Here is a 288,358-nt window from a genome sequence, read left to right as displayed (position 1 = left end):
GTGGTTGGTAAATGGGGGCAGATGGAATGATTAGCAAGAGAGGCCTGATGCAGAGACCTCATACTTACCGGAGTCTGAGATGAATCGCCAAACGCTGGATATCGAAATGGCAGCAGTGTAATGCATCCAGCTCAGGAGCTGAGGAGGCGGAACAAAACAAAGGCCACAATAGGGGAACATCCGGAGGGTCAGCACGGACTGGATAGGGGTATTTCTCACTGCGGTCTCCACTTAGCTCCTTAACATTGTGTCTGGAAAATGTCTGCAAGGATGCATATATATCAGAGGGCATCATAACTGCAAAATGAACTTATTGTATAGGGTTCTAAGCTTTAATTTATATATACATAAAGATGTAAGTGAGTGAATTAAGGTTATAAGAGTATCTTGGTATGAACAAACTAACTGAGATATGGAATATAGTAAATGCATGAATGCATAGTTATAAAACTGGTATGGGCAGAGAGACTACGGGGCAATGTAGAATGATATAGTATTACGTGTGTATAAAAACAATGTAACAAACCCAATGGGTGTCAGGAAAGTAAAAAAGTTGTACCTCAATAGGAGTGAAAAACATCCAATGGTTGTCAGTTTGTTCTTAGAAATGTGACAGCTCTATCCAATCGCCAAGTAATGAATCAGAATCCCAACCGTGCTGAACGTCCAGATATACCCACAAGACCCCGAAGGCTACACCCCCAGCGTCATGTACAGGCGGTGACGCATGGGCGTCCAAAAGACAGCCACCATCAAAGGGGGGTGCACAGATGCAACAACCACCCAACCGTCCGGGATGACCCACACAGCCCACACCTGAGTTACCTCAGGGAGACGTCAGCGTATGGGCGTGGAAAACATGGCGCCGATGTGCAGGTGGCCACCCCCGTCAACAGACAGGAGAGGACAGCAAGAGATCAAGAACAGAGCTCCCCTATGCACATCGCAGCCCCCGAGCTGGATGAAAACCACTGCCACAAAAGACCACCAGCAAAAGGGGAACAGCTCAGCCCAGCAAGGCCCCCTGGGAGCAGTATGCAAATATAACTGGCCAAAGAGTGATAATACACTAGATGTAATATGGACAAAGGCTAATGGTAACAACAGACCAGTGTGTGGGCTGAATGGGTGTCTTCCACCCGGGTTCAATCAAAAAAAGGAAGATTAAGGTCTGGTGTGACCCCTCTGACACCTCCATCCCTAATAGTGCACAAAAAAACAAGAAAAATAGCCCTGGGACTTTAGATGAGGTAAGAGAGGTTTAGCCAATGTCCACAGTGAACATTGGTGCGAACCGAACCGGGGGGTGTTCGGCTCATCCCTAGAGATGGGGAGCGTGTGCATGCACAGGAAGAGTGAAGGCACCAACAGATTGATTTTTGTATTACTGTCTGCATGCCAGTAGAAGAGCTGTCCCCCAACTTCATGCCCTGCCTCTGACCAGGACAGTTAGTGAGGGGAAGTCTTCTGCTGGGAACACAGCAGTAGTTAAATCCTGGCAGAGCTTTGAATATAAGAAATACAAAACTTGCTTGAGTTTCCCTGTTAATAGTTAACCGCTTCAGCCCCGGAAGATTTTACCCCCCTTCCTGACCAGAGCGTTTTTTGCGATTCGGCACTGCGTCGCTTTAACTGACAATTGCACGGTCGTGCGACGTGGCTCCCAAACAAAATTGACGTCCTTTTTTTCCCACAAATAGAGCTTTCTTTTGGTGGTATTTGATCGCCTCTGTGATTTTTATTTTTTGCGCTATAAACAAAATAAGAGCGACAATTTTGAAAAAAACGCATTATTTTTTACATTTTGCTATAATAAATATCCCCCAAAAATATATAAAAAAAAATTTTTTTTCCTCAGTTTAGGCCGATCGTATTCTTCGACATATTTTTGGTAAAAAAAATATCGCAATAAGCGTTTATTAATTGGTTTGCGCAAACGTTATAGCGTTTACTAAATAGGGGATAGTTTTATGGCATTTTTATTAATAATTTTTTTTATTAGTAATGGCGGCAATCAGCGATCTTTATTGTGACTGCGACGTTATGGCGGACATGTCAGACATTTTTGACACATTTTTGGGACCATTGTCATTTATACAGCGATCAGTGCGATTAAAAATGCACTGATTACTGTGTAAATGACACTGGCAGTGAAGGGGTTAACCACTAGGGGGCGGGGGGGGTTAAGTATGTCCTAGGGGAGTGATTACTAACTGTAGGGGGATGGGCTCTGTGTGTGACGTCACTGATCTCTGCTCCAATGACAGGGAGCAGAGATCGAGTGACACTTGTCACTAGGCAGAACGGGGAGATGCTGTTTACAACGGTGGCGCGCACGCAATGGCACGGCGGGGAATTCAAATGGACATACAGGTACGCCCATTTGCCCAGCCATGCCGGGAACCGGTTAAGGATCGTTGCCCAAAACTAATATTTTGGTTCTTGCAGTGCATATTGCTAGGTGTGTGTTTTTTGTGTAATTCCAGAAATTTGGTATTAAGAGGAGTGATGTGATGTTTTCAAGCAGAACCATGCTGGTCTCTCACATTCAGCTATGATCTGCCTGCATTGCATAGAGAATCACAGAAACCCAGTAACACAACTGGGTCTAAAACAGCCTTTCTACTCAAACCTGCCGCTATACCGCCCTATACTACCCAAACCTGCCGCTATACCGCCCTATACTACCCAAACCTGCCGCTATACCGCCCCATACTACCCAAACAGTGCCTATAGAAGCCAATCATATTTTATCCCTATTTTATTTACCACAGTCAGATCAATTAAATATATGCTTTGTTAAAAGAGAAGTATGGGTTTTGTTTTTTATATTCATACTTACCTAGGTGGATGCAGCATCCGACCGATGCTGCATCTGTCCCCCGGCGTCTCTGCACTGAGAACTGAGCCACCGAACACTGCCGATGGCTCAGTCCTCTCACCTCCCTTAGCGGAGAGATGCTGCCTGTCAGTCAGCATCTCTCCTGCTCTGCTCCTCCAAGCTCATTGGAGCGCTGAGCTGTGGAGGGACGGGGAGCAGCTTTCTCAGAGGCTCACTGAGACTGCCATCAGTCAAGGCAGCTGGCGTATCCAGACTTGGGAAGTTGGGATGACACGCTGCCTGATTGCAATGACGTCAGCGGAGAGTGGACCACAGACCGCTCTCCGCTGAAAACGGGCCACAGGAGTGCAAAACGAATTGCACTCCTGTGACCCAGAGGAGAAGCCCAGCCTAAAAAGCTCAGGCTGGACTTCTCCTTTTTAATGTTAAAATTATTATTGTTAATATTTATTTTTGTAACTTAATTCTGCATAAAACATTTAACAGTGTAATTTCATAAGAATAATTTACAAGGGCGTGTTAAGGGGTGGAATTAGGACAAAAAACGTGTCAAACTAGTAAAGACTTCCGGTAACGGCCTTAACCGGAAGTGACTTTACTAAGCTCCTCCCGACCCGAAGATAACTAGAGATAATTCATTCTAGGATAAGAGACCGTGGAGACCAGGAAGAGCTGCAGTGTTCCCTTGGATACATTGAGGAGGATTAAACCACCGCCTTGACGGCTATTGATGCACCATTAGACCCGCTGGGGTCTATCCTTAAGATGAGAGGCTAGTACTACTGGGGGAGGATTGTATCAAGTTTGTGTGTAATTACCGTACACCTGAAAATTGGATTCCTACATTTGTCCCTTTCCCCCTCTTTATTTGTCTACATAGGAAAAAAGGGATTTACATCTTGAATAAGAGACTGATCACAACTTTGAATCATTAGATTCCTTTGGACTGTACTCTATCATTGCACTTTATTATTCAGACTATTTATATTGAATGATTATTGTAAGGTATCATGTTATGACATCATTTCTATTTTGAACACAATTTTATTGAACACAGGTTACTTATGTCTCTTGATGAGACCTATTTGAGATACTCTTTCATTTCAGTATATACAGTATTATTATTTATTAGGATATTTTACATCCATCAGCTCCTTGATGCTGGGATCCTGCTGTCAGTTTCAGCATTTCTGGCAGCCGTACACTAAAGCCAGGCACTATTATGAGTACCTAAATGTTTATATTCGCCTTCCATATGCCTCTGTACAGCTGTTCTCACATGAGTGTCAGTGCTAGGGATGAGCTTCAAGTTCGAGTCAAACCCATGTTCAACTCGAACATCGCCTGTTCGATTGTTCGTCGAATTGCGAACGTTATGGGCCATTCACGCCAAATTCGAGTGGCGCGTCACGGCCCATAATTCACTGCGGTATCGCAGTGCATTGCTGGCTTATGATTGGCCAAGCATACACTATGACCCGCATGCTTGGCCAATCACAGCGCCGTCTGTACAGAGAGCCGTAATTGGCCAAAGCCAGGGTGGCTTTGGCCAATTATGGCTCAGAGGGTTTAGTACACACCCCACACTATATAAGGCCGCCTGCGTGGTGGCCTTGTGTAGTGTGTTGCGGCGGCGGAGAGGGATAGACAGAGAGACAGTGTCATTTGATTTAAGTTAGAGTAGGCAGGCGAGTCAGCTGCACTTACAATATATTATGTATATATATATGCATCCTAGGTGTTGTGTGTGTGTGTATATATATATATATATATATATATATATATATATATATATATATATATATATATATAATATACACTGACTGTATTCAGTTTAGCTAGATCCGTTCCTGTTATTCTCTTCCTAATATACTGACAGGCAGGCAGGTGTTTTTACAGTATTTACAGTTAGTGTACTGTGTCCTTTGCTAGTGTGCACCTAAAGCTACCTGAAGACAATTGCTGTTGTTCTGATCCTATTAATACCAGAGGCAGGCAGCTGCAGTATTAACAGTTAGTGTACTGTGTCCTCTGCACAGTGTGCACCTAAAGCTACCTGAAGACAATTGCTGGTGTTCTGATCCTATTAATACCACAGGCAGGTAGCTGCAGTATTTACAGTTAATGTACTGTGTCTTCTGCACAGTGTGCACCTAAAGCTACCTGAATAAAATTGGTGGTGTTCTTCTGATCCTATATTAATACCACAGGCAGGCAGCTACAATATTTACAGTTAGTGTACTGTGTCCTCTGCACAGTGTGCACCTAAAGCTACCTAAAGACAATTGCTGGTATTCTGATCCTATTAATACCACTGGCAGGCAGCTGCAGTATTTACAGTTAGAGTACTGTGTCCTCTGCACAGTGTGCACCTAAAGCTACCTGAAGACAAATGCTGTTGTTCTGATCCTATTAATACCAGAGGCAGGCAGCTGCAGTATTTACAGTTAGTGTACTGTGTCCTCTGCACAGTGTGCACCTAAAGCTACCTGAAGACAATTGCTGGTGTTCTGATCCTAGTAATATCACAGGAAGGCAGCTGCAGTATTTACAGTTAGTGTACTGTGTCCTCTGCACAGTGTGCACCTAAAGTTACCTGAATAAAATTGGTGGTGTTCTTCTGATCCTATATTAATACCACAGGCAGGCAGCTACAGTATTTACAGTTAGTGTACTGTGTCCTCTGCACAGTGTGCACCTAAAGCTACCTAAAGACAATTGCTGGTGTTCTGATCCTATTATTACCACAGGCAGGCAGCTGCAGTATTTACAGTTAGTGTACTGTGTCCTCTGCACAGTGTGCACCTAAAGCTACCTGAAGACAATTGCTGTTGTTCTGATCCTATTAATACCACAGGCGGGCAGCTACAGTATTTACAGTTAGTGTACTGTGTCCTCTGCACAGTGTGCACCTAAAGCTACCTGAAGACAATTGCTGGTGTTCTTCTGATCCTATTAGTACCACAGGCAGGCAGCTGCAGTATTTACAGTTAGTGTACTGTGTCCTCTGTACAGTGTGCACCTAAAGCTACCTGAAGACAATTGCTGGTGTTCTTCTGATCCTATTAATACCAGAGGCAGGCAACTGCAGTATTTACAGTTAGTGTACTGTGTCCTCTGCACAGTCTGCTCCTAAAGCTACATGAAGACAATTGCTGGTGTTCTTCTGATTCTATTAATACCACAGGCAGGCAGCTGCAGTATTTACAGTTAGTGTACTGTGTCCTCTGCACAGTGTGCACCCAAAGCTACCTGAAGACAATTGCTGGTGTTCTGATCCTATTAATACCACAGGCAGGTAGCTGCAGTATTTACAGTTAGTGTACTGTGTCCTCTGCACAGTGTGCACCTAAAGCTACCTGAAGACAATTGCTGGTGTCCTGATCCTATTAATACCACAGGCAGGCAGCTGCAGTATTTACAGTTGGTGTACTGTGTCCTCTGCACAGTGTGCTCCTAAAGCTACCTGAAGACAATTGCTGGTGTTCTTCTGATCCAATAATACCACAGGCAGGCAGCTGCAGTATTTACAGTTAGTGTACTGTGTCCTCTGCACAGTGTGCACCTAAAGCTACCTGAAGACAATTGCTGGTGTTCTTCTGATCCTATTAGTACCACAGGCAGGCAGCTGCAGTATTTACAGTTAGTGTACTGTGTCCTCTGCACAGTGTGCACCTAAAGCTACCTGAAGACAATTGCTGGTGTTCTTCTGATCCTATTAATACCAGAGGCAGGCAACTGCAGTATTTACAGTTAGTGTACTGTGTCCTCTGCACAGTCTGCTCCTAAAGCTACATGAAGACAATTGCTGGTGTTCTTCTGATTCTATTAATACCACAGGCAGGCAGCTGCAGTATTTACAGTTAGTGTACTGTGTCCTCTGCACAGTGTGCACCTAAAGCTACCTGAAGACAATTGCTGGTGTTCTGATCCTATTAATACCACAGGCAGGCAGCTGCAGTATTTACAGTTGGTGTACTGTGTCCTCTGCACAGTGTGCTCCTAAAGCTACCTGAAGACAATTGCTGGTGTTCTTCTGATCCTATTAATACCACAGGCAGGCAGCTGCAGTATTTACAGTTAGTGTACTGTGTCCTCTACACAGTGTGCACCTAAAGCTACCTGAAGACAATTGCTGGTGTTCTTCTGATCCTATTAATACCAGAGGCAGGCAGCTGCAGTATTTACAGTTAGTGTACTGTGTCCTCTGTACAGTGTGCACCTAAAGCTACCTGAAGACAATTGCTGGTGTTCTTCTGATCCTATTAATACCAGAGGCAGACAACTGCAGTATTTACAGTTAGTGTACTGTGTCCTCTGCACAGTCTGCTCCTAAAGCTACATGAAGACAATTGCTGGTGTTCTTCTGATTCTATTAATACCACAGGCAGGCAGCTGCAGTATTTACAGTTAGTGTACTGTGTCCTCTGCACAGTGTGCACCCAAAGCTACCTGAAGACAATTGCTGGTGTTCTGATCCTATTAATACCACAGGCAGGTAGCTGCAGTATTTACAGTTAGTGTACTGTGTCCTCTGCACAGTGTGCACCTAAAGCTACCTGAAGACAATTGCTGGTGTCCTGATCCTATTAATACCACAGGCAGGCAGCTGCAGTATTTACAGTTGGTGTACTGTGTCCTCTGCACAGTGTGCTCCTAAAGCTACCTGAAGACAATTGCTGGTGTTCTTCTGATCCAATAATACCACAGGCAGGCAGCTGCAGTATTTACAGTTAGTGTACTGTGTCCTCAGCACAGTGTGCACCTAAAGCTACCTGAAGACAATTGCTGGTGTTCTTCTGATCCTATTAGTACCACAGGCAGGCAGCTGCAGTATTTACAGTTAGTGTACTGTGTCCTCTGCACAGTGTGCACCTAAAGCTACCTGAAGACAATTGCTGGTGTTCTTCTGATCCTATTAATACCAGAGGCAGGCATCTGCAGTATTTACAGTTAGTGTACTGTGTCCTCTGCACAGTCTGCTCCTAAAGCTACATGAAGACAATTGCTGGTGTTCTTCTGATTCTATTAATACCACAGGCAGGCAGCTGCAGTATTTACAGTTAGTGTACTGTGTCCTCTGCACAGTGTGCACCTAAAGCTACCTGAAGACAATTGCTGGTGTTCTGATCCTATTAATACCACAGGCAGGCAGCTGCAGTATTTACAGTTGGTGTACTGTGTCCTCTGCACAGTGTGCTCCTAAAGCTACCTGAAGACAATTGCTGGTGTTCTTCTGATCCTATTAATACCACAGGCAGGCAGCTGCAGTATTTACAGTTAGTGTACTGTGTCCTCTACACAGTGTGCACCCAAAGCTACCTGAAGACAATTGCTGGTGTTCTGATCCTATTAATACCACAGGCAGGTAGCTGCAGTATTTACAGTTAGTGTACTGTGTCCTCTGCACAGTGTGCACCTAAAGCTACCTGAAGACAATTGCTGGTGTTCTGATCCTATTAATACCACAGGCAGGCAGCTGCAGTATTTACAGTTAGTGTACTGTGTCCTCTGCACAGGGTGCACCTAAAGCTACCTGAAGACAATTGCTTGTGTTCTCATACTAATAATACTACAGGCGGGCAGTTGATTCTGCTAGCTGAAGTATAATCAGTATATATATACATCCCAGCTTTGTGCAGCTTCATCTCACTACAGGCCATTAGTATGTCTGGAAGGCCAACAAGGAGAAGCAGACAGTCACAAGCCAATAAAAGAGGGCAAGCAGGCTCTGTGTCTAGAGGCAACAGTGCTGGTCATGGACACGGTGCATCCTCATCAGCACGTGGCCGTGGTTTTTTCGGCAGCTGGCCGTGTTGAGCTGCAACACGCCGAAGACTTGCTAGAGTGGGTGACCAAGCCGTCCTCATCCTCCTCATCTTCTCTCACCCAGGCTCAGGGTACTTTGTCTGGCAAAGCAACTGCCAACGCGGCCTCTTCCCTCGGCTCAATGGCATCAGTCACTTTTTCCCTACCCCCACCATGTCCTCCTGAGGAGTCCCCCGAACTGTTTGACCACAGTGTTGGGTACATGCTCCAGGAGGATGCCCAGCGTTTTGAAGGCTCCGATGATGTTACCCAGCTAGAGGAAGGCAGTAACGTGAGCCCAGAGAGAAGGGGTGCCAAGAAGGACAGCAATCTGGCAGTCATGTTCCCCCAGCTGCAGCATACTGCCAGGTTTGCTCCAGTAATGAGGAGGGAGGGGATGATGAGGAAGTCACTGACTCCACGTGGGTGCCTGATAGGAGAGAGGAGGAGGAGGAGGCACATCTCTAACGAGGCAGGATTCCCTCCAGGGGCCAGCTTAAGGGCAGCACACCGACTGCATCACACCGCAGAGCTCTGCATGTGCAGGGCGCTGCTGTCTCTGCGCGTTATTCCAAAAGTTCTTTGGTGTGGGCCCTTTTTGAGACGAGTGCATCAGATCGCACCGCTGCTATTTTGCAACATATGTCTCAAACGTATCTCGCGTGGCCAAAACATCACCTCACCTCACATCACTTGGGCACCACATGCTTTACCACACATATGGCACACCGACGTCAGAGGTCCCAAATCTTTGCTCCATCCTGTGGCCTTTTTCTCTAAGAAGATAAATCCTTCTGAAAGGAACTATGATGTTGGAGACCGAGAATTGCTGGCTATCAAGGCTGCGCTTGAAGAATGGCGCTACCTCCTGGAAGGAGCAGCTCACCCCATCCTCATCTTCACGGACCATAAAAATCTCGAATACTTGAGGACGGCTAGACGACTAAGACCCCGGCAGGCAAGGTGGGGACTTTTATTCTCTCATTTTATGTTCCATATAACTTATCGTCCTGGCTCAAAGAATGGTAAACCGGATGCCTTGTCCCGCATGTTCAGCGACCCAGTTGTATCCTCAGAACCTGATACTATTCTACTAGCCAAAAATTTTTTACTTCTTCAGGCGGATTTGACGTCTCAGATAAAAGCAGATGTGATAAACCAACTACCTTCCAAAGATCTGGCTCTTCATATGAGGGATGGTCTGCACTTTCATAAGGAGCAAATCTTTATCCCTGAGCAATTCAGAGTTGCTGTCCTGAGGCGATGTCATGACCACCCATTAGCGAGCCACTTTGGAATTCGCAAAATGGCCGATCTGATCTCTCGTACATTCTGGTGGCCAGACTTGATGCAAGACTGCAAAAGATATGTTAACTCTTGTGTAACATGCCTACTGAATAAGACGGACAGAGCCAAAACTTGGGGCCTACTTGAGCCACTCCCTGTACCTGAGAAACCATGGAGCATGATCTCCATGGATTTCATCGTGGAACTCCCCCCATCCGAAGACTTCACCACCGTGTTTGTTGTGGTGGATCGCCTGACCAAGATGGCCCATTTTGTACCCTTACAAGGAACTCCTTCGGCCACAGAGACCGCCTCAGCTTTCATCAAGGAGATTGTAAAATTACATGGTGTCCCTGATAGCATCATCTCTGATCGTGGGGTGCAGTTTACGTCTAAATTTTGGAGGGCATTATGCCAAGCACTGAACATTGAACTCCACCTCTCCACAGCCTACCATCCACAAACTAATGGACAAACTGAAAGAACCAATCAAACCCTCGAGTAGTACTTATGGTGTTTTTCCTCTTTTGCACAAGATGACTGGCTATCACTTCTCCCACTGGCAGAATTTTCATACAATAATTCCATCCATCTGCAACCAAGCAATCACTCTTTTTTGCCAATTATGGGTACCACCCCTCTTTCTTACCTGAGCTGGCCATTGAATCATCTGTACCTGCTGTACAAAATAGATTAAACTTCCTCAGTACTAATAACCAATTACTGCAAGATACAATCTCCAAGACTCAAGCAAGCGATAAAAAGTTCTTCGACAAGAAGAAGAGAGGTAATCTGAACCTTAAACCTGGAGACAAGGTCTGGCTTTCCACAACAAACTTGAAACTGAGCAGTCCTTCAAGAAAACTTGGCCCAAAATTTTTGGGACCCTTCCCAGTCAAGAGGAAAATTAATGCAGTAGCATTCAAGTTGGTGATACCCAAAAATCTAAAGATCCACTCTGTATTCCATTTCTCTTTGTTGAAACCAGCTGTACCAAATCCATTTCCAGATCGGGTTTCTGAAATTCCTCCTCCGCTGCTCATCGAAGGGAATGTGGAATTTGAGGTGGAAGCCGTGTTGGACTGTAGAAGAAGGCATAACCAAACACAGTACCTCATTAAATGGAAAGGCTATGGGTCGGAAGAAAATTCCTGGGAACCAGCTTCAGATGTGCATGCTCCCAAACTAGTGCAAGACTTTTTTCAACGCCACCCAGAGAAAAGACACTTGAAGGGCATCCGGAGGCTGCCTATTTAAGGGTTGCTCTGATTTCTGATAGGTGCTGCTTGATCTTCAGCTGTGTCCTGAGATTCTGAAACCCTTTTGTTTGACATGACTTCCTGTTGCTGAAACCCTGGCCTTCCTGACCCTGTTTCTGGACTCTGATTACCGGTTCCTGATCCTGGCCTCCTGTTTGACCTTGCTCCTGTTTATACCTTGGTACCTCGCTGCCCGCCCGTTACTGAACCCAGCTTACCTGATGACCTTGCTCCTGTCTCCTGTTTGGCTCCACGCTGTTTCCGAGTACCTGTGCTGGCCGTCCATCCTCTCAGCTTTGCTGGTTCCAGCTCTTCACCAGAAACCCTGCCTGCACTTCCCAGTCTGCAACACTTCCGGCAAGTTCTGCACGTAGCATTCACAGGCACTCGTGTTCCTCCTGATCCTTGCCACCATCTGTTCCATCTCCAGTGGGGCTTGGATTGGAGATACAAGAGAGGCTGACCTCGTCATTTCAGACTCCTACCAGGTACGTGACACCGGCTCTCTAACAGCATGTGGAAGGCAATGTCTTGGCCTTGCTGGACAGGGCGGTCAGTGGTAAGGTGCACATTACCACTGACTCATGGTCCAGCGGGCATGGACAAGGACATTACCTATCTTTCACCGCGCACTGGGTGACTCTTCTGGCAGCTGGGAAGGATGCAGGACAGGGTGTAGTAATGTTGGAGGTTGTTCCACCACCACGCCTCCAAAATTCTACTAGTGGTGATTCTGCCACACCTCTCTCTTCCACCCCCTCCTCTTCTTCTTCCTCCATGGCCTCTTCCTGTGCTGATTTGTCCTTGGAACCAGCGGTGCTCCGTAGACGTTCAAGGGGCTACACAAGCACGCAGGCAAAAAGATGCCATGCGGTGCTTGAGCTGATGTGCTTGGGGGACAGGAGCCACACTGGGGCAGAGATTCTGTCAGCTCTGCAGGGGCAGGTTCAGAGGTGGTTGACGCCATGCCAGCTTAAGCCAGGAATGGTGGTTTGCGACAACGGCACCAATCTCCTCTCCGCCCTCTGACAGGGACAACTGACCCATGTGCCCTGTTTGGCTCATGTCCTTAACTTGGTGGTGCAGCAGTTCTTGGGCAGGTACCCGGGCTTACAGGATGTTCTGAGGCAGGCCAGGAAAGTCTGTGTGCATTTCCGCAGGTCATATAATGCCAGTGCTCGGCTGGCTGACCTCCAAAAGGAATTTAACCTGCCCAAGAACCGCCTAATCTGTGACATGCCCACCAGGGGGAACTCAACGTTGGCCATGCTGCAGCGGCTGCACACGCAGCAGAGGGCCATCAATGAGTACCTATGCGACTATGGCACCAGGACAGGGTCAGGGGAGCTTGTTTTTTTTCCCCACGCCAGTGGGCTATGATCAGGGATGCATGCACTGTCCTGTCACCATTTGAGGAGGCCACGAGAATGGTAAGCAGTGATAGTGCATGCATAAGTGACACTGTCCCTCTTGTCCACCTGTTGGAGCACATGCTGGACAGGGCACAGGGCAGCATTCTGGAGCTGCATATACCTGAACCTAGCCTTTAACCACTTCATTACCGGCGTATAGTAAAATGATATCCACAGATGGGATCTCCCATCCTGGGTGGACGTCACATGATGGCCTGGGCTTCCCGGCCGTCTAAGGGGCGCACGCGCGCACCCACCACTTTGCTCGGGACCCAGTGCGTGTGCCCGGCGGCCGCGATGTCCACCGGGCACCCGCGATTGCCGGTTAACCGGGCAGGACCGTGGATCTGTGTGTGTAAACACACAGATCCACGTCCTGTCAGATGAGAGGAGACCGATCTGTGTTCCCAGTACAGAGGAACACCGATCGGTCTCCTCCCCTTGTGCGTCCCCTCCCCCTACAGTTATAATCACTGCCCTAGGAAACATTTAACCCCTCGTCTCCCCCTAGTGGTTAACCCCTTCCCTGCCTGTCACATTTATACAGTAATCAATGCAATTTTATAGCATTGATTGCTGTATAAATGTGAATGGTGCCAAAAATGTGTCAAAAGTGTCCGATGTGTCCGCCATAATGTCGCAGTCACGAAAAAAAATCACGATCACTGCTATTACTAGTAAAAAAAATAAATAAATAATTTTTTTTAAAAAATGCCATAAATCTATCCCGTATTTTGTAGATGCTATAACTTTTGCGCAAACCAATCAATATACGCTTATTGCAATTTTTTTTTTACCAAAAATATGTAGAAGAATACGTATCAGCCGAAACTGAGGAAAAAAATTGTTTTTTTTATTTAAAAATTGGGATATTTATTATAGCAAAAAGTAAAAAATATTGTGTTTTTTTTTAAATTGTCGCTCTTCTTTTGTTTATAGCGCAAAAAATAAAAACCGCAGAGGTGATCAAATACCACCAAAAGAAAGCTCTATTTGTGGGGAAAAAAGGATGTCAATTTTGTTTGGGTACAACGTTGCACGACCGCGCAATTGTCGTTGAAAGTGCGACAGCGCTGAAAATTGGTCTGGGAAGGAAGGGGGTGAAAATGCCCTGTATTGAAACGGTTAAGTCACGAGTGATTTATTTATTTTTTATTTAAGGAACAAATATATTCTACTTACCTGCTCTTTGTACTGGAATTGCAGAGAGCGGCCCCAAACCTCCTCTTCTGGGGTCCCCTGTTGGCATGCCTGGCTCCTCCCTGATGAGTGCCCCCACACCAAGACTCCTTCTATGGGGGCACTCATGTGGGCTTGATCCTGAGCCAGAATGTGTGTGTTTATTTAGGGGGGGATACTACTACCTGGACATTTTTGACCTTGCAGGGATTGCAAGATAAAAAATGTTGTGCCTTTCAAAGTACTTTCCGACTTTGAAGAGGGGGACATGCCTGAAAGCTTGTCCTGAAAAATTGTATGTTAGAGCAAAAAAAAACGTATCACGGACAGTACTAAATTTTCTCTGAACTACTGTTAACTTATTTATTAATAATATTAAAATGATCTTATACTTATCTGCTCTGTACAACGATCTTTACAGAGTGGTCCCTTCTTCTTTGGACAGAGGAGATAAGCTTCAGCCAGGCACAGCGATGGATTGATAGAGTACTTGTGTAAGTGTTTTTTTTGGAGGGGGCTAGGACAGGTGGGGGGGGGGTTCAGAACCACTCTAAGGCTGGGTTCACACATATGTGAATTAAATGTGGGTTTCCCTGCATCCAATTCGCACGACAGGCAAGTGTGACCAGCTCACACCTGTCCTGGGCGGCCGTGGTCCGGATTGAAAAAGGGTCCGGTGCGTCTAACTGGATACACACTATACAACTTTTGTTCGATTTTCCTTTAGATTTACGTTCAACTATGAAGTGCAAGGGCCCGCCTGATTGCATACAAATTGAAAGTGTTAGGTTTGACCTCATTATATGCTTTTGGTACATCTAAAGGAAAAAATCTAAAGAAAATTGTATAGTGTGTATCCAGCTTAAGATAGAAGTAATTTCCCTAATAATTGTAATGCCAGCACCATTCTGTAAACATCCTACACCTTTAAATATATCTGTTTTAGTATGGTTACCTTGTTTTAATTGAATCCAAAACAAAATAATTCTAAACCATTTTGTAATGTAATGAGTATTAGGCTGGCCATAGGTAGACAGATATCTTTTTGAAAACTTGGATGAGATATCTACATTAACTTTCCTTGACTGAGTGGAATGAGTGCTTTGACCCCATTTACATGTTTAACAGTGAGGATGACACACATGCACTATTGCTGTTCTTTATGTTCTTTACTCTACCTAGTAGAGTGTCCCAGAACTCTTCAACGCTGTTGGCTCTGCTGCCAGTGTTTAGGTTGTAGCCTCTCTCAACCCCATCCTTCTAAACAGTGGAAAGCTGTATGCCTTATTACCAATTTAGTATTTAGTTTGCTCAGTCTGTAACATCTGAAGAAAAAGTTGTTGGTTATCCTTCTTTTGCCATGGATTCTGTGCATAATTTTTCTCTGCTTATTTTAACATTTTCTAAATTTTACTACACACATACTTCCTGTAACCCTACTACCAACTTGCACGTTTTCAGGCTCCTTATGCCTTACTACTGTGTTCCTTTTATTCCTATCTAATGCCCCTGCTTTCAGAGAAGGCCATCTCTCTTTTGATATGCCAAAGAAGCAGACATTTGACCTCTGAAGGTTGAATTAGCATTCTACTTGTAGAGATGGTCAGTGGTAGCTAATAACATAGTTGCCAACAGTCCAGATTTTCCCGGGACAATCACGATTTTGGGACCCTCGTCCCGATTGGAGAGTGTCCCGAATCGGGATTTTCCATAAGGAAAATCGGGAATGTTGTTTTTTTTGTTTTTTTGGAGCAGCGGGCTCCAGCAAAATGGCGGCCGGCGCTGCCGCTCTATCTTCCTCTAGTGCTGAGTGGAGAGGGGAAGGGGGCTCGATCCGTGCAGCCAATGAAGCGCCTTCTTTAGCTGCATGGCCCCTCCCCTCTCCACCGAAGTGAGCAGAAGACACGGCGTCCTCGCCGTGTCTTGCTGAAAGCTCCCTAGCCCCGTACTGCGCAAGCGCTGCGCCTGCGCAGTACAGGGGGTCCTCCATTGCCGAGTGGAACTTTCTCGGCAGAACACCGGCCGCTCCTGCACTGAGCGGGGGCCGGGCTGCATTGAGGGGGGCTGCACTAACTGAGGGGGGCTGCACTAAGGGGGGGGCTGCACTAACTGAGGAGGGCCTGCACTAACTGAGGGGGGGTTGCACTGAGGGGGGGCTGCACTAACTGAGGGGGGGCTGCACTGAGGGGGGCTGCACTAACTGAGGGGGGGCTGCACTAACTGAGGGGGGGCTGCACTAATAGAGGGGGGCTGCACTGAGGGGGGGTCTGCACTAATAGAGGGGGGCTACACTGAGGGGGGCTGCACTAATAGAGGGGGGCTTCACTAATAGAGGGGGGGCTGCACTAATAGAGGGGGGTCTGTACTAATAGAGGGGGGTGCAATAATAGAGGGGGGGCTGCACTGAGGGGGGGTCTGCACTGATGGAGGGGGTCTGCACTGATGGAGGGGATCTGCACTGATGGAGGGGGTCTGCACTGATGGAGGGGGTCTGCACTGAGGGGGTCTATACAGACTCTGGCGGGGGCACCTGATGCAAGGACAGACTCTGGCGGGGGCACCTGATGCAAGAACAGACTCTGCTGGTGGCACCTGATGCAAGGACAGACTCTGCCGGGGGCACCTGATGCAAGGACAGACTCTGCTGTTGGCAGGCGACGTGGCTAGTGACACGCTCAGGGATCTCACTGATTCGGCATTATGGTGAGTTGAATGATTTAATTTTATATTACAATGTAATAATAGAAATAATGCGCTTCAATCATCCTGACACCATAACAACCATGGTGCCGGGATGATTGAAGCGTTAACACCAGGTGTTTGGAGTATCTTTATCTGCTGATTGTTAAACTTTCTAGAATACAGATATTTCTATTGTGTAGGATCTGGGGCTGCTGTCCCGTCATTTCCCTCTCCCCCTTTCCTTCTCCCCCTTTCCCTCTCCATCCCTCATTCATCTCAGACTCTAACCACACCCTCTTGAGCCACGCCCATATAAGCCACATCCACTTTCACGTAAGCCACGTCCACTTTTACGTAAGCCACGCCCACTTTCACATAAGCCACGCCCACTTTTCAAGTAAGCCACGCCCGTTTTTCACCGTGGCGCGCTTCGCGCACCGCACGTATGAATTTTTTGCTAAGCCACACCTACAAACGAATGCCCCACCTCCTAATTATTGTACGGCTCCGCCTACAGCCAAAAAAGTGTCCCACATATTTTTTTTTCAATGTTGGCAACTATGCCTGTGACTCTGGTTCTGCAAACCTAAAAAACCTAAAGCTATTTCCTTATCTGACCTTACTCACAAGGTGGCAGCTCTTATTTCTGTCAACCTCTGTGAGCAAGGTCTCAGAGTTTGCAGCCTTATTTTGTAAAGCATGTTCCTAGTGTTAGACAAGGAGAATGTTATCCTTCCCACTTATCCTGCTCCAAAACATATAAATTAAATTGGGACTGTAGGCCACACCCGCCCACACCTATTCCTCAGGAAACAACCATAAATAACACCACCACACCATGTTTTGGCAGAAATGGCTGCAGCACTTTATTGGTTTACAATGATTATAAACAACCATTATAACTAATCCAACTTGCATAACATAAGCATCACATCATCAAATAGGCTTTGCCCAGTTATCAGAACTTGGGCAGCTTAAACTTTATTTAACAATGAATACGCCCCCCCCAAGATTCTGTAGTGACCCAACCACACAAAATGCCGCAACGGGAAGGGGGGGGCTCTTCTTTCCTTGTGCTGGCTGCTGCAGAGGAAGCCATAACCCCTCTGCAGCCCTTATATAACCTACTCAGGGAATTCCAGAAACTTCCAGGAATTCCCATTGATGAACCCAGATCCCTCTTCAGAAATATTTAAAGGGACAGTGTCCCCTAACACCCTATCTAACCTTAACCCTTTAAAATGCACTAAACAGGGCCGGGTGGCCCCGGTCCCTAGAAAGCGGGCTCAAATAGGTGTGCTTGTTTTTTACATTCTCTCCACTGCCTTGATGTGGTAGCCACTGTTATTCTACCTCTTGGCTACAGTCTCTTTTAGACAATTGGATGCCCTGTTTTTTGCTTCCTGAGGATTTCTGCAGGGGGCTCCCTGCTGCTTATGTCACCTTTGCTAGGTGGATTAAACAAGTCCTTATTTGAGCCTAAAAAATAGGGATAGATAAGATATATTGGTGCATCATGGGCTTTTCCGGATCGGGCAGTTTCTCAGATTTGGAAGGCTGCCACCTGGTCTTTTGTTCACACTTTTTTAAATTTTTTTTTTAACCATCAACCATTTTATTTGTAATTATTTACTCTACTAGTGACTAACCGCAAAAATAAGAATTTCCACATGTCAACATGTTATGTAGTAACTATATACAAAGAGTTGTACTATAATGGAGTGTTCACTAACAAGGCCATCTTTTCCAACAAATTAAGGAGGGATCTGAAAAAAAAGGGGGCTAAAAGGCGTCCAGTGAAGGGAGTGGCCAAACCATACTACCAAGTTTATTATAGATGGGAAAGACTATTATATATGTACCTATACAGTATCTCACAAAAGTGAGTACACCCCTCACATTTTTGTAAATATTTTATTATATCTTTTCATGTGACAACATTGAAGAAATTAAACTTTACATGGAGATCACCAGAGCTTCACAGGTTGCCACTGGAGTCCTCTTCCACTCCTCCATAAAGACATCACGGAGCTTTTGGATATTAGAGAGCTTGCGCTCCTCCCAGGGCCAGATTAGGAGCATTGTGGGCCTGGTACTAAGGATTTTGGTGGACCTTAAAGGCTGTGTGTCGGCGTGTACCCTGAGGTGAAAGTGAAAGGGTGCAGCGGTGCAGGCCCAATGCTAAGGAAGTCCCAGGCTTCCATAAGAGCCCTGCATCGGCGTGCATGGCACGTCCTGAGTGAGGTTGAAGGGCACAGCTGTGCAGACCGAACACAATACTGCAAAAGCTGAATACCTGGCTTCCATTAGGACTGCCCATGGTGCTCATTATTAATCCCGTCCCCCAGCCCAGCTGTCGCTTGCGGAATGCAGGACCGGTCAGGCCAGGCGGAGAGTTCTCCCTGTCGGCCCATTGCTTTCCGTGCACGGCCTGTTCTTTTTGGGCAGCTGGGCCCAGGGCTTTTCTTTTCAGAGAATAGGTGCAGGAACTCCCCCCTTCCTGCGGGGGAGTACGCCACATCATAGGGTGGGTGTTGCCAAACTTAAATCGGATTGAATTAATCATTCCTTTAACCAGGAATGCATAACACGGAGTTCAGGAGAGCGTAATACACAGAGCGCTGGGTTCAGGACAGAGTAATACACAGAGCGCTGGGTTCAGGACAGCTTAATACACAGAGCACCGGGTTCAGAAAGCATGATAAACAGAGCGCTAGGTTCAGGACAGCGTAATACACAGAGCGCTGGGTTCAGGACAGCGTAATACACAAAGCGCTGGGTTCAGGAGAACGTAATGCATAGAGCGCTGGGTTCAGGAGAGCGTAACGCACAGAGCGCTGGGTTCAGGAGAGAGTAATACACAGAACGCTGGGTTCAGGACAGTGTAATACACAGAGCACTGGGTTCAGAAGAGCATAATACACAGAGCGCTGGGTTCAAGAGAGCGTAATGCACAGAGTGCTGGGGTCATGACAGCATAATACACAGAGCGCTTGGTTCAGGAGGGCGTAATGCACATGTGGCATTGGTGAGGCTGCATTGATGAGCACTGGTGAGTAGGCATGTGCAATTAGTTTCGTTCCGAATTTGTTTTTTAACGAATTTCGACACATTCGTTAATTCGGGAATATCCGAATTAACGAAAACCCGTTTAACGAATTTTTTCCGAATATTCGTAAATTCGATAAAATTGGACATTCGTAAATTCGGACATTCGTACATTCCTACATTCGCAATTTACGAATGTACATACGTACATTCATACATTCGTACATTAGTAAATTAGGAATTCGTAAATTTGTAAATTCGAAAATTCGGAAATCTGAAATAATAGTTAACTAATAATAAATTAACTATTACTAGTAACTTTTAAATTATAGGTATTGTAATTTCCTTTCAAATTTGGCTGTTAGTGAACGTAACACATACAAAATTTATCCGAAGTTATGAATGATAATAATAATAAATAATAATAATAACAATGTTTTATAATTATTATTTATTATTAATTTGTTCCGTTCCATTTGTTTAGATGCAGCATTTGTTTTGGATAATTCGTAACTTCGGATAAATTCGTATTTGTTACGTTCACTGACAGTCAAATTTGAAAGGAAATTACAATACCTATAATTTAATAGTTAGTTACTATTTCAGATTTTTGAATTTTCGGGTTTTTGGATTTTCAAACTTCAAATTTACAAATTTCCGAATTTTCTAATTTACAAATGTACGATTTTACGAATTTACGAATTTACGAATGTACAAATGTAAAAATGTACGAATGAACGATGTACGAATGAACGAATGTTCAAATTTACGAATGTACGAATCTACGAATGTACGAATGAACGCATTTACGAATGAACGAATTTACGAATCGCGATCATAACGAATGACCTGTAAAACGAAAAAAAATAATAAACTAATGAAACGAAAATGAAAATGAACAAATTTTTTTGGCTGTGCACATGTCTGCTGGTGAGGCTGCACTGATGGGCATTTGCAATGCCCATCAATGCAGTCTCACCCGTGCAGATCAATACAGCCTCATCAGTGCCCATCAATGCAGCCTCATCAGTGCCCAGCCATCAATACCCATCAGTACCATTAGCGCCCATCAATACAGCCTCATCAGTGCCCAGCCATCAGTGCCCATTAATGCAGCCTCATCAGTGCCCATCAATACAGCCTCATCAGTGCCCATTAATACCATCAGTACCCATTAATGCAGCCTCATCGGTGCCCAGCCATCAGTGCCCATCAATACAGCCTCCTCAGTGCCCATCAATACCATCAGTACCCATCAATACCATCAGTACCCATTAATACCATCAGTACCCATCAATACCATCAGTACCCATTAATTAAAACTCATCAGTCCCATCAGCCTTACCTGGCTGTGTCCAGGCATCGAAGAGAGCCGCTGCAGCCCGCAGCCAGTTTACACAGAGCGGCCCCGCTTACCCAGCGCATTCAGTTTCACACTAAGTCCTGCCTCCTGGACTTGGTCGGCTCCTATGGTGGATGGTGCCAGGAGACGGGACCTCGTGTGTCACTCAGCCATGCCGGGTAAGTGCGAGATGGAGATCCCCGTTATGTAAACCGGCGGTGCTGGCCCCCCTCATTCCCTGGCTTCAGAGGCAGCTCGGCACAGAGAGCCAATAGCCCCGAGTTCCCGGCCAAACGCAGGCCTTGGGACTCGGGGCTAATAATTGGCAATACAATTGGCCCCCCCCTCCCGACGCCACTGAGTACAGCGCGCTGTCACTTGTAGCACAGAAGCCGGGCTTCTGTGTTTACAAGTGACAGACAGTAGTGACAGTGAGTCTGGCCAAACAGGGCCTATTTTATGGTAGGGGCCTGGTGTTACAGCTCCAATATGCCCCCCAGATGCTCAATAGGGTTTAGGTCTGGAGACATGCTTGGCCAGTCCATCACCTTTATCCTTAGCTTCGTTAGCAAGGCAGTGGTCGTCTTGGAGGTGTGTTTGGGGTCCTTATCATGTTGCAATACTGCCCTGTGGCCAAGGCTCCGAAGGTAGAGGATCATGCTCTGCTTCAGTATGTCACAGTACATGTTGGCATTCATGGTTCCCTCAATGAACTGTAGCTCCCCAGTGCCAGCAGCACTCGTGCAGCCCCAGACCATGACACTCTCACCACCATGCTTGACTGTAGGCAAGACACACTTGTTTTTGTACTCCTCACCTGGTTGCCGCCACACATGCTTGACACCATCTGAACTAAATAAGTTTATCTTGGTCTCATCAGACCACAGCACATGGTTCCAGTAATCCATGTCCTTAGTCTGCTTGTCTTCAGCAAACTGTTTGCAGGCTTTCTTGTGCATCATCTTTAGAAGAAGCTTCCTTCTGGGATGACAGCCATGCAGACCAATTTGATGTAGTGTGTAGCAAATGGTCTGAGCACTGACAGGCTGACCCCCCCACCCCTTCAACCTCTGCAGCAATGCTGGCAGCACTCGTACGTCTATTTCCCAAAGACAACCTCTGGATATGGTGCTGAGCATGTGCACTCAACTTCTTTGGTCGACCATGGCGAGGCCTATTCTGAGTGGAAATTGTCCTGTTAAACCGTTGTACGGTCTTGACCATTGTATTGCAGCTCAGTTTCAGGGTCTTGGCAATCTTCTTATAGCCTAGGCCAGTGATGGCGAACCTTGGCACCCCAGATGTTTTAAACTACATTTTCCATGATGCTCAACTACACTGCAGAGTACATGAGCATCATGGGAAATGTAGTTCCAAAACATCTGGGGTGCCAAGGTTTGCCATCACTGGCATAGGCCATCTTTATGTAGAGCAACAATTCTTTATTTCAGATCCTCAGAGAGTTCTTTGCCATGCGGTGCCATGTTGAACTTCCAGTGACCAGTATGAGAGAGTGAGAGCGATATTGTAACACTAACGAGTCATGTGACACCGGGGAGGGAAAATGGCTAATTGGGCCCAATTTGGACATTTTCACTTAGGGGTGTACTTTTGTTGCCAGTGGTTTAGACATTAATGGCTGTGTGTTGAGTTATTTTAAGGAGACGGCAAATTGACACTGTTATACAAGCTGTACACTCACTACTTTACATTGTAGAAAAGTGTAATTTCTTCAGTGTTGTCACATGAAAAGATATAATGAGATATTTACAAAAGTGTGAGGGGTTTACTCACTTTTGTAAGAAACTGTATAAACATAGCTCTATCTATCTATATATCTATGCACATTTATCTAATACCTCAAGGTGTCTAAACCAGAAGGTCAATCCAATAAAACTATTCATGAAGGGGTGCCTCTGTCTATTAACTCATAAAAGGTAGAAGATTCAAGAGACTGCACCCATGGTGTCCATACCACCCTAAACTTAAAATTGTTTTTGTTGGCTGAGGCTATGAACTCTTCCATGCGCATGATGGTTCACTTCAACAACCCATTCTCGTATTGTTGAGATTACTGTTGATTTCCAATATCTGGGTATCAGAGTTCTACCTGCCATCAAAAGTTTAAATATTTACTTTTTAATAGATGTAATTGACCCAGGATCAGAGCTGGAAGGGCAACCTCTGGGGTCTCTAGCCAGTTCTTACCCATGATCAAGTGGCTTAGATGGAATATGGCAGACCAATATGATTTTATTGCAGGCAAGACCACCACATGTGTAAATGTGTACCACGAGGCTCACTACATTTCCAACATTGGTCTGATTTGGCCAGTTTGATTTTATTTAATAGGGTCGGGCAGCGATACCATCTGGTTATGATTTTATAGTTTCTCTCTTGCGAATGGGAAGCTAAGGTTAATTTAAAAGTAAAAATAAAAAGTTATCCCATTCCTCAGGGGCCTATTTAATGCCTAATTCTCACTCCCAGTCTCAGATCTAAAAGGGGCAGTGAGGGAATGCATGAGATAGGAGGATTACGTATATTTTAGAAGGAGTATGTATACATTTTTGATCAGAGAGGAACAACTCCTCAAACTTGGTGAGGTCCCTACAAAGCCACTTCTTGTTCAATCTATCATAGAAATGATGTAGTTGGAAATATTGCAGCCAATCTCCTCATCCAATGCTAGGAAGAGAGCTAAGCTCACTCAGGAGTTTCAATCGCTTCGAAGTGAGTGCATGTTGGATAGGAGAGAGGGGTGTGGTGGTTGTCAGCACAAAAAGCCCTCGTCTGACCTACTGGGGAGAAATCCCAGATCACCCAGAATCGCAGTAAGGGGTTCCGGGGGCAACAATATACTATATGTAGAGATGGCCTTGTCCCAGACGTGAAGAGAAGTCAATAGTATTGGCAATAAATCTGACTCGAGAGTGACTCACTGCTTAAGACCCCTTTCACTGGGGCCACGTTCGTGCTAAAGGGCCACTCGTTTTAGTGCTGCTTTTCGGCCGCTAGCGGGGCGCTTTTAACCCCAAATAAGGGGTTAAAAACTAATTTTGCACGCTTTTAAGGCGCTTTGAAAGTGCTGCCCATTCATTCCAATAGACAGCGGTGTATACAGTGCTCCCAAAATGACCCAAAGATGCTGATTGCAGGACTTTTTCTAATGTCCTGCAAGCGCACCATCCGGGTGTGAAAGCATCCATTGCAATGAATGGGAGGCAGTTTTCAGGCACTTTACAGGCGCTATTTCTAGCGCTAAAGTGCCTGAAAACTGCCTCAGTGTGAAAGGGGTCTAAGAGAACCGTGGTGGAACCAGTCTAATATTCTCAGTAGTGCTGCAGTATAGTATTATTCCAGATGAGGCAGACCTGCTCCACTAGCATGTTTCTTCCTCACCAGGATATCATACCTAAGTCTAGCTGAAGCTCTCGACCAAATAAACTTAAGTAGTATAGAACGTGCTGATTGAAAAAAAAAAAGAGGGACATGCTTCCTAGCCATGAGTGACACATTGATGACCATTTCTTAAAGTGCTTCTGCATGTTATTCAGGAGGGGACAGTAATTTAGCTCATATAGTTTATGTAGTTGCAAAGGTATTTGGACTCCTAGATATTTGATAAGAGTGCTGCACCTACTTGAATGGAAATTTATCTGCAATGGAATCCTGGTGCCTGCAGGCAGTGATTTATCTATACTATATGATTTGGTAACATTGATTATATAATTACTTAAAGTACCAAATAGTTCCAGTTCCTTTAATAGTGAAGGGAACGTTATTGTTGGATTAGTAATATGAAGCAGGAGATCCTCTGCACATAAGCTAATCTTATATTATTTGCTAGCGATGTGCACGCCTTGTATAGAATTATTGAAATGCAAAGCTACCGCCAAGTGAAAGAGGACATCCTTGATGAGTCCCATTAAATATATGGACCGGTTCCGAAAGTAAACCATTTACCCTAATCCAAACTGTAGAGCAGGAATAAAGAGGCATAGTATTATGGATAAAATCCAGGGATAGGCCGATTTGCACCAATGTTGCTTTCAGGAATGCCCAGTCTAGACGATCAAATGCTTTTTCCAGGTCGAGTGAGAGGAGAGAAAGAGGGATCTTTCGTGATTGACAATGCAATCTCAGCGATATTATTTAAATAGTATTATCTCGTGCTTCACGAATGGTGACAAAACCAACCTGATCAAGACTAATAATTGATGGAATGACCGATTGAAGTCTATCCGCCAACAATTTGGCATATATTTTAAGATCAACATTAATTAAGGATATTGGGCGGTAACTTGAGCATTCGACTGGGTCTTTCTGATCTTTATGAATAAGAGTAAAATGAGCCTCCTGTGGTTGACAAGAAAAAGCGCACGAGTCAGAGATTGAGTTGAATATGACATCCATGATTGGAGCTTAAATATCATGAAACTGTTTATTAAAAGCGCTTGAAAAAACATCTGGGCCCAGGCTCTTGCCCGAGGGAAGTGCATTAATCTTTTGCAGTATTTCCTCAGTAGTAAATGGTGAATTCAATGAAGAAACAGCAGACTGATCTAATCTAGGCAGAGCAGTTATCGACATGTATTGGGAAAGCTTTTCATGTCCCCCTGTGTTGGTGGAGTTTGTGATGGGGTTGGAGCTGTTATAAAGAGTTTTGTAATACTCATAAAATGTTGAAGCCATATATCCTTGCATTGATTGTACCAGCCCGTTCTTAGGACATCGTAGTTTGGGAATACATGTACATCCTATTTTTGTACGTATAGAGTTAGCTAACAGTCTGCCAATCTTATTACCAAACACGTAACTAATTCTACATATGCAGTCCGTGTGTCGATAGTACATCTGATCAAGTATCTGAAGAAGATTCTTATGTTTCCTTTCCAATTGTTGGAAAAGTTTAGCTGCAAGGGTGCGTTTATGAGCAAGCGCTAACGTGTGGACTTCCTGTAAAAGCCATGTAATATCCTTTTGTTCACACTTTTATGTTTTACTCAGGTCTCCTCTGATCTCTGATGCCAGTTTTATTTATTATTTTGCTTCTCAGTTGGTCTCCTTTGGGATGTCCCATGGTTGAAAACCTAATGATCCTGTGTCCTGTCCTCTATAGCTAAGAAAATATGATTTTGACCTGCAAGTAAAATCTGCTTTTGGAGTACAGTACAGGACACTGAACCCTCGCCTCTGTTCTCTATGATCTTCCTAGCTATCTGGGAAGAGTTGTAAAAAGCAGTGGTCCTTCCTCAAGTACCCCCAACGGGCCATGTTTTGGGAACTTCCCTTAGATAAAATAGCTCTTATCAATAGAATGTCATTGATATTGATTTAAAGCAGCTGTGCAAAATAAAGGAAAACCTGAAAACGGGGCCCGTTGGGGGTACTTGAGGACTGCGGTTGAGAACCGCTGGTATAAAGGATGTCACTGTGGTTTTTTTTTTCTCCCAGTGCACCTGAAGGTAGTTGCATACAACCCATGGATAGAGACTAAAGATCCCGTGTACTGTAGTCCAAGAAACAGGTTTTTACTAGCAAGTCAAAAATATTGTTTTTGTTTGGTGAACCAAGCAGATTCTCATTTTAAAAAACTCAGAACAGTGCATAAAGTGTACTTTAATATCTGTTTATTATTTTTTCAAAAAGAATCAAACGAAAATTTGCCTAAATTCATAACAAAAACAGAGATATTTATAGTACCTCTTAGTATAACTTAATCCAAATATTATACAACAAACAAAGATAGGAAATATTATTATATATTATTATACACGATTTATATAGCGCCAACAGTTTACGCAGCGCTTTACAATGTAGAGGGGGGGACAGCACAATTATAGTACAGTTCAATACAGAAGGGACAGGAGGGCCCTGCTCGTAGAGCTTACATTCTAAAGGGAGGGGATTGGTGGTACAAAAGGTAATAGATGCAGGGATTGATTTGATGGGGGTGGCTCGGGAACAGTTGTTAGGTGGTTGTGGGATAGGCTTCCCTGAATAAGTGAGTTTTCAGGGATCTCCTAAAGGTGGACAGGTTAGGGGCTGATCGGACTGGGGCAGGGAGTTCCAGAGGATAAGAGGGGCTCTGGAGAAGTCGAGCATGGGAGGAGGTAACAAGGGAGCTAGAGAGCAGGAGGTCCTGGAAGGAGCGGAAGGGGACGATTTGGGCGATATCTGCAGATGAGGTTGGTGATGTAGCTGAGGGTGATGTTGTGGATGGCCTTGTATGTTGTGGTTAGCATTTAGAATTTTATACAGTGGGGTAGGGGAAGCCAGTGAAGGGATTGCCAGAGAGGGGCAGCAGTCACAGATCGATTAGTGAGGTGTATTAGTCTATCAGCAGCATTCATAATAGACTGAAGGGGGATAGCCTGCATAAGGGTAGGCCATTAAGGAGAGAGTTGCAGTAGTCAAGGCGGGAAATAATTAAGGAGTTTCCCAGGGTATCCCAGATTAGAATGGTGTGTGAATGAAAAGAAGGAAGGATTATTTTAAGGAAGTAAGAGGGCTTGGATTAACAGACAAAAAGTATGAATTTAAGTAGTGGTGCCAGCACTCTAATAAAACTGCATAAAGTTTAAATAGTGAAGGTGAATTGTTTGCAGTGGTCATATCCTTGCTGTTGCCCCTGGACAGAGCCCCCCTAATGGTTTGGATCATCTGTCACCATGGGGAGGATTTTGCTTCTCATGATGGACATTTATTTATTGCAGATTATAATACAGCACCATTCATTTACATACATATTGTACATTCACATCAGTCCCTGCCTTCAAGGAACTTAGAGTCTAAGGCCCCTAATGCACATTCATACTTACACATACAGGAGCCAATTAACCCCGGTGCTACTAGGCATACGTGCTAACCACTTAACCAATGTGCTGCATTGTTTGTCTTCCATATTTCCTCTTGCTTTTGATGCTATCACAAAATGTTCATCACAGGCCTTTTTTCTTTTAATTTATTGACAAGAAGTATTTACTTTGAGCTTGGGAATTGGCTCTAAAACAATGGGCAATTTTTCAGTTTTAAGACTTCAATACTCTCGTAATTTGTACCTTTTTTTTTAATTCTTTTTTATTGAGATCAAGTTTAAAAAAAAATGTTAAACCCTAAAGTGGATGTAAACCCAATGTCATCTTTTCTAAACTACTGCCATAGGGGTTATCTATAAGGATATACATGCCTCCTGCATGTATCTTTATCGGTCAAATGTCTCCCCTCTGTCTGTTATGAGAGCCGAAAAACTGCATATTCTGTGGGTGGGTCTGTTGTCTGGAGCTCGGTGGGTGGAGTCATGATGTCAGTAGACTCCCCGCCCACCTCTACACTCCCCTTGTCAACATGCATTTTTCACCTGTGCATTTCTTACACTGAACTTCTGCTATGATCTCTAACATCCAGTGAAAAAGACAGGAAAGTAACCACATGACTTCAGCATGCCCAATTATGCTGAGGTGTGGAACAGCCAATCCTGGCAGAGCAGCAGAAGAAAGGAGTAGGAGGGAATTAAAAAATAATGCACGTGTCTTAGGCTAGTGCATGAGATATGTAAATCACCTGTCACTCAGAGCAAGGGGGAGTATTTGACAAAGTTTTTCTCTGTTTTTCAAGATTTATCTCACTGAAAAATAAAAGAGGACTGCTCAGAGATGGATTAACTCTTTGTGGCAAGACTGGGCTCAAATGATAGGAAATCTTATACTCTATATTATGACATAAAAAAAAAATTGGGGGGTTTACATCCACTTTAACTAGTACAATAGTACCAAAAACGACTCGTGCTCAGATGCATCAAAGCAGAGGAGAAAAGATAAAGGGGCATATGTGAATAAATACAAACAAATATGGATAACGGTGATCAGTCCATAAAAGTGTTCAAACAAATGATGTGATGAAATCCTTGCAATCGTATCCCAAAGATAGAAGGCGACTATACACCTAAGTGCACCTTCCACCATTAAGATAAAAGATGTGCCTTACCAAATATCTAGACTCCACGGTATAGGAGTATAGTCAGACATGGATTCACACATAATGAGGGATCCATCCACTGGATATAAATGAGGATGACATTGAGGCCAAACATGCTGGTTCCTCCCTCTCCCTCTCTCTCACAGATATTGTATAAAGAAAGACGAAAATCGCCACATGGTGTAAAACTGTCGTGGTTTTATTGAAAAAGTTGCTAAAAGTTTCCACAAGTCCAACAAAGCAGGGATAAAAGTTCCTGAATTAAAAAAAATCTGCACATCACAATCAAACTAGCGTGGTGTAATTTAGCACAAACTTTATTATATGATTGTGATCTGCAGATTTTTTCAACTCAGGACTTTATCCCTGCTTTGTTGGACCTGTGGAAAATTTTAGCAACTTTTTTAATAAAACCACAACAGTTTTACACTATGTGGCAATTTTCTTCTTTCTTTATATAATATCCGTGAGAGAGAGGGAGAAATCAGCATAGTTGGCCTCAACGTCATCATCGTTTATATCCAGTGGATGGATCCCTCATGATGTGTGAATCCTTTATAACGTGGAGTCTAGATATCTGGTAAGGGCACATCTTTATTTTCACAGTGGAAGGGGCACTTTAGTGTATAGTCGCCTACTATCCTTAGGATACGATTGCAAGAATTTGATCACATCATTTATTTGGACACTTTTATGGACTAATCACTGTTGTCCATATTTGTTTGTATTTATTCACATAGCGCAGCAATTTTTTGGTTTTTATGTATTCACACAAAGTGTTCTGTTGTGATTGCCAGCTGCTTTTTTGATCACTTAATAATATTTTTTTCATCTGCGCAATTACTACATCTTTTTTAACTGCACATAGTTCCCTACAGGGCTAGTGGAAGACCGATAAAATTAAAAAGGCACTACAGGACCAAGGTCGGGTGTTGGACTCTTCAGGTCTAAGCTATATTTGAAGCTGTCTCTAGATCATCTGTCATGATAATGGCAGAATTCTTAGACTAGTTAGAGTCAGTAGCATCTGAATTAATACAGAGGACCCATGCTTTGTTAAATTTACATGGACAGATACCGAATTCACCAGAGACTTCCAAAACTCCAGTGATGGGGCCACAAGCAATTTTTATTTCAGAATGATCACCTTCCTTGCCTAAACTAGACCCAGTAGAGTTCTGGTTGCTCTAGTAAAAACCAATGCATCTGCAAGTCCCAGCAGACAAACATTGATTTGTAGAGGAATGGGGATAGACACCAGTAATGTTGTAACTGTCGGTACTCCCAGAGCTTATGAATGTAGTCAGCCAAATTACTCCAGCAGGCAGGGGGAATACTCAGATAGATTTTATGCAACCCTAAGGGCGTTGGATCCTATGTAGAATTTTAAACTAAATCAACCTTTCCCCAGCTGATACTAATTGAAGAAAGGGGTATTCCAGACGTCCTCCCAATCCTATAGTCCAGGTTATGCAGCTCAGCCTGCCATTTAGTTTGTAATTGTTCCATTCTATTGTGAACAGATAATAGTAGAGCTTTGTAGATGTTTGAGAGTGATAAACAGAAGTATCCAGGGTATTGTCTAGGACAGGGGTCTTCAAACTATGGCCCTCCAGTTGTTCTGGAACTACAATTGCCATCATGCCTAGTCATGTCTGTGAATTTCAGAGTTTTACAATGCCCCTTGGGGTGTGTAGTTCCGCAACAGCTGGAGGGCTGTAGTTTGAAGATCCCTGGTCTAGGATGTTATTGAAGGCCCCTGCTATTAGGATTTTAGAAATTTGAAAGGGGGCCAGTTTTTCCAAGAGTACATACAGAATGGAGTGGTAAAAGGAAGGTGGGATATATACATTAGGAAATTCATATAAGACAGCTTGGATATCAAGAATAAGTAGAACATATCTTCCCCCCAGGTCCGCAATAACCTGCTCAACCTTGCACAATAGAGGTTTATTAACCAGGATGGCAAACCCCCTGCATATTGAGAGTAGGTAGTGTGGAAGGCCCGCCTCACTTACGATCTGCAAAGGGACAGAATTTTATTACCCAACAGATGCGTCTCTTGAAGAAACATCAGAGAGCTCTTCACAAAAAAATGTGTGTAGCTAGGACCAAAATTGAAAAAGGTTTGCAGAGTTTACTGATGACACACCCATTTCTTAAATAAACATTTATGCTTGTTAAAATTATTTACAATATTTTTTGTTATGGCATGATTGAACAATACCTCTTTACACCATCCAAAAAATGTGTACAATTCCACTGTATACATATATCACCTGATTTGTTCGGATCCACAGTGTCAATGTGTTTTTCGTAAGTAGCTTCTTCAGGACCACCCAGGGATTCAAAGAAGAGATATTGATACTACCTAACAAAAGATATTTCATTAATCTTCAATCCATAATTGTTTCATATTCATTGACAAAAATATCTTATGTCCACCTATCAATGTGCAAGACTTTCACTGGGAGAGACAGAGAAGGTGGCTGGAGGCGACATATACCCTTGGGATGGACAATGGGAAAAGAAGGCCGGCCTGGACCCCCCCCCCCCCCCCACACACACACACACACACACAGGAATTTAGACACACAATTATCACAATTGTGCATAAGTAAAGAAAACCATTCATGGGTCTGTAAATGTACATTGCTTGTAGACTTTACTAAAAATATAAAAATAAATAAATCTTCTCCTTGTAAGGTAATGTCATAATGTGCTAGTAAGCACAGCATACTAGCACATTATGAAAGACTTACCTCAAAACGAAACCCTCCGGTGGCACATTGTCACTGCTGACAGGGCTTCCACCTTCACCCAGTTTCCCTTCTGGGTTTGCGGGCTCTGGCTGCTTGAATGGCTGAGCCGTGATAATGTCACACCTGCACATGCACGTGGGAGTCTTGGCTACGTCACAGAGCTCTAAAGGAGCCATTCCTTCAGAGTGCATTGCCGGTGATGTCATTGACTACAGAGACACTGAATATCTCCTAAACGGTGCACGATTAGGAGATATGCCTTGTACCTTTAGGTAAGCTTTATTATAAGCTTACTTATAGGTAGGTACAAGTGTCTATACGGAGTTTACTACCACTTTAAACAGCACATTAACAACTTTCTGCAGAGCACTTTGGAGACTGAAGACCTTGCATTTTTTGCCCTTTGCAGTCATTCATTGGTACTGCAGTAGAACAGATGTGTGTAATGTTATGTTAGTGAGAGATCTTGAAGATCAGTAAGGTGGTGTGTTGCATGCTCTATCAACCCTTCCTTCCAGTATTTGTTGGAATGAGCCTTAACTTTTTTAGTTAGATGTGAATGAGCTGCCCACACATTGATGCATGGGACACTGCCCCTGCATGGGGCATGGATCTGATTGCCCCTTGTGAATAAGGGCTATATCTGAACTGCACAATTTTTACTATTGTAAAAGTTTTCCTTGGCGCACCCCAAGCCCACGGCAGTTTCCTGTTGGGGCTAAATAGTAGGATGATTACAAGTAGGTTTAATAGCAAATTGCCCAGGCCAATAGATTATTTCATTCTGTCACTTCAAAGAGTATTGCCAGACATGTCAGCAAAAGCATTATGGTCTATTCACATTCCATTGTTAAAACATGCAATGCCAGCCATTAAAAGAGGAGAAGAAAAAGAATATTGGCCAAAACAAGTTACTTTTCATGGGCACCCCCAACACACTAATGCAGTGCTTTTGCTTTTGTTAAGTTGAACCTTGAAATAAAGGACGTCAACGCCAATAGAGCTGCATTCGTCTCATGTATGTTTACTTCAGAATATGCACTGTACATACAGCGGATCACATCTAAATCGATCGTGATACAGACTACAAAGTGGTTCAGACTTTTATAGAAACTCCTAGCATTACATTCTATGGCGGCAAAAGCCCAAAGTTACACGTCACATGTACGCATTTTACTAAGTATTTCAACACAGCTTTTGGCTGGCTTTATGGGTCATCTTGACCTAACTATTTTTAATTAACTAATTATTTTGACAGAAAGGAAGAATAATTATTTGGGAAAGGTTAATTTGACTTTTAGACAGGGACTTTTTATGTCAACATCTTCCCATATCACATCCTTTCCAAGAATTGTGTCAGGTCATTGGCAGAACATTTAATTGTCAACTGGTCAGCCACTTGTGTTGCAATACCAAAAGAATTCAGAAACATCTTAGAGAAAAACAAGAATAATAAGAAATATCAGAAATACAAATTCATGTTGAAGAGGAACTCTGGATACATAGAAAGATATGGTTCATATATTTCATATCTTCACACTTTGCGGCATACTGAAACACGCAGTACCATGTAAGTTGGGAATCTGCATTGGGAAAAAAGATGCAGGTGCATTTTTTTCTATTTTGGTGCTTTGGTAGCCCATTTAAAATAATGGCTGCCTTAAAGTGGATGTAAACCCTCACATATACCCAGTGAAGTGAACAGCCTCAGATGATACACAGAGTTTAAACAAATCTCCCTGCATAAGTTTTACATGTATATCTGCTGTCTTCAGCTGTATATATCCTTTAGAAAGTGCTCTTCATTGTTACAGATTTTCTCTTCCTGTTCGACACCGCAGTGAAGCCTGGGCATACAGCCAAGACAGCGGATTTGAGGAAAGGCACACACCCCCTTTCCTCATAGGTAGAGACTTTCAGCACTGTTCGTTGAATAGTTCAGGGCTCTGCTAATCTATTTATAGCATTCTCCCCAACACAAAATTCCGGCTGCTTTTATCACGTGTCGGCATGCATTGCATGAATCTATCCATGGCCACCACTGCCATCCCCTATTCAGGCGTCCGGCCCCTTTTCGGGCACCGGTCACCTGAATTCCAGGGGTGTTTTTTTTGAAGCACCTGATTGGAGCCATAGGCTCTAATAGGCTTCAAAAAGGTGGACTTGGAGCGCAGAGCATTGCGCTCGCAGTCCACCCAGATGTGTTAGAAAAGCAAACGAATATTTGCTTTTCTAACACTGAACCACCTCTCCGTCAATCAGGTTGCTTGGGTCTAATACCCGTTACCTGATTGGCTGAAGGCACAAGCGCTCCAATTGGACGCCTAGCAGAACAGAACAACAGAGTAGGGCGAAGCATGGATGACACAGGAGCCATCCCACAGCTCGCCGACGTCAACCCCTGCCTGACCCACCACTAAGATGGGGTAAGTGCCGGGTGGGGGTCACAGTGGCGGCATATGATGGGCACAAGTGGCTGCATATGATGGGCACAAGTGGTGGTATTTGATGGGGCACAAGTGGCTGCATTTGATGGGCACAAGTGGCAGCATATGATGGACACAAGTGGCGGCATTTGATGGGCACAAATGGCGGCATTTGATGGGCACAAGTGGCGGCATTTGATGGGCACAAGTGGCAGAATGGCACGGGTGCGCAAATGGGAGTACCTGTACGTCCCTCGCATCCCCCCGTGCCTGCGGCAGTCGGATTCGTTCCAGAACTGCTCAATCTTCAGGTCTAGGACCTGCTGATCAGTGCTGGCGAATGAAAATGCTTCCCCTGCCTGTATTTGTAAACATAGGCAGGGGAAGTGATGTCATCTCCCCTTGTGGAATTCTTTTTGGTTCCAGAGAGAGGAGAGAGGACGTCTTAACTTGAGTTGCACAACACTACACTAACACCAGTACACATAGGTACACTTGTCACCCCCAATCACCCCCCAGTTAACCCCTTCACTCCCTGTCACTGTGTAATCAATTGCAGTTGTCAGATTTTTCACTGATCACTGCATTGGTGTCATTTGCGACTGTAATAAGTGTTGGGGCAGTTAGTGGTAGGCCTAGGGCACCCCCTAAACAAGGTTTAACCCCTTGATCACCTCCCAGTTAACCCTTTCACCCCCTGTCACCAGTGCCACTAATAGATCTTTTTTCTGATCGCCGTATTAATGTCACGGGTTAGCCAGTTAGTTGATTTGTTTTACCGTCAGGTTTTTATAGCATCAGGTACCCCCATACACTACCTAATAAAGGTTTTAACCCCCTGATTGCCCCCTAGTTAACCCTTTCTCCCCCTGTCACCAGTGATCACCGTATTAGTGTTACGGGTTAGTGTTACCGGTGACGCTGGTTAGTTAGCCTTTTTTATTATAGAGTCAGGGTACCCGCCGTATGCATTACCCAATAAAGGTTTAACCCGCCTGATTATCCGGCTGTTTTGCTTGCGTCTATCTAGCAAGCTTACTCTGTGGTATAAGCAAGGAGATTTCTGCAGTGTGTAAATGTGCTTTACTATACAAAGATGCTGTACATACAAAAACTATTACAATATTAGGAATACAATACAAGACTGACAGATATCTATAACAAGCAAAATGCCTAGCAAACTGAACAGCCTATGGTCTATAATAGTACAAATACACTTAAAGGTTACTTATCTTCTGTTACTGTATGTTCGTGATCTCCATTGGCAACGATTCTCCTGGAGCATCAAGCAAGTTTCTTCTATCATGAGTGGCGTCAGATGTTACAGCATGATGGTGTGTGTGTGTCTCTACTCACCCCTTTTATGTGTCAGGCTGTTTACCATAGTTACCAAACAACAGAAAACATACCTGTTTACTGTAGCTGTAGAAACAATGGACTGTTGAAAACTGCATCTACGTACCCATTGTCTAATCCAGCCAACACCTGACAGTAATCTAACAGTCATTCTTTCAGTTTGAAAGCTGAAAGAACCTCAGAAAAGTACATTTCTTACTTGTTTACTATAGGTATAGAGACAATAGCCTGTTAATTGAACTGTCAATTGAATACAACAATGATATTTACCCCCATTGTATGAAACAGCATTTGTTTGAGAAATCTACTCAAGCCAAAAACTGACAATATTTCTATGACCAACCACTATTGTGTAATGTTATGTCCTATGTATCGTAAGTCTGATTAATAAAACAAAATCATATTGTAACAAACGCAACACATTCCACCCTAGATTTTTTTTTCTCAGACTACACACAAAATCTCTTCATTACTAAACTCATTCTAAACATTAATTTTCCTTGAATTCAACACCTCCCATATTTCTGTGATTGAGAAGGTGTCTAAAAAGTTCATTAGAAAGTCCATTCTAAAGTTCTTTAGAAAGTCCAGGCTTGTAATTCATCAAAGGCCTTGCTCTCCACAGTTCTTGTGATCTTCTGTCATTCTTTCCATCATATCCTATGGATCAAATCAGAGACAGCCTGTGGAGTGGAAAACAAAGCGGATTATCTGTTCCTTCTAATAATACATAAACAGTAGATCCAAGCCCTTCAGCTACAATCTCTCCTCTAAATGGCTTCTTGCCTGGATATCTGACTAACACTTTGCCCCCTGCCTGTACCCACTTCTGACCCTCCCAAAGAACATCAATAGGGGGGAGAGGAAATATACTGATATTTCCCAGAAGATCACTGCTGTTTATTTTGGAAGGTTTGCTTTTATGTAGCCTCACTTTCCACTCTTGCTGAGAAGTATCCACTAACCAGTCAGAGTCCCAGCCACTGTCTTGAAGCTCATCTGTCAATGCAAATGTAACTTCAAACCTTCCTGCCAGATTCCCTCTCATTCCTAGATAGGCTTCAGCTTCAGATACATCACTCTTGGTTTCTATGGCATGGGAAGCAGTAACATGGTATCTGTTAAGCCCTGTTCTTTCAGGAATCTTACATAAATACTGAACTCTGAACTCCACCTGTGGAATCTGTGCCCCAGCCCCTACCATCCTCTCATATGGTGTGCTTTTGGCTATTGACCTAGAATTTAACAACATGGCTGCCTGTGTGAGGACCCGATCCCACCCCCTTAGTGTATGTGTGGGTGTAAGTTTGCGTATCTGGTCCTTCAATAGCCGTTGTATCCTTCAATCAAACCAGCTGCCTGTGGATGGTATGGGATGTGGCACAACCAGTACACTCCAGAATCTTTGGCCCACTACTGTACTGTTGATCCGGTGAAGTGTGAGCCGTTATCACTTTGGACTTGTTTGGGACAACCATAAGCAACAACAAGTTTCTGGAGCAGTTGAAGCGTTGCGGCTTGATCTGCACGTTTGCAAGGATGAACAAGCATAAGTCCTGAATAGGTGTCCACTGCAGTGCAACAATATCTCAGTCCATTGTTTCCCCGGGGCAGGGGACCGATGAAGTCAATCTGCCAGATGTCTGCAGGCCTCTCACCCCTCTTAATCGACCCGATGGAGTACTTTTGCAATGGCCATTGTCGCACACTGTACAGTTCCCTATTACAGTCTTTATCATGTCCATGGATATAGGCAATCCTCTCTGCTGTGCCCATTCATATGTTGCTTTCTGCCCCAAATGTCCAGATTGCTTTTGGGCCCAGTTGGCCAAGTTCATCAAGACAGGATCAATTGGCACAACTGCCTTCACTTTGGCGATTTCATCTGCAACTCTGTTATAGTTCTCAAAGTCTGGGACTAGGGGCACATGTGCATCAACATGCCCCACTTTTATGGTGCGGGAATGAGCTTCCTTCCAGATGTAGTCCCAGACTTCCTTGCCTCCCCACACCACCTTTCCATGAATCATCCATTCATTGGACTTCCACGTGGGCATCCAACTTGTCAGTCCTTTAAAAACCGCCCAGCTGTCAGTGTAGATAGTGACATGGGAAGAAGGATCCTCCTAAAGAGTCATCACCACAGTTTTCAACTCTGCATACTGACTGGACCCTCCCATTCCGGTCTCCTGCAGGACTGTGTCTGTACTTGGGTTGTAGGCTGCTGCTGTCCATTTACGTCCAGACGAGGTGACTATGGCTGAACCATCAGTGAACCACACTGACTCCTTCATGTCTTCTGACAGAGACTCAAAGGGTTGAGCCTCTTGAATGGGGGATGACTGCAGTACAGGAATTTCTTCTTCTGGCCGGGTGCTGGTAAAAGTGACAAGCCCAGCCAACTGTTTTGAAATATCTCTAACATCCCCAGCTGCAATACCCCCTCTTTCTTGAAGGTACCATTTCCATTTCATCAGTGTCTAGTTCTGGGCTACAGCTGCCCTAGTGGTCAGTCCATTATCTTTCACCCATCCTGCTATTGGCAATGCAGTATGGATGGTGACTGTGTCCTTTCCTGTAATGGTCTCTACATGTTGAAGTGCTGTGTAGGCCCCAAACAGGTACTTCTCTAAGGGCGTTTATCTCTTCTGTGCCCCTGTCAGTTGTTTGGACCAAAATCCAATGGGTATTGCTCTCAGTCCTTTCTTTTCATTTGGCTGCCATAGACTCCAAGATATGGTACCATTCTGCTCCACTACATCCAGCTGAAATGCTACTCCTTGTCTCACAGGTCCTAATTCCTGATGCTGCAAAATAGCTTCTTTAGCAGCCAGGAATGCAGTCCGCTGCTCTGAACCCCATGAGAACTCAGTCTTTTTTCTGGTGACATTATATATAGGCCTCAGAATCAGTCCAAGATGTGAGATGAATGATCTCCAGAACCCCACAACTCCAATGAACTTCTGTGCCTCCTCTTTGGTAGTAGGGGGTGACAGAGCCTGAATAGTTTGCACAACTGTCTCTGGAATTTTCCTCTGTGGCCCAGTCCACATCATTCCCAGGAATTTTACTTCTGTGGCAGGTCCTTGGACTTTGTCTTTGTTGATAGCCCATCCTCTGTTCTCCAAGTGCTCTATCAGCAGGTACAGTGCTTCAGTTACATCTTCTTTTGTCCCAAAGATCATGGTGTCATCAATGTAGTGAAACACAGCGACTTGTAAATTCAGGGTACTTAAATCTTGGGCAATCAGTCCATGACAAATCGTTGGAGAATGAACATAGTCTTCAGGAAGCACTGTGAAAGTGTACTGTTGGCCGTCCCACACCATAGCAAACTGGTCTTGACACTCTGGGTCTATCAAAATCTAAAAGAAAGCATTAGCCAGGTCTATCACAGCATGATATTCTCCTGCATCTTTGGCAATTTTCTCAACAATTGAGATCATATCTGGTACAGTTGACTTCAATGGAGGTGCCACTTCGTTTAGACCTCTGTAATCCACAGTCATTCTATATGTTCCATCAGGTTTCTTTACTGAGAACACCGGAGACGAGAAAGGACTTACAGCAGGTCTAAGGATCCCTACTCTCAACAGTTCTTGAATAGTCTCCCCAATTTCTTTGTGGCCTCCAGGAAGTCTGTACTGCTTGAGACAGACTGGCTTCTCTGGTAGAGGAATGTAGACAGGGGTCCATTTCGCATGACCTCTGACCACAGCCTTCACCGTCCTAACCAGATACGCTTTATCAGGATACCTGAATGTGAATGTACCTCTTTCAGTCTGAATTGACTGACCTTGAAGTACATTCATCCCAAGAATATTTTCGGGTAACTCTGATACCAAAACATTTGTCATAAATCCTTATCCCTTGCCAATAGCCAATTTCACACGTATCCTAACTGCTGGTGTAGTTTGCCCTCCCAAACCTTCTACATAAATCAATTCTCCTTTGTGATGGGAAGGATTTCCTTGCAAAAGTGTAACTTCAGCTCCGCTATAAACTAAAGCCATTGCATGTGTAGGAGAAGATGACTTCTCGCACCATACAGTGACAGGTGGATATGGGCGTTGGTCTCCTGCTGTCACTGCCCTCACGGCTATTACAGGAGACTCATCTTCCCTTCATAAAGGATAAGGAACCTCCCAATCCCCTTTTCTGATTCTCTCTAATTCCTCCCCAGGATAAAGGGATTTGGGTTTGGGTTCATGTTCAGTTTTGGGAATTGGTTTGGGGCTAACAGGAGGGGTCTGTTCTGTTTCCTCTAAGTCTAGGCTGATGTTATCTTCACTAGGAGTAGTGTTTCTAACCCTAACAGTTTTCCCTACTAAATGTTTCCACCTCTTCAGCATTTCTGCAGTAGAAATCCCATCTATCTCATCTTTAGGTACTCCTGCCTTTAATAGGTCCACCCACATTTTTTTCCTATAAATACCAAGCCTGGTTTTCTCTTCACGTCCTGTCTTCTCTACCCCATTCCCTTTCTTCTCTGTTCTTTTCTGCTTGTATTCTTCCTGTCCGGCCTTGACCTTATCTACTGCCCTGACAGGTTTTGTTTTAGTCTCATCTAGCTCCCCCAACTGGCTTAAAAGGGTTGTGGCTTCGTGAATCTTGCTGTTTAATCCCAGGCCTCCCAACAAGGGGAATAATGGAGCCCTGAGATTAAATGGCGCAGACTTCATCAGCTTAGAGCGTAGAGCAGACGTAAAGGGTTCCATATCTGGACCCATCCATTCTGGAAATGTATTTAATCCGATTATACAACCCATCTCACATAACCTGGAAATACCCTCTCCTAGTGCTCTCCATTAGTAGTTTTTTTCCAGGTCAGTAGGACTAGCGTATACTATGTCTAACAGTGAAAAATTCACGCTAAACTCTCGGGCTTTTCGCATTGCCTGACGCAATTGTGGATCATGGGTTAACACTCCCATAGTCACTGCTTCCTTACCTGACAAAACAACACTGTCCGCCCCTTCATCCCATAAGCGTAGGAGCCAGGTCAATAGGGGCTCCCCAGACCTTTGTTTGTATTGCTTTGCCAGCTCATGGAGTTCAGTTTGTGTAAACTCCCGAACTTCTTCAAATTCAACATCTCTGGGGTTGCGATAATGCACCTACCCATCTGCCATATCCTCTCTATCATGTTGCCGTTTCCTATGCTTAGTAATGAGAGGTCTGGCATACTTTTTCTTTCGCACTAGCAGATCATCATGCAAAATATCAAACTCTATCTCCTCATCCTCACTATCATTTGAGGAGAGCACATCTTCACAATCCCAATTTTGGGATGTGACAATGGCACGTACCCTGGCTTTACTAACAGGTTTACAGCCCTTCCTTTTCCTTAAAGTGGTGTTCCGGCCCAAATTATACTTTTTAAATAAAAATACCCCTATAATACACAAGCTTAATGTATTCTAGTAAAGTTAGACTGTAAACTAAGGTCTGTTTTGTTAGTTTATAGCAGTAGTTTGTTATTTTATAAATTTACAGCAGGCCGCGGCCATCTTAAGTGTGGGCATCTGAAGCCAGACTGTATTTCTTCCTGGATCTCATCCTTGCAGATCTCGCACATGCTCAGTGCAGCACAAGCAGTGTAATAGGTTTCAGGTCAGGTTTCCATAGCAACGGCAGTGTCAGAGGAAGTTGCCGCCCCTTCCCAGAAGGCATTGCAAACAGGAAATGATGCGATGGGCCACGGCCAGGGAGGAGGAAGTGAAAAATGAATACAGCAGATATACAGTAGGTGCTGAGAAAAAAAATAAAAAAATATCCAATTTGTTTACAGTGCACAGTTTAGTGAGGGATGGTGAAGAGTTGTAAAAGTGGGTGGAACTCCACTTTAAGGCATTAATTGATTTGGTCATGAGGGCTGCACACCAATCTTGCAAATCATCAGCGCACACACTCTGAAGCAACTGCTAGCTGGTCTTTTAATACCTTAACTTCTGCCTCTGCCTTCTCCCTTCTCTGTGATTCAGTGTAAATAGCATTAAGGAAATACCAGCCCACTGTGGACACTGTCCTCTTCTCTTTTTTACTTAAATCCAACCCCTTAAGGCTAAAATCTACAAAATGATTTGAGATTTTTATCACCCCAAGTCAGCTTCAAGGGAGAAGCATACTTCACAAATTCTTTAGCAAGAGGCTCCCCCTCATTGTCTCTGGCCCAGATAGGTAAGCTGCACACTTCCTTCTGGCCACCAGAACCCTCTGCAGCCTTGCTTTTCCTAAACAGCTTACGCAGCATTTTACCTAGCACAAGCTACACAACACACTACAGAAAAACATGTCTGCTTCAGTTGAATTATAGCACATATCACGGCACGAGCCCCCAACTGTTTTCCTTGCGTCTATCTAGCAAGGTTACTCTGTGGTATAAGCAAGGAAGCTGAGATTTCTGCAGTTTGTAAATGTGCTTTACTATACTGACTGACACATAATCACACACATAGGTTGGACTTGATGGACTTGTGTCTTTTTTCAACCTCACCTACTATGTAACTATGTAACTATACAAAGATGCTGTACATACAAAAACTTTTACAATATTAGGATTACAATACAAGACTGACAGATATCTATAACAAGCAAATGCCTAGCAAACTAAACAGCCTATGGTCTATAATAGTACAAATACACTTAAAGGTTACTTATCTTCTGTTACTGTATGTTCGTGATCTCCATTGGCAACGATTCTCCTGGAGCATCAGGCAAGTTTCTTCTATCATGAGTGGCGTCAGATGTTACAGCATGATGGTGTGTGTGTGTATGTGTCTACTCACCACTTTTATGTGTCAGGCTGTTTACCTTAGTTACCAAACAACAGAAAACATACCTGTTTACTGTAGCTGTAGAAACAATGGACTGTTGAAAACTGCATCTATGTACCCATTGTCTAATCAAGCCAACACCTGACAGTAATCTAACAGTCATTCTGTCAGTTTGAAAGCTGAAAGAACCTCAGAAAAGTACATTTCTTATTTGTTTACTATAGAGACAATAGCCTGTTAATTGAATACAACAATGATATTTAGCCCCATTGTATAAAACAGCATTTGTTTGAGAAATCTTCTGAAGCCAAAAACTGACAATATCTCTATGACCAACCACTATTGTGTAATGTTATGTCCCATGTATCGTAAGTCTGATTAATAAAAAAAAATCATATTGTAACAAACGCAACACACCAGTGGGTTCGGTTTTAGCATCAGTCAGGGTCTGCATCGCCCCAGGCAGCGTCAGATTAGTGCCATTAGCGATAACACCCATGGACGCACCATACACCTCCCTTAGTAGTATAGTGTCTGAACGGATCAATATTTGATCTGATCAGATCTATACTAGCATCCCCGGTAGTGGAGGGTTCCCAAAAACGAAGTGTTAGCGGGATCAGCCCAGATACCTGCTAGCATCTGCATTTAGCCCCTCTGCCCAGCCCACCCACCCAAGTTCAGTATCAATCGATCACTGTCACTTACAAAAACACAACACACATAGCTGCAGTGTTCACAGAGTCAGGCCTGATCCCTGCAAACTCTAACAGTTTTTTGGTAGCGCTTGAAGCAGTCCCTGACAGTCAGGTGCTCTTTTTTCCTGTGAGTCTCACTAGTGTACCAGTAAATGTAGAGGCCAAAATGTCCAATTGAAGGTACTCTAGTGAAGAGGCCTACACGTTTCTGAGCATGACAGATGAGAGTGAAGAGGAAGTCACCCATCTGTCAGATTCAGGCTCAGTATTCAAACCTGTAGACAGCAGCAGCACCCTGGCAGATAGCTCTGACGATGGAGTAGTGGTGCCTGCCAAGGTCAGGCGTGCCCGACCCCGTTCTTCTGCTGTTGTTGAGGTGCAAGAACCGCAGGGCTCTTGTATGGAGCAGAGAGCCAGTACTAGTGCTGCTCATCCTTCTGGTGAACTGGCAAGCACCAGCGGCCTAGTACACCCTGGTCTTAGTCAAACCAGCACTGCAGTATCACGTGGTGACGTGGCGAGTCCCATAAGTGCAGTTCAAGCTGGTGAGGTGGCTAGCACAAGTAGAGTCCCGCAGCCACCAAGAAGACAAAGACAGGCCCGTTCCCAATTCATCATATGCCCGTGTTCTCTGCCTCCATGGCCAGGGTACGATATGAGCAGATCTTTCGGTTCATGCATTTTAATGACAATGAACTCTGTTGTCCTCGGGGTGACCCTGAATACGATCGGCTCCACACAATTTGGCCCCTCGTAAACCACTTCAACCAACAGTTTGCAGCCTTGTTTACTCCTGATCAAGTTGTCTGCGTTGATGAGTCCCAGATAACGTTTTCTGGCCGCTTGTCTTTCAAACAGTATCTACCCAGCAAGCGTGCCAGATATGGGGTCAAGATGTATAAGCTCTGTGACAGGGCCACAGGCTATACGTATAGTTTTATGGTTTACGAGAGAAAAGATAGTCATGTGGGGCTGGAGAACTGCCCAGACTACATGTGGGACTTGGTGTCACCCTTATTTGGAAAGGGGTACCATTTGTATGTGGACAATTATTACGAGCGTGCCACTTTTTAGTCACTTGTTTGATCATGGAATTGGTGCATGTGGCACTGTGCTCTATCGAAAAGCCAGTAGCGTGCAAAACACACCTCAAAAACTTCCACCCGGTGCCAAAAAAAAGTGCCCACACATAGAGAGTGAAACACAAAAACGTGCAACGGGTGTACAGAGTCCTCCACTAGGGAAGGACCTTACCCTGATCCCCCGGGGCGTTAGGCTCCAGACAGGGACTAAGGTACTCAGACAAAGTGTCCATCTGGCCGAAACCAGGCGGACCCCCACAACTGAAAGGTCTGCCGAAACAGACCGACCCAAGTACAGTGGGGCTCCCCCGAAGGGAGACCCCTCAAAGGAGAGGGCGAACCAAGCCAAAAGGCCTATGTCCACCCCCTCCCAAGACTTTCAGAGTAGGCCCGAGGACCCACACCCTACTCGCCACACAGTGACAAAACGTGTATACAAAGACAACCAAAAAAAGACAAAAAAGTGACAAACAGGGGTAAAAGAAAAAGTGGGGAAGATAGTGAGATGGGAGAGTGAAAGTGGCCATTGTGCTATACAATGGCCGGCCCTCCGGCCAGGCATAAAAATTTCCCCTGGTCCTGGCCAAAAGGCCCGGCCCAAGAGGCAGGTGCGAAGAACGTGTGTTGTGGTGAAGTGACCATGGTGCCATGAAATCAAGTGCTTACACACCGTGACTATATGGCACCCCTGAACTGCCACTTCAGGGGCACATTCACCACTGGCTTTTCGAAAAAGCCCTGACCCCCCAGCCCAGACCACAGAAGACCCCACCACAGGCAGAAAGGATAGGGAGATCAGGAAGCCGGAAAGAGTCCTTTATCAGGCTCTGCCATCGCTCCCATCACTCCCTCCTAATTACATTCGGGAAGTACTAACCACTCCCCCCTCCTCAAGAGGGAAGTAAGCGTTCTCTCCCGAATAACTGAGCTAGATCTGCCCCAATCCAGGCCAGAAGGCCAGGGTCCCGACCCTCCGGTTCAGACCCCATGGTTCTCCATCCCCATCAGAAGGCTTCCCTTTCGGCTACGAACCACTCCATGTCACCTTCACTCCAGCAGGCTATGCATAGCAACCGCAATCCCGTCTCTATTTCGCCATAGATCAGGGACAGAAGCAAGCGCCACCTCCTGGAAACTGATAAGAACAGATACTACACTTGATCCTAGCCAAAAGGCCGAGAAGCAATTAGCAATAATCATGTGGCACTGTGCGATCTATTCGCCGGGGCTTACTCCAGCGGCTTGTAGATTCCCATCTTAGGCTGGGGGAGAGAGCCTGCTTGAAAAGTAATAATTTGCTCGCAGTGAAGTGGAGGGATAATTGGAATGTTTTCGTTCTGTCCCCCCCTTCACGCAGACACGACGTTCCAAATTCAAACGGCAACTGGTGTTGTAGAGAAACCCCTCTGTGTCCACAAATACAACCTTAATATGGGAGGGGTGGACCTCAATGACCAGTGGATGGCACCATACATAATTGCCCGTAAGGTCAGACGCTGGTATAAAAAAGTGTCTGTATACTTATTTCCATTGGCTCTGCTGAACGCTTATGTGCGATACAAAGCGTCAGGACGAACTAGATTCTTCCTTAAATTCCAGGAAGAGATCGTCACAGCCCTTCTGTTTCCAGACGGTGCTGTTCCCCAACTTCCCAACGCAAATGCAGTAAGCCGGCTGCATGAGACTCATTTTCCACATGTCCTCCCTGGTACCCCTACCCAACGATCTCCCCAAAGAAAATGTTGTGTCAGTAGGAAACGCAGATATAGGCGTAACATTCGCTATTATTGTCCCTCCTGTCGTAACCATCCTGGTCTTTGCATCCTGTGAATGTATTTAAACGCTACCACACACTAGTGGAGTATTAGCATAGGTTACAGCACTGCACAGATTTGGACACACTTTCACAGGGTCTCCAAAGATGTAATCACATTTTGAGAGACCCGAACCTGGAACCGAACTTTTACAGTTAGAAATAAAAGTGTAAAAAAACTACATATATGTAATAAAAAAAAATAGTTGTTGTTTTATTGTTCTCTCTTTCTCTATTGTTCTGCTCTTTTTTACTGTATTCTATGCTTAACTTCAATGTTTTATTGTTACTATGTTTTATCGTGTTTGCTTTTCAGGTATGTGATTCTTTTATATTTTACTGTTTAGTGTGTTTTATTGTTAACCATTTTTTGGTTTTCAGGTACGCCATTCAGCTGCAGCACTGATTTATATATCTTGACAGCAACAACGTTTGCTCCCACGATACTTAAATCAGCAACTCCAGAGCTGTAGGAGGTGATTTCACTATCACAGTTAAAAAAAAAAGAGCATATATGCCGAAGCATGGGGGCAGGGGTGGAGGTACAATTTGCCCCTAACATTAAGGGCGGATTGCCCCCATGCTTCAGTTTATATTTTTTACTCTTTTTTTTGGCACAGATTGTTGTTTTATTGAGTTAACGTTTTATTGTTACCATTGTTTGCTTTTCAGGTACGCCATTCAGCTGCAGCACTGATTTATTTATCTTGACAGCAATAGCATTTGCTATCACAATACGTAAATCAGCGACTCCAGCTCTGTAGGAGGTGATTTCACCACAACAGATAAAAAAAAAACGGTGCATGTATGCCCATCATTAGAAGTGGGTGGATGCAGGGCGGTATTCTAATGGTGGGCATACCCACCGGTCAATATCTTTTTTTCGTTCAGCCCACAAGCTGCATAAAAAAAAAAGAACATTACAATATATGTCCAAAAAGGACCAGCAACGTACTGGTATGTTGCTGGACTTTGAGTGGTTATACCAGAATGATGCCTGCAAGTTTAGGTATCATCTTGGTATCGTTCTTTACAGCCAGCGGTCGGCTTTCATGTAAAAGCAATCCTAGTGGCTAATTAGCCGATAGACTCCCCATCCCCTCCCATCGTCTTCCTTGGTTTTCTGGGGCTCTCCTGTTCCACCGGGGAACCTAATAATGCTGCCGGTGGTTCCGCCAGCTGACCATAGGGCTGATCAAAGATCAGAATGGCTCCAATCATCTCTATGGCCTAAGAAACCGTAAACTACAAGCATTTCATGACTTCTGTTTCGCCGGATATAAACAGCGCCATTGGCAAATTGGGAAAGCATCTTATCACACCGGTCTTGGTGTGGTCAGGTGCTTTGAGGGCAGAGGAGAGATCTAGAGTCTAATAGACCCCAATTTTTATTTTAAAAAAGAGTACCTGTCTCTACCTATTGCTATCATAGGGGATATTTACATTCTCTGTGATAACAATAAAAATTTAAAAAAATAAAAAAATTAAAGTAACAGTGTAAAAAAAAAAGCATCCCTGTCCCCCCGTGCTCACACGCGCAAAGGCGAACGCATTCGTCGGTCTCGTGTCATATGTAAACAGCAATTGCACCATGCATGTGAGGTATCACCGCAAACGTCAGATCGAGGGCAGTCATTTTAGCAATAGACCTCCTCTGTAAATATAAAGTGGTACCCTGTAAATGCTTTTAAAGGCTTTTAAAAATGTACAGTGGGGACGAAAAGTATTCAGACCCCCTTAAATTTTTCACTCTTTGTTATATTGCAGCCACTTGCTAAAATCATTTAAGTTCATTTTTTTTCCTCATTGATGTAAACACAGCACCCCATATTGACAGAAAAACACAGAATTGTTGACATTTTTGCAGATTCATTAAAACAGAAATACTGAAATATCACATGGTCCTAAGTATTCAGACGCTTTGCTCAGTATTTAGTAGAAGCACCCTTTTGATCTAATACAGCCATGAGTCTTTTTGGGAAAGATGCAACAAGTTTTTCACACCTGGATTTAGGGATCCTCTGCCATTCCTCCTTGCAGATCCTCTCCAGTTCTGTCAGGTTGGATGGTAAACGTTGGTGGACAGCCATTTTTAGGTCTCTCCAGAGATGCTCAATTGGATTTAAATCAGGGCTCTGGCTGGGCCATTCAAGAACAGTTAGCTGTGTGCTTAGGGTCATTGTCTTGCTGGAAGGTAAACCTTCGGCCCAGTCTGAGGTCCTGAGCACTCTGGAGAAGGTTTTTGTCCAGGATATCCCTGTACTTGGGCGCATTCATCTTTCCCTCAATTGCAACCAGTCGTCCTGTCCCTGGAGCTGAAAAACACCCCCACAACATGATGCTGCCACCACCATGCTTCACTGTTGGGACTGTATTGGACAGGTGATGAGCAGTGCCTGGTTTTCTCCACACATACCACTTAGAATGAAGGCCAAAAAGTTCTATCTTGGTCTCATCAGACCAGAGGATAGTATTTCTCACCATCTTGGAGTCCTTCAGGTGTTTTTTTAGCAAACTCCATGCAGGCTTTCATGTGTCTTGCACTGAGGAGAGGCATCCGTCGGGCCACTCTGCCATTAAGCTCCGACTGGTGGAGGGCTGCAGTGATGGTTGACTTTCTACAACTTTCTCCTATCTCCTGACTGCATCTCTGGAGCTCAGCAACAGTGATCTTTAGGTTCTTCTTTACCTCTCTCACCAAGGCTCTTCTCCCCCGATAGCTCAGTTTGGCCAGATGGCCAGCTCTAGGAAGGGTTCTGGTCATCCCAAACGTCTTCCATTTAAGGATTATGGAGGCCACTGTGCTCTTAGGAACCTTAAGTGCAGCAGAAATTTTTTTGTAACCTTGGCCAGATCGGTGCCTTGCCACAATTCTGTCTCTGAGCTCTTCAGGCAGTTCCTTTGACCTCATGATTCTCATTTGCTCTGACATGCACTGTGAGCTGTAAGGTTTTATATAGACAGGTGTGTGGCTTTCCTAATCAAGTCCAATCAGAATAATCAAACACAGCTGGACTGAAATGAAGGTGTAGAACCATCTCAAGGATGATCAGAAGAAATGGACAGCACCTGAGTTAAATATATGAGTGTCACAGCAAAGGGTCTGAATACTTAGGACCATGTGATATTTCAGTTTTTCTGTTTTAATGAATCTGCAAAAATGTCAACAATTCTGTGTTTTTCTGTCAATATGGGGTGCTGTGTGTACATTAATGAGGAAAAAAAATGAATGTAAATGATTTTAGCAAATGGCTGCAATATAACAAAGAGTGAAAAATTTAAGGGGGTCTGAATACTTTCCATCCCAACTGTATGTAGTTTGTCGCCGCTGCACGGTTGTGCGCAATTTTAAAGCATGTCGTGTTTGGTATCTATGTACTCGGCATAAGATCATCTTTTATAATAAACCAAACATTTGGGCAATATAGTGTGTTTTAGTGCATTCAAATTCAAAAAAGTTTTTCTTTATTGTACATCATGGGACACAGAGTAATAACTTAATGGGTTACCATAACTCACATTGGAGTCCCTGACGATCCATGGGCGTGCTTATTTCATGGGTTTAGATTGCCAATTAGGACATATCTGAAAACACTATTACCACAACTCCTGAATGCAGCCAAAAGCCTTATACCCAGATATTGGCAAGAAAGAAGGTGCCCTACATTGCAGGACTGGTTTATTAAAACAAACGAAATCCAAAGCCTCGAATATCTGAGGTATAGTGAGGGAATGGGAATGGAAGAGTAAGAAGAAAAATGGAGGGATTGGCTAGAGTTCAAGTGCTCATTAAGGTGCGCTGAGGCGATGGGAATTTAAAAAAGAAAAAAAAAAACGTGGCCTTGCCCCTTAAACAGTTAATACCTGGACGAAGTAAAAGGAGTGGAGAAATGAGTAGACTAGAACTGGTAGGTGTCAAGGAGTGGGGTGGATGGGTAGGGTTGGGAGGGGTGTCATTCGGGGGGGGGCAGAATTATGGACGGATTTAGGGGAGTCTTTATACTCTTTGTATTAGATTTTTTGACTGTTCCTAGTGAGGAGAGGTCCCATTAAAGGAATTGGTCGTTTGTGCTGGGGACATCTATACTTGCAATTAAGAACAAGAGGGGAAAAAAACAAAAAGAACAAAAAAAAACAAAACCAATCCGGGGGCCCGGGGGCCCGGGGGCCCGGGGGCTCCGGCCCCTTCCCCGGCCAAAAAAAAAAAAGAAAAAAAGGATACACATACCCTGTTCATCAGCTCTGTGTCCAGCTACAACAGCGTGGAGTGTCCCAGTAGCAGGAGGGGGTTCATTATTATTCCTCTCCCCCCAATTGGGGAAACTAAGGGGCTGGGGGTATATGTACAGTGCAAGGTACATTACATTTACATCCTATCTGTAGTCAGTTTGAGCAGTGTTACAAAACTCAGTGTGACAGCACTAAAGGCTGATTCACACTTGTAAGTAAGCCTCAACTGCTAAGAACCCCCCTGCGCCAGCCCCCCTCCCCCTCGAGGGGTGCAGGGCGGCTTTCCTATATAAACATTTTATGTTCACTTGCCTTTTAGCTTTGTTCTAATGCAAGGAAGCCAGCTTCTCTCAGGTAATCCCAGAAATGCCGCATGGCAGCTGCAGCCTCCTCTCTGTGTCTCAGACCCGAATGCCATGCCTTCTGCGCGTGCGGGCTGAGGTTCATTTTTTTTTAAAGAGGAGAAGGGCGGGTTGATGGAAGGAGCGTGGCTAAGGCAGTCGGCGTGGTGTGCGGGACTCAGTGTCCACGTGGAAGCACACGGCGCACAGGCAATCAGGCATAGGTGTGCGCAGCCTATTGCATTAGGGTGTGCACCCCAAAGCTCAAACTTGCATGCCTTTCTCTGCAGCCTCAGCTGCACTGGACAGTGAATGAATGGGAAGTGCTCTGTGCTGAGCGGCCTCCTGTTCATTCACAAACTGAAGCATAATTAACACAGTTTGTAAGTGTAAGAAAAAGAAGGGGCTGGTAAATTATATATTGATTAGCCCCATCCCCTACTCTCCGTCCTGAAACATCCCCTGCAGTAGGGGGAAGCCCCAGCAGTAAGGGGAATCAGCACTGCACAGAGTGATTAGGGTGTGCCCAGGCACACCTGGCACACCCCCTGCGCACAACTATGCAACCAGGCTTACACCTGAGAAGTCTTAAAAGGCTGACGCTCCTATAACTAAATGTCTCCCAGAGCAGCTGAATGAAGAGTCTGCCACACAGGACACAGGAGCGCTGGAGCACGTGAGGGGTGTACACAGGCATTTCCAGTACAGGAAAATACATTGTTGTTTAGCATCAGATTAATCTTTATGCTGCCATTGTTATTTCTATACTATTGCTCAGCAAATAGTACATTTTTATTAGAGTGCCTCTGCTGTTGTGCTTAGCACTATGGCTTCCAAGGTTACCACAAAGGCACCAAAAGTTCCACCCCCCAGGCGCTGGGAACTCCAGTCATGCCTCCACACTGTCATCCTCTCCGGAGATACCAGATATGGTAAGCCAGGGTGAGTCTTTGGAACCGATTGGTGGTGCAACTGCTTCTCACACTTCAGCCCCTGTATACGTGACTGAAGATGCATTTTCCTCTGCCCTGCAGGGCCTAGGAGGAAGATTAGTGGCTTTAATCGCATCCTCTATCCAAGTGGATAGGAAGCATGCTAGATCCCCCTCCCCCACTTCTTACCCTTTACCAAGGGAACAATGGGGACAGGATGAGGTATTACCTTCAGGAGATTGAGAGGAAAAACAAGCTGATTATTCCTCTGCGGAGGAAACAACAGTTGATGATTCAGCTTCCCAATCTAAGGTACAAATCCTTACGGAAATGGTTCGGTCCACTTTCATGCTACCCCTAACAGAGTCAGCTGAAAGTCTGGTTTCTTCCTTGGGTCCTTAAAAACCTTTACAGCCTTTTCATGCGTTTCCGGTCCATGCATTACTAGAAAAGCTTATTTATGCTGAATGGGATCATCTGGATAAGCATTTTCTCCCTCCAAAGAGATTCTCAGTTCTCTATCCCATGGAGGATAAATTCACCAAAAAATGGAAGGTTCCAGCAGTTGACGCTGAGATTTCCAGTGTGAATAAAAAAGTTTAACTTGTTCAGTAGACAATGCACAAATGCTTAAAGATCCAACAGATAAAAAGTTGGAATTTCTGTTAAAATCCTCTTTTTCCTTGGCAGGGACCATTAGCCTGCAGTAGCAGCAACAGGCATCTGTCAGTCCCTAAAGGACCAGTTCACAGAGGCTCTTAAATAGCTCCCTGCACAACAGGCCCGTGAGTTGGTCGAACCACCAAAGGCATTATGTTTTGCCATAGACGCAATGAAAAACTCCTGCCTTGCGCTTGTGCTAGTACACATGCTTAGGACCCTTTGATTAAAAAATTGGTCAGCCGAAGCTCCTTGCAAAAAGCTTCTGGCTAGTTTCCCCTTCCATGGGGAGCGACTATTTGGCGATAATTTGGATAAATGCATCCAAACGATTTCTAGTGGGAAGAGTACTCTTTTGCCAGTCAAAAGAAAGTATAAACATCCTTCATTTAAACTGACTTTTTCTCCTGCGCCAGGGGCATCCGCCTCTAGGCAGTGGCGACGGCCTCCGCCGTCAGACTCTAGAGGAAAATCTCAGGGTCAGGCTCAAAGGAAGACCTGGGGCCGGAAATCTGCAAAACAGAATACTAAAGCCTCATCATGAAGAGGCGCCCCCCCTCACCAGATTGGGGGGAAGACTTCTGCATTACTCAGAAGTCTGGCAAAGGGAAATCAGGACAGATGGGTCATCTCCATGGTGTCTCTAGGATAAAACTAGAATTTTCGGGAGTTTCCACCGTCTCGTTTTCTGAGATCAAACGTTCCCAAAGATCCAAGGAAAAAGCAATCTCTGTTTCAAGCATTAGACCGATTATTGGCTCAGGGGGTGATCATACAGATCCCCACAGAAGAGCAAGGTTTGGGGTTTTATTCAAACCTGTTTAGGGTACCAAAACCAAATGGGCAAGTCAGACCCATTCTAGATCTAAGGAATCTAAATCAGTTCCTGAAGATCCGCTCCTTTCGCATGGAGTCGGTCAGGTCAGTAGTTTCCATCCTACAAGGTAGAGAACTTCTGGCGTCCATCGACATCAGGGATGCATATCTGCATGTCCCTATATTTCCGGCTCACCAAAAGTTTTTGCAATTCGAAGTAGAACAACAGCACTTTCAGTTTGTAGCCTTGCCCTTCGGGCTAGCTACAGCACCCTGGGTGTTCACAAAAGTACTGGCCCCACCTCTAGCCAAGCTAAAGGCACAGGGCATAACAGTCTTGGCGTACCTAGACGATCTATTGTTTATAGACCAGTCAGTGGCTCGCTTGGAGCAAAGTGTACGCATTACAACCAGTTACCTGGAAAGTCTGGGTTGGATTCTCAACCTACAGAAGTCTTCCTTAAAACCGCTAAGAAAGCTGGAGTATTTGGGCCTGATCATAGACACTGCCCAGAAAAGGGTGTTCTTGCTTCTGGCAAAGATCAGCTTCATACGAGACCTGGTGCACATGGTCAGGTGGAAAAGAAATCCCTTAATTCGCCTTTGCATGAGGTTATTAGGAAAGATGGAAGCTTCATTCAAAGCAGTTCCCTATGCCCAGTTCCATTCAAGACTGTTGCAAAACAGTATCCTGTCTGCTTGGAACAAAATGATCCAAGCTTTGGACTTGCCAATGCGGCTGTCCCCAAGAGTGTCCCAAAGCCTCATTTGGTGGTTACTAACCCAGAATCTGCTGAAAGCAAAATCCTTCAGACCAATTATCTGGAAAGTAGTAACGACAGATGCCAGCCTTTCAGGCTGGGGAGCAGTACTGGAGAAGATGACTGTCCAGGGACAGTGGTCAAGAACCGAAAGAGCCTTGCCCATCAACATCCTAGAGATTCGGGCAGTGCGTCTGGACTTCCAGGTTAAAGAATTGTCCTGTCAGGATCCAATCCGACAATGCCACGGCTGTGGTCTATATCAACCACCAAGGGGGCACCAAGAGTCTCTCAGCACAGAAAGAGGTGAACCATAGTCTAACTTGGGCAGAAAGGAATGTTCCGTGCCTATCAGCAGTCTGCATTCCGGGAGTAGAGATTTGGCAGGCGGACTAATTAAGTCGCCAGCAGTTATTCCCGGAAGAATGGTCTCTTAACCCTGACATTTTTCGAGCCATTTGCCAAAGATGGGGGACCCCGGACGTAGATCTTCTAGCATCCAGATTCAACATGAAGTTAGTCAATTTTGTGTCCAGGACAAGGGATCCACTCGCATGCGGAACAGATACGCTGGTAACCCCGTGGGATCAGTTCTCACTGCTCTATGCATTCCCCCCTATTCAGTTGCTGCCATGACTTCTTTGCAGGATCAAGCTGGAAAGAAAGCCGATAATTCTGGTAGCACCAGCATGGCCCAGAAGGTCATTGTACGCAGAAATCGTAAAGATGGCAGTGGAGGGTCCATGGTCCCTTCCACTAAGGCCAGACCTGCTCTCGCAGGGGCCGATATTCCATCCGACTTTTCGAGCGCTAAATTTAATGGCCTGGCTATTGAAACCCATATTCTGAAGAAACGTGGGCTTTCTGGGTCAGTTATCTCTACTTTGATTAATGCAAGGAAACCAGCTTCCAGAACTATATTTTATAGAGTTTGGAAGGCTTATGTTTCCTGGTGTGAATCCAAGGGCTGGCACCCTTGGAGATATATCATAGACAGAATTCTTGCCTTTCTACAATTAGGCGTAGAGATGAAGTTGGCCCTGAGTACTATTAAGGGTCAAGTCTCAGCCTTATCGTTTTTATTTCAAAGAACGCTTGCTATGCATTCTTTAGTCCGGGGTGTCATGCAAGGGGTGATGCGGATTAATCCGCCAATTAAATCACCTTTGAGCCCTTGGGACCTGAACTTAGTTTTGTCAGTGTTACAAAAACAGCCTTACGAACCGATACAGCATATTCCCTTAGTCCTTTTGACAAGGAAGCTGGTATTTTTGGTTGCTATATCCTTAGCATGGAGGGTTTCGGAATTTTCTGCTCTTTCTTGTAAAGAGCCATATTTGATTATTTATGAGGACAGAGCGATGTTACACCCTCGTCCAGGCTTTTTGCCGAAAATGGTTTCAGGTTTTCACCTGAACCAAGATATTGTCTTGCCATCGTTTTTTCCAAAACCGTGTTCTAGGGAAGAAAAGTCACTACATTGTCTTGATGTGGTGAGAGCAGTGAAAATCTATTTAAAGGCAACTGCTCAGATTTGTAAGACTGATGTCTTATTTATTCTGCCAGAGGGCCCTCTGACAGGCAGCGCCGAAATCCACTGTCGCTAAATGGATTCGACAAGTGATAATTCAAGCTTATGATTTATGGGGTAAGATTCCCCAGTTTCAAGTTAAGGCGCACTCTACCAGGTCAGTTAGTGCTTCTTAGGCAGTGCGTCACCAGGCCTCCATGGCTCTGATCTGCAAGGCCGCAGCTTGGTCTTCAGTACATACAGTCACAAAATGTTATCAAGTGGAAGTAAGGAGGTATGAGGATATCGCCTTCAGGCACAGTGTGCTGCAGGCAGCAGTATAAGTCCTCAGGTCTGGGGGTGCCCTACGGGTTGTCTCTCCCTCCCCTCAAATAGCATTGCTATGTGACTTCTCATTAAGTTATTACTTAGGCTCCGTGTCACATGATGTACGATAAAGAAAATAGGATTTTTTTAAACAGCTTACCTGTAAAATCCTTTTCTTGGAGTACATCATGGGACACAGAGGTCCCTCCCCTCTTTTATGGGGTTTAAGTATATTGCTTTGCTACAAAAACTGAGGTACTCCTGGAAGGAGGAGGGGTTATATAGGGGAGTGAACTTCCTGTATTGGGTATACCAGTGTCAACACCTGAAGGTGGCCCATAACACATTAAGTTATTACTTAGGCTCTGTGTCCTATGTCCTATTTTTTCCCCAAAAAATTGCATTTGAAAAATCACTGCGCAAATTCCGTGTGAAAAAATGTTTTGCAACGTTCACCATTTTAATCTGTAGGGCCAATATATAATGTTTGGGGGTTCAGAGTAATTTTCTAGCAAAAAAACCCTATTTTTTCATGTAAACAAAAAGTGTCAGAAAGGGCTTTGTCTTCAAGTGGTTGGAAGAGTGGGTGATGTGTGGAATAAGCTTCTAATGTTGTGCATAAAATACCAGGACAGGTCAATGACCCCTTTTTGAAAAGTAGAGACCCCAAGCTATTTGCTGATGCCATGGAGAATTTTATATTTTGCTACAAGTTTAGGGAAAATGACAATTGTTTCTTTTTTTCCACAAAGTTGTCACTAAATGATATATTGCTCAAACATGCCATGGGCATGTGTGAAATTACACCCCAAAATACATTCTGCTGCTTCTCCTGAGTACGGGGATACCACATTTGTAGGACTTTTTGGGAGCCTAGCCGCGTGCAGGACCCCGAAAACGAACCAATATCATTTCAGTGACAACTTTGTGTAAAAATGTTTTAGTTATTTTTTGTCATTTTTCAATTAGTTGTGACAAAAAATAAAATATTCAATGTGCTCTACAAGCCTCTCAGCAAATTCCTTGGGGTGTCCACTCTGCAAAATGGGGTTTTGTACTACCCTGCCATTTTAGCACCTCAAGAAATGAGATAGGCAGTTATAAACTAAAAGCTGCGTAAATTCCAGAAAATGTACCCTAGTTTGTAGACGCTATAACTTTTGCGCAAACCAATAAATATACACTTATTGAATTTTTTTTACCCAAGACATGTGGCTGAATGCTTTTTGGCCTAAATATATGACTGAAATTGAGTACAGTATTAAATATCATTTTTATTTCAAAATTTTCGGTCTTTTTTCCTTTATATTGCAAAAAATAAAAATCGCAGAGGTGATCAAATACCACCAAAAGAAATCTCTAATTGTAGGAAAAAAAGGACGCAAATTTCGTTTGGGGTACAGCATTGCATGACCGCGCAATTACCAGTTAAAGCAGCGCAGTGACAAATTTTAAAACGTGCTCTGGTCAGGAAGGGGGTAAATCCTTTCGGGGCTGAAATGGTTAACAGAAAATGTGTCATGTTAAGATTGAGGTTGCAGTCTTTAAAAGGAGCAGTTTCTAGAAGACAATAATTGATTCACAATGAATTAATTGATTTAAACACATTTTTATAATATTGTACAGATTTAGTCAATATATTTAGCAATTTTAAAACGGTGTATATATTACATTGAAATGTAGTAACATGCTTTTTATGGAAAAATACCTCTGTCCCGTGTAATGATTATAGTACTAATAAAACAACCAAATTAAATAAGTATATGTTTCTAATTTATTTTTTTAAACACAGCTGAGATTGTAGAGGATTATGAAAGAAAGTATGGCTATGCATGTATGTATAGGTGTGTGTATATAGTACATTTTTTATTTGCATTAAAACTGTAGATTTCACTGGTAACTCATGTTTATTGAAATTGTATGTATGATGAGGTATATTTTGCAAAGCTGCTGGTCTCATTGAAAATCAATGCCTGAGATTAGTCATTGCACTATTAAATGTGTCCAGCAGATGTCAGGATTATCAAAGAATTTACCCAAAAAATGGCACCATGCTGTGGAACTAGTATTACAAATCATTATTCACAGACATCCTCTATAGGGCACATGCCAGCACCACCAAACAACAATATGCATAAAATATTTATGTATAATAATACATTTTACATAAAAAGGATACCTCATCCTTGCCATGTTTAATAAATGTTCTGAGTCCCATCATTTAATTCATAGCCATGGCAATTAAAGCATAGTCTTGCCAACCAGGTACATTGTGAATGTTTGTCGTTTTTAGAGACTGTATACTGAATCTATCTTTTTTTTTTTAATTATTGATATTGAATAGAACTTTTCAGTGAGAACAAACAACAAAAGACACTCACATGAGTGTAGACGGGTAGGCCGCACACCCCATAAAGTGCATAAGAAATACGAAAAAAAAACCCTATCGGGGCTTTAAAGCAGCCAATGAAATACAATATAAGTAGTTGAAAAAATTCAATTTTATTAGTGAGATAAACAGTAGCAACTAGCAAACCCAAATTATGTAGGATATTATGGCTGCCCATAAGTACATAGAGTATTAAAACGCATATACAGAACAAGGGTTTTATTTTAACACAAATTGATAAGGTTTTTTTTTTTTCATTATTTTAGATGCACTTTTAAGTGTATATCTAAAGAAGAATTCTTAAAAAAAATGTATATGTCCTCTTTAATGTATGAACTTCTAGTCCATTTTTAAAGAAATCTGCAGATTGAAATCCAAAAGATTGTGTTTATGTCATGGACTTTTACTATATTCTTTGTGAAATATTTATTGGCTGTACACACGATTATATTATTTTCATAGTACAGTTCAAGACACTGGCAACCTATGCATACACCATGGGTTGTAGCTTTGTACCTTCATTTGATTGGACACTAACAAGATTTGAGGACATGCCCCCCTGGGATGCCTCCCCAATAACCCTACCCCATTCTTTGAGTCCTCAGTTGTTTTGCTAGCTTCTACACAGGATGGACATTTTCTCCTTCCCAGAGAAACCAGCTTCACTACGTTAATATTTTCTTTTGTTATTTTCCTAAAGAATTCTTCAATCAACCCTCGCTGTCTATATAAGCAGATTCTCTGTATCGGTGAAAAACGTGGAAGCTGTATCCAGACCCCATGCTGTGGGGACAGCCTGTAATGTTGCTTTGGGCACTGCATCCTGTGTGAGGTGCTCTTCTTGGCACTTAGTGCAAGGCATTGAGTTAGCCGCAGGCTATTATACAGGACTAGTACTGTGGTACATCACAGTGGAACCTAGTCCCTGAAGACCCCTTCAGGGGTTTGCCAACCTTATATCCAGTCAAGCATTGTGAACGGGTAAGACAGAGTCACCCTGTTTAATTGATAGTTATTGTGTAATACGGGGTAAGGTTTGGAATGTATTCATTTTGCAGTGTAAACTTTTAAAACTTTGCAATAAAATTCATTCACTCAGTCTCAGATGGATGACCAGGTGTTACATCACACCACTGGTCACACACTTAAACGCCAATTCCGTCTAGAGCCTTTAAGAGATACTCAGGCGTTTCTTCCTGCCCTTTCACCTTGGGGATTCATTGCAGGAGGGTCAATGCCTGGGTTACTTCATACTCCTAATGGACACACTTATCCCATCTCCTACACTCTACTTGGTAAATATCCCACAGGAGAGTACCCTCACTTGTAGGTATAACGGAGATCAGGCAAGACTGAGCCATCTCTTATCATCACTCTGCTAAAGGCCTGCTCAACACTAAGCCTCAGAGTGATGATGCATCCCGTGCACCTGCATCTCGTGCACCGGAGCAGGAGCAGGTCTTAATACCGGCTTCGGCATCTGAAGTTTTATTTCAGACAAGTGACCTATTTGTAAAAAAGTAACATTTCCTGCATCTTTGTCACAGTTTCTCAGACAGATTACGGTGTTAATTCAGCCATCTTTGTCCAGAGCTCAGAAATGCCACACATCTTCTCCTACTCCCATTTCTCAACCAGAGTCAGACCCTGATATCCCGGTCCTAGAAGATGCTGAATCAGAGGGGAATGAAGAGAACATAGAAGCGGTGTTGAAGACGATTTTACCACCAACTGGGTTACTCCTGAAAGGATTTTTACTCCGCAAAATATATTTTCTAAATTCAATCCAATTGAAAAAGAGTTTCCATCTGGGCAGCCTTCATAAAATATGTTTGGCAAGGCAAACCTTCTTCTCTTCAATGATCGCTCCTGCAACAATCCAAGCTAAGTGGAGGGGTCGGCCTTCCAGATCCCCCCTTATATTGTATGGCAACCCATATGGCTAGGGTGATTGGTGTAGACACTCCCCACATAAATTGTGGGTTTCCTTGGAGCAGGAGTCAGTACCTTTTCCCTTAGCCGGCCTTCCGTGGAAGAAGGCCCCACTTTGTCGACTCTCTTTTCCACACCCACTGATTGGAACCACCTTATCTGAAATCCGCAAGTACTACAAGCTGGCCACAATCTCCAGCTTCCCTTCTCCATTGACGCCGATTATCGTCCACTCAGACTTCGCTCCAGGCTGGATTGATAAAGCCTTCCAACTCCAAATTGACCAAAATTTAGTCAGAGCCTCCACCTTCTTTGGGCCCACTGGGTGGGTTTGCCCATCGGTCTTGTTTGGCCATTTTACCTCCACTGTTCTGGGCTGCTGGAAGCTTTTGCAACTTTCATATTTTCTTCGGTCCCTTCCAGATCAAAACTTCTTTCACACAACTTCTATTCCATTCGAGGACCTCTGCCCAGGGCAGTGGTTCTCAACTCTTGTCCTCAGGACCCATAAACAGGCCAGATTTTAAGTATTACCCTGGGGAGATGCAGACTAGATTACTGTATTCACTGAACAGTAAATTATATCACCTGGGGTGTATTTCCGTTATCTTACAAACCTGGCCTGTTAGTGGGTCCTGAGGACAGGAGTTGAGAACCACTGGCCTAGGGGAAGGTACTATACGGAAGTCTCTTTCCTCCTCTTATGATATCTTGCTTGCAGTTACATCCCAGCAAGATCCTCCCTATTTGGGAAAATGGGAAAGAGACCTTAATATCACTAATAATCACTAATAATAATATCACTCTCGGAAGATCAAAAGAACCGGATCATTTTCTTTGCTCATAAGGGGTCGTTATGTAGCAGATATCAGGAGACCTCTCTGACCCGCAGGTACCGAACACTGTCCGTATTAGCGTCAGTGTTCCCCGAACACAGTGCGTTGTGTTGGAGATGCAACACTCAACCTGGTACCCTGCTCCACATCTTCTGGGACTGCCCGAAAATCAAACCCTTCTGGATTCAGGTTCTAGGGATTGTACAGAAACTTACAGACTTCCATCTTTTTGACAACCCAGCGGCAGTGCTCCTTAACTTGACTCCTATGTACAGTAAGAGATACCGCAAATCATTGCTGAAACATCTCCTGCATGCCGCTAGGGCATGCATCCCCAGTATGTGGAAACAACAGTCCCTGTCCACTGTGTCACAATGTTTGCAAGGGTGAATGACATCCAACAGATGGAATGCCTGACGGCTGCTATCAGGGACAAAACTGAAGAACATAATACACGCTTGCTATATTGGGACATGTTTCACTTTTCTGATGAATATTTGAATTATTCATAATTTTAAGCTGTCTACCCTCGGAGTTCGCCTCCTGGTGCCATCTACCCCTCCGCACCCCCCCCCCTTTTTTTTTTTGTCTTTTCTTCTTCCCCTTCTAGACTCTTTTGGGGTCTACTTTTCTACCCCTACATTCTCTGGAAAAGCTGCCTGGTATGCCATTAAAATAAAGGGCTCACCGACTATCCCTGTCTTATGGACTTATGCCATGATTGACTGTACCACCGTCAAAGTCTTGACACATTGTCACTGTAGACCAATAGGTTATCGACCTCATTGCAACATAGTTTTTCTAAGACTGGAGTTATAGCATAACAATGTGGTATTCTATTTCTATTGCATTTTATTTCTAGTGGAATTTGTACCATTAGATGTTTTCATCATGTGACAACATAAAATAACTAAATAAGAAAAAAAAAAGTTTCCAAAAAATGGGCAGATTTTGTGGTTGACCCTGCCATTTCTGTCCTTAATATACATCTTACTGTACCCACTTAAAATGTTCCATCATTTAAAGTTACTCTTGACAGAAAATTTGGGATGCTTTTATTGGCTCTCTCTACCCTAGCAGGCCCAGCCCTGCAACCAGCTCTGGCTGCAATTTCAGGATTTCAAACTACAGCTAACTGGACCAGACAATGAAAAACCATCGTGACCCTGTTTTTCAGGATCATAAAGTTGCAGAACAAAAATAAGAACTTCCATCTGCTTTTCTTTTCTGTGTAGATGCCCTTGAACATGCCATGAGACAAATATTCAGAATGGCTCGTATCTCTATAATTATGCACAGGATTATCTGGCTAAAAGCTTTGACAGCAGAACCTACCTTTAAGAGATGCTTTACACATATGGCCTTATACTGTATATGGCCTCAAAATAAATGGCCTCAAAATAAAAGGGCACCCTCACTCTTAAGACTGAGGGATATCTATTGTGGTTTGCATCCCTCTGGACCACAGACTAGAACTGTAGATTCATTTGGAGGTTTTCAAAGGTCACAAGATACAATTCAAAATGCTACCTCCTCACTTTTTTTCTGTCAAGTCAACCAAAAACTGTCCAACGGCAGCCTGATTTGAAAAAGGCCCTTAACCACCTGTTATCCCAGGGAATTGTTGTGTACCAGCTTACTTGCCACAGGACAGGTTCAAGGAATTCTACTTAAACCTGTTCATAATACCAAAGCCTAACATAGGTATCCATCCTATCTTGAACTTAAAATCCCTCAACACATTCCTTCACATTAACATTTTGTATTGAACCCGTTGTCAGGTTACCTTGAGGCTAGGTGACAGATGCACTCTGTAGGAGTCGTAAGTGCACCGCTAGGTAGTGGAGCCTAGGACTGATTGCTGCAGATTGAACCCTGGGAGGTTCAGGAAGCAGGTCTACTGGATCACTAACACAGATCCCACTGGGAGCTAGAGCATAGATTCCCCAGGGCGCGGAGTCTAAGAGCCAGCAGGTGTTCACCAGAGCCTCTAGTGGTGAGGATGGACTGAGCTGCAGTCTGGCTACAGGTCACGGCCCCCAGGGTCTCACAGCTCATGGTAGACTACAGGAGAAGAGGAAGGAGGCAACAGGCTGGAACAACAAGGGAAGTAAGGGATAAGCCAAATGTCAGGGCGACTAGCAGACAAGGATAAACATAACACGCCAAAGGTCAGGGTCACAAGCAGACAGGGAAAGTCGAGAACAGGCCAAAGACGGTAACTGGAATCAGACGTAGGAAACACAGCAAGTACACACAAAGCTAACACACAATGGTTGATCAGCACTGCTGGCTTGCAGTGCACAGATTAATATAGGGTTCCCTGATAGGGCCTGGGGTGGGGCCATGCTTAGTGGAGAGGTTATAAAACCAGCCAGGTGTGAGTGGCTGGCCTCTTAATCTGAACACATGAGGAGAAGGTAACCTGACAGAGAAAGATTACTGCATAACCATGACACCCGTAAATTCCGTAATTGCCTTTCTGTGACAAGTGGAAAACATGGCATCAGTGGATATACAGCATGCCTATCTACATGTTGGAGCATTTTTTAATCTTTGCAATGGAAGACAACCATTTTCAATTTGCTGCACTGCCTTTCGACCTATCCTCTGCTCCCAGAGTTTTCATAAAGATCTTAGCACTCCTGCTTGCCCTTCTCAGAACTCAGAGCATTCAGGTGACAGATTGTCTGGATGAAGGCTGCAGCCCCCTTGCAGAAAATCTTCAGAAAATCTGCTCTCCAGCCTCCCATACACATAAAGTATCTGGGTCTAATTCTAGATATATCTTAGGCAAAGGTCCTTCTTACAGAAAAGAAAGTTCTTTCTTCAAGTGCTAATGCTCGACTACTGAGATCCAAAAGAAATCCCACAGTGAGATTTGCCAATGAGAGTTCTGGGCCTAATAGTTTCCTCCTTCAAGTACCCTCCAACTAAACATTTTATTAGAATGGATAAAGCATTCTCTTTCACTGGATCTACCATGTTTCTATTCCCCTCAAACAAGAAACACTTTGTCTTGGTGGATTACCACTTTAACTCTGACAATGGAAATATTCTTCCTTCCCTAAAATTGGAAGGTTCTTACAGGTCAAGTTGGGGAGGAGACCTCCAATCCTTGATGGTTCAAGGAACATGGTCAAGGAAGGAAACCAAACTTTCATCATCATCTTGGAACTCAGACATGTCAGCCTGTCCCTCCAGCACTGGACACCCCTTCTAAAGGGACACCTTCAGTAAGTCAGGTGCAGATAGACAATGCCACAACAGTGGCATATATCACCCAAGAGTGATGATGTGTTCAATCTGATATGCTAAAAATGGGGGACTCTGGCCTAGGATGCTGTAGCTATCTCTTCTCTCCATTGAGCAGTATACCTCGCCTACACTACACCATAAAGTAGAGTGAGAGAGGAACACAATGATTCTTCGGTCACCAAACTGACCCAGAAGAACCTGGTACACAGACTTACTCAATTTTCTTTTAGAAGACCCCTGGCCTGTTCCAAGCAGAGTGGATCTTCTTTCTCAGAGCCCTCTATTCTACCCAGTCGCTGGCTTTAACTGCATGGCTGTTTACCCCCCCATCATGACCAGGCTATTTTTTGCGATACGGCACTGCATTATTTTAACTAACAATTGCGTGATCGTGCGATGCTGTACACAAATAAAATTGTGTCCTTTTTTCCCCACAAATAGAGCTTTCTTTTGGTGGTATTTGATCACCACTGTGGTTTTTATTTTTTGCGCTATAAACAAAAAAAGGTAGACAATTTAGAAAAAAAAATATGTCTTACTTTATGCTATAAAACACAATAAAAAAATGGAAAAAAATCAAATTTCTTCATCAATTTAAGCCAATATGTATTCTTCAACACCCCCTCCTGTGTCCCCACTCACCGGATCAAAACGACCCCCAGCTTTTCAGTCTAGGGGTCACTTCAGGCTTGATAGTGATGGCCAGGAATGGCGGGTTTGGCATCAGATCATCAAATGAAACTTCTTTGTAAAGGTTCTCAGCCAGACAAACAGGTACCCAAAATGAAAAAGGAATGGACTGATAGTGAAGTACCGCTAAAAAAGAATTTATTGCACATGAAAAATGCGGTTTTGCATTCACAGCACCATGTTTATGCCTGATTTTATCTTACTTTTTGTAAGTACCCTTTTCCATGTGCAATAAATCCCTTTTTAGGGGTACTTCACTATAAATCCATTCCTTTTTCATTTTGGGTAGCTGTTTGTCTGGCTGAGAACCTTTACAAAGAAGTTTTATTTGATGATCTATCAAGCCTGAAGTGACCCCTAGACTGAAAAGCTGGGGATCGTTTTCATCTGGTGAGTGGGGACACAGGAGGGGGTGTTGTGGTACACCTGAAAATTTCTGAAGCACTTTGCACTTTCTGCACTTTTGGATCGGAGCACTTCAGTCACTTTGTATGGACCTTTTTTGTTCATTGTTTTCACTTATATTGTATTTGCTAGCGCTGTATTGTATATATTTGTATTTGTTCAAGTGGTTAGCACCTTGTGTATAGCAGCTGCATTTGTTATTATTAGTTCATTTAATTTATGAAAATTTGCACACCATTAGCGCGAGTATATATTTAGAATATATTTTTACAATATGTATTCTGCTACATGTTTTTGGTACAAAAAAATCCCAATGAGTGTATATTGATTGGTTTGTGCAAAAGTTATAGCGTCGACAAATTATGGGATAGATTTATGGAATCTTTATTTTTTTTTTACTAGTAATGGCTGCGATCAGCGACTTATAGTGGGACTGTGTCATTGCAGCAGACAAATCGGACACTAAGTGACACTTTTTGTGGATCAGTGACACTAATAAAGTGATCAGTGCTAAAAATATGCTGTACTAATGACACGGGCAGGTTAGGGGTTAACCTCAGGGGCGACAAGACCCAGACCCAGTACGTAATCCTGCCCAGGGAAGCCGATTTGCCACAGTATATGTACTGTATACGGTCAGCAAGCTGTTAAGGAAAGATGGGTCTCCACCTTGCTGAAGGCAAGAATAGCCACATCAGGAAAGAAATATTATCGTACCGGGAAATCTTAGTTCACCTGCTGCGAGCACAGTCAATTCAGTCCCAGAGATTATTCTGTACCCTGCGTTCTGGCCTTCCTACACGCAAGTCTTGACCAGAATCTCACTCTCAGTAATCTGAAAGGGCAAGTTTTTGTCCTATCCTTCCATTTCCAAAAGGCCTATAGCTTCACATTTTCTCATATGAATCTTTATTCAAGGTGTTTCTCTTATTAAGCCCATCTTTGCTTCCGTGGGTCCTCAAAGTGTTTGTAACCCTAAAAAAAATAAATATTTTTTTAGTTTTGGATAGAGTGGAGAGGAATTAGGACACCTGCCAGTTTTTATTGCTGTCTGTGCCCCCATTAGGGAGATTCACCCTCTCTTTTTCTCCTGTTTACCATTATCATTGTAAGTGAAAGTAAAACAAAATCCCAAATTTTGGGCTGTTCCCAGAAAAGTAATAGAGTGGAAATCTTCCAATGGGGACACTAGTTCTGGTGACCTGGGGGTACCCAAGGAATTCCCTTCATTTTCAGGAATTTCCTCTCACTTCCTGTTTGGCTATAGGGCAGGTAGTGAATGTAATCTCCACAATGGGACACAGATGGCGAAAAAAAAAATCTGACAGGGGTTTTAACCCTTCCTTGCTCTATCCAAAATGAAAAAAAAAAGTTTTGCCTATAGTTCTACTTTAAAGCACGTTACACAGCACAGTGCTGTGTAATTTGGCCCCCTGTATAACCTAAAAAACCTGGCTGATCCTGCCTGGTTCTGCCCTTCCCCCTGTAAACTGACCACAGTTTATCATAGCTGCTGGGCCCTGACACCATGGTCAGTTTACGTCATCTGCAGATCTCCTCTGTCCTTCTCTCCCCCCTCCCTCCCTGTCTGCCAGCTGTGTGAGTGCCAATCTTCTCCCCTCCTGCTGCTATCCCCAGTGTATGTGTTTTTTTTTTTTTTTAAATCCGCTGTGTACCTTGTTTCATAGAGCCGCTCAGCGCTCACGTGACTGGCGCCTCTCTCCTGTCCTCCTCCTGGCTGACGTCAGTGGGGGTTTCTCAGCCCCGTCTGCTTTGCTGTCAGATCGAGAGAGGAGAGAGGCGACCGGCCACATGAGCGCCAATTTTTTTAAAAACACATACACTGGGGACATTATTTAATATAGCAAAGCTGATTGTAAGAATGTCATCGAGTGGCTTAACAACCACTTTAACTTGGTTCTTTTTGTCTTGCAAAAAACACTGTTTAAACACATCAGGAATATTCCCTTGAAGTCACTAACTAGCAAAATCCTTTCCTGTGGTCATCAAGTTTGTTTAGACATATCTCAGAACTAGCGGCTCTTTCCTGCAAAGAGCCCTTCCTCATATTTCATGACAACGAGGTCATATCATTCTTCCAAGGGTGGTTTCAGAGTTCCATCTCAGTGAGGACATTGTTCTGCCATCCTTGTGCCCTGCTCCCAAGCATCAAGAGGAAGTCCCTGTACATTGCCTGGATGTTGTCAGAGCTAATACAATGTACCTAAAAGCAACTTCTTCCATTAGGCAAACTGGTAGCCTGTTTGTCCTCATCTCAGGTCTTTGGAGCACCCTGCCTCAAAATCCACAATTGCTAGGTGGATATGAAATTTAAACTTATGTTTTAAAACAAACAACTTATGCAGTACTTTAATGCCACGTACAAACGAGCGGAATTTCCGTCTGAAAAATCTTGGATGATTTTTCCGACGGAATTCCGCTCAAGCTTGGCTTGCATACACACAGTCACACAAAAGTTCGCTGAACTTTCGACCGTCAAGAATGCGGTGACGTACAACACTACGACGAGCCGCGAAAATGAAGTTCAATGCTTCCAAGCATGCGTCAAATTGTTTCCGAGCATGCGTAGGAATTTTGCACATCGGAACTGGTACAGACGATCGGAATTTCCGATCGGAACATTTTCCGACCAAAAAATTGAGAACGTGCTCTCAGTCTTTTGCTGGCTGGAATTCCGCCAGCTAAAGTCCGATGGAGCATACACACGGTCGCATTTTCGGACCAAAAGCTCTCATCAGACTTTTGCTGGTGGAATTTCCGCTCGTGTGTACAGGGCATTATGTGCACACTACACCAGATCTGGGCCATTAGGCAACAATCTGCTGTCACCCAATTCTGTAAGGCCACCACCTGGTCTTTTGTTCATATTTTGTTCAAAGTTTTATCAGGCGCATGTTCATTCTTCTGTTGATACGGGTTTTGGCTAAAAGGTTCTCGCAGCAACACTCTGAACCTGGGGTTTTTACCCCTGTTGTTTTTGGACCTGTTGGCACATTTATTTTTGCCTAGTTGTTGCCCACCCTTGTATTCATTGTTTTATGATGTCCCATAGTATATGAATAAGTTGCCATTGTCCTGTACTATATGATTAAGATGAGAAGAATTTTGACTTACCTATAAAATGGTTATAAAACAGAGGGCTTACAGAATGGGGTAGGGTTGTAGGGGAGATGTATCCTCAAGAGATTTCCAGTGCCAATCACCTGAAGGTACAAAATTATAACCAATGGTGTATGCATAAGTTGCTTGTGTCCTGTACTGTACTCCATTATATGTAACTTACATGAAAGTCAAAATTCCTCTTTTTTTCCCACTATTGAAAAAAATTTTTTGTTGTATTATTTATGCATGGTTTTTATTGTAAAACATTGTTTCCATTGTATAATGCTACTATCCAGGGACACCAAAGATAATTAAAAATGTAGGCACAGAACCTCATATTGGTCTCTGAATGGAAAGCAAACAGATGGTTTATTTCCTTTTGCCAATTTCTTTTCCAGTGTTTATCAATGAACCTCAGTGTTAAGAGGTATTTGTTTGTACACATTTTGCTGCATTTTTTTTTTATCTCAAACTACTTTATATATCTCACAAAAGGGATAAAGGGATTTTTACGGTGCAAGCAAACAAAACATGGAAAATTTAAAAGATACAAAATTTTAATTCAAACATTAAAAAACATACAATTTATACAAAATTCATGAAATTTCAATATTGATAAAATCACGGTGGTCAAGTGGGATATGAGTGTACATATAATTTGAGAGATGATATAGTTGCATACTAGCCCGACATGTTTCGCAGTGTCGCTTTTTCAAGGGATATGCAAACTGAAGGTGATATCATCCAACACTCTTATTGATTCCCTGTAAGGACCCAAAGCCCCGTCACTCCCCGCATACACCAACCAAAACCGGAACAGCAATAAGGCCGAAGTGCAACCACAGGGGACAGAAAGGTGGAGCAGTCACTGGCACTGCTAGGAGATGAGTTCCACCCTCCAGCGCCGTTCCACCTACTGTCATTCTCCATATCTAAGTTACCACATTGTTTATTGTACTAAGTATCTTCTCAGTAAACTTCTTACGTGGATAATATACAATTGGTGTGAGACTATATCTATTACTGCAACCATTGAAGTGACGGGTTCCAAGGATACAGTAAATATACTGTGTGTTGTACCATTACTGTGTCTCTCCTCACTGTTCTCACTGGTCTCACACTAACATCACTATACAGGTGTGCCAGAGGGGTTGAGTCTGTTTTTGTAGTTGGTAGGCCATTCACACAGGGACGACTTGTCAGGCGACCTAGTCGTCTGACAAGTCGCCTCCCGTTCTGTGCTATGGAACCGTTCTAAGGGGAGCGACGCAAGTCGCTCCGACTTAGAAAAAGGTTCCTGTACGACTTCGGGGGCGACTTGGGGCGACTTGCATAGACTTCTATACAGAAGTCGTTTTGCAAGTCGCCCGGGCAGTCGTGTGCAGGTCGCCTCGGTGAGGCGACCTGCAAGTCGTGTTGCCCCTGTGTGAATGGGCGCTCGAGGATTAAAAATTCATCAGCAGCTCCTACGGGGGTGATTGCTACATAAGTAACTATGGAAACCCATGCAAATGTGTATGTACTTATGTCTACCAGAATTATTTTTAATTGTATGTATTAAAAGTGTTTAAATGTTCAATAAAAAATTGTGTATATTTTATACCATGTGGTTTGTGTCTCACAAAGTCCCTTGGGCATCCTTCTTTGTTTATGCTGTATACTTTATATATCTCACTCTCCAAACACCAATACAACAAATTTTGTAGCGCTACATATTAAACTTTCATACAGATATTTCAGGTGTATAGCAGCATTCCAAAAAAGTACCAAAATGTAATGGCCTTAAGGTATAGCCATTGATCTTTGCCCTATTTGCTTCAGTCTTGAGCTGATAACTATCACTGCTTGACTATGTGAGCCCTAAGCATTGTGATTGTTGGGTGTTTTAATGACTATTAAAAAGGTATCCATTCTGTGTATTATGCATTTAAAGATGAAGAATTGATTCACATTCCACCAAGATGCTTTTAACATCACTGTCAAGACTGTTTGGAGATTGGAGGTAAATTAGGGTAACCTCATAAGGACACACATGTCAGGCTGCCCAGTGCCTACCAATGTGTTTTGGAAACCTGCCAGATGATCACTCAGTTAATACCATCATTCGTTTTTCAATGTCATGAGCTTGTTAAAAAGGTAGCAGTGAATTAGAGCAACTACAGTAAAGGAATTTCAAAATGCAAAGCTGCTCAGCTGTCAGGTGGTCCTCTTACGATTATATAAAAAAATCACTCTCCTGCGCTCAAATGGTGAACTGAGAGGTGTACAGTGTAGGAATTCCTCCTATGCGCTGGTGGCCTTGCTGCCCCCTCAGGACAATGGGTATCTATATGGACTGCAAAAACAACAAGAGAAGGGCACACTGACTTAGCGCATTACCACAATTAATTTTATTTAAAAATAAATACAACAATTGTTATACTCAAACAGGCATAACACATGTACGTATGTCATAGCAAGTGGAACCAGTCGCCTTCAGGTCTGCTACGTTTGTACCAATAGTGTGGGAAGAGCAGGAGGCGTCCGTGGTGGCTGACGCATTTCGAGAATCAGAGTCAAAATAGTGTATGTCCAACAATCCATCTTAGTGCACACATATACACATGTCCAGCAATAGAGACTCCACCCCCCTCAGTTGATTAGGGGGTGGGGTCAAAATTGTATACACATAAAATATATAGAATTGCTTAAAATCTATAATATAATGAATAGCAGTCAGCAGGGCTGGGACATGCGGTGGGCAGGCTGCCCTGGACACTGTGGTATCATATGAGGTGTGGGGGCACCACAAGGAGATTGGAGGGAGGGGATTTGTGTTGAGAGGGGGGATTTGGGGGGCGTTAGGAAGTAACAATTGTTCTAGGAGGGGAATTTGGGGAGGTGTGGTAGGAGTGTCGATTTGGGTAGGATTTGTATAGAGAGGAGGGATGGGGGAAGAAAATTTGTGCCAGGGAGGGGGGATTTGAGCTAGAAAATGAAATATGGTAGGGGGGGGGTTTGTGTTAAGAGGGGAAATTTTGGGGGGAGGGTGATTTGTGCTAGTAGGGACGTTTGGTAGGCATTATTTGGGGCTAGGAGAGGACATTTTTTTTGGGGGGGGGATTGTGTTAGGATGAAGGATGGGGAGGGGGGATTTGTGCTCAGAGCGGAAATTTGAGGGATAGGGGATTTGTGCTAGGAAGGGGGAATTTTTTGGGGGAAGGGGGATTGTGCTGGCAGCATATGCGGAATGTGAGGATTTGAGCTGGGGGGATGGGAGGAAAAGATTTGTGCTGGGGGGAGTACAGCAGGGGTGTGGATTTGTACTGGAAGGAGGGGGAATTTATGCTTGGAGAGTAATCGTGCAGATTAGTGCTCAATTTATTTTGGGGAGGGGATTTTTGCTGACACATAAAGCTAATACATATTGGGAGGGTGGGGGCGCAATTTGGAATGTTCGCCCTGGGCTCTAGATGGCCTTGTCCCGGCACTGGCTGCCAGCATATGTGCCATACCTGATATTCTCTTTCATGTGCAGCATTATTATCCGTACCTCATATGTGTAATTAATATCATATGCATTAAAGCATCCACGCTGTGTGTAGGGGACCTATAAAGCCCATAGGTTGTGGGTCCTATGTTAGAAACAGTATGCACACTGTTTCTAACATAGGACCCACAACCTATGGGCCTGGTTGTATCATGTATCAACTTGGAGATATGTGTAAATAAAGCCTGGTTCACACAACTAGTTTTTTTTTGGGTCAACCTAGTGGGCTGAACAAAAAAAAAAACAATAAATAACTGATAGATCAGAACACGTGTTGGTTTTCAAGCATGTCCCTTTTACAAAACCAGACAGTCTTCTGTCAGACAGACAGCTGTACACACTTAGCAAATGTGGGCCGATTCCTGCTGAACCGTGAGCCGATACACAGGAGCCACTGATCTCTACTGATTAAAGGAATTGTAAAGTCTAGGTTTTTCACCTTAATGCATTCTATGCATTAAGGTGAAAAACCTTCTGTGATGCAGAGCCCCCCTTTTACTTACCTGGACCCGTTCGTTCCAGCGTCAAGGACGAGTCCAGCAGCTCCAGCCACTGTCTTGGGTCCTCGTTGGATAGATTGATAGCAGCAGGAGCCATTGGCCCCCACTGCTGTCAATCAGATCCAGTGACATGGGAGCTGGGGGGCGGGGTCGAGTCCTGCTGTCTGTGTCAATGGACGCAGCAGCAGGACTCAGGAGCGCGCCTGCATGGGTGCCCCCATGGAAAGCGGGTCTCCGTGGGGGCACTCGCTGAAGACGAGGAGCCAGGAGCGCTGCCAGGGGACCCCAGAAAAGGAGGATCGGGGCAGCTCTGTGCAAAACCCTTGCACAGAGCAGGTAAGTATAACACGTTTGTTATTTTGTTTAAAAAAAAAACAAGGAACCTTTACAATTACTTTAAGCCTGCTCTTGTTGGATAGGTATATGACAGCCATGTTATAAGGTGAGTAAGGCCAATTTTGTGTCTATATATTTTGAGCTATACTTATGTGCACGAAGAAGTGATTTCCCCCATTTTTTGTGTATCAGGAGCTTCAGTAGAAGGATAGAAGGATTAGGGTATTCACTTTTGTCTTCGTTTTATAACTTCTCCATGGTTATTCAGTTTATACAGTAGTATCCAGGATCAGTCACATTCTGAGAGGTTTTTAAAATGGAACCTCTTTAACTGGTTTGATTCTCATTAAATGTAATTATATATAGTATATATATATATATATATATATATATATATATATATATATATATATATATACATACATACATACACAGTATCCCACAAAAGCGAGTATATCCCTCACATTTTTGTAAATATTTTATTATAGCTTTTCATGTGACAACAGTGAAGAAATTACACTTTGCTACAATGTAAAGTAGTGAGTGTAAAGCTTGTATAACAGTGTAAATTTGCTGTCCCCTGAAAATAACTCAACACACAGCCATTAATGGCTAAACCGCTGGCAACAAAAGTGAGTATACCCCAAAGTGAAAATGTCCAAATTAGGCCCAAAGTGTCAATATTTTGTGTGGGCACCAATTTTTTCCAGCACTGCCTTAACCCTCTTGGGCATGGAGTTCACCAGAGCTTCACAGGTTGCCAATGGAGTCCTCTTCCACTCCTCCATGACGACATCACGGAGCTGGTGGATGTTAGAGACCTTGCACTCCTCCACCTTCCATTTGATTATGCCCCACAGATGCTCAATAGGGTTTAGGTCTAGAGACATGCTTGGCCAGTCCATCACCTTTAACCTCAGCTTCTTTAGCAAGGCAGTGGTCGTCCTGGAGGTGTGTTTGGGGTCGTAATCATGTTGGAATACTGCCCTGCAGTCTCCGAAGGTAGGGGATCATGCTTTGCTTCAGTATGTCACAGTGCATGTTGGCATTCATGGTTCCCTCAATGAACTGTAGCTCCCCAGTGCTGGCAGCACTCATGCAGCCCCAGACATGACACTCCCACCACCATTCTTGACTGTAGGTAAGACACACTTGTCTTTGTATTCCTTACCTGGTAGCCACTACACACGCTTGACACCATCTGAACCAAATAAGTTTATTTTGGTCTCATCAGACCACAGCACTTGGTTCCAGTAATCCATGTCTTTAGTCTGCTTGTCTTCAGCAAACTGTTTGCGGGCTTTTTTGTGCATCATCTTTATAAGAGGCTTCCTTCTTAGAAGACAGCTATGCACAACAGCTGATTAATGCACAGGCTGGTCTAGGCTGCAGCCTAGGGCCCCACGTGTGCAAGGGCCCCCAATTGGCCATGATATTTTTATTAATTTATATATATTTATGTATATGTAGATTAAAAACCATGCCTGCGTGTTATACGAATACGCCGATAAATGTTTTTTTATCAACAGGGGGCGGGGATCTGGCGGTCCGCCCCAGGTGCCACCCATTGGGGGGTGTCAGGCCAGCTGTACCGCCTCTCCTGGGTCTGGGACAGCGCTGCCAGCATACTTTAAAGTTGAGAAAACATTACTGCCAGCCCTTTCTCATGCACAGCTCCTTGTGTGTCACTCTCAATTTAAATGGAAGTATCTTAATACCTCAATTAAAGCCACTCTGTCTGGCCGCTCTCCTCCTCCCGCTCTACCTCCTTCCTGAGTGTAGCCTTTGATTGCAGGAGGAGAGCGGTCATGTGACCGTCAATGAAACAGCAGAGGAGAGCAGTCACATGACCGGGTCATAAAGAACGGCATTAATTGAGGTATTTAGAAGCTTTGAGTGACACAGGAGGAGCGGTGTATGAGAAAGGGCTGGCAGTGATGTTTTCTCAACTTTAGAGTATTCTTTCCCAGGAGACTGGGAGTCTCCTGGGAGTGCAGGGGGGCTTTATAATGAAAGAGGCCTGTGTGATATGCAGGCAAAGTGGTCTGTGTACCATGCAGATGTCTGTGTACTGTGCAGGGAAAGGGGTCTGTGTACTATAGGCGTGTAATATAGGTCTACCCTTTTACACATGGCACTAAATAATTTATTTTCTGGTAAAGCATGCTTAGGAGGGGGCCACACAAAAAGTAGCCTAGGGGCCCATGACCACCTTAATCCTCCACTGGCTATGCAGACCAATTTGATGCAGTGTTCAGCATAACTGAGCATTGGCAGGCTGACCTCCCACCCCTTCAACCTCTGCAGCAATGCTGGCAGCACTCATACGCCTATTTCCCAAAGTCAACCTCTGGATATGATACTGAGCATGTGCACTCATCTTCTTTGGTCGACCATGGCGAGGCCTGTTCTGAGTGGAACCTATCCTGTTAAACCACTGTATGGTCGTGGCCACCATGCTGCAGCTCAGTTTCAGGGTCTCGGCAATCTTGTCTTCTATAGTCTAGGCCATCTTTATGTAGAGCAGATCCTCAGAGAGTTCTTTGCCATGAAGTGCCATGTTGAACTTCCAGTGACCAGTATGAGGGAGTGAGAGTGATAAACACCAAATTTAACACACCTGCTCCCCATTCACACCTGAGACCTTGTAACACTAACGAGTTACATGACACCAGGGAGGAAAAATGGTTAATTGGGCCCAATTTGGACATTTTCACTTATGGGTGTACTAACTTTTGTTGCCAGCGGTTTAGACATTAATGGCTGAGTGTTGAGTTATTTTGAGGGGACAGCAAATTTACACTGTTACACAAGCTGTAAACTTACTACTTTAAATTGTAGCAAAGTGTAATTTCTTCAGCATTGTCACATGAAAAGATATAAAAAAAAATTTACAAATAGTGAAGGGTGTACTCACTTTTATGAGATACTGTGTATATATATATATATATATATATATATATATATATATATATATATACACGCTTTTTTTTACAAACTTACAACACTGCAAACACTGGTAACATGCTCATAGTAGATAGATGATGGACAGGAAATGATAAACACTCAGACCCTGTAGCAGAGACAACTTTATCTCCCAAAATTAGTTACCTGTTACCTAAACAGCAGTTTTTGATGGCCTCTTTATCCAGCCTACAACTGAAACTTTTTAGTACATGCGGTAACATTTCTAGGAAAGCAGAGCATGCTAGTACTTTTTGCACATTATTTCTATTTTAAGGGGAAAGATTTACTCTTCTATTTATACAAAGGATATCAGTTATAGACCCATGCAGAAATCACATAGCAGTCAATGATTGGCTCAGTAAATGTGCATCTTAGTATTTAACATTGAGAGAGGTGGCTACCCCCCAATAAAGACCATTAATGTTTTTCATCTTCCACTAGTTCTGTGAGTGCTCACAATTCTACTGTGCATTATAGTATTTCTAATTTATATCAGCAGAGGCTCAGAGCAATCCAAGGGGTGACTTACTTTTATGAATTATCAGAGCTCCTCCCCTTAGAGAAGTATTCCAAATTGAACAGTCTCCAGTTGACTAATCATGTTGGAATGTCAAGTTCCTCTTCTAAGTAGAGGATAACAGCTGAAGCTAATCCAGCTTCGTTTTGGTATTTTCCAGCAATCTACACACAGGGTTGCACATTATGTTGTTATTTATAATAGTATTTATTACATTTATAATCTTCTAACAAGTCCAAGTGGAAAATCGGCTTATAGCTGCTCAACCCACTAAGTATTGGATGGATGGACTTCTAATCACTTGGCTAAAGTATAAAAGCTAAAATTGGAGGTCTGTCCCTAACAACCAATAATACATCAACTGTATTCTGTTTAATGTTAAGAAATAAAAGTTAATGATAGATTGATTGCTATACAGAATGGATCCTTTTTTACCTTTGGGAACAAAAAGTGATGGTAAATCTCTTGTGTCGGGATACAGACGTTATTAGATTACATAGAACTCAGATTAGGGTGAACTGAATGGAGTTTATGATTTTAGTACAGCTGAAGTTTGATAGATAGCATTAGCTGATCACTGATTAGCTTCATTAATTTCTTGAAAAAAACATAATCTGGAAAAAACACCAATGAATATTACAAATGAAATCACTGTAACATTGTGCTATATACAATACAATAATCATCATTCAAGACCTTCATGTTTAGCATTAACACAATTAATCATGGTTCCCTGCATTAGTATTATAAAAAGGGTATTTTATAAAGAATGTTTATAATAAAACTTCACATGACTCTCTGTGCATGTATTTAAAGGCTCTTTGTTTAAAATGTGTTACTTAATACTGACTCATAAATAGCATTCCCAGTTGCTGGGTTTTGGTTTTGGAAATTTTGTAGGAAAGCACTGTCCTTTTGTATTTTTTAATAATGTGATGCTGTTTTATCAAGCTTATATTTAACTTCCCATTCTGTAATTCTTAGACAGCGGTATTTGTGATTAAACGGAAATAGACCACACTGACTCATATTCTGGTCCATTATAGAAAACCACTGTCTGCTTTCTGTAAAATAACTTTTTTAGCTTCTCATCGAGTTGCTTGCAGAATTGTCCATATGAACTGTTTGCAGCTTTTGGCGTGTGTAGATGGGCATGGATATTATTTTCCATGATCAGACTGCAGAGATGTCTAAAAAAATGCACCATAGAACAACGCATTATAACATGCTGGGCTCTTATTGCACAATATTAGAATTTTTAGAACTGTAATAATCCAGCCAGATGCATAAGGAATTCTAAATCCATATAGTAATATAATTTACATAGCCCTACATAGTCTGAATGTGTAATTAGTCCTGTCACTAATCTAAAGTATCAGTTTTAGTGCGCTTGCAGAACCCAAAAAAAAAAATCCTGCAAGCAGCGCCTTTGGGGCGGTGCGGGAGCGGTGTATGCACCACTCCTAAACCGCCCCTGACATTGAAATCAATGGGCAGCGGCGCTTTGCGGGCGGTTTTAAACTTTTCCTCGGCCGCTAGTGGGATTAAAAGTGCCGCTATAACAGCGGTAAAGCGGCGCTTTACCGCTAATGCGGCCTGCACCCCATTGTGAAAGGAGTCTTAGAATTTTGATCAAATGAGAAAGTGGAAAAATCGCTTATCTGACCATTCGATGGTGCCTTCATGGACTCAACTAATTTCTGTTTCAATATTTTTATCGAACTATTTTCACAAAAGAGAATACAAAAGTTACGACAAAGAATGCAAATCTTCCACAATGTAAAATACCTACAGAATGGGTTGTAGTCTTGACTTGACTAATTTCAAGCAACCTTATTTTTGAGTTCCTTGAGGATAACTATATTTTCATAGAAAGATCTGACAAAGGCATGAGCATAAGACTAGTTACCATTTTCCTCATCCGGGAGTCAATTCAGTGATTAGAAATCTGTTCGCTCCCATTATAGTCAACAAAAGTTTTATGGCCTTCGATTTTTTTTTTTGCTCGCTCAGATTGAAACTGATTGTCAAATCGTCCCTTTTAACACTTAGATAACCGAACAAACATTCTGAATACAATGATTTTCTAAGAAACTTCTACAGGGGTAAGGCCAGCTTATAAAACTCTCTGTCCAGCTGAATGTTTACTGTCCGTTTGCAGCTGCAATCAGCCTGGATCTTTTTCCTGCTGTCTGCCACTACTTAGTAGTTCCCCATAAACTTCTATAGCAGGGTCAGCAACCTTTTCCACATTTAGTTAATTTTTACAAAATCAAAAAACCGTCATACCAGATTGGATGCCTTAGACTTAGCTTTCAATTTCTGCAGTCATAGTTGTTTTGCTAATGGCAATTTAAACGTATTCATTATTGTACACAGACCCGCTGCATCACATAAAGGTCTCTGATCAGCCCTAATTTCTGTACCTTTACACCTCAGATCAGCCCCAATGCATGCACCCTTAAGCTGGGTATACACAAACAGAATTTTGTTCAACATTTTTCAATGTAAGAATGTGCATTTGTTTTTCTAATCATTAGTGGGGTCAAATTGACATTCATTTTTCACTGAAGTGGTGAAAAAATTCGAAAAATTCTGATGAAATTTTTTTTTTAAAGTATGAATTTCTAATAGTGTGTGTCGTTTTCGTTCCCTAAAGTCCATTCATTCCAAAATGAATCGTTATTAGCGGAAAAAAAAATCTTGAACAACATTTGAATGTACTGAGAATTTTTGTGCAAATTTTCCTAAGAATGTTCGTATGCATTTTCCTTCAAATTCTACTAGTGTACAGTATATCCAGTTTTAGACCTCAGATTAATTCCTATGCATACACTTTAGACCTCAGTTCAGCCAAATTTCTGCACCTTCCAACCTCAGATCAGTCTCAATGTAGACATGCACTTCAGACCTCAAATCAGCCCCAATGAACACATGCATTTCAGAGCTCAGATCAGCAACAATAGGCAGTGTTTTTTTTAGCCCAGAAGATGGTTGTTTTGAAAGACAAAGCTTTCATTGTGATAATATATATTTTTTAGGATCCTAACCAATTTTTACCATTTTAGACCCCTTTCACACTGGGGCGTTTTTCAGGCGTTTTTCAGGTGCTTAAGACCCCTTTCACACCAAGGGCGTATTGCAGGCGCTATAGCGTTAAAAATAGCGCCTGCAATCTGCCCTTAAACAGCTGCTCCATTGTCTGCAGTGTGAAAGCCCGAGGGCTTTCACACCGGAGCGCTGCGCTGGCAGGACAGAAAAAAAAAAGTCCTGCCAGCAGCTTCTTTGGAGCAGTGAAGGACCGGTGTGTTTACCGCTCCTCCACCGCTGCTCCCCATTGAAATCAATGGGGCAGCGCTGGGATACCGCTGGCAAAACGCCGCTATTGCGGCGCATTGTGGGCGGTTTTAACCCTTTCTCGGCCGCCAGCGGGGGGTAAAAGCACCCCGCTAGCGGCCGAAATATGACGCTAATCCGACGGTAAAACGCAGCTAAAAGTAGCGGCGTTTTACCGCTGACGCTGCGGGCGGCCCGGTGTGAAAGAGCTCTTAGCGTTAAAAAACACGCCTGAAAGAAGCCTCATCTGCAAAACAAATGCAAAAGCCTGAGTGCTTTCACACTGAGACCCCTTTTACACTGGGGCATTTTTCAGGCGCTTTAGCGTTTAAAAAAGCACCTGTAAAGCACCTGAAAGAAACCTCATCTGCAATCCCAATGTGAAAGCCTGAGTGCTTTCACACTGGGGCGCTGCGCTGGCAGCAGGGCCGTTTTTAAGGCAGGGCAAAAGGGGCAGCTGCCTGGGCCCTGTCATTGTTGTGGGGCCCAAAGCAGCTGTCTCATACTTGCCAACTATCCTGGTTTAATTTCCCTCATCCCTTGAGGTTTTAGTCCTGTGCTGTGTCCCAATATTTCAGTGTGAAGTGCTGCTACTAATGCTGCCCAGCTCTGCCCTATTGTTGTGAAAAGATGACTCACCTGCAGACCCTGTGTTTACATGTAAATTACTGGCATTCATATGTAATCATGTGCTGTAACCTCTAGCAACTAATCAGTGAGCCATAATGTGTGCTGTAACCTCTAGCAACCAGTCAGTGAGCGGTAATGATACACTGTAACCTCTGGCAACCAATCGCAATAGCTGCCTGTTCTGATTCAATAAACTGATTTTGAGTCTAGCTGCTATTTATTCTATGTCTCAGAGCAGGTGGAGAGCAAAACTGCATGGGGGGGGCCCCAAGAAAAGTTTTGCCCAGGGTCCAATCGATATTAAAGAAGGCCCTGGCTGTAAGGGCATCAAAAAAAGTCCTGCAAGCAGCTTCTTTGCAGCGCTTTCATACTTTTGCCACCGGGCTGGGTGCACCGATGGCCCGAGCCCTTTCACACTGCCAGCGCCCGAAAAACGCCCCAGTGTGAAAGGGGTCTTAAGCGGGGCTTTACCAGCGTTTTTCGGGCGCTGGCAGTGTGAAAGGGCTTGGGCTTTCGCATTGGGATTGCAGATGAGGCTTCTTTCAGGCGCTTTACAGGCACTTTTTTTAACGCTAAAGCGCCTGAAAAACGCCCCAGTGTGAAAGGGGTCTTAAGAAGAACTATCACCAAGTGAAAAAAAATTGTCTTCTTGCTAGGAGCATGATTGGACAGAGCTGGGAAGTGGAAGGGTGAAAAAAGTTGTCAACCAATCTAACTCAGCAACCAAGTTATAGATCAGACCAAATACACATTGCACAAGGTCTCTTGGGGGATTCTACACAGGTTTAAAAATTGTAGTGATACTTCATTATATTCTTTACTTCTAGGTCTGGCTATCACATTATTCCTTGCATTGAGCCTACCCATGTCTTCCTATATTTTCCTTGCAGACTCCTTTACCGTATGTTACTTCTCTGAAAAAATAGCTGTTGGTTGTACCATGTCCTGTGCAGACTAATTCTGAATGGGAGGGCCTGGTTCATTATTATTAGCTGGTGCATTCTAAACTACTACAAAATTGCTATGCCTGGGTCTGCGATCTGCTCTCAAATCGCTTTCAGTGCATTTGACAGTGCATTGTACACAACCCCATTCACTTAAAAGGGTAGCAATGATCAGCGCTACTGAGTATCGAACGTTAAAGAAGGATCGGTAGATTGGTAGGGTTGAAATGCAGCTTGAAGAGAGATCAGTGCAGGAGAGCCTTGTAATAGGAGAATGACCAAATGACTCCTATAAGAAAGCTGTTATACATAACCAGTTTAACCAGTTAACGACCGCCTGCCACAGTTATACTGTGGCAGGTTGCCTCTCCTGCACAAATCGCCATCATTGTAGGCACGACCTAGTACAGAGGCAGAATGGGGGTCTTCCTGTAAACAAGGCGGATACCCATTCTGACAGGAGACATGACAGAGATCTACTGTTCCCAGTGATCAGGAACAGTGATCTCTGTCATGTCCCAGGCAGCCCATCCCCCCTACACTTAGAACACACCTAGGGAACACAGTTAACCCCTTGATCACCCCTAGTGTTAACCCCTTCCCTGCCAGTGTAATGTTTACATTGATCAGTGCATTTTTATAGCACTGACCAATGTAATAATGTCACCGGTCCCCAAAAAGTGTCACTTAGTGTCAGATTTGTCAGCTGCAATGTCGCAGTCCCACTAAAAATCGCAGATCGCCGCCATAACCAGTAGAAACAATAAAAAAATTCCCTAAATCTATCCTATAGTTTGTAGACGCAATAACTTTTGCGCAAACCAATCAATATACGACTATTGCGATTTTTTTTACCAAAAATATGTAGAAGAATATATATCCGACTAAACTGATGAATACATTTGTTTTTTTATATTTGTTTTTGGATATGTATTATAGTGGAAGTAAAAAAAAAATGTTTTTTTCTTCAAAATTGTCGCTCTTTGTTTATTGCACAAAAAATAAAAACCGCAGAGGTGATCAAATACCACCAAAAGAAGGCTCTATTTGTGGAAAAAATGTCAGTTCTGTTTGGGTACAACTTCGCATGGCTGCGCAATTGTCAGTTAAATCGATGCATTGCCGTATCACAAAGAATGGCCTGGTCATTAAGGGGCAAATCCTTCCGTTCCTTAAGTGGTTAAAGTATCTAAACAGTTTAGATTAAATATTGTTTTTTCTTTTAAAGCGGAGTTCCACACAAAAATGGAACTTCCGCTTTTCTGAACCCTCCCCCCCTCCGGTGTCTCATTTGGCACCTTTCAGGGGGGAGGGGGGTGCAGATACCTGTCTAAGACAGGTATTTGCACCTACTTCCAGCATAGACTCCCATGGGAGTCTACGCCTCTTCCCGTCCCCACCGCGCTGTCTCCTGATTAACACACAGCTCCCAGGAGAGAGTGGGGACCACTTGGGACGCACAGCGCGACTCGCATGCGCAGTAGGGAACTTGGAAGTGAAGCCGCAATGCTTCACTTCCTGATTCCCTCACCTAGGATGGCGGCAGCAGCTGCCGAGAACCGAGCGGGTTCTCTGCGTCACCTGCCGACATCGCTGGACCCTGGGACAGGTAAGTGGCCATGTATTAAAAGTCAGCAGCTGCAGTATTTGTAGCTGCTGGCTTTTAATATATATTTTTTTTTTGGCGGTGTGGGTGGACCCCCGCTTTAATTTGGGTACTGCATACCTGCATGCATGCTGGGTGACTGGAGGGTGGGCTGGTTTGATTCCTCGGTGCAGCATGACCATGTTTTCACCTGCAGGGGGCTTTCACTGATGTCAGGAAGATGGGAGGGCCAGGCTGTGTATTTACCAGCCTAGAGAGCTCTCAGCTACAACCAATGCCTTTGATTGCTGTTGCCAGCAGAGAAGGCATTGCGTGCCTGCTTTGACACATGTGCTGGCACTTGCCAACTCCTATTCTGTAGGGTTGTTTTCCCAGGCAGACCAAACTTGGCATACAGGCTCATAAAATCTGTGGAGATTAATGCCCCGTACACACGGTCGGATTTTCCGATGGAAAATGTTCGATGGGAGCTTGTTGTCGGAAATTCCGACCATCTGTAGGCTCCATCCGACATTTTCCATCGGAATTTCTGTCACACAAAATTTGAGATCTGGATCTCAAATTTTCCGACAACAAAATCCGTTGTTGTAAATTCCGATCGTGTGTACACAATTCCGACGCACAAAGTTCCACGCATGCTCGGAATCAAGCAGAAGAGCCGCACTGGCTATTGAACTTCATTTTAATCTGCTTGTTGTACGTCACCGCGTTCTTGACGTTCGGAATTTCCGACAAGATTTGTGTAAACGTGTGTATGCAAGACAAGTTTGAGCCAACATCCGTCGGAAAAAAATCCATGGATTTTGTTGTCGGAATGTCCGATCGTGTGTACAGGGCATAACTGTGCAGGCACAGATAGTTGGAGGGCTGAATGAGAGCTACAGTGAGGTAAAAAAAAGTATCTGATCCCCTGCTGATTTTGTACGTTTGCCCACTGACAATGAAATGGTCAATCTATAATTTTAATGGTAGGTTTATTTTAACAGTGAGAGACAGAATAACAACAAAAAAATCCAGAAAAATAATTTTAAAAAAGTTATAAATTGATTTGCATTTTAATGAGTGAAATAAGTATTTGACCCCTTCTCAAAACATGTCTTAGTACTTGGTGGCAAAACCCTTGTTGGCAATCACAGAGGTCAGACGTTTCTTGTAGTTGGCCACCAGGTTTGCACACATCTCAGGAGGGATTTTGTCCCACTCCTCTTTGCAGATCCTCTCCAAGTCATTAAGGCTTTGAGGCTAATGTTATCCACATATTTTCTATGGGATTAGGGTCTGGAGACTGGCTAGGCCACTCCTGGACCTTAATGTGCATCTTCTTGAGCCACTCCTTTGTTGCCTTGGCCATGTGTTCTGGCTCATTGTCACGCTGGAATACCCATCCATGACCCATTTTCAATGCCCTGGCTGAGAGAAGAAGGTCCTCATCCAAGATTTGATGATACATGGACCCGTCCATCGTCCCTTTGATGCGGTGAAGTTGTCCTGTCACCTTAGCAGAAACCCCCCCAAACCGTAATGTTTCCACCTCCATGTTTGACGGTAGGGATGGTGCTCTTGGGGTCATAGGCACCATTCCTCCTCCTCCAAACATGGTGAGTTTACAGCGCTCCAAAAATGCCCTGCCCATTGAAATGAATGCTTTTAACCCCTTCTTAGGTGTACGTGAGGAGTTAAAAGTGCCCCGCTAGTGGTTGAAAAGCGGTAAAGCGCGGCCAAAATGATTGGTGCTTTACCGCTAACGCCTGGCGCTTTCAGTGTGAAAGCAGCCTAACCCACAGCCTAAAATGCTGCTGCCTGCACCAGTGTTTGGAGCTGCAGAGCCATGCGGCAGGGGGTGGTGTGGTGTGCGTTTTAGTGCATCACACAGCTACCCCCTTTTTTTTTACTGAACTTAAATGAAGTGTCACTTTGTACACTTCACATAATGTAACTGCGTGGTGCTGTCCAGTGACATGCAGGTCCATCCAGAGTGGTGTGATATTGTACAAACCTGTTTGTGGTCCAATCTGAGGAATTCATGTTTTGACTCTATGTATCAGGGATGTGGTCCACAATCAGTTTAAGCAATTAGTTGCGGTAGAGCAGGGGTCTCAAACTGACGGCCCTCCAGGGGTTGCAAAACTACAAGTCCCATGAGGCATTGCAAAGCTGACAGTTACAAGCATTACTCCCACAGGCAGAGGCATGATGAGACTTGTAGTTTCACAACAGCTGGAGGGCCGCCAGTTTGAGACCCCTGCGGTAGAGGGTCTCTTTAATGTTACAGGATATTGCACAGCTCTGGAATGCAGTGACACAGTGGGGGTTATTTACGAAAGGCAAATCCACTTTGCACTGCAAGTGCACTTGAAAGTGCAGTCGCTCTAAATCTAAATGGTAGATCTGAAATGATTGGAAGCTCTGCTGATTTTATCATCCAATCATGTGCAAGCTAAAATGCAGTTTTTTTATTTTCCTTGCATGTCCCCCTCGGATCTACAGTGACTGCACTTCCAAGTGCACTTTCATAGCAAAGTGGATTTTCCTTTAGTAAATAACCCCCAGTGCGTTCTAGTGTGAACATGACACACCAAAAACGATTCTTTTCTGTGTTTCAATGCAGTTACCTGTGTTTTTCCATGCGGAACAATTCACGATCCGGCACATAGTGTGAATGGGCTCCTAGTGATCCTGCCGCTGAGGATTTTGACAAATTATCAGTCACAGGATCGCTAATGACAGAGTTGCTCGTGTGTCATTAGCCTCTAACAAGAGTTTTATATGAAAGATAACTATTTATCACAGAGGGAAATGGTTGCTTTGTATCACCTAGAGGTGACAGCCTGAGGTAAAAATATATGAATGTAATAGTCAGTGGAAAGGGTCCCCTTTCTGAGCCATAACTCAATACACCAGCAGGCTTTTCACACAGCCTGAGTTAAATATATCAGTGAGGAGCAGGTTGAGGGAGAGCTGTGTGCAGACATTCCTCTGGACACACACACAGGAGGGTCACACTGACTGGCTGTGAAAGAAAGGAAGGAAGGAGGACACAAACTGCACAATCCTGATCTACACTGTATAAGAGAATTAAACACAATCCAGGGAAGACACACTGATAGGCTCAAGGTGGCAGACACACAAGCCTGTAGTCTGATACACACCCACTGGCTGGGTGGAGGCAGCAGGGTGCATACAGACACTGGCACACACACACACATACAGATTCCACTCAGCCTGAGCTCACTTTCTACACAAGGGGCTTTTTCCTGCAGGGGCTGCCAGCATGGTTGCAGTCAGACTAATTGCAATTGGATTATACCTCCAGCTTTTTTTCTGTTATGTCCTCTCCCAGACTTCCTTCATGGACAGTGTCTTCCCAATACCTGCAGGTAATCAGCACTTTGGATATATTTTCCCCAAGCATCCCATTCATAGGTATTTGATTTGCCATTGCACCTGCAGGCTGCATGCATGTGATATATCTGCAGTCATCTTTTCATTGATACTTCATATTTATTGTCCTGCTGCTCAGTTCTGTAGAATGTTCTTGACCTGCAGCTTGTTTGTCTGCATGTTGACTTCTATTTTGGTCTGGGATAACCGGTGTAGAACTGAAGCAAGGACAAGAAAGGCACTGACCACCGTATGTAGGAATAGAGACATTACCAGTCTCCTTTTAGCTCGTACAGTGAAATATTCATAAGGTCATTGATTTGGTAACTTCTAAACCTGCAAAGCGCCATGCATGAGGATGCTTGTCATGCTAGATCAGCTGGAAAACAGATGTTCTTTCTAGTAAATCATTTAAGAATGTAGCTTCAAACTCCAGGGCTCTATATTGCATTAGGACAGCTTTTGTCAACCTTTTTTTTTTTTTTTTTGTTACCATGGAGGAACCCTTGACATTTTGTTTCAGGTCCCATACACGGTGCATTAGTGTGATCAGGATGTTGTAGAGATTAATGTACTGAATGATTATGAAATTAAATAATAGCAATGATCTGAAAAGAAAATTTTAATGATCCCTTACAGTAGTGATCATTGTAGACATGATCCCTTACACTGGTAGTCGGTGTAGAAGGAACCCCTTAAATTGTTGGCTAGGGTAAAAGTCACACTTTACACTGGTGGTTGGTGTAGAAGTGACCCTTTGAATTGGTGGTTGGAGTAAAAGTAGCACCTTATATTGGTGGTCAGTGTAAAAATTATCCCCTACATTGGTGGTCGGCGTAGATGTGACCCCTTGGATTGGAGGTTAGTGCAGAAGTGACCCTTTACATTAGTGGTCATTGTAGAAGTGACCCCTTACATTGGTGGCCGATGTAGACATGACCCCCTACATTGGTAATCCATGTAGAAGTGACCCCTTAGATCGGTGGTTTGTGTTAAAGTCGCCCCTTATATTGGTGGTTGGTGTAAAAGTGACCCCTTAGATTGGGGATCAGTGTAGATTAGACCCCTTACATGGGTAATCAGTATAGAAGTGACACCTTACATTGGTGGTCCGTGTAGAAGTGAGCTCTTTACATTGGTGATCTGGGGATGTGACACCTTACATTGGTGGTCGGTGGAGGCAGGAGATTAATGTGCCACAGCTCTCTTCATAAGGAACCCCTAGCAACCTCTGGAGGAAACCCTGAGAGGTTTCACCGAACTCTGGTTGAGAAAAGCTGCATTAGGACCTGCACAGCATGTATGCATTTGATAATATATGGGGCTGTAATACCTACTAAATTGTATTATTTTCAACATTCCAATATAGCCTTAAAGATCTTGTTATTTTGTATGATTTTATATATTACTCTATGAATATGCTTTATATAATATTCAATAGATATCCTTTTCATTTAATTCATATACAGTAGGGGTTAAAAAACAATACAAAGCATTATATGTCTATTTTGATGCAATTTATACATCACTAACCTTCTGTTCCATATTGCATTTACAAGGGGCTAATTCGAAGTAATGTTTGCTATGTATATAAATAGGATGCAAGGAATTTCCTAGTCTGGGGCACTGCCTTATTGAAAAAAAAATAAGGCAAAGTGCGGAAAATGTAATCAATATGGTAAATGTAGAGGAGATGGCATATTACAAAATTCATTTTCTGTGTAAAAATCCATGTTGCTTTTAGTTCATTGTTTGTTGATCTTTCCCACTCCTTGGAATGTAAAGGTGAGCATTGTTTGATAAAAACAGTATACATTTTAAAAAGCGACAAATACACAAAGCAAAACACAAAATAATACATTGAACTGTGAGTAATACTTCCTTTTGCTCCCCATGATTTAAGAGCATTCTTTAAATTTGCAGGGAAATTGAAGGGAACAAGAGGAGGCTCACTTATCTTGCAGAAATTAAATCCGTTTTGGTACATTAGTCTCACATTTTCTGTATATGATCTTATAAAGGTTGTATCATTTATTTTTTCATATACTGTAAAACTACCAGACCCACTCCATTTGTTGTGCTAGATTACACAACCAAAAAATCAATAATGCAGTAAAATTGCATTAAATACTACAGTGATTGAATATAAGGTATTCAGTTTAATGAAATGAACAAATGTATCATTGATAATATGTATCACTTACTATCCAAGTCTTATAACAAAATGTTGCTTTAAAAACAGCGCTGGAATATAAATTGACCTAAGTTTATTTTTGCTTGATTGCAACCATAAATCAACATCTATACGAAATGATTTCACCTTTGTACCTGCAGAGATTATATTTTGTAACCTCCATCTCCATTATTAGAGTGATCATTTTTTCTGCATTAAAATACAGTGGGGAGGTACTTTAATGATCCTGGCTTGATAATGTTCTTGGTATTCTGTGGATAACATTAAATTGTAAAGGATGAACCTAACATGTTCCTCTCTAAAATCTGCAGTGACCTGTGTGTGAATGAGTAAAATCCTGCCAAGAGTAGCAGTAAAGAGATTGAAATCTAGAATTGTACTGCATTGGCAGTCAGTGCCAGATACTTTGGCCCTAAGCTCTAAGATTTTCTTGTCCTGATTCTAATACACATCTTAACCACTTCAGCCCCAGAAGATTTGGCTGCTGAATGACCGGGCCATTTTTTGCGATTCAGCACTGCGTTGCTTTAACTGACAATTGCGCGGTTGTGTGATGCTGCACCCAAACAAAATTGACGTTCTTTATTTCCCACAAATAGCGCTTTCTTTTGATGGTATTTGATCGCCTCCGGGTTTTTTTTATTTTTTGCACTATAAAGAAAAAAAGAGCAACAATTTTGAAAAAAACACAATATTTTGTACTTTTTGCTGTAATAAATATCCCCATTTTTTTTAAAAAAGCAATTTTTTTCTCAGTTTAGGCCGATATGTATTCTTCTACATATTTTTGGTAAAAAAAATCGCAATAAGCGTATATTGATTGGTTTGCGCAAAAGTTATAGGGGATAGATTTATAGCATTTTAATTTTTTTATTTTATTTTTTACTAGTAATGGTGGCGATCTGCGATTTTTATTGTGACTGTGACATTATGGTGGACACATTTTTGGGACCATTGGCATTTATACAGCGATCAGTGCTATAAAAATGCATTAATTACTGTAAAAATGTCACTGGCAGTGAAGGGGCTAACACTAGGGGGCAATCAAGGGGTTCATTGTGTTCCCTGGGAGGTGATTCTAACTGAAGGGGGAGTGGACTGACTAGAGGAAGTGACAGATCGTGGTTCCTAGCTAATAGGAACACACGATCTGTCACTCCTCTCAGAGCAGAACACAGACTTCCGTGTTCTGTCCCTTGTGTTCGCGATCTCTCGTGGCCGGCGGTCATCGCAACCATTGGCCACGAGCATCGGCACCCCCGCTGTGCACTGCTACTGCTATCCCGATCCCGCGAGCCAACGTATAGCTATGACGGTTTGCGGGATCGTGCCGACCTGCCACGGTATAATGGCGGCGGTTGGTCGGCAAGCAGTTAATGAGAATGTCTTTAGAAAGTGGGACTAGGAAGGTAAAGTGAGTATTTGATGCACTTTTTTAGGCTTTACCATTTTTATCTAGCAATATAATGTATATTCACATTTAACTGGACTTGTTCCGTAGTGTTAAAGACTTTTCCTAGCTTCTCAAATTCAAACACAGAAACATAGAAGGGTGGTGGCAGAAAAAAAGACCAAATGGTCCATTTAGTCCACCCCCTTTTTTAGAAATGTACATATGTAATTTTTTTTTTTTTTTTATACTTGTCTTTTTAAGTATACAGTAGATCTATGTTTGGCCACTTCTCCAAAGCGGACCTTCAGTAATTTTTTCAAATTTCCATCTATTAAATCTTCTGCACTTTTTTTTAACTTTGGATAGTAAAATATTTTTTTCTGCCAGTAAATACCTTAAACAGCCCACTTCTTGTTTCTTGTCTGGTAAAAAGCCTAGGGGCTTATGACATCATGCATAGCTCTCTCTCTCTCACTCTGTGAGAGTTTGCCAGGAAGGCCAATGAGAGCTGCAGAGCTGGAGGTGTGCCTCTGTGTGTCTCTGTAAATCCAGAAAGTGAACAGACAGCAGCTTCAGCTGCCCACAGTTAAAATGGTTGCTCCTCCAGACTCAGGGGAGGGAGATTTCTGCAGAATATTTGGCAAGTACAGAATTACAGTATATATAAAATAATATGCAAAGTGGTTGGAGGGAAGCTTCAGAATGGCAAAGATGTTTTTATTACAAATTATGTGCAGTTCCTCTTTAATTACCCCGCAGCAGACAAAGTTAAAAAAAAACAGCTGAAACTGGATTGTTTGCATTGTCAGCACATGCATTTTTTCCTATTAATAATTTGATTGGTTGCATTGTCATCACACACAATCTTTTGAATTTTGACATTTTGAATTTAAATTCAAAATGTATATTACCTATATATGCTAGTACAACATTTTTTCCCCATCAAACCATACTCGCATTTTGTGGCCTTTTAATTATGTGAAAGGTCCAAATTTCTTTCTCGTTATAATATATATTGTTTTCCACGTTTAGGTGTAAATGTGGCTGCTGCCTCCCCCGAGAACTCCACAAAGTGAAGTAAAGTAAGTGTGTAAGTATATAGGGGTGGGTGGCGCTGCCAAAAACTCAAAGGTACAGTGACTACAATCAATCAAAGCAAGAATCCTTCTATATGTTCATGTACATGAACCTTCATATAAATCATGTGCTGACAAAAAAGTGCTTGTGTGTGCCACAAAAACAATGAATTAGTTCATAAATAGTGCTAAATAGTGCTAATGCAAAATATATATATATATATATATATATATATATATATATATATATATATATATATATATATATATATATATATATATATATAGCGGCAGCAAAAAATATAATAAAAAATAATGTTCTTGTAACTGACTTTAAAAATGGCTTATGCAGATAAATGTCCTTAAAAGTCACTTTAAGACATTATTTGCATAAGCCATTTTTTAAGTCACTTACAAGGACATTATTTTTTATTATATTTTTTGCCATCATTATATATATATATTTTGCATAGCGCTTTATTTATGAACTAATTCATTGTTTTTGTGGCACACACACGCACTTTTTTGTCAGCACATGATTTATATGAAGGTTCATGCACATGAACATATAGGAGGATTCTTGCTTTGATTGATTGTAGTCACTGCACCTTTGAGTTTTTGGCAGTGCCACCCACCCCTATATACACTGAGCAAAATCATAAATGCAACACTTTTGTGTTTGCCCCTATTTATCATGAGCTGAACTTAAAGATCTACAACTTTTTCTATGTACACAAAAGGCCCATTTCTCTCAAATATTGTTCACAAAACTGTCTAAATCTGTGTTAGTGAGCACTTCTCCTTTGCCAAGATAATCCATCCACCTCACAGGTGTGGCATATCAAGATGCTTGATTATTGATTAGACAGCATGATTATTGCACAGGTGTGTGGCTGGTCTCAGACGATCTTGGAGGTGAAGATGCTGGATGTGGAGGTCCTGGGCTGGTGCCGTTACACGTGGTCTGCAGTTGTGAGGCCAGTTGGATGTATTGCCAAATTCTCGGAAACGCCTTTGGAGAGGGCTTATGGTAGAGAAATGAACATTCAATTCAAGGGCAACAGCTCTGGTGGACATTCCTGCAGTCAGCATGCCAATCGCACGCTCCCTCAAAACTTGCAACATCTGTGGCATTGTGCTGTGTGATAAAACTGCACATTTTAGAGTGGCCTTTTATTGTGGCCAGCCTAAGGCACACCTGTGCAATAATCATGCTGTCTAATCAACATCTGGATATGGCACACCTGTGAGGTCGATGGATTATCTCGGCAAAGGAAAAGTGCTCGCTAACACAGATTTAGACAGATTTGTGAACAATATTTGAGAGAAATAGGCCTTTTGTGTACATAGAAAAATTCGTAGATCTTTAAGTTCAGCTCATGATAAATAGGGGCAAACACAAAAGTGTTTGCTCAGCGTACTTACACACTTCTTTCTTGTTATGCTATGTAAATTATGACTGATCTGAGAAGAAACTCCTTCATATCTCATGTAACAGAAGCACTTAGCACTCGGAATGCTACATTTTAATAAATCGGGGCAAAGGTTCCTCTTTCTTTGGCTTCAAAAGCCAAAACTGCAGGATATAGAATAGAAAATGGGATGTGAATTTGAATGTGTGAATTTGTATGAGTACGAGCTGATAAGTAAAGAGGGTGTAATAAGGTTGGCAATTTCAGCCTTAGGAATCTGTAATTGTTGCACCCTGTGCACCCCTTGTAGTTTAAGCCCTATATATACAAAGATGACAGAAGTCAAATGTTACACTGTGAACAACAAAAACAAAACTACGTGAATAAATAGACTTTTTTTATCTTCCAGATTAAAATGATTAGCCATTTGAAAATATTATAACAAATCCAGCTTTCTCTGCAATATTCACCTTACATGCCACTAAATGTGCTTAGTCTGATGGTCAGCATCATTCAACTCACTTCCTCTGAGCCCAGTTCATCCTGGACTCACCTTTAGCTTAGGCTGGACAGCATGCTTTTTGTCAGCACATGAATTGATTGGTTCCCTTGTACTGCTTATTTCTCTCAAACTCCAGCCCTGATATACACCGACTGCAAAGGGCCGATACCTAGGGAAATTCAGCTACTTATACTACTTACAAAAAGACATTTAATGATGCATAAATGATTACAGAACTGCCTAGAGTACAGCTTTAAAGCCGACTCTGGTCAGCTTACAAAAATCACATTTTGCTGACCCAGCCCCCCCCCAGATCGGAGTTCAGATTTAAATTTGACCAACACATCCAGGGAATTATTATTTTCAGAAGAGAAGGTCAGAAATAGAAATAGATTTCCTTTAAAGAAATCACTAGCATGAAACACTCTTATATGACAGCAATGTGAAAGCCCTGTTCACAGGATTTGAAGCTTCACTGGAAGCACTTCAATGCTTGACACTTGGATTTCCAGTATATTAAAACCTGAGCTTGGTGTCACTTGAGCTTGTTGCTCAAAAAGTACATGAGCTTCTTCTGGACCAGAGTCTCGTGTTTGGCCCCAATACACTTCAATTGGGGTGATTGGAAGGGTGTGTAACATGCATTTTTTATTTGTTTTTTCGCCTAGTAACTTACTTCCAATGGCAAAAACAGAACCAAGCCTGAAATGCCTATAAAAATGCTCATAAATTGCCAGAAAAAAAGACCAAAGATGCTCAGCTCAAGTGTGAATGGGGCCACGAATTCTGATGTTTTAGCCTGTCACATTTAAGGGCTCATTCACATTACAAGCATTTCTTTGCATGTCCAAGCACTTTTTTATTTTAGACTATAAAAAATATTTGCAAAACAGTCACAAAGTACTAAGATGCTCATTACAGGTCTTTTCTGTGCCTCAAAACTCAGCAATGTGCTTCCAAATACAAAATGTGAAACTCTTGTAAAATACTAACAAGTATGTTGAAGATGCTCAGAAACCTCCCTGCTAGTATATCAGACATGTTATGGTCTTCTTGCTGTAAATGTAGCAGGCAGTGAGATCTGGGCAAGACGCTAGACTTTAAAGCCTGACTGAAGTCTCGCATATTGTTTGCTGCAATATTCACTTTCAATCCAGAGACTTCCCCCATAGTATTTTTTTTTAACACTAGGGGGGTTAGTTATGAAAGGCAAATCCACTTTGCACTACAAGTGCAAATTACAAGTGCAAAGTGCCCTTGAAATTGCAATTGGAAGTGCAGTCGCTGTAAATCTGAGGGGTATATCTGAAATGAGGGGAAGCTCTGCTGATTTTATCATTCAATCATGTGCAAGCTAAAATGCTCTTTTTTATTTTCCTTGTATGTCCCCCTCGGATCTACAGCGACTGCACTTCAAAGTGTAATTTCAAGCTTACTTTGCACTTGTAGTGCAAAGTGGATTTGCCTTTAGTAAATAACCCCCCATGCATTCTTAGTCTTGATGGTCATTACAGGTATTTTTTGTGCCTTAAAACTTTGGAATGTGCTTTAAAATACTTATAAAAACACCCCTGCTAGTATCCTGGGCATTTTATTATTGTCTTGCTGTAAATGTATAGGGCAGTCAGATCTGAGCAAGAAACTAGTGCTTAAAGCCTGACGGAAGTCTCACATTTAGAGGCCTGGGACACCTTTGGGTGCCCCAAGGAGAGTAGAAATGCGGTGCGCATAGTGTGCAGCAGTGAACAGTGGGTGTAGCCAAATTGCTTTTGCTGACATCATCGCCCTGCCCCTCAGTAATGTCGAATCTGCCCACAGACAGCCGATCGCAGCTCCCGGATGGCAACAGATTTGTGTGTGACTATCTTGGTTACTTGGGGAGCCACAGTCAGTCTGAATAATGTGTCCGGGTTTCAGTCTGCCTGAAACCCAGACACAAGATTCAAAACCCGGACTGTCTGGGTAAATCCCGGACAGGTGGCAACCCTAGCTTATGGGCTGTTTTTTATGGAAAGGATAACTTTGTGCGGCTGATTATCTGTTTTGGAGATCAGCTACTGAGTGGAAGTATAAGTTAACCGCTAAACTAGAGTTGAATTTCATTACTGTGAACTATCGAAAAACTGTAATTCTGTTTAGCTAGTTTTTATTCCAGACTCCCTATCAACCAGCACTGCTACTGGCCTCACTTTTCTGTAGTGCAGTTAAAGAGGTTGTAAACCTCCATGGGGAAGTTGTACTTATAGGTAGGCCTATAATAAGGCCTACCTGTAGGTACAGTAAATATCCACTGTACCGTACATCCTACGTTTAGGAGATATTTACCTTGTAGTGTGCTGATGATGTCATCGGCGCATGCGCTGCGAAGAAAAAGCCCTCTGTATGATCCTTCACTAGCGAGTGCTGTGACTGGTGGCTCCTGCGCGCATGTGAGGGAGTGACCTCACGCGACTCCAGCCAGTCACAGAGCCGGAGTCCGTAGCCCCAGAAGGAAGAGGGGTGAACATGGATGCAGCCTCCAGTGGGGACTGTGCAGGCTTTGTTTGCAGGTAAGTGGCACATAATGTGCTAGTATGCGATGCATACTAGCACATTATGCTTTTACTTTGCAGGGAACTATAAAGGAAATAAACCCATCAGAACAGCACTGGGCTCTCCTCATAGGTGTGTGCAGCCTATTGCATTAGGGTGTGCACCCCAAAGCTCAAACACACGTGAGTGTGTGTGTATATATATATATAATATATAATATATAATATATATATGTATTAAAACCAGTACGGTGTCAGTAGAGCAGTGGACGGGGTCAGTAGTTTTCTATTTATTTTTGAATTATTTTATTACAATTTTTTTTTTTAATAATTTTTACAATTATTAAGAACCCCATTGTGGGCTTTGGTGAAATATCATCAGGGTGAATCTGTGCCCCATGGGATGATTAGGGTGTGCCCAGGCACACCAGGCACACCCCCTGCGCATGCCTATGTCTCTCCTTTACTATCAGCCAGCTCCCTTTGCACTGTGTAATATAATAAAGCCTATGGTGCCGCCCCTTCTTTTCCTGGTGTTAAAGCAGAACTACACCAAAAAACAAAAATGCAATTTAATTCATATTTAATATTCAAACTCCCCCATCCATCCATGTCTCCATGCTCCAATTTCATGAGAAATCATTGGATAAAACACACAGAAGATTTCTGGGATGTATGACATCATTTGCCTAGGCCTCAAAACCAGGAAGTAACTAAAGAAATAAAAAAATAAAAAAGTTCAAAACAAGTAAATATGATATGCTGTGCTATCTATTTACTAATGCTAGCAGCATAAGGATTAGAAATAGTCAATGTTGATTGAGGGAGTGAGGTTCTGCTGTAATTTGGCAATACTGGGAACTGCAAGAGGCTAATAGTAAGAAAGAATCTTAAAATTTGCATTTAGGGATTTTCTAAATGAATATGTCCCCTGTGTAGAATAGATAGATTCAAAATATGTTTACATGTGTTTCTTAGAAAGCACAAGGTACAAGGATATTGAAAATGGTAGTGAAATACTGACATACACACACACACACACTGTCAGGTTGAACTGGATGGACTGGTGTCTTTATTCAACCTTACCAGCTATGTAACTATGCAATATATACTATGTAGGCTTTAAACTGACACTTATAGAAGACACTAAAACTCGCATCATTGTACCTAAAACCTGCATAATTGTAACAATCAAATATGGAAAGTTCCTTTTACTTCTCTTTCCATGTTAAAGCGAACCTTCACTTAAAATTAATAGTATCGCTAATGTGCCTCTCAGGTTTTTTTTTGTGAGTGGGGAGGAGGTATCTTTTTATGACAGGTACCCGCTCCCACTTCCACAGTTCTCACCTAGGCGAGGATTATGGAAGTTTAGCCAAACCCTCTCCTTGCCTGCAACTTCCTGGGACATGCCACACAGATAGTGCTGGACTCCTGGGCTGGTAAGGGTCAATTTATTAAAAGTCAGCAGTTTTTTGTATTTGTAGTTGATGATTTTTTATTTATTATGTTTTAAAGACAGTAGTTCCACTTTAATGTTATTTTCAAATAAGCAAAGTGCTTTAATAGTGCTTTACATGCCTTATTATTTGGTCCTGTTATGAGGTAGCAGGTAGAATATCAGTAAATGACTTTGCTGGACACAGGACTCGTTTAAGGGAGTTTATTCCACTTTGGCCAAAGTGGACACCTGACCCGACTCTCGTCTGGATGCCAAGTGTTAACAGTTACAGCTTACACAGTGTATATATGTTTCCAGTATATGTTGTGTCACAAGCGAATATTTCCGTTATACAAACATTTTACCTTTTAACAGTCAACCTACATTTTAGATACAAGACAAGTTCTGCAAAACATATATTTTAAACCTTATGCAAAACTTCAGTTTTTCTGCAGTTTGCCCTTTGCTGTTCCCTTTTCTGTCTCACTATTCAGCAAGCAAGCTTTTGCACAAGAAGACGAGCATACCAGGTGTCTGAGATGGGAGGGGGAAGTAAGTGAGTTCTGTGTCTCACCGCAGACTGTCACAAGTAGTTTCAATGTGAAATGTAAGGAAAAATGATTCTTAGCTGAAATTCTAAATCAGTCTTACTACGCACATAACTATGGCCATATAAACTCACCCTCGTTGCCACTTCAGTTAGAGTTCATAAGTCAGTTTAGGTTAGAGCTCTACTTTAAAATGCATTTGGCACAAAATTGTGTACCAGGGGTGGACTTAACTGCAAGGAATCTGTGGGCCCAGAGTATGAGGTTTAAAAATAGTCTAAAGCAGGGGTCTCAAACTGGCAGCCCTCCAGCTGTTGTGAAACTACAAGTCCCATGAGGCATTGCAAGGCTGATAGTTACAAGCATGACTCCATCAGGAAGAGGCATGATAGGACTTGTAGTTTCGCAACAGCTGGAGGGCCGCAAGTTTGAGACCCCTGGTCTAAAGCATACTCATGGGGTGGGCGTCTTGTACTCCTAGCAGCTAAGAGGCAGAGCTGTATGATGTGTATTGTAGGTGTACGGTACTTAAGCTTACAGTGTACAGACAAGATTTTACGCAGGATCCTGCTGGCCCTCTAAACTACAAGAAACATGTGGTGCTATGTAGCCATGCCCAATTTTCACCCAATTTTTGCTTTATGTACCGCATTGGCCTCCTTTGCCATTCGGGGGCCTCAGAGTCTCATTCCGCTCTTGTATGCGAATGATGGGTAAGTGTACTCGAAAGTAGTATAAAATGGTTGTGGCATCACAAAATGTTTTTCACGTTTGCATTTAAATGTATATTGTATTGCTTGTGAAACAGAATTGTAACCTTTAACTGATAGAACTTTCTCCATTTTATATACTAGTGTACAGGTATCGTGTGGCTGTGGGTTTGCTATATAACACTGGTTTTCATTTATCGCCTAGTTGCATCTCGTTTCTTCTGTAGTAAAAGCCTAATGATGCATGGCAAGATTTTTTTTTCATTTTATAGAATTTACATAGGGATAGACAATAATTCCCTAAGAAGAAATTTAGACTCGGGTACTTTTTACTGATTTATCCTCTAAATGAACTCAATGTTTTATTTAGTTTGAAGCTGACAGCTATTAAAAAGGAAATCTCTATGGTGTGCACGCATATGCTCATTAAATCAATAGCTTTACTTAAAGCTGAACTCCAGGCACAATTGCCTTACCGGAGTTAAAGTAATAAATCGCTCCTTTTCCTCAAAAGTAACCCCTTGAAATGCAGGCTTTCTTCAACATTTGGCTAATATGCTTGTTTACATGCTTGGATTGCCTTTCTGCTGTACTTCTGGGCTGCTTGGTTATATAGAGCTGCAGGTCTCATAGATGCCAGTGCTGCAGTCATGCCCTAAACTTCCTCTTATGCTGACCATTCACAAAACGAGATCTGGGGTTGTGTGTACTTTGAATGGCCTGGAGGAGCAGGAATGCAGAGACATGGCCGCAGCACTAGGGTCTATGAGACCTGCAGCTATTACATCTGAGTGGCCTGGAAATACAGCAGGAGCTTTACTAATCCTGGCATGTAAACTTAGAAAAGGCTGCATGATGAGGAAATGCAATGTTTGACTGCTTGAACACTGGTTTGTACTGAGTTGGACTTCAGCTACAATTAAAGAGGATTAAAAGCCTAGCACTGTCTATTTCTAGAAAAGTTCCCTCCCCCTCCTTCTACCTATCCTGCCTAACCTGTAAAAATATCCGTGTACTTACCTATTTTTAAACTGCTTTGGGGACACGATCCCGCATCTGTAGCTCCCCTATGTCAATGGGCTGCAGGGGAGAGGAGGGAGCACTGACAATGGCTGAAGCATGGGTGCAACTTATTTTTTGTTTATTTTTAACTTGTGCTAGAGTGGGGGATTAGAACCTCTGTCTTTTGTTGGCTGTGTTTCCCCGTTGGAGTGATTTACATTCTCTGCTTGTCCTGGGAAACCTTGTCGATGAAACTGAAAGTGAGAGAAAATTAAAAATTTTAAGTTGTCTTTCAAGCAGGAATAAATGGGAAATCTTCAATATCAAAGGAGAAGTGTAGGAAATCAAAAAAAGAAACATCCATACTCACCTATATGGCTGCAGCATCAGTCCGATGCTGCAGCTGTCCCCCGCCAGCTCTAGGACTGAGAACTGAGCAATCTCATGACCACTGATTGCTCAGTTCTGGGTTCTCTGCTCTGCCCTTCTAGCCCTCACTGGAGCCCTGGGCTGCAGAAGGGGCAGGAGCATCTGGCTTAGGCTCTAAGGCCCCATTCACACCTGAGCGTTTTGTAGCTTGAAGCCTGAAGGAGGAGAAAAAATCAATTATTCTCTATGGAGATGGTTCACATCTCCACTCCAAAACGCCTGAAGCCAGAAGCTCCAAACCGCCTGAAGCTCAAACAAGTTCTGGAACTTTTTTAAAGCCAGATTTGGGACGTTTTCCTGCTTTTTACATTGGTGACCTTCTGACCTGTACAAAATCGCGTCAAAAACGGGGTAAAAACCGCTGCAAAAATTGCGGTAAAATCGTGCAACTTTCTGCCTGAAAACGCTACAATCAGGTGTGAATGGGGCCTTAAAGTCAGGATCCTTCCGGGGCCTGCACTGGTTCCGTGATGTCAGCTGACAGCAGGCTTTAAACCAAAACTGGGTCACAGGAATGAGGAAAAAAGCTTTGGCCATGCCTCTCTTTTAACACTTGTTCTGGTGACAGCTGCCCAAGAGGGGATTTCCCTAACTTTGGAGATACTCACAGTTCCTTTTCTTAAGAAGCTTTTAAAAGTGTGGCGCTTACCCCTGAAGGGGCCACTGAGAATGTACCCAGTTCCTTCACAAAAGCACAGAGGCTGCCAGTCACACAAGCTCAGTCCCATGCACACCGACAGTTCAGGCTCAGTCTAGGGCAGTGATTGTCAACTGATGAGCTAAAGGGGTGCCTCAAACATGGCCACAGAAGAGCCGTACATAATTTTCAATATATCTAATACTTGAGAGGACTGTCAGAAACAACAGACCTAATAGAGGAGATGAGGGTCAGAGAGTGTGGGCATGCTACGTTTTTGGCCAGGTATATGATGCAGAAGACAATTTAAAACTGAGATCAAAGGGCCGCACACCAAATACCAAAGGCCTGCAGGTTGGGCTCCACTGGTCTAGGGGATACTCCAAACTAATCAGTAGCAACTATAGGAGGGCAAACCTCTCTCTAATCTTCCAAAAGCAGCTTTTCTAGAGGTAACAGGAATAGTCATCATATCTAGGACCCTACAGCAGCAGTCCATATGGCAGTATTTGCCATTTAATTTCCCTCTGGCACTTACACAACTAATAGTCTCCAGCAATGTCTTTACTCATATTGTCCCTGAAGCTGTCTGCCACCCAACATCCACAGGTAGATCCTCGGTGAGGGGGATAACAAGATCCTTCTCCACATCAGTAATTCAGTGCATTGTCCTCCAGCAAACATCCATTGGCAATCTTCTCCAGGCCCTCAGCCCAGCAACTGCTGAGACCCAGACTACAATTTCTTGTCTTAGTAAAGCTGCCTCCAGTGACAGAAGCCCCAAGAAAACCAGAACCCTCCCTGGAGAGAAAAAACTCTGACAACGCTTCCTAAACATTTATCAAATCCCCAGCCTTCTTCTGGATGCCTTCATCCAGGGATTGGCTGGAGCATGATAAATATTCAATGGATCATTTGAATCTCCCTGCCCTATACTCTGGAAACTTCTTTCTGCAGCAAATGGGAGAAATCAAACTTACAGCTCAGAAAACCCTGAACAGACCAAAACAATCACTGGTCCATTCACTACAATGCAATCAAAAACTAGATTTAACACCTAGCCACCTAACAAGAGGAGGGTGGTTCAAATATACTAATAGTGAAAACATAGCATCAAGGGTGGGTCTGATAAAACTGTATTAAACAAATAGGATTTAGGGTCATGTTATATATTTTTGGGGAAAAAAAATAGTAATTCCTTTGCTTTAAAGTTTAGAAGTCCTGCATGGATCAGTTTAAAAATTAGTTACTCTTCCTGTGCTGAAGAATCAGGATACTTCTCCAAATTAGCTAAATTAACAGTGGAAGTACTTGTTGAAGGACTTCTACATTTATTAACCCTAAAGCCCAACTCTAGGAAAATTAAAAAATAGCGCAGCACTATTCCTTCCAGTGATACGAGGCACTGTTCCTCCCACAGACACCAACAACAAAGCATCATTCCTTCCACTGAGATCAACAGTGGAGTATAATTCCTCCTACTGACAGCAATGATGGAGCACTATTCCTTTCAATAACACCAACAAAGGGGCACTCTACTTTCACTGACACTAACAATGGGGCATAATTCCTCCCACTGATATACAGCGGGTAAAATAAGTATTGACCACGTCACCATTTTTCTAGGTAAGTATATTTCTGAAGGTGCTATTGACATGAAATTTTTACCACATCTCGGTAACAACCCATGCAATACATACATACAAAGAAACCAAAACAATTACATTTAGAAATTAAGTTATGTGTAATAAAATGGAATGACACAGGGAAAACGTATTGAACACGCTAACTTAAATGTATTTAATACTTTGTACAAAATCCTTTGTTGGTAATGAAAGCTTCAAGATGCCTCCTGTATGGAGAAACTAGTCGCATGCATTGCTCAGGTGTGATTTTGGCCCATTCTTCCACACAAACAGTCTTTAAATAGTGAAGGTTCCGTGGGCCTCTTCTATGAACTCTGATCTTTAGTTCTTTCCATAGATTTTCTATTGGATTCAAGTCAGGTGATTGGCTGGGCCATTCTAGCAGCTGTATTTTCTTTCTTTGAAACTAATTTAGCGTCTCCTTGGCTTTGTGTTCGGGATCATTGTCTTGCTGAAATGTCCACCCTCGTTTCTTCTTCATTATCCTGGTAGATGGCAGCAGATTTTTATCAAGAATGTTTTGGTACATTTTTCCATTCAACCTTCCTTCAATGAAAGTATGTTTGCCAGCTCTGCACATGTTGTTTTTGGGATGATGTGCAGTGCCATTTGACCTCCACATATGGTGTGTATGATCTCATCTGACCAGACTATATTCTCCCAGTATTTCACAGGCTTGTCTAAATGTTGTACAGCAAACTTTAAACAAGCTTCAACATGCTTTTTCTTCAGCAATGAAGTCTTGCCTACTAAAGTCTGCATATAGGCCATGGCGGTTGAGTGCATTACTTATTGTTCTCTTTGAAATTGTACCTGCCAATTCCAGGTCTTTCTGAAGCTCTCCACAAGTGGTCCTTGTCTCTTGGACAACTCTTCTGATAATTATTTTCACTCTTCTGTCAGAAATCTTGCTAGAAGCACCTGGCCGTGTCCGTGTTATGGTGAAATGATGTTCCTTCCACTTCTAGATTATGGCCCCAACAGTGCTCACCGGAGCATTCTGTAACCAGTGGCATCAGTATGTTTTGCAGCAATAAGGTTGCAGAGGTCTTTGCTTTTACCCATCATGAGATGTTTCTTGTGTGACACCTTGGTAATGAGGCACCTTTTTATAAGGCATCATTTGAGAGTGAACCAGCTGGTATTAGTTTGCATTGACAAGGGGCAGGATTACTTTCTAATTACTGATAGATTTCAGCTGGTGTTTTGGCTTTCCATGCCTTTTTGCACCTCCCATGTGTTCAATACTTTTTCCCTGTGTCGTTCCACCCAAAAGTGGAACTTCCGCTTTAAGGCCTCCTCCCCAGCTCCTGTTTGTAAAACTGGGGGGGGGGCAGGTACCCGGATTTGACAGGTACCTGCTCCCACTTCCGTTCGGGTCACCTAGGCATTTGAAAGCAGAAGTTCTCCTTCCAAAAGTCTTCTGGGACATATGACAGGCCCCAGAAGACTTTGGGACCAGTCACAGACAACAGTGCGACTCGCACATGCGCAGTGGGCACCTGGCTCTGGAGCTGCAAGCTGTCACAGCCGGGTGCTCATAGTAGAGATGCCGGCGCCTCCGAGGGAGGAAACGGGGAGAACACAGCTGCGGTAAGTACACCGCTGGACCGTGGGACAGGTGATTGGCTGTTTATTAAAACTCAGCAGCTACACTTTTTGTAGCTGCTGACTTTTAATAAATAAATGACTGGAACTCCGCTTTAACCTGTGTTGTCATAGTATCTGATTGGCCAGCAGGGTACTTGCACAAATTGCATTAAAACTATATTTCATTGTTAATAAATACATTATTTGTTGCCGTCTGGTGGTAGAATAAATGGCCCCTGTCTGAATTGACTCTAGTATGTGTAGCTATGCACATGTTACAACATTCTTCTGAAATGAGGAAAGACCTACCTTGTGAAAAATGTGCCAAGAAAATGCTATGGAAGAGGATTTAAAGCGTATCAAACATGGTGCTCACAGAGCTGGCTCATAGAATTGCTCTGAGTTGGACATGATTTAATGGATGTATACATACATACCTGTCTGGAGTTCACCTTTAACCACTTCAGCCCCAGTAGGATTTGCCCCCTTAATGACCAGGCCATTTTTTTGCAATACGGCACTGCGTCGCTTTAATTGACAATTGAGTGGTCGTGCGACGCTGTACTCAAACAAAATTTACATCTTTTTTACCCACAAATAGCGCTTTCTTTTGGTGGTATTTAAACACCTCTGCGGTTTTTATTTTTTGCGCTACAAACAAAAAAGACCAACAATTTAAAAAAATAAAACTTTTTTTATTTTCTACTATAAGAAATATCCAAAAAAAAAAATATATAAAAAAAACTAATTTATTCTTCAGTTTAGGCCAATATATATTGGTAAAAAAAAATCGCAATAGGCGTATATTGATTGGTTTGCGCAAAAGTTATCATGTCTACAAAATATGGGATAGATTTAGGGACTTTTATCTTTTTTTAATTGTTTTTACTGGTAATGGTGGCGATCTGCGATTTTTAGTGGGACTGCGACATTGCCTAATGACATTTTTTGGGGCCCAGTGACACTATTACATTGATCAGTGCTATAAAAATGCACTGATCAATGTAAAAATGACACTGGCAGGGAAGGGGTTAACACTAGGGGGCGATCAAGGGGTTAAGTGTGTTCTCTGGGTGTGTTCTAACTGTAGGGAGGATGGGCTTACTGGAACACCACAGAGATCACTGTTCCCGATCACTGGGAACAGTAGATCTCTCTCATGTCATCTGGCAGAACAGGGAATCGCCTGTTCCCCGTTCTGCCTCTCCTCACCGCATTCGCGGACATCGAGTCCGCAGGATTCCGCGGGCACGCGCACCTGCTATGCTTCTTGTACGGACCCACGTACAGGTAAGTCGGTTCGCGCAGTGGTTAATAGAGGACTGAAAAAATAATGTTTTTTTAATAAAAAAACTTTTAAAAGTAAAATTTTTTTCACGATTGGTATAAGTGTAGCCTACCTCCCTATATCCAAGACTAAAACCCATTATCACTAATATAGGTCTTATCTATACACAGCAGGGGGTTGTAAAGTTTATCCCAACCCAAGAACAATCGATACATTGCAAATAACCATTTATTGGATGTGGTGGCTGCATTTGTTTTCTTCTTTCAGTTTTTTCAGTTATCCTCACCCAACCATGCCAGTAACACACTTCCAGGGGTCTAGGGGGGGACAATGCTCACCCACTGTACTGTATCTATGGAGTAGCATCACTCTAGTATTCTCACTCCTAATTAAGGCTACATAACACCTACCCCTCTCCTAATCTCCAAAACATTTAGATACTGAATAAACTGGGCAGGGCTGATAACAGTACTTTGAATTTCACTATGCTGTCAGCTTACTGCAAGAAGGTAAATGTGTATTTCTGGCAGGATCACTGGGTATCCTTGCACTTATTGAAAAATAAAACTGACCAAAAGGGAGCAAATAAGAGAAACTCATTATTAGGTTTTACATACAGTACACAGGGCTTTTTTTCAGCAGGAACGCGGGAGAACGCAGTTCCGGCACCTCCAGCACTGAATGTTTGTAATAGCATGGGGTATGGGGTGTGCTGGAGGGTCTATTGATATTGGCTGCTGGGGGATCTATTGTCACTGGTGGGGATCTGATTTTGTGTAAGAGTCTGTTGTGGCTGATAGGGAATCTATTGTTGCTGGGGGGGTTCTTATGTTGCTGGAAGGGATCTACTGTTGAGGGAGAGGTCTATTTTTACTGGCTGCTATAGGATCTATTGATGCTGGCTGCTGGGAGATCTGTTATTGCTGCTGGGGGGGGGGGTCTAATGTTGCTTGGGTGGATATTTTGTTACTGGGTGTGATATTTTGTTGTGGGTGGTTCACTGTTGCTGCAGGGAATCTATTGTTGTTGGGGTGGAGCCCATTGTTGCTGGGGGAGTCTATTGTTTGTGGGGATCTATTGCTGGGATTCTTTTCCTGGCTGCAGGGGATCTATTTTACTGCTTTTCTTTTTATCATTAACATGTTCCATACAAATGATTTAGCACCACAAAATGATACTTGGTTCTGTATTCTCTAAAAGGGGCAGTACTGGTAGGTGGTGGAATCAAGGGACCGTGGTCAGAGGTGGGTAGGGGGCAGAGACAAGGGGTGACTCAGACCGGGGGAGTTCCTGCGCCTATTCTCCGAGAAAAAAGCCCTGACAGTACATAATCTTAGCAGCTCCAAAAAAAAAGCATTTTTGTGATTAACTATAAATACACGCAATCATGTTTGCCTTGTAAGATAATAAAAAGAATATTATGCATTGTAAATAATATGTACTCTGGAAAATACACACATTTATAATGCCTACAATGCTCAGCTTTTCAATCCGCTCAAATGTTATATTTTCCCACCAGTGTCAATTACTGGGTTTATAAATTACAATGAGCATAATACATTAGTTGCAGAAATCTATCACGTTAGAGAAGGCTACTCTGAACTGTAGCATTGGTAGAATACATAGAAACATACCTGATAATTTTATCCTACATTTGTGGCAGCAACCACTGAGCTAGGTAATAGACATCTGCATGAACAGTCACAGTACATCGCCTCTCTGTTAAGCAATTTTGTGGAGTCATTAAAATCATTTACACAGTGGAAGCAGTATTATCAAGGCTAGCAATATTACAAATTATATTAAGATGGCAAAAGTGAGAGGATGAAGAAGCAAGAGAAAATAAATATAAATAGAATCTTGGACAGATTTTTTTGTAAGCTGTCATTTTAAAAACGTTAAGTTATTTTTCATTATTTGCATTACCTGCAGTCTTTACAACGATGCAGTATCACAATACAAAAAAAGAACACTTAGTAATGCTAGTGATAAAATGAAGAATGCAATCAGAAAGACTCAGAATAGGGTACATAGTTGCCCAGTGTTTGTTACCCTAAAAAATAAATAAAAAAATAGATCCTGTTCCCTTAAAGCATGAACAACAGCACAGTGCTTGTGCTGTGTCATTTGGCCCCCAGTATAACCTAAAACACCTGGCTGATCCTGCCTAGCTCTGCCCTCCCCTCCTGTAAACTGACCACAGTTTATCATGGCTGCTGAGCTCTGACACCGTGGTCAGTTTATGTGCCTCCATCATCCGCAGCCCTCCTCTCTGCTCTCCCCCGTCGTCTCTCTCCCCTCCCTGCTTGTCAGCTCGAGACACTGCCCGCCCCTCTGCTCCTGCTGCTATAAACAACTATATTATATTTGTACTATCCCATCTGTTATATAACGCTATGTGTTCCAGTGCTTGTGCTGTATAAAAATGCCGATTTCTACCTTATCACAGAGTGTCTCACGGCGCTCACGTGACTGCTCGTCTCTCTGCTCCTCTCCTCCCGGTTGATGTCAGCTGGAGTTCTCGGCCTCTCCTGCTATAGCTGTCAGCTAGGGAGAGGAGAGAGCCGAGGAGTCATGTGAGTGCCGGGAGACGCTCTGAGATAAGGTAGAAATCGACATAGTTTTTATACAGCACAGGCACTGGGACACAGTGTTATACAACAGATGGGATGGTATAAATATAATATAGTGGCTTAACAACCACTTTAAAGCAGTGGTCTCCAAACTTTTCAGTAAGAAGGCCATATTGTATATTTAACAAGTATTCGTGGGTCAAAAAAAACTATTTTATAAATGAATGATCACACTCCTCAAGGAATAACCTTACATCAGAAACCCCCCATAACATCAGAAATCCTCCCTTCAAATCAGAAGTCCCTTTTCAAACCAGGAGTCCTCCATTAATATCAGGAGCCCCCGGTGAGATCAGAAGTTCTCCCTTGTTAATAGGAACCTCCCTTTCACATCTGAACCCCCATACACTTCAGAATAGGGTATATACTATAGTTGCTCTTTAGCTTAAATCAGTGGTCTGTACACTTTTTAGTACGAAGGCCCCATTGTATATTTTACAAACATTTATGGGCCGTAAACGAAGGATTAGGAAAGGAATAACTTTACATCAGAAGCCCTCCCTTCACATCAGAAGGCCCTTTTCACATCAGAGGTCCTTCCTTCACATCAGGAGCCCCTGCAACATCAGAAGTCCTACCTTGACATCAGAAGCCCCTTCACTACATCAGAGCCCCTTACATATCAGGGTCTCCCTTGCATGAAGGTCCCCATCAGAAGCAGAGACCAACTGATCTGAATCTTCAGTCTGTGCACTCAGTCTGAGGATAAGCCACCGATCCTAGCTACGGACTGGATAAAATGTTGTAGCAGCCTGAATGTGGCCCGCAGGCTGTAGTTTGGAGACCCCTGGCATTTTTATTTTTAGCCTTTTTAACAATCCTCTGTTAGTGGCACCTGACTAAGTATTAAATAGTAATTCCTGGAAACAAATACAATGAACCAATGAACTGACATTCATGCAAAAATCAGTTTACCTTAAGATGACCCTGTCACCAAAAAAATAAAGACAGCCGATACTTATTTGCCCCAGTGCTACCAAACTTTGCTGCATTGACGTTGTAAACTTCGGCATCTGGCTCACATCTGGGTGTTTTGGATGCCTGGTTCCCTATCGTGCGATTCTGCCAGCCCCTATCTTATTATTGTGTTCTTTAGGGGGGTTTGGGGACCACAGAGGGGGGGCCCTATTTTATACTTCTGAAAGTGTGCTGAATGTTGATGATTCTTCAGCAAGTTTATCTCTTAAAGACAGCCAGGTTCAGTAGCACAGGCATCTGGCCAGGTAAGTATTGATCCTTTTTTTGCAGGAATTGTTTTTTTTTTTTTTTCTTAAAGTCCAGCTCAAACAGTAATAGAAAATATTTGTTTGTAAAATGGGATGTTTTGCCTTGCAGTATTCTGTAGTTCCTTTTTTCAATTGTTGTAGACCCAATGAAATAATATCTCCCACATACTGTATTCTTGTTTTTAGGGCTCATTCGCCTTGATTTCCTTTTCATAAGAATGTTGGCCAGTATCTCCTTTTCACTTGCAGCCCCTGGTCATGTAAATGGCCATTAGTAATTCTTTTCTAAACGTAGTGACATAACTATGTCCTGCAATGGGAGGGCCCAGGCTGGTCTTCTGCCCATTCATGATTGGCTACCAGAGACTCCCAGTCCTTTCTGCCCAGGTTATTCAAATGCAAATGATGGGATGGGTTATCCAAATGCAAATGACCTGCTTCACCCCTCCTCCTAGCGGCCAGGCATCTCTGCATTTTTCAACTGCCACTGTTGATGTCATGGACTTTTAGATATTCGATGTATCAATTTATATGTAAGGATTGAATGAAAAAAAAATCAGTTTTTATTGAGGAGGGGAAAGGGAACAATTGGGGAAAATGTAATAGTATCCTGGAGTTCAGCTTTAAACCAGCAATAAAATTACTTTAAGGCAACCCAAACTAAGTGAACTACAGAAGCTGCCATTGCAGATTTTTTCTTTTCTTTTTAAAATTGCTAGTTGCTTGAGTCACTGTGTAAAAAATTCATGCAGACTGGGAAAAAGCACAGTCAGAACTGTATAATTGTTCTTGATCAACAACTCAGAACTGTCATCATTGATTTAGTATGAACACTAACTAGCACTGTAGAAGGAGAGGTCAGCAGACTTGAAACTTCCACAGTACAGGTTTTCTTTATGAGCTAGCAGCTAAATGAATCCATTTCAATCGCAGTGCTTCTTTTTTTTTCAAATTCTTTATTTATCAACAGGCATACAGTACAGCAGAGGTACAAATTAAGTTAGAGGCATTACTTCATTAGCATAGTTATGTTGGAGACAGAAAATACAAATAATAACTGATTGCATTAAGTTTTGTTTCACATTAAGATATACAGTAGGTCACATCATCAGGGCTGCTGTTAGAAATCACAGGGCCCGATACAGCCTACCTGACAGGGGCCCCTTTCCCCGGCCAAAAGTGAAAGGACTTTTTTCTTTTTCTCAGCTGCACAGATTAATGAATAGGAAGCACTCCGAGGCTTCCTACTCATTCACAAACGGAAGCATAGTAGCATGGAAGCATGAATGGACACAATCACTCATTGTGTTCATTTAGGAATGGAAGGGTCCAGTAAATTACATATTTACCGGCTCCTTCCCCTGCTCTCCATCCTGAAACATCCCCCTGTGTGCCCGCAGCAGCTGCCAGTGGGAGAGCAGAGGAGGAAAGCCGGCAGCGCTGTGAGGGAAAGGGACACACAGGGGGCCCGAACAGCAGATGGAAGGGGCACATGTGCTATAAACAAACCCCCTGCAGTATAGCCGGAGGGAGAAAGAAGAGGAGAAACTGGCAGCGCTGCAAGGGGAGGTAGAAGAGCATCAGTGTCTGCAATAAGACAGTACAGCCGGACCTCGTGCTCAGCAGCTGCACGGCCCCCCCTTTTAAACTGATGGAGCCTGGGCCCAGTACAGGAGGGCTGGCTATACTGCCTTATCAGCGACTCTTCACATCATATTAGCCATTAGCCAAAGAAGCTCCTGCAGTGAGAGAGGTGAGAGAGAAGTAGACGGAAGTGTGTTTTGCACAAGTGGTAAATGGAATATGCTAGATGTTCCTGTGCAGTGTTTATCCTGTGCCCCCCCCCCATTTATTATCAGTCACTGTAATGCCCTCCATATTGCTGTCCTTCTTACAGGGTGAAAGTAAGAGCCCTTCCATACTGACAGCGTGGCGGTGTTAGCGGTAAAACGCCACTAGGTTTAGCGGCGCTTTACTGTAGTTTTAGAGGCGCTTTTCAGCCGCTAGCGGGGCGCTAGTGGGTGAATAAAGGGTTAAAAGTGCTGTCAAAGCGCCGCTGCCGAGGCACTTTTCAGCCGCTCCAGCGGCGCTGCCCATTTCTAATGGGCAGGGACGCTTTTCGATTTTCATCACTGCTCCTGTGTGTGTGTGTATAGAAAGGGATTAAAGCGCCATTTAGTGGGCAGTTTAAAAAATGTTAGAACTCACAGCCCTGATTTGCAATCATCGGCGGACCGTGACATCTATGTAGATTATTTTGCATGTGGCCAGATACAGTATTTACTGTGAATTCTAAAAAATTTTAAACTGCCCACTAGATGACGCTTTTCCCTTCTATACACACACACGAGCAGTGGGGGAAATCGCATGCGATTCTTTGCAGTGCGATTTGCGCCAATTTTTTTTGTATTGACACGAATTGCATCACAAGGTATCAGCGAGTACTTGACCAAAAGTATCAATACTCACCGATAGAAAAAAAAACGGTATTGGTGCAACAGTTATGACCAAGCACCGATGAGGGTGTGAAACGCATCAGCTGCTCTTGTACCTGTACCTCTGTTGTCACCTATGGAATTGATTGATTTTCTACAATAAAGACATTTAATTTGGAGTGCGGCTGTCCAGACATTTTCTTTTCACCATCAGTGCCACCCTACTAGTAACCACTGTCACTAAAACTGAAAGAAAAAACACCAAATTTTCAGTTGTTACCAGAACATGAATAGAAAGATAAATTTGTTGCTGTGACAATTGTCTAAAGCCTCATACACACGATTGGACTTTTCCGTGGATTTCTGTCCAAAGGGCGTTGCCCGTGAACTTGGTATGCATACATACGGTAGGACTTTTTCAGGGAACTTTCACCAAATCACGTGGTTTTTCAGCTCATTACCCCCACCCTTTGGACAACTTCTGTATTGTTGTCTGATCTTTTGCATTGGTTCTGAGCATGCGTGTTTGTACTTTGGACTAAAGTCCGATGAATTTGTGTACACACGATTGGACTAGCTGACGTAGGACTTTTGTTGCAGGAAAGTTTGTCTGTTCGCACAGCCAACATTTGTCCGATGAAAACCGAAAAAGTTTGTCCGAAGGAGCATACACATGGTCGGATGTTGCCTTAAAACAGGTAATTTGCATGTTTGTTGTCAAAAAGTCCGATCATGTGTATGGGCCTTTAGGCTGGCTATGCATGGATTGAAAATTGGCCGGTTTAGCAGGGATCGGTTGGATTTCAATGCATGTATGGGCAGGGAGGTTGTACAGAAGTCGATCTACCAATTGACTTCTGTACAACCACCCTGTTGGATTTTCCCTGCTCAATCAGTGCTGTAGACAATGGCCTTCAAAAGCTAATCACTGCAATCTGATGGCAAGAAAGTCTCCCCGCTGTCAGAATACAGTAGCTTAGCAGGGAGGATCAATGTGGATGGGGGAATCGAGTCAGTTTTTTTTTTATCGTTCAACCCTCTGGTTGAACAAAAAGAAAAACGGACTCATCCATGGGCTGCCAAAAGGCCCATACACACGATCAGACTTTTTGACAACAAACATGCAAATTACCTGTTTTAAGGCAACATCTGACCGCGTGTATGCTCCATCGGACAAACTTTTTTGGGTTTTCATCGGACAAATGTTGGCTGTGCAAACAGACAAACTTTCCTGCAACAAAAGTCCTAGGTTGGCTAGTCCGATTGTGTGTACACAAATCCATTGGATTTTAGTCCAAAGTACAAACACACATGCTCAGAATCAATGCAAAAGATCAGACAACAATACAGAAGTTGACCAAAGGGTGGCGGTAAAGAGCTGAAAAACCATGTGATTTGGTGAAAGTTGGCTGAAAAAGTCCTGCCGTGTGTATGCATACCAAGTTCATGGCCAACGCCCTTTGGACAGAAATCCTCTGAAAAGTTTGTTTGAAGTCCGATCGCGTGTTCACGGCTTAAGAGAGAATTGACCTCACTTTGAAGAGAATTCCTCTCATTTCCTGTTGTGCCTACAGGGCAGGAGGTGGAATTTATCCAAATGGGCAAAGATATATATATAAAAAAAAACCTGACAGAATTTAACCCTCCCCTATTCTATCCAAACTAAACCGTTGATATTTTTTAATTTCCAACTTTTATTACATTGCTTTTCTTTTTATAACTTGCATCCTTTTGAGTTCTCAAGCATGTATGCTTCTGCATTAATGCCCTTCATTTTGGTCAGCTGTCCCTCTGTAAAACAAGTAACACATCTGTCAAAAGTAAACACATCTTGTAAAGCATTTATCCATTCAAATCTAATAATGAGACCATTCTTGAGTGATGACTTCTTTTTCCATGTTGCAAAAATACATTTGGATTATCTCCAATAATGCTTGAAAATCGGTGGCCTCAGAACACCTTTTATTTATGTCATCACATGTCTTTCCATGGCAACATATGTATACAAATATTGTATAGGTGTTACAGGGTCACAAGACAGTAACCAGGAACCACGGATAAACATCTCAGGGAAATAGTCTCATGTATTTCAAATATTTCACTGCATGTGACTGAGCTGAGTGACTGACCGGAGGCGATAGGATTTCTTACAAGGCAAATATTTCATTTCATTTTACAAATGTGTTTTTAGTACAAACAATATACTAGCAGAAAACGGCAACATTACCTTTTGTCAAGAGTGTTTCTTAAATTGAATTAATGTACACAAAATAGAAACTTTAAATTAATAGTTATAACATACAAATTCATATAGACCCTATACCTTGAAGTTTGACTCAGGACCCCAATATATTTACTTTGTCAAATAGCTGTTGGGATCCTCCTTTTTTGGAGCAAAAGCTTGACGGCAAATTGACTAATGGAGCTCCACTAGAACAAAATTAGACATCACTCACATAGACTATAGAGTAGCCAAAGCTAATATTAGTACTAGAAAAATATGTTTTAATATTTTATTCTTGTTTCCAAATTCAAGGCCAGGATGCAGTAATTCGTCATTCCCCTGATTTATTACTATTTATTAATACAATGATCACTGCGGTCTTCCAGGGCCCATGATGTCACAGTGCTGTCTCTCTATCTCATCCAATCAAAGAACGCTTTTCATTCATTCAGAAAAATGCAAGGTGTTCCTTGAGTGATAGTCATGCATTCCTATGTAGTAGGACAGCTGTTTGGCACAGGACCTGGAAAGCCATGGCCATAACTGTGGTAATGGCCACTACTGCAGTGATTCATTGCTTCAACAGCTGCCCCACAGGCATGGAAAATGTATACTCCCAACTGAAGCAATGTAACTATTCATTAAAAAACAATCCTGGAGTTCAGATTTAAAGGGGTTCTATGGTCACAGCATACACTTTAATTCTATAAAGTCAGCATTGTAATAATAATACAAACAATATTTATTATTGACAGTCCAACTTAAGCTTACTTGAAAGATCTCCTTTCATGTTGAGAGCGCTGCCTGTCGGCTGGCCACCTCTTTCCACAACTTCCTGGATTACCTGCATGCTTTGTTGCCTCTTCTAAGCCTGTGGTTCTCAACCTCAGTCCTAAAGTACCCCCAACAGGCCATGTTTGCAGGTTTTCCTTTATCTTACACAGGTGCTTTAAATCAGAGTCAATGACTTGGTATTTTGGACAGCTATTTTATCTAAGAGAAATTCCCAAAACATGGCCTGTTGGGGGTACTTGAGGATCGAGGTTGAGAACCACTGTTCTAAGCTGTTTACTTTCAGGACTACATATCCCATGGTACCTTGCTACCTGCAAGAAATCGTTCCTGTATCGACTCCACCTCCTGACAGTCCTCCTCTGACCACCTCTGTAGTTCAGAAGGCAGGCTCTGTGAGTTCCACAGTAGTGCCTGCAACAGGGCATAGTAAATGCACGTGGGAATTTGGAAATGTCAAAATTAATATACGATTTTACATTTTGACCATAGATACACTTTAAATTAATGAATTATTCCTACCTAATTTGATGTTTGCTGCAATGGTGTAGAAGCAGTTGGTAATCTCCTAAGGGTATATTTGTATTCTTTACTTGTAAACCAAATTTGTAGATTCACAGTATCCCCAACGCCTCTAAAAATAAACAATAACATATTTTTCATATTTTATAAAAATATTTATTTATATTAAAATGTTTTCTAAATGTACTCAGAGAAACATTTGTATAAATGTTTAACAATAAATATTTGTAGACATAGCTTTTTTAACCACTTCCCGACCGAAACATGTACATATATGTTGGCAGCCCTGCGCAAGCGACGTACAGATATGTTGGCTCCTTTAAGAGCCTTGGCGCACGCACGCCCGCTGCACGCGGGATACCAATGCGTATGGCTGGCGGTCGCGGACACAAGAAACAGAACGGGGATCTGTGTGTGTAAACACACTAATCCCTGTTCTGTCAGGAGAGGAGAGACAGATCTTGTGTTCCTATTAGTTAGGAACAGCGATATGTCTCCTCCTCTAGTCACTCCCATTCCCCCACAGTTAGAACACACACTAAGGGAACATATTTAACCCCTTGATCGCCCCCTAGTGTTAACCCCTTCCCTGCCAGTGACATTTATACAGTAATCAGTGGCTTTTTTTAGCTCTGATCACTGTATAAATGTCAATGGTCCCAAAAAAATTGTCCGATCTGTCCGCCGCAATGTCGCAGTCCCAATAAAAATCGCTGATCGCCGTCATTACTAGTAAAAAAAAAACAAATGCCATAAATCTATCTCCTATTTTGTAGACGCTATAACTTTTCCAATCAATATACGCTTATTTTTACCAAAAATATGTAGAAGAATATATATCAGCCTAAACTGATGAAGAAATGTTTATTTTATTTTTTTTAAATTGGGATATTTATTATAGCAAAAACGGAAAAATATTGTTTTTTTTCAAAATTGTCACCCTTTTTTGTTTATAGCCAAAAAATAAAAACCTCAGAGATGATCAAATACCACCAAAAGAAAGCTCTATTGGTGGGAAAAAAAGGACGTCAATTTTGTTTGGGTACCACGTCACACGCAATTGTCAGTTAAAGCGACGCAGTGCCGCATCGCAAAAAATGGCCTGGTCAGGAAGGGGGCAAATCCCCCTTCTGTCCAAACAAGAGCCAAGTAGACATCCCGGGTATGCTAAAGTTTGAAACACGAAATCATAAATTCTAATAAAATAAATAACTATAAATAATTATAACAAATAATAATTTAATAATAATAAAATGTATTCAATAATGTAATTAAATCAAAAACACGGAAATTTGCTCAGTTGCAGAATTGCCGCTGTCGTCACTTTCAGTGTCTGATGATGAATTTCCCCACAAATCACTATCCCCCAATTCTGTAAGTGATTCTAATTTACTATCGCTGTTTTCTAGCTGGTATAAAACCGCTTTTGATGTAAAGGGACGCTTTTTGGTTGCCATGGTCATTCTCAACTTTACAGGCAGAAAGAACAGTATATATAATATAAAACTGCATGCAGGGCACTGGACAAACCACTAGGGACAAAAGGGATGTGAAATTATTTGATACAGTAATGTAATCTGTAAGATTACAGTGTACTGTATGTGTTTTGTTTTTTGAACTTTTGGAATTTGCCGCCGTGCTCCATCCCTGTGCGTCACAATGCTCGCAGGGAATGGAGCCCAGATTTAAGTGAGTTATTCCTAAGAATTACAGGCCTACAATATAAAACGCCAAATTTCCATGCGAAACAATGTACCGCTTTGAGATGCAAAAATCTGACATAATCATACAGCCAGGAAGGTTAAATTACACACAGGTAGACTCTATTTACTAATTAGATGACTTCTGAAGGCAATTGTTTTCACTAGATTTTAGTTAGGGGTATCAGAGTAAAGGGGGGCTGAATACAAATGCACGCCACACTTTTCACATATTTATTTGTAAAAAAGTTTGAAAACAATTCATAATTTTCCTTCCACTTCACAATTATGTGCCACTTTGTGTTGGGCTATCACATAAAAATCCTATTAAAATATATTAACGTTTTTGGTTGTAACATGACAAAATGTGGAAAATCTCAAGGGGTATGAATACTTTTTAAAGGCGCTATAAGTATGCTTTCTGCTCCTTTACGGTCCTTTCAACAGGCTGGTGTGTTTTTAACCAAGTTATGCTGCGACTGCAGTGGAGGCCATGAATGTGGCAGTGCTATTGTCAGGGATTCATGGATCAAAAGACTGGCTGCACAGAATTATGAAAATGTTATCATTATTTCAACTGGATAGTTGAATGCCTGCCTGGGGTCCAGCTTTAAGGCTTTGAACTGGGAACTTTTCTTTACCTTTCTCTTCAGTTCCAGGTATTTTATTATAAGATTTTATGTGGTATTTTCACTACAGGGAATAGAACTGCAAGAGTTTAGAAATGAAAAAAATGATTATTTTTAATTGTTATCACAAATGAATACGTTTTCCTTCAAAAAAATGGTATAGTGGAAATTATGACGATGTTTACTACATGTAGTACATACATATTGTAGTAATGTATTATTTTATTCTATTCACTTATCTGCTTATTTAATATTAATTCACTACAACTTGCCACTTTTCTGATCATGCCCACCTTTTGCATTAATCTCCAGCTGGGTTTTTTTTGTACACTTGTAAAGAAAATGGCTGTAAATTTAATTACTTGTTTCGACTCCCTAAATCAGTATTACTAAAATTCATCCTCCCCTTTCCCTGTAATTAAGAATTGAAAATCAGTGTCTTGTATTACAACCTAAAAAGCTGCATAGAAGCTTCAAAAGTGATTGACACTCCCCTGTGCCTGCAAATAATTATATATTTTGTCTGTACTTTATCAAGACATTGACAGACTTGACTAATACGTGTTACGTTATCTATTTAGTGAATTGTTGCATGTCCAAGCAAATGTTTGTATGTACCATTTGCTGCAAGATTATGAAACTCTAGAGTGGCCCGAGGCAATGTAGAATCCCTTTTTTAAATGTTCAATGTAGTTGCTGGGTAATAAACAATAGTACATTATTGATATTAGGTGAAGGCTAGATTTTGAGAGAAATGTTTATCTATATTTGTAATTGCTGTATGTCCGATGGCTGTTAGGACGAATAGAATGACCTGACATTTCCTCATGTTCGTGGTATGAGCTACATTTAAGAATGCCAGGAATCTTATAATTATAAATGTTATAAATTAGAAATGAACTTGTGCTCAGGAAACATGTAACTCACAGGACGTTGCCCTAGTTATGTTTTTTTTTTTTAATGCTAGGTTAGGTCTGTATGTTGTGTAACAGCTTCAAAAACTGGTGACAAGATTTTCAGATTTCTTTTTAGTACATATAAAATGTAGTTAATAAAGTTATATTATAATGTGAAATGATGTCATCCTTCATGGCTTTGAGAAATGATTATGAAATTGCTGGCACAAATAATTAGTTTTTAATTAGGAACAGCTATTTATTGTAATGTATTTATATTTAAATACATTGAAATAAAAAGTTTTTTTTGGAAGCGAATATTTTTTTATGGAATTGGCACATCTTTAAATAAATCTTTAAATAAAAAACACATTATAACCCAGACATTGTGAAATGGGACCTTTTCTTTCTCCTAAACTTCTAAGGTGCTCGTAAGAACTGACAGTATATTTTAGGCTATTGCAAACAAATTAAAAATACGCTAACAACTGACAGATGCACAAATTACATGCGTTTTTTTCATCTGCTTCATATATATATAAGCAGATCCTAATTCTGTCTGGATTAATTTTACATAGCAAGTATATTCATAAATAATATGAGATTAGGTATCTATGTACTGTATGTTGTTATGGATGCAAGAAAACAATACTGTAATATGGCATTCAAAGAAAAACAGGTTTGCTATCACAAATTGAATAAAATAATTATAGCATTCATGAACTTTTAGGCAAGGAAAAAATCTTTCAGGACTGTTCCTTGTTGATGTTAATAGCTACTTTAATAGTTGAATGAAAAATACTGTCCAATTGTGTGTTGTTATGCAGTTGTCATCTGTATTAATGTTTTATGTATGACGCTGATCTGTAAGGCAATATACTCCAATGCTAGTAATAAGACAATCCACGGGTTTAATTTGCAATTTGTGGGGTAACCTATTCATCTCAAACTTGATAGGATAGTTGTAAGAGGGGGAAGGCGTTATCACTAATCAACAACACTGATTTAGAAAAGGAATCACGAATGTTCATCTATTATAGTAAATAAGGTGAAATTGTGTTTACTTCAATCATACAATCATGTACACCAACAGTTCTGTTTTTCTAATTTCCCTTACATATAAGTATTCTAGATGAATGCAGCCCAGCCTTACCTTGTTTAATAAGCTAAATGAACACTCACTTTGCCAAGTAAACAAATAGCCCATTAGGAAATCAATCCCACTTTCTAAATTATTATGTATTCGTGTGCACCAATTTAGATTGTTTGTGCTTTAGAAGAAAAAGCTGTAGGCTTTTGATTATTAGCATTGTTATAATTAAATGTGTATCGCTGACAGTTTTGTTGTGCAACTGCCATTGCTGAAACCAAGAAGTAGATCGTTTTTAGGGAAAATTGCATTTGTATAGATAATATTCTCAGCCTGTTATGTGAAATTCACAATCTAAAGATTACTTTGAAATAAATCAGGATTTTAACAACATCAACAAGAAATGGTTCTATCTCAGATCAAAAGTGCTACATGCATATTTTTTTTACCACATACTGATAAATATTTGTAAAAAATAAAAAAGGATAAAAAAGTAAGGGTAAGTTAACAGTGCTGTGCTATAGTTTTAGGTCATAGACATAGATAAATATATCACTGAAGAAAGCATAACTTGACATAGAGCAATGTACAAAATAAAGCAAAAAGGAAACACATTTATGATAGTGTCAGGAATATTATTGCCAAGATTAATAACAGTTTAATAATAATTTTATTCTGGTTCCTAAAATCATTCTGTGCAAGGATTAAACACAAAGCTGTAAGGTCCTAGTACATGTATCCAGGTTGATGTTCTGCCACAGATACCAAGGTTTACATAAAAGGTGCCAAATCTGTTGATTGCAAATATACTCTGCAATGAAGCTTGGATTAAAAAAGTAAAACATATCAGCGTAATGACTCTTAACTGCCATACAGTGCTATGAGCTTTCTCTTACAGATTCAATTAAAACTCAAAAAAGACCAGTAAAGTATTGTGTGTATATATATTTTATTTTTTTTAATTTATTTACCTACCAGCATGTCTTTGGAGTGTGGGAGGAAACCGGAGTACCCGGAGGAAACCCACACAGGCACAAGGAGACATGCAAACTCCAGGCAGGTAGTGTCGTGGTTGGGATACGATGCTATCCACTACACCACTGTGCCACACATATATATATATATATATATATATATATATATATATATATTTTCACTAAATGAAACAAAAATGAGAATATACTTTTTTTGCCCCCAGACTGCACATGTTTTACTGGAATAGCTGATTTAATTTAAAAAAATTTCAGTATCCAGTTTAGGATAAATAATGGTTCTTTTGGACAGATCAGAACGTGTATCCTGATTTGACTGAGCTGGACTGCATCATTTTTTATATTCTAGCAGATTTACCAGCACATTAGCACCAATATGTGGTTCAAATTACACTATTAAAATTTTTGGTATAAAATTATGCCTCATACCACTTAATGAAAGCATGTGAATTCCGTGTAATTCCTCATACTGTATCATTCAGAGAATGTGCTATTTTGCACTTTTTGCACAGAGCAGCTGCTGGCAAATGCTATTTAGTATTCATACAACATTAAGGAAATTCCATTTGTAACAGAACATTAAGTAATATTGTCCAAATTATTCTGAATAATTCCAGTTGGAAACACATAACTGCTCAGCAGCTTTGGATTTATAATTTGGAATATCTACATAAGGAGTTGGTTAACTAAGGTCGCTTGCACGCAAATCCTGGTGCTTTAGTGCACCCAGGAGGCACAGGGGCAGCATGCAGTCTCACTGCCTGCAGCCTGTCAAATTCTGTTGACAAAGGGGGTGAATACCCGGAATGAATGATACCTCCGTTTAGGGCTTTCAGCTCTGAACACATAGGGCCATGAACATGAATACCACTCAATACAATGTTCAGCCCCATCCAGCTGCAACATATTTCAGCCTGTCATACACTTTGACAGGTTGTAGGCAGTGGAGCTGGATGCTGCACCTGTGCCTCCCGAGCGAGCTAATTTCACACATTTGCGGCCGTGGTTTCGTGCCTGGGGTCTGGTGCGTCCGTGTTCACTGGTTCAGGTGCGAATCAGGTCTGAATGTTTGCCTGAATTCGCACCTGAATCACCCAAAGACGCACAGGTCTGGCCACCCCAGACCTGTGTGAACTGGCTCTATTGAGAGCCAGTCACACTCGCCTGTCATGCGAATTGGGTGCCGGAAAACCTGCATCTTATTTGCATATATGTGAACCCAGCCTAACACTCTAGAATTGGACACACTGGGGCTAGATGCCCTTGTGTGCAAGGAGCTAAAAGGATTAGATAATCTTCTCTTAGCTTAGTTTGTAAAGAAAACCTGTTCCCTTCAAATATCTAATCATGTACATGGCAAAATCCATTTTTTTTAAATTGATGTCAGTGACCATAATAATAACCCTAAACATTAGTGTAAGTGACCGCAGTAAAAACACCCAGCATTAGTGTGAGTGTCTGCAATATAAAATCCCCCCACATTGCTGTTATTCACCACAATAAAACCCCCCACTATTAGTGTCAGTGACCACAACAATAGCCCCCCAGCTCTGGGGTCAGTGAACGCAAAAATAGCCCTCAGTATAAAATAACCCCAAACGTTAGTGTCAGTGACTGCAGTAAAAACAACAATATCCCCCAGCACTAGTGTTAGTGAACACAATAATCACTCAATATTGTTGTTAATGACTGTAATAATAAACCCCAGCATTGTGTCAGTGGCAGTGTTACCCTCTTTCTTAAACCTGTGCTATTTAACTTTAGCTGTGTTTTTTAATCTCCATCCACATTGGCGGTCAGTGCAGTTATATTGAAATTTAAACTCCCCTGATTGGTGATCAGTTCAGCAGCAGTGAAATGTATCCCCTTATTTCATGCTGCTCTCTCCTTGAAGAAACTGGTACTATATTTTCTCTAGAGATAACTGCCTGCCAGTACTGTCTGTTTCAATGGCGGGTGCCAAAATACAGACAGGCATTTAGCATCAGACACCCCACTGCTACTCTGTATAGAATGCCTTTACTGTCATGTGGAGATCACTCTACCTGATAATACTGTCTTTATTTTAGTGTCAGGTGCTGAAACGCATAGAGGGCTTCAGCGCCCGCCACCCTGCTTCTGCTATACAAAGTTTACAGGCACCTAACGCCTAACAGATGGCAGCCCAGGGCATGAGATCACACACAAAGACCGGAGGGCTATATGCAGACTGCAAAGCATGTGTTGGGTGCAACTGATTAACAGTTCATTGTTGAAGACCATGTTTATTATCAATGGCCCCTTGCATTGGGCTAATGACTGGTTCTTAGTTGCTTGCTAGGTTGTAGACTGGTCATTCTAGGAGATATCCTTATAATCTTTATAGTCAGAATGAGTAGGTGTGCTGCCGCTCATTACAACTGTTGCGTAATTAGTTATATTCATGTGAAAGAATTGTTAATATATTTTTTCAAAATGTAACTAGAGGTGGGGCATTTTTTCATTAGGGCATGTTTGTTAATCCATATTATATTAAGGCTATATATAATTTTCAAAAACACAAAAAACTCCTGCATGACCAAGACTGTTATACAAGTGACTACATTTATATCTATAGAGCTAATTTTCCCGTCACTGTTTCATTTTTTACAACCATTTATCTGGATCCCTCTTTCAGTAAATAGTCTACTAACCTTACCCTGGACTGGTTACAAGTATAGCACGAGGTTTATGGGAGCTTAGCCCCTAGCAGAACATGAAGTGGCAGATGTTTATGGCCTGGGAATTTCATACAGCAAAACAAGTGAGAGACGTTATACTGTGGATGTTCTATGTACATTTTAGAATAACTGAAATATTACATAAGAATTGTCATTATTTGGCAGTTCAGGTAACATATCCATGTTTCTTTATCTGTTTTTATTTTTCATATGAATATGTTCATGTTAAAGGCATTATTGAACCCAAAAACAAAAATGGAATAAATTGCAGCTTACCAATTTTTAGATGTTTTGGTTGCATTATCCTTCCTTTTTCTTATACTTTTTTTTTCACCTGGTGATCCAGTCAGTAGGTTTGTTATTTTGTCAACTGCCTTTAACAAAACACAACTGTTTAACACTAACAGGTGTTTAGAATGAAAGGTGGATCTTTGTGCTGTGGTGTGGTGGCAGCTGACACAGATAATATAGCAAACTTATAAATAATCTTAAGAAAAAGTGTGTAGTGCCAAAAGTAAATGAACAGTGATGAAATGTGAATAGTGTGTTATAAATTGAGCACATTGAAATAAAGTCCAAAAAAGGAAAAAAATGCTAGAGTGAAAAAAAATATATATATGTCTCCTCCTGTCATGGTTATGCAGTAATGTTTGTCTGTCAGCTTACCTCTCCATGTGTTCAGCTTTAGAGGCCAGCCACTCTCACCTGGCTGCTTAAGTAATCTCTCCTCAAAGCTTGGCTCCAACCCAACCCCTATCAGGGAACTCTATGTTAACCTGTGCACTGCAAGCCAGTCCTGCTGATCAGTATTGTGTGTTTTGGATTCCATGTGCCCATTGCTGTGTGTCCTACGTCTGATCCTGTTTATCGACCTTGGCTTGTTCTTGACTGTCCTCATCTGCTTCATATCCCGACCTTTGGCGTGTTCTTTGACTATCCCTATCTGCTTGTTGCCCTGACTTTTTGGCTTATCTCCTAACTATCCTTGTTGTTCCAGGCTGCTGCTTCCCTTCTATCCTCCAGTAGTCTACTGTGAGCTGGGAGACCCTGGGGGCCGCAACCTGGAGCCAGACTGCAGCGAAGTCCATCCCCACCATCAGTGGCCCTGGTGAACACCCGCTGGCTCTTAGAAAAAAAAAATCTCATGCTCTAGCTCCCAGTGTGATCCGTGTTGGTGCTCCAAAGTACCTGCTTTCCTGAATCATCCAGGGCTCCATCCGCAGCAGTCAACCGTAGGGTCCACTACCATGCGGTTCACTCCAGACCCCAACGGGGTGCATCTGTCACCTGGACTCAGGTGACCTGACACCTCTCCCACACGTTCAATAGGACATTATCAAGGGGACGTTTAGTCCAATTTTGTATCTATTGGACGAAATGCGTTGGGGAGGAGACACTAGTGCTGACGTCAGGCCACTGTCCGATACTGGGTTGGCAGTGGCACACATTGTCGTATGTTTTTATGATTCATTTTATTTTGGCTTTTAACAAATCCAATAATTACTACACTATGGAGACTTCATCTGGCTCCCGGTGAGCTTTATTTACCTCAGCTACATCTGGATGGTGCTAGTTGCTGAACAGCCTTCCCCACAATGGATGGCAGATCTACACTGAGCACATGTTTGCTGCTGTAATGGCAGCCAGCTTTCCCAGTGAGTGTCCATTTCACAGGGGTGCGGTGGATGATTCTAGAGCACTGTACTGGATCACCTCTTTACTTTTCAAGTCACCACCAATTTTTTGTGCACATCTTTGCACTGAACTATTGTGTTTTCACCAATAAGTTTATATTGCTGATCCTCTCATGGTACTGTGCATTTAAATCTATATTTTTCACTATATTGTTTTTTTTATTATTTTCATTCAAGATTGGACTTATACAGTATTTTACAAAAGTGAGTACACTCCTCACATTTTTGTAAATATTTTATTATATCTTTTCATGTGACAACAATGAAGAAATTACACTTTGCTACAATGTAAAGTAGTGAGTGTACAGCTTGTATAACAGTATAAATTGCTGTCCCCTCAAAATAACTCAACACACATCCATTAATATCTAAACCACTGGCAACAAAAGTGAGTACACCCCTAAGTGAAAATGTCCAAATTGGGCCCAAAGTGTCAATATTTTGTGCGGCCAACATTATTTTCCAGCACTGCCTTAACCCTCTTGGGCATGGAGTTCACCAGAGCTTCACAGGTTACCACTGGAGTCCTCTTCCACTCCTCCATGATGACATCACGGAGCTGGTGCATGTTAGAGACCTTACGCTCCTCCACCTTCCATTTGAGGATGCCCCACAAAAAAGTGTTAAAGTGAAAAAATGCTATGGTGAAATAAAAAATATATATACATATACATATATATATATATATATATATACACCGTGTTTTACAAAAGTGAGTACACCCCTCACATTTTTGTAAATATTTTATTATATATTTTCATGTGACAACACTGAAGAAATTACACTTTGCTACAATGTAAAGTAGTGAGTGTACAGCTTGTATAACAGTGTAATTTTAACACACAGCCAATAATATATAAACTGCTGACAACAAACGTGTGTACACCCCTAAGTGGAACTGTCCAAATTGGACCCAATTGGACATTTTTCCTCCCCGGTGTCATCTGACTCATTAGTGTTACAAGGTCTCAGATGTGAATGGGGAGCAGGTGTGTTAAATTTGGTGTTATCGCTCTCACACTCTTATGCTGGTCACTGGAAGTTCAACATGGCACCTCATAACAAAGAACTCTCTGAGGATCTGAAAAAAAAATCTGTTGCTCTACATAAAGTTGGCCTAGGCTATAGGAAGATTGCAAAGACCCTGAAACTGAACTACAGCACAATGACCAAGACCATGTGTGGGGGCCACCTGTCAGTGCTCAGATCATACACCGCACACTGCATCAGATTGGTCTGCATGGCTGTCATCCCAGAGGGAAGCCTCTTCTAAAGATGATGCACAAGAAAGCCTGCAAACAGTTTGCTGCAGACAAGCAGACTAAGGACATGGATTACTGGAACCATATCCTGTGGTCTGATGAGACCAAGATAAACTTATTTGGTTCAGATGGTGTCAAGCGTGTGTGGCGGCAACCAGGTGAGGAGTACGAAGACAAGTGTGTTGTGCCTAAAGTCAAGCATGGTGGTGGGAATGTCATGGTCTGGGGCTGAATGAGTGCTGCCGGCACTGGGGAGCTACAGTTTATTGGGGGAACCATGAATGCCAACATGTACTGTGACATACTGAAGCAGAGCATGATCCCCTCCCTTCAGAAACTGGGCCGCAGGGCAGTATTCCAACATAACGACCCCAACACACACCTCCAAGACGACACTGCCTTGCTAAGGAAGCTTATGGTAAAGGTGATGGACTGGCCAGGCATGTCTCCAGAACGAAACCCTATTGAGCATCTGTGGGGCATCCTCAAATGGAAGGTGGAGGAGCGCAAGGTCTCTAACATTCACCAGGACTATCAGTGAAGCAAGCCATCATTAGGTTGAAAAAACAAAACAAACCCATCAGAGAGATAGCAAAAACATTAGATAGCAAAAACAACTGTTTGGAACATCCTTAAAAAGAAAGAACGCACCGGTGAGCTCAGCAACACCAAAAGACCCGGAACACCACGGAAAACAACTGTGGTGGATGACCGAAGAATTCTTTCCCTGTTGGCCAGATCAAGAACACTCTCCAGGAGGTAGGTGTATGTGTGTCAAAGTCAACAATCAAGAGAAGACTTCACCTGAGTGAATACAGGGGGTTCACCACAAGATGTAAACCATTGGTGAGCCTCAAAAACAGGAAGGCCAGATTAGAGTTTGCCAAACAACATCTAAAAAAGCCTTCACAGTTCTGGAAAAACATCCTATGGACAGATGAGACCAAGATCAACTTGTACCAGATTGATGGGAAGAGAAGAGTATGGAGAAGGAAAGGAACTGCTCATGATCCAAAGCATACCACCTCATCAGTGAATAATGGTGGTGGTAGTGTCATGGCGTGGGCATGTATGGCTGCCAATGGCTGCCAATGGAACTGGTTCTCTTGTATTTATTGATGATGTGACTGCTGACAAAAGCAGCAGAATGAATTCTGAAGTGTTTCGGGCAATATTATCTGCTCATATTCAGCAAAATGCTTCAGAACTCATTGGACGGAGCTTCACAGTGCAGATGGACAATGACCCGAAGCATACTGCAAAAGCAACCAAAGATTTTTTTAAGGTAAAGAAGTGTAATATTATGCAATGGCCAAGTCAATCACCTGACCTGAATCTGATTGAGCATGCATTTCACTTGCTGAAGACAAAACTAAAGGGAAAATGCCCCAAGAACAAGCAGGAACTGAAAACAGTTGCAGTAGAGGCCTGGCAGAGCATCACCAGGGATGAAACCCAGCGTCTGGTGATGTCTATGCATTCCAGTCTTCAGGCTGTAATTGACTGCAAAGGATTTGCAACCAAGTATTAAAAAGTAAAATTTTGATGGATGATTGTTAGTCTGTCCCATTACTTTTGGTTCCTTAAAAAGTGGGAGGCACATATACAAACTGTTGTAATTCCTACACCGTTCACCTGATTTGGATGTAAATACCCTCAAGCACATCTTGTTCGTTTAATTTCAAATCCACTGTGGTGGTGTATAGAGCCAAAAAGATTAGAATTGTGTCGATGTCCCAATATTTTTGGACCTGACTGTATGTCACTTTCGGTACCAATCACTTACTATGGTCATTCATGACTGAAGCGTAGTAAACAATGTTTATTATGCTTCAGTTTGTGAATGAACAAGAAGCCGCTCAGCACAGGGCACTTCCCATTCATTCACTGTCCAGCGCAGCTGAGGCTGCAGAGAAAAAGACTGCAAAATCTCTGTCCTCAGTCCCTTTCTCTGTCTCAATAGTAAGACATCAGGGGTCTGTTTATAACCCTGATATTTCACCAAAGCCCCCCCATCGGGGCTCCTAAAAATAATTGTAAAAAAAATAATAATAATAATATTGTAAAGAATATTTAAAAAATAAAATTGTAGAAAATAATAATAAAAGTAAAAAAAACTTCTGACACCAATCTCTGCCCTACTGACACTGTCCACTGCTCTACTGAACACCGTCCTCTGTGCTACCAACAAAGTCCACTGTCCAACTGAAACCATCCACTGCTCTAGTGACTGACCCTAGCCACTGTCCTACTAACACCACCCACTGCTCTATTGACTGTCACCAACCTCTGCTCTACTGACACCATCCATATTTTAATACATTTTAAAATGTTTGTTTACATTTATTTATAAGAGTGCGTGTGTGTGTTTATATATGCATGTGTGTTTGAGCATTTGGATACACAACCTAATGTAATAGACTGCACAAACCTATACCCCAAACATTATATGTTTTTTGAAAGTAGAGCCCCAGGAGAATAAAATAGTGGCTATTGAAATTTTTATGTCACACCAAAATATTAGCACAGCCATTTATCAAATAGTAAAATATAAAATATGATTTTACATTGAGTAAATAGATAGCAAATATGTGAAGACTCAAAACTGCATACGCCCATGAAAAAACAACACCTATGGTACCTAAAATGTTTAATGAACAAAAAAAAAAAAAAGCCTTTACAGATTATTAGTGAAGAGTTAATCATGAATGATGGATAGATTTAGAATAATTTCTCTTACATGTGTGGTGCAATTGCTGTTTGCTTACACATGCAGGACCCATGAGTATGTTTGTGCATGTATGTGCATGGGGGACGAGTATGCTTTTACATTTTTTTAATTATTCTTTTACACTTTTTAAAAATGTTTTTTATTTAACTTTTTTCCTATCACGGGGGGGGGGGGGGGGGGGGTGTGATACCTTTGAGCAGGTAACAGGTACTCTTTATGGAGACAACAGGGGGACTATTAGAATCCCAGTGTGTCCCCAGCCCTCCACTGCAACTAATCAAGCACAGATCATGCTTGAGTAGGTGCTTTTCTGGCTGTAGTAGTCAGGGAATGACAACTCTGAATTTGTAGATGATTAAATCATTGTCAATTCCAGGCAGTGTTGCCAACCCCTACCAGATTGAAATATACTGACACAACACCCAAAATTTACTGGCTAAGCCAAGTTTTTACTGACATTTCCAAAAGTTTGTAAATTACAGTTTTAAGTGCAAATCTCACTATTTAGGCTACAAACAAGTACAACATGCTTTTAACAATTAACAATGTGATCTAAGGTAGATATTAAGGCAAAAAACATATTTATTATTTTATTTTTGATATAGTAAGTAAGTAGCTCCGGGGACAGTACTAGTCAGGAGGGAAAGAAGTTAGAATGGGCAGGCACATATACATAAAGCTGACTTTCACAGTGACACTGACAGCAGTGTGCAGCAGCACAGATGATGATGACACCTCACTGACATGACACGCCCTCTCCTGAGTCACAGTGACAGTCTCTCTCCACGCCAGGTATTCCCTTCAGTCCGCTCCAGTCCAAACAGCACTGACAGTGCCGCTCCTGGCTTGCCTTGCTCATGTCCCGCAGACCCACACACAAGGCTCCATCCACTGCACTGGCTTCCTTGCACCATGACATCACACAACACACGCTCAGACACGCCCCCTGTCAGTGCCATCCGAACATACTGTAGCACTTGGATGGTCTCGGCCATCACGGCCATATTTTTTACTGGCAACCTTTTCCTGTCACTGGCATTTACTTGCAGGAGAAAAGTGCCTGTTTTTGATTGACTTCCAGTAAAAATACTGACGGTTGGCACTACTGATTCCAGGTTCATTAGCTACAGAGGAGATCTTCTCCTAGCTGGCTTTCCAGGCCGTTTACAGAATGGAAGTGCCCCAGAACCACCGTTTCTCACGACAGTGAAAGTTATCAGGTGGCTGATAAAGCCTGCATGTCAAAAACACCTCTAACCTTTCTGTGATTGTCATGTGTGGGTAATAAGTATGGGATAGCAGCCAAGGAAAAATGCATGAGGAATCTTGTAAACGGCACCTGTGCATCTGATGCGTATTTCTTCTTCCTGGGAAGCCCAGGTCCTGCATACTGTACATCCGCTCATAGACATGAATTGTCTGTGCTCACATAAACACAAGTATGGAGTGGGAGCATATTACAAGAATAGAAAATATACACATTTTTTCATACGACTGTAAGCTATATATGTATTTATGTGAGCCCTGTATACGTGAGTACAGCCGTGCATAGCCATTTATATGTATGGGCGGCTGAATGCAGCACCTGGGCTTTCTGGGTGGGCAAAATACATTCAAATTTATGTTGCATTCTTTTTATTGCAGTCAATAATTCCAAAGAATTCATCTTTTGCGCATAATTAAAAAACACAGTAGAAATTAAAGTAAGAGAGGTTTAATGAATGAATCAAAGCCCTTAAGTATACGTAATGCGTATCACCCAGTTTGTTTATTATTAGTTTTGATCTGTTCCCAAGTAGGAAAGACACCTGTGATGTTATGTCAGCAACCCCTTCTCAGCATGGCTTGGCCAGTCAGTCAATGTTTAGATAAGCCAATGAGTCACTTGAACTGAGGACAAGCCTTTCGGGACAGCTGGTACAGGAACACAAGTCTGCAACTGTTTCATGGAAATAACTGTAAAAAGTATCAGACTTTTGCTATAAGAAAGAACAGAGCGATTAATGCAAAAATTAAATGAAAAATAAACTATAATCTGACAAGTTGCAGGGTTAAAGCAGAAATAAACCTACCTTGTAAAAAACTTCAAGTTCTTTATCGCAGAAGACACATGCTTTGTCTTCTGAAATAACACACACTTACCTGCTCGCTAGCAGTCGCCTATTGAATATACACTGGGCATGCACAGCTCAGCGTGCAATCCCAGCGCACTCCTGCTGTGTCAGAATAATTTATTCCTGGGCGCATGTGTGGGATGATGTTATCCTCCATCGGCTAATCAAGAAGCAAAAAAAACCTGGCACCTAGGAGTAGTCCCAGGAAAAGGTGGTAGCGGCTGGCGAGGGATGGGGTAGTCTCTGTTATGGCATCCCTCAACCCCTTTTTACTGACCTTATCTCCTCATAGCTCCTTTTTCCACTACAGCTGGTGCTGAAACCAGTGATCTCAGCTACATAAGGAGCAGTAATATCACCAGTGGCGGCTGGTGCTAAAAAATTTTTTGGGGGGGGGCGCAAACAAACTGAAAAAAATTTGAAAAAAAAAACGTCAAACGCTGCCACTGTGCCCATCAAATGCTGCCATTGTGCCATGAAATGCTGCGATTGTGCCCATCAAATGCAGCGACTGTGCCCATCAAATGCAGCGACTGTGCTATCAATTACAGCCAGTGTGCCCATCAAATGCTGCCACTGTGCCAAATGCTGCCAGTGTGCCCATCAAATTCTGCCAGTGTGGTAAATTCTCCATAACCCCCCCCGTCACTCGCCCACAATAGGACCTATAGATAGATAGACACTGGGTGGGAGAGATAGACAGATAGATATTGGGTGGGAGGGGGAGAATGAGTGAGATAGATAGATAGATAGATAGATAGATAGATAGATAGATAGATAGATAGATAGATAGATAGATAGATAGATAGATAGATAGATAGATATCACCAAGGACCGTGTCTGGCTGGGCATAGATGTAATAAAAAATATATATTCAACAAAGACCCCTAAGACTCCTTTCACACTGGGGCTGTTTGCAAGTGCTATTGCGCTAAAAATATTGCCTGCAAACCGACCCGAAACAGCCGCTGCTGTGTCTCCAGTGTGAAAGCCCGAGGGCTTTCACACTGGAGCGGTGCGCAAGCAGGACGGAAAAAAAGTCCTGCTAGCAGCATCTTCGGAGCGGTGAAGGAGCGGTGTATACACCGCTCCTTCCCATTGAAATCAATGAGGCAGCGCGACTATACTGCTGGCAAAGCGCCTCTGCTGGCAAGCGCTAAAATGACGGTAAAGCGCCGCTAATAATAGCGGCGCTTTACCGCTGACGCTGCCCCCGCCCCAGTGTGAAGGAGGCCTAATGTTAACTAGATAAAATGAAAAAAAAGTTGCAAGCTGAACACTACAAGGCCAATACACATACCTCAATGCAAATTCAAAGCATAACAGTGCAGTGCAAAACCAATCAATAATAAATAGTTAAAAAGTCAATTTCTCCAAGAAAGTTCATAATTGCAGGAATCAACAGGATGTCTGCCACTGTGAGGATGTATGTCCAAACAGGCATGCAAGTGTCAGAGTGAGACAAGCGCCTCCACCAAAGACATTAGCAAAGAAGGTGAGCAGCTGCTAATGTCTTTGGTGGAGGTGCTTGTCTCACTCTGACACTTGCATATTAGATAGACAGACAGACACTGCGAGGGGGAGATAGATAGACAGTTGATGATTGAGGACTTACATATTTCTGAGGCTCTGTCCTGAGCAGGCTGCAGTCCGTGGCTAATGACAGCTGTCCTGTCACCTCCTCTGCCTCCTTCCGTCCATACACTGGCTGGCTGGGTAGGATGTCTTCTCTCGGTGTGACTGTGTAGTCACGCGGCAGTAGAGGAGTCCGCTCCCCATGCTTCCTCTGCTCGGGCGTACTGGGAGATGAAAGCGGAAGTGACATCAGAACTTGAATGTCACTCAACGCACCGGCCATACTAATGCATACAATATGCAGAGTAATGCGGAAGCTACTGGCCTTGTGGATCGTGCCACAAGGCGAGTTAGGAGCCCGCAAATGAAGCGCCGCATCTGCAATCTCGTGTCTATCTATCTCCGCCTCCCCCTCGCAGTGTCTGTCTGTCTATCTTCCCATAGTGCACTGCGTCCGGCGCTCGGACACAGTGCACTTAAGGACCTTTTTTTTCAAATGTTTTTTTTTAAAGGGCCAGTTTTACATTTTTTTTTTTTGGTGACTACAGGAGGGGGGGGGCGGGGCTGCGCCCGGGTGCCCCCTATGGATGGGCCACCACTGGATATCACTCTTCTGGTTATGTGATCAGACCTATTGATTGGCTGCTAGCCCTTGGCACTGTCACAAGGAAACAGGTCACATGCTCCCCCATACTCAGAAGTGCTGGGTATTATCGCCTGCTGCAAAGGAGCAATTAGTTGCAAAGATGCACAGTTATTGTGAGTATAGGGGGTTCAGGGGGGCCCTTTTGAAGACACTGGGGGTGATTTACTAAGAAGAAGGCACTGCACCAGTTCATACATTAATCGGTGCGCTGGAAAAGTCATTAATTGAACGTGCAAACCGGCGCACATTGAAGCGCAAATAACGATAATAAATAACCGCATATGTAAACTGCAACTGGCGCTAGGGTAACTGCAGTTTTCTCATTGATAATAGCGCATGCCCAATACAATTGGTTAATTTCATCGCATTGTATGTGTCTTGTTAGGTAATTAGTAGGTGTACTCAGTTAATTAACCCTGTGATGCTAATCGAGTTGTACAGAGATTGGCCAATCAGATTGCATAGTGCATGACCATCTTAAGTGCCAAATTTGGAATGTAGATGTGCCATGACCTACTTGTATTTTCCTAACAATATTTCTTTGGGTTTATACAAGGCAGATGAAAAAACACCTTTGTTCAAGACATGCTAGAGCAGTGGTTCTCAACTCCTGTCCTCAGGACCCACTAACAGGCCAGGTTTGCAAGATAACTGAAATACATTACAGGTTATATCATTTGTTGCTCAGTGATTGCAGTATTCTAGTCTGCATCTCCCCAAGGTAACACTTAAAATCTGACCTGTTAATGGATCCTGAGGACAGGAGTTGAGAACCACTGTGCTAGAGTGATCAGGAATCTTCAAACTACGGCTCTCCAGTTGTTGCGGAACTAAACATCCCATAAGGCATTGTAAAACTCTGACATTCACAGACATGACTAGGCATGATGGGAATTGTAGAATTGGGAGTGTGGCATCTACCCAACTTCTCTCTGCTGGTGGACACAAGAACCTACATCTATAGAAATATCTATATATAGATATATCTATATCTATATATAGATATAGATATATCTATCTATATCTATATATACACACACACAAACACACTGAAGCAGAAAGCAATATACATTGGCCCGGAAGTGAATCTGTACACAGGAAGTAGGTGTGTGTTTTGAGGCCAAATCATTTAGACATACACACATGACCCACACAAACACCACCCCATGTAAAAATAAATCAAAAATTATCCTAATTTGCAAATAAGGATCATCTCTTCCTCAGAAAACAGTAAACGGGGCATGGTGGTAGGAAGAAATTAGCAGCAGTACAAGCAACTTCCTGGAGGGGCGTGATGTCATTCCTGTGTGCTGGCCACCACTTCTGGGAACCAGATATGCACCACGGGTACATACCTCTACGCACACATCAGTTGCACATCTCATATACACAGCAGTCACGCATCTAGATGCATTTGGCACATCTAGCTGCAGGAACCCAATTTTTATGGAAATTAATAGTAAAGCAGATGCAGAGTTTCCAGGACTGGACTAACAAAGGTTTATAGTGAAAGGCAGCTGGTGTTTTCTATTAACCACTTACCAACCGGCCCATAGCCGAATGACGGCTGCAGGGCGGTTGGATAACTCTGGGTGGACGTACTATGACGTCCTCCCAGAATTCCCCTCTCGCGCGCCCCCTGGGGCGCGCACCCGAACACATCCGGATCCCGGTAAATGGCCGCTGATCGCGGCCGTTTACCATGTGATCGAGCCGTCAAATGACGGAGCGATCACATGTAAACAGACCGGCATCATCTGATGACGCCGGTTCCTCTCCTCCCCTCCTGTGTACCGATCGGTACACTGTGAGCGGGGAGGGGGATGGATGGATGTCTGCAGCGCTGTGGGCTGGATGTGTAGTGCCCACAGCGCTGCACAGAGACATCCATCCATCCATGCTCAGCCATCCCTCACTACTAATGCTGTGCAATACTCTGCAATACCAGCACAATACTCTGCAATGCTGTGCAATACTCTGCAATACCCCCACAATACTCTGCAATACCCCCACAATACTCTGCAATGCTGTGCAATACTCTGCAATACCCTCACAATACTCTGCAATACCCCCACAATACTCTGCAATACCCCCACAATACTCTGCAATACTCTGCAATGCCCCCACAATACTCTGCAATGCTGTGCAATACTCTGCAATACCCCCACAATACTCTGCAATACTCTGCAATGCCCCCACAATACTCTGCAATGCTGTGCAATACTCTGCAATGCTCCCACAATACTCTGCAATGCCCCCGCCATACTCTGCAATGCCCCCCGCCATACTCTGCCATGCCCCCGCCATACCCCGCCATACTCCGCAATACCCCGCCATACTCCGCCATACCCCGCCATACTCCGCCATACCCCGCAATACCCCGCCATACCCCGCAAAACCCCGCCATACTCCGCAATACCCCGCCATACTCCGCCATACTCCGCCATACTCTGCCATACCCCGCCATACTCCGCCATACCCCGCCATACTCCGCCATACCCCGCAATACTCCGCAATACCCTGCCATACTCCGCCATACCCCGTCATACCCCGCCATACTCCGCCATACCCCGCAATACCCCGCCATACTCCGCAATACCCCGCCATACTCCGCAATACCCCGCCATACCCTGCCATGCTGAGCCATGCTCAGCTGTACTCGGCCTCTGTATGTGGCCAGGCTGTGGAAGTCTCACACATGTGGTATCGCCGTACTCAGGAGGAGCAGGAGAATCTATTTTGGGGTGTCATTTTTGGCATGTACATGTTATGTGGTAGAAATATTGTATAAATGGACAACTTTGTGTTAAAAAAAAAAAAAGCGTTTTAACCACTTCCCGCCCGCCGGCCGTCATACAACGTCCTTGACTTTGTGCGGAGATATCTGAATGATGGTTGCAGCTACAGGCATCATTCAGATATCAGCTTTTTCAGCCGGCGATTCCCTACACCATGAGAACGATCATAGCAGCTGTTCCACTGCTTGATCGTTCTTACGGGAGGCGAGAGGGGACGTCCCCCCTTCCCGCCGCCTTGCGGTGCTTCTACCGACTCACCGCTACGATCGAAGCCAGGATCTTTTTTTTTTTTTTTTATTTCAGGCTTCCCAGCCTAGAGGTGAGATGTGGGGTCTTATTGACCCCATATCTCACTGTAAAGAGGACCTGTCATGCCATATTCCTATTACAAGGATGTTTATATTCCTTGTAATAGGAATAAAAGTGGTCAAAATTTTTTTTTTTTGGAAAAAAGCATCAAACTAAAATAAATAAAGTAAAATGAACAATAAAAAAAAAAAAATTTTTTTAAAGCGCCCCTGTCCCTGTGTGCTCGCATGCAGAAGCAAACGCATACGTAAGTCCCGCCCACATATGAAAACAGTGTTCAAACCACACATGTGAGGTATCGCTGCGATCGGTAGAGCGAGAGCAATAATTTTGGCCCTAGACTTCCTCTGTAACTCAAAACATGTAACCAGTAAAAAATTTTAAAGCGTCGCCTATGGGGATTTTTGAGTAGCAAAGTTTGGCGCCATTCCACAAGCGCGTGCAATTTTGAAGGGTGACATGTTGGGTATCTATTTACTCGGCGTAACTTCATCTTTCACATTATGCAAAAACATTGGGCTAACTTTACTGTTTTGGTTTTTGTAAAGCACAAAACATTTTTTTTTCCAAAAAAAACGCGTTAAAAAAATTGCTGCGCAAATACCGTGCGAGATAAAAAGTTGCAACGACCGCCATTGTATTCTCTAGGGTCTTTGCTAAAAAAACATATATAATGTTTTGGGGTTCTAAGTAATTTTCTAGCTAATAAATGATGATTTTTACATGTAGGAGAGAAATGTCAGAATTGGCCTGGGTGCTCCAGAACGCCTGAAGGTGCTCCCCTGCATGTTGGGCCTCTGTATGTGGCCACGCTGTGTAAAAGTCTCACACATGTGGTATCATCATACTCGGGAGTAATAGCAGAATGTGTTTTGGGGTGTAATTTGTGGTATGCATATGCGGTCTGTGAGAAATACCCTGCTAATATGACAATTTTGTGGAAAAAAAAAAAAGTAAAAAAAAAACCTTGATTTTGCAAAGAATTGTGGGAAAAAATGACAACTTCAAAAAACTCACCATGCATCTTTCTAAATACCTTGGAATGTCTTCTTTCCAAAAAGGGGTCATTTGGGGGGTATTTGTACTTTTCTGGCATGTTAGGGTCTCAAGAAATTAGATAGGCCGTCAGTAATTCAGGTGTGATCAATTTTCAGATATGCGCACCATAGCTTTTGGACTCTATAACTTTCAAAAAGACCAAATAATATCCACCGATTTGGGTTATTTTTACCAAAGATATGTAGCGGTATAAATTTTGGCCAAAATATATGAAGAAAAATTACTAATTTGCAAAATATTATAACAGAAATGAAGAAAAATGTTTTTTTTTACAGATTTTTCGGTCTTTTTTCTTTTACGGCGCAAAAAATAAAGAACCCAGCAGTGATTAAATACCACCAAAAGAAAGCTCTATTTGTGTGAAAAAAAGGACAAAAATTTCATAAAGATACAGTGTTGCATGACTGAGTAATTGTCATTCAAAATGTGAGAGCACCAAAAGCTGAAAATTGGTCTGGTTAGGAAGGGGGTTTAAGTGCCCAGTTGTCAAGTGGTTAAACAAGGTCTAAATGGGCCTCTGACTTGCATCACAGTTGAACTTAGGAATGTGTCTTTGCAAAGTTAAACTAAATTAAATCCTTTCTTATTTTTGCTTGGGGATAGAGTGCAGAGGGATTAGAAGTCTTGTCAGTTTTTGGGGATATCTGCACCCCTGATTGGTGGAAGACACCTCCCAAATTTTGCCAGTTTCTTCTTTAAATTTATTCGCTTCCTGTCACATAGCCAAACAGGAAGTGGGGGTAAAACCCTACCAATGTCTTTCCTTGGGGACACACAGGTCAATCTAAATAGTTTACCCATTAGGTAAAGTGCACTCTAGCATTGTGCAGTGTACACCCCAAATTATTAGGTATCTTGGACTTTATTTTATTTTGTTTTATTTACTAAAGGCAAATCCACTTTGTACTACAAGTGCACTTGGAAGTGCAGTTGCTGGAGATCCGAGGGGGACATGCAAGTAAAGTAAAAAAACAGCATCTTTGCCTCTACATGATTGGATGATAAAATCACCAGTGCTTCCCCTCAGATTTACAGTGAGTACACTTGTATTGCAGTGTGGATTTGCCTTTAATAAACCAAAACACCTTATAATTTGGGGTGTACACAACAAAGTGCTACAGTGCAATTTGCCTAATGGGGACACTAGTTAGATTGACCTGTGTGTCCCCAAGGAAAGACATTGGTAGGGTTTTACCCTCACTTCCTGTTTGGCTATGTGACAGGAAGTGAAGCCAATTTTCAGAAAAGGGACACAAGACCCAACCTGAAAAAGACAAGCAGGGGTTCTAACACTCACTTGGTTTCCCTCAAATGCCCACAATTAGATTAGGATTGTCTTGAGCTAGATTTTAGCTCAGTGCTCTAAAACAGTGGTTCTCAACCCTGTCCTCAAGTACCCCAAACAGGCCATGTTTGCAGGTTTACCTTCATCTTGCACAGGTGCTTTAAATCACAGTCAATGGTTTGGTATTTTGGACAGCTATTTAGCTAAGATAAATTCCCAAAACATGTCTTGTCGGGGGTACTTGAGGACTGAGGCTGAGAACCACTGCGCTAAAATGGAAAATTGAATACTTACCTCCTGTAATAGACACAATCCATGCATATGCTACCACGAGGGCACCAGGAAAGTAGCTTTTAGAGAAATCACACCTTTTTTGTTTTGCAATGCCAATCAGCCTAATTAAGCTGCAACTGTGAAATCTGTCGCCTGAAAATTGTTTAGGGGGGGAGAGTAAAATGCATTACTTGAGCTTGCATCTGCAAAACAAATTATTAACAAAACACAAAACATAAAAATTGGCTACAAATTTTATTGGTCAACAAAACAGGACTTGGAAAAGAGCAAGGATAGCAAAAAACACATGCATGTTAATTTGAGACACTAACAGAATATGGTTTTGAGGTCTGACCATTTTGCAGAGGAAATTAACAGGAATTAAAAGGACTGCGCCCACAAATGGACAGTCTCTTAAGGATTTAAACATTTATTAGTCACAACATTGTGAGGAATATTTTGCAAAATAATGCAGCACAGACAATTAAATAAAAGTGAAACTAACAACCTACAACGACGTACTCTCTCTCTCTCTCTCTCTCAAGAGCCTTGGAGTTTTACCCATCCGAACACCGGGATCGTTAGCAAGCTTAAAGGCCTTGGCTGGGCTAAAACCACTTGCCTTCCTAAGCTTGCCGTCTGGTAAGCTGAATTAACAGCTACGGTGGATGGGCACATTAATTTATAGGCACACTGTGGTGGTGTTTTATACTCCTAATGGACATTTGTTATCCTTGATGTCATTTATAATAGATTTGAATTTTTTAGCGCAGCTTCCTTTAACCCCATAATATTGGCATCTCCATCTTCTGTCAATATTGATTTGGAGATGCCGTGCGCCATGTCCATAGTGGTGCACAGAGTGCATTCTCCCGTGCGCTGAGATCGCTATAGTAAATGGGGATTCGTGCTCTGTTACTGGCGCACCATTTTGTAAATATGGAAATGTGCATTGCGCCTCGCCGTGCGCCTCTACGGCTTTCATAAATCACCCCCACTGTTACTTAATTTCTGCAGGTTAAATGTACCTGTCAGTAAACTCTAATTTCAGAGGCCTTTCAAACTGATCTCAAATGCTAACAGAGTGCACCTTGAAACGAAGTTGTATTTGCCCAATAACACACGCTCTTATACATTGTTTTATGAGATTGCGTGGAGCATGTTGTTCTTTTAAACATTTTGTGAAAAAATTTATTTTACTTAATTAGGTTAATTGTACGAATTAGCAATGGCAGATATTCCAGTTAAGCATTCAAATGCTAGGTGAAAGCCTAGCCTGTCTGCAATGTAATCTGTCATTCTCAGAATCAGGCATAGGATACCATTCTATGTTAATGATATTCCCAAAGTGTTTTTCAAGATTATCCCCTGAACCTCCACGCTGTACACAGTACAACATCAACAGAGTCTGTTTCCTATATACATGACGACAAATAGAGCTATTAGGGGAAGTAGGGGCACATATTAAGCACAACTAACATAAAGGAAATTACTTGTTGACATTTTCTATTTTAATACATGTTGTTAGCTAGGAAACGATTTTGTTATCCTAATCATACAGTACGGGACACAGGATTTGCATTCATAGATCATGGGTTATATGCAGGGTATTTTCAGATGATTGGGTAATGGAAAAAAAAAACTTGCTGGCCTCCCCTAGGGCACACCCCTATAACATCGCCCATCTCCAGTTTGTTGCTAGTATCCTTAGGTGATGATCCAGTTCTTTGGAGAAGTTTTTTTTTTAAACAATTTTTTTTTTCCCCTCTGAAGCTTCTATCAAGGTCCGACTTCTGAATGCTCGGGCCGGCAGTTTGAGACCCCTACTCTAGCAGTTTTTGGATCTGTGTATACCTTGAGGTACATACACTATATTACCAAAAGTATTGGGACACCTGCTTTTACACACACATGAACTTTAATGGCATCCTAGTCTTATGCCCTGTACACACTATAGGATTTTCCGATGGAAAATGTGTGATAGGACCTTGTTGTCAGAAATTCTGACCGTGTGTAGGCTCCATCTTACATTTTCCATAGGAATTTCCAACACACAAAGTTTGGGAGCAGGCTATAAAATTTTCCAACAATAAAATCCGTTGTGGGAAATTCCGATCGTGTGTCCACAAATCCGACGCACAAAGTGCCACGCATGCTCAGAATAAATTAAGAGACGAAAGCTATTGGCTACTGTCCCGTTTATAGTCCCGACGTACGTGATTTACGTCACCGCGTTCAGAACGATCTGATTTTCCATCAACTTTGTGTGACCGTGTGTATGCAAGACAAGTTTGAGCCAACATCCGTCGGAAAAAATCCATGCATTTTGTTGTCGGAATGTCCGATCAATGTCCGACCGTGTGTACGGGGCATTAGTCTGTAGGGTTCAATATTGAGTTGGCCCACCCTTTGCAGCTATAACAGCTTCAACTCTTCTAGGGAATGCTGTGCACAAGGTTTAGGAGTGTGTCTATGGGAATGTTTGACCATTCTTCCAGAAGCGCATTTGTGAGGTCAGGCACTGATGTGGATGAGAAGGCCTGGCTCGCAGTTTCCACTCTAATTCATCCCAAAGGTGTTTTATCGGGTTGAGGTCAGGACTCTGTGCAGACCAGTCAAGTTCCTCCACCTAAAACTCGCTCATCCATGTTGCTTTGTCCACCGGTCCAAATCATTTGGTGGAGGGGGGATTATAGAGTGAGTTTTTTTTCAGGGGTTGGGCTTAGCCCCTTAGTTCCAGTGAAGGGAACTCTTAAGGCGTCAGCATCAAGACATTTTGGGCAATTTCATGCCAACTTTGTGGAAACAGTTTGGGGATGGCCCCTTCCTGTTCCAACAAGACTGCGGACCAGTGCACAAATAAGGTCCATAAGGACACGGATGAGTTTTGGGTGGAGAAACTTGAATGGCCTGCACAGATTCCTGACCTCAACCCCATAAAACACCTTTGGGATGAATTAGAGTGCAGACTGCGAGCCAAGCCTTCTCGTCCACATCAGTGCCTGACCTCACAAATGTGCTTCTGGAAGAATGGTCAAACGTTCCCATAGACACACTCCTAAACCTCGTGGACAGCCTTCCCAGAAGAGTTGAAGCTGTTATAGCTGCAAAGGGTGGGCCAACTCAATATTGAACCCTATGGACTAAGACTGGGATGCCATTAGAGTTCATGAGCATGTAAAGGCAGGCGTCCCAATACTTTTGGTCATATAGTGTATCTCTAGACTGTACTTTCCTATGTGGGACCAGCCTGTAATGTTTGCTCAGGCACTGGATTTTTCATTAGGTGCTCACCCTGGCACATAGTCAATGTGTGTAGTTAACCACAGGGTGCTATACTGGTCCAGGGCTGTGGTTCATTTTTATAGTTCCAAGACCCTGAAGATCTCTTCAGAGGTATGCTCACTATGATGGGTGAAGCCCTGGACCACTAATGAGCCCAGCGTCATGAATAAGGTCCCTGTATGTTAACATCACTTTCTGTCTCTTAATATCACAATCCGCAGTGCTTGGCACACAATGCAGTTTAACAGGCATCTGTTAAACCTCTTATGTGTTTCACCTCCTATCTAGACAAGACAAATGAAGGACAAAAAAACAGGAAATTGTTTTTGAGGACCCTGCTCTCTTAGAACAATTTCAGCTGGTGCCCTCAGCCTTATTGTATTGCATTGATGCTCTCTAGAGAATGTAATTCACCAAATCTGTGGAATGTCCCTATCTCTGTGAATACACACAGGATTTTGTTGTTAAAAGTTTGGTTGGGTGATCCTACTTGTGAAAAGCTTCTTTTGACGTTGAATGCCTACTTGGGGAATCCTTTAATAAATTAATCAAGAAAGTCACTGGAAGAAAGGTACTTCTACCCCACAAGAAAAAAAAAACAGTCCCGTACAGTACTTCTATGCCTACTTCTGCTCAGCAAAAGGGACCTTTTTACTCACCCCAGGGATCAACCTCAAAACCAATATTATCAACTTTCAAGTTGTATTATCAACTTTCCAAAGTCTCTAATCGTTGACACAGCCCAAGCCAGAATCTTGAGAGAAAGTTGCTACCCTAATGTCCCACATATAGACCCTCAGGTCTAAATGGCACTCCTGAGTTTGCTTCTGCATGAGGGTTCTGAGCTTAATGATTGGCTCATTGGTGATTCCTTGGACTCAATTCAAGGTGTTTTATGCCTTTCCTCCTATCAAGATTCTTCCTAGACTGTTTTGCAAGACAGAGAAGGAGAAGGTTCTATTTATTCTCATCATACCAAATTGGCCCAGAAGACCATGGTACCCAGACATACTCAGACTTCTGGCAGACAGGCTTTGCCTCTTCCAAACAGATCAGACTTACTGGCCCAAGGCCTGCTATATAATCTTGCTGCTCAGTCACTGCCTTTAACAGCATGACTGCGGAAACCCAGATAGGAGTATCTTAAAGGGGTTGTAAAGGTAAAATTTTTTTTTTTTAAAGATAACAAACATGTTATACTTACCTTCACTGTGCAGCTCGTTCTGCACAGAGTGGTCCCGAACCTGGTCTTCTGGGGTCCCTCGGCGGCTGTTTCAGCTCCTCCCCGCAAGCATTAACCACCTTAATGCAAGCTCCCTCGCATGGTGGTTAGTGCTTGCGGGCGCGCTCCCGTGATACAGCCGGCAGCTATAGCCGCTCACTGTATCACTCGGCCCCGCCCCCCAGCGCACCGCGTCATTGGATGGGATTGACAGCAGCGCGAGCCAATGGCTGCGCTGCTTCCAATCCATCCACTGTAGCCAATCAGCGGCCAGGGTGAGCAGAGGAATAGATGTCGGGAATGAGAAGCTGACTTTCGAGGCGTCAGGTAAGTAAAACGGGGGGGCTGGGGGCGGCGGTATTGTCAGAAGTTTTTTCACCTTAATGCATAGAATGCATTAAGGTGAAAAAATTTTTACCTTTACAACCCCTTTAACTCTGTTATTCATACATTACTGAGAGCAAGAAAATCTCACTCCCACAACATTTGCCATCACATATGGAAGACTTACTTTGCCTGGTGCGAGGACAGGAAGCCCAGGGATTACTTTATCATGTTTTGTCCTTTATCATGCCCTTTATCGTGTTTTGTCCTTTCTTCAGTTTGGTCTTGAGGGCTGCCGTCTCTGAAAACTGGTCAGAAGTTATCAGGCTGATAATAGAGGAACTGAGCAGGAGAAAGCTATGGGACATAGTGCTTTGGAGAGAGATAAGAAAACACTGCAGATATATGTGCCCAGCTCAAATTTAATGATCGGGTTTACATCCACTGGAACAGGTCTGCCTTATCTAATCTCTCACAGAAACTTCTTGCTTCAAAATCCTTAATCAAGTCTTTTCTTCAGGATGTGGTTTACTTAATTCCCTAATTCAATCTCTCTTGAAATCTGAACCTTGTATTTTCTGCACTTCAATTACTAACCTTTGGACCATTTAGAAACATTCCTTTGGAAGACCTCACTTGTAAGGTTGCCCTCCTGGTAGACATTATATCCATTAGACAAGTTGGCAGCGCTTTCTTGTAAAAGAGCCCTTTATTGTTTTGCCGTAGGGCAAATCGGTTTTGAGAACAAAACCTTCTTTTTTTAAGCTAAGATGTTCCTTCTTTCCACCTCAATGAGGATATAGTCCTGTCTTGCCTTAGACCCCTTTCACACTGAAGGCGGTTTTCAGGCATTTTAGCGCTAGAGTTAAATAACAAAAGGTAGGTGTGGCTCTGTTCTAGGGTGCAACGATTGCATGCCCCTGTGTGACACTCTGTGTATCCCTATTCTACACTCCCACTAAAAATAATAAAAATCAGGGTTATTAAAACGTGTTTAAACTGTCAAATGCTTAGTGCAAATAGTAGTGTGTGCAGGTGCTGTCAATGCACATCTACAAGAGTAAATGAGTGTGTTGTAATTAAAAAGTAAAAACTACTAAAGTGACAGGTGCTCTTCAAAACTGTGCCTTAGTGATGCTCATATATATAAAAACATTTTTTCATGCAAAAAAAAAATGAATGAATGTTCAGCATTCATTAGATCTTTATCTGCTGTGTCAGCTATATCTTTCCGTGCTTGCAGTATTAGGTGTATCTTTCTTTTTTAGATCTCCTTCCGCATCTCCCACATATAGGAAAGAGACATCTCCATAGTCTGATTCCGTTTTAAATTACATTTATTGTTACATAAATTTGTAAACTTACTCACATTGATTCAAATGCATATAAGCCTTTAAAAAACAGGAAGTCAGGACGATTTGCATTCCACGGCCCGAAACCGGAAGTGATGCAAGGATGCTAGATGCTCCACCCTACGCGTTTCATCATCAAGGCGTCATCTGGAGCGATTGATGATTGCTGCACAGTGGCAGATACTGTGAAAGTGAGATACCCCTGTGTGGGTTGAGTGGTTTAGGTGAGTGCAATACTTATAGGAGCACCTGTCACTTTTAAATTTTTTTCAATTTTTTCATTTTTTCATTTTTCTATTTATATTTTATATTTAGATATTTTGGAATGAATTATGGACTGTTTATGATCACAGCGTATATATATATATATATATATATATATATATATATATATATATATATATATATATATTTGCATGAAAAAATGTTTTTATATATATATGAGCATCACTAAGGCACGGTTTTGAAGAGCACCTGTCACTTTAGTAGTTTTTTACTTTTTAATTACAACACACTCATTTACTCTTGCAGGTGTGCATTGAGCACCTGCACACACTAGTATTTGCACTAAGCATTTGAAACTTTAAACACGTTTTAATAATCCTGATTTTTATTATTTTTAGTGGAAGTATAATATAGGGATACACAGGGTGTCACACAGGGGAATGCAATTAATGCACCCTAGAACAGCGTCACACCTACCTTTTCTTATTTAACACTTGCACTTACATTCCACTTAAGTGGTTGTACTGGTAGGGGCAGCAATTCATTTTCCACCCCATTCATTGCCATAAGCGCAGGGCCACCAATAGATTTTACATTTTAGCGCTAGAAATAGTGCCTGTAAAGTGCCTGACGACCGCCTCCCATGCCGCCCCAGTGTGAAAGCCCAAGTGCTTTCACACTGAGGCAGTGCGCTTGCGGGATGTTAGAAAAAGTCCTGCAAGCAGCATCTTTGGGGCAGCTTGGGAGAACTGTATACAGAGCTCCTAAACTGCCCCTGCCCATTGGAATGCATGGGCAGCGCTTCCGAAGCACCTGAAAAGCGCTTTGGAAGCGCTGCAACACCTGCGGTTTTAACCCTTTCTTTGGCTGCTAGTGGGGGTTACAAGTGCCCCACTAGCGGCCAAAAAGCGTCACTAAAACAACGGTAAAGCGCCGCTAAAACGAGTGTGAAAGTAGCATTTGTCTTGTCCCAAATCATTACAATGAGATTGCCCTACACTTCCTGAATGTGGTCAGGACTGTCAGGCAGTTACAGCCACTCCTAGAAGATTCCCTTTTTGTTCTGCATGTAGACCATCATAGAGGGTATCCTACTTCCCACTGCACCATTGCCATATAGATCAATCAGCTCAGGGGCCTACGCCCTTGGGGACAGTGTTCCCCCTTTCCCTATAAGAGTCCATTCTACCAGGACTGTTGGTGTCTCATGGGCTTTTCAGCATCAAGCATCTGATTCCCAAATTTGCAAGGCTGCCACCAAGTTTCACCAGGTGGATTTTCAGGCCTCAGCTGTGGCAAGCTTGGTACTTCAAGCTGTTCTCTATGTAGTTTTTTTTTTGCATTCTTTAATCCTTTTTTTTTTTTTTTTTTTATCTGCCTGTTGGCAATTTTTGTTTGCTCTGTTGTTGCCCACCCCTCAGTTTATTGCATGGTTATGTCTGTCAGCATGGCCTATGATTACAAGTCCTGTATCCTTTACTGTTTAATTGAAGCGGTCCTTAACCCTGAAAACAAAAAATTAAAATTCGGCAGTTACAAATACTGTAGCTGATGACTTTTAATAATAGAACATTTACCTGTCCGGGGATCCAGCAATGTCCTCACCTGAGTTGGCTCTTTGAGTTGGCCGTCTTTGAGTCAAGATGCTGGCATGTTTACTTTGGGAAGCTGGCTGTGACTGCACTGGGTAAGCTGTGCTGCGCTTTGTGAATGGTCCTGCAGCTTTCACAGGTCCACAAAGACTATGGGGGAAGCACAAAAACTAGGTACCCACCAGTGGCGGCGCCGCCCCCCTCCCTCCTGTAGTCACAAGAAAAAAAAAATGAAAAAAAATTTCTTTTTAAACTGGCGCTTTAAAAAAAAAAAAAGGTCCTTAAGTGTCCGAGCGCCGGACGCAGTGCACTATGGGAAGCGCCACGTCAATGCAATCACCAGATTGCAGACGTGGCGCTTCATTTGCGGGCTTTTAACCTGCCTTGCGGCGCAAACCAAAGCGCCGATTAGCTTCTGCCCGTAGAATCACTACAGGCAGGAGCATTGTTGTTCAAATTGGAGGTTACTTCTGGGTTTTCATGTGATAGACGAGAACCGGAAGTGATGTCAGCAGCTGCCTTCTTTGCAATGCATGGCCCGAGCGGAGCTGAAAGCAAGGTAAGAGAGAGAGCGCTTTGCACCCCTGAGGATTTATTTCAGTAATGAAGAACATCTGCCAGCTGCTTAGCTGATATATTGAGAGAATCTGTAATTGAAGTTGTGTCTTAGGAGCAGTCCTGCTTTTGCACATAACCATGTCAGCATTCACAATTCCTAATCTCCCCGACCTGCTTCATAAAGCCATGACAATGCTTTGTCCTGGCTATACATCCCTCAATTACTTTCCAGACTATTTTATCTCTGTGCAGTTTTCTGGACATGGTACTGCAGTCATTCCTAATCCATCCAACAGATAAAATCTTCCTTTTGTTTGTTTTTTACTGAGTTACTGCCGTTAATTTACTGCTTTTGCATTCTCATCTGATCCTGCTAATTATGCCTTAAATTCTTATACCTGTATGCATTTTCATTTGAGTTTAATAATGAGGATTTTAATTATAATTTTAATTCTTTGGTTCTGCTGTTCTGTTTTATATTAAATTGCAGATTCTTTTATTACTCATTAACTCTTCCACTGCTTGACTTCTTGCACAACTATTAGTCATAAGGACAGATTTATTACTGTTCAGTGAGCTGTTTGTGCTGCTGAGGTACTGAGGAACGATTGTCATAGGCATGGACAGGACATCCTGAGACTTGTAGTTCCACAGAGATCAGAACACCATAGGTTTGTTATTTGTGAACATGCACTTTAAGTGATAATACCTTGTGTAGATCTGCTCTGAGTTATGGATCCAAGTGATATTGACCCCAAAGGCAAACATGTAAGATATTGCATTATTCCAGTCCTTAAATGTGATGACTGTATTTGTTTTATTTTTTTAGTCTTTCTTAGAGCCTGGTATATGATGTGCAGAGCCCTGTGTATAATGTATAGCCTGGTATATGATGTACTACAGGAGACGGAGTGGGGGATTCTATAAGGGGTGGGGCTTGTGAAAAGTGGGAGGGGTCAAAAAGGAAGGGCGGGGTCTGGCGCCCCGCCATCCTAAAATTTCACCAGCCGCCACTGGTACCCACTCACCCCCTCCAAAAAAAAGAAGTGCCAAAACTTAGAGGAGGGGCAGACAAGCAGAATTTCCCCTTTTGTTTGAAGTTCCGCTATACGATAAAAGGAAGTTTAACTTACCGCATCTTTCCACAGTGGATAAACACTAGTCACTCAATTATTTTCGATGTGTCTAAGAGATCAGAGTTTTTAAGTTTTAATGAGTTAACTGGCTGAGGGATAAGAATTCCAGGCAAAACTCTCATCTCACACAAAAATCTTTTTGACATGTCCTTATAACGGAGAAGCAATGAAATGCAACCCAGTATTGTTAGTCACATTTAACTTGACTTGTTCTATGTCAGGTATCCCATGTTGCATAACTTTGTTGATTGGATAAAGTTAGGAACTGTCCAAGCCACAATCCCACAACCGCCCAGTGCAAAGCTATAGGCCACACCCCTTCGAAATAAAAAAGGAAATTTAAGCACTTTATGTTATTTTTTGTATTTAGGTGGATGCTGATTGTATTTTATATTTTATTATTTTCTACTTAGATTACAGAATGATGCTTTTTGTTTTTTAAATAATAATTATTATTATTAAATATTTCCATTTTCATTAGTTTGATGCTTGCACTGCAATAGTGCTTTACTTTGTAAGTGCAATTCCACTTTTTAATCAAATTAAATTACATGTTTAAATGGAGAACACTAGGTCTTGTGTTTTTCTCTATTTCTACATGCACACTTCTTATACCTGATGATGGGATGTGCGTATGTGTGGTGATATTAAGGATTAATCATGATACCAGGAGTCGCATTCCCGGGGGGGGAACAAAGCGCTTTATGACCTTACTGGTAATGTAGGGTTCATATCTATGAGGTGAGTGGCCATTGTTCATTGGTGAGGGAGAAACAAGGTGCTTCTCATTTTAGAAGCTTGCACCATATATTTTGATCACTGTGGTGATTGAAATAATTTTGGACTTTGTGATTGTACATTGTGGACTTGTATATATATTTTCACAAGGGAAGTGGTTATATTATTCATTGAAGTATTCATTACTAACTTTGTGTTACCCTGAAAAATCTATATTTAAGATTTTTCATATCTTATAGATATGATGTGGGTTAAATAAGAGTTCTTTTCGATCAAGAGTGAAAGCTTAAAATATAATAACATTTATTAGGACACAGTTGAAAGTCTAGCTAATACACAATCGTCTATCTATCGCCTTACACCAAGGAAGAAAATATTAGGTTAAAATAAAGTATTTACATGAAGGAATACAGGGTATATTCCTCAATACAGTAATCTACACACATATTTAGTTACAAGTAAAAGGGCATCCCTTTCCCATAATTACCCATCCTTACCAAAGCTCCTTTCAGCTCGTTGGTCTATCAGAAAGAGAACGGTTATCTCCTCCTTGGCTCTGAGTATATCAAACCAAGCTGATGTCTCATTGGTTGGCCTAGCTTGGATCATGATTGGAGGGCTTACTCCATAAGTCGGCCCCCTTTCATGCAAATCCTTGTGACTATGTTGGCCAAGTGTGTTAATTGCATTTCCCCAGGAAGTTAGGTCCAATGCATATCCCAGCATGGCACCCTTTCAAAGGAGTAGGTGTAGAACAATGGAATTGGCTCTCCATTGTTTGCATATACAAGCCTTGGCCCACATTCTCTGCTTTTAGCAAAAGCTTAAATGAAACCCTTTTTGCCTGGCTTTCATAGATGCCAGCTAAATGAAATATATTCATTATTACAATATTTTACAATTATTAATGGAGATTTCATATAAACTCATAAGGCAACATTTGGGTTGAACTGCACTAATTTTGGAGTTTTGAATATAGCACAAGGTGTTGTGGGATCACTTTATAAGTGTTAGCCAGCAACTGATGTTTTGTGTTATGTATATATAGTTTTATTTGTTATTCTATTTTGTTTGCGTTAATTGATTTTTGTTCATAAGACAACACACCCACTAATGAAATATAAAGGCCTTTAATCTTTTTTTTATGTGTAAAAATATCAATGGCACACTTATATAGTACAGTAAAACTTTGGATTGCGAGCATAATTCGTTCCGGAAACATGCTTGTAATCCAAAGCACTTGTATATCAAAGCAAATTACCCCATAAGAAATAATGGAAACTCAGATGATTTGTTCCACAGCCATTTATTCAGTCCTTCAGTTTATAGTCCATATAAAAAGATTATAGCAATGTGATAGGTTGTGTAACCATAAAATGTCCATCCACAAATGGCAGCCTCCACAAGGGGATTTGAAGCAAAATCCAGCAGGAGCTACAGAGTATAAAAGAGATGAGAGGCACCTCTAAGTGTAGCAATATGGTTACATTTAATGAAGGAACAACATTTAGCAACTCACATGGATGATGATTAAAAGAGGCACATCTAAGTATGCAGGCATCCGGGGTAAAGCTGTCCACATAGACCATCCTCTGCACCGCCAGCTCTCACCGCTGTCAGTCTGCAACCGTGACCGGGAATACTACTGTGCAGTAGATCGATTTGAAAGCGAGACTTGAAGCACTCATGGAGCGCAGCATGGAAGGGATGGCTTTGATGGTGGTGTGGAGGATGGTCTATGTGGACAGCTTTACCCCGAATGCCTGCATACTTAGATGTGCCTGTTTTAATCATCAACCATGTGACTTGCTAAATGTTTTACCTTCATTAAATGTAAACATATTGCTACACTTAGAGGCACCTCTGTTCTGTTTTATACTCAGTTGTGATATGACGCTTGTATATCAAGTCAAAATTTATTTAAAAATGTTACTTATCTTGCAAAACGCTTTAAAACCAAGTTACTCTCAAACAGAGGTTTTACTGTATTTATAGTTATGCATTTGTACTTTTTCAATTAAAAATACCAAACGCATATAAAATAACTCATGAATCATAGTAATTTGAGATAATTGTTATCAGGCTGCTCCAATCCAGCAAACTAAAATGCTTTATCTTATGTTAGGAGTTGGTTTACTTGAAATAAATGGATGTGTGGGAGGACAGTGAAGACAAGATGTCTGCTTCATCTCATCCTTGACAGATTTGCTAATTTCTACCAAGACAAAACTGCAAGAATGAGATTAAACACAACGTTTGTTTGTTTAGAAATTATGGTGTGTGTTACAGTACATAACTTTACACTGTATTTTATTTTTAGATCAGTGGTCTCAGATATTGCGCTGTGACCCAGTTGGTGTCATCAAGTTCTCTGTGTAGTATTCAATTTTCACAGGGAAGTTAGTAGTAGATGTCACTGTAATTGAACAACATGGGTATGAGTATGTTGATGCAAGCATAGACAAGTAAGATTATTATGTTGTTGTAATAATCTCACTGGAGTCGATTTGGTATTATGTCTATTCAAGAGCAACATTGCTCTTCTCTGCCTGCTATTTGTCTTTCTCCTGCCATCTTCTCACCTGCACCTTGTTCCAGCAATCTCTGAAGGCTTTTAAGGACTTCTTTTCTCTGCACAGATCCCAGGGGCATTCAGTGGAGCTTTTCTAGATCATGTCCTATGGGCCTTATGCTTGTTGTGATTCACCTTTTAACCTTCCAGTAATACCTCTTTCTTGAACTGTTTCCAGTGTCATCTCTTTTTTCTTCCTTGAGCAGTCAACAAATCTTAATATCTTGCATCCTTAACATTGTCTTTTTCCAGTGTTTCCTCTGTCTCTTGCCTTGTGCTTTTACTTTGACCTCCAGGCTTGTCTGCTTGTTTCCATTATCTCCTAGCCTCTTGTCCCTGCTTTGCTTGTTTATCTTGCCCTAGTCGTATTTGTCCATCTGTGTGTTTCCTTTGTCTAATATCTCAGACCTTATATTTTATTTGTGGTCCTCTAGTCTGTAATTGCCCAAGTAGCTTTGTTTCATCATGCTAAGACCGGCCATACCCGGTTCAAATCTCGACCGGCTGAGCAGGAAGTGGCTGAGATCTGAACTGTTAATGGGCAGGCTAAATGTACCAAACTGATCAACTTGGGTACAACCAGCCTGCTGGATTCATTTGCGATTATCGCAAGCGGCTGCCATAGCCACTGAAAATAATCACTTTCTCCCGGCTGGGATGGGGCTTCCCCTGCTCGCCCCCCACGGCAGCCGGGCAGGAGGAATTCCCCGTCTGTGTGTGTTGATAGGGGAATCGTGGTTGCAGGAAAAAAATTTGCACCGTGTATGGCCGTCCTAAGTCCTGGAGGCATTGCTAGAGTTCATGATATACATGGTTTTTGATTTAAGGGAAAAATATTCATACAACCCAACTACATACATACACATTGCAAAAAGTGCGTAATGACTTTAGCACAAGCAGTAGATCCTCTTCCCACATCTAGCATCAATCTGTAAATAGCCCAAAAGTTATGCCTAAGTGAGTGTGCAACTGTATTTTATTGATGTTTCCTTCTCCTCTGTAAATTAAAATGCATTGGCTACATGTTATTGATCCATATAGAGAGACCTTGATTCAATGTATATGGACAGCATCCAATGGACAAAATCACCCATGCCAGGATAATACATAAAATGTACAGTATATTAGAGCACCTAGGAAGGTTTGTAGTTCTTTGTATGAAAAACATGGTCATTGTTGATTCAGATTGTTGAAGCTTTAGCTGTTTTACATGTAGCTCCTTCAGTCTGGCTTCAATATTTGAGTATCTGACCTGGAACAACTAAAGATAAAAGGAAAGTCAGAACAATGCCCTTATGCAAATACAGGTTAGTGACCCAAACTATTAAAGGTAGTATGATAACCAGGCAGCCTGCATTTGAAGTCAACAGTGGCATCCTCTATATTTCTGAAGAAAGGCTTCCTTTAACCAGGGTAAATAGAAAGGATTCAGGGTTAAGTGAGCAACACTTTTATGAACTGTTCAGTCTCCACCAATGTGTTTATTAACATTGACTTTACAGTTTCCGCACATCCTAATAATCTGACTTATAATTAACAGGTAGGAATGTACTTAGTCTAGTGTTTTACGCAGTTACTGAGAGTTACTTTTTATAGGATTGACCTGCTATGGACCTGAATGACACCACACAAGTGTTGCAATAACAGTGTCAGTGTGTCTATTTTGATCACAAGTGTTATACAGTTGCTGCACCAGCCATTGTGTGGTAAAATAACACAGGGATTGGATGTCAAGTCATACAAGTACAAGGCATGTGTCCTTAAGTTTGTATTATAATCATGTGATCATTAATTTTTGAGTTTTAATTGTTTTTAATCTGATAGTGTCACCAGAGAACTATAACAATTAAAGTGGCGTTATGGACAACATAAAAAATGACATATTATAAAGGCTGTGACTAATATCAACTGCAGTTTTTGCTGGAGTCTCCCATGTATCATAGTTTTATTACCTGTTGATCCTGACAGTAAATATGGAATTTTTCTACTTTCACTTCCTTCAAAAGGATGACAATGCTGTTCATTCTGCGTTGAAATCACACAGCAAAAGACAGGGTAGCGAAATGCCCTGTACACACGATAGGATTTTCCGACAACAAAATCCATGTTTTTTTTTCCGACGGATGTTGGCTCAAACTTGTCTTGCATACACACGGTCACACAAATCTTCTTGGAAATACCGAACGTCAAGAACGCGGTGATGTACAACACGTACGACGAGCCGAGAAAACTGAAACTCAATAGCCAGTGCGGCTCTTCTGCTTGATTCCGAGCATGCGTGGTACTTTGTGCGTTGGAATTGTGTACACACAATCGGAATTTACGACAACGGATTTTGTTGTTGGAAAATTTGAGATCCAGATTTTTGTGTAACGGAAATTCCGATGGAAAATGTCCGATGGAGCCTACACATGGTCGGAATTTCTGACAACAAGCTCCCATCGAACATTTTCCGTTGGAAAATCTGACCGTGTGTACGAGGCATTAGTCTGCACACAAAAGGTTTTTTACCTTCATGCATAGAATGCATGAAGGAAAAATAAAACCTTCAGCCTTTAGAACCACTTTAGCTCCCTTTTAAGCAGTGATAGCAACAGTTTTTGTTTTCCTTTGTAAAAATTATTATGGGGTTTGTCAAATACAATTTTTTTTGTTATAGTGGACCTTTTAAAATATGATTTAGTAAGACAACAATTTTCACAAAGATAGATGCTGAGGATTATAGTTTAGTTTATATACTGTAAATAAAATTTGTTTCCTGTGGTCAAATTCATTAGCTAAAAAAAGGCCCTTGAAAAACTGAAAACACAACTTTCACTTTCACTGATTTTATTTGCATGTGTGTGTGTGTGTAAAAGAAGGGCTTGGTTCACGTGTCTGCATGTTGGGAAAGCACGCAAAATCACGCACGCTACCGTCACGCAGGGAAAACGCTCCTCTTTAGAAGCTTTGGATTAATTCTTAATGGCACAGAACCACACACATCAGCAAAGTGCACACACGTTCGCACGCCCCAAACTGCGTGGTGCCACAGCTCAATGCAGTTCGGTGCTGGCCAATTTTCCTAAATGGTTGGGGCTTTCTATCCCCGCATTGAGAGAAAACAGTGGAAAAGTGGAACTAAAGGCAAAACTTTTTTATTTTTATTTTAGAAAGGGAGGGTTATAACTCTTGTCATTTTTTTTTAAATGTCTGTGTTTTATTGGGGAGCTTTCCCTTAACTTCCTACCCTAATGCCAAAACGGGAATTGAGAGGAAATCCCTCCAAAGTGAAAGAATACCTAGTCACCCAGGGTCACCTGAACTAGTGTCCCCATTGGAGGATTTCCTCTCTATTGCTGTTCTGGGGCCACCCAAAATTTGAGACTTTCCTGTACATTTACTCTTGGTCATAATGGTAAAGAGGACAAAGAGAAATTGTGAATCTCCCTAACAGGGGCACAGACAGCAATAAAAACTTACAGGTGTTTTAATCCCTCTCTACTCTATCAAAAACTAAAACAAGTTTTGCCTTTAGTTATACTTTAAGACAAGTCTTGTTTGTAGATTTGTGCCATGTATGGGATAGCACTCTGCTAAGAACATTTATGACAAATGTTACATCAAAGTTATTTCTCGCATACATTCATTTTCTGTATTTTAACTGGAAAAAATATGATCTGTCTCGTTCATTTGACAATTAATTTTTCCTAGACTCTTTCCTAATTTGTTTAAAGTGGTTCTAAAACGTAAACATTTTTTACCTCAATGCATTCTTGCATTAAAGTGATACTAAAGTCAATTTTTTTTTCCATAAAAATAACAAACATGTTATATTTTCCTGCTCTGTCTAGTGGTTTTGCACAGAGTAGACTAGATTCTCCTCTTCTCGGGTCCCTTGTAAGCGCTCCTGGCCCCCTCCTTCCTGTTGAGTGCCCCCACTGCAAGCAGCTTGCTATGGGAGCACCCGAGCCAAGCCACAGTTCCGTGTATCCATTCAGACACGGAGCTGCGCCCTTGGCCCTCACCCCCCTCTCCTGATTGGCTAACTGACTTTGACAGCAGCAGGAGCCAATGGTGTCGCTGCTGTATCTCAGCCAATCAGAAGGGAGAGTCCCGAATGGGTGAGACACTCATGGACATTGCTGGATCAAGAAGGGGCTCAGGTAAGTATGAGGGGGGCTGCTGCACACAGAAGGCTATTTATCTTAATGCACAGAATGCACTAAGATATAAAACCTTCTGCTTTTACAACCACTTTAAGGTAAAAAAAAGTTTAGGTGTCAGCATCCCCCCTCACCCCCCCCCCGCTCATTTACTTACATGAGTCCTGACTCAATCCAGCGCCATGCATGTCTGCAGCTCTTCTCTCCCTTCACTTCCAGGTCTCACTGGCTCTTCTGGGGCACAGGGAGCCATTGGCTCCCAGTGCTGTTAATCAAAGCCAGTGGTGGGGGGCGGGGTCGAGTCCCGATGGCTGTGTCAATGGACGCATTGCATTGCAATTCCATTGCACAGAGCAGGTAAATATAGACATGTTTGTTTTTTCTACATTTTACCATTACAATCATTTTAAATGTTGCATATGTTTGAGAAGGGTTATGTTTTAAATGCTGTCTCCATCCCTGTTAAGATTTTATCTTCTCTGCCTGACACCTGTCACCTGAACAAAAACAAGGGGGAAATTTCCATCACTCAGGGAAATACATCATCCAGACAAAGGTTTTTTTACTTTACTCACTCCACTAGAAACTTTGCTGTTATGGCAATATGTTTCATGTTTGGGGAAAATGTATAAACATTTATTATTCAGAAAGTGGAAAGATTCTCTTTCCTGGCTGATATCCATCAGCCTAAGGCCCCTTTCACACGATCGGACCATTCAGGTCCGCCTGTCAGTTCTGACGGCGTACCTGAACGGGCGCTCCATGTTAGTCTATGGAGCGTCGGATGTCAGCGGAGACATGTCCGCTGACATCCGACCCGGTCCGATCTGCTAAAAGCAGACGGATGACCCTACGTCCAGGTCCGTCGCTGGTGGATCAGATCGGGTGAGATCTGATGAAAACGGACATGCTGTCCGTTTTCATCCGATCCCTCCATAGGCGGCAGCGGCGCCTGACAAGCCCCTCCCCACTCAGTGAGCAGAGAGGGACCTGTCATCTGCCGGCTCAGCGGAGATCAACAGAGAGATCTCCCGCTGAGCCGGTGGACCGAGGCGGGCTCCGTAGAAACAGAGTCCGCCTCGTGTGAAAGGGGCGTAACAGGAAGTGGAAAGAAATCTCCTACATGGGGATACACATGACAATAAAAAGTTGACAAAGATTGTAACCTTTCCAAATTCTTATTTAAAAAAAAATGTAACTGCAGTTGGGCTGTATAGACCAAAAGAAAATATGAACTGATAGGTTGCTTAATAACGCAGAAACAAAAGGAAAAAACATTCTTATGTTAGTAAACATGCTTTTATAGAAAATTTGATGGTGAAAGCCTCTTTTTGTTTAATAAAGTGGTTAAAGAGAAAGTAAACCCTGATGGGTTTTACTTCCTCTTTTGTTCCCTGCAAAGTAAAAGCATAATGGGCTAGTATGCATGGCATACTAGCCCATTATGTGCCACTTATTTGCAAAACGAAGCCCGCGATGTCCCTGCTGGTGGCTGCATCCATCTTCACCCCTTTTCCTTTCGGGGCCTTGGACTCCAGCTCTGTGACTGGCCAGAGTCACTTGATGTCACTCCCACGCATGCGCACGGGAGCCGCGGTCACGGCATGGGCCCTTTAGAAACAGCACAATCATGCCCTTTCTTCAGTGCGCATGTGCCGATGACATCGGCGCAAGCGTATATTTTAAATATCTCCTAAACCGTGGAGGTTCAGGAGATATTTCCAGTACCTACAGGTAAGCCTTATTATAGGCTTACCTTTAGGTAAAAGTGGTGTAGCTAGGTTTACAACCACTTTTAGAGTAAGAACCCCTGTTATCTCTCCAAATAGCGATACTCAATTTCCCAATCCCTGGGACCCCCAAACTGGTTTGTCGCCTCATTATGTTTATTTTCCTTGGAACTAAATTAACAATTACTCGAGCTTGGAAACAACCTTATGTTTCATTCATCTCGGTCAAAAAGAAAATCTCCTGGATTATGGCCTAGGAAAAAATAGTTAGCACTTTGCTGGACACTACTAAGAAATATGAAGCTATTTGGGAACCATGTACCCAATATATGCAACTGAAGACCACCTTCTGACTTGGCCCATGCCCCATGTGAAAGGGTGAGACTCATTCGGTCACTAAGTCTTCTTTCCTGTTCTCCTTTTTCAACTTTCCTTTCTCTTTCCACTTCTCCTTATTACTCTTGAATCCATAGTTCTCCTATCCCACTGAAGGATTCTCATACTGTGAAGCAATGGCTTAATGTGTAAAATTTATATTTTAATTGTTAGAGTTAACTTTACGAACTAATTGGTTTTGTTATGGAAGCTTTTATATTATCAACGAATGAGGCTCTCACTATCTAGCCCCTCCCTTTCCTGGAAACCATATGGTACCACACACATATATCTACATTCACTATAATTTCAAGCAGTAGACTCAACATATGTCCCACATTACTAGTTACACTGACTCCTTGAGTTAGTACATGTTCAAACTAAATGTGGACATGTTTAAGCCTTGTCTTATTGCCTTTATTAAACCTTCATATATACAGTTATCAATACCATACGAGTTTGTAGAATATAACCTGTGGGCTGGGTGTGCCACCACCCTCTCCGTGACACAGTTAGTACCCATTTGGGTACTATGTCTGGAGGTGGGTGACATTTCCCCTCCTTCGATTAGGAAGTTAATCCTGTACTCACTAGCCAAAGGTGTATATGACTATCACTTTGCTAAATGGTATTCTATATGTTACCTAACTATGGATTTACTGTTACAATGTATAACTGAATGTACCAATGTTTCTTTATTCTCTTTGAAAAAAATCAATAAAAACTATTGAAAACAAGAACCTCTGTTAAGTTTTTATCTTTGTCTGTGTCCCTTATTACCTATACTGTATATCCTATCATCCTCATGGGGACACAGACAGAATGAAAATACATTGTTGGGAAGTATGGGAAAGGCTTAGAACCTCATTTATATTCACAGATTTCCCCTAATGTGCTTTGCTTTGTCTCCTCTATTGAAAAAAAATATTTACTTTAACATACAGGTAAATCACCACTTACATCTTTCAAACCTTTTTTTCCAGCAGCTTTTCCTTCCCTAGAACAGAAGAAACAAAGCAGTAATGGAGGATGCTGTCTCTTAACTCCTCCACCTCCACCAATCTTTCCACCCCCGCCATTCTTCAGGGATCGCAGAGACACAGTGAGTATCCATGTTGGAAGAGCACTGACGTCTATCTAGATGTAGAAAGCCAAACTACACTAGAATGTCCCAGATTTCACTTTCCTTCACACAATATACTGGTGTATAAAATTCAAAAATATTGGCAGTATGCAATGCTTGAAATACCTGTCTTATTTTATACACATATCCAACTATACGTATGGGTTGATTTTATGTTATACAAGTAATTAGTGAATTTTTCTAACCAGAGAAGAAATTGTCAATTATGTATCTTGCCATTGTTTTTCTCAGAAACATCAGCATATGCCCCTTAGGACAAAAAATAAATGTTTGGGGTTTTTGAGGTGTGTCACCTCTCAAAACAATCATCCATATGTAGCACTACCCCTCCAAGAGCTGCTTGGTAATTTGGGTTCTCTGTTCTGTGCCTCGACTCCAAGAACAGCCTCAGCCCCTTTGACACACCTGGTTGAATGAAAGTTACTGCAAGCACTTATAAGAACTCGAGTACAGATACCTTTAACATGGCTGTAAATTAGTACCAGGAAAGAGATATAAGACTGTTTAGTGATAAATTAACTCAATGTATTGGTACGGGTTGGAGTAAATAATGGTATAAGCATAAAATAAGTAGATTCAGACACAATCTGCTAGACAGTATAATCACTATGCCAAAATATAATATATTTAGAATATTTAGTTCTGTACCATTAGACACAAATGAACTCATAGATCAGCAAAGTCCCCAATAGACCGTGCATACAAACATTAACTGCAGTGTGGAAAAGAATACTGTAACTGGTTCGGAGTGCACTCAAGAGAATTACTACAATATGGTAAAATGTTCCCTGAGAGGTATCTCATAGCATAAACAATAGGTAAAGGTCTCTGTGTAGCACCTGTAAAGAGACAGTCTTTAGTCCCATCTCTTCAGCCAGCTAGCATTGGGACCCAGTTGTACTGTTGGTGCACATGAAAATAGACCCTTTCAAGCCTGCAGGCAGCAATATGACTACTAGATGGCTGCATGGTCAGTTCCTAAGGGGCTCAGTCTCTTTCTCTAACAGCAGATAATAAATCCCCGCAGCAGTAGCTCACCAGTCCCAGTGATATTACAGCTCACCATCTGGTCACACACACACAGTGTTTAGTCCACCCTCTGCTCTGCACCCAGGTGACTTTGTCTTTCGGCACTCCCGAGCTCAGCACTTCGAATCCCTCTCAGACAACAGATATGCAGCAATGGAGAACCCTGAACAGCAATGTGCACTCTCTGCTCTACCACACAGCAAGAGAAAATTATGTTCTGTACAGCCCGGGAAAATGCAGCTCTTTCCCCTCCTTCCAGCAATCTGCTCTCTGAGGAATGTAGTTCAAAAGCTTTTGATCACCACAGCATAGTCTCCTCCAGACTACAGTTTCCACAGTGCATTGCTGCCTGACTCAGTCTTTTGAACACTTCTTGCTCAGAAGCTCCCTCCTCTTGCTTAAACAGCTGTGAACCAGTTCAGCACCACAAGGCAGCAGCTGCAGGCAGTATTTACCTCACTCTGCATTCTTAGCCAAGCACATAGACATATTAAAATACATAGACATATTAAAAATGATCCAATGTTTATTGCTGCAACTCAACTAATCATCGGGTTGGTCATATTAAAAGAAAGAAGAAAACAATAAAAACATATAGAATTTAAAAACCCTATGAACAGAGCCCCTCATCAAATCCCATCCACAGCATAAACTAAATTTCATATATTTCATAAGGAAATGGCTATAGCCTCCCACGTTATAAACAGAGTCATACAATTGATGTTACATACATTTACTCTAGAAGACCCCTCTCCTGAAGAAGCATATCTCGAAACGCATTGAAGCAAAAAAACTCCTCCACAGCCAACTTCTAAATCACCATTGGAAATGGTACTATTTGTACTAAAATAAAAAAGTGGGCAAAATGTGACAATGAATTAAAGTGTTTGTTCACCAATGCCAGAAGTCTGCCAAGCAAAATAGATGAGTTGGAAGCTCTGGTACGTGGGGTAAACTATGATTTAATTGGTACTGCTGAATCATGGCTTCATTCTTCGCATGACTGGGCAATAATATTCCTGGCTATGCTCTCTTTCGGAAAGACAGGGTAAAACGGAGGGGTGGTGGTGTCTGTCTCTATGTGAGAAGTGATCTCTAAGCGATTGTGAAAGAGGACCTAGGTGATAGAGAGTGTGATGAGTCTGAAGCATTATGGGTGGAACTGTACATGGATGTGCATACTGCAAAGGTTATCATTGGAGTTTGTTATAGACCTCCCAGTGTTAATGAGGAGGTGGAGACTCATCTCCTTGTACAAATAGAAAGGGCTGCAAGGGCTGGGACAGTGATAATATTGGGGGATTTTAACTACCTGGAAATTGACTGGAGTAATGGCACTGTTGGAACAGTTAAAGGGCAAAGCTTTATAAACCTGTTACAAGACAATTTTATGGTCCAGTTTATTGAGGTGCTGGCTAGGAATGATGCTCTGCTGGATCTGGTAATCTCAAACCATGCAGAGCTTATTACCAATATTCATAAAAATAAGCATTTGGGTAGCGGTGACCATATGACATGATTTCATTTAATGTTATCTGTAAGCAACAAACGCATACGGGAAATATAAAAACACTTAACTTTAGGAGAGCAAATTTTCCAAGAATGAGGGCTGCTCTCCAAGACTTAGGAGTGAATATTGGCATTGATGAACACAGAACAGAAATTAAAATTCTTCAAAAAGACTGTATGCGAACTCACTGTAAAGTATATTCCCATGGGCAATAATTTAAAAAGGCTAAAAATAATAGCATGCAATGCCAAGCTGCTGTTTCCAAAGCGAGCAAAGTCATTTCTTGTATTAAGAGAGGTATTGACTCGGGGAACTGGAGAAAGTGCAGAAAAGGGCAGCCAAACTGATAAGAGGCATGGGGGAGCTCAGGTATTAGGAAAGATTAGAGGATCTGAATTTATTCTCTCTTGAGAAGAGGAGATTAAGGGGGATATGATCAACATGTACAAATACATAAAGGGTCCATATAGTGAACTTGATGTTGAGTTATTCACTTTAAGGTCATCACAGAGGGCAAGGGGGCACTCTGTATGTCTAGAGGAAAAGAGATTAAATCTCCAAATGGGGAAAGGTTTCTTTACAGTAAGAGCTGTGAAAATGTGGAATAGATTCCCTCCAGAGGTGGTTCTGGCCAGCTCAGTAGATTGCTTTAAAAAGACCTGGATTATTTCCTAAATGTGAGACTAAAAATGTGGCGCTAGAAAATAAAAATGAGGCTACCTGAAACAAGTAGTTTCTCTCAAAAACAAACATGTGTGAATATTAAGTAGACACCATAAGGCGAAATAAGGGAAGTGATTTTGTGCAGCAGTGAATCACTCACTATAGACTATCATCAGGTATAACATATAATATAAATATAAATAAACATTATATGTTATAGATAAGTGTGAATAAGCCTATATATATATAGTTCAATGCAAAAAAGTGCACACCAAAAAATTAGGTGACTAATAGAAACAAGCAAAAAACATAAATAAAACAATGTGTGAATAAGTGATAAATGGCAATATAAAAGTCCCAAAAGATGGTAATAATTGGGAGGAAGGACTGAGGAAATATCTTCAACTAAAATCAACGGTCTTCAAAGTAGATAAATTCGGTGGTAGGTATACACCCAGGAGTGCTGACACCATCGAAAGGACAAAGGAAGAAAAAGGTACCCTTACCGGGAGTGGTGGACCCAGCTCACCATACGGCGGTGGGTCAGTAAGGCATAGTATCAGAGACTTGAAGAGGAACTCACGGACTGGACTGCACAGTAATCCCTCCAGCTGGATCTCGAAGATGCCAAACAAGGGAGATGGATTGAAGATGGCCACATCAGCCAAACCGCTCTCAGCTTCCTGGGAGCTTTCCTCCAGCTCAAAGGGACATCAGGAGGTATGTGGGGAAAAAAGGAGTCTCCACATAGTGTAAATCCGTATGTTGGGATTTATTCGTATCAAATAAAATGGATATCCAAAAATAAGCAGTTAAAATGTACAAATAAAACAACAGCAAAAGTAGAAAATGCGCAGTAAAAGTGCCCAAGGCCGGCGTATTTACCCTATGCGTTTCGTCTTAAGCGACTTCAACTGGGGTATATGTCGGCCGTTCACCTACTGTGCTATATATATGTATAGAAATTATCGTAATTACAAGCCTGTGTGGCTACTTCCCTGTTCCAGTGTCTCGTTTGCGTTCCAATGGTAATGACGTCAAATGGTGGGACGCTTCCGTCTCGAGCATCCTGAACGTCCTGACGTAAGACGTCACGGCGCTTCATACAACTAAGTGCAATAGGGAAGTGTGGCTGGTAGGGTAACAGTAACCAAGCCTCCATCCGAGCGGCCAATAGAATCCGTGTCTCAAATCACGTGATCACTATGTCGACTCCCACACACAACTTAGTAGCAAATTACGGAGATATGCACAAAGTTATAAAATCCCCAATAGTGCTGATCAAAGGAGTGTATAGTATATATGAGACAACAGACAGCGCTCATCACAGGGAGGCAGGCAAAGGTTACTAATAAATAAAATAAAATAAAACATATTACCTATACACCGCATGTTAAAAGAATATTGGCTATATATATATATATAAAAAAAAAACCATCATATAGGGATGTAAATAGTGGCCAATAATCCGGTACTGAATAATAAATGAATAAATAATTACAATATTCTAGGATGAAAAAAAATAGGGGAATATGAGCCATACAAGATTACATACGATATACATAATGCCAAAGGGAGATAATAATATCATGGAAAGCTACAACATATATAACGGCCAGAGTGCATCTTATATAGAAAATAGACGGTCCAGATTGGGTATAAATCTCAAATGTCTGTGACACATATGTATATAGAACACGTTATCAAAAAAAGGTTAGAAACATGCCCAATGTAAGTGGGATATAGTATCTCCTGCATATATAACGAGATACAAATGCAGTATTGGGAATATAAAACAATAAGATAAAAAAATTGTTTCTAAATGAGTAAAGGTAGAGGGGGGCAGGACAAAAGCAATAATGATAAAATTAAAAATAATATTATTGCAACCACAGAGATACCGTATTTATCGGCGTATAACACGCGCCGGCGTATAACACGCACCCCAAGTTTAGGAGGGAATTATAAGGAAAAAAATGTTTTAAGGAAAAAACTTACATTTAAATGCCCATCAATGCAGCCTTGCACAGCGTCCATCTGCATGCTTGTCCAGTGTCATTTACAGCCTTGCAGTCATTTGCAGCCTTGCAGTCAGCAGCCTTGGTGTTATTTGCAGCCTTGCAGTCATTTGCAGCCTTGCAGTCAGCATCCTTGGTGTCATTTGCAGCCTTGCAGTCAGCAGCCTTGGTGTCATTTGCAGCCTTATCAGTGTCCATGTGATGCCTTGCAGCTTTTACAGTGATGATCTGTAGCTTTCTGTGTCCATTTGCAGCCTTGCTCAGGCTGCAGTTAAACTGCAGTGACTTTTCATTGTCACTGCAGTTTGAAAATGGCGCTGCCGGCGCCGAAATACACAGAGACGGTCCTCGGCTCTTCTCGGCGGCTCTCGTTCCCTTTCGGCTCCACTCGTAGTCCCATCCGGGATGGGCGTGACTGTGAGCGGAGCTATCCGAACCTAGCCGAGTACACTCGGCTAGGTTCGGGTGGCGCTCGAGTGAAGCCGAAAGTGGCCGATAAGAGCCGAGGACCGGCTCTGTGTATTTCGGCACTGGCGGCGCCATTTTCAAATCGTGGTCGGCGATTTTGAAGATCAATCAGTGGGGGATCGCAGGGGATCGGCGTATAACACGCAACCGCGATTTTCCCCTGATTTTAAGGGGAAAAAAGTGCATGTTATACGCCGATAAATACGGTATATAAAAGATACAAAACACATCTGTAATAAAAAGGAGTAGAGCTAGAGGGTACTTGAAAACATCTTGAATACCTAATTTGTATTCCTTGGGAACACTGGTATAGGGGTATATATAGGTATCAGAAGGGGTGAGGGTGGACATCAATGTAGAAGTGTAGATGGGGAGATCAGGACTTATTAATAAAGACATTGAGATCCCAATCGATGTTTAATCCAAACGGTTTATAGCTTTTTAACTGGTATATCCAGAAGGTCTCTAGTTTAGAAACACCTCTGAGATTAGATTCACCCCTTCAATGTGGGACGAATTTGTCGGTCACTTGAAAGCTGGAACCTGCAGGGTTTTGATTGTGAAACTCTAAATAGTGTCTCGGGACACTATGGTTAGTTCGTCCCTTTTTACTGCTAGTAATATGTTCACCTACCCTTGTGGAAAAAGCACGTATGGTACGTCCCACGTATTGTTTCCCACAAGGGCAGGTGATAAGGTAGACAATATATCTAGTGGTGCAGGTCGTGAAATGTTTCATTTCATATTCCATTGATGTAGAAGTGGATCTGAATGTTAGTGTTTTTCTGCGTCCACAGATGTTGTGTATTCACACCTTGCATGTACGGCATCGATAGTATCCTTTCAAATGTCGAAAGAAAGTTGGAATGGAGGGTGGGTCAACGACATTGGGCGCAATCTGTCCACCTAATGGGAGGGCACCCCTATAGGTGATACCTGCATAATCAGGAAGAAGGGGGCCCAATAGATGGTCATTTTTCAAAATGTTCCAGTGTTTGTGAATAATATTTTTAATTTGTCTATGTTGTACAGAGAAAGTGGTGAAAAGGGACCATTTGTGTGTAAAGTCTTGTCTAGATTTAGGTTGTTCGGATATTAGGGTATCTCTATCTATTAGTGATATTTGTTGGATCTCTTCATCTATATCAGAGGATTGGTAACCTCTGTCCAAAAATCTTAATTTCAGTATGTCTGCTTGTATGTAAAAATCAGTGCAATTGTGTCTGATTCGCAAAAGCTGGCTACGAGGTACAGACTTGAGCCAAGTGGCAGCTGTCGACCGGAATGTAACCATATAAATGGTTTTGAAAAAAGTTTTAGTTACTAATTGGTCATTGGATATAAAGATCTCTAAATCTAGAAAATATATACTGGAATAACTGGCCTCATAGGATAACTTAATTCCGATATTATTGGCATTAAGGGTGGTCATGAAATCCTCCAATGAGCTCAGATCTCCCTTCCACAGGAGGAGGATGTTGTCTATGTACCGAGCCCAAAGGACAACTTCGGGTCGGTTAAGAGCATAGATGACATCCTCCTCCCACTGGGCCATAAAAATTATGGCGAGGCTGGGGGCAAACTTAGCCCCCATAGCAACGCCTTTGCATTGAAGAAAATATTCGTTGTTGTACCAAAAATAATTGTGTTTGGTAGCGAAGAATAAAAGGTCCATAATAAATCTCTTTTGGGTAAAAGAGATATTATTATCTCTGCTCAGAAACAGTTCAACTGATGACAGGCCCCGATCATGTGGTATACTTGTGTATAATGAGGCGACATCTGCTGTAACCAGAAGTATGTGCTCACTATAATTAACTTGTTGTAATAAAGAGATGGTATGTCTGGTGTCTTTCAAATATGAAGGCAGGGTTTTGACTATCGGTTGAAGGTAGAAGTCAATATATCGCCCTATGCGGGAAGTTACCGAGTCTATCCCGCTGATGATGGGGTGTCCTGGGGGGTGAGTGGCATCTTTATGAACCTTGGGTAAGTAATATATTATTGGGATACGTGGTGTAACAGGTATAAGATAACTTTTTTCTTTCTTGTCTAAAATGCCCAACTGGAATTCAGTGTCAACTAAATCCACCAATCTACGCTTGAAATCTAATGTGGGGTTTTTTGGTAGACATACATAGGTTTCTGTATCGCTTAGAATCCTAGTCATCTCTGTATGGTTGTCCTTTTTGTCCAACACGACAATGCCGCCGCCCTTGTCAGCCAGACGTATAGTGAGATCCTTCCGTTCAACCAATTGTTTAAGCCCCAATTTGATGTTGGGGTCGTAATAGATCTTTTTCCGCGGGAGTGCATTTTTTTTTTTTATATATAGCCAATATTCTTTTAACATGCGGTGTATAGGTAATATGTTTTATTTTATTTTAATTATTAGTAACCTTTGCCCGCTTCCCTGTGATGAGCGCTGTCTGTTGTCTCATATATACACTCCTTTGATCAGCACTATCGGGGATTTTATAGCTTTGTGCATATCTCCATAATTTGCTACTAAGTTGTGTGTGGGAGTCGACATAGTGATCACGTGATTTGAGACACGGATTATATTGGCCGCTCGGATGGAGGCTTGGTTACTGTTACCTTACCTGCCGCACTTCCCTATTCCACTTAGTTGTATGAAGCGCTGTGACGTCTGACGTCAGGACGTTCAGGATGCTCGAGACGGAAGCGTCCCACCATTTGACGTCATTACCATTGGAACGCAAACGAGACACCGGAACAGGGAAGTAGCCACACAGGCTTGTAATTACGATAATTTCTATACATATATATAGCGCAGTAGGTGAACAGTCGACATATACCCCAGTTGAAGTCTCTTAAGACGAAACGCGTAGGGTAAATACACCGGCCTTGGGCACTTTTACTGCGCTTTTTCTACTTTTGCTGTTGTTTTATTTGTACATTTTAACTGCTTATTTTTTGATATCTGTTTTATTTGATACAAATAAATCCCAACATACGGATTTACACTATGTGGAGACTCCTTTTTTTCCCCCACATACCTCCTGATGTCCCTTTGAGCTGGAGGAAAGCTCCCAGGAAGCTGATAGCGGTTTGGCTGATGTGGCCATCTTCCATCCATCTCCCTTGTTTGGCCACTTCGAGATCCAGCCGGAGGGATTACTGTACAGTCCAGTCTGTGAGTTCATCTTCAAGTCTCTGATACTACGCCTTACTGAACCACTGCCGTATGGTGAACTGGGTCCACCACTCCCGGAAAGGGTACCTTATTCTCCCTTTGTCCTTTTCGATGGTGTCAGCACTCCTGGGTGTATACCCACCACCGAATTTATCTACTTTGAAGACCGTTGATTTTAGTTGAAGATATTTCCTCAGTCCTTCTTCCCAATTATTACCATCTTTTGGGACTTTTATATTGCCATTTATCACTTATTCGCACATTGTTTTATTTATGTTTTTTGCTTGTTTCTATTAGTCACCTAATTTTTTGGTGTGCACTTTTTTGCATTGAACTATATATATATATATATATATATATATATATATATATATATATATATATATATATATGCTTATTCACACTTATCTATAACATATAATGTTTATTTATATTTATATTATATGTAATACCTGATGATAGTCTATAGTGAGTGATTCACTGCTGCACGATATCACTTCCCTTATTTCGCCTTATGGTGTCTACTTAATATTCACACATGTTTGTTTTTGAGAGAAACTACTTGTTTCAGGTAGCCTCATTTTTTATTTTCTAGCGCCACATTTTTAGTCTCACATTCCCATTACAATTAGTCATAATGTTGTGTTAGCTGCTTTTGTACTATAGGTTGGCGTAGTATTTTATACCTTTTTATTTCCTAAATGTACAGAATATAACTGGGTACTAACATATATAGGTAAAGTTGATCCAGGAAATATCAGGAAGGAATTTTTTCCCCCTGCTGTAAGCAAATTGGATCATGCTTTCCTGGGATTTTTCGCCTTCCTCTGGATCAACTGTGGGTATAGGATTATGTATATGGAATTGTAAGATTTATTTTTTTTTACTGGTTGAACTAGATGGTCTTTTTTCAACCTAACTATATAAATCTAGTATGTAACATATATTTTTTGACTCTGTTTATAACCTGGGGTTTATTCATTCTGTTTGTTTTTATTGTTTTTGTTCTTTTAATATGACCAACCTGATGATTGTTTGAGTTTCAGCAATAAACATTGGATCCTAATATGTCTATGTATGGATAATTCTTTTGAGCTATTACATACCTTGAAAATCCCACACATTTCTTTTTTGTCTTAAGGGACATACGCTGATGTTCAAAACTATTGGAATGTTGTGACAACAGGTTCCATCTATACCCCTAGAATTAAAAAATGTTCCTCCTAAACAGGTGAATAGAATTAGTTAACAATCTTATTTTGAGAAAAAAAAAAGTTATGATAAGGTCTTATTCTTACTGAATATTTACCTCTGATGCACCCAACATTTTGGTGCAGGTGGAAGGCATAGGTGCACCATCCAGTTCCACTGCTGGCCGCCAGTAAACTCTATGAGAGGCTGAAAGCTGACAGGGCTGGAGGATGCACTGGATGGTACTATGGTTTAGTGCAGTATTCACCTAGGCATGAATGCCCACAATGCAAGGAGTCTGTGTCCTTGGTATTCGTTCCTGGATGCATACTGCCATAAACATTAGTACTACTTGGGGCATCCTCCAGCAGCTTTCAGACCCTCATAGAGTTATAACCTGTCAGCAGTGACCAAAACGCTGGGATCCTATGCATCAGGACTAAATGCGAAAGTGTATGAGGCCTAATCGTGGCAATCTAAACATGGTATTCATATGAATTTCTTTTACAACATTGTGACATTTATAACGATACAAACTGTCACCAGTCTGTGCAACAAATGGCGCAATTTACGACATGTAAAGGTCAGTATGGTTGTATGAATCTGTTGCAGAATTGCCTCAGGCAGAATTTTTGTCTGCATCCAGCATAGAAGAGTTCTTTTTTTATCTTCTTATCACGAATATGGCTGTATTTGTTATGGAATTTGTTGCAGCATTAGCATCTTAGTGTTGCATATAAAAAATACCTGAATTTGTTGCACCCATTGGAAGATAACTGTTGCATGACTTTCATAAAATTGGCACAGAACTATTAGTTAAGCTCAGAGCACTAGTGCGTTTTTTATCGGAATGATCAGGGTCAGCTGATCTACAGTTTCCATTTATATTTATTTCAAGCATTACAAGGTGACAACAGTTCCATTTATAATTATTTCAAGCATCACATTTGCTTAAAATGTATTTAAAATTAAGTAAGCTTTTAAAAAGAAAAAAAAGAGGTTAATGCAGGTAACCAGTACTGTTATATATATATATATATATATATATATATATATATATATATATATATATATATATATATATATATATATATTTATAATATATAGTGTTCAGAATAAATGAGTACACCCCATTGTCACCAAGATTTGGTAATGTGCACACACAAAACATATTTATTCAAGACCATGTTGCAAAAATGAATACACCCCAATAAAAGTCTTAGGAGCTAAGCTAAATTTTAGACAACAAAATCCTAATAAACAAGAATTCAATTACAGGTGAGTCTAATTATTCATTAAACAGGTGTCCAGCAGACAGTTGATTATAAAAGGGCGTTACTTAACAAAGAAAACCCCTTCCCATTTCATGCTGTCAGCAATGGCATTACATGGAAGAGAAATGTCACAAAGCCTGAGAAAGAAAATAATTTCTTTACACAAGAAAGGTGAAGGCTACAAGAAGATCAGCAAAGCTTTACTTATCAGTCAGAATAATGTAACAAAAGTGATACAAAAATTTAACAAAGATGGAAATGCAACCATCTTACAGAGACGTCCAGGCCGTCCATGGAGGTTAACACCTTGACAGGAGCGTCCTCTGATGAGAAGGGTTGAAGAAAATTGCCATGCAAGTTACCTGCAGTTAGCTAAAGAAGTAGAAAGTCAAACTGGGTTGATTGTTTCCCTGACACAATACGGTGTACACTGCCGGGGAATGGCATGCATGGGTGTCGTCCACGAAGGAAGCCTCTCCTAAAGCCCATGCACAAAAAAAAGCCGCCTCGAATTTGCCAGGACCCATGCTGAAAAAGAAGACAACTGGGACTCTGTACTCTGGAGTGATGAGATCAAGATAAATGTTTTTAGACCTGATGGCTTCAAAACTGTATGGTGTCGCAAAGGTGAGGAGTACAAAGAAAAATGCATGGTGCCTACAGTGAAACATGGTGGTGGCAGTGTCCTTCTGTAGGGCTGCATGAGTGCTGCTGGTGTCAGGGAGCTGCATTTCATTGATGGTATCATGAATTCACAGATGTACTGCTCTATGTTGAAAGAGAAGATACTACCATCACTCCGTGCCCTTGGTCGTCATGCACTTTTCCAACATGACAATGATCCAAAACACACTAACGCCACTGTTGCATTCCTGAAGAAGAACAGGGTGAAAGTGATTCAGTGGCCAAGTATGTCTCCTGATCTAACCCCAAACGAACACCTATGGGGAATTCTGAAGAAACAAGTTGAGCATCACTCTCCATCCAACATCCAGGCTCTAAAAGAGGTCGTTCTTCAAAAATGGAAAAAGATAGATGACGCAATATGTCACCAACTTGTTCATTCCATGCCAAGAAGACTTGATGCTGTCCTTACAAATCATGAAGGTCATACAAAATACTAGATGTAGTAGTTTTTTGTTGTGGGGTTTATTCATTTTTGCATCAACTAATTTGGGCAAAACTGAAGATTTTGTAATCTAAGTTATATTATTAACCTTACTTTCATGAAATGAGTTAAACAAATGTTCTATAAAACTCAATTTTGTCAAAATTCGAGAAATTGTTTCTGTGTTCATTAATTAACCACTTCCATACCACAGGCCATCATATAACATCCTGGGCTTTTAGCTGAGATATCTGAATGATGCCTGCAGCGGCAGGCATCATTCAGATATCTTTTTTTTCTGCCAGGGATTCCCTGCACAGTAAAAACAATCATAGCGGCTTTTTAGCCGCTTGATTATTTTAACAGGCGGAGGGAGGAGACACCCCCCCTCCTGCCCCCCTCCTGCCGACCTCTGGTGCTTCTACGGACTTGCCCGTGTGGCCGGTGAGCCGGAGAATGAATCGGCCGATGGCAGCCATTTACCATAGAGCTGACCAAGGACCAGATGGTCCCCGGTCATCTCTTTGACCTTCGGAAGCCGGGCGTGATGTTAGGACATCACATCTGGCCCCGGCAGATGTAAACACTGCCCTTTTTTCGTGTGGATAGCCGAGATCGTTTTGGCTTTCCAGCCTAGAGGCAAGATCTGGGGACTTATAGACCCCAGATCTCGCTCTAAAGAGGACCTGTCATGCCCTATTTCTAATACAAGGATGTTTACATCCCTTGTAATAGAAATAAAAGTGATCAAAAAAATAATTTAAAGGGAAAGTGTAAAAAAAAATTCTAATAAAATAAACAAAAAAAATTAAAGCACCCCCTCCCCTCATGATCGCACACAGAAGCAAACGCATACGTAGGTCGCATCTGCATATGTAAACGATGTTTAAACCACACATGTGAGGTATCTCTGAATGTTAGAGAGAGAGCAATAATTCTAGTACAAGACCCCCTCTGTAACTTAAAGTGTAACTATGGAGATTTTTAAGTACCGAAGTTTGGTGCCCTTCCACAAGAGTGTTCAACGTTTGACATGTTGGGTATCTATTTACTCAGCATAACATCATCTTTCATATTATACAAAAAAATTGGGCTAACTTTACTGTTTTATTTTTTTAATTGTGATTGGCTCGCTGCCTGTGATTGAAAGCAGCGAATGGCTCCCGCTGCTGCCTAAAGTCAATCAGGAGTGTGAGTCCCCAGAGAGCCAAGGCTCTTGTGGACATCGCTGGATCCAGAGGCGGCTCAGGTAAGTATTTGGGGGGCTGCTGCACACAGAAGGTTTTTTACAACCACTTTAAGTTATGTGTAATAAAATGGAATGACACAGGGAAAAGTATTGAACACGCTAACTGAAATGTATTTAATGCTCGTACAAAATCCTTTGTTGATAATGACAGCTTCAAGATGCCTCCTTTATGCAGAAACTAGTTGCACGCATTGCTCAGGTGTGATTTTGGCCCATTCTTCCACACAAACAGTCTTCAAGTCTTAAAGGTTCTGTGGGCCTCTTCTATGAACTCTGATCTTTACGTCTTTCCATAGATTTTCTATTGGATTCAAGTCAGGAGATTGGCTGGGCCATTCTAGCAGCTTTATTTTCTTTCTTTGAAACCAGTTGAGAGTTTCCGTGGCTTTGTGTTTGGGATCATTGTATGGCTGGAATGTCATCATCCTGGTAGATGGCAGCAGATTTTTATTAAGAATATCTTGGTACATTTTTCCATTCATCCTTCCTTCAATCACATGAACTTTGCCAGTACTGTATGCTGAAAAACAGCCCCACACCATGATGTACCCATCTCCAAACTTCACTGATGGTATGGTATTTTTGGGGTGATGTGCAGTGCCATTTGACCTCCAAACATGGTGTGTATTATGGCATCCAAAGAGTTCTTATCTGACCAGACTATATTCTCCAGTATTTCACAGGCTTGTCTAAATGTTGTGCAGCAAATTTTCAACAGGCTTCAACATGCTCAGCAATGGAGTCTTGCATGGTGAGCGTGCATAGAAGCTATGGTGGTTGAGTGCATTACTTATTGTTTTCTTTAAAACCATTATACCTGCTAATTCATGGTCTTTCTGAAGCTCTCCCCAAGTGGTCCATGGCTCTTGGACAACTCTTCTGATATTTCTTTTCAATCCTGTCAGAAATCTTGCGAAGAGCACCTGGTCGTGGACGGTTTATGGTGAAATGATGTTCTTGCCACTTCCGAATTATGGCCCCAGCAGTGCTCACTAGAACATTCAGAAATTTAGAAATCCTTCTGTAACCAATGCCATCAGTATATTTTGCAACAATAAGGTTGTGAAGGTCTTGAGAGAGCTCTTTGCTTTTACCCATCATGAGATGTTCTTGTGTGACACCTTGGTAATGAAACACCTTTTTACAGGCCAGCAGTTGAGACTGAACCAACTGATATTCATTTGCACTGACAAGGGGCAGGATTGCTGTCGGGCTCCTACTTACCAGACCGGTGAGTCCGCTTGGGCAGAAGGTAGGCTCCCTTACGCGTCCGACTCGCGGTCCCTGGTAAGGCAAACAGGAGGCTCAGGAGTACGGAGTGGTATGAGAGCCTGTATGCAACAGTCCAGATACTGCAGGTTTAACAGGTGAGGTGGCTGGAGCTGGCTGGAGCACAGGCAACAAGGCTGAGCAGGATTGTCAGGAAGCAGGCTGGGTTCGTTAACAGACAGGCAGCAGAGGTACAATGGAGCAGGCAAACGGATGGTCAGGAGGCAGGCCGGGTTCGGTAACAGACAGGCAGCAGAGGTACAGTGGAGCAGGCAAACGGACGGTCAAACAGGCAGATGTCAGGTACAGGCAGAGTTCAGGGGGAGGTCCAGGAGACAAGGCCGGGTCGTCAGGTAATCAGGAACAGTTCAGATACAAGGTCAGGCACTAGGACGGCAAGCTGTTGATCAGGCAGCACCGATCACAGAGGGACGCCGGCTTAAATGGACCGTTTGGCGCCAAACGACGTGCACGCGCGCACCAGCACACACAGGCGCGCGCACCCGCCAACGCCCGCGCGCGCGCCCCCGCGCACCGGCGTGCACAACAGGCCGACCCCGGACACACACACCAGCACCGCGAGGAACGCGCACAGCGAGGTCCACAGGAACGTGCGCCGACGCGCTCCGACGCACACCGCCGCGAGCACCCTGCCCGCCGAGGTACGCTCTCTGACAATTGCTTTCTAATTACTCATAGATTTCAGCTGGTGTCTTGGCTTTCCATGCCGATTTGCACCTCCCTTTATTCGTGCTTAATACTTTTTCCCTGTGTCATTCCATTTTATTAGATAGATAGATAGATAGATAGATAGATAGATAGATAGATAGATAGATAGATAGATAGATAGATAGATAGATAGATAGATAGATAGATAGATAGACACAGTATCTCTCTCTCTCTCTCTCTCTCTATCTCTCTCTCTCTCTCTCTCTCTCTCTCTCTCTCTCTCTCTCCTCTCTCTCTCTCTCTATTTATTACATTTTTTTTTCGTATATTCTCAGGTTTGCAGACTTTTTGGCATTGCTTTGCAAGATGAATAATAACCCATAAATGCCACAGATTATCAGATTTGTAGGGAGATTTGATATTTGCAGGAAATTTGTATTGGAATGTTACATAACATTTTTACCATATGATGTCACAAAAAAATAAAAAATAATAATTCAAATAGATGGCTCATCATATCAGCAATGCATGCATTAAATAGAAGTACAAATAATTAAATAAAGAATCGAATAAAGCATAGTAACACAGTAACAGCAATCATTGCACATATATACTTTCCCCTATGATTTCTAATACTTCTCCTCTGAAAGGATTTCCTTTCTGTCCTTGAAAATAAGTGCTCAGCAGAAACCTGCCACTGAAGGTTGAAACTAATCTAGCTTATAGAACCTGGTGGATTTTATTAACTGTACGTGCAGTCTTTACTGATTACTCCAAAAGCAACTATTCCATATGCAGGTTGCAGAAAAATTAAACTACTCTCCAGGGTTGATAGAATTTTTAGCTTTAGTATTTACCAGCAGAATGTATTAGTCTTGTGTTGTCATTTTACTGATAGGCAATACATCATTCATATGACAACATTGCAGAAACCCATCAACCGTTGTAAAAACGCTCTCTTTCCATATTTAAAATGCACAAAACCAGTGGAAAAAAATAAAATGTATACTGTACATCTTCTTACATGTTTGACAGATAACCATACCGTTATATAAATGCTTATATAGACTAACCACTATAGCAGTGATAAGCAATTAGCGAATCTCCAGCTGTTGCAGAACTACAAGTCCCATGAGGCATAGCAAGACTCTGACAGCCACAAGCATGACACCCAGAGGCAGAGGCATGATGGGACTTGTAGTTTTACAACAGCTGTAGTTTTGCTTATCTCTGCACTATAGTATATAACAAGAAGACTGCTGATCAGAATCCATCACCGTTTAATCATAGGCTAAAGCAGTATTAAACCCTCAGTATTTTATTAGTTTAACACAATGAGCACAATAATATAAAGATTCCCTAGTAAACTCTCTGTTAAAATTCTTACAGTTTACAACTTTCAATGCTACTCGCTCCTGCTTTTTCAGTACTGCCACCCCTGAACTTCTTTGAATTTCCAGTCTTCACAGGAAAGAGTGAACAGAGGACAGTGCAGTCTGTAGCCAGTCTGTTAGCTTGGAGAAGATGGAGGGGGGAGCAGAGGAGTATGTGGCCATCCTAGGCTACCGGGCTGTGTGTTTCTATTGCGGGTCATAGTGTAGGAAAAACTGGGGAAGTGATCATGGTACCAGCTTAAACAGGAACACAGGCAAGGATAAAAAAGTCAAAGAAGCCGCATACTTAAGAAGTGATTAAATCAGCTGCTGAAAGCATTTAAAAATGTAGGGATTTATATCACTTTAGCAAACATTGTGAGCTGTATAAATCCTTCTAGAAGGGTCCTAACTAGGCAGCAAGGCAAATTATACCAGTAGGGTAATCAGCTGTCTTAATAATTCAAAGCAGTAATATCACATAAAAATAAATAATAAAATATAGTGTTACACCAGTGCAATCAATGCACACTATGGCATAACATTAATATGAACAATAGAGCATTAAGTTATGTTTTGTTTCATTTTTTATTAAGTGTTTTTCAGAAAATAAACATAAGTCACTCCCTGATATTTGGAAAAATAGAATGCCTGTGTTGGCAAAAAATGGCAGTGACTTCTGATTATATTTTAAATTATGGGTAATCCTAGCTCCAGTAGCAACCAACTCCAGCCCATAATATACTGCAGAGAAGTTTATACTGCTACGTATTGCAAGTTGCCACTAGTCCCAGTATTACAGATGCCACTAGTGCTTGTTGTCACCTTGCTGGATTTGAAGCCTAAAGACAACATCTAATGTAGTAATCAGGAGGTCCATCCAGTCCTGATCATCCAGATTTGCTCTGAGCATATATATGTTGCAAATCCTGATATATAGGCTGATTTAATAAGCTTGGTGATCTATTGGCAGGGTTTTGGGGGAACCTGTGCCCAGCTGGGGGTGTGGTGTTCTTGCACTCTCTGAACTCCTGTAGAATCCAACAGGAATAACTCTTTTATGTACTTGGCCTTATGTCAGTTCAATTTAAAAAGGTTGAGTAACCCAATCCTACAATCCCCTACTCACCATTAAATAAAAAAGACACCTTTTGGACTTTACTTTCTGACTGGAAGTTCTTGTTCAAGAGTATGAGTTCCCTGAATGAACTAGTATGGCGTACAAAAGGATTCTTTTATAAATTTTCTTTTCATGGCTGGCAGAGTGCAATAGCTGCCCGGTAGTGGATTTTTGAATTTTTTCTCATCAGTGAACTTAACTGACTTGAGCTTAGGTCAGCTGTGGCAAATAAACCAACAAAGGCTTATTTGTAAGTGTATTGTACATGAAAAAGGCTCTAAAATTCTCTAACAGTTTCCTTTGTTTTAAATAGACTGCTTCAGATTTTATTATGACTAAGATACACTATATTACCAAAAGTATTGGGACGCCTGTCTTTACATGCATATGAACTTTAGTGGCATCCCAGTCTTAGTCCGTAGGGTTCAATATTGAGTTGGCGCACCCTTTACAGCTATAACAGCTTCTTCTCTTCTGGGAAGGCTGTCCACAAGGTTTAGGAGTGTGTCTATGGGAATGTTTGACCATTCTCCCAGAAGCGCATATGTGAGGTCACCACAATCATCTATCGAGACGTCTACTGACCCCGGTGTTAGGGAACTTCCACACTGGCAGCGCCCGGGTGTTGGCGCAGCAGAGGACTAGAGGCTCCTCCTGCTTCTGTTTCCCTTCAGAAAGGCTGGGAAGGATCTGGGTCGTATGACAGCTGTATATCGATTAGGAAAGAGTAATAAACAGTTGAAACAGTCCTACACTATTGGGATTCCTTTCTCCTCTATATGGTATATGGTACAAGATTGGAGGACTGCCATTACATCGGGGATCATCCAGCCTTTAAAGTGCTACACAGTGGCAGATACTGTGAATGCTCCATACCCGAAGGGGGTTGGGGGATTCCAGTGAGTGCAGCCACAATAAGAGCACGGATAAGACATGTATGCTGTGATCACCCTTGGAAAGTGGAAATTATCAACACTAATTGTTCACCAGCACAGAAGCACTTTTTTGAATATTCACTAAGTGGGACTATACAATTTTAAATGCATGTCTATGGGACTGAATTAGTCCCCCCTTTTTTTGAGATTTAAGTTTTTTTGAGATTTAAGTTTTTTTGAGATTTAAGTTTTTTGAGATTTAAGTTTTTTTGAGATTGAAGTTTATTAATTCCATTAAAGTCACTAACTTGATAAGTGGTTAATATTAACACCAATCTTTCACCAGCACACAAGCACTTTATTGTCATATATATGGGATTATATATATGCAGGTCACATGGGACTTAATTGTCCCCAATTTTCTAAGATTTAGGTCAATATTATTATTATTTATTATTTTTTATTATTTCACGTATACAATTAATATGGTGTAACGTATATAAAATGCACTAATACATATTCACAATATCTGTTTGATATATTTATGCTCATCAGGGATCAGGTGCACAAACACAATAGAACACCACACCTACTTCACTTTTTTCTCAGGCACTGATGTTTGAAGAGAAGGCCTGGCTCGCAGTCTCTGCTCTAATACATCCCAAAGGGGTTCTATCAAGTTGAGGTTAGGACTCTCTGCAGGCCAGTCAAGTTCCTCCACCCCAAACTTGCTCATCCATGTCTTTATAGACCTTGCTTTGTGCACTGTTGCGCAGTCATGTTGGAACTGGAAGGAACCATCCCCAAACTGTTCCCACTTTGTCCTGTTTGTCTAAAATGTCTTGGTATGCTGACGCCTTAAGAGTTTCCTTCACTGGAACTAAGGGGCCAAGCCCAACCCCTGAAAACCAACCCCACACCGTAATCCCCCTTCCACCAAATTATTTGGACCAGTTGTAAAGGGAAATACCTGAAAGCAAGACTGGCTCCAAATTAATTGTTTATTAGCACATACGCTATATATAAAGGGAACAAAGCACTATACAGAACATGTGTATATAAACAGTTTACAACACATATTCAATGGCGTCCCTAGGGGGGGACAGAGGGAGCCCTGACCCCCCCCCCCCCCCAACATTATGCTGTGCCCCACCATGTGCCCCCCAATTTAAAATTTTTTTTTTTTTTTTTTTACAAAAAGGCAATGGCTTTTTGTTTGTATTCATAGCGGATGCACCGCATCTTAATCGGGCCGCCGCTGGAGTAACACAGTCTCTATTGAGAGGGAGAGTGTCCCCTGTCAGCTCCTGCGGGTGATTCTTCCCCCCTCCCTCTACTTGCTGACACTGCATAATGTGAGCGCTCACACAACCACGGCCACCCGATCTCCTCCTTCCCCTGCATCCTCATTGGTAGGGAGAAGAGCGAGCGAGTTGCATGAAAGACTCCACCAGGACTCTCAGTTACTGAAAAAACAGACTGATTTCTCCCGTCCTTAGAGATTCCAGGAGATGTCAGACCAGAGCTGTCAATAGCAGGGGCAGGACAGCAAGAGAAGGCTGGGGAACCCCAGAGTGGCAGAACACCAGGGCCCGGTGGCAAGACAGCCTTTGCAACCCTAATAGTTCTCCCACTGCTTTGGACCCTTATATTTTCTTGGTATGCTGGTGACATATATCTCTTGTTTTCTGCCACTCGGGGGGGGGACCCCAATACAGTAGGAAGGGAGCACACTGCAGAACATGTGAAAGGGCCCGTTGTGGGATCGTAGTAAAGGGCCCCAGGATATCTATCTATCTATCTATCTATCTAGCTATCTATATATATAAAATATATATATAATTGCATTTTATAGTTGCCCCCCTACTTTTGTCCCTGTCCCCCATGTGCCCCCCCTAAATATGTGTAGTCCTCTCCAGACAGCAGTGTCTAATGTCAGTGCGATGGAATGCCGTGTAACCATGCCCCAGACATGTTTCATCGAAAAGACTTCTTCAAATGGGATTGGTTACACAAGCGGTCCTTCAATCCTAATATACTACCCATGATCAATCATGTGATCATCATCAGTCATGTGATCCCCTGCTCCGCACATGCTCACTCATCGTGTCCCCATGACCGTGAAGCACTGGTACACAGATTAAACACATAACTGGAATAAACATTTTTATGGTATGTTGTTAGAGTGCTGAGTCCAGCATTATCACATAAAATATATCCCAACTTGTAAAACAACACTAATTACAGTGATGATATGGATACGCAACAAAAAAAAAAAAAAAATATGACACAGCAAAAACGTACTAAAATAAAAGTAAACGTTTCAACAGGAGATAATAACTATACCTAGTTACAATTTATAAGCTATATAAACCAGTCATGATGCTGTCACATAGCTCCAAAGGGCAAACAATGCTTCAAGCACAGTCTGATCCCATTGACATTGAAAATATTAGAAAATATTAAAAATATGATTTTACACGTCATTCCATCGCACTGACATTAGACACTGCTGTCTGGAGAGGACTACGCCGATTGGACTGCTGGGCCTTAGAAGGTTGGGTGAGAGACACACCAGTTTACACTTCAGGTCCGCTGTGACTGTGGTGCACCGTTGGTTCATCGATCCTGTTGTTTGCTGTGGATTTGTTCAAGGGCTTATTTGTTTCAGTTTAAAAGTGAGTGCAACCATTGAAGTGTGCTTGGAGTGATTTTAATAAATTTGTTAAAACGGTATCACACTATGTGGAGCACTTTATTCATTTGTCTTTCACATATGGAGCCGGCTTGATTGCAGTCACGGTTCATCACATGCAACCCAGGTGTGGTTCAATTGCTGTTTTGCCAAACACGAGAGTGGGAGGCTATACATTCTGGTGAGTGCGCTCTTCAGAGGGAGTGGTGTCACTATCATAGTGGTGTGGTGGAAGAGTAGAAGATCTATCACATAGGAAGATTGAAAAACTACTGTTGTGCTGGATTTTTTTCATGTGAACTTTTTCCATGGACTTTTCACAGTTTATGATTTTTGTAATGTTTTTATTTTTATATTGACACTTTTCACGGGGTGATATATTTCTATCTTTATTACTGTTTTTTGTATAAAATCAGAGTGTCACCGGTATCATGCTTTTTTGAACCATATCTTTACAAATACATATTAGCGCCACTATCTCTATCTGTACACATGTGAGAGGTATAGTTTTGGGATTCAGAACAATATACTCATGAACTGGGTAAATGTTACCCTCGAAGAGCTGGAATTAATGGGACAGAGTCATCAACTATTTACTCAAGCAAACTTTAATTTTATTTAGCCACTGCACACATTAACCATCCACACTCTAACTAAGAATTCACATCCCCCATAAACAGACAAAACTCCACCATCTGTCTCAAACTGGACACAAAAATGCAATTCCCTTCATTACTTAGGTGAACCACATCATCTCGGAAGAGATCAAGCTGTTCTCCTTCCAAAGAATAGTTATGGTACATATACCCCTTTTCCTTCCACAAAAACCTTTGTAGAACATTGTTTATTCTTCTTCCCCTCCACTTCGCTCCCCGACTCCAACATGGTCTGAGAACAATGGAGGAAAATACCAGAATGGTGTCAGGGAAATACTCTGAAATTCACTTCAAATCTCCTTTTATCAAGGAAATCAATTGAAAATTCCCATTTCTCCCCCACGTCATTTCCACCTAAGTGGATGATAATGCCAAGAGGAGTAGGACAATGACCAACCGTCTCTAACAAGAGTGGCTTCAAAGCCCTCCAGCGTATTCCCCTAAGACCACCCCAAATTACTCTTATCTTATTGGGATCACACCCCAAATTCTCCATCCCCTCTTGTAATGCTTTCTTCTGGGCCCAATGTATATATGTATGTCCCACAAACCAAATTTCTGTCTGTTCGTCTTCCAATATTTGAAGTGAGTCATCAGAATAAACAGGCTCCTTATTTTCTTCTGAGGGCTCTTCAGCACTGAGTAGGGAACTGGGTCCAGCAACACAGCTTAATTGTTCTATTTCAAAGTTCTTGGCAGCGAACATAGGGCTTAGAGAACCGCCAAATCTGTTGCAAATCATTTGGTTTGCTGAATTCTTAATTTCAGGTTCAAATTCTAGTTCAGGCATTTCTGCTTCAGCAGCATAACAGGACAGACAACTGCAGGGGCCATCAAATACAGAGAATAGGTCTGGCATTTCTCTTTCTACCATTTTCTTCCTTCAAGAAAGCAAAAGAAATGTCTGAGGTTTTCTTATCAGGTTTTATCTTTACCCTACACATTTCTGTACATGCAAACATGACTATCTTAAAACACAAATACAAACATAGCACAGCTCCCAAGATCACCCCCAGAATTTTCAGTAGTCCTATCAAAAAGCTTTTAAACACTTCTCCTATTCCCCTGAACCATGATGGAGGGTTTAGCCAGGATAGCCATCCTCCTCACCATTCTGATAAAACCAATGTATGATTAGCAATATCATTCACCTTCACTTGCAATTTTCCTGCTGCCGCTAAATGCTTTTCTACATCATAGCTATTATCAACTATATAAGTACAACATTCCTGTTCAATAACTTTACACAACCCTCCTTGTGAAGCAAATAATATGTCTAATCCCATGTGATTAGCAATCACCTGTCTTCGTATCTCTATTAGCTCATCTCTTTCCTCCTTTAGGGCCTCCAAAACATGTCCCAACATTATATTAGTAGCATTAGCATAATCATTCAACCTATTAATTATTTCATGTCCCCAGCCTGTGAACGAGGGGGCATAAGATCATGTCTTAAATGCCTCCCCGAACAAAGACACTGAGTACTTTTTCCCTATTTGTTCTATTTCCTTTTGTGCTGTCGTGATAGAGTATACCTTATCTCTCGTAGATCTTTTAAATCTTTTCCCTTTATGGGCCTCTAGTAGTTCTGTAGTATTAACAACTCTAGTGGTGTAAATCAGCCTAGCAAGCACACAGGTACCATTTACCTTTACTGGTAGCCACTTATAGGCCTTCCGGCCACATACATAAAAATATGAGGCTGGCAGGACTCTAGCTTCAATGTTTATATGGTGAAATTTCAATTGGGAATCTACTATTTCCTTTAAGAGTGATTGTACATATTTAAGTCAGTGAACTTATAATCCCTTTCACATTCATCAGTTACATTCAACTCCTTTAATTACTTTTTCAAGGTCTCATCAAAACAGTTAGAGCAATCCCTAAGGCACTGACACATAGTTTGGTTTTCTATGTTAAAACAACCATTCACCACAACCTGAACATTCCCAGGGTCCTGATAATAATCAGTAATCCCCATTTCAACCATCTCTTGATCAGCACTATGGTTAAGGATTAGTCCTATTCCTTTCCCCGATATTCCCTGCACCAACAACCCTTTTTCTCCAACCAGTTTCCAAGGCTTCTCAGCTAGGGTACTATTGGCAGTCTCTTTCATCAACCATGCATAAAATAAATTGGGATCTGTAACTGCTAGAGCTACTATCGGTTTGTGTCTCACACTTGGGGGAAATCATAGAACACACCCAACAGTTAGAGAGATTGAATTGAGTACTGATCACCTCATGTAATTGGATCATTCTATTCAGATAGGTTTGACCATCCACAAGCATACACCACGCGACACTCAGCAGCAGTAAACTTTTCCAGGCACTCATGATCCTTCATCGGGTACTTTAAACACAGCACAACTATTTGTTAGGTGTTCCTGTAACGATTAGAGAGATACGATCACATTCTGAGCAGTATCTTGCTGAGGACACAGAATCCTTAGGCAGGAGAACTGGTCCTACTGCTCAGATACAATTGCAGCATGTACAGGTTTACAATGTGAAGCATGTATCCAAGTATCTTTGTTTTCCAGCTTCAATGCTGTAGCTGTAGTGAGTAGCACCTGATAGGGTCCTGTCCACTTGGGATCCAGACCCCTCCTCTGATGCTTTCTCACCATTACCCAGTCACCTGGCTGCAGGTCATGAGTCCCTTCAAGGGTATCTGGGTCTGGAAGAGAAGAATATATTTTCTTGTGCAATTGATTGAAATGCCTGTGTAACCCGATGGCATATTCAGTGAGTGACCCGTATGATTTTTCTAAAGCCTGTGGATAGTACAAGCCTGTCTTTGGTGCTGATCCAAATAATATTTTACAGGGAGAGAGTTTCCCTTTTTGTTTTGGTGAAGTTCTCAACGCAAACAGAGCTATAGGCAAACCTTGAAGCCAATTTAGTCCTGTCTCAAGTGTAATTTTGCCCAATTTGGCTTTTAGTAGCCCGTTGTATTTTTCAATCCTACCACTAGCTGTGAGGTTGTATGGAGTGTGTAAGTGTTGCTCAATGTTGAAGGCTGCAAGTACCTCTTTCATTACTTGCCCAGTAAAGTGACTTCCTCTAGCTGACTCTAAGGTCTCAAAAATCCCATATCTACACACCACTTCCTGTATCAGCTTCTTTGCTGTTACTGTGGCTGTAGCCTTCAGTATAGGCCACGCTTCCAGCCAGTTTGAAAAACAGTCCACACATGTGAGTACAAGCTCATATAAACCTACCGTAGGCAACTGTATGTAGTCTATTTGTAATCTCTGGAAGGGATACAGAGCCCTTGGAATGTGTCCCTGAGGGGTTTTCACCTTTTTTCCTGGATTATATTGTGCTCAAATTAAGAATGCCTGACAATTCTGCTTAGCCACTTCTTCAATGCCTGGTGCATACCACAGTTTCCATATTAGCTCAACCATTCCCCCTTTGGCTACAAAAGAAGGGAGATGTGCCATAGAACAAAGAGAAAGGTACATTGAAGGAGGGAAACACGGCCTCCCATCCTCATGGAGCCAAACACCTGTAGCATCATTGTAATGACAATTGTTCTTTTTCCAATTATTTATTACCTCTCGAGATGCCGTGCTTTGCAATTGTTGTAGGGTATAAATGTCTGTGCCCCCTTTCAAGAAATACACTCTCTCATCATCACTCATCACCAGGGGAAGCAAGGCAGCTTCCTTAGCCGCCTCATCTGCCCTTTGGTTGCCCATGGCAACAGCATCAGACACTTTGGTGTGAGCCTTCACCTTAACCACTGCAACTGCAGCGGGCAAAGTGATAGCTTCAATTAGGGCTTTTACCTGAGCAGAGTTTTTAATAGGCTTGCCCTGAGATGTTAGGAAATTTCTGCTTTTCCAGAGAGCCGCATAATCATGAACAGCTTTGTGGACATACTGAGAATCAGTGCATATATATTCACTGTTTGCCCCTCTTCCAATTCACATGCTTTTATCTAGGCCTCCAACTCAGCCACTTGGGCTGAACAATGATTTGGTAGAGCTCTCTGGAAAATGACTTCCTCCTGATTTACCACAGCCAAACCAGTGACAGAAGAACCTTTCTCAGTGTAATACCTGGAACCATCTGCCCACAGTTCCATTGCTGGGTTCTCCAGGGCAATATCCTGTACCGTCACAGGGAGCTCATAGTAGGGCTCAGTTTTGCGACAATGGTCATGCACCCACTCCACTGGAGTAGGCAGAATGGGTAACGAAGTAGTTGATTTAAAACATTACACCTCTCAATGACAATATTACTTGGTGTAAGCAAAGCCAGCTCATACTTAGTTAACCTAACTAGATAAGTGTCTCGTGTTAAGATGTTCCAGCCCCTGCTCCACTGCATGGGGGACCATAAGAATCAGGGTGTTCCCCAACAGGATGTCAGAAGTTTTCTCCACTAACATGGCTGCTGCTGTGCCTTTCACACAAGGTGCTGCTGTTGAGATTACAGGATCAAGAGGCTGGGAATAATATCCCACAGGTTTGTGCTTATCAGGAGATTTTTGTGTTAACACTCCAGATGCCTGATTACCTGATTCATGACAGAACAGGTAATAGTCCTTTTTATAGTCTGGTAGTGCCAATCCCAGAGATGCCATTATAGCCTCCTTCAATGCCTCCACAGCCTGTATCTCCCCAGCAGGCAACTCACAATGCACAGCCTTACCTGAGGTCAAATCATACAATGGTTTAGCTATTTGAGATATATTAGGGATCCATTGTCTGCAATACCCAACCAAACCCAAAAATGCTCTTAGAGACCTTTGATTTTTAGGAAGGGGGTGTGAGCATATCACCTCTTTCATTTCTGAGGTTAAGTGCTTACCCCCCTTAAAGATACAGTGCCCCAGGAAAACACCTTTTTCCCGGCACCACTGTAGCTTATCTTTAGCCACCTTACAATTTTGCTCTGCCAAATAATTTTGCAAACTCAAAGAAGCCATTTCACACATTTCCCTGGTCACTGCCGCCAAGCACATCTACATACTGTGACCCCTGGCGGCGCCTGCCATTGGTCCAACACTTGCTTTAACCACTTGCCAACTGGGCCATAGCCGAAAGACTGCTACAGCGCGGTCGGCTTGTTCTGGGTGATGTCCGTGGGACATCCTCCCAGAATGTTGCCCCCGCATGCCCCCCTGGGTCGCACACCCAGGAACATCCTTGACCGCCGGGTCCAGAGGACCCGGCGCCTCACGGATCACGGTAAATAGCCGCTGATAGCGGCCGTTTACCACGTGATCGTTCCGTCAAATGACGGAGCGATCACTTGTAAACAAACCGGCGTCACGTCTAAACAAACCGGCGTCACTTCATGACGCCGGTTCCCCCCCCCCCCTGTACCGATTGGTACAGTGCGAGGGGAGAGGGTAGTGTGTAGTGCCCACAGCGCTGCTCAGTGCCAATAATCTGCAATACTCTGCAACACTGCGTAATACTCTGCCAATACTCTGCAATACGGTGCAATACTCTGCAACACTGCAATACTCTGACAATACTCTGCAATACTCTGCCAATACTCTGCAACACTGTGCAATACTGTGCAATACTCTGCAACACTGCAATACTCTGCCAATACTCTGCAAAACTGCCAATACTCGCCAATACTCTGCCAATACTCGCCAATACTCCGCCAATACTTGCGAATACTCTGCAAAAAAATTTAACAGAAACAAAGAATTTTTTTTTTTTTACCGAATTTTCAGTCTTTTTTGATTTATAGCGCAAAAAATAAAAAACCCAGCGGTGATTAAATACCACCAAAAGAAGGCTCTATTTGTGTGAAAAAAAAGGACAAAAATTTCATATGGGTACAGTGTTGCATGACTGACTGTTAGAGCACCGAAAGCTGAAAATTGGTCTGGTTAGGAAGGGGGTTTAAGTGCCCAGTGGTCAAGTGGTTAATGCTTGATTAAAACAGCTTGGAGAGATAGATAAGCCTTGAGGGAGGTGGAGCCAGGTGTATTGCTTTTGATCAAAGGTGAAACTAAACAGGTAGAAGCATGATTCGTCTAGCTTTATGCTTAAATAAGCATTTGCCAGGTTAATCACAGTCTAACAGCTGGTGTCACTGGGAATACCTGAAAGGAGAGTATATGGATTTGGAACGATAGGTACATCAGTTTCAATTATTTTGTTTATAGCTCACAAATCATGTAACATCCAGTACTTAACTGGAGCTTTCTTATCTGTAGGTTTCTTTTTCACTGGATATATACGTGTTGCAAGGGGAGTTAACTTCCTGCAAGACACCATTCTCTAAGTATATCCTTATTTGATCCCTAATACCCTCCCGTTGCTGATAGGAGAGAGGATACTGAGGTAATTTCCTTAAGGTGGATCCTGATTTTACCTTTACGCTGACTGGAGTCACATTTAGGACACCTATGTCTTCCTTGGACTCTGCCCAAAGTGACTCAGGTAACTCCAGCAAGGCTGGTGATGAATTTGAGTTTTGCGGGGCAGCCACCAAAACATGAAGACTGTGACACACATCTTGCTCTATTTCAGTCAGCAGAGAGATAACAAAGACATCTTCAGGAGTGTAACTTATGGTACACTGTAATTTTGACAAGATATCTCTTCCCAGCAACTTACAAGGCATGGTATCAGACAACAAAAAGGTAGATTGCACTGTAACATCTCCAATCCTCACAGTCAGAGGGGCAGTTTCTTTTAGAGTTGTTACAGAACCATACAAACCAATCACTGTCCTTTCATTTGAGTGGGAGAGAGGTGGGGTACAATGGGAAGAGAGGATTTTTGACGCCCCAGTATCTATTAGGAATGTGAGTCCATTATAATAGGGCATTTCTGACAAAGTAGTTTTTTACAAAAGCATCATTACCATCAGTTTCAGATATCACTGACCATACTGGGGCCTCTGCCTGTCAATCCCTCTTTCCCCATGCATCCTTACCAATTCTCCTGGGTGCACGGCAAAATCTAGCAATGTGGCCAGGTTTTTGAAACACACACCCATAGCTCTTAATCTCCTTCCGTCCCTCCTCTATCCGCCCTGTGGGGCTTCTTTGGGTGGGAGGTAGGAGAGCAGATTTTTTCAAACCTGTACCTCACATGGTGACAATCATTGAGGCCAGGGCTGGACTATCTGGATTCTGCCCAGTCTCAATGACTGCATTTCTAAACCGATCAGTGTATTGATGCACTTCCTCCTTACTCTCCTGTGTCATTGAACTCACCTTATTCCAGGAGGCTGCCGGACAAATCTTCCCTATCTTTTCCTTCAATTTTTCACACTCTGCTAATGCCAACTCTAGTGTGTCCAGTTTGGTGGTCCCCAACTCTTTTGGTTTCACTAACTCTGCCTCCCGTATGAAAATATCAGCATCACTTATTCCTGACACCCACTTTATGATTCATAAAATGTCCTCCCAATTCGCTTTGTAGCTTGTAGCTATGTTGCACAGCTGCTTGGCAAACAGATGAAGACCATGTCTGGCCTCGGGGATCGAATTTAGAAAAGAAAAGTATTCATCTCCCCAGGAGTCCAGGGCACGTGGTGAACTATAATCCCTGTTAATTTGCTGTCACCATTGTAAGCTCTCTGCTCTCTCACTGGTGATAATATTCCTGGCCCCCCTTGTTTAGAAGTTATTACCACTTCGTCACTTTCATTTGAGTCAGAGGGAAGAGGGGGGTAAATTCTTTCCTGATGCATACTCACCCTTTCTATTGGTGTCATCCCGACAGGTGTTATTAGGAAACGTTTGTCCTGCCCACTTACCTCTGGTGAATCTCCTGTACTCATCAGCCTGGACGGAGGCATGCTACTCCATCCTGGTGATTGATAACGATATTGTTTACTCTTAGGTGTGTCTGGTACATATCCATGCATCACCTCCTCTCTCATTGATGCAGATGCTTTTATAGCACCTGCTCCAAGAGGGGTAGATGATGTGATATATGGTGGTGGGGACCCACTGCTAGACACTAGCTGGTCGGCAATCATTTCCTCTGACAACTCACCTTCTTTCTCCAAGATCTTGGGCAGTGTTGCAACTAGGACCTTAGCTGTTTTCCCATATGCTTCTGCCTCCCATCTAGCCCATGCTGTAACTTCATTAGGTTTAGTCATCCTACTCCTAAAGCTATGGTGTAACGCCACCCAAACCCTGACATCAAATGTTCCCTGTAGCGGCACTGGCCAATCCATCACCTTTGCCAAGCTGTGCCATTTATTTAGGTACTTTACTACCTACTTCACATAGCGGGCCTTGACTTCCTCCCGGGGTGTCAATGGTGCCCCAAAAAAACCTTAGTACCCCCTCCCACCTGATTCCCCATTACTGGATTGTCAATGAGGTTCCAGTTACTTTTCCTATCCTATGGGAGCTGGCCAATTCTCCCCTTCTGCTTTCCTCCACTGAAAGCATGCCCCCACCTCCTACTTGGATGAGGCTGTATCCCAGGGTCAGTTTGTACAGAACTCTTAGCCACTTGACCGCACAGAATACTTTATTCAATGCAGGATCACATAGGTTTGATAAGAGCCCTTCTGACAGAACGCCTTTTCCCTCCCACTTAACCACCCCGAATGCAGAATCCCATGGCTGTTACTGCACCCAGTGCGGGATCACACAGATCTGAAGGGAGAACCTGTCCTGATAGTCTGCTTCCCTTTCTTAAACTGGAGTTTAATGGCACAGTTTGTTATAGCACGAATTGGAGATCACACACAGGGAAACCACGCTCTCTATCTGGCCAGATATTCAGCAGCATACACACCACAAACACTATGATATAACAGATGAACAGTGTATCTACTATTACCCCAAGTTGCTCACATTCATTGCTTGGACACATCAGCAAGGTTATGCAATTTTATTTATTCTCCCCCTCTAGCTTTTTGTGCTCTGGAGGTTTTCTCTCTTGGTCTAAGCACAATTATTGCTAATTGCACCCAAGCAATTGCCCCCAATGCCACCTTCAATATTTCAAATACAGAGAAGTTGCACATAGAATACCAGTATCATTCATTTAGGCAAAGTCTTACTTCACTATGTAAGCCCTGTTAGTAAAACCCACTCATACAGGGTAGCCATTAATACCTTTCAATTAATATGCATGAACTATTATTATTATTATTTAAGGTACTTATATAGCGCTGTCAATTTACGCAGCGCTTTACATATACATTGTACATTCACAATGGTCCCTACCCTCAAGGAGCTTACAATCTAAGGTCCCTAACTCACATTCATATACTAGGGCCAATTTAGACAGAAGCCAATTAACCTACCAGCATGTCTTTGGAGTGTGGGAGGAAACCGGAGTACCCGGAGGAAACCCATACAGCCACAGGGAGAACATGCAAACTCCAGGCAGGTAGTGTCATGGTTGGGATTCAAACCAGCAAGCCTTTTTACTGCTAAGCGAGAGTGCTACACACTACACCACTGTGGTGCCCCATCAACAATTAGTATAGTTCTATGACACATAGACAATACACTTTCATTCAGAAGGCACCTGTGACATCATAGGCATCAAAGCAGCGCATACATGTATGGCCTCACCTTAGGCTATGAACCCAGCTTTTGATGTCTAGGCAACCCTCTCATTCACACCCAAAAACAATTTAGTACTCTGCGTTAGGTAAAAGACAACAACAGTTTCACTTTTTTTTACATATAACAGACAATAATGTTCACTCTCCACACTTGCTATCAAAGGGGTTCTCCTCACCTTGAGACCCCAACTTTCCCCACACACTCACACTTTCACACACCTTCGTTGGACTGGCCAGACATTAAGCCAGCGCAGCCTTATTCTTCGTGAGCCCCAAAGGACTTACAGCCAACAACCCTAATGGCTATGGCTCAGGAACCCACTCATACAAGTTAGTAGACAAACAGAACATAAAGTATCACCCCTCTTGCCCAGGTCCTTTGATTGCGTGCTGACACACAATCTGTATTCCCCCTGGCTGCACAAGGACAATTAGACATACAGTGAGACAATCTAGTCACTGTGGGCCCTTGTCTTATTGCAGTTACACATCAGGTAGACCACAGATCTTGTGTTCAGTTAGCAATCTGAGTCACGACATCACTGATTGTAAAGGGAAATACCTGAAAGCAAGACTGGCTCCAAATTAAATTGTTTATTAGTACATATATATATGGGGAACAAAGCACTATGCAGAACGTGTGTATTAACAATGTCCCACATGACATAAGGCATCCTGTACTTTTATATGCTTTCAGTGGTCCAACACACCCAGAGCTCCACATCTGCTTATCTGATTACCTGTGTCTCCCATCCTCTGTTAGTACGCACAACCATGACTTGACATACAAACTGCCTACAACGTGCATATTGTTATCTAAACAGCTTACAACACACATTGTTATTTAACTGCTAGCAACACATATTTTTGTTACAAAACATGTTTATGTTATTTTGCAGTGCTGACAGAGGAATACAGAAAATACTTAATTAATTAACACAGCAAACATATAGTGATTCAGCATGATCATACATTATTCCTATAAACAAGGTCCATAAAGACATGGATGAACGAGTTTGGGGTGGAGGAACTTGACTGGCCTGACCTCAACCTGATAGATCCCGATAGAACACCTTTGGGATGAATTAGAGGGGAGACTGCGAGCCAGGCCTTCTTGTCCACATCAGTGCCTGACCTCACAAATGCGCTTCTAGAAGAATGTTCAAACATTCCCATAGACACAGTCCTAAACCTTGTGGACGGCCTTTCCAGAAGGGTTGAAGCTGTTATAGCTGCAAAGGGTGGGCCAACTCAATATTGAACCCTATGGACTAAGACTGGGATGACAATAAAGTTCATGTGCGTGCAAAGGCAGGTGTCCCAATACTTTTGGTAATTTACTGAATATCTCAATGTAACTAATGTAAGATGTAAAAATATTGTTTTTATTTTCTCAAAAGATGCATGACCTGGACTACACAAACTCACCTCTAGAGCAAAACCCAACAATACCTTTATGTGTACCAGGCCCACCGGGACCAGAAGGCCCTCCAGGCCCACAGGTTAGTAGAAAGTTGTGGTAAAAACAAAATATCATACATTTGGCAAAAAAAAGTTTAATGGTTAATTTGTTTTCAGTTTCTTAATGTTTGTCAGCATAAAAAGAACTATGGTACATAAGATGCAACCTGGCATGATCTTGTATAAAAGTACAGGAAATTTAGGATATAAAATTCAGTAAATGAATACATTTATTTATCTGCAATTAAATTGACTATTGCGAAAGCTTGGAAAACCCCCCACTCTCAGCTTCGAAGCTGTCAAAAATCTTATGAATGACATTATGGTCAATGAGAAATTGACAGCCATACTATCAGACACCCATTAGAAATTTCTTTGGGTTTGGCAACCTTGGATTGTCCACAAACAGCCATGTTGATTTGACAATACTCTTCTGTCGATCTAGTGATCCCCCATCGCTGACTCCTTTTCTTCTTCCCCCTCTTTCTATTCTTTCCTTATTCTGCCTCCCTTTTTCTGCTTCTCATGCCTTCTTATTTCTGGTTATCTTACATTATCCGGCCACCAGCCATTGCCCTGTTTGGACGGTTGCAACGGTTGCAACTTGTGTATTTACTGTTTATGCTTATAGAACAAGCCTTTCATGACTATGTTTATCCCAACACGTGGTCTGATATTTCTGCAATACCTATTTTTTATTTTTCCTTCTTTCTTTTTTTTGTTATATATACTGTAAGGCTTTGTGTCTTGGTTATGCAAGCCTTTCCAATCTGTACATGATTACTTTGCATTGTAACTGTCCAATTATTGTCTGTTTGTTTGACCGAACATTAATAAAAAACCTTAGCTTTAATTTTCTGATAATTGTAGCTTGCTTGCCTTCACATCACTTTGGACTTAATAAATAACTTATTCAGAGAGCCTAAAACTCATATTTGGTTAGCCTGATATTGAATTTAAAGTGTACGTTCACCTTTACAGAAAATCTGTAAGGTGAACTTTCACTGGACCCTCTCCCCATCCCCCCTGGTCCCGCTGACCTTGAGTGCCGTGATCTCTCACTGTGACACAATGTATAGCCGCTTTACCGGTCCAGGGATTTTAAATCACTTTCTCTCCTCTTCTCCCCTGCTGACAGGATGGGCTACGTGGGTTCTGACTGGTTAGCGCAGACTAATTAGAATGCCTTCTATACGTACATTTACGAGGTACGTTTAGGAGATTAATCCATGGGGATTTCATATCCCTGGACTGGTGTACCCATTCACATGGGGGGGGGGGCGGGATCTTTGGGCCCCCTTGTTAAAGGGGACTTCCAGATTCCTATAATTCCCCCGCCTGCAGACCCCGACAACCACTGGTCAGGGTTGTCAGGAAGAGGCCCTTGTCTCCATCAACATGGGGGCAAGGTGCTTTGGGGTGGGGAGCACAGAGTCCTCCCTGCCCCAAAGCACCCACCACCCCATGTTGAGGGCATGCTGTCTTGTATGGTTCAGGAGGGGGCGCTTGCTCATCCCCTCCCTTTCCTGACCTGCCAGGCTGCATGCTCGGATAAGTGTCTGGTATGGATTTTGTGGGGGACCCCACGTCATTTTTTAAAAAAATTTTGGCGTTGGGGTGTCCCCTCCAAATCCAAATTTTTTTTTTACATTCAGCTGTCAGAGGGGAAGCCCCCTGACAGCTGATGACTCATCCGTTGCTAAGGATGCGGCGGCCAGCTTCCCGACCCGCTCTTTAGCAACCAGCTCTATACAGTGAATGTCAAAAAAGATGCAAAGCGCAAGTCACGCCAAAATCGTGGTAAAAACGCAGTACTTGCGTTTTGGATGCGGGTCCAATGAAGTCTATTTTGCAGGGAAAAAAGTCCCTTTCCAAGAACGCACAAAAAGGCATTGATGTGAACATGTTCCATAGGAACCCATGTTAAAAAAATTCCCTGCATTTCTGCAAAAGGCATCAAAAAACGCATTAGTGTGAATCAAGCCTTAGAAGTGCTTCCACTTGTGTTGGAAAGATATCCTCTCACTTCCTTGAGTCAACAGGACAGGAATTGAAAGGAAATCCCCCTAATGAGACACATATGTCTGACTCAAAAAAACTGAAAACGGTTGAAACTCTCCACTATTTTATCCAAAATGAAATTAGTTTGGCTTCAGGTATACAGTACTTTAATGAAACAGATCCCACTACTGACCCTAGAGCTTTGATTCATTTTTATGCTATTAATATTTATTGTTTTATTTTCATCTTCAGGGCCCACAAGGTTTGCCGGGAACAGTTGGACCAAAAGGAGAAAAAGTATGTTTAATTTAGAGCATATCTGATGTCTATGAATAGGGATGCTCAATTATTCATTCTACTTAGGGATGCTTAATAACATCTTTCATTCGTGTGTGATGATTTAAGTCTTTAAAGCGGTAATAAACCCAAAAACAAACATTTGTTATATTGCAACTTACCAATTCTTAGATGTGGTGGCTACATTAGTTTTCTTTTTTTAGGCTCTCCTGCAGATGCATCAGTTACCACTGACAGCTCTGCTTGCAATGATCAGCTTTTATGTATTTGTGTAAAACCTATATCCCAAAAGGAATAAAACTGTTTTCTGTGTAACTGCTTATAAAGTGTTAGCTGGCTTCAATTTACTAATGTATTCAAATCTGCTAGTACATCTAACACTCCCCTTCCCCCAGACTGACAATGCTGCTGTCCAAATGTGCCCCCTGTGCTCATTCATCCAAGGTGGTGGCACTCTAATACAGGAGGTATGTTATTGGCCAGATAACCAGGTGAAAACAGAAGTTAAAAAGCCAAAAAATAAAACAAATGCAGTCACCACATCTAGTAGTTGGTAAGCTGCAATATATTACCATTTTGGTTTTGGGTTTAATACCACTTTAAACTCACAGAGCAGTTTGCCTGTTCAGTAGTTACTCTAAAAATGTTGTGTGACTTAATTCTGAGATACAAAAGGGTCTGCTTGTAAAGGTCAGAGAATTAAATCTTGAGCTTTTTGTGTATTTAAAGTTGTTCCCCTTTTACTGTAAGTTATTTGTAAAATATCAAATCTGTTCTTTTAATTCCATCGATACTGCGTTTTGTCCTTTTTGGAAAACCAGGGCCTGCTGTAATCTAGTACTCCCAGTGGAAAAACCTGAAAAAGGAATTTTTCTCTGGGTGGCATATTTGACTTTTTTGTTATTTTTTAAAAGTTTCATACAAAAAAATTAAAAGTAAAGCATAGTGTAAAGTCATAATTTTTATATATTTTTTGTAAATATGCCCTAAAGTCTGTAGTCAATTTCACGTTCCAGCATTTTGGACTTATAGATATACAATTTACTTCAATATAGCATATACAGTGCCTTGAAAAAGTATTCATACCCCTTGAAATGTTCCACATTTTTGTCACAACCAAAAATGGAAATGAATTTTATTGGGATTTTATGTGATAGACTAACACAAAGTGGCACATAATTGTGAAGTGATAGGAAAATAATAAATGGTTTCCAATTTTTTTTACAAATAAATATGTGGAAATTGTGGCGTGCATTTATATTCAGCCCCCCTGAGTCAATACTTTGTAGAACCACCTTTCCCTGCAATTACAGCTGCAAGTCCTTTTGGGGATGTCTCTACCAGCTTTGCACATCTAGAGTGACATTTTTGCCCATTCTTTTTTGCAAAATAGCTCAAGCTCTGTCAGATTGTATAGAGAACGTCTGTGAGCAGCAATTTTCACTTCTTGCCACAGATTCTCAATTGGATTTAGGTCTGGACTTTGACTGGGCCATTCTAACACATAAATATACTTTGATCTAAACCACTCCATTGTAGCTCTGGCTGTATGTTTAGGGTCGTTGTCCTGCTGGAAGGTGAACCTCTGCCCCAGTCTCAAATCCTTTGCAGACTCTAAAGCCATGTACACACGAGCGGAATGTCCAACAGAAAAAGTCCGACGGAAGCTTTTCATCGTCTATTACGATCGTGTGTAGGCCTCATCGGACTTTTTTTTCAAAAATTCTGACGGGCCTAGAAATGGAACATGTTCTAAATATTTCCGACTGAACCAATTCCTATTAGGAAAACCGATCGTCTGTATGCTGTTCCGAAGGACCAAAAACGACGCATGCTGTGAAGCTAGTACGAGACGGAAGCTATTGGCTACTGGCTGTTGAACTTCCTTTTTCTAGTCCTGTCGTAAGTGTTGTACGTCACCGCATTCTGGACGGTTGGACTTTGGTCGGACTTTGGATTGACCGTGTGTAGGCAAGACCGCTTGATTGAAATTCTGTCGGAGTTCCATCGGAGAAACCTTCGGAGTTTATTCCGACGGCAAAACCGGTCGTGTGTAAGCGGCATAACAGGTTTTCTTCTAAGATTGCCCAGTATTTGGCTCCATCCATCTTCCCATCGATTCTAACCAGCTTCCCTGTCCCTGCTGAAGAAAAGCATCCCCACAACATGATGCTGCCACCACCATGTTTCAAGGTGGGGATGGTCTGTTCAGGGTGATGCCCAGTGTTCGTTTTCGGCCACACATAGAGCTTTGCTTTTAGGCCAAAAAGTTACATTTTGGGCTCATCTGACCAGAGCACCTTCTTTCACACGTTTGCCGTTTCCCCCACATGGCTTCTTCCAAACTGCAAACGGACTTCTTATGGCTTTCTTTCAACAATGGCTTTCTTCTTGCCACTCTTTCATAAAGGCCAGATTTGTGGAGTGCATGACTAATAGCTGTCCTGTGGACAGATTCTCCCACCTGAGCTGTGGATCTCTGCAGCTCCTCCAGAGTTACCATGGGCCTCATGGCTGCTTCTCTTATTAATGCTCTCCTTGCCCGGCCTGTCAGTTTAGGTGGACGGCCATGTCTTGGTAGGTTTGCGGTTGTGCCATACTCTTTCCATTTTTGGATGATGGATTGAACAGTGCTCTGTAAGATGTTCAAAGCTTGGGATATTTTTTATAACCTAACCCTGCTTTAAACTTCTCCACAACGTTATCCCTGACCTATCTGGTGTGTTCCTTGGCCTTCATGATGCTGTTTGTTCACTAGAGTTCTCTAACAAACCTCTGAGGGCTTCACAGAACAGTCATATTTATACAGTACTGAGATTAGATTACACACACACGTGGACTCTACTTACTAATTAGGTGAATTCTGAAAGCAATTGGTTCCACTGGATTTTAGTTAGGGGTGTCAGAGTAAAGGGGACTGAATAGAAACGCATGCTGCACTTCTCAGATATTTCTTTGTAAAAAATTTTGAAAACCATTTATCAATTTTCCACTTCACAATTATGTGCCACTTTGTGTTGGTCTATCACATAAAATCCCAATAAAATACATTTACATTTTTTGTTGTAACATGACAAAATGTGGAAAATTTCAAGGGGTATGAATACTTTTTTAAGGCACTGTAGCTTTAGTGATGAATGTATAGCAAACAGAATACAGGTGAAATGCACCATAAGTGAGCCAGTCCAGCAGCATTTTGTTAAATTGGAAGTCCAGTCAAAGCTCTTTTTTCATCAAGTACGAGTAGGTTAGAAACATGTTAGCTTTATATTGCTGTTTGTTACCCTGTTGATTTTTCCCCATTTCCTGTCTAGTAAAACCATTGTCACTGAGACAGAAAGTCTCTGATGGAGCCCTGAATAGAATTAAAACACCAACAGAGTTTCCAATCCTTCCAACTTTATCCAACTTTATCCAACTTTATTAAGTAGTAATGAAAATGACTGACTAGTCCAGTGATGGCAAACCTTGGCACCCCAGATGTTTTGAAACTACATTTCCCACGATGCTCAAGTATACTTCAGAGTGCATGAGCATCATGGAAAATGTAGTTCCAAAACATCTGGGGTGCCAAGGTTCGCCATCACTGGACTAGACAATCACTTTAGCCTTCTTGGACTGCACAGTTTCTCAAAGTGCAAAGAGATCTACAAATCAATAAATGTGTTAGTGTCTTCTTGTGTAAAGATGTTTTTTCCCTTGATTATTGTGTACAATATAATAATTTAAAATGAAGCTGGATTGCATAACTTGTGAAGGAGAATAATACAAATAGTAAAGAATGTTGTCTATAAATTATTGTGATTGGTACTTTGATATTTTAGGTCCCAGACACACTGGGCATTTAGCCCCATACATGGGGCTGCAGCATTTAGTTTTCGGGTGGAGGGCACAGATGTACCATCAAACCCTGCTGCCAACAGCCTGTCACATTCTATAAGAGGCTGAAAGCTGCTGTGGAATGATGAGGCACCTAGCGATATATAACGTTTGGGGCAGTGTGCACCCAGGGACGAATGCCCAAAATGCAAACTTATTGTGTTCTGGGCATTCATTTTGGGCAGAGACTGCCTTTAATATTTGTACCGCTAGGTCCCCTGTCTAGTACCATCCAGCTGTCAGCCTCTCATAGAGTTTGACAGGCTGCTGGCAGCAGGGCTGATCTGGAAATCTGTGCCCTCTGGCTAAACCTAAATGCCAGAGCCCCATGCAAGTGTGAGAAGATCTTAATTGTAAAAATATTCTAACAAAACTTAAGTGTGCTTAGCATGTTCCCAATTAGAACATATTTCTGTTTACATTTGAATTTAGTACAGTAATTTTCTTTTTTTTTTTGCAGGGTGAAATTGGCAGGCCGGGCAGAAAGGTATAATCTAATATTTCTTTCACAACTTAAATAAGCACTATCATTCACCAGAAAAAAAAACACTTAGACATGTTGCATCTCACTAATTTGCTAAAGGAACATCATTCCTGTATGCCTGGAAGAGCTTGAATAGGGCTTCATATAGACAGGCATACAAATCCATACACTCATGCAAAGGGTTGACTTCACCCACGCAGGATGTACAGGTGTTCCTTGCATCTGCGTGCAGGCAGTTCCATTTATTTCTATTGTGGATGTAGCAGCTGCATAGACACAACTACTTGTCCCAATTTGACAGGTATGCGGATGCTGGTGTACTGCCCGAAACCCTTGAAATTTTACTATGCAAATACAATTTAGCGTTACAGAGACAATTTTCATCTACTCTTCTTCACACTGCTAAAAAAACTTTTGTACTAGGCTAGTATCACACTAGTGCGGCTGGGATTTGATCCAATTTTCAGTGCGATTATGTAGTGCGACCTAGTTGTGTTTTTTTGTGTTTTTTATGCATTTTCAATACTAATGCGTTTTGACTCTTCCATCCTGCCAGCCTGCATAGATGGTTGGTAGTTATGGAGTCAGCACCCACCAGCATCCTAACAGCCAGTGACTTGTCCCTGCTGTGAGCCGGAGGATTCCCCCGCCCCGTGTTGCAGGCATGTGAACTGGTATGTTTTGTGGGGGGAGGAAACGGAACGCTTCCCCCACTTTCCTGGTCTGCTAGGCTGCATGCATGGATAAGGGTCTGTAGGGATTTTGAGGCCAGGGTTTTGGGGGGGGAACCCTACAAATTTTTTTTTGGCATGGGGTCCCCCTAAAGTCCATACCTTTTTGGGTCTGGTATGGATTGGGGGGGACCCCCACACTGTTTTTTTCTTCTTTTTTTTTACTGATAGGCATATCTGTTTACATTGAGATGATTCATTGGTTGTTAGGACACCGCCAGGGGCCAGCTTCAAACAACACACACAAGTCACAACCACAATGTGAATGGGCATCATTGCAAACAGTTTGATTTCCATTGTCATGCGATACTGTGCAACTGAAATCACAACTAAAATTGCACAGTGTGAACCAGGCTTTATAGGTGGATGGAAAGCAGCAAGTCTGTTGTAATTGATCTTTTGTTAATATTGAGACTCCTTTCAGTATTTAATAGTTGTTTGTACCCAAAAACATCCACATTTTCTACATCTCCTCTACAACACTTTTTATACACACATATGAACTTTAATGGCATCCCAGTCTAATGCCCTGTACACACGATAGGATTTTCCGATGGAAAATGTGTGATAGGACTTTGTTGTCGGAAATTCCGACCGTGTGTAGGCTCCATCACACATTTTCCATAGGAATTTCCGACACACAAAGTTTGAGAGCTTGCTATAAAATTTTCCGACAACAAAATCCGTTGTCGGAAATTCCGATTGTGTGTACACAAATCCGACGGACAAAGTGCCACGCATGCTCAGAATAAATTAAGAGATGAAAGCTATTGGCTACTGCCCCATTTATAGTCCCGACGTACGTGTTTTACGTCACTGCGTTCAGAACGATCGGATTTTCCGACAACTTTGTGTGACCGTGTGTATGCAAGACAAGTTTGAGCCAACATCCGTCGGAAAAAATCCATGGATTTTGTTGTCGGAATGTCTGATCAATGTCCGACTGTGTGTACGGGGCATTAGTCTGTAAGAACACGGTTGGAATTTCCGACAACAAGCTCACATCGAACATTTTCCATCGGAAAATCCTATCGTGTGTTCGGGGCATAAGACTGGGATGCCATTAAAGTTCATGTGCGTGTAAAGGCAGGTGTCCCAGTACTTTTGGTAATATAGTGTATATTTCAAAGCAGGAAAACTCTTTTGCAGACTAGGGGAGCCTTGAAAGTTTGTCTGGTCCACATATTGTTACCAGCCCATTTACCCTAAAAGAATGGGTGCTCCAGGAAGTGTGGAGCTCCTAAAGTCAGTGTTCTAGGAGGTGTGTGGGACGTGATCTGTCAAAGCCCTATGAGTGACTGTTCTCCAGTCATGGAGTGTACTTTGCTGCATTAACTGAGAAATCTGTACAACACTGCAGTCTGCTCACCACAGCCTGTGTTTCAAGAATAGGACAAAAAAGCAGGCCTGTTGTGTGGACAAACATTACAGTGTATAGCAGAGGGCATGTTATAAATGGAGACCAGAATAGATATTTGTTTGAATGGCAGCTAGTTCTACCCAGGTCCCCCTGGTGCTTACAATTACATCATGTCCAAGACAGTGTGGCACCACTAAAGACCATGTCATTTGTTTTCTATGCACCATAAAAATACTTTGTACAGACTCTGCAAGTCTGAATTCTAGACATTCACATGGTAAATCCCATACTGGTCAGCTACAAATAGCATGGGACCCTCTCTCATGCTATGCAGCGTCACACACATCCTCTTGCCGTCGGAAGTGATCAGATTTAGAAGCTGGGGAAGATGAAGTTATTAATAAACCATCCTGTGATAGCTCTAACAGAACAGAAAATGACTACATGGTTCAAGGCAGCCAAGTGTTTCCTCAGATCTAGACGTCTAAGAAGATATTGTTACATTAGTGAATCCATGTTGCTTTTCAGTTTTTACAGAACAGCGATTGACTATAGTATAGATGTCTTTTTATCTGTTTACCCAATATTGAATTTAGATGAAATACATATTTTCAAAATAAATAGTATTTAGGAATTTATATGGTTTATGAATGGATTTGGTTAATAGATGTTAACCTAAAACATGAGGTTATTTTCCATCATATGAAGGCATTCCTCTGTAACTCTGTGTATTATCTGGTCATTTACAGTGAATATTCATATTTTATTCCTGTGAAATAGCTAATTTCTGCATTTCCCTTTTAGGGTAGGACTGGTCCACCTGGTGTTCCGGGAATGCCAGGTCCTATAGGACCACTAGGACCAATGGGACAGAAGGTAGGCACTCTTTAAATGTTATTGTGTACATTATATTGGTAAGTCTCAAAATATTCCAGTCTTTAAAAAAAATCCACTCTCCTATCCTATCTTGTCATATTTACTGTCCAGAGGAAACCGATCGCTATAAGAAATAAGACATTTTATTTTCAGTGCATTCTTCATAAACAACTGTACAATGGCAACTGATTTATACACAATAAATTATTATTAACTTTGCATCATCATTACTGCTGTGGCAGTTTCAATCTCTTCTTCTTGTCACATTCACACTAAACAATAAAGAATTGTAGGATTTCTCTACTTATTTGACCAATCTGAACTTGAAACCTTCAATGTTAAAAAAAAACTAAAAGGTTCCAATTCTAACTATGTTTGTTCCAAAGCTGCAGATATAATAGCGCCCTGTAGTATAATATACAAAATACCCCAATATAAGTTTGTTTAGCTCAACTTCAAGAATTATATAAAAAAAAAAAATCTGCCTTTGCAGCAGTGTTAATTTCCTCATCTAAAATATTTTCGTCGACTAAATTAACACTATTTTAGTAGACTAAAATACGACTAAAACTAAAACAATTCAGATGACTAAGGTACGACTAGAACTAAAATGGCATTTTAGTCATAAGATTAAAATATACGACTAAAAATAAAATGGCATTTTAGTCAAAAGACTGTGACTAAAAATAAAATCGAAACAAATTTGGCAAGAAAAAAAAATAAAATAAAAAATTAACATCAAAATTAACACTACTCTGCTGGCCATTTCTAAATCGGCAACACAATTCCATCCAGAGCCTGTAATAATAGCACATTAAAGTATAAACATGTATTGCACTATTCCACTACCGCATTAGGATAAGTAAGGGGCATCTACTAAGCTGCTGAAAGAGAAAAAATTAATAAAAAGGCTTTTTTTATATTTTTTCTTAATATTTAATATTGGTAATATATTCAGGTAATATGTGCAATGGCATTACAGCCAATAGAGTTTACAGTTTTTTGGGTTTTCTATATTTTAAAGTTGCACTTCTGCTTGTGAAAAAGCAAGATTTTTGTTTGTTTGTGAAACTCGGTTTTATTTATAAAGACATTCTATATCACAACGGCTAAATCTGTGTCTGGAGTGCATGTTTAACCACTTCCGGACCAGCACTGCGGCAAGTTGGCTCGGTTGGTCAAATCGACATTACCTTACGCCGCTTTTCCTTTTGGCCACTAGGGGCCCGCAGCGTGTGCCCAGAGCTGATGCGAGTGCCCGGCGGGCACGATGACCGCCGGGCACCCGCGATCGCTCGTGACAGAGCAAGAAGCGGGATCTATGTGTGTAAACACACAAATCCCGGTTCTTTCAGGGGAGTAGAGACAGATCATGTGTTCATACTAAGTGTGAACACCAATCTCTCTCTCCTCCTAGACAGTCCCATCCCCCTACAGTTAGAACACAGTGAGGGAACGCCCCCTAGTGTTAACCCCTTCCCTACCAGTGACATTTATACAGTAATCAGTGCATTTTCATAGCACTGATCGCTGTATAATTGTCAATGGTACCAAAATTTGTCAAAAATGTCCAATTTGTCCGCCACAATATTGCAGTCTCAATAAAAATCGCAGATCGCTGCCATTACTAGTAAAAAAAAATATATAATAAAAATGCCATATATCTATCCCCTAATTTATAGCTGCTATAACTTTTGCGCAAACCAATCAATATACGCTTATTGCAATTTTTTTGTACCAAAAATATCTGAGGAAAAAATGTGTTTTTTTTAAAAAAAATGTGGGATATTTATTATAGCAAAAATTAAAAGATATTGTGTTTTTTTCAAAATTGCCGCGCTTCTTTTATTTATAGCGCAAAAAATTTAAACCGCAGAGATGATCAAATACCACCAAAAGAAAGCTCTATTTGTGGGAAAAAAATTACCTCAATTTTGTTTGGGTACAGCGTCGCACGACCGCGCAATTGTCAGTTAAATCGACGCAGTGCCGTATCTCAAAAAATGACCTGGTCATTGAGCAGCCAAATCTTCCAGGGCTGAAGTGGTTAGACCTTACTATATCATAAATAATAGCATATTATTCTATTTTTACTCCAGGAGTATATAATTAGTTTGGAAATTCTAGAAAAATGTTTACATAATGCATTATAATTTAACTAAACCCTTTAGATTTTAGTTAGCTAAAATGTATGAGATTTTAGTCGACTAAAATGTACTGGAGATTTTAGTTGAAAAGACTCAAAAAACTAAAATACGACTAAAACTAAAATGGCATTTTAGTCAAAAGACTATGACTAAAACTAAATCAAAATTTGCTGCTAAAATTAACACTGCTTTGCAGTTTACTCTCTCTGCACTGCAAGGGTTAAATTAAAAATTTTTACATTGTGGCAGTTCTCACACGTTTTTGTTTTGTATTAATACCATAGGTTCCCTTTTAAAGTAGGACTGTAGCCAGTCTTACACTATGAATATTTTGGTCAAATATTTGTTTAATTATTTAAGAACAATTTTTCGAGGTACAGACATACATAATTGTACAATTCTGGGAACAGCTACGAATACAAGTATTCAGATACATAAGCCCACCAGAGAGAAACTCATAAATACAAAGGTATAGGGTAGTGGGAAATAGGAAGGAAGTGAGTGATAGAAAAAAAGGATGGGAGATCTGAAGATGCTCGAAGAAGCAATTACGCAACAACTAAATCTTAAAATATGCATGAATCACTATAGGCCAGCACTTCCTCATGGTGCGAACTTTCTCAGGATCAGGGCTATCTTCCACCACCAGAGTTTCCATAACCATGATTCTGTTGAGTATCTGGGTCCATTCCAAGAGGTGGGGGAGTGAATTTCCAATGAAGAGATATGGCTAGCCCGGCCACTAGTAGGCAGTGCCGTTGGATGCCTTTTTTACGTTTGGAGATGGACCCAGGGATCATCGAAAGCAGGGCAACAGCAGGGGTTGGCTGGACATCGGAGATACACAGGGAGTTGTAGGAAATGAACACATACTATGTAAATTTGAATGTTTACACATTCTTACCAAAGTCTTTCCAATCACTTTAAAGCATACTGTATTTAATGCTTGTTAAAATTATATAAATATTTGAATGTCAATAACCCAGCCACAGTTCTACTTTAGGAAAGTATACATCCTACATTTTGAATCAGAGTTTTCCAAACTCAGGTTTGTGACTGAGCAGCGGATTAACATATAATTATTATAGTTTTATTTGATACATTTAACACATTTTATTGCTTTGATCTAAAGGGTGAAAAGGGAGATTCTACATCATTTGGCACGCCTGGCTCAAGAGGACCAACGGGCCCCAAGGTTTGTTATACAGTATATGCCTTTATATACACAAGTTGTTCCTGACATTCAGCTCTAGTCACGTTGCTGATAAAAAAAATAATTCTGCTTATCACAGGAAATGGAGTACTGACATAATTAATTATAGAAAGCCAATGTCATTTCTGGCAGAATTTTATTAGAGATACATCTTTGAAATACTTCACACTCTACCAAGTACAGTATACATTGCAACTTTTCAAATAAGCATGGGCTTAAAATGTGCCTGATTTGATATAATAGACTCCATAATTACCACAACACTGCATGATAGAAGGCAAGATAGAAGAAGAGAATGAATGTACAGTATCTCACAAAAGTGAGTACAGCCCTCACATTTATGTAAATATTTTATTATATCTTTTTATGCGACAATACTGAAGAAATAACACTTTGCTACAATGTAAAGTAGTAAGTGTGCAGCTTGTATAACAGTGTAAATTTGCTGTCCCCTCAAAATAACTCAACACACAGCCATTAATGTTTAAACCGCTTGCAACAAAAGTGAGTACACACCTAAGTGAAAATGTCCAAATTGAGCCCAAAGTGTCAATATTTTGTGTGGCCACCTTATTTTCCAACACTGCCTTAACCCTCTTGGGCATGGAGTTCACCAGAGCTTCACAGGTTGCCACCGGAGTCCTCTTCCACTCCTCCATCACGACATCACAAAGCTGGTGGATGTTAGAGACCTTGTGCTCCTCCATTGAGGATGCCCCACAGATGCTCAATAGGGTTTAGTTCTGGAGATATGCTTGGCCGGTCCATCACCTTTACCCACAGCTTCTTTAGCAAGGCAGTGGTCATCCTGGAGGTATGTTTGGGGTCGTAATCATGTTGGAATACTGTCCTGCGGCCCAGTCTCCGAAGGTAGGGGATTATGCTCTGCTTCAGTATGTCACAGTACATGTTGGCATTCATGGTTCCCTCAATGAACTGTAGCTCCCCAGTGCCGGCAGCACTCATGCAGCCCCAGACCATGACACTCCCACCACCATGCTTGACTGTAGGCAAGTCACACTTGTCTTTGTACTGCTCACCTGGTTGCCGCCACACACGCTTGACACCATCTGAACCAAATAAGTTTATCTTGGTCTCATCAGACCACAGGACATGGTTCCAGTAATCCATGTCCGTAGTCTGCTTGTCTTCAGCAAACTGTTTGCGAGCTTTTCTTGTGCATCATCTTTAGAAACTGTTTGCGAGCTTTTCTTGTGCATCATCTTTAGAAGAGGGTTCCTTCTGGGTCGACATTGTGCGGCGTACGGTTTGAGAATTGACAGGCTGACTCCCCACCCCTTCAACCTCTGCAGCAATGCTGGCAGCACTTATACGTCTATTTATCAAAGACAACCTCTGGATATGATGCTGAGAACCTGCATTCAACTTCTTTGATCGACCATGGCGAGGCCTGTTCTAAGTGGAACCTGTCCTGTTAAACTGCTGTATGGTCTTGGCCACCATGCTGCAGCTCAGTTTCATGAGCTGCAGCATGGTGGCCTAGGCAATCTTCTTATAGCCTAGGCCATTTTATGTAGAGCAACAGTTCTTTTTTTTAGATCCTCAGAGAGTTCTTTGCCATGAGGTGGCATGTTGAACTTCAGTGACCAGTATTCGAGAGTGAGAGCGATAACACCAAATTTAACACACCTGCTCCCCATTCACAGCTGAGACCTTGTAACACTAACGAGTCACATGACACCGGGGAGAGAAAATGCCTAATTGGGCCCAATTTGGACATTTTCACTTAGGGGTGTACTCACTCACATTTGTTGCCAGCGGTTTAGACATTAATGGCTGTGTGTTGAGTTATTTTGAGTGGACAGCAAATTTACACTGTTATACAAGCTGCATACCCACTACTTTACATTGTAGCAAAGTGTAATTTCTTCAGTGTTGTCACATGAAAAGATATAATAAAATATTAACAAAAATGTGAGGGGTGTACTCACTTTTGTGAGATACTGTATGTAGAATGCATGTATGATGCAGATAAAGTTTTGTTATCTTCCAACCCTTCTGTAAATAACTCTTTCATAGCCTTAAAAACATCTAAGCTAACAATGTTGTAGAAGGACATACACCTGTACTTTGGCAGTATTGTTCAACACTTGTCAAGCTATGATGGGTTCACTTTAAGAAGACAAATACATCCTGAATTTTTATCTCTGTAGATGTTCTACAACAGGGGTAGGCAACCTTAAAGAATTGGAGATCTACCTGAACAACATGGGAGAAGTCAAAGATCACAGGGCACAGTGCCAACCAGTGTCGCCTCCTCAAACCTGATTTAAACCTCTAATTGCCGTACTACCGTGTCGCAATCGCATGCATTGCACGGCAATCATGGGTATAAATCAGGTGGAGAGGAGGCAACATATCGCCTCTACTAACACTATATCGCCTCTACTGGTAAATCGTGATCTACAGGTTGCTGACCCCCGTTCCACAAGAAAACACTTCTGTGCTTTGCAGTATAACACTATACATTTTTATTTTACATGTTTCTTTTCGGAAATGTATAAGGGAACTAATACGGTGCTTGGGCTTCACTATGTTTGATTTATTATATGTAGAGGTTGTTGCATCTATAACACGCTAGCTTGAATGCAGAATATTCAGTCACCCATAACACATATGCCAAACATACGTCACCCCAATTATACATTTCATGTCAAAACAGGCATTAATATTGTCATTTCAAGTGCATACCATTTATGTCAACCAATCTTTTAAGACCTGCTGTTCTCCTATAGAAACAATTTAAAGTCAGATATGAAAGACAAAAGTAAGACATGTGGAAGATGGTGCACTTTTGAGGAGGGGGGAGAAGATGGGGTAAGCAGCTGTGGAAGAAGGCTGAACTCTGCACTCTGTGTGTAGCGCACCCCTGAACTTTGCACTCTGTATGCAGCACACCCCTGAACTCTTCACTCTGTGTGCAACTTTCCCCCCGCCCCAAACTCTACACTCTGTACATAATGCACTCCTAATATTTATTGTCCCTGTGCCCCCCCCCCACACTGTTAGTGAAATTTGACCACACCCACTATTTGATGAGGTTTGCAGTGTGTGCGTGTATGGGGGGGTGTTAGGGGGGTGTGGTTGAGTTCCTGCACACATTTTCAGAGAAAAAGCCCTGTGTGTCAGGTAATTAAAATTCAGGAATTATACTGTTTGATATTCTGCCCCAAACTGCCTCTAACTCTGTTGGTGTTTTTCAAATCAAAGGTAATCAATGGGTCTCTCTTTTTCTGTCTCTCATTTTTCAATATAATCTAGCCATCTGCAAGGGCAACTTCCTATACTTTTATTATAGGCTTTCTTGAATGTTAGTAGTGTACACATTTGACATGATATCAGCCTTTTATTATCCCCCGAATAGAAGAACTCAGAGTTGGGGAGGGAGGGGCAATACTTGGGACCAATCAGGGGTGCTGCATGCAAGTAAGATAAAGAACATGCTGAAAGAAGGGAGCAGAGGGATCATCTCATCAGTCTGCTGCTGCTCCTTCATTGTTCAGTCACAGACTGGGAGTAGGGAAGTTACACGCCTGTTTTGCTTATCTACAACAGAGAAAAATCAGGTCACCAATTTGGCTGTTCTATCTGGCACAGCTGTGTAAATCTCAGAATTAATTAATGTATGAACAAAAATACAAATAAGTTGGCAAGTTAGACAGCTTTATACACAGTATGCAGTTCAACTGTAAATGTACATGCTTGTCTGGAGTTCAGCTGTACTATAGCTTCTATAAATGAAAAACGACTCCAAAATTAAGGGTGGTTGGATGAATGAAAGGTTCGCCTACTCCATTCATAGATCACATTTTAATCATAGAAGCCATTGTACAGCTTCTTTGAATGGAGTAGGTGGGCAAGAGGGCAGGTATAGTTGGCACTCTTGATGCGTGCAAATGACAGGTCCCTCGGCTCTATTGACGACGAAAGATTACAACGGCTGGGGTAGTGGTGGGATTAAAAGAGTAGGATTTCAAGTAACCGAGAAGCCAGCAGCACAACTGACACATTGGATTGATAGTAACCAATGCCCCTTGTGCTGATTTTATGTTCTACTAAATTTAGGCTTTAAGTGTTATGAAACAGGCTAAGCGTTAATTGTGTGGTATTTGGGAAGGGGGGTGTGTTAAGTGTTAGGCCCCTTTCACACGGGTGATCTGATCAGGTCCGTCTGTCAGTTTTTCAGGTGTACTTGATTGGAATGTCCATTTACACCTGCCTACCTCCGGGTCTGACCTGGAAAGCTAAAAGAAAATGGAATGGGATCTGTCCTCTTCTGTTTAGGCAGACAGCGGAGTCTATTGGCTCCCAGCCGCCAATAGCGCAGAACGGCCTCTGTCTTTGTCTTCAGAAAAAGAACCCGACAAAGGTGTATTATTTGCCTACTTGCTCTGATCAGCAGTGGATCTGTGAACTGATCCCCTGCTGATCACAACAGAATCCACCACATCTGAAAGAGGCATTTTAAATGTTAAAGCTGATGTTTATGGCAATTTTTTACATAGTTGCATAGGTCCAGATTGAATGTGTACACTGTATATACCTGGAGGATCCCTGTAGAAGCTGGAAATCATTGTAGGAGGCTCAACTACTACAGTGATTGCCATTGGCTTCCGGGTCCCATGTGGGACGGCTGATATATCTCCTCTCCTCTGCTGCCTCTGCCAAATTTGCCCAGTCTTCTTCTGGGATCAGAGTGTTCAGCCATCTTAATTGGCCAGCCCAAAGTGATACAACTCCCATTCATGCACACAGGAGTTTAATTATCCAGGCACCTAGACATACTGAAAACATGCATTGAACTGTTCAGAACCGTTATAGGGAATATCATGAGACTCCTAGGGCCAAGCAAGTTGGATTTCACTCAAGTGTGTATTTCCTCTATCTTTGTGTATTTACCAGTAGCATGTTTCTTATTCTGTTTTTGTTGCACATTTAGATAATTTGTCTGCCATTTCTTTAAGGGTTTTCCTGGCATTAGAGGAGAAAAGGTCAGTGCTTCTGCCTAAGTACTAACCAGAGTCTGCGGTGAATGTTAAAAAAAAAGGAATCCTGAAGATTGCAGGATTCTCTAACAATTTACTGTTGTTCAGCTTTTATGCTATTTGAACTGCTTCTAATAATCTGTTCTGCCATACTGTAACTGGTGGATAAATTACATGTGCACAAAGCAGGACATGCAGTTATTGAGGATAAATATGTCAATGTGCATTGCTCTATATGACCCACATTAGTATATAAATGATATCTGTCTTTCTTGTTAACTCATGGATATATTTTCTTTGTTTTATGTTAAAAAAATAGATTTTGTTTTTATTGATATAACTGTATGATAAAGTTGCATCTGCTACAATGTACATAGAGTTATCACAGTGGGAGATGCAAAATGTTTATAATACAAACAAAAAGTTTGGTTGTATCCATGCACTGTTGCCAGGTGTACATTAAAGCGGAGTACCTCCTGCTTGTTTGCTTCCTCCCCCCCTCCGGTGTCACATTTAACAAGTACCAGTCCCCACTTCTGGGAGACCTGGCTGTGGAAATGTCTCCTGAAAGTTTGGCCCTCCTTTTCCTTCCTCCGCTGCTGGGCCAGTTAGAAAGCACAGCGTGCTTTGCGCATGCGCAGTAGGGAACCGGCTGTGAATCCAAAAGCTTTACTGCCGGTTTCCCTTAACAGAAATGTCGTCTGCAGCACCCGAGAGCCCATCAGAAAATCGGCTGAGGTACCGACGTCGCGGGACCCCTGGACAGGTAAGTGTCCTAATATTAAAAGTCAGCAGCTACAGTATTTGGAGCTCCAGTTTAAGATGCACGGTAATAACAGTATGGATCTTGAAAAAGTTGACACTGTATGAAGTACTGTGGGCCCTCATACACTATATGCGTCCCTGAAATGATCAGTTGCTGATTTTAGAAAAATAATGGGTTTTTCCACAGGGGACTCAATGGTCCATAAACTTTCATTGTACCAGTATAGCTTATCTTAAACCTAGCATTATGCTGTGGTGGAAGGTGGTGAAAAGGTTTATTTTGTAGTTCTGTGCAAAAGTTTTAGGCGGGTGTGAAAAAATGCTGTTAATTAAGAATGCTTTCAGAAATAGAAGTACTAATAGTTTATTTTTATCTAATAACAAAATGGAAAGTAAACGAATAGAAGAGCAATGCAAATCAAATCAATATTTAGTGTGACCACCTAATGTCTTCAAAGCAGCATCAATTCTTCTGGGTACACTTGCACACAGTTTTTTAAGGAACTCGGGAAGTAGGTTATTTCAGACATCTAAGAGAACTAACCACAGGCCTTCTGTGAATGTAGACTGCCTCAAATCCTTCTGTCTTTTCATGTAATTCCAGACAGACTCTATATTGAGATCTGGGCTCTCTGGGAGCCAAATCATCACTTCCAGGACCCCTTGTTCTTCTTTATCCTGAAGATAGTTCTTAACCACCCTGGCGGTATGATTATTTCAGATTTTTGATGCTCAAAGTGGTACAATTCTTTTGCATGGAAATTTGTTTTATATTGTAGGCCTGTAATTCTTAGGAATAACACACTTAAATCTGTCCAAACAAGAGTCTAGTAGACATCCCGGGTATGATAAAGTTTGAAACACGAAATCATAAATTATAATATAATAAATAACTATAAAAAATTATAACAAATAATAATATAATAATAATAAAAATGATTCAATAATGTAATCAAATCAAAAACACTGAAATTTGCTCAGTTGCAGAATTGTCGCTGTCATTACTTTCAGTGTTTGATGACGAATTTCCCCAAAAATTACTATCGCTCAATTCTGCGAGTGATTCTAATTTATTATCGCTGTTTTCTAGCTGGTCTAAAACCGCTTTTGATGTAAAGGGGCGGTTTTGGTTGCTATGGACAATCTCCAGTTTCCAGGCAGAAAGAACAGTATATATAATATAAAACTGCATGCAGGGCACTGGAGAAACCACTAGGGACAAAAGGGATGTGAAATTATTTGATACAGTAATGTAATCTGTAAGATTAGTGTACTGTATTGTATGTGTTTCACTTTTTGAATTTGGCGCCGTGCTCCGTCCCCATGCGTCGCAACACTTGTAGGGAACGGAGCCCGGCTCTGTGATACATCGAGCAGAGACACAGCCGCCACACACAGCGGGAGGACATTGTAGGATCCTGGGGACAAGGTAAGTAACTGTACCTGGATCCTGCGATGCGATCCCGAGTGTGGCTTGGGGTTACCACTTTTGGTACTGAAAATCCACCCCGAGCCACGCTCGGGATTACTGCCAGGGAGGTTAATGACATTTGCCGTATGTTTGGGGTCATTGTCCTGAAGCAGAATAAATTTGGGGCTAATCACACGCCTCTTTGATGGTATTGCATGATGGATAAGTATTTGCCTGTATTGGTCAACATTGAGGACACCGTTGATCCTGACCAAATCTCCAACTCGATTTGCAGAAATGCAGCCCCAGACTTGCAAGAAACCTCCACCATGCTTCACTGTTGCCTGAGGACACTAATTTATTGTACCACTCTGCAGCCCTTCTGTGAACTAATTGCCTCCTATTACAGCCAAATATTTCAACTTTTGATTCGTTAGTCCAAAGCACCTGCTGCTATTTTTCTGCACCCCAGTTCCTCTGTTCTCATGCATAGTTGAGTCACTTAGCCTTGTTTCCACATCAGAGGTATGTCTTTTTGGCCACAGTTCTTCCATGAAGGCCACTCCTGGCCAGACTTCTCCAGACAGTAGATGGGTTTACCTAAGTCCTACTGGTTTCCACCAATTCTGTGCTGATGACACTGCTGGATATCTTCTGATGTCAATGGGAAGTAAGCATGATGTGTCTTTCATCTTCTGCATTAGGTTTCTTCGCCAGACCACTGCATCTCCAGTCCTCAACATTGCCCGTTTCTTTGTGCTTCTTCAAAAGAGCTTGAACAGCACATCTTAAAACCCCAGTCTGCTTTGAAATCTTTGCCTGGGAGAGACCTTGCTGATGCAGTATAACTATCTTGGGTCTTGTTGCTGTGCTTAGTCTTGCTATGGTGTATGACCTGTGACATGAAACTGTCTTCCACAACCTCACCTTAGTAGCAGGGTTTGGCTGCTTCAACCTACATATGAAATTGACGATCATTAGCATCTGCTTGGTAAAATTGGTTAATCGTATATCTGACTAATCCTACAAAATCCTTTGTAGACTTGTTCAAGTGTACAAAGTATGCAAGTGTAAGAACTGATGTAGTTGTTTAGCTAAAGGGTAGTCACACCAAATATTGATTTGATTTCATTTTTTCTTCTGTTTGCTCACTTTGAATTTTCTCAATTGATAAAAATAAACAGTTAAAATATATATTGTTTAATAATCATGTAATCACTAGGGTTGTTTGCTGCTGTGTTGTAGATAGCTTGTCTTGTGAATAAACCTGAATTGCAGAATATCAGATCACATTCACAGTTAAATGATTCAGAGTAGGGACACTCCTGTTTATTATCCTGCTAGTAGTGTTGGAACCATCTTGGTTTTCAATCTGTAGAAGCAGTCAACAGGGCATCAAGAGTGCTGGTCTTTCTTTTTAGAAACCATGTATTAAAACAATGTATTAAGTGTTTATTTGTACAATTAAGATTTTAAATACATAATGAAAAGTTATATGAAAACATTTTTGACGTTGCTACATCCGGACATATTGGATGGATAGGTTGACGATGTTCCATGCTATTTGGACAGGCATATTTCTAGCAGATGGATGCTGTTAGGGTGGACACTTATCAGATGGGTTACAAAACCTGTCTTTTATCCCACATCTCCCCTCCTCTTTTCTTCCTCTTCCTTCCCTCTCTGTCTCCTCCCTCTTCCCTCCACATCTTCAAAAGGTCTTATTTCCAAAGATAAATCACTGTGTTATTTTCTTCTAATCAGCAAACTGACCTTCAGTACTATTTAGGTATAAGTTTTTAACTTGAACCCGGTATTTTAACTTACGGTATATATTTACATTTCTACCATAAGTCCTACCTGTGCAAACATTACCCTCTAAGCCATAGTCATACATTTTTCATGCCCACCATTCACTGATACTTCATACATGGTCATGGAATATTCTGCTAGTGCAGCTTAGACATACTGTATATTAAAATAACTGGCCTGGATACCACATTTGGTCTAGTTTACTTTTGTTTTTTGACAAGGAAATGTAGCTTATTAAAGGTAGCTCAACAGATAGCTTAACACTGATGTTTGATTTCTTATCTGTGTTACTTCCAGGGTGCAAAAGGAGATACAGGAGAATTGGGTCCCAAAGGCGAACAGGTAGGAAAATTCACGTATAAAGGTGAAGCTAGCCACAAAATAGTCTGTGCCTAGGAAAGGGGAATGTCTGTTGTGTATACCACTTCCTTTGTCCCATTTATTATCAGGTTTTTTCCTTAGTGACAGTCTTTTATGAACCTGATTACACTCCTAATGACTTCATGGTGTTAAACTCCTTTTTCCAGTAGGCCACTTACCACAATATATGTAGGCAGGGCTGGTACAAGGGGGGTGAGGCAGGGCTGCCCCACGCTTCTGTAGCATGGGAGGTGGAGCTGTCAGGAGAGTTCCTGCGACCATCAGCCGACTGGAGTAGCGACAGTGGCATCCCAACCTCTGTCCGTTCAGTGTTGCATGATATATGCAAAATCTGGAGAGGAGGAGAGAGCGGGCTGTGCTCTCTCCCCCTCTCCCACTTCACACTCCCATCACTGCAGAACTTCTCCATCGTGACTGTAAAATGGGAACCCCACAGTCTGCCCACCCACCCCAATCTCCTCCCAGCAAACGTGGGTAGGGGGTGGGCAAGCAAACTCCATTAAGTCCTGAGCTCATATCCAGTGATGGCTTCCCGGAGCCGTAATCCTGTTCACTTCAGCAGCGGCATTCTCTCCAACTCCCGAGTCCTGCTAGCGCTCTGTGCAGGGGTTTAGAAATCGGTCCTCCACCCCCAGGCTCCTCAACTCTGACTTGTCAAGATGAGGAGGAGCCTCGGAAGAAGAGCATCACAGAGTGATGTGCCGTGCTGTATCTGAGGTCTGTGTGCTTGAGGAAAGCTACAACCAAGCTGAGGGAAGGAAGAACTACGCTGGGGACACAAGGAGGAGGGAGTGAGAGCATTTGCACTAGAATAGGGAGAAGATGATTACTTCTACGTGGGATTGATAAGAGGGAGGGGGTACCCATGCTGGTATGGATGATGGGGGGTATGTGTGAAAAAATCCTGGGGGAAAGATCTGCACTAGGAGGCAGGACCGACAGGGGTAAGATCTGCTCCAGGAGGGGAAGGGAAATTTGGGGGATGTGCCAGGAGGGGTGAACTGAGGGGTCTGCGCTGGGGGTAAGAGGATTTGGGCCAGGAGGGGAGACCTGTTCCGGGAGGATGAGGACCCGCGCCAGGAGGGGGGAACCTGTGCCGGGATATGGGAAGGGGAGACCTGCACTGGGAGGATGAGGATTTGTGCTAGGAGGGGGATCTGTTCTGGGAGATGGAGGTGGGGGGCTGCGCCAGGAGGGGGGATCTGGGGGGTTGTGCTGGAAGAGATGATTGGAATAGGGGGATTTGTGCCAGCACAGGAAATTCTGGGGCTGTTAGAAAGGTGGATTGGAGAAGATACGTGCTTGTAGGGATGATGGGGGTATTTGCACCAGGAGGGGGACCGGGGGGGCTGTGCTAGAGCAGGTGATTGGGGGGGACCCATGCTAGGACAGGAAATATTGGGGCTATTAGAAATGGGGATGGGGAGGATTTGTTCCAGGAGGGGGAACCTGGGAGTGGAAATTTTAGGGGTAATTTGGGGGGTTTGTGTAGGGGGAAGAGGATTTGCGCTAAGAGGGGCGACCCGTTCAAGGAGGGGACATTTTTTCTTGGGGGGTTTGGGGGAGAGGATTTGCGCTAGCAGGGATGATTAATGGGTGTTTGCACTAGGAGGGGGGGATTTATGCTAGTAGGGATGACTGGGGGGCATTTGTGCTAGGAGTGGACACCTGAGGGAGGGGAGGATTTGCACCGGGAGGGTGGGATCTGGAGAGAGGGAGGATTTGCACTCGCTGGGGTAGTTTGAGGAGTTAGATGTGTGCTAACAGGGTGCTTTTTTGGGGAGGGATAGTTTTGCTGGCAGGAAACATTTGGGAAGAGAGAGGATTTTAGCTTAGAGGATGGGGGTAAAGATTTGTGCTGAGAGGTGGGACCTCATCAGGGAGAGATCTGTGCCGGGAGGAGGGGGAATTTTTGTTTGGGGAGAATTTCGGTTTGCAAAGGGAATTTATGCTTAGGGCTAAGCGTGCCGATTAGTGTGCAATTTTTTTGGGGGGGTAGAGTGGGATGTTTGCTTTTTGCATCATACATCTTGGGGGGGCACAGTTTAGCATCTTCACCCTGGGCACTAGATGACCTTGTCCTGGCACTGTATGTAGGGAACCTTACTGCACTCCAAAGAGACAGACAACCGATGTAGCTGGTTACCAATTTTATTTGTAAGGCATCATTGTTTAATCAGGCAAATATATTGTCAGAACTTTTGTCTTCAGAAAATACTATATTATGCAGGACTGGGTCTGGCAGTATCTAGTGGCTCCCCCAGCCACCGGCATTTTCTGTGTCTTTTCATTTCTTGGAACACAAAAAAAGCACAAAATATTAATGTCATGACTTTATGTCAAGATATAATAAATAATGCTGTTTTTACATTTTCTTTTGCTTTTCACAGGGCTTTATGGGTCTACCAGGAATGCTCGGACAAAAAGTAAGCACATATACACATTTTATTCATTTGTATGCAAACATCACATTTAGAGTGATTTTTTTTGCTACATACATGGAAAATAGTGTATGTTTTAGGATGTAGTAAACTGAAATGTGGATAAATTGCATAAATACTAATACTAGGAGTAGGTGGTCTAGACCAATGGTTCTCAACCTCAGTCCTCAAGTCCCCCCCAACAGACCATGTTTGCAGGTTTTCCCTTATCTTGCACAGGTGCTTTAAACCAGAATCGATGGCTTGGTATTTTGGACAGTTATTATATCTAAAAGAAGTTCCCAAAACATGACCTACTGGGGGTACTTGAGGACTGAGGTTGAGAACCACTGGTCTAGACCAGTGTTATCCAACTCCAGTCCTCAAGGCGTCCCAACAGGTCATATTTTCAGGCTTTCCAATATTTTGCACAGTTGATTTGACCAGTTTCACTGCCTTAGTAATTACCACAGCCGTTTCATCTAAGGGAAATCCTGAAAACATGACCTGTTGGGGCGCCTTGAGGACTGGAGTTGAGAAACACTGGGCTAGACAGCCAGGACAAGCTGAGACACTGAAACTATGGGGGGGATTTACTAAAACTGGAGCACTCAGAATCTGGTGCAGCTGTGCATGGTAGCCAATCAGCTTCTAACTTCCCCTTGTTCAATTAGCTTTTGACAATAAAACATGGAAGCTGATTGGTTTCTATATACAGCTGCACCGATTTTTTCATTCTCCAGCTCTAGTAAAACACCAACTATGGTCATTGGGAAAAACAGATAGCTAAAAAGATCAATGGTGTCAGTGGGAACTTATCTGAGAGGAAGAAATTGCTGATTGCTCAAGGAACCCCTAGCAACCTCTGGAGGAACCCTAAAGTTCCACAGAACCCTGGTTAAGAAACCCTGATTTAGAGCCACAACCTGGGAGTGTTTAAAATTGCAGGCTCCGTTTTGTAAAAGACCAAAAGGAGAGATGATGTTAAAAAAATATATACCCCCCCCAAAAAAAAAATGTAATATATTGCAGCTTACTAGTGATTAGATAGCTGAATTCTTTTTTTTTTTTCGAGCTTTTTAAAATCTATTTTCACCTGTTGATCCGGCTAGTAACACACTTCCTGTCCTAGAGTGATAATGCTCACTGTGTCTATGGAGGAGCAGTGTGCCACCCTAGGACAGGAAGTGTGTTAGGACCTACGGAACACCTCCTTCTGGTGTTCTCTATGTTAACAGAAAAAACTGGGATAGCTGATCAGATTTTCAGTTTAGTGCTCATAAATTTATAAGTGCAATGGTTTTCGGGCAAGGTCAACAGGTATTTTTCTGTACTATTAAAAAACTGACTTAGCCTGATGGGGAAAGCCACCACATCTAAAGCTGTCCATACACAGCTCAAATTTTGGCGCATTCCAGCTGAATTGGCAGAAATTCAACTCATGGGTTGGCCTGTCATTGCCACCCAGCTCGGCAAAAATTGAAGAAGCCAAGAGGAAACCTATTGACTGAACACTGACTGCATCCTCTCAGATGCAGTGGCAAGCAGTGGAGATTCCTCTGTTCACACTTTTTAGTATGGATAGAGGAATCTACTGATTTCCTCTTGTTCATGCAGCTAAACAAGAGAAATTTAATTTAAGGACTGGCAATCTGCAATATATTAAAGTGCTTGTAAAGGCTGAAGGTTTTCATGAAGGGAAAAATCCTTCTATGTGCTGCTCCTCCCACAGCCCCATAATACTCATCTGAGCCCCAACATGATCCAGCAATGTGCACGGGAGCCTCGTCCCGGGGGTCCTTCTCCTCATTGGCTGAGACAGCTTCTATGAGTCACAGCCAGTGAGCCAATGAGAAGAGAGCAGGGGGGTGGGGGCGAGGCCAAGCCGTGGCTCTATTTGTCTTATGGACACATAGAGCAGGGCTTGGGAGCAAGCACGCACCGGTGTCTCTATAGCAAGAGGCTTGCTATTGGGGGCACTGGTCAAGGGGGAGGAGCCAGGAGTATCGGGGACATGAGAAGAAGAGGATTGGAGCTGCTCTGTGCAAAACCACTGCACAGAGCAGGTAAGTATGACATGTTTGTTGTTTTGTTTTTTTTAAAAGCCAAACCTTTAATACCACTTTAAATGCTTGTTCTTAGGTTTAAATATACTGTAAAAAATTATCTCTGTTGCCATAAAAAAAAAACTCCAGCACCTACATACAAAATCGTATCTTTGTTGCCCTCATTGGTAGCCAAGCCTGTTCTTTTTACTTGCAATTTCATCAATGATTTGTGAAGATGTGTTAACCACTTGTTAACCACTTCAGCTGTGATAATTTACAGCAGAAGCTGACCTGTGGGTACCGGGCATTCTATTTTTTTTTTTTTTAGCACTGATCACTGTATTAGTGTTACTGTTTCCCGCAAAGTGTCAAAAGTGTCAGTTGGTGTCAAAATGTCCGCCACAATAATGTAGTCTTGCTATAAGTCACTGATCACCACCTTTACTAGTATAAAAAACAAAATAAATAAAAATTCCATAAATATATCCCATAGTTTGTAGACGCTATAACTTTTAAGCAAACCAATCAATACACGCTTATTGGGATTTTTTTTACCAAAAATATGTAGCCTAAATTTATGAAGAAATTCAATTTTTTTAATTATTTTATTGTATTTGTTTTATAGCAGAAAGTAAAAAATATTGGGTTTTTTTTCAAAATTGTCTGTCAGTGCATTGTCCCTATTGCAGTACAGTATGTACTGACATGTATCCTGGAGTACCAAGTTTTACTGGTCTATGACCACATGAAAACAAAGAGTATTCAACAGAACTGGGATTCATAGATAGATTGGAAGATACGTTAATATGGATTTAAATTTGTGGTTTAACATAAATAAGTGATGGACACAGCCGACGACAAGAAGGAACGCAAGGAACAATATATTTGTATATTGTAGCTCTAGGGAATTTCATACTTCATTTAGCTTCTCATGTTACATTTATTTAACTTTTGCTTTCTGAGCTTGTGTCACCTCGATGCCTGTGTTATGTCGGAAGTGAGCAGACTGAGCAGAGTATTTGTATTATCTGCAATATCATTCTTAATAAATCAGCTAAATATAGCACTCCTTACTGGCAGCAACTGTGTTATCTGTGATAATCATATAATTTCTAAATAAGGACCATGTTAAGGAAATCTATTTTGTTCTCTTAACTTGTGGATGAACCCACTAAGGGGAAAAATGATTTAATGAATGTAATTTAGTCTGGAAGTACAAATTAAATTGTATTCCTGTTGGCTATTGGGAAAACATGAAAAGATAAGGCTGGGTAAACCATAAGCAAAGCACAATTTAAAAAGGAATATATTTGTATGTACCTCAAATTTTATCTATTTATTTCTTAATTTTAAGTTTTGTGGTGGGAAGTGTAGAAAATGGCACCTACACCTACAGAGAAAAAACATAGTCAAAAACAAGCAGTCAGATGGGTTTTCCCCTTTTAGAGAAAGCTAACAAATTCAATTTTTTTTACTACAGCCTGTATTTTTCATTTCCTCCAGATTTATAAACACACCATTACATTATATATAAAGAGCAATTTTTCTATTTTAGTTTTGGGTAGATCCTTGCTGGAGATATTCACCCTCACTATTGTTCCTGATCAACACTGTTGCCAGGACCTAAAAAAAAGGTTGCATACAAATATTTTAGTTGTTGCCAAGACAGGAATAGAGAAGAAATCTTCTAAAAGGGACACCTGTTTCAGTGAAAATTGACTAAGAATGGATTTCTTTAACTTCCTGCTGTTTATATTGAAAAGTAGAAAAAAAAAATTTGGCTTTAAAAATTATTTAAATGTACTGAAAGTTGTGATGAAAGCAGTTTATAACAGGTATGTTCTACCATATATAGTACACGAATTGCATACTATCTGTATTTGTTTTTCCCAACATAACTTATTGCATGCGTACATATGTGAATTATTTTTAATTGAGTTATTAAATACTTTAGTAATTAAGCTCTAGATTTCAGATAAAACTACCATTGATATGTTGGTTTAATGCTTGCTTCATTGTATTTTTCATTTTTGAATAATAAAAACAAATACAAAATACAAATGCTTTTTCGTCAGTAGTAACTGGAGCACTGGATTCTGGAAGATTGCTATGGTCCAGTTTCCATGTTGCCAATGTTTTTTTTTGAATGGTAACTTTATTGATTACAAGATAGAAGTACAGAGAGAAGAGCGCACTTCACTCACACATATAAACAAAACATTGCATGAAAAGAAAATGTGCAGAAAAATGTCTGTATAGCATATTGTCATCAATCAGAAAGCATACAAGTACAGGATACATATGCAGTTGAAGACCATACATGTGGGATCACAAAAAACAATTCCAGATAATAAGTAGTAAGCAAGGCAGGATAAATCGTGGGCTTTTCCTATAGAGACTAGGCATCATGAGCAACTAAACTACCCGGATCCTGGCCTATATGTCTAATCTGGAGCAATAGATGTAACACTTTGGTCAGAAGACACCCTTGGGTCCCAAATTCTATGAAATTTCTTGGAGAATCCCCTGGCCTCATAGGTCAACTTGAATAATTGGAATAGCTTGAAAAAGCTTACTACAGTTAGGGAGAGTATCATCATCAATATATCTGAAGAGACAGCGCACTGGATTGGTTGGCATGTTGCCATTGTTAACTGGTTCATTCTCTATAGAGACTCAGTGTCCTAAAAAAAAATGTAAAAACGCAGTCCTTTGTAAAATACATGTATAACACTGAATTTACCTGTTTCATTGCAGATAATCTTCCCTCTCTTGCAGAGCTAGAACTGCCACAAGAATTCATAGAATTAAGCACTATCAGGTCCACTATTATGCCTCGATTGCTCGGTGCCTATCAGTACTAAGCTAGTGCTTGGAGAGGGAAGACCCTTCTTTATGGACCCTGTCCTTGAAGAACCTGCCCACAGCTGAAAAGCATAATGGCATGTCTTGTGTGCCCGTGCTTAATGTTCAGAAAGAGAGCTCATGTCATTAAACTGTAAAATCAAAGTAGAAAATAATAATTATCTAAGGATCAATAGATGTGAAACTTGTGTTTTGCACTGTAGAAGTATACTAGGTCACTTGTTGATACAGATCTACTAGCTTGTTATACATTAGCCATATTTTTAGGGTATCTTATACATACTGACAATAGAGAAAAAAATGTGTGATAATGTAGATTATTTGTTTGTTTTCATAATGTAGATTATATTGCCCACACTAATACAGAAATATTTTATTGATTATTATTTACTCAATTCCAAAGGGGGAAATGGGCCCAAAAGGAGAGGCGGGGATTCCTGGAAATAGAGGGCCTACTGGGAGACCTGGCAAACGAGGAAAACAGGTACTGTCAGCTCTAATTAGTTGTTTTCTGTCGACTAATCTTTCTTTTTATCTATGAGACTATATATATATATATGACATTTGAACTAATGTGCTTTGGTTGACAGTTGGCAGTATTAACCCATTGTTTTAATGCATAAATCCTGACAGCAGTGTAGAGATGGCTATACCTTATTCAGTAGATGGCTAAAAAATATTTTGTTTTTAGAAAACATATGACTATTTCCATCCAGTTCTTTAACCACTTTTATGGACTCGTTGATAGCTTTTTTAGGCAAATTACCTATGCATTATAACTGCTTTTGTTTTCTGTGGTATAACTGGGCATTTGTAGGATAAGGGATAGAACTCATTGACCAGCTGTGAAGTTCAACCATTTGTAACAATCATAAAATTAGCATAGCTCAAGCTGTTATGATATTTTTAATTGTCTTTTTATATTTCTCCAAAATCTATTCCAAGCTGGTACATACTGTATGACAGGGTGTAATATTCAACCAAAGCTTACACTAAGCTGGTGAATAGAACCCATTACATCATTTTGTCTTTTATTCAAAAAATAACACCATAATTTGGCTAATTAGAATACACATTTATATATTAGTTACACAGTAGAAAAGTGTTTTTTCATATATTTAAAGGTTATATTTTCAAGCCTATCATTATATATGCAGCTGAGAAAAATGCTAACAAAGGGAGAGAGATTTCTGGAAGAGTTTTGGAGGGGGGGGGGGGAGTGAGATGGTTTTAACCCTATTTGAAATCATTTCAAATTATTTAGGGCTATTTAAAACTGAAAGGTTTTGGCTGCTTTTTTGGGAATATTAAAGGGATATAAACATAGTATTAAAAATATTATAGAAGAATCCTGAATTAATATTGTCTGTTAAAGTGGAACTTTACCCATAACAACTTAGGAAAGTACATTCTACATTAATAATTATGCTAACAACATTAGTAGGTGCTGTAAATTGCCTCCAGCAGTATTCCTGTTTCTTGTTGCCAGAGGCTGTCATTTTGTTGAATCCTAGAGCTCCTGAGTAGCAGTAAATGTTTAGGCTGTCAGCAGATCGGCCTTTAAATTTTCAGCACAGTCCTGAAAAATAGAGCAACTGAGCATGTGCAGAGCGAGGTGAGACAGTGTATTACTGAATTTTAATTAAACAGTAAAGGCACTTATTTTTAAAGTTTTACATAACTATACCTGCAAAAGGGGCCAGCCTGAAGTGATCTAGCAGGACTTAATTTTCTGTTCCACTTTAAGACAAAGCTTTTACTTTACTAATTATGGCCCAAAACAACACTAAATAACTCATGTATGAGTTTCATGTATGTTGGTAGGACACCAGTTCAGTTTTATAATGTTTAACCTGAAAACCATACTGTAGCTCACTGATCCTTAACTGTGGTAACTGCATTAGCTTTCTTTTTTAAGGCTTTTTTCCTTTATTTTCACCTGATTTTCACCTGATAATCTTGAGAATAAAACTTGTCTTGTCTCTTTGTGGCTATGCATACTTTTCCACTTATCTGTGGAGGGTGCAATATACTTTTGTAATAGTGCAAACCTTCTTAGCCTGAAAAAAAGGAAACAAATGCACCCATCTTATGTCTGATAAAGTGTAAAATTTTAAATTTTTGTTTTTGAGTTCATATAAGCTTTAAACTGACCATTCAAGAAGGGCTTTGATCAATAGTTGATCAATAGTCTATTTAGCTTATCTACTATTCATTTAAAGAAATCAATTTATCCAACACTGCCTCTAGGAAGTTATTATAGGTTAGGGGTACTTGGGCATGTGAGGACTGCCAAAGCCACTCTTGACTAGGCTGCTTTAGGGTAAATAAACCCTACAAGCAGCATTGTGTTTTTCTGTTCTGCAGAATACAGTGGAATTGGTAACTAATTAGGCCATGTTCTTGTACAGGTGGTTTCCACAATTTTTTTTAAAACAGCCAAACAAACGTATAATCTGCTGGAGCTCTGCAGGAGAAAGGGGGTGCTATGGCTTCCATTCAGGCTGCTCTGGTGGAGCTCAGCCAATCTACAGCAGCTCATGTATACCTAGTCTCAATAAGACAAATTAAGGTTTTGTATATAATATTCACTTCCAACTGTTTCCTTTGGTTGTTTTTCCTTTGATTGCTTTTAATAACCTTCTTTGTGTATAATGTTATGAAATCAAAGTTTGCCAGTGGTCAAGACTCTCTGGAGTGTAATATGATTAATTTGATCCACAAATATATGTATAATCATGAATGCAATGTTCTCTGCTGATGATCCCATCTAAAGATGAAGATGTCAAGTGATTTATCTAGAAGTGTGTGTGTGCTAATTCAGCACAAAGTACTGTGTTATGTTATAGGTTTGGTTTTCTATTTTAAGTTGATGATTCCTTAGGTATTTTTATCCTAGTTTAGTAACTCAGCAGTTCACAAAAAATTCTTCCTACCTGCTCAAGTTAGTTAATATGTCAAGTACGATGATCCAAACAAAACGAATGAAAATAGTTATACAGTTTTTGTGCTACCCCTATGAGCTGACCAGTAACGTATGTTAAAAGTTATTATTATACAGTATGTATTAGTCTAGCACAAATAGAGCAACCAACTTAAAAGGAAAAGAATTTCAGATCAGGCTGTTTTGAGGATACAGTGGAAAAAATAATTATTTTCCCCACTGTATACAGTTGTGCTCATAAGTTTGCATACCCTGGCAGAATTTATGATTTCTTGGCCATTTTTCAGAGAATATGAATGATAACACAAAAGCTTTTCTTTCACTCATTGTTAGTGTTTGGCTGAAGCCATTTATTATCAATCAACTGTGTTTACTCTTTTTAAATCATAATCACAACAGAAACTACCCAAATGACCCTGATCAAAAGTTTACATACCCCAGTTCGTAGCCTCCCTGGCGGTTTTCCCGAGTGTGGCTCGGGGTTAAAATTCAGGACCATTAGCGGTAACCCCGAGCCACACTCGGGATTACATCGCAGGATCCTGGTGTGGCTTTACTTACCTTGTCCCCGGGATCCTGCTGTGTCTGCGGGCTCCGTCCTCCTCCGAAGCCTCTCCGTGCCAGGCTCCGTTCCCTGAGAGCGGCGCGACGCACGGGGGCGGAGCCTGGCGGCAAATTCAAAAAATTGTAAAAACATAACACATACAGTACTGTAATCTTACAGATTACAGTACTGTATGAAATTATTTCACATCCCTTTTGTCCCCAGTGCTTTGTCCTATGCCCTGCATGCAGTTTTATGTTATATATACTGTTCTTTCTGCCTGGAAACTGGAGATTGTCCATAACAACCAAAAAGTGTCCCTTTACATCAAAAGTGGCTTTAGACCAGCTAGAAAACAGCGACAGTAAATTAGAACACTTGCAGAATTGAGGGATAGTGAATCGCGGGGAAATTTTTTTTATTATTATTTTATTTTATTTTTTTTAATTATTTATTTTTATTTATTATATTATAATTTATGTTTTTGTGTTTCAAACTTTATCATACCCGGGATATCTACTAGACTCTTGTTTGGACAGATTTAAGTGTGTTATTGTTAAGAATTATAGACCTACAATATAAAACGCCAAATTTCCATGCAAAATAATTGTACCGCTTTCAGCACCTAAAATCCGAAATAATCATACCACCAGGGAGGTTAATATCGTATTGCCTCCTTTAACATCAATGACAGCTTGAAGTCTTTTGTGGTATTTGTGGATGAGGCTCTTTATCTTCTCAGATGGTAAAGCTGCCCATTGCTCTTGGCAAAAAGCCTCCAGTTCCTGTAAATTCTTGGGCTGTCTTGCATAAACTGCATGTTTGAGATCTCCCCAGAGTGGCTCAATGATATTGAGGTCAGGCGACTGAGATGGCCACTCAGAACCTTCACGTTATTCTGCTGTAGCCAATGACAGGTCGACTTGGCCTTGTGTTTTTGATCATTGTCATGTTGGAATGTCCAAGTACGTCCCATGCGCAGCTTCCTGGATGATGAATGCAAATGTTCCTCCAGTATTTTTTAAAAACATACTGCATTCATCTTGTCATCAATTTTGACCAAATTTTCTGTGCCTTTGTAGCTCACACATCCCCAAATCATCAGTGATCTACCTCCGTGTTTCACAGTAGGAATGGTGTACCTTTCATCATAGACCTTGTTGACTCCTCTCCAAATGAAGCGTTTATGGTTGTGGCCAAAAAGCTCAATTTTGGTCTCATCACTCCAAATGACTTTGTGCCAGAAAGTTTGAGGCTTGTCTCTGTGCTGTTTGGCGTATTGTAAGTGGGATACTTTGTGGCATTTGCGTAGTAATGGCTTTCTTCTGGCGACTTGACCATGCAGCCCATCTTTCTTCAAGTGCCTCCTTATTGTGCATCTTGAAACAGCCACACCTCATGTTTTCAGAGAGTCCTGTATTTCACCTGAAGTTATTTGTGGGTTTTTCTTTGCATCCTGAACAATTTTCCTGGCAGTTGTGGCTAAAATTTTAGTTGGTCTACCTTACCATGGTTTGGTTTCAACAGAACCCCTCATTTTCCACTTCTTGATTAGAGTTTGAACACTGCTGATTGGCATTTTCAATTCCTTGGATATCTTTTTATATCACTTTCCTGTTTTATACAGTTCAACTACATTTTCCCGCAGATCCTTTGACACATCTTTTGCTTTCCCCATGACTCAGAATCCAGAACCGTCAGTGCAGCACTGGATGAGAGATGCAAGGGTCTGTCAGAAGTCCAGAAACTCATTGACCTTTTATACACACACACACACACACACACACACATTAATTACAAGCAAACAGATCACAGATGAGGATGGTTACCTTTAATAGCCATTCAAATCCCTTTGTGTCAACTTGTGTGCATGTTATCAGGCAAAAATCACCAGGGGATGTAAACTTTTGATCAGGGTCATTTGGGTAGTTTCTGTTGCCATTATGATTTAAAAAGAGTAAACACAGTTAATTGATAATAAATGGCTTCAGCCAAACACTAACTATGAGTGAAAGAAATGTTTTTGTGTTATTATTTATATTTTCTGAAAAATGGCCAAGAAATCATAAATTCTGCCAGGGTATGTAAACTTATGAGCACAACTGTATATGTAAAAAAAAAAATCAACTGTAATGTTGGCTGTAATATTGTTTGTAGCTGCTGTCTTTGACTAATGAAAAAACATCTGATAAGTAAACTATGTCCCAGTATATACACTAGTATATACCAAACTATAAAAATATCACTCCTAAATCTGCTGTAAATCAAGAAGGCGCTACATCTTACAACCTCTTTTAGAAACTGCCTCCCTCAGTTCATTTATATGATGTATAACTTCTCTCTAACTCTCATTATGTAGGTTTTTTTTATGTGTATTTACCAGATAATATAGTAAATGGTCAAAGGCATCATTCATTGCAATTGGTAGTTTGGTATGTTTTTTTTACTCATTTAGCTGAGTTACTCACATCTCTTACATTTGTGTTCTGTATTATGGCTATGGTTACTTGTTTATCTGGGTTTTAATTCCAATCCAGTTTGTTAAATTAAATCAAAATTAAGCAGGCTTATAAATGAAAAAAATTCTCGCTGCAATACTTACCTCCTCTTCAGCACTGTCTACCAAAGACTTATGGGGGCCGATTTACAAAAACTGGAGAGTGCAAAATCTGGTGCAGCTGTGCATAGTAGATAATCAGATTCTAACTTCAGCTTGTTCAATTAACCTTTGACAATCAAACCTGGAAGATGACTGGTTTCTATGCAGAGCATATCCAGATTTTACACTCTCCAGTTTTAGTTAATTAACCCCCGGATGTCCAGCACTGGTCTTCTCCCAGGTTGAATGATGGCTAGCATCCTTCAGCCCATTATTTGTAATCCCAGGCTGTCATGAACAACCCCCTGATTCTTTGTCAAACAACACTGGCGTGAGCTCACATTAGAATACTTTAGAGGGCTGCACTGAAGTTGTAGCATTGTGTTGCTGCTCTCTGCAGTACGGAAGACTTCCCACCACTGGAAGGAAGAAGAGGACCCAAGACATCATGTTGGCAATCAAAAGACTCCTTGATTGAAGTTATGTATAAGGGAAAGTAAAAAAAAAATAGGCGCAAAAGAGGTACATGGGTAGAGTTTCACTAGTAACATCTATATATAGATATATCAAAAATAGTTAAAAAATGTTTGTTTTTATCTTGCTTTTGTAAGAAGAAAAACTATATTTTAAATGGTATTATATTATGGTTGTTTTTCTTATAGTGTTTATATTACATCACTTTTTACATGACAGCGCTGGTGCTATTTTAATCATTTATTTATGTGTTTGTTTACAGGGAGACAAGGGTGTCACTGGAGCGATGGGAGTCATGGGCCCTCCTGGTAGACCTGGTGCTATTGGCCCAGCTGGACCCCCAGGACCAGGTGATAAGGATATATATAAAAAACCTTTCTAGAGGAAGTACTCATAAGATAACAGCACTGTATAGTTAATTATAAAAAAACAAGATAATACAGTTAGGCTAAAGTCTGAGGGGAAGGAATATAATAGTGTTACCCACAGCCACCAATTAGTTATTTTTTTTATGTTTCAGCATACCTAGAAAATATGGCAATCAGATTCTAGGCACCTCCTCCAGTTTGCATTTGTTAATAAGCAAGTCTTTATATAATGTAATATTTCAAGGTGAATTTGTAAAGATGTTTTCTCTATTAACTCATCCCCCACAGCTATTACCCTTTTGTATAACTTGACCCTCCCTCCTAGATTGTAAGCTCTAACGAGCAGGGCTCTCTGATTCCCCCCTGTATCGAATTGTATTGTAATTGTACTGTCTGTCCTAATGTTGTAAAGCGCTGCGTAAACTGTCAGCGCTATAAAAATCCTGTATAATAATAATAGTAATAATAATAATGTTTAAGAAAGTGAGCAGCCCAAAGATGTCTGCACATACTGTCCTGGAGCCCTGAAACCCATTGCATTTTATAGTGCTAATACAGACATCAAGTAGGAAGTCAGCTTTTTGACCCACCTTCCCTCCTGCATTTCTCTTGAAATCTTTGCAGAAGGCAAGCCAAGGCATCAACTTCCCAGCTGAAGTCCAGCTTGTTTAAATTTCTTTTTTATATTAGCGCACAACAGGGACTTCAGAATGCTCTAGAATAGTTTTGTCACAGACAAGGTAGTTCTGCACAACAATTTCTAGCACTGTATTGTCCCACTTGTAATGAGGTTGACTATGACTACCACCATTGGTAAATGTCCCACACACTGGGAATCATTGCTGCAGTAACTAACTAGAGGCATGTACCAGCACTCCTGGGTGATTGCACTTGTGATACGTTAGTTTTCATACTTTAACATCAGTACTGGTACACTTTACTAAAGAATAACCAAATAATTAAAGTGTATGTAAAGCCAAAAACTATTTCTAGCACTGGATAGAGTAAGGGAGAGGTTAGACCCTCTGCCAAGTGTTTATTGTTGTATGTTTCCAAGATGGAGGGATTCACACTTCTATTTGTCCTGGAGACCATTGTCACCCAGACAGAACATAAGGGGAAAGCCTGAATTTGAAAGCTGAACTTCAGGTATGATCTTTATTGTATAATTACTTTGGTCCTGTTTGGCACAATGTAAGTATGCATATTTTATATCTCTTGGACTGCTGGGGAAGACGTTTTATGAACAGCAGCAGTGCCAAGCGAATTACCTCCTTTGGTCAGTGTGATGAGGGGGAGCCGAACGCACAGGATCCAGAAGATTGTGGCCCATGGGGTATGAGCTATTCAGTCCATCCATACATTGATCCAAGCCGGGCTAATGTAAATATGCAATACAGATCATAGCTGGAGTTCAGCTTTAAGTTGATAGCAAATAGAAGTAAATGTTCCGTTGGGAACAAATGTTCTGGTGACAACTGTCTAAGAAGGGACTTCCCCTTACCTTGGGAAGATTGCTCTTATTTTCTATTGCATCTCCAAGACAGGAAGTGAAAGGAAATCTCCCAAGGACATAGACGGTAGAAAATAAATACATAACCTGATAAGGGTTTTAATCTTATCTTACCCTGTCCAAAAACAAACAAATAGGTTTGGTTATATTTACACTTTAAAAAAACGGGAATCTTATTATGAATTTTCCATAACATGTTCTATACGGGAGCTTAAGGGCTCAACACAGTCCCAACAAAATAACAAGACAGTTTTCCTTATATCCTAAAGTTTCAGTTCACATCAATGTGCTTAATAGGGATTTTTGGTGAAAAAAAGTAGGGCAGAATGCTTTTTTTATGCAGCTAAGCAAGCATTGCAACACACCGTGGTGCATGAAGTTGAATGAAATATTATCATGTGACAATTCAATAAAATGAAAAAACAAAACAAAAAGGTAAACCGTGTGATGCATAACAAGTACTACACCACCTCTACACAACGCACACCAACTGATGCATGTTCTACAGAGCATAATGTGTACCCACTCATGTGACTTGGCGCTAAGTATAGCAGCATTGCTCCTTCCATCCTCCTGGTAGCTTATCATTTGGACTGCTTTAGGGTTCATTGTTGTGATGCAAACACAAACCTACGGGAAGGGCTAAATGTATCATAAGGTAGAGTAGGTGTCAGAAACCATGAACCAGACCGAGACAGAAGTACAGTAAAATCACACTTGTTTATTAATAAAAATAAAAAAGGTAATTAGAGTAAGCATAGTCAAAGCATAACCAGAGTCCAGTAACTGGATCGGGTAGTTAGCCAAGCCAGAGTTCAGTAACCAGATCGGGTAATCAGCCAGGCCAGAAGTCAGGGATCCAAGTAGAGGAACAGCAAGCAGGATAAGGAGCCAGAAGGGATGTCAGCAAAGCCAGTCTTTAAACAGGAACGCAGGAGATGGTTTCTTGTGATGTGACCAAGGTGAAGGCAGGAATGAAGTGAGCTGGAGATCATTAAGTAGGCAGGACTGACGAGCAGATCCACAACAGCTGGTTAACTGTGGAGAGAGATGAGAGCTGGCAATTAGCCGACAGCTGAGTGGCCAGCTCAGAGAAGGAAGGGCTGAGCCAGCCCTGACATTAGGTCTGTGCCTATTGGAGGTAAAGGCAAATAGAAGGCTTTTCCCTTTATAGTTAATTGTCACTAAAATCAATCATTTTATTCTCATCAACAGACGGTAACTCAAGATAATTTACACGATGATACAATATTGTGTCCTCAGTACAGCTCAATTACCGCCTGACACTGCAACGGTCATGCAAACAGCAGAGTGGTTGAAAAGTTTTGTAGGTGAGTGGGTGGAGCCTGATGGGGATTCAGAGACATCAGTTCATGACCACTTCTCTTATGATTGACAGCAGGTAGTGGGCAAATTCCTTAGCCAACAGGAAGCCTGCTATTGACTACAGGTTCTGCCCACTTCCTGCTGTCAGTCACAAGTACAGAGAGAACTTGTTTGGGAACTAGTCCCTTAGCTTCCCCAACAGGCTCTGACCACTGTCAGCATCACTGAATAATAGTACTCTGTCTTTATATGCCAACTTGGAGCTGGCCTTAACTATATCCAGTTTTGTTATATATGAATAAAGGTAATTATTTTTGAATTTAGTACAGCCACTTTGTAAGAGGTTCTATTAAGAAATACCTTTTTGGTAGTTACTTAATGGCACAGGCCATTTTAAAGGGCGACAGAAAAATGTCATAAGTGTTTTGTTTTATGCCACTGACTGTCATTGTTACTATTTCAGCTCAGCTAATTGTTGGACCAAAAGGAGAGAGAGGAGTTCCTGGTCCTCCAGGACGGTGTCACTGCAAACACCCCCAGTCTGTGGTTCACCCTCCCAATGAGGAGTCGTTTAATGGAAACAGTTATGCCAAGGTAACCCTGGCCACTTTGACATCTACTTTATCGCAAAAGGATCACAGTCCACTGAGTACAGCAAGATTAAAGAAGTGTGGGAATCGAAAATAGCAAACATACAGTACATAATCATCGGCCTGCTGCAGCTGTCTCTTCCCCCTTCCCCCCAGGTCTAAGCTTGAGAACCGAGTTATCACATGACCGCTGATCACTCGGTTCTCAGTCTTCCAGGAGCAGAGAGCTGTGACTGGAGCACTGGGCTGGAAAGGTGCTGGAGAAGCTGGCTCAGGCTCCTGGTGATGTGCTGAGAAGCTAAGCCAGCTGCTGGTCAGGCATCTAGGTGGATCCTGACATTATTGTGGCAGTTGTGGCTGAAATCTTTCTTGATCTACCCGACCTTGGCTTGGTATCAAGAGATCCCCAAATTTTCCACTTCTTATTGAATGATTGAACAGTACTGACTGGCATATTCAAGGCTTTGGATATCTTTTTATATCCTTTTCCATCTTTGTAAAGTTTCATTGCCTTGTTACGCAGGTCTTTTAACTGTTCTTTTCTGCTCCCCATGGCTTAGTATCTAGCCTGCTTAGTGCATCCATGTGAGAGCTAACAAACTCATTGACTGTTTATACGCAGACACTAGATTTTAGACGCAATTTAAAAAGCCACAAAATTAACTTTTAATAGCCATTTTACCTGTGTGTGCCAACTTCTGTGTCTGTACCAGTGTTAATTTCATTGACTAAAAAGATTTTAGTCAACTAAATGAAAACTATTTTAGTCTACTAAAATACGACTAAAACTAAAACAATTGAGATGATTAAAATACGACTAAAACTAAAATGGCATTTTAGTCAAAAGACTAAAATGGGACTGAAACTAAAATGTAATTTTAGTCAAAAGAGTAAGACTAAAACTAAACACACTGGTCTGTAGTGCATGTTCATACCTCAATACCATAAATAATAACATATGAGATTTTTCACTCCAGCGGTATATAATGAGTTTGGAAATTGTAGAGAAATGTTCACGAATGCATTACAATGCATTACAATTTATTTACACCCATAAGATTTAAGACGACTAAAATTAGTTTTAGTCGACTAAAATGTACTGGAGATTTTAGTTGACTAAAACATAGGACCTTGTAGTCGACTAAAATGTCCTGGAGATTTAGTCGACTAAATACGACTAAAACTAAAACAATTGCAGAAGACTAAAATGGGACTAAATCTAAAATGCCATTTTAGTCCTAAGACTAAAATTAAAACTAAATTGAAATTTGCTGCCAAAATTAACACTGGTCTGTACCAAGGTCAAACATTCCAGGGTATGTAAACTTTTCATCAGGGCCATTTGGGTGATTTCTGTTATCATTATGATTTTAAAAGGAGCCAAAAAACTATGTGATAATAAATGGCGTCACTATCCTTGAATAAAAGACAGTTTTTTGGCATGATTAGTCATATTTTCAATATAAATGCCAAAATTTCACAATTTCTGCCAGGGTATGCAAACTTTTGTGCACAACTGTATATTCAGTAAAAAGAATAGAACATAAGACAAGGTCTTTGCAATATAGAATACACAGAAGGACGGTATTACATAGACAATCGGTAAGTTATCAAACTGCTGCAGACCTAAATGAAAGACCTAATCGCAGACATAAATGTAGAAATAAGTGCAAAATAATATGCTAAACCCATATAATTAGAGTGTAATTGGTTAAGAAACTGTGAAAATCTAAGCAAAAAGTGACATGTGCCATCTCAAATAAAGGGATAATTAGAACTTAGTAGTAACGCCTGAGTACATTGGATATAAACGCATAAGATTCACTGTTCAAAATCAAGTAGGATGTGCGCCTAATGAACAGCAAGTAGAATGTTCTGCTTGCCAAAAACCCTGAATTTTGGGAAATTGTGGCTTTTTTTTTAATTAACCCCCTTCTTAGGATCGATACACGGCATTCTTTATATAGCTGTTTAGATTTTTATTGCAGTCTCAGAAGTTTCTCCCTCTCTATTTCTCCTGGTGACCATTGCCTCCAGTACAGAAAGTGATGGGAAATCCAAACTGTTATGCCCCATACACACAATCAGATTTTCCGACCACAAATGTTGGATGTGAGCTTGTTGGCTGAAAGTCCGACCGTGTGTATGCTCCATCGAACATTTGTTGTCGGACTTTCTGCCAACAGATGTTGGCTAGCAGGTTCTCAAATTTTCCACCAACATAATCTTCCACAAGTCCGTCGCACAAAAGTTTGCGCATGCTCGGAATCAAGTACGAGCCGGAAGCGCTCGGTCTTGTAAAACTAGCGTTCGTAATGGAGATATCACATACGTCTTGTACCTCACTATGGTCGAAATTGTTGGCCAACATTTGTGTGGGTGAATGCATGCAAGACAAGTTGGAGCCAACATCCTTCAAACAAAAATCCACGGAAAGTCAGATCGTGTGTACGGGGCATTAGAGTCACAAAAATGAGATACACCTATTGCATTAGCAACTATCTAAGATGCAATTCCCCTTGCTTTATAGAAATTTGCTCTTAAGCAGGCAACCACGGGTGTTGATGGGGGAATTCTTCCTGCAGAGCTATTGTGGAGAATACAGTGGTTAATGCTAGCAGCTTTATCCGCTGGCAGTAATCTCATGCTTAAAGGGGTTGTAAAGGTAATTTTTTTTTTTTTTTTAAATAACAAACATGTTATACTTACCTTCACTGTGCAGCTCGTTCTGCACAGAGTGGCCCCGAACCTGGTCTTCTGGGGTCCCTCGGCGGCTGTTTCAGCTCCTCCCCGCAAGCATTCACCACCTTAATGCGAGCTCCCTCGCATGGTGGTTAGTGCTTGCGGGCGCGCTCCCGTGATACAGCCGGCGGCTATAGCCGCTCGCTGTATCACTCGGCCTCGCCCCCCGGCGCGAGCCAATGGCTGCGCTGCTTTCAATCCATCCACTGCAGCCAATCAGCGACCAGGCTGAGCTGCAATGGAGATGACGAGAACGAGCAGCGGAGATTCGAGGCGTCAGGTAAGTAAAACGGGGGGGCTGGGGGCGGCGGTATTGTCAAAAGTTTTTTCACCTTAATGCATAGAATGCATTAAGGTGAAAAAATTTTTACCTTTACAACCCCTTTAAAATCTGACATGCTGGTTGTGCCCATGTCGATTGATGGATCGACTTGGGTACAATTAGCCTGCTGAACCAGGCCAAGATTCAATCCATTTATGGCTGGCTTTCCTTTCTGTGTCTCTGCCTCTGGGACAGAAAGTGAAGAGAAATCTCCCCAATGAGACAATAGGAAAAAGACAAACAAAGAAAAAACCCTGAGAGTGGTCTGAACCTTTGCTTATTCTAGTCACAACCTTAAAAAAAGTTTTGGCTCTATGTGCACTTTAACAAAACTGCTTTGGCTCTTACTAATTGTGGTAGAAGAATGTCAATGATATTGTATTATTTTCTGGCAATTATAAAGTTACTTCTCTTTGTACCCAAGATATTCCTGGTTAACACACAAGAGGAGCTGGACAGCTTGGATATTGAAAATGCTTTGGCGTTTCGTAAGGACCTCAGATCCCTTTATTTTAGGGACACAAATGGGTGGCTGCCTATTCAGGTATGAAACTTACATTTTTATGTTAAAGATAGCATACACTAAAGATGTGTATTGCTTTACAGCTTTTACACTAGCATTATTCCAACCATTTTGTATTTGGGTAATTGAAACCTATTTCCCAATGTGCTCTAGAATAAACAAAATGTAATATATTGTAACTTTCCAGTCCTTAGATGTGGTGGCTGCATTAGTTCAGGATAAGTACATATTTAAGCTAGTACAGAAAATACTTGTAGATCTTGCTTGAAATTAAGTGAACTTGTCACTTCCTCTGAGCTGAAAAAAAGCACAAATGTCCTTGTTTCTCTTGTGTAAACTTCTAGTCCCATCAACCCACCATGATCAGGACTGCCAACCCTCTACAACTTTCCAAAACATAGAAAACTTATGATAGACTGCAAGAGAATATATATTTAAACAATATAAAAATAACAAGTAATCTGCCTGGCTTTACAGTCAAAAAAAAAAAAAAAAAGTCAAAACTGCCTGACAAAATGTGAGCATGACTGGCAAATGGTGGTCATGGTCAGGTTGCATGTAACATTGAGCGTGGCTTAAAGAGGGATGATTAAGGGTACCTGAAACACAGCCCTTGTACCCACAAAATACTCCTAATTACTGAGTAGTCGCACAGACACACATAACCCTAAGAACACAGGGTCATTCAAAATAAAACAGATTGAATTACATAGGGTTTTCTGCACACAAAATTATAACACTTTATCTTTGTCTGTCGTAATAAAAACACTTTGATCAGGACTTTGAGGTTGATTTACTAAAAGCAAATATACTATGCACTGCAAGCATAGGTATGCGTAGCCTATTGCATTAGGGTGTGCAACCCAAAGCTCAAACACGTGTGCGTGTGTGTTCATGTGTATATATACTGACGGTGGCAGTAGAGCGGTGGACGGTGTCAGCAGGATAGAGATTGGTGTCAGTAGGGCAGTGGACAGTGTCAGTATTTTTTAATTTTTATTATTTTGTTTTTTATTATTTTTTACATATTTTTTTGTTGTACAATTTTTAGAAGCCTCAATAGGGGGCCTTGGTGAAATATCATGGGTCCAAACAGGGGGAATCCGCCACTACACGGGATGATTAGGGTTTGCCCAGGCCTATGACTGCAAGTGCACTTGGAAGTGCACTTGCTCTAGATCTGATGGGAAGAGCTGAAATGAGGGGAAGCTCTGCTGAGTTCTATCATCCAATCATGTACAAGCAAAAATGCTGTTTTTTATTTTCCTTGCATGACTCCCTCAGATCTACAGCGACTGCACTTCCAAGTGCACTTGCAGTGCACTTGTAGTGCACAGTGGATTTGCCTTTAGTAAATTAGCTTCATAGTGTAAAGGGTGTAAGGGTCAAAAGTATGTAACACACAGCACATTGAATGCAGCAATCAGGATAGGGGGGAAGGGGGGCACAAAGAAAGAGGGGAGAAGAGGGGTGGGGAGAGAGGGAGAAAGATAGGAGGGGGGTTAGGGAGGAAGGGGAAAAGGGAGGGGTTGGGAGAGCTGGTGAAGAGAGGGAGAAGGGGTAAGGAGGATGAAAGTGGGGGAGAGTTGAAATTCACTGAGAGCTAACTCTATGGGGTTGATTTGCTAAAGGCAAATAGGCTGTTCACTTAGTAAGAAAATTTGCACTTTGCAAGTAAAATTTTCCCAGAGTTTTCTGAATGTGGTGACATTTAACTTTTCAAAGAAGACACAATCACGTGCAAGTAAAATAAAAAATAAATTAAAAAAAACAGCATTTTTGCTTGCGCATGATTGCATGATGGAAATCAGCAGAGCTTCACTGCATTCACTAAGCTCCAGAAATAATTCCCTTGCAAGGTGAACAGTCTATTTGTCTTTTGTCAATCAACCCCCATAAGTAGCATGTGACCTAGAACTTAGATGATGACCACTTCCAGCTTTTATTCTTATTATTACCCAGTTCTTAGATTCATACATTTGTGGCAGTCACAGTTGTCTTGAGGGAGAGAACATTACCCAGGTATGAAGGGTGAGGAGGCAGTCCTTTGTAGTCACTTGCAATTCAGCATAGAACTATTGAAAATATATTTAATAAAATTGGGATGGGAGGGACTTTTACAGCTGGCACATTTGATGTTACTGTAACCATGTGTATTATTGAGAGATTTTTCAGTGCTCACACCCTGTAAAATGGTAATCATGAGGTCATTGGAATTCTTTCAGACGACCGCTTTTTTGGCTGATGGCAGTGGCACCTGTGGAGATGGAATAGTCCAGCATGGAGAAGAATGTGATGATGGCAACAAAATTGTCACTGACAGCTGTATAAGTATGTCCTTAAGGGGTAAACTCAGAGTAGCAATTTCGTCTCAAGATAGCTCAAACTTTATATCAAGCTAAATTTTGCATACCTTTAATATAAATATCAGAAGTTAAACATAACTGAAACAATGTATGTGTTGTTTAGTAACAGGAACTGTACAGATATAGTAACAGTGGCCCTAATACAGGTGGATGCCTAGGAAGACATTCAGCTTGTGGTACATCACAATTGCCGCATTTAATGTACTGCTATTGCTTCAACATTTTAAGATGTTACAAGATACAGAAACATGTTTTTCTCTAGATTATGCTTTGATTGAAACTTTAAAAAAAAAAATAGTTCTATAACGTTTCAAAGGGCTAAATAGATCATCTTAGATCATTTAGTGTATGTTGGGAGTGGTGACCATATGGGGCCTTTAGTGTAAGTTGGCCATTGGAGTATGCTGGGAGTTGGGCTTATACTATGCCAATAGTTTATGTTGAAAGTTGGCATCATATTAGGCTATTAGTGTATGTTGTGAGTTAAAATCATATTAGGCTGTTAGTGTATGTTGGGATCATACTTTGGGAGTTGGGATCATATTAGGCTATTAGCGTATGTTTGGAGTTTAAATCATATTAGACCAAGAGTGTATGTTGGGAGTTGGAATCGCATTGGGCCATTAATGTATTCTTTGAGATGGGATCATACTAGGCCAGTAATGTATGTTGGGAGTTGGGCTCATACTACACAACTAGCATATGTTGGGAGTTGAGATTATATTAGCTCATTACTGTATGTTTGAAATCATATTAGGTCATTGGTCTATATTATTTATTGGGATCACAGTAGGTTATTAGTGTATGTTAGGGGTTGGAATGGGATATAACAAAGTTTAGTGAATGTTTTCTTACTTTTATGTCAAACTCATAACTTGACTATGCAAACTCCTAGAATGCAAGCGTGCCTATTGTGGAGATGGTTATCGACAAGAGGGAGTAGAGGAATGTGATGGTAAAGATTTTGGCTACCAGTCCTGCAGAACATATCTACCAGGGTATGTATGATCAAAAGCATCCTTTCCCTGTAATACAGTACATATGTCAATGTCACAACAGTAAGGATAAATTGTGTCTTTAAAAATACATACCGTTTAAAGCAAAGTGACAGTGTCTGTGTAAAGCTCACCTCACTAACTGGTTTATACTGACCTCTCCAGCGTCCCCCTCTCCTTCCTCCATCATAGCCACCACTAAAATAACTGGCTGGTGTCGGATCCATAGATAGCAGTGATGTCAGCACCCCCATCATGTGACAATGGTTGGGCCTAGTGATTGCCCACTAGGCCTGACCACAGCTTAAAAGCGTTGGGCATTTAGCAGTGGCAACCACATAAGAAAGCGTGATGGGGGTGGCTGGAGAGGTGAATATAAGGTGATTAGGGTGTTGGCTTTACACAGACACTGTAACAGTATGACTTTTTTTTGTAATTTGATCACTTGACAATATAACAGTTGCCTATTTACTGGGGCAATTCGAGCACTCCTATGCCAGAAACTACCGCCAGCTGAAAGTTTAAGTCGAGTTCCACCCAAAAGTGAAAGTTCCACTTTAAGGACTCCGCACCCCCTTACATGCCACATTTGGCATGTCATTTTTTTTGGGGGGGAGGGAGTACCAACTTTTGACAGGTACCCAGCTCCCACTTCTGCTCGGGCCGCCTAGCCTAGGCGACTCTAGCAGAAGTTCTCCTCTCCCACTCCTTCCCTGAAATCTTCTGAGGTACGTCACAGGTGAGCCAGCACCAGGGAGAGGTGAGGGAAAGAACCAAGGGTTTCGAGCGGGCGCATTTCTGGATTGTGGGACAAGTGAGTGTGTGTTTATTAAAAGTCAGCAGCTACACCTTTTGTAGCTGCTGTCTTTTAATAATCGCAAAAACTACTGAAACTCCGCTTTAAGTCTTGGTACTGAAAATCATTGATGTGCTCAAAGCCAGTCCTTAGATCCATAATAGGAAAATAATAGAGCATCTTCATGCAGATCTGAGCCTCTTCCTAACTGAAAATGCAGAATGGCACTTGAGATGCACGCAACAGAAATAAAAGGCAATAAAATTGGCACAATGTTGGTGAATAAACTGTGTTCTTTTATCCCCAAAAAATCCACCTTTTCTCTCAACACTAGATTTCGCATTCGCATGTCCAACTCAATTAAAATCCTGGATGATTTCCAGTGTTATCTCGCAAAACCTGCCGCTGCTGAAATATCTCTAAGGCCTCATGTACACAAGGCACGTGCTTTGCTCCTCTAAATGCAGAACTCCTGGCAAGAGAAAAGCTGCCTAAAAAAATTTAAAGCTGCATATTGCACACATGCTTAGGCACATAAAGCGTTTGAACCTTAAAAAAAAAACCTTAAGGCCCCTTTCACACTGGGGCGGTTTGCAGGCGTTATTGCGCTAAAAATATCGCCTGCAAACCGTCCCAAAACAGCCTCCGCTGTTTATTCAGTGTGAAAGCCCGAGTCAGCCGTATCTTTTGGAGCGGTGAAGGAGCGGTGTATTAACTGCTCCTAAACCGCTCCTGCCCATTGAAATCAAAGGGAGGGTTATAACTGTCCATTTTTAAAAAAAATTTTTTATCTGTGTCACATAAAGGAGATCACCCTTCACTTCCTGTCCCATAGCCAAAACAAGAAGCGAGAGGAAACCTCTCCAAAGTGAGGGAATCCCAGGATGTCACCAGAACTAGCGTCCCCATTGTAATATTTCCGCTCTATCACTTTTCTGATGTTAAACCAAAATGTACGATTTTCTTTTACTTTCACTTTTAATTATACCGGTAAACTGGACAAATAGAGAGGCTGAATCTCCCTAACAGGGGCACAGACAGCAATAAAAACTGACAGGTGTTTTAATCCCTCTCTACTCTATCCAAAACTAGAATATAAAGTATTGCCCTTTGTTACACTTTAACCGCTTTCAGACTGCCCACCGCATATATACTGCGGCAGGGCGGCCCATCTGCGCAAAATCCTGTACTTGATTTTGTGTATGAGATCTGGGGCATGACGAGTAAAAACACTACAAAATACCCAAAACAAATGCATGTGGAAATGTGAGTTTTCTCTACTTGGAGATGTGAATGGGGCCCTACAACTGAGTGTCTCTGTCCACTCCCTCCTATTCACTTGTATAAAGATGGCCATACAGTATGTAATCTGATTGTTCAATATCTGTACAGCTTCCTTTAGATTTGCCAGAACTATGGACACCTGAACAATCTATTTGTATCCAGACAGGCCCTTGTACTACATGGCTGATGGGAGATCTAATGGAGATTGTACTGTACAATTAGATTGTATAGGGAGTAGGTGGAAAGTGCTATTCTAATGAGAGAGGTGTGATCCAGAGTGGTGAACACACCTTATCACACCCTCTTCTGTGATGTAACAAGGAAGTGAAGACTTCTGGGAGATGACCTAACAGGAAGTGAAAGCTAAGAGAATCTACAGAAAGTGTTGGAATATGAAAATTCTTTTAAAAATTCAAATAAAACAGACAAGATTTTAAAACTCCTGTGGATAACGTATGTGAAAGAAAAGCACATTGGGATGGCTGGGCCAGAAATGGCATTGGAAAATGCTTCTGTTTATTATGAAAACTGAAATTCTGCCCAAGCTATGCTTGGAGCTGATGTAATATTAATGGAAATCCTTCAGGTTTTCAAAGAACTGAACTATGTAAGTGCTCTGCCCCTGACGGCTTTCAGCCATGTTTTACAAAAAAAGAACTGATGTTGTAGCTCTGTATTATACCAACTGGTTTCACCAACTCAAATAGGATGACCAACTAACCCTTGCTATGTTGAAACAATATTAGCCAAACCATGCTGGACAAAGATTCTTAATCTTGGGCTTATTTTACACCATTTCTCTGGTGAACGCCAATATTAAAAGTCTAAATAGACTACTGGCTAAGTGACTGAATAACAATCTCATCAGGTGGGCTTTTTCCCCTCGATTCAAGGCAACAGATAACATCAAATGAACAATCCTTCATAATCATTTAGCCACCACAATGAAATGCCATGGGTTCCAATCTACTCCCTTCCCAAGTCCACAGGGGAACCATCAGGAGTGTCCCGTCACCTTTATTGTATTTCCCTGCATTAGAACTGCTTGTGGTGCACATTTATTGGAGATAACGGATGTCAATCAAGACCGCTTTATTTGCAGATGACATCTTATTATATAAAACGTACCCATTTACCACCCTCCCCAATCTGTGATCCCTTTTTTCTGTAGCTGAAATTATATTCTTTTAGGGGTATCTATTTATTGTACTCCTGCTTCCCTTCTTTCTTTACCCTAGCTGCGTCTTGGGTTCTTTCCATCCTTCTGCCATTTGCTCCCCCCCCCCATTGTATCCCTTCCCCTCCCTTCTCCCCTTTCCTAACTGGCGTTTATTTTTGCCCATATCTTCCGTCTTATTCCTCTCTACTTATTCTCTTTTTCCATTCTCATGGTAGGAATAGGTTTCTGTTACACATCTTTCATAGTTAATACTTACAGTCTGAGTCTTAGAGCTTCATGAGCCTTGTGACATCCCTTCTGAATGGTCTTATGCTTGAAGTTATATACTAGTTTTCCTCAATGAAGCACTGTCATGCTTGTTATCAAATTACGCTAATGCTGTTTTTTGTGCCTTACTATCGTCAACATTCATCACATCAGGATTTCTGCTGTTCCCATGTGCATTTATTGTGTTCAATGTCATGTGGCCTCCAGGCTCACTCTGTAATCTTTTCATTAACAACAATTTTGGCAAAAGAAAAGCATTTATCTGACAGTGGCACCCCACTAATGACATTTTACACATTTTTGTGTTCTCTTTTTAAGTTGAAATGAGTTGTGACAGAAAAAAAGAGAGGCAAATCTTAAAATGTGCATTTTCGTATGTTCTCTTGAAATATATTTTTGTCTTTTCCTATTGGTATATTAAAGCAATAGAAAATGTAATAGGTAAAAGAATAAGAAAAACAGGGAAACCGAAGAGGGCTTATATATAAATTAGTGACACCAACATTCACTGTAAGTGAACCTTAAAGCGGAGTTCCACACAAAAATGGAACTTCCGCTTTTCGGAACCCTCCCCCCCTCCGGTGTCACATTTGGCACCTTTCAGGGGGGAGGGGGGTGCAGATACCTGTCTAAGACAGGTATTTGCACCCACTTCCGGCATAGACTCCCATGGGAGTCTATGCCTCTTCCCGTCCCGACCGCGCTGTCTGCTGGGAACACACAGCTCCCAGGAGAGAGCGGGGACCACTAGGGACGCGCAGCGCGACTTGCGCATGCGCAGTAGGGAACCGGGAAGTGAAGCCGCAACGCTTCACTTCCTGATTCCCTCACCAAGGATGGCGGCGGCAGCTGCCGAGAACCGAGGGGGTTCTCGGCGTCCCCTGCCGACATCGCTGGACCCTGGGACAGGTAAGTGGCCATGTATTAAAAGTCAGCAGCTGCAGTATTTGTAGCTGCTGGCTTTTAATATTTTTAAAGTGGGTGAACCCCCGCTTTAAGGTTCAAGGTGTTTTATAATTACAATGAAAAATGTACCTCCGGTGAATGTTTTGGTGAAGGTCACATTTGTTGGTTTATAATTTTTCCTTTAAATAAACCCCAAATCAAATTTTACAGTATGTTGTTACTGACAGGACCTTCAGGCAGGAAACTGCAACAAATTTGCTTAAGAAAACTGTATGCAGTGTGGCATTACACAAACATAGATTCTGGTTCGGTTCATACTGCCACAACCAGCGGTGTGACTTTGCCAGGTGACTTCCTGGTGACTTGAGAACTACTGTGATAGAAGTACAGAATAGGAGTTGCGTTGAAGTAGTACAGAAACCTTTTCTGATGTCAGAGCGACTTCAGTAGTGCTAATTATGACAGCTCTCGTTGACTAACATGGGATTACACATGTCACGCGACTTGGGGTCTCACATGTCGGATCCCAAGTCGCGGCAGTGTGAACCGAGCCTAAGGGTTAACAAAGACTTTGATACAACACTCCAAAAAAAAGCAGGTTAGTTAGGTCGTAGCGTGTGTCTCACTCAGGAAGAAACACAAAAAGTTATATGTGGTAGTATCAAACAAAAGTCCAGTTGATAAAATTGAATATTCTTTTTCAACAGATCTTATGGACAGTTACGTTGCACATCTTTTTGCTACATTGACTCCACACAGTGCCGATACTTCACATGAAGAACCAGTGGGAAGGAACAGAATCAACTTTGATGTCACACAAACACTGGGTGCTAGCATAAAAGAAATTAAACATGACTGGGCAATAGACTAACCCTACAATATAAGTGAAAGAGAAATACCTGCTGCCGATGGCTTATTGAGAATTGTCATAAATATGTCTGACTGGAAGAAATAGGACCACTGCATCCTGTCTTAATAAAACATGCCAATCAATACTTGCCAGCAAGAATTGTTTCTAACTTACCTTTATAATAAGAACTCTTAACAGGGCGAATGCATATGGCTGGAACAGTAAATCTAACTCTACAGGAATATTATATTGAGAAGACAACATGACAAGATTACCTCGACTTAGCACTGTTAACTCTGCATAATGAACTTGTATGTTTTTTCCTCTGTCGACTGTTATGAAATGAGCACCAAGCATACCCTCACTTGTGGCATTTTCAGAAGAACATTTAACCTCTGAATAATAATGTGAATCTTGATTGTACTATACCTCCTATGTTACTTATAAAGTTAGTGTTTGGTATCGAGTTCCACTTGTGAATCTTATTGGTCTGGTGCATTGAGATAAGCAGGAAATTAAATAAGAAGAAGAAGACAAAGAAAGGAATTTCTGGGAAACAGACGTCACGTACAGTCATTTGTGGTTAAAGTGGACAGTAATGCTGTGTAGACCAAGCACTCAAGGTTGCTCCAGCAAGAAAAAAAAACATCGTGGACAATTCCTTGTGTTATCAAATCAATCTCAGTGCATGAAGCAGTATTCAGGGTTTAATAGAGTTGGCGTAGCAGCAAACCAAAAACACCCAGACAATTCGCTTGCACGTCCTTTGGTCTAAAACAGGGTCAATGGATGCTGTGCTGTGTCATAGTACCTAGACCATTAACAATGATTACACCTATTTTACAATCAAATATAATAATATTACATTTAAATAAAAAAGGAAAACATAATAGATAGCTGTATATAGTTCTAGTAAGATCAGATGTAATGTACTGCTGTTTTAAGCACTCTTAAGTGTAAAGTGTCATTCTTTGTTCCTTGAATTAGTCCATCTTCTTATTTAATTTCCACCTTTTTTGTAGACCTTGTAATTTATTTTTATTATTGTACATTTCTGTATACCTTTGCTGTTTTTCGCTGCTCCAATAATGTCATGCATAATTTTGCAGAATTGTTTTCTTATTTTTTACTCAGATATCACATTAGACATCTATGTGTGTCACTGTCATGTTTTGTCATATGTTGTATAGTATTGCGTACTCTTGGTCCCATGTCTGGCAGGTTCCAAATGTCTATCTATTATGCATATGCTGTCTGCATTCTATGGTATTTCATGCTGCCTGTTAGGTGTACATAAACTTATATGGTATATGAATACTACAAAGTTTAAGTGGACTGATAAAGCTCTGGACTGTTATTAAAGCAAGCTAATGTGCATATTTGTCTATGTTAACTAATCCCCATTGAAAAGCCCCATGGGCCAGTTTACAATGATGAGGTAACATAACACAATAACAGTTTGAACTTTGGCACAAGCAAAGCAAATGAAGACTTGGCATGCATGTGTTCCAGGTTATGGTGACAGCATTGCATTGTTGTCAGTGAGTTGCAGTATGCGCATCAAAATATTGTAATGCCATAAAAATGTGCTAATGTATGTAGTGTTTGTATCAGTTTTGTCAGTATAATCACATGGGTCTCTTTATCTCTGCATGCCCTTGATCATGGAACTCGCCAGTGAAAATAAAACAATCTCCTGTCTCAAATCTGTCTCCAATCCTTACACATCCAGAATCATGGCACTGATTATGGATAATATTTGGTGCGAACAGATCCACAATTTCAAAGCTATATAATGAATAGTTCGCTAATAGTAAGGGTAAATCCAGCCAAAACTGATATTTTAGTTTCTGATAGACACTGGATTGTGAAAGCATGAGTCTAATCAAACCTTTTTTTATAGAGTTTTGGGTAGAGTGTGGTAAGGGTTAGATAAGACTGAAGGCCACATTCACCTTAAAAAACCTTTTCCCCAGGTACCACCAAATAAATAAACAAACAAGATTGAATTTGGCAAAATATTGGCCGCAGCACCTTTATTGGTTTACATATTTCAATATACAGTAATACATTTTATTTTAAATAATACATTTCAGCATCACTTTAATGAAAACAAACATTATTAACTGCCCAGTTTTTAGAACTCAAGCAACAAGGCATCAACATTGTACCATATACAAACGTCCCCCTAGAAATCCAGGGTGACCTGACCACATAAAAAGTGCCTGTGACTGGGAAGGGAGGAAGCTCTTGTGTTGCTGCTCTGGTCCTGGGGGAAAAGGAATAAGCCCCACAGCAGCAGTACTTAAATAACCTATCCCGGTTTCCAGAAAATTCCAATGATTCCCATTGGATCCTGGAATCTTCATTCCTATTTCTTAAAGAGACAGTAACCTTAACTATTTAACCTGAACAATAGCTAATAACTAGCGTTTATTATCCCAATACGAGGTGAGTGGCCACAGTCTCAAGCCGGTGGGGACCTAATTGTGCCCCCCTTTTCATGAGACTGAAGGCCACACTCACCTCAAATAAACCTTTTCCCCAGAGACCACCAATTAAATAAACAAACAAGATTGAATTTGGCAAAATATTGGTCGCGGCACCTTTATTTGTTTACATATTTCAATATAATACATTTTATTTTAAATAATACATTTCAGAATCACTTTAATGAAAACAAACATTATTAACTGTCCAGTTGTTAGAACTCGAGCAGCAAGGCATCAACAGTGTACCATATAAAAAAATGTCCCCACAAGCCGGGCCTGAAGTTAAGCCCGGCCCACCCCCACCATGGCGGCCATTTCAATCCCGTACTGCAAGCCAAGGTTAAATATATCGACACCAACATCCGAGAAGTGCACCACGTCTGGCCTGTACAGCCCCAGGATTCCACCTTCCAGATCCACGTGTTTATATGATACCCCACCGATTAAGGGCATGTATTTTTTCACTGCCCTGTTCACTCTCTTTCTCATCTTCCCCATCACCCTCCTCTGGGGTGAGGACAGCCAAGAAAGACGTAGAACAATCTCAGAAAACAAAATAGTAGTACCTGGGGAAGTCAAGGTGAAACGGTGGAGATACTGTTTTATCCTGAACAGCAAATCCAACGTTCTAATGTTTCCCAAGTCATTGCCCCCTAAATGCACAACTAATATAGAGGGCAGGGGCCAAACCTGCAATACCCTGGATAAGTGGAAGTATAAGTGGTGCCACTGAAGACCTCTTACCCCTTTCCAAAATACATGAAAGGATTCCAGATGCAATGATAAATTTACAGAGAAAGTAAGTTGAGCTGCTTTTTTCGCACCCAGTAAATAAAAGAATGTCCCAGAATCCATACATTGTGACGTAAATCTGAAAAATTAAACAAACAATACCTAAAAACATTTTGACCTCTACCTCCCCATTGCTTTAATGGCTGATTCTTCCCAACCCCTCCTGGCCGCCTCTGAAGCTGTGCCCATTCTAAAGGAATGGGAAGAGAACCTAAACTCATGTAAACCCATGTGGCCGAGGCATTTACCCAAAATAAAATCAAACTGGTACTTCGTTAATTGTGTTAAATTCAAATGAACGAATAAATGCCCTGACACTGGGGGCCTGACCCCTAAAAACTCCCAAATTACCGATAAAGGGCACACTGATTTATTAACCTGAGTCCATAAATTAACCCACAAACCTCTCCCGCAAGGGTCAGTTTTGGAACGTTGCAACCAAATGTGAACTGCTGATTGTTCCACAAAAATATGCTCATAACATATACCCGAACTGCCCATTTTAGAACCTGGAATAAGCTCCAAAATGCGAAATGCCCCCAAAAAAGGGGAGGAAAAAGGCAGTCCTAAACAGCAAAGCTTCATGTGCAGAAGCACAGACTGCTGGCATTGCCGCTCCCAGACCACCTAAAATTTCTAATGAAATTGGCCTCCTGCCATTGGGCACAGCCGTCATCCTTTTGTAACCTATGACCGCCTGCTTAACCGAGAAGTAAGACATACATAAAGGTAGGCTCCTCAACCGAAAGAAAAAAGAGAGACCTGCCAACGTCTTCACTAACTGACTGCAGGAGTAATGTTGTAGCATGAGGGAGGTCATGAAAGCCAAAACACTTCCTTCCGTTGGTCTGACAGCATCAAAACCCTGTCATTCGCAAATGACAGCCAACTCCTCCAGGCAGTGGAATAACTTGTCCAAGTCTTTGGAGCAACCGATCCTTGTATAGCTTCTGACACCAGCTTCATATTATCTGCCACAGGCTCTCCAAGCACCGGATGCCCTGCTCGTCTGCATCTGGAAGTAACTGAGGAAAGCAGTCCATCTGAAACCGGGGCAAAGAATCAGCTATAATGTTCAAACTACCCAGAGTGTATTTAGCTTTTAACCATACGTTGTACTGAAGACATAAGTAAACAATCTGTCTCAAGACCTTAATTACAAATAAAGAACTAGAAGAAAGGCAATTCACCGCAAAAAGAACTCCCTTATTATCCGTTTCCACCAAAATTCTCCTATTGGCAGAGCAGGGGCCCCAAAGCTCCATAGCAACCAAAATTGGGAACAATTCCAAAAGGACTACATTCTTTGTGGCGTTTTTTCTAACGCAAGAATCAGGCCATGCCGCACAACACCAATGTGTCCCCCAAATTCCCGTAAAACCTTTGGAACTGGCCGCATCGGTGAACGAACGAAAATCCAGGGCAGACACAAACTCACTCTGAAAGAAAGACAGCCCATTATATGTATCCAGAAACTTAGCTTGCACCAACAAATCTTCTTTAAGGGGATTAGACAGTCTGATATCTGCAAACGGAGACTTGAGTCCTGATATAGAAAGATACAAACGTCAAGAAAAAAATATGATCTACCGGCATGATCCTGCGTGCAAAAGCTAAATTACCTAGGAGCGATTGCACGTCCTTCAGAATCACTTTCTTCTTTTTTTAAGAAACGTACCATCAAAAACTTTAAATTCGCAAGCTTTGCCTCAGGCAAACGGAATTCCATTCTGCACGTATCTATGTAAATCCCCAAGAATTCTAGCGACGAGGTAGGCAAACATGTCCTCTGCCAATGGCACTCCAAAATCTTGGGCGATACTACGAAATGTTTGCAACAATTTTGAACAGAGATTAGAGTCAGGCGGTCCCACAAATAAAAAATCATCCAAAAAATGGATCACACTGTCCCTCCCTGACTGAAAACACACCACCCAATGAAGGAAGGTAGAAAAGGTTTCAAAATAGGAACACGACATGGAACATCCCATAGGTAGACACTTGTCAAAGAAAAAACAATCCTTACAGTGAAAACCTAGGGGACTGAATGCTTCCGGAAAGATTGGCATGAGGCAGAAAGCAGATTTTAGCTTTAGCCATAAGAGCTCCCACCCCAAATGGCCTGATTTTAATAATAGCGCCCTTGAACGTCGCATAGGAGATTGAGCATGAGGCTATGTCAATCTCTTAGTTTAGGGAATGCCCTTTCGGAAAAAACAGGTGATGTATGAGGCGGAATGCATTGGGTTCCCACTTAGGCACCACCCCCAACGGAGAGATGCGAAAATTCTGAAAAGGCAGATCCCTAAACGGGCCCTCAACGCCCCCCTCATCGATTTATTTAAACACCTTATCCCTAAATACCTGGGGAAAAATCCCAACAGACTTCAGATTACCCACCACCTCACATCCTTTACCTAAAAAGGGGGCAATGGAAAACCCTCTGCAAAACCTTTAGTGAGAAAAACCACCTTCCCCTTGTTTGGGTACCTGTCCAACCATGGACGCATTTTTTCCAGCCTCATTGGCATGCAGGCTTTTCTGAAAACTATCGCTAGGTGTGTTACTGGACCTGGCATTCGCATTCCTCTTGAAACACCTGACCACCAGATGTGCTCCTGCGCAAAAGGTACATTCATGCCTATATTTACAGGAGGCATTCCAGCGGCATTGGCTTTCATTGAAAGCAAAACAACAGCCTCGTCTATACGCTGTTTGTGAAGGGTTAACCTAGCCCTGCTTTGGAGTAGCTGACTTCTGGGGCGAAATCAAATTCAGCCACAAACCCACATCTTTCATGCCCCATCTAAGTGCGGGATGAATAGATAGTTTCTGTCTAAAAAACTCATAAATGTAGCACCCGAGCCAAAATTTTTGTACGCCTCCAAGATGTGATCCAAGTGCTGGAACATACAACCACACAACTCCGGGTGTTTCTCTGCCAACACACCAGCATATATACAAAAGGCTTGTAGCTTGTATGCCTGTCCTCCTCCTGCTTCTCTTCCTCCCTTCTGTCTGCTTTAAACATAGCATCCTTGTGAAAAGGGAGGAGTGACAATATTTCTATAAAATCACCCTTCCATATCTTCTCTTTAAGAGACTGACTCAAATGATAACCTAGGGGTGAAATTTCACAATTTAAAACCTCCTTCTTGCAAGCTTCAGGGACATTGTTCCTAACAGGCACAGCAGCATTCACTGATTCAGGAAATAATACCTTGCTCTGCATCTCACTGTCCATTACATTGTGCTGAGAGAAGGAATGAGAAGGATAGCCAGGAGCCATAGAAGGGGCTGAGAAAGATACAGAAGGTGAAGGACCTGGAACAGAGTTAAACATAGGTGATAAGTGTTTTACCAGAGAAGACAGAGACACAGCCAATTCAGAAAAAGCAGTAAAAGTAGCTGACTCACCAGCTGCTGGAGGTTGCCTCACCTGCTGAGCAATCCCCTCCAGCAGCACACTTGGATCAGGGACCTGTGGACTCTGCACCGCCAAGGACACTTGCTGTCTGTCACCTGCATACACTCTCTCCTGCTGATGAGACGTCTCCTCCTGTGTGCTAGGGACCCGTGGCGACGGCGGCGGGCCCCCGCTTTCTATTTTTGCGGGCTGTCTGATACTGCCCCGCTTGCCTCTTCTACTCGCCGGTGACGGAGAAACAGTCTGTTTCTTCCCTACTTGTGCCCCCCTTCCCTTTTCATTCTCTGTCAAATTTATGGATGGCCAATACATAGAAAGAGGGCCATTCTAGGAGTAATATTGAAATGTTCACTACAGGGGTAAAAAAAAAAAATGGAAATGACTATTGAATATAAGAACTGTTATTCAACATGACTTAACAACGGAGTTGCAAAGGCCCTTTATTGTTATCTGGCCAGATATAAGCTATATGTCTCTAGTAATCCAATATTTGCATACTGTGATGATGCTGCAGCACCCATTTCTACAAATTTCATAAGAGGTCTGCACATTCATCTGACATTTCCTGCTCTGCAGCTGGAACTGGAAATGCCGGATCAAGGCATGAACCTCTCATAAGATTTGTGCATTCACATATTGGAGCTCAGGAGGAAGATCAGAATGGAGTGCAATCAGAGACATAAAATACTAGTTGTAATAAAAAATAAAAACCTACCAAACTGACAATACTCAACTTTACATATGGAATAGCTCAGCCCTGCTTTTGACCAGAAGTCTTTCTAACCCCAAGTGTGACGAACGCGGGTGTCAGATCCCTGCCCTCCTCGCTAACTTGCAACGAAGGACCGGCCAACCTCACACCACGCTGTCACTTACGTAACAATGCCACTCTCAGCTGCGCCCAGCACAAAGATTTTCCAGCTTGCAGGACCACAATCTAGGTGCGAGCAACCTGAGAGTGATTGTCACTGGGCTAATTACACAATTAACCCTTTGACTGCCACCACCCCCGTTTTAAAAGACCGAGCCGGGGGAGACTCGTAATTTTGCAATACCAATTATAATTTTAGAATAAGCGTCTGCCACACACACACTGCCACCACAGACAGGTCTGCTCAGAGTCTTACTCTACAATAGTAGCGCCCTTCAAGAGGCAGGTTCGTTTATAGCTTGCATTAAGAGCTTTAGAGACAAGGTTAACACTTTTCAACATAAGGGTTTATTATAAAAAGGTCAAAGTTGATGCAAAAAAATATTTACAGAAAAAAGATGTTTCAAAAGATAAAGACAATATACAGCCACAAAGCAATAAGGTAGAATTGGGAAGGAATAATACTTGCAATTAATGTCCGAGGGTTGATCAGAGTTCGATCGATGAGCTGGGTAATCGGTTCTCGACTTGGCAGATGTTTCTTCTTGGATGGTAAAAGGAGAACTGCCCATTGTCTTGGCATCTCCTCTTTTCTGTCAAATCAAAGGGGGTGTTGACAGTGACCAGTAACCAATCGTCTGGTCATCTTGTTTAGGGGTTGGTTGCTGGGAGGTGTCTACACTCATGACCACGTCCCAGGTAGATTTTGCAATACATATTCATATATCTGCATCTATAGTGTTTACAGACTGCAAATATCCATATTATTATTCAACTTGAGATTTCCTTCAAAACAAGTCTAAACATGCCATATCTATAATGTATAGTCTGCTTTGGAGGAATAAGTGGTCCCAGGGGTTTCCCATATGACCTGACATAGGGGTGTCTGGACTTGAAACGTTCCATATTATCTGAGGAAACTAAATATGTCCATATTATGGCTGTGCTATTACTAAGTCAGAAGTTATGAAACATGCTGAAATTTCATACTTATTCCACTGAGGTGTATTCAGACAATTTACAGCCGAGGCCTGTTAGGTCTCTGAATGGGGAGGGTGACAGTTTTACGACAGGCCTGAATACTGCCCTTACAACAAATGTTTTCTACTGACCTAACCTGGTTCTGTTTTCTCTGTTGAGATAACCTTTTCTGTTGAACTTAAAAAGCTTTGAATTCCTAAGACAAGGGAGGAGGGAGTTCAGATTTCTCTGTATGTTACATGGTTAGCCAAACTGTCATGGCTACTTCCACACAAGATGGCAGCTAGCTACAGCTTTTCATGTCCCGTACGTGATATCGTTACACCAAGGTTCTCAAAACCCAGGCACCATTGTGCAAGCAATGTTGAACTCCTAAGAATTGTCTAGGTTCCTGCAAATGAATCCTAAAATAGAATCTGACCTTCGTTAACCACTTATCTACCATCACTGTTTATAAAGGGCAACTGGTAGACCAGGATTTTAAACACACTCCCACCTGATATACAGTAGCATCCAGGTGTGTGTTTTTGAATTGTAGAGCTTTTTAGGTGCAAGGAGACCACTGGCAATACTGGTCATTAGTCTTTTGCCTTTTACCTGCCAGCTTCCAGAGTTTAGTTCCCTTTTAAGAGCTGCTCCAACATGCTGTAATAGTATTACATCTATGTAGCATTTTCTAAATATTAACCAATGTACCCCGTGGAAACTTCATACCCCCACATCCACTTTTCTACACTAACGTGTTATGCACGCTGCAGGTTCTTCTATTTATGGGCAAGTACATATTTAGTGATTTTAATCAGAACCAAAGAATAAATATGTCACCGGCACAGCTCAGATCCTTATTGCAAAATCCAAATATTTATTAAGAGATCACATGACAATGCAAGTCAGTACAATGTCATAAAGCTGTACAGGATCCCTTTGTCAGGCACATGACAAGAACAGGGGTCTTTTGCTTTTCCAAAACGTTGCATCGTCAAAAGACCAGACATTGTAAAAATATATGTGTTGTGCTGGCAACACATTTTTCATACAACTATCAGTTCACAGTTACTGCTGCATCCCACACCTACAAGGTTCATTCCAGTATGGTGTGTGAAGGGAAAATATTGATTGATAAATGTGTCAAAAGTCCCAGAAAAATTACGGAATACTTTATATTGGCTTTATATTAGCGTAGTCACAGGGACAACAAAGTGGAGATGAGAACCTTGAGGGAAGTAAAATTTTGCTTAGGGTCACAAAAAATGTTTGGTCTGTTCTGTCTATATGACTGCATGACTCTAGAGAAACTAAAACAAGAGTAGTATTAATGGTTTCCTTGGAGGAAATAATTGCTCTCCCAAAAAATATTACTGCCTAATCGGTCTCAAAACTGCGGCCTGGAGGCTGGATGTGACCCTTTGCTTGCCTTTATCCTGCCCTTGGGGCACTATTCCTCTCACTGACATTAACATTGAGACATAGTTCCTGTCACTGACATTAATGATGGGGCACTATTTCCCTAATACCAAAAATAGGGCATTGTTCACTCCCACTGATGCCAGGATATTTTTGGATCCTAATCCTTTTGTTTGTTGACCAAGTCCTACTTTTGACTGAACATGCAGTCACAACCTTTGTGCTCTAATGCGTCATGGAGGGAATGCAATGAGTTGGAGGAGAGGAATGAAATTCCAATGGCTTCTTTAATGCACAGGACCCACGGATCCTAAAGCTCAGATTTTACATAAAATTCTGTCAGCTGACCCTACTGGGCGACTTGGGTTTAGGTAGACAAATAAAGATGATTATTGATTCTTTATTCTCTATAGTTTTCCAGGTTTAATCTGTCATTCAATCTTCGTTACTTTGCCTTTTGGCTATCCTCTGGTCATTGGTAATTAACACAAGGGATTAATCCCCCTTCTAGATCTCACCAGATCCGACTTGAACAGTCACCACTCTGACTTAAAAGTGGTATGTGATACTTGTGGGATGAGCCATAAGGGTTAACTGACCACAACGGACTACCAGAGAAACAGCATACAGTCTTGTATCCACAGTGGCGGAACTGCATCACTGGCCACTTCATTTTCACTCTAGGATCAGCCATCATAGAACGTTTATCACTGACCAGAGCCCTGCTTTCATCTTGTCTGGGATCCTGACAGTCTGGCTACCAAAGTGAGCTCCACCGCAGGTCACAAAACACTACTTAATAGTAGTATGAACCTTCTTCATCTCCAGATCCATTCGCTGTCTCAGGGTCTCTGCAAAGTATATTGTTTTTCTTCTGGCAGAATGGCACCCCTGGCTGATCTGATGAAGCCTGTTTGGCCGGCTGCTTCTGAGGCAGAGGTACCCTTTAACCGGTTCAATACCGGGCAATTTCACCCCCTTCCTTCCCAGGCCAATTTTTAGTTTTCAGCACTGTCGCACTTTAAACGTCAATTGCGCGGTCGTGCGACGTTGTACCCTAAAGAAATTGATGTCCTTTTTTTCACCACAAATAGAGCTTTTTTTTGGTGGTATTTGATCACCTCTGCGGTTTTTATTTTTTGCGCTATAAACAAAAGAAGAGCGACAATTTTGAAAAAAACACAATATTTTTTACTTTTTGCTATAATAAATATCCCAATTTTTTTTTTTAAAAACACATTTTTTCCTCAGTTTTGGCCGATATGTATTCTTCTACATATTTTTGGTAAAAAAAATCGCAATAGCCGTATATTGATTGGTTTGCGCAAAAGTTATAGTGTCTACAAAATACGGGATAGATTTATGGCATTTTTTAAAAAAAAATATTTTTTTATTTTTTTTAGCGGCGATCGCGATTTTTTTTGGTGACTGCAACATTATGGCGGACACATCGGACACTTTTGACACATTTTTGGGACCAATCACATTTATACAGCGATCAATGCTATAAAATTGCATTGATTACTGTGTAAATGTGACAGGCAGTGAAGGGGTTAACCACTAGGGGGCGGGGAGGGGTTAATATGTTTCCTAGGGAATGATTCTAACTGAAGGGGGAGGGGAAGCACTAGGGGAGGAGACCGATCTGTGTTCCTCCGTTCTGGGAACACAGATCGCTCTCCTCAGAGCTGACAGGCTGTGGATCTGTGTGTTTACACACACAGATCCACATGCCGGCCCGGTTAACGGGCAATCGCGGGTGCCCGGCGGACATCGCGGCCGCCAGGCACACGCACCGGGTCCCGAGGAACGCGGCGGGCGCGCGCGCGCTCCCGGCGGCGCGCGCTCCCGGCGGCGCGCGCGCGCCCCCTAGACGGCCGGGAATCCCAGGACGTCATATGACATCCACCCAGGATGGGAGATCCCATCTGTGGACGTCATATGACTATGGGCGGGTAGGGAAGTGGTTAAACAACTTAGTTGATTAGCTTAGTACTTGAGCATTATTGCAATAGAGATCCACACAGTCAGTTTGGACAGAGTTAAAACATCCACTTTTTGCTTCTGATATTCCAGCTTGCCATAGCAACTTCCTAGAAGCAAGCTAAGGCTGAGCCATCTAGCCAGTCTGATAAAGACTCCCTGGCCAACTGCTTCTGAGATAGAGGTTGCCTTTAAATAAACATAGCTGTTTGATTTAGGCATGGCATGGAATCATTAGTGACTGTAGGCCTTCTTAGTCTCTGACCATTTGCCACTGCCTCTGGCCTGCAACTTGGTTTTGTATTTTGGCCGACACACCAGTTACCACCATTCCACTATGATTTTTGTCGAGATTTCCTTGGTCTGCCTCTTCTGGCAGTTAAATACATAGTGGTCCCTTCAGGGCTAAAGAGGACCTGTTCCTGTTGCAGAAGCAGGTTGACTCTCCTCTTCCTGAGAAGTGGTGTTGGTGTTGAAGGCTGGAGAGATTTACAATCCATTATGCCCATAATGTGCACTCTTTTAGGATATAGAATATACCTACCTGCCCTCACCTAAATGAACGTTGCTGGTCTCTAGGAAGGCTGATTGCTACTGGTCCACAGATGCGTTGAAAGACTGGAGCCATGCCTGGGAGTATTTGTTTAAAAAATCCATCAGTAGTAACCACTACAAACAGCAAACCACATATCCCTCTGTGGTGTACCACAAATAGCAGAAGCAATTACACATTGCTAACAGGTAAGGACTAAGGAAATGTAACTAAGCAGATCCTGATTTTCATTTCAGCATCAAGGTCAGCATAGAGATAAACGCATAGCAGTCATAGTACTGTTGAGTCAATGTAATCACAGGCAAACAGCGCAGGTTAATAGTCATCAGACAAATAGCACTAGCAGGTTAAACTTACCTTAGACACATGTACCGCAAAAAAGGTCCATACCACAACCAAGCATTAAGGCCAGGTTTACACTGGTACAACACGACAGCCGTCCTACTTTGTATCCGACTTTGCTCTGCGACTTGAAGCCAACATACATCCGAATTTTAATGAACAGGGATCCGACTTGGATCCCCGCCAATATCAGTCACTGTGTTTGGTATGAATCTTGAGGGGGAACTCCATGCCAAATTTTAAATAAAAAATCCACATGGGTTCCCCCTCCAAGAGCATACCAGGCCCTTCAGTCTGGTATGGACTTTAAAGGGAACCCCCTACACCGAAAAAACGGCATGGGGGTCCCCTCAAAATCCATACCAGACTCTTATCCGAGCATGCAGCCCGGCCGGTCAGGAAAAAGGGATGGGGACGAGCGAGCGCCCCCCCTCGAACCGTACCAGGCCGCATGCCCTCAACATGGGGGGTGGGTGCTTTGGGGCAGGGGGGCGCCCCACCCCAAAGCACCTTGTCCCCATGTTGATGAGGACAAGGGCCTCTTCCTGACAACCCTGGCCGTTGGTTGTCAGGGGTCTGCAGGCGGGGGGCTTATTGGAATCTGGGAGCCCCCTTTCATAAGGTGGCCTCCAGATCCTGGCCCCCCACCCTATGTGAATGAGTATGGGGTACATTGTACCCCTACCCATTCACCTGGGGGAAAAAGGTGTCAATGAAAAAAAACACACTAGACAGGGTTTTAAAGTAATTTATTAGGCAGCTCCGGGGGTCTTCTTCCGACTTGGGGGTCTCTTCCACGCTCTCCGGCCTCTTCTCTGCGCTCTCCGGTTCTTCTCCTGCTCTCCGGTGTCTTCTGCTGGGCTCCTCAGCTATCTTCTGCTCCTTTGCTGGCTCTTTTGCTAGCGTTGGCCTGGTCTTCTCTGTCGTCTTCTTCCCTCCGGTCTACTTCTGATGTTGACGCGACGCTCTCTCCTGCTGTAATGCTGCGTGCGCGGTGCACAACGACTTATATAGGCATGGGGAGTGGTCACCGGGTGATGTCACCCAATAACCCTGCCCCTTATGACATCACCACCCCATCATGCCCAGGCCGTGACGTCATAAGGGGCGAGGTCATCGGGTGACATCACACTGCATTAAAGCGGGTCTCCCGGATTCCGATAAGCCCCCCCGCCCGCAGACCCTGACAACCAATGGCCAGGGTTGTCAGGAAAAGGCCCTTGTCCTCCTTAACATGGGGACAAGGTGCTTTGGGGTGGGGGGGCCGCAGGGCGCCCCCCTGCCCTAAAGCACCCACCCCCCATGTTGAGGGAATACGGCCTGGTACGGTTCAGGAGGGGGGCACTCGTTCATCCCCACCACTTTTCCTTGGATAAGGGTCTGGTATGGATTTTGGGGGGACCCCCACGCTGTTTTTTTTGGCGTGGGGGGTTCCCCTTAAAATCCATACCAGACCCAAGGGCCTGGTATGCCCTTGGAGGGGGAACCCATGCCAGTTTTATATTTAAAATTTGGTGTGGAGTTCCCCCTCAAGATCATCAGAGCACAAGTCGCATGCCAAAGTCGGATCATGCAAGACGGTGATCCGACTTCAATGATAGTCAATGGGCTGAAGTAGGATCGAAGTCAGATCAAAGTAGTACAGGGAGCATTTTCAAAGTCGGACCAACATGTATCGGACCAGTTAAGACGGCTCCCATAGAGAAACATTGATTTTTCACACGTCATGTGACATCCCAATGTCGGAGCGTTTGTCGCACTAGTGTGAACCCGGCCTAATACACAATAAGCCCAGCCTGCATTAATAGGAAAGGCTCAGCAACACCTGAAATCAGCCTAAGCATTAGCAATACTGCAGACACAGACCACAACCTGTGAAGCATTCGTAAACAGAATGGCACAGTGGACAGCCAGTAAAATTCACAAGTGTGATATATGCTTTCAGTGGTGCAAGCTAACAGCATACCTGCAGACAATAAGTCAAGCCTGTAGGACCAGGCCTTGCTGAGTTAATAGGAAGGCTTTAGCCCAGCACAGCACACCTGCTATCAGCAACAGCAATAATGCAGACACAAACCACAACCTGTGAGGCAATAGTAAACAGACTGAAACTATGGACGGGCCAGAAAATTTGCATGTGTGACATATGCTTGCAGCAGTAACTGAATACTATGGATTTGTGCACCATGTGGTGCCTTACCACCTACACGCTTCATGGTCAAACCGGAAGTCCAATGAATGTCCCTCCTTTGAGTCATGATGAAGGAGCAATCCCTGGAGACCAGATACCATTGTCCCCTTATCCTGGATCTTGAGGTGGGGTCTCCCCCATATAGGCGTTTGTGTCAACCTGTACAGCAGGGAGATTCGTCACAGGAGAGGCTTGAACCTGTGCGACTTACTGCTTTCAGCAGTAGCATAACTGGCTGTAGCAGTGAGGAAAAAAAAGAGAACGTGACCTGCAGGGAGGAGACTTACTTATATAGTATAACCGATCCTGGAATAGGGCAGGGGGCGGAGCCTACCCATATGTATATGTTTTGGAAGAAAACGCTTATAGAAGCAAATGTACATAAACTCTCTTAAACTCTTGTGCACTATGAGCACATTTTCTGCTGTTTTTTTCTGCCAGAGGTTCTGACATTTTTTCTGCTCCTAGTGTGCATGGACCATACCTATAACCACCAATGAAAAGCATAAATCGCCACTCATCATCAATTCCAAATATGCATTTCTCTTTTACTGCTGGAGGGGATCTGCAATCCAGCAAGCACAACTCACTCCCCAATACCAATGTAACCGGTGAGATGCACTTTCCAGTAAAAAGAAAATGACTTTCAGCATTTACACCAGCTTTGTGTGCACATTACCCCTCGGTGACCTGGCTCTAGTAAATATTCTTTAACTCCCTTTTTTCTTTAAGTGATACAGAATATGTATATAACCCTCCTACTAACAAGTGTCCACTATATGAGCAGTAACTCCTCAGTGACCAATGTCCAAAAAATGTGCAATAACCCCTCAATAACTATGCTCCAATGTACAAGATATGCATTACTCCACTCTGTAACAGCTCCGCAGTATATGCACATTACCTGCTCAATGACTGGTCCCCGGAATATGTGCATAAGCTTCTTAGTCTCCAGACTATGTTTATTTACACCTCAGTGACCAGTCTCCAGATAATGTATATTAGACCCTCAGTAACCAGTCTCTTGTGTATGAGCATTATGTGGCATAAGCCGCGCTGGACCCCCAGATTTAGAAGATATGCTTTGGCTCTGCTGCTTGGTGTTTTGGCTCTAGCAAAATGTATCCTCCTACGAAGAGAAGATCCCTCCCACTCCAGAGTGCTTACATAAAGTAAGTACCTACTGATACTGATGAACAATTTAGCTACCACTGACCACCAACGTAAGGGTGTAGTTCACCATTTACCACCAACATAAAGTGGTACTACACCACCAAGCACCAATGTAAAAGGGCACTTAAACTAACCACCAATCTAAAGGGACACTATACCACTATACTCCAAAGTAAGGGGGCATTGCACTGACTAACATTGGAAGGCAGCACTTTCCCACTGACCACCAGCATAAAGAGGCACTGGTGCTGACCACCAATTTTAGGGGACCTCCACCACTAACTATCATTGTAGGGGGGCACCTCATCACTATCCACTAACATAAGTGGATCTTTTACCAGCGACTAGTATTATTCAGAGGCAATACACCAATAACCACTAAGGTAAGGGGGCACTACACCACTGAACACCAATATTAGGGGGCACTACACTGGCCAGAAATGTAAGGAAGCCTCCCTCAACTAACAACTAATATAAGGGGGACTTCTTCACTGATCACCAATGTAAGAGTGTCACGTACCTGATTGAGGCCAAACTGACGGGAGGGCTTACCCTTACACCTCCTGTCCTGTTTCTCCTGAAGGTGGTGACGGGATATAACAGGGCACGGAGTGGCACGGGTGCCTGGTTGGAGATCCTGGACAGAAGGTACTTGCAGCAGGTGCCAAGCAGCGGGCAGGTTTGTGGACTGGCAGATGCGGATACACGCCAACAGGTGCAGAACAGCAGGCAGACTGGTGGACTGGCAGGTGCAGGTACACAGCAGCAGTTGCAGGATAGCAGACGGTACAGAATCGGATCCAGAGATAAGTCAGGACTAAGCGAAGGTCAGTATCGAACAGAGAAGGCCCCGAAATGGTAGGAAAAAAGGCAGAGTCGGGTCACAAGCCGGGTCAGCAATGAGGTATCAGGAACAAGCAGAATCAAACAGGCCAGGTATGCACAGGAACAAGCATAAGATCAGGTCACAAATGGGAGAAGCTGATCTTCTGGCCTATGGAGCCAGTTTAAATAGGCAAGAGGGCACCAATATTCACGCACGCTCACTCTAATGCGCACGTTAGCAATTCAGAAATGTCTAGTTGTCACTTGCAAATTCTTATGCGCATGCATGCAAGTTACGGAACTTCTAATTGTCACTCGAGAATTCTTATTAGCAAGAGCACATCTTCATGCACATCTTAGTACATGACTATGCATAAGATTTCCCTGACAAAGAGGCACTTCTCCACTCACCACCAATGTAAGGGTAGAGAATTTGAAGTGATCAGTTCCCAAAGTTAATTAGTCAACACCAACGTCCCTTTATGATGAAAAGAAAAAGAGAGCCCCTGAACGGGGAGTGTATGGGACTTTCTGGGTGCTATTCATATACTCATCAACAACAGTTATGGTTAAAAAAGATATTTTATTTTGACACATATACAGGAAAGAAAAATGTATATAAAAATACATTTCCTCCATACAAAAAATACCACACTTTTTGTTCTACATGTTTCGCCTTACGGCTTCCTCCAACACACTGCTCTGCGGACTGGCAGCCCCATCCTCCTTACCCTCAACCTTATATTAATATCTCCCCCCTCACCCCCACCAGCTACACACCCTACTCAAATCACACCACCTTCAACAGCAAATATTATAGTTAACATAATAATTTTATATAATAAAGTATACTTGAACTACATTTATTCAGTACATCTATAAAATATCCATACACTGGCTGCACACATTTATCCTTCTTTGTTGCATGTCATGAACTGGTGTCTCTTTCTCTCTCTGGGATCTAAGATATAAGCTTGAAAAAAAATTGTTAAAGATACTAAGTATAAAGCAAAAAATAAATGAAAACATCTTTAAAAAGTTTTCTAAAACTACCCTGAAAAATAGATTTTTTATTATTTTTTTTAAAGGGTATTCAAGCCATGGCTAATTGGGATGGAGGAGGGGTGAGACAGAACGCCTAAAAATTTGAAAGTAAAATTAATGTTGGGTTTCTTGGAATATATTGTATTGCCCACCAATGAGTCATAGTAGCTTATTAGAATACAAAGGAGAACTGCATTATGATTATTCTCTTATTCTCCAATAGCCACAGCTAATGTCCAATGAATTAACCCTCACTAGCCATGCACTGTGCTGCAGGACTGCTCAATATAGCCATGAGAAATGAAAGCAGTGACAGCAGTTCCCAGGAGTCATTATATAAAGTGATTGTCCAGTTCCCAGAGATCCATTCAATTATGCTAATAATACTGAGTTATGGCATATTGACTTTTTTTGCTCTGTGGCAGTTTCATGGCACTGCTGGTGATGCAACATAATTAAATGGAGCAGGAGCCTGGCAAACGTTAAAAAACCTTCGACAAGCAAAATAGCAGCAGTCTAGCATAGAGAAGTGAGCGTCTACTTGCTCTATCCAAACAGATTAGAACGTGATAGTAACTAAAAAGAGCTTCTCTGTTCCATTACGTGGATGACATATGAATGCTGCAGTTGTTCACCAATATATCCCCCAAGGAATAATTCTTTCTTTTCATTTATGTATTGATGGCTGGCCAAGAGCCAGAGTCTAGTAGGCCAGAGAGAGTAAGTTTGCTGCATTGCCATTACATCTGCAATTCCTGGGATGCAGAGAGTGATCACCAGCCAATATGCGGAGAAAAACAACCTGTCTAAATGATGTTAGCAAAGTGCTCTCTTACATTAAGCTAATTAGGCATTGCTAATGATATCTATGGGACCTGCACCAATGCTGCTTTAGAGAATTCTGCATGCTATAGTAAAGGTTCAGTGATATACAGTACTGTGCAAAAGCTTTAGGCAGGTATGATAAAATGCTGTAAAAAAAAAAAATGCTTTAAAAAATATATATTTTAACTGTTTATTTTTATCAATTTACAAAATGCAAAGTGATCAAAGAAGAAAAATCTAAATTAAGTCCATAGGCCCATTTAACTTTTACATGGCCCTTTGGTTATAAAACCAGCATCAATTCCTACACTTACATACTATGTACACTTGCACAAAGTAAGACCCTTTTCACACCGAGGGCTTTCACACTGAAGCAGTGAGCTGGCAGGACATCAAGAAAAGTCCTGCCAGCAGCTTCTTTGTATCGGTGAAGGAGCGGTGTGTTTACTGCTCCTCCACCGCTGCTCCCCATTGAAATCAATGGGGCAGCGCGGCTATACCGCCGGCAAAACGCCGCTATTGCAGCGCATCGCGGGTGATTTTGACCCTTTCTCACCCGCTATCGGGGGTTAAAAGCGCCCTGCTAGCGGCTGAAATGCGCTGCAAATCCAACGGTAAAATGCCGCTAAAAATAGCGGCGGTTTACCCCCGATGTATGGGCGGCATAGTGTGAAAGGGGTCTAAGGGATTTTGTAGGATTAGAGCCTGGTGTAGGATTAACCAATTATACTAAGCAGGTGCTAATAATCAACAATGTCATATGTAGGTTGAAACAAAATCATTAACTGAAACAGAAACAGCTTGTGTTGGGGGGCTTAAAACTGGATGAGGAACAGCCAAACTCTGCTACTAAGGTGAGGTTATGATAGGTTTAAGTCATACACCATGGCAAGACTGAGCACAGCAACAAGACACAAGGTAGATGCATTAGCAAGGTCTCTTCCAGGCAAAGATTTCAAAGCAGACTGGTGTTTCAAGATGTGCTGTTAAAGCTCTTTTGAAGAAGCACATAGAAAAGGGGGGACTTTGATTATGGTAGATGCAGTGGTCTGCCAAGGAAACTTAATGCAGCACATGAAAGACACATCATGCTTACTTCGACATCAGAAGAAGTCCAGCAATGCCATCAGCACAGAACTAGCAGAAACCAGTGGGACCCAGGCAGTGGCGTAACTAGAACCTTCAGTGCCCCAATGCAAGAAACCATGAAGGGCCCCCCTGACCCCCGGACAGGGCCCTTTCCTCCGAGCCTGGTGGCGGAACAACAGGGTCTGGTTGCAAGTGGGTGCGTGCATATAAAGGAACCGATTTCTCCATTTCCCCCTGCTTCTCCTCCTCTCGCTCCCGCAGGCATTCAGCAGCTGCAGGAGGAAAATGGATAGATCGGTTCCTCTATGCCGGTGTTTCGCAATCTTTTTCCAGTCAGGGCACCCTTGAAGTATACCCCGAGGTGAATGGGGCTGCACTGCAACCACTTTGCAACTGTGTGCATTGCATGCAGTTGCAGCATAGTGATGATGCATTTAAGGGGTTAAAACAGGCGGTCAGGAAGCAACATATTGCCTCTTTACCGGCTGTCAAATGCCTCTGAGAAGCATGGATCGCTTTTCAGAGCAACAGCATTTTTTTGCTGGTACTATGAACAAGCAAGAAAAAAAAACAACAGTTCTGATTGTACACATATAGGATTAAACGCGCATACATAAAATGTGCTATACTTTCGTCACTGGACCCAGGTACACCCATCTACTGTCCGGAGAAGTCTGGCCAGAAGTGATCTTAATGGAAGAAATGCAGCCAAAAAAGCCATTCCTTCTTGATGTGGAAACAAGGCTAAGCAACTCAACTATGCACGAAAAGATAGGAACCAGGCTGCAGAAAAATGGCAGCAGGTGATCTGGACTGATGAGTGAAAATGTTAGGTATTTGGCTGTAAAAGGAGGCAGTTTGGTTGCAAAGGGCTGGAGAGCGGTACAATAATGAGTGTCTGCAGTGAAGCATGGTGGAGGTTCCGTGTAAGTTTGGGGCTGCATTTCTACAAATGGAGCGTGAGATTTGGTCAGAATCAAGGGTGTCCATAATGTTGAGAAATACAGGCAGACACTTTTGGGCCAATCACAATTTGTGATTGGCCCAAATTTATTCTGCAGCAGTACAACAACCCTAAACATACATCCAATGTCATTAAGATCTATCTTCAGCCTAAAGAAGAACAAGGTGCCTTGGAAGTGATGGTTTGGCCCCCACATAGCCCTGATCTCAACATCTTTGAGTCTGTCTAGGATTACATCCAGCCAGCATCCACAAAAGATTTGTGGTTAGTTCTCCAAGATGTTTGGAATAACCTTCAAAAACTGTGAGCAAGTTTACCTAGAAGAATTGATGCTGGTTTGAACTCAAAGGGTGGTCACACTAAATATTGATTTGATTTGGATTTCTCTTCTGTTCATTTACTTTCTATTATGTTAATTGCTCAAAATAAACGCATAGAGTGCATGGATCAAGAATGCAACTTGGCGTATGGAGTGCATGGGTCAAGAATGCAACTTGGTGTATGGAGTGTATGGCAGTGCTGTGTTTTGGCCTAGGCATACAAGGCCCAGGCCTAGGGCAGCACTTTGCGCCCCCCAACCCCCCCCCCAGAACGGCACCTGCGCCCTCTTCCCGCACAACAGGGCCACCATCAGGGGAGTACAGCTTAGGAGTGGCGTCGCGTGTGCGGAGGGAGCCAGAAAGCCGTCAAGCCGCCCCTGTGAAGCCTTGATTCTCTCTCTAATTGGTCTCTAATTGGTTTCCCTGCGCCGCCGCCCAGCTTCCTGACCGCTGTTTCTCTCCCCATAATTGGCCACAGCAGAGGGCCAATCAGAAGATTCTGGGGGCATCATGGGAAAAGTAGTCCCTGAAGAGTGGCGGCCCCTGTGTGTCCACAGACATCATGTTACAGCCCCCAGCATGCATGCACTCTGCTGGGGGGGGTTACAGGAGGAGAAAAAGAGTACTGTGCTGGGGGAAGCCAGAGAGGGAGCCACGCTGTACCCCCACCACCAGAGAGAACCACACTGTACCCGCACCACCAGAGAGAACCACGCTGTACCCGCACCACCAGAGAGCCACGCTGCACCTGCACCACCAGAGAGCCACGCTGCACCCGCACCACCAGAGAGCCACGCTGCACCCGCACCACCAGAGAGCCACGCTGTACCCACACCACCAGAGCCACGCTGTACCCGCACCACCAGAGCCACGCTGTACCCACACCACCAGAGAGCCACGCTGTACCCGCACCACCAGAGCCACGCTGTACCCGCACCACCAGAGAGAACCACACTGTACCCGCACCACCAGAGCCACGCTGTACCCGCACCACCAGAGAGCCATGCTGTACCCACACCACCAGAGAGAATCACACTGTACCTGCACCACCAGAGAGAACCACACTGTACCTGCACCACCAGAGAGAGCCACGCTGTACCTGCACCACCAGAAAGAGCCACGCTGTACCCGCACCACCAGAGATCCACGCTATACCCGCACCACCAGAGAGCCACGCTGTACCCACATCACCAGAAAGAAAGCCACATTGTTCCCGCACCACCAGAGAGGGAGCCACACTGTACCTGCACCACCAGAGAGCCACACTGTACTCACACCACCAGAGAGAGAGCCACGCTGTACCCGCACCACCATAGAGAGAGCCACGCTGTTTCTGCACCAACAGAGAGCCACGCTGTACCTGCACCACCAGACAGGGAGCCACGCCACCAGAGAGAGCCACGCTTTTCCCGCACCACCAAAGAGAGAGCCACGCTGTATCTGCACCACCAGAGGGGGAGAAAGATGAAGCCACTGCCGGGGTACAGACATGCTACACTACTGACTAGAGTCAGCCTGGGCAACCCAGAGTGAGCGAACGTCCAGCCGGAGGGATCACTGTTGCAGTTTCACCGGGTCTGGTAAGAGAGCCTGTTGGCCATTATCCATTACTGTTCCCAGGGACTGAGCCATTAGGAAGTGCCTAACCTGATATCCTCTAGGCCTTTTTGACCGCCAAAATGAGCTCCAACACTGGGCCTCCAGTCCAAAAATTAAGGGGGGGGGACACAATTTTTACCGCACCAGGTGACACCAAACCTAGTGACACCACTGTCCCGGAGTCCACAACAAGTTCCAGCACTGAGCTTCGGTAACTGGCCATACAGGGTGCGCTAGCGTGGGCACCCAGGACATCTGCCACCCGGGGTCCCACAAGCGCCGATCAGCTTTCCGTAGCAGCCACCACCTCTCTCCCCACTGTCAGCCACACACACTCCTCAGCTCCTCCTCCTTCTCGGCTCTAATGTTCTAGTGTACACAATCAGGAGGAGCCACAGAGGAGGGACATGACTTCAGTGTAACCGGGAAGGGGGGCAGATAACAGATGCACACATGGATGAGGGGAGGGGGGTAATGGGATATGTGCTGGGTGCTTTGAGAGGGGAGAGGATATGTGCTAGTGGGGGGGGGGGTCTGATCCTCCCCTCCCAAAGCACCCAGCCCATATCCCCTTACCCCCCAAATGAAAAAATGCGGCATCCCTCTCTGTCCTCCTCCTGTGGTGTCCCTCTGTCCTCTTCCCATGAAGATGACAGGGCGGATCTTAAAAAGGAAGAGGTGTGGCCTTGACAGGAAGGGGTGGGTCATTTTTAAATTAGGGGGTGCGCGAGCTTAGTCAGGCCTAGGGCAGCACAAAACCTAAATACACCACTGGTGTATGGGTCAGGAACAACACATGGCATAGAGTGTGCAGATCAGGAATATAACATGACATATAGAGAGCTCTGGTTAGGAATACCACATAGCATATAGGGTGCACCTAGCACACGTCAGAACTTAAACTGCAGAGTGGCTTAGTGGTTAGCATCTGCATGGAGTTTGCGTGTTCTCCATGGGCTTGCATTGTGGTATTTTGATTTTCTCGCACAGTCCACAGACATGCTGGTTAATTGTCTCCTGTCTAAATGACCCTCAGTTGGTGTATGCATGCGAGATAAGGACCTTTGACGGCTCTTTGAGGACAGGGACTGATGTGAATGTACATGTATATGTAAAGCATAAACTGTTGGTGCTATATTATTACCTGAACCTGTAACAAATAAATGCAGTAAGGCAGTGTAGAATAGGAAAAATATAGCATGACATGCAGAATGTGGCGATTTTGAATAGGCAACATACCGCATGGCATACAGAATGATGGTGTGTGGAATATAGAATCTATAGCTACATATGGAATGAGGCAGTGCAGAATAGGGAACATACATTATGGCATAAAGAATGAGGTAGTGGGTACAGGGAATGTATGGCACACGGAATCAAGCATTGCAGAATGAGAAAGTTATACAGAGTACGCATAGCTCCCAACTGTCCCTGATTTCGAGGGACTGTCCCTGATTTGGAGCAATGTCCCTCTGTCCCTCATTCCTCCTCATTTGTCCCTCATTTTGGTCTGATCTATATAGTTGTATATAAAATGCACTTTTTATTTATAAAAAAGTGTTTTCCAGCACTAAACCTTTTATCTGATTTCTAAATTGCTTCATTTGTAAATTCCAAAAGCCAATATAAAGGAATTGTAGTGGTAAAAAAGCACTTGTGGGCAGGCCCGGACTGGCCATAGGGCAGACCGGGCATTTGCCCGGTGGGCTGGGACCTCCAGCTCCATAGCCTGTTGATGATCAGGCCGCACAGGGGGAGGTAAGCGGCGCCCGCGGCCTGGACAGGGTTAACACAGGCCACGGCCGCCGCTCACCCACTGCTATGCGGCCGTGCCTGTGTCATCTCTGGGCTCCGCAATAGCTACAATAGCGGCTGATTGGCTGAGCGGCTGAGCTGTGTGTCTCTCTCACACAAAGCTCAGCCAACGCTGACAGTTCCACTGCTCCTCCTCTTCCCGCCCCTCTACTCTATCTGCTCCACCCATACCCCCTGCGTCTGCCCTGCCCACCCCCCCTGCGTCTGCCCCGCCCACACATCCCTGGGGTAAAGGAAGGAAGATTTAAAAGCTGCAGGCAGCCCGCTCCGGAGCCTCATCCTGGGGTGAGTAAGCTCACCCTCTCTCCTGCCTTCCAATGTGTATATAAAACAAATTTAAGGGGTGTTCTGTGGACTCTGATACAAGAGTGGGACTTTGGTGAGCAGAGACCCCCTTAAATCAGTGTTCCCCTTTACATTAGAGTCCACAGAGCTCCCCCTTACAGTAAGTGGGGGCTCAGTACGGACTCTGATGTAAGGGGGCTCAGTGCGGACTCTGATGTAAGGGGGCTCAGTGCGGACTCTGATGTAAGGAACCTCTGTATGTACTCTGATGTAAGGGACCTCTGTGCGGCCTCTGATGTAAGGGGGCTCAGTGCGGACTCTGATGTAAGGGGGCTCAGTGCGGACTCTGATGTAAGGGGGCTCAGTGTGGACTCTGATGTAAGGGGGCTCAGTGCGGACTCTGATGTAAAGGGGCTCAGTGCGGACTCTGATGTAAGGGGGCTCAGTGCGGACTCTGATGTAAAGGGGATCAGTGCGGACTCTGATGTAAAGGGGCTCAGTGCGGACTCTGAGGTAAGGGACCTCTGTATGTACTCTGATGTAAGGGACCTCTGTGCGGACTCTGATGTAAAGGGGCTCAGTGCGGACTCTGATGTAAGGGGGCTGAGTGCGGAATCTGATGTAAAGGGGCTCAGTGCAGACTCTGATGTAAAGGGGCTCAGTGCAGACTCTGATGTAAGGGGGCTGAGTGCGGAATCTGACGTAAGACACCTCTGTGCGGACTCTGATGTAAGGGGGCTCAGTGTGGACTCTGATGTAAGGGGGCTCAGTGTGGACTCTGATGTAAAGGGGCTGAGTGCGGGCTCTGATGTAAAGGGGCTCAGTGTGGGCTCTGATGTAAAGGGGCTCAGTGCGGACTCTGATGTAAGACACCTCTGTGCGGACTCTGATGTAAGACACCTCTGTGCGGACTCTGATGTAAGACACCTCTGTGCGGACTCTGATGTAAAGGGGCTCAGTGCGGAATCTGATGTAAAGGGGCTCAGTGCGGACTCTGATGTAAGGGGGGTCTGTGTGGACTCTGATGTAAGGGACCTCTGTATGTACTCTGATGTAAGGGGGCTCAGTGCGGACTCTGATGTAAGGGGGCTCAGTGCGGACTCTGATGTAAGGGGGGTCTGTGTGGACTCTGATGTAAGGGGGGTCTGTGCGGACTCTGATGTAAAGGGGCTCAGTGCGGAATCTGATGTAAAGGGGCTCAGTGCGGACTCTGATGTAAGGGGGCTCAGTGCGGACTCTGATGTAAGGGGGGTCTGTGTGGACTCTGATGTAAGGGACCTCTGTATGTACTCTGATGTAAGGGGGCTCAGTGCAGACTCTGATGTAAGGGGGCTCAGTGCGGACTCTGATGTAAGGGGGGTCTGTGTGGACTCTGATGTAAGGGGGGTCTGTGCGGACTCTGATGTAAAGGGGCTGAGTGCGGAATCTGATGTAAAGGGGCTCAGTGCGGAATCTGATGTAAAGGGGCTCAGTGCGGACTCTGATGTAAGGGGGCTCAGTGCGGACTCTGATGTAAGGGGGGTCTGTGTGGACTCTGATGTAAGGGGGGTCTGTGCGGACTCTGATGTAAAGGGGCTCAGTGCGGACTCTGATGTAAAGGGGCTCAGTGCGGACTCTGATGTAAGGGGGCTCAGTGCGGACTCTGATGTAAGGGGGGTCTGTGTGGACTCTGATGTAAGGGGGGTCTGTGCGGACTCTGATGTAAGGGGGGTAATCGTTACAGTGCTGTCCCCTTTATATTTATATCAGTGTTCCTGCACATTACAGCGTGGAGGACCGATACACTCTCCCCCCCCCCCCCCCCCGGTCCATGGAAAAATTGGCTGCTCAGTCTAAAATGCCCGGGCCTATTTTTTGTCCCAGTCCGGGCCTGCTTGTGGGTTTAACCAATCTTGTTTTTTTGTACAATTCTCCTTTAAGGGGGCGTAGCAAGGGGTGTGTCCTATACTTTTGCTGATAGGTGTCCCTCATTCCCATCTCAAAAAGTTGGGAGGTATGGAGTACGGACAAAATATCAGTAGGGAATCATTTTATTATCAAAATATGACTTTATGTTGCTGCTCAGTGTCCTGCTCTGTCCACCTCTCTGACTGCCTTCAGGTCAAATGCAGATGAATGATCCCAGCCCCGCATAGACCTTTATCAGCGGGACCCGGAATTCTATGACAGTTCACCAGATTGCTGCTGTCACTTGTAAACAGAGCCAGCAGAGGAAATTCTCTACTACTCATGCCCTCTGCCTCTCCCAGGCTCTGCATTGGATATAATTTATCAGGGACAGGTGACATGTCCCAGTAACCTGGATGTGGGATAAGACAACGTCATCCTTTACTAGACGAGGATTGAGGAAGTGGTAGTAGGGGCCAAAAACACACACCAAAAAAAAAAAAAAATGCAACTCAGTTACAGGCTGGGGTGAGAGAGAGATTGAGTGGTGCTTCACTTTTTCAATAGTTCTGCTTTAAGGGGTTGTAAACCCTCAAGGTTTTTCACCTTAATGCATTCCATGCATTAAGGTAAAAAACCTCCTGTAATGCAACAGCCCCCCAGAGCCCCCCTTTTACTTACCTGAACCCGATCTTTCCAGCGACGGGGATGAGTACACCAGTTCCAGCCGGTGTCTCGGGTCCTGATTGGATAGATTGATAGCAGTGCAGCCATTGGCTCCCGCTGCTGTCAATCAAATCCAACGACGTGGGGGGAGGGGCCGAGTCCTGCAGCAGGACTCGGGAGAGTGCCTGCATGGGTGCCCCCAGGGAGTGTCTCCAACAGGGCACTCGAGAAGAGGAGGAGCCAGGAGCACCGCTAAGGGACCCTAGAAGAGGAGGATCAGGGCCACTCTGTGCAAAACCAACTGCACAGAGGTGGTTAGTATGACATTTTTCTTTAAACAGAACCTTTACATATTCTTTAAAGTGGAGTTCCACCCAAAAGTGTTACTTCCACTTTAAGCACTCCTCGCCTCTTACATGCCACATATGGCATTTTTTTGGGGGGGGGGTGGGTGCTTTGTTTTGAAGGGCACTTCCTGTCCCACTTCCTGGTTCCGGCTACAGACCGCCTAGGTGACTCCTCTCCCCCTAGGCAGCCCCTCCCTCTTGGCAATCTTCTGGGACACATGACAGGTCCCAGAAGATTGCCTGTCCACTGGGAGAGTGCAGCGTGACTCGCGCATGGGCAGTGTGCGCCGGCCATGAAGCCGCAAGCTGTTGCGGCCGGGTGCCCACAGTATCAATGGAGGCGCCGAGGAGAGAAGGGGGAGAGAAGCGGGGCTCCGTGTGGCCACATCGCTGGTCCGTGAAACAGGTAAGTGTCTGTTTATTAAAAGTCAGCAGCTAAACTTTTTGTAGCTGCTGACTTTTAATAAAAAAAAAAAAAAAAGCCTGGAACTCAGCGGCTTTATGTTTAGTGAGGTTTTTTCAGCACCAGGGACGGTACTTACAACAAATGAACAGTGTGCTGGTGGATGCTGTGTTGCTTGAAATCTTTAGTCCTCTGCCCTCTCAAATACCTCTGCAGAGGTGATTCTCTGGTGCCGGGAGATTAATACATGTGGTTGCATCTGTGCTCTTTCTGTGCCTAGCATTAACACGTGTTTAAGTACCTCAAGTGTTTTTTTTTCTACCAAAATGCTGCTGTTGCTGGACACACTGGCAGTGGGTTTTTTCTGCCTCTAAATGCCCCTGCCTTTTATATGCTTCTAAATGCCTATATGTGCATGGACAGAAAGCTAACATTGAGGGCTGTCTAGAGGCAGGAAAAAAATATTCCAGACGCCCCTAAAAGCGGTGTTATTAAAGCTCAGCGCACATGAGGTCTTATTATAATGTAAATATAACAATACTCTTAGCTTTGGCATATAAGAATATTGGTTCCCATTTGTGACTAGAGCTGGCTATACGTGACTCAAATTTTGGCTGATCCCTGCTGAACTGGTGGAATTGTGAGCTTTGGGTGGCGCGTTCAGCACCGGCCAGAATGACACACTTTGAGTGAAAACTTGTCGAGGGAACAGGGCGTGCATTTGATATCTATATTTGCTACTTAAGTTATTAAGGTAAAAATGAACATAAACATCTTGTGGTGAGGTAGCACTGAAAGATATTCAGTATATCTTTGGAGCAAGGTCCCAGGCCTCCTTTGGTCTAATGAGAACCTCCAGGGCCAGGGATAGCTGACATCCTTCTGTATGCTGTGGGTTGTGAGCAGGCCCGGACTGGGACAAAAAATAGGCCAGGGAATTTTAGACTGAGCAGCCAACTTTTCCAGGGACCGGGGGGGGGGGGGGTTGTCGGTAGACATTCACGGGGGTGGCTGGTGTCGGTCCTCCACACTGTAATGTGCAGGGACATTGTGATATACAGGGGACTGCACTGTAAAAGGGCACTGCAATTGCAGTCCCCTTTATATTACAGTGTCCCGGTCCTATTGTGGCCATACAGTGCTAGTACTGTCTGTCTCCTATTGTGCCCACACTGCCCAGTGACACTGACCTTCTCTCTCTGGTGGTCCTGGACAACATGGCGCTCTCTTTCTGGTGGAGTACAGCGTGGCTCTCTCTGGTGGTGCGGTACAGCGTGGCTCTCTCTGGTGGTATGGTACAGCATGGCTCTCGTGGCTCTCTGGTGGTGTGGGTACAGCGTGGCTCTCTGGTGGTGCGGGTACAGTGTGGCTATCTCTCTCTGGTGGTGCGGGTACAGCGTGACTCTCTCTCTCTGGTGGTGCGGGTACAGTGTGGCTCTCTCTGGTGGTGCGGGTACAGCGTGGCTCTCTGGTGGTGCGGGTACACGTGGCTCTCTCTCTGGTGGTGCGGGTACAGCGTGGCTCTCTGTTGGTGCGGGTACAGCGTGGTTCTCTCTCTGGTGGTGCGGGTACAGCGTGGCTCTCTGGTGGTGCGGGTACAGTGTGGTTCTCTCTCTGGTGGTGTGGGTACAGCATGGCTCTCTCTGGTGGTGCACTACAGCATGGCTCTCTCTCTGGTGGTGCGGGTACAGCATGGCTCTCTCTCTCTCTGGTGGTGCAGTACAGCATGGCTCTCTCTCTCTGGTGGTGCGGGTACAGCGTGGCTCTCTCTCTCTGGTGGTGCGGTGCAGCATGGCTCTCTCTCTGGTGGTGCGGGTACAGCATGGCTCTCTCTCTCTGGTGGTGCGGTACAGTGTGGCTCTCTCTGGTGGTGCGGGTACAGCGTGGCTCTCTTGTGGTGCGGGTACATGTGGCTCTCTCTCTGGTGGTGCGGGTACAGCGTGGCTCTCTGGTGGTGCGGGTACAGTGTGGCTCTCTCTGGTGGTGCGGGTACAGCGTGGCTCTCTGGTGGTGCGGGTACACGTGGCTCTCTCTCTGGTGGTGCGGGTACAGCGTGGTTCTCTCTCTGGTGGTGCGGGTACAGCGTGGCTCTCTGGTGGTGCGGGTACAGTGTGGTTCTCTCTCTGGTGGTGCGGGTACAGCATGGCTCTCTCTCTCTCTGGTGGTGCACTACAGCATGGCTCTCTCTCTGGTGGTGCGGGTACAGCATGGCTCTCTCTCTCTCTGGTGGTGCAGTACAGCATGGCTCTCTCTCTCTGGTGGTGCGGGTACAGCGTGGCTCTCTCTCTCTGGTGGTGTGGTGCAGCATGGCTCTCTCTCTGGTGGTGCGGGTACAGCATGGCTCTCTCTCTCTGGTGGTGCGGTACAGTGTGGCTCTCACTCTCTGGTGGTGCGGTACAGTGTGGCTCTCACTCTCTGGTGGTGCAGTACAGTGTGGCTCTCTCTGGTGGTGCGGGTACAGCATGGCTCTCTCTCTCTGGTGGTGCAGGTACAGTGGGGCTCTCTCTCTGGTGATGCGGTACAGCGTGGCTCTCTCTGGTGGTGCGGGTACAGTGTGGCTCTCTCTGGTGATGCGGTACAGCGTGGCTCTCTCTGGTGGTGCGGGTACAGTGTGGCTCTCTCTGGTGGTGCGGGTACACGTGGCTCTCTCTCTGGTGGTGCGGGTACACGTGGCTCTCTCTCTGGTGGTGTGGGTACAGCGTGGCTCTCTGGTGGTGCAGGTACAGCGTGGTTCTCTCTCTGGTGGTGCGGGTACAGCATGGCTCTCTGGTGGTGCGGGTACAGTGTGGTTCTCTCTCTGGTGGTGCGGGTACAGCATGGCTCTCTCTCTCTCTGGTGGTGCGGTACAGCATGGCTCTCACATCCACCCAGACAGCCGTCCAGGTGGCACAGAACACAGATCACCTGACCTCACCCAAATATATAGGCTCTCCCAGCAGGCCGATGGATTCAAGAAAACCCCTGCCCATTGGCTGAGATACCCCATATACCCATAACCTGACCTTACGTTTCCCTTCTCATATCTAGTACCACCAAGTACCCGGCCACCTAGTAGTATAAGAGAAAAGTGCAACAAGGCCAAACTTAGGGAGAAATCAATAGATCTCTAGCAATCAACCAGGATAACTACTCCTGGCAAGTAAATTTGTGAGGGGCAACTCCAGGGTGCTACATCTTGGTTTGTCTTGAAGCACAGAACGGTGTTTCTTATTTATTATATTTACTTTGCTCTATTTTTGCTGCTTGCTTAAATCTCACAGGAGAGGATTACAGCCTTCCCTCACAAATGTTTTTAATAATGTAAACATTTAACATGCAGTACATATTTTTTAGGTTTGATTGCTGACTCCTAGAATAAGGGAGGAGGGGGAGGGAATGGATGGACGTGGACCTAAGTGATGCTGTACCATGGGTCAGGGTCTGGGAAAGAAGTACCGACTTACCCAATCTTGGGTGGAGTTCACCAATAGGACCTGGGTGGGCATCACTGAAAAAAGAGGGGGTTACGGACAGTCCCAAAAGAGGTCTGTACCGCAGAAGAGGAGTGGGAACAGTCAGCGGTATACTCCAAAATACTTTATTCAAAAATTGCAAAATTTGACTGAGAACAATTACAATAGGCAACTGCAAAGGGTTAAAAAAAACAACGTTGTCTGTTAAAATGCACATCTCTGGGATCCCAAACACTCCAAACCATTCAAAGCAACTGCATAGACTGTCACACTTATAGTAGGAATGGGGTCACTGGGGGTCCTAGGAAACCGCACTATACACTAGCCAATGAGATGCTCCGTGCCTTAGTAGCAGACATCAAAGCCCACATAGGACCAATACATAAAAGTCATGAAACCAGTCAGGCGATTCAGTAATTAAATGCAGAATGCAATGGAGTCTCCACAGACCTAGAATACTAACAGAAAATCCGATTAATACAGGTAATTACAGTCAATGTCCAAACAGCATGTGAATGACAAGTGTGAGTCGATCATAATGTGGCTTTAAATCCAACTGATTCCATTAATACATAATGATAATAACAATGTCTTCTCGTGTGTAGCCTGTCCTAGTGACCCCACCTGATGGCAGTGTAGTGTGATACTATTCACTAGAACCCGTGACAGGTCTAGCCAAGATTCAGGGCTCCGGCAAGGTGAAAAGAAGGCTTACTGTTCCTTGGCCGAGGGTCGCGTAACTAGTTAGCATGGAGGAGTCTTGTTCGTTATCGAAATTAACCAAACAAATTACTCCACCAACTAAGAATGGCCATGCAACACCACCCTCAGAATCGAGAAAGAGCTATCAATCTGTTAATCCGGGCCGAGTGAGGTTTCCCGTATTGATTGCTGACTCTACACAAAGAAACATGAAAAAGCAGGAAATTGGGTGGCCCCTGACACTATTAGGAAATGTGGGTGGGGCTTGTCACTATTAGGAAATGGGGGCGTGGCCTGTTGCTATTGGGAAATAGGGGTGAGGCCTGTCACTACTGGGAAACAGGGATAGGGCCTGTCACTATTGGGAATAGGGGTGGGGCCTGTCACTATTGTGAAATAGGGGCGGGGCCTGTCAATATTGTGAAATAGGGGTGGGGCCTGTCACTATTGTGAAATGTGGGCAGAGCCTGTCACCATTAGACATGTAGGCAGGGTCTGACACTATTGGGAAATGTGGGTGGGGCTTGACACTATTGGGAAATGGGGTGGGGTCTGTCACTATTGGTAAATAGGGGTGGAGCCTGTCACTATTGGAAATTTGGGCAGAGCCTGTCACTACTAGGCATGTAGGCAGGGCTTATCACTATTGGAAATGTGGTCAGGGCCTTTCACTATTGGAAATGTAGGTGGAGCCTGTCACTACTAAGCATGTAGGAGGGACTTATCACTATTGGAAATGTGGACAGGGGCCTGTTACTATTGAAAATGTGGGCAGGCCTGTCTCTATTGAAAATGTGGGCGGGCCTGTCATTATTGAAATTGTGGGTGGTGCTTGTCACAATCAGAATTACAATTGGGGCTTATCAGTATTGGAATTGTGGGCAGGGCCTGTCAGTATTGGAATTGTGGGTGTTACTTTTCACTATTAGAAATGTGGGTGGGGCTTATCGCTATTGAAATTGTGGACAGGGCTTGTCACTCTTGGAAATGTGGGTGGGCTTAACACCATTAGGGATGTGGATGGGCGTGTCATTATTGGAATTGTGGGTGGTGCTTGTCACAATCAGAATTACGGTCAGGGCTTATCACTATTGGAATTGTGGGCAGGGCCTATCACTGTTGGAAATGTGTTTGGGGCATGCCACTGTGGAAATGTAGGAGGGGTCAAACCTGTCACTGTGGAAATGTAGGCAGGGCTAAATGTGTCACTGTAGAAATGTGGGTGAAGCCAGTCAATGTTGGACATGTGGGCGAAGACATTTACTGTAGGAAATGTTGGCCGGGCTAATTCTCACTATGGAAATGTGGGTAAGGCTAAATCTCACTGTGGAAATGTGGGCGTAAAACATTTCACTTATACAAACAGGACGTTACAGGAGACACACCCCGTGATTTAGATAAGGGGGCAGTTTGAGTTTGGGGGTTGACTACTGATAAATAATAAAAAAAAAATGTACATGAAACAGGTTCACAAAGGTGGACTAAACCTTAACAAAATGATTTTGGCTAAAATTGGACTTAAAAAAAAAGAAAAACTTTTCTAAAATCACAGTTTTTACATTTTGTCCTGTGTTCCTTTGTTCGGTGCTGTTGATCTCCTGCAGACTCTTTGCGGCCACTTTTTGCAGTCCCACAGTTCCTGCATAGCATTTCTCTGGTTGGGCTTCCTGGTGGTGACTGCAATAGATCATATCTTTACAATGTGTGTTGAAATTGCTATTTGTAGTCTGCACTTGAAATCTGTTTCAAAATTACATAACAGGAGGTCCCAAACAAGGACCTCCACTGCAAGAACATCAGGTTGTTGCAGATTTAGAATTATTAAACATTTGTTTATATGAGATTTTTAATAAATAAGTTTACTCCTATTTACCATTATAGATCACTTGGAGGATGAGCACCCTCTGCTGGACACATCCGGTATAAGAGCATACTTGCAAAGAAGTAGACTATTTTATTATGTTAGGTATTTTACCTGGTCATTTGCCTTTATAGAATTCCCGTAAGAAAATGATTATTGATAGAGAACAAGTAACGTTCTCAGGGCTAGGCCTCCCGGAGTCTTGCCATGAGTTGGGATATTGCATTGTAAATGATGCTGAGCAGTTAATATTACTAGGTCAGAAACTGTTCTCCAGAACAATATCTGCCTCCTTAATAAAATAATGACATTCTAGATGTAAATATGGGGACTTTCAAAAGTTTAACAATACCTACAAAAACGGTAAAGTATACAGTACCTATTCTCAAAGGAAGCCCCAGGGCTGGGATTCAGAATACACATTAGTTATGTCTTGGTGTATATCCCATTTTCTGCAGGCAGCTGTTTCTGCCATCTGATACTACCTTGAGCCACTGTAAGATTTAACGGCAGTCCCCGCTACTGAGAAAAGTTGCCTTGCTTGTCCTTCCCACCATTCACAGAACTTATATTACTACACTCCCACAATGCACCACATTCTGTAAATGGGTGGTGGAGAAGTTAAATGACAGGATTCCATTTACAGTGTAGTAATACGAGTTCTGTGAATGATGTGGAGGACAGGAGGTGTGGCGGTGCAACTTTTCTCAGCAGCAAAGGGTGGAACATGTAACATGGTCCCAAAGGTGAACTTATCCTTTAATGCACCGCATCAGATTGCTTTAGTGTGAATGGGCCCTTAGGAAAAATGCTGACATGGGTATCCTTGCAGTTACAACAGCTGATCTGTAGCTTGTATGAGCCTCCTCACCAAATATCCACCATAAACCTGTACTGAGGCTGCTATTGCTGACCTTCTGAAAATGCTAGATCCCTGGCTGTTACTGGTTTCAATACTTTCAGTCAATAATTCAAGAAAAGCATGATGTCAGTGAAGTCAGACCGCCTGACTTGCTTAATTTGCCAACAACTCAAAGTAAGTCATTGGATCAGTGTGGCAGCTAGTCAGCAATAACAGCCTTGTATATTTTGCTCAGGACAAGCTCCTTTTAAAGCATATTGCATGTACTACAAACAATTGCAATAAAAAGTTTCTTATTAAACATAAGGGCCCCAATACATATTTTTATGTATGTATCAATGGTATATTATAGCACAATTAGTGGTGGTGACGGCACATTATTCGGTTACATTCATTCACTTACAGTGAGGGAAAAAAGTATTTGATCCCCTGCTTATTTTGTACGTTTGCCTACTGACAAAGAAATGATCAATCTATAATTTTAATGGTAAGTTTATTTTAATAGTGAGAGAAATCCAGAAAAATGCATTTCAAAAAAGTTATAAATTGATTTGGATTTTAATGAGTGAAATAAGTATTTGACCCCTTCACAAAACATGACTTAGTACTTGGTGGCAAAACCCTTGTTGGCAATCACAGAGGTCAGACGTTTCTTGTAGTTGGCCACCAGGTTTGCACACATCTCAGGAGGGATTTTGTCCCACATCTCTTAGCAGATCCTCTCCAAGTCATTAGGTTTCGAGGCTGACATTTGGTAAATTGAAACTTTAGCTCCCTCCACATATTTTCTATGGGATTAAGGTCTAGAGGCTGGCTAGGCCACTCCAGGAGACCTCAATGTGCTTCTTTTTGAGCCCCTCCTTTGTTGCCTTGGCCGCATGTTTTGGGTCATTGTAATGCTGGAATACCCATCCACAGCCCATTTTCAATGCCCTAGCTGAGGGAAGGAGGTTCTCAACCAAGATTTGACGGTACATGGCCCCGTCCCTTTGATGCAGTAAAGTTGTCCTGTCCCCTTAACAGAAAAACACCACCAAAGTATAATGTTTCCACCTCCATGTTTGCCGGTGGAGATGGTGTTCTTGGGGTCATAGACAGCATTCCTCCTCCTCCAAACACGGCGAGTTGAGTTGATGCCAAAGAGCTTGATTTTGGTTTCATCTGACCACAACACTTTCACCCAGTTCTCCTCTGAATCATTTAGATGTTCATTAGCAAACATTAGACTGGCCTGTACATGTGCTTTCTTGAGCAGGGGGACCTTGCGGGGACTACAGGATTTCAGTCCTTCACAGCGTAGTGTGTTACCAATTGATTTTTTGGTGACTATGGTCCCAGCTGCTTTGAGATAATTGACAAGATTCTCCCATGTAGCTCTGGGCTGATTGCTCACCGTTCTCATGATCATTGAAACTCCACGAGGTGAGACCTTACATGGAGCCCCAGAACTAGGGAGATCAACAGTTATTTTGTGTTTCTTCCATTTGAGAATAATCTCACCAACTGTTGTCACCCTCTCACCAAGATGCTTGGCGATGCTCTTGTAGCTCATTCCAGCCTTGTGTAGTTCTACAATCTTGTCCCTGACATCCTTGGACAGCTCTTTGGTCTTGGTCTTGGCCATGGTGGAGAGATTGGAATCTAATTGATTGCTTCTGTGGACAGGTGTCATTTATACAGGTTACAAGCTGAGAATAATCCCAGCTCATTACCTGTATAGTAGACACCTGGGAGCCAGAAATCTTGATGATTGATAGGGGATCAAATACTTATTTCACTCATTAAAATGCAAATCAATTTATAACTTTTTTGAAATGTGTTTTTCTGGATATTTTTGTTGTTTTATTTGTCTCTCATCGTTAAAATAAACCTACAATTAAAATTATAGACTGATCATTTCTTTTTCAGTGGGCAAACGTACAAAATCAGCAGGGTATCAAATACATTTTTCCCTCACTATAAAGGATATGTATGGAGAGAGAAAATTGAAAATTGTAGCCTCCTGAGAACCATTTTGGGGTTGGGCTGTGAGAGGGGAATGCAACCATAGGCCCCAGATCTTATTGAAACTCTTTGAGAATCCTCTAGTAGTGTTAGCACTGGTTCACATGGGTCCGACATGTGCTCCGACTTCCAGACCACAAGTCGCATGACATGTTAAAATTAATGGTTCCCTATGAGAGCCATCTTAACTGGTCTGACTTGTGTTGGTCCGACTTTGAAAAAGGTTCCTGCACTACTTTGGTCTGACTTGGGCACAATTTCAGCCCACTGATTTGAATTAAAGTCAGGATCATCATCTTAACTGACCAGACTTGTGGCATGCAACTTGTGCTCTGAGGATCTTGAGGGGGAACCCCACGCCTAAATTGAAAAAAAAAGAAAACAGCGTTGAAGGAAGACCGGGTTGACTACACTTCTTTGGGGTAAATTGGTAGGGATGCAATGTGCACATGGGGGGGGGGGGCGGGATCTGAGGCCCCGTGCTCTGTCTGTGCTTTCAATGCTGACTGCTGCAATATGTAACCTGAGCAGATATCAAAGTGTTATTTTAATATGTGTGAGAACAGTTAAAAATTATATTTAAAAATCAACTTAAAGTGTATTTATGGGCAAAAAAAAAAAAAAAAAAAAAGAAGAACTAGGTGGCCGGGAACTTGGTGGTACTTGATACGAGGAGGGCAACCCAAGGTCAGGTTATGAGTATATGGGGTATCGCAGCCAATCGGCAGGGGTTTTTTGAATCCCTTGGCCTGCTGGGAGAACCTATATAATCGGGAGAGGTCAGGTGATCTGTGTTCTGTGCCACCCGGACTGCTGTCTGGGTGGACATGGGTCATCTCCCCCGGGCTGCTAGGCCGGAGATTGGGCCTATCCCGGGACATCTGGCTGCCAGGTTGTGTGAGGGCCTATCTAGAAGTAAGAGGGCAGCGCAGGGTTGGGACTGCGCTTTGCAGTCCAACCAAACATGATAGTTATGCCAGCCGGAGAACCTGTCGTGGTCAGAGGTAGAAGGGAAGCTGTCGTCCCAAAGGGACCAACCACCTTTACCTGGGACCACAGTGAGTAACTGAAGCAAGTACCGGAGTAGTATTCTCACCGAAAGGGCGCGGTGGAGAATCGGGAAACCTCAGGCGGTGATCAAGTCAGGGACCCAACCAGCGGAGGTGATGCTTGCAGAGCAGCCTTGTGTGCCAAGCTAGGGACCGAGCCGGTCAGCAGGGGTGAAGCTTGAAGGTATCCAAAGTGCCAATCTAGGGACCCAGCAGGAAAGCGTGGGTGACACTTGAGGGAGATACCACCGCAAAAGCCTTGAGGAGCTCACGGGATTCAGAGATAGTGAATCAGAGGGTCCAGTGAGAGACCAGGAACTCACGGAGCTGAAGAACTACAAGGAAAAGTTGTAGTACAGCTGAGAGAACTGATATGTTTGAATTAGGAACTGTTAAGTACTGTAGCCATAGGGGACAGCAAACCTGCACGTGCAGAAGTGGCACCTTGCTGGACCCTTTCCCTGTACAGCTGTCCTCCTATTGAAGCTTCGGAGTCTGCCTATTACTACTTAAGGGTGTCTTGGCCCCAACCCTCTTTCCCTTGTAAAATATAAAAGGACTGTTAAAAGAAATAAAACCTCTTTTGCATCCAAGAAGTGTCTGGCGCCCAATGACTTTTACCACCTTTGCACCCACTATGCCTCACAACCCACTACATATTGAAGGATGTCAGGAGTCTGTGGCCTCAAAGGTTCTCATTAGATTGGAAGAGGTTAGAGATTCTGCTACATATATATATACAGTATCTCACAAAAGTGAGTACACCCCTCACATTTCTGTAAATATGTTATTATATCTTTTCATGTGATAACACTGAAGAAATGACACTTTGCTACAATGTAAACTAGTGAGTGTACAGCTTGTATAACAGTGTAAATTTGCTGTCCCTTCAAAATAACTCAACACACAGCCATTAATTTCTAAACTGTTGGCAACAAAAGTGAGTTCACCCCCAAGTGAAAAGGACAAATTGTGTGATGACGTGTGAAACGCGTCGACATTTGACGCACCAATGAGCTCAGAGCCTGCTAAACAAGCCAGCAATGGTGATACATTACACACCATGTCCGTGAAGCCTAAGTGGGACATAGAAGACAACACACAGCACTGGGAGAAAGGCTCAGTTGGAGCATGTCATTGATCACTGTACAGTGAGCCCCATGGATGGGGACCAAAGACGATCCTCAGTTACCCTTCATCACGTTCACTCTGCCAGTTCCAGACAAGTGGATTACAGTGGGTAGGAGTTCAAGGAAGTGGTGAGAGCCCTCGGGCAGCCCCTTATTAGTACCAATGCTTGAATAGGTGGCGTGGCAACTATTTGAACAAATTGTGGGACTGTTTGCCTGTAGTGTGTTATACTTTCATACTCCACTGTCCTATACTGAGAAACTGCACCAGCCCTATAGACTGCATGTTGACCAATAGCAGGCCATTTGCCCTAACCATCTAACAATACACACCTGCGGGAACTCTGTAGGAACCAAAAATATTTACCTCTGTCCTATATGTGACATTCTCCATTACAGTGGATCAGTTCCCACAGTGACTTGGCGCCTGAGCACTAACGCTGCAGTGAACGTGCTAGAAAGCATTATTGCTGTACGCACCGGAAAGTGGTGCAGTGAAGCCTGTCTGCATTGATGGACAGCGTGCAATATCCTAATATGTGATGCAATAACACCAGCGCTGGTTCATAGTTGCTGCTGATCCTGCTGAATTAGCTGTGTGAATGATGGTTGGCAAGTTTGTATGTGGTTCCGAGCTCAGCTGAGTGCTTTTAATTTGTGACAACGTTGTCTCATATTTTAATTTGGTGCCCTGGAGGGTTGTCGGCCAAATAACGGCAGACATTATTGCTGTATATTTTTGTTATCTATAATAAAGGTTTTTTGTACTTTCATAAATACCTTCTTCTTGAGTGGCCACTCTAGAACCTCTGATTTTGTATAAAGTTGAATTATACTGGTATAGGACCCCACCTTTTTTTGATTCAGGTGAGTCGGTGCATCACCAGCGGAAACCGCGGAGGAGTGTAAAACAATATATACTGCCATTGATTCCCTGTCTTGGTTTTTATTCACTTAAAAAAACAGAAGTAGATTAATGTAAACTGAACTAAACTGAAGTACAAATTGATGTAAACTGAACTGAACATGGATGTGCAATCTGATGTAAACAAATGAAATCTGAATCAGTATTCATCATTTTTTTCTTAGCAAAAAAAAAGGTGACCGATCCGATGACAACCATGTCTATCTGTGATTTGGAAAGAAGTCAAACTGCACAAACACAGGAAGTCCCCTTCCATGCAGTTTAGCAAAATGCTGAATTTTCCCGGTTTAAAGAAAACACTGTTCTGGTAGCCCAGCATGCAAACCAGAAGCAAAATACATGCAACAAACAAACCATGTGTATTTAAAAAAAAAAAAAGACAACAGTGTCCCCCCAGATCTAGGCATTGCTATAGGCACTGAATGCCCTGGGTTTCTGGCTGGAGTGTCTCCAATGTCCTTCTTTTGTTCTCCTCTTCTTTCTATTCTGTTCTATTTCTCTCTCCCTTTCCCAATTCTTCTCTTGGTCCCCTGTTCTGGGAGGCCTTGACAACCAAGTCTCTTGATTATTCTCTGTGCAAGGCTTGACTCTCATATCTACTCCGTTACTACCGGTTTACAGTCATTACACTTCCCCTTCCCCTCCACCACCCCTTTCCTACCTATCCCTGTAGCTTAAAATAATTGTATTGTTACTGTAAATCTAACTCATATCGCGCCATACTTATTGATCGGTATCATCATAGCCGTTACTGTTTTCTATGTCTCACAGCTGCACTTGGTACTTTTTTTTTACATTGTTGACATTCACAGTGTTCAGCAGACGCATTTCACACAAAGTGTTTAATCATGATTAAGCACTTTGTGTGAAATGCATCTGCTGAACAGTGAGGATCCCTCGTGTGTCATGTTTTTTAACCTTTGATTCTACAATAAACCAACAAATTTTTCTTCATCTCTGGATGTGCCGCTTTTTCTGTTTGTTGCATATATATTCATCCCGCTATCCAGGAAGGAAATTAACTCACCTTTATCCAACTCCCATGTCTGCTACAAGGTCAAAGTTCAGGACTACAGGAGAAAACAAATATAGAAGTGGTCCCTCAGGAATCTGCAAGGTTCATAAAAACAATGTATGTCCCGTGATGATTGGCTGTGCCCACAGAACATGAGATATAAAACAAAGAGGTTGGTTATATTTAATGATCTGTGGTCTCCCTGAAAAAACAAGGAAGGGTGTGAATTTCATCTTAAATTATTCCAACTAATTTAGCATCTGTTCCCTTGGCGTTAATATTATCAGCTTGTCTGTAGTCTTCCTAGAGTAGACATACCGTACATAGTTTCCTATAGGTCATAGTTTTCCACTTGGTTTTGCTCAACAGCTGGTACCCGGACTCCTTCCTGCAACTGAGAAGTGCTTCATCGTCTGGCTGAGCCCTGCGCTGTCTTCCCTGCACCACACTTACAATCTCTCCACAGTAACCCGATAGTGGCCCTGCCAGGATAAGTATACAACACCCTGCCAAACTTGATATACAGTTCTCTCCCAGGAGTCATGTGGCAGCTGAATTTCCTGAAAGAGCATGTTGTTAAAGGAGGGGTAAAAATAAGGTAATAATTCATCCAACATTTATTGTTAAACAGCAAATGCATTGGCACCACAAAATACATGGTGAGTACCACTCTAACCTATATACAAATATACACTAAATAGATAGCGAATGTTATAGTTATTAGCACTGCCTGTTTTCTAGACTAAAGCTGACCATACACTAGTGGAATTTTGTTTTTCCACTGTAAGAACATTCGTTCGATTTTCTTATCGTTAGTGGGTTCAAATCAATGTTTGTTTTCAACCAAAGTGATGAGAAATTTTGAAGGAGCAGGATTGTCATTTTTTTCTTGAATGGACAAGTTTCTTATAGTCAATGTGGTTCTGTAAAATACATTTGTTCCAAAGTCAAATGTTAAAAGCAAACAACACTAAGGCTGCATTCACACCTGAGCGTAGCGTCTTTGAGCGCTTTTCCAGCGTTTTTTCCAGACGTTTTTGGCTTGTATTTGCTCGTTTGTACGCAGTGTTTTTGGGCTTTGGTGTCTTTTTATTAGCCAATAGAGAAAACTATTATCTGTTACATCATTTGGTGCTAGGTATTTCAGCTTTTCCATTAGCTTTTATTTCTTCTTTTATTATTATTCATTTATTATAATGTTTTTCGTTAGCGTAAGGGGTTCGAGTTACGCAGTTTAGGTTAGGGTTAGGATTAGGAGTTGGGGTTAGGGTTATTTATTATTATTTTATTTTATTTATTATTATTATACAAATAATAATAAATGAATATATAAATGTAAAATAAATACAAATAAATAAAAATCATTAATAAAAATAAATAAATTCAATAAATGAATACTAAGTAATAAATAAATATTTAATTAACCCTTAACTTTAAAGGGGTTGTAAAGCCTTGTGTTTTTTCACCGTAGCCTCCCTGGCGGTTTTCCCGAGTGTGGCTCGGGGTTAAAATTCAGTACCATTAGCGGTAACCCCGAGCCACACTCGGGATCGCATTGCAGGATCCTGGGGCAGCGTTACTTACCTTGTCCCCGGGATCCTGCGATGTCCCCCGCAGTGTCCGAGGGCTCCGTCCTCCTCCGAAGCCTCTCCGTGCCAGGCTCCGTTCCCTGCGAGCGGCGCGACGTACGGGGGCGGAGCCTGGCGGCAAATTCAAAAAAATGTCAAAATCATAACACATACAGTACTGTAATCTTACAGATTACAGTACTGTATGAAATGATTTCACATCCCTTTTGTCCCCAGTGCTCTGGCCCATGCCCTGCATGCAGTTTTATGTGATATATACTGTTCTTTCTGCCTGGAAACTGGAGATTGTCCATAGCAACCAAAAAGTGTCCCTTTACGTCAAAAGTGGCTTTAGACCAGCTAGAAAACAGCGATAGTAAATTAGAACACTTGCAGAATTGAGCGATAGTGAATTGTGGGGAAATTTATTTTATTACTATTTTTTTTTATTTTTTTTTATTATTTATTTTTATTTATTATATTATAATTTATGTTTTTGTGTTTCAAACTTTATCATACCCGGGATATCTACTAGACTCTGGTTTTGACAGATTTAAGTGTGTTATTGTTAAGATTTACAGACCTACAATATAAAACGCCAAATTTCCATGCAAAATAATTGTACCACTTTCAGCACCTAAAATCCGAAATAATCATACCGCCAGGGAGGTTAATGCATCCTATGCATTAAGGTGAAAAAACACCTGGCAGTCACCAGCCCCCCAGCCCCCCGTTTTACTTACCTGAGCCCCTTCATCTCTTCAGTGGGGACGCGCTGTCCCTCTCTCCACGGGGTCCCGGCTCTTGATTGGATAAATTGATAGCAGCCAGCCATTGGCTTCCGCTGCTGTTAATCAAACCCAATGACACAGCCACCGGGGGTGGGGCCGAGTCCGGCATTCGTGTCTGTGGACGCAAATGCTGAACTCGGGAGCACGCCCGCAAGGTAACCCCCTTGGGAGAGCGCTTCTCTTAGGGGGTTATCTGATGTGGGGAGGCGCCGCGAGAGCTGCCGGGGGACCCCAGAACAGGATGTTCAGGGCCACTCTGTGTAAAACGAGCTGCACAGTAGAGGTAAGTATGATATGTTTGTTATTTAAAAGAAAAAAAGAACGTCTTTTACAATCACTTTAAACCTTACCCCTTAAAAAATAAAATAATAAGAAAATAACAAAACACCATAACACAAAAAAAAATTATATTATTAATACCCCTTAAAAAATTAACCTTACCCCTTAAAAAATATTATTAATATTAATATTATTAACCTCCCTGGCGGTATGATTATTTTGGATTTTAGGTGCTGAAAGCGGTACAATTATTTTGCATGGAAATTTGGCGTTTTATATTGTAGGCCTGTAATTCTTAACAATAACACACTTGAATCTGTCCAAACAAGAGTCTAGTAGATATCCCGAGTATGCTGAAGTCTGAAACACAAAAACATAAATTTTAATATAATAAATATAAATAATTTAAAAAAATAATAATATAATAATAATAATAAAATAAATTTCCCCACGATTCACTATCGCTCAATTCTGCAAATGTTCTAATTTACTATCGCTGTTTTCTAGCTGGTCTAAAGCCACTTTTGATGTATAGGGACACTTTTTGGTTGCTATGGACAATCTCCAGTTTCCAGGCAGAAAGAACAGTATATATAATATAAAACTGCATGCAGGGCATGGGCCAAAGCACTGGGGACAAAAGGGATGTGAAATAATTTCATACAGTACTGTAATCTGTAAGATTACAGTACTGTATGTGTTATGGTTTGTACATTTTTTTGAATTTGCCGCCAGGCTCCGCCCCCATGCGTC

The 288,358-nt window shown here is 42.4% G+C and overlaps 1 protein-coding gene and 1 pseudogene across 4 annotated transcripts; one reads left to right on the top strand and one right to left on the bottom strand.

Moving 5' to 3' along the window:
- Window positions 1–44,994: 44,994 nt before the first annotated feature.
- LOC141146434 (U2 spliceosomal RNA) lies at window positions 44,995–45,126 on the bottom strand (annotated as a pseudogene).
- Window positions 45,127–85,246: 40,120 nt separating this feature from the next.
- On the top strand, window positions 85,247–245,385 carry COLQ (collagen like tail subunit of asymmetric acetylcholinesterase). 4 transcript variants are annotated; one of them, XM_073630181.1, is made up of 17 exons: window positions 85,247–85,704; window positions 157,932–158,047; window positions 191,344–191,445; window positions 193,658–193,702; window positions 198,042–198,068; window positions 200,961–201,032; window positions 204,312–204,374; window positions 209,378–209,404; window positions 213,684–213,728; window positions 216,158–216,193; window positions 221,504–221,584; window positions 227,924–228,011; window positions 231,332–231,462; window positions 234,947–235,066; window positions 237,271–237,376; window positions 238,307–238,409; window positions 243,547–245,385. In XM_073630181.1, exons 1-17 carry the CDS (start codon window positions 85,599–85,601, stop codon window positions 243,614–243,616), a joined length of 1,338 nt encoding a protein of 445 aa, XP_073486282.1. In that variant the 5' UTR covers window positions 85,247–85,598; the 3' UTR covers window positions 243,617–245,385. The 4 variants fall into 4 exon arrangements, with proteins under 4 accessions (XP_073486282.1, XP_073486281.1, XP_073486284.1 ...); XM_073630180.1 differs by having other exon boundaries at window positions 157,929–158,047; XM_073630183.1 differs by lacking the exon at window positions 209,378–209,404 and having other exon boundaries at window positions 85,249–85,704.
- Window positions 245,386–288,358: the final 42,973 nt, after the last annotated feature.

The sequence above is a fragment of the Aquarana catesbeiana genome, linkage group LG05 (genome assembly GCF_042186555.1).
Source record: "Aquarana catesbeiana isolate 2022-GZ linkage group LG05, ASM4218655v1, whole genome shotgun sequence".
Classification (NCBI taxonomy): domain Eukaryota; kingdom Metazoa; phylum Chordata; class Amphibia; order Anura; family Ranidae; genus Aquarana; species Aquarana catesbeiana.
Note: the sequence above shows the minus strand (reverse complement) of the source record. Positions and strands in the feature narration are given on the sequence as shown.

What these genes read in the sequence shown, in the direction of transcription:
- COLQ (XM_073630180.1), top strand. Translation starts at nt 85,599, where the DNA reads ATGGTTGCAGTCAGACTAATTGCAATTGGATTATACCTCCAGCTTTTT. An exon ending in CTGGCATTAGAGGAGAAAAG is followed by an intron (nt 209,405 to 213,683) that starts GTCAGTGCTTCT and finishes TGTTACTTCCAG; the next exon opens with GGTGCAAAAGGAGATACAGG. An exon ending in CTGGCAAACGAGGAAAACAG is followed by an intron (nt 221,585 to 227,923) that starts GTACTGTCAGCT and finishes GTTTGTTTACAG; the next exon opens with GGAGACAAGGGTGTCACTGG.